This window comes from Antechinus flavipes, chromosome 1 (assembly GCF_016432865.1).
Source record: "Antechinus flavipes isolate AdamAnt ecotype Samford, QLD, Australia chromosome 1, AdamAnt_v2, whole genome shotgun sequence".
NCBI lineage: Eukaryota > Metazoa > Chordata > Mammalia > Dasyuromorphia > Dasyuridae > Antechinus > Antechinus flavipes.
Window position 1 is genome coordinate 30,613,783 of NC_067398.1, and position 288,358 is coordinate 30,902,140.

General features: G+C 35.4%; 1 protein-coding gene and 1 long non-coding RNA gene across 2 annotated transcripts; one reads left to right on the forward strand and one right to left on the reverse strand.

The window, feature by feature from the left end:
• Positions 1–49,233: 49,233 nt before the first annotated feature.
• On the reverse strand, positions 49,234–197,851 carry MDFIC2 (MyoD family inhibitor domain containing 2). The gene is made up of 5 exons (XM_051980734.1): positions 197,735–197,851; positions 196,969–197,056; positions 105,911–105,949; positions 64,898–65,119; positions 49,234–51,364 (listed from the first exon to the last, which is right to left on the reverse strand). The coding sequence occupies exons 2-5, from the start codon at positions 197,054–197,056 to the stop codon at positions 51,105–51,107; spliced, it is 609 nt and encodes a 202-aa protein (XP_051836694.1). The 5' UTR covers positions 197,735–197,851; the 3' UTR covers positions 49,234–51,104.
• On the forward strand, positions 126,476–132,746 carry LOC127551201 (uncharacterized). Its single transcript, XR_007951028.1, has 3 exons — positions 126,476–126,534; positions 128,432–128,486; positions 132,639–132,746. It is a non-coding gene; the product is annotated as an uncharacterized LOC127551201 (long non-coding RNA).
• Positions 197,852–288,358: the final 90,507 nt, after the last annotated feature.

Sequence of the window (288,358 nt, forward strand, 5' to 3'; positions counted from 1 at the left end):
TAAAACTGTATGCCATAAATTAGGGTTATAAACTTGGCCCCAAAGAAGAGAAAATCGAAGGCACCTCTCTTTTTTTTTCAAAGATGAAGAGAGATCATGAATGTAGAATATAATGTCAATCTTTTTTTATGTGAGATTCTATTTTGCTGATTGTTTCCTTTTTTAAAAAATTCTTTTTTACTTTATTCTTTTTTTTACAATAAGAGATGGCACTTTGGGATGGGGAAGGCAGAGATATATACAGCAGGGATTAGGTAGTATAAGTGATAATAAAACAAAAGATAAGTATTTAAAAAACTGTCTTTGTAATGAATATTTTGTGATGATTTAGGAAGACACACTATCTTTAAAGGCAAAAGCAAAACAAACCCACTTAGCAGGATTTAGAGTTTAAGGAATTGATAAAATGTGAGAATATAAACCTGATTCATTATGTCATTAGCAAGTAAGCTTCCAGAGTTGAGGAACTATGTTTTTGTCTTTTCTTTTCTCCTCAGTTTTTACCATGGCATCGTGGGAGGGGGGGAGACAGAGGGAGGAAGAGAGAGGAAAGGAGAGAGGGAGGGAGGGAGAGAGAGGGAAGAGGGAGAGAGGAAGGAGAGAGGAGAAAAGAGGGAGAGAGAAAGGGAGGGAGACAAAGAGAGACAGAGACAGAGAGAAATAGAAAGACAGAGACAGAGAAATAGAGACACAGAGAAACAGAAGCAGAGACAGAGAGACAGAAACAGACACAGAGAGAGACAGATGAAGCTAGAAAAAGAGACAAAAAGACAGAGACAGTCAGATATATACTCACAGAGACAGAGATAGAGATGGAGACAAAGAGAGACATATATGAACAGAGATACAGGCAGAGACAGAGGGATAGAGACAAAGAGACAGAGAGAGACAAACAGAGAAAGAGACAGAGAGACAGGAACAGATAGAGACAGAGATGGAGAGGAGTAAATGCTTCCTGATTGGTAAGTATTGCATTTAAAAAAATAGTGATTTTTAGAAAGCTGCAGATAAGTTGTTTCTTCACCCTGACTCCTGATTCCTTATTTCAGGGGTCAAAGGGCCAGATTCGTGTCCTCTTTTTGTGGTCTGGATCGTTTTCTGATGGATGGCCTGTCTAGATTTCATGGGACCTTAATCAGTGTCAGGGGTTGGAGGCAAATTGGGGAAATGAAGGCAGTTTCCACAATTTTACTAATAAATGGTTGCTGTTCGGAGGGAATGGTTGGGTCTGAATTCTCCCTAATCCATGGGAATTTCTTTCCAACAGATGAAATGGGGAATATGAGAAGAAAATGTGGTATTAGGGTACTAGTGTCACATCTCTCTGAGGCTTTATAATAGGAAAAAATAATTTAGAAAAAAATAGAAAAACTATTTATAATAGAAAATATCCTTTTAGAACTGAACCATGTCTTCTTGTTTGCTGTTTTTTAAGTACCTGTCTTTAGGGGATGGTCAGTCCTAGAAAAAGATTGAGCCAATTCATATCTTTTTATCACAATAAGGATAATAAGAGTCCATCTGGTTGACAATACCAAGTTTGACTCTGATCCAAATGGATGAAGGATATTTTTGATCAGGGTGAAATGTCCTCTGTCTGAATTTCCCTTTCTCTTTTATTATATTCTCTCAACCCAATCTTCATTTCTGTTGCCTTGGAGCACACGAGAATAAGTCAAACTTGTGTCAGAACTCCTCATTTTTTTCTCCTTTTCTGGCTAAAGGAAATGCCCTGTTTCGAACTTTGCTTAAACACAGTTGCCTTTTGTGCAAAGAGAGCAATACAAGGGCAATGAGGCAAGTTAAAATCAGATCAATAAAAATAGCATGCTATGTATTACAGCTGCAAATCATAACAATTAAAGAGAAATACTGGTTACACTTACCAAATTGTAGATAGAAACACATAATTATATGTTCCTTGCCCCCCAACACCTTTTTTCCTTCTTCTTTTTCTAATTATACTGCCTTTGCTCAGGCCAGAATGAAAATATTTATGTCTCTGTGAGCAGCGATTATGCCTGATGCAAGTAATATATTTATCCTTCAAATCTGTGATATTTTATGTGGAAATAATGTTTCCATTGCTATCCAATGGCAAAAGTTTCCATCTTTAGTTGTTTATGACTCTTCTCAGTTACTAATTTAAGTATGCATTTTCTTTTTTTTAAACACTATTGATATCTTTTGTTTTGACATCTTTACTTCTCAGTTTTTTTATTTTTCCTTCTCTACTCACCAAGAGATAACCCTTCTAACAAAGAAAAGAAAGAAAATGATTCCTTAACCTAACCAATATATCTAACTCATAATAATGCTAACTATTTTTTACCCATAGTCCCCCACCAAAGAAGAGAAAGAGTTGCATTTTCTCACCTTCCTTTATGGAAGATAGAGATAGAGACAGAAGGATAGAGACAAAGAGATAGAGAGACAGAGAAAAACAGAGAGATAGAGAGATAGGAATAGATAGAGACAGAGATAGAGAGTAGTAAATGTAAAATATTAACAAGCAAAATATTAACTTGATTATCAAATAATTCTACATAAATATGCATTTCCAAGAATATTTGGAATTCCATGCCCTCAATGGACAAAATTTTCCTCATTCTTTTGATTTTAGTTTTATATATATATATATATTTTAAACTTTTCCTTTGGGAATTTTCATTCAAAAGGACCATGCCCCAATTCTTTTTTTTTTTTAAAGTCTTTTCTTACTTGCTTTTTTTCAAAAGCTTTTTATTTTCAAAACATATGCATAGTTTTCTACATTGACCTTTGCAAAACTTTGTGTTCCAATTTTTTTCCCTTCCTTCTCCTAGACAACAAGTAATCCAATATATGTTAAATATGTGCAATTCTTCTATATATTTTCCATAATTATCATGCTGCACAAGAAAAATCAGATCAAAAAAGGAAAAAAAAATGAGAAATACAACAAAATGCAAGCAAACAACAAAAAGTGTAAAAATTCCATGTTGTGATCCACACTAAATCCCTGCGATCTCTCCCTGAGTGCAGATGGCTCTCTCCATCACAAGACCATCGGAACTGGCCTGAATCACCTTAGTGTTGAAAAGAGCCACGTCTATCTGAATCGATCATTGTATAATCTTGCTGTTCATTCCCCAATTCAAAGGAATTTTTATTCCATGATATTTGATTAATTGTGAATTTGTTAGGTACATCCGAAAGGGCCTTGGCTGAGATTTCTATCCCAGACCAAGCCTTTGTGTTCTATTGTTATTACTGTTTCATCAAAACCTTATGGGATCATCACTTTATCTTCTAAGATATCACAAGTTATGTGATTCTCTAACCCTCTCTATCCCCATCAGGAGAAGTGGGTGGCAATCGACTATTTTCCCTCTGGGATATTATTGGAATAGGCTGCTTTTATGTGTATTATTTTCTTAGTCAATGAGCTTCAGAAGACAAAAAGCTATCAGTCTGCTACTCAGTGACTGGCTTCAACACAAAAATACCCTTAGGGGATCCACTGTGCTAGCCAGAATGGAAGACACTGCTTCATGTTTAGATTTTTTTTTTTTTCTGGTGAAAATGAATCCGAAAGTCAGGGTAGTTGGAGCATGGGGCGTTCCAGGGGGAGCCCCACGATCAATTGGAAAAGGAAAATGTGAATCCTAAATAGCTATTTGGTCTTACCACTCCAGTAGCAGAAATTGTTAAAATGCTATCTGGTCTGAAGCTTCTGCCGACACAATTGAATTTCAGTAGAAGTATCTCATATGGAGCATAAATATATGAATAGCAGAAATTCCATTGGCCCTTTAATGAATCTGGAGGGTTTGCCGAGCCAACATGTCATCATTGGAAGATTTTTTTTTCTTTCTTCCCAAGAAAAACTGTCCCAATGTAAGAAACAGTATTCTGTCAATATAAGTGCCCTTGAAATGTTAATGAAATAAATGTTATATATATATATATATATGTATGAGTTATATATATATATGTGTATATATATATATACTTGTATATATAAAGACATATATATGGTATATATAATGAGAATATATACATATTTTTGTATATACATATATACAGACATATATGTTGTATATACATAGACATATACATACACACACACACACACACAGTTTTTCTAAATCTCAAATTGCTGTTACAAAGTCAAATACTGCTTCTTTCCCTTCTATTACAGTGGCACTGACATAGCCTAAGCTTTCAAAGAGCCGACATGGTGTCAATCAAATGTCTAATACACAGGAACGTTACAATGTCAATGAAAGAGTTCCCATTAATTTTCAGGAATTTCTGATTTTTGGAAGCCCTGAAAGACATTGTGACTTCTTCTCGGTAGCTCCAATAATATACTTGGGGAACATTTCCTGCATTTATTTTCTTCATAAAAAAAAAGCACGATGAGGATGTAAAATCGTACAAAAGTATGTTGGCGCTTTCTGAGGGTCACTGGGGACAAAACAGAAATCAATAGATCAAAGATGGAGCTAGTGACCTCAGAATCCTGGACATTACACATGAACCTAAATTCTGGGACATCCTTACGGTTCTTATTGGGACCCAGGGGGATATTTGGGAGTAGGGATTGAATTTCTTTTGAAATCATGGGGGTCTTGTGGACTGCTAGCTGCACAGCTAGGACCTGAAGGACACGGAACAAGACAATTGCTGAAATCCTATCTTATTTCTTTCTCCAGGAGAAAAATAAAATGCCACAGTTGCTTTTGTGACTTTTTCCCATATACCCTTACAACCTACATTGGGGATTGTCGGCTTGGGCGACCTTGCATCGGGAATAACATCTTGTGACCCCTGTTTCCTCATCTGTAAAGTGTGTGTGGGGTGAAATAAAGTCCTACCTGACCACTAAGGTCCCTGCCAGCTCTACCATTCTGTTATAAATTGCCTCGGGGGTCCTTCCTCTATTTGCTAAGTCCAAGGAGGAGAAAGCGGAGGGAGACCAGGCCAGAGGAAGGTTTTGCAGAATATAATGCTAACACATCAGTCTAGAGCCATAATGGAGCATAGAATCCCCATTCTTCTTCTTGGTGAGACAGCCCCTGGTGATACATCTTTTGCTTCTGTCACCCTAATTCAGGTCAGTTCTATTGTGAGACTTCTCCAATAACACCTGTCTCTGCTTCAAATTTATGTGGAAGAAGCATTAATGGAAGCTCTTAATAAGATGAAGAATTTAACCATATGCTGTTATCTTCTGATGATATATTTTATATACATGAGTCCTGTTTAATTAGCTTCCCAGTAGTCAAATTGCCCTCTGTGGTAATGAAGCTTCCTTCCTACTTCTTCCCCCACCCCACCATTGTCTGTTCTAACAAAAGGCACAATTTATAAGCATTGTCCTGAATTTTGGGCAGCAGAAGACCTGCATTTGCAAAGCGATAGTTTGGTTCCCAAATGAACTCTTGGGAAGGAAAATCTAACATCAACCCAGCAATCAGAAAAGTTACAGCAAGAACAGATCTTAGAAATCATCGGGTCCAAACTATTCATTTTACTGAATAAGAAATTGAGGCAAAGAGAGGGGACGGGTCTTGTCTATGAGCCCAAGGTCAGAGAGCGAGCTAAGATAAGAAACCAGGTCTTCTAATTACTGCAATAATAAAGACACAAAAATTCAAATTTTTGAAGGCTAGAGATTGACTTGAATGTTAATAATCATTATTTTATTTATTTTTTGAGACAATCTGGATTAAGTAACAGCTAGGAAATATTAATTATCTGAAGTCACAGCTGAACTCAGGTTCTTCTGATTTCAGGGCCAATGCTCTATTCACTGCATCATCTAATAATCATTACTTTAAAACAGCAACTTTAACCTGTAAAACATCAGAGCATATTTCCCTTCACTTATTAGAAATGCTATTTTAAAATTCCTAACTCATATGATGGTGAAGATCTACAGTGTGTACATGTAAATGCACATATGTGTATATATGTGTATATTTATATATTATCGCCACCATAATACCATTAATTGGTTGATATTGATTATATATGTGTAAATACATATTCATCATGTATGTATGTCTATCTTTTTATCTAAATTTGAATTTAAAATGACATTTTATGCATACTGATATACATAATCAATATAGACCTATAGACATAGACATATACACCCATATGTTTCAGGTATTGAGAGCTTAGTTGCTCTTTGCCTACAGTCACACATCTCATATATGTTCAAGGGAATCTCTGAATCCAGACTTTTGTTCCTGTCTTTCAGAGGAGCTCCTTATCTCCTGTAACCTCCAATAAGAGTCACTTAGGGCTCTTTACGGTTGGTATAATGCTTTGAGCATATCACCTCCTTTGAACCTCACAAAAATCTCTGAGTTAGTGACTAATGGTATTATCATTCCCATTTTACAGATGAGGACACTGAGGCTGAGTGAATTGAAGTGATTTGCCTATAGTCACATAGCTCCAAACTATATCATTCCCTTGTCACTGATAAGAATTTGTCTTTGGTGGTTCTACCAAATATTGGTCTACAGTCATAATTTAATTAACATTTTAAATCACAGATCTGTAATGAAAAATAAATACATCCACACATATGCATAAATTCACATGCTTATATTTAGATGTCTATATAAAGTATATATGAGCTTTAATAGTTAACATTGCACTAAAACTTTTGCAACATCCTGCTTATTATATGCATGTGCAAGGTATGGACTGGGTAATAGGACATGCATTCTTAACCCTTTTTATTTTGTTCGTGAATATGCCTTCCACACTTTAGTGAAACCTGCAGACCTCTTCTCAGAATAAAAAAGGGCCTGATTTTAAATATTTTTTAGATTTAAAATCTTTTATGTTTTTATGTCTTCTCCATTAGATTGTAAGCTGCTCAATAGCAGACATTGTCTTTTACCTTTTTGTATCCTCAGAATCAGTGACTTGAGATTAGATTACAAAAGAAGAAAATTATACTTAAATAGTTATCAAAATTTGAAAAAAATCACAGACCCAGGTTAAGAACTGTGCACTAGAATTGCAAAGATTAAAAAAAAAATACTGTTTCTGCTACTTGGGAACTTGAATTCTAATAGATAAGCAGTATCAATGATTTAGATCTAATTGAGAGTTCTGTCTCTATTACAGCCTCCTCATTTTTTAGAAAAGGAGACAAAGTTCCCGAGAAGCTCTCTTATATAATTTTGTATGGGTGAAGCTAGAATTTGAAGTGTCCCCTTATTCCATCCACATCTGCTCTCTTTTCTGATAACAGCACACTGCTGCAGAACATTGTTCCTACGTGCCCAGTGCATTTCCACATCTAAGATCTTCCTGATGTCATCAGCATGGACCGTAGGTATAAGTCTGGAGAGATGTCAGATGCTGAAACCTTCTCCACGGTCACACTTTGGTCAGTAGCAGAACAAAGCTGGAAATCCAAGGTTCTTGACTTTCAGCTTCGATTTTTCAGCTAAAAAAGCATTAGTAAACTTTGCCATTACTGACATTTCAACAAAGACATGAATATAGTTTGAAGTCAAAAAGGGTAAAATGTTAAATATATATTTAAATGGGAAATTTGAAGATCCCATCAAAAAATGACAAAAAAATGAAATGATGTAGGTGGTTATCTGTCGTAAGCTATATTAAAAAAAAGAGGCAGTGGAAGGGGGGCAGGATTTAGGAATCTTCTAAAGAATATAAACCCTAGATAAGGCAGCTATTTCCTTTGATAAAGACAGGTCTTTGGTTGAAGTTTTGATGTTCACAGTCCCAGAAGGTGTCTGAGCTTTTAAAAAAAGGATTATATAAGATAAAAGCTTACACCGGGAGTCTCTATTTTAAGAAAGAGTTGCTAAGAAGTTACTAATAAGAAAGGCTAATTGTGAATGCTGCCATCAGAAGTGGGATCCCATTCACAAAACTGGTGCCAGATGTTCAGCTGCACTGGGAGAGTTTGGCGACTCACCAACCTTGGTGACTTGGAATTCTGAACCTCCATGTTTGTCAATTCAAGTTCATTTCCATGGGTCCCTGGAATTTTTAAACTTTCTAAGGCTGGATAAGCAGGCTTATTTTTGGGTTCCCTTATTATCCTGTTAAATTCAATATGATGATAGGGGAAAAAGATATAGCTCACACCTGGATTCAGTAGAAAAGAGCCCAATAATTTATATTTGTATAGCTCTTCATTTTCCAAAGTGTTCTCACAAACATTCATTTATTCAGTGAATATGTAGTGAGCCTCTAGCTTGATCAGGTGTCACCTGCAATGGGATGCATAAAAAAGGCAATAGGGGACCCCGATTTTTCTACTCTTCACCAATTCTCAAGTGACTAAATTTGCAAGAAAAATATGGTAGCCATCCGATCTAGTTACTTATTGCCATGACTATGGCTTGGAAATGTAGTATACTAGATTGTAAGCTCCTTACAGGGAAGAGGTTGTCTTTTGCCTCTTTTTTGTATTTCCAGTGCTTAACACAGTGCATGGTACACATTAGGCACTTAATAAGTGTTTATTGACTGTCTTCCTGACTATATTTTATCTGCATACATGATGTAGTGTTTTGTTCCATGTCCGAGGGAGATTCCACCGCGTATGAGGAAGAACACTGAACCTGGGTGGGGTCCATAAGACCTGAGTTTTAGCTTTGTTCTTTCATTAATTAGTTTCAGAATTTATGAAAGTTTATTTCTACCCTTTTAAAAAAGAGCCAGTCTGGCATAGTGAATAAAAAAACAGACTCAGAGCTAAGAACACTTAGCTCTTACACATTACTGGTTGTGTGATGCTGGGCAAGACTTCTCAGTTCTTTAGACACCTCTCTAAGACTAGAAGTGGCAAAGAAGGTGTTGATCTGACTTGGTAGAGGGAGTTTCCTCCTCTGGAAGTTCTCTATAGTCATGAAATCATAGACTTCATGACTATCCATATTAGACCTTTGACCCTCAAACGAGGGAATTTCTCTCTACAGCTTCTAAATATCCCAACTAGATGTGGCTTTTTTATTTCTATGAACTCTTGTCTTTTAGGTCTTACCTGCTGAACTACAGAGATTTGCCTCCAGTGGGTTATAGTAGTTCTCGGTAACTTTTTCCTTTTCTCTAAGACAGCTTGTTTCTTCAGGGAGATTTTGAAATCTCCTAATGTTACAACATATTCCAAACAATAAAACATAACAAAATAATTCTTAAAAGTCATAGAACAATAAACTTTTCATGATATGATTATTGTTATTTATTCTCATCCAGATTATGGTATGCTGCTTATCAAGGTCATCCATCAGGATTATCCTCTAGCACTGATGTTGCCAATGGACATTGAGATGGATCCAGAATTCAATAGGAGGAAGGCAGTGGGCTGGTTTGCCTTGTTTTTTTAAATGACTCTAAGCTTCTCCCTGGAACAAAGACTCTTCTTTTTAATACTATTATTCTTCTGGTAATATTTTAAGGTTGCTAGACTTGGAACAATATGGTCCCTGGAGGATGGAAAACAAGGATCACCCAAAGGGCAAATGGAAAGTTGCATAGTGATTTTGAGTAGGCTGTGGTACATTTAAAAAGGGAATTGCTAAGAACAAGCCGAATCAAGGATATAATCAACTAAATGGAAGAACAGAAAAGCATATGTGCTGGTGACATGCTGAGGATAAGAAATAAATGATGGGCAGCCTGCCCACGCATCTAGTGTCCTTAAAATGTCAAATGTAAGCAAAGAAGGTCCAGGATTGTTGAGTGGACTCTGTGGTGAAGGGAGACAAGGGCATGAACATGACTGACTGGGATGGGGCATAAATGGGCTGGATCTCCATTGTTGGAGAAGAAGCCCACACTGATTAGGTCACAGTTCTATTTGTATATTTGCATGTATTAGTAAGTGGTCTGTTGTCTAACAGAGGCAGCTAGGGGGTCACAGTGGGTAGAGCCTGGAGTCAGAGTTCAAATTCAGCCTCAAACACTTATCAGGTACTTAACTTTTCTACCTCAGTTTTCTCAATTGTAAAATGCAAACAACAGCAGCACCATCTTCTTAGGGTTGTTGTGAGGATAAAATGGGATAATATTGTAAAATGCTTAGGTCAGTATCTGGCAATGTTTTCCATTCCTTCCTTCCTCCCTTCTTCCCTTTCTCCTTCCCTTCCTCTCTCCCTTCTTCCCTCCCCCCTTCCTTCCTTCCTTCCTTCCTTCCTTCCTTCCTTCCTTCCTTCCTTCCTTCCTTCCTTCCTTCCTTCCTTCCTTCCTTCCTTCCTTCCTTCCTTCCTTCCTTCCTTCCTTCTTCTTCCTTCCTTCTTCTCTCCTTTCCTCCCTCCCTCCCTCCCTTTCTCTTCCTTCCTTCCTTCCTTCTTTCCTTCATCCCTCCCTCCCTTCCTTTCTCTTCCTTCTTTTTTCCTCCCTCCCTTCTTCCTCTTTTTGTCTTTTTCTTTCTCTCTGTCTGCACTTCAATCCACCAATTCAGTGACCATCTGTTAAAGACCTACTATATGCCAGATACTATACTAGGCGCTAGGGATACAAAGGCGAGAGTGAAATTAGTTCTTGTTCTCAAGGAGTTTATATTCTTTGGTGCAGAAGAGGACACAGCAGGTATTGTATTTAGGTGCTTAAACTGAAAAATATATAGACATGTTATAATTTTTGTCAAGACAGAGAAGATTGTTCTGCACCAGAGCAATCACAAAGACTTGGAAGGGAGGTATCCTTTGAGTTGGATGAGATTTTACAAGTACAGGGAGAGAGAGAACTATTTTAGGAAGCACTGTGGCAAAAGGACTCTAGGGAGGTAAGAGCAACATTCACAAGGTAGAGAGCATATCCAGTTTGCCATCATTCTTGTATATAATGAGAAGAAAAATAAGACAGAATATTGGAAAGGCAGAATTGTATCTACATGGAAGGGAACTTTGAATACCTGGAAGGGGCCACTGGGAATCAGTGCAAATTTTTGAACAGAGGAGTGATCTAATCTCATGCATGCTGGGAAGTTGTGGGAAAATCCACAGTGCTCAAGAAATATGAACCCTTATTAATGCTACAATTACTATTATTTTATCATCATTAATATCTGATTCAGATAATCAACATTCAATAAACTACCTGAAATTGAACTCTTGTAGATCAATTAGTTAATCAACAATCATTATGTTCAGTCATGTCTGACTCTTTGTGCCTCCATTTAGGATTTTTTTTTTTTTGGCAAAGATACTAGAGTATTTTCCCATTCCCTTCTCTAGCACATTTTACAGATGAAGAAACTGAGGCAAACAGGGTGAAGTGAAATGTTGCCTAGGTTCTAATGGCTGATAAGTATTTGGATCTGGATTTGAACTCTGACTTCAGACTGAGTCTTTTTGACTGTGTCCACTGCATCATCTAGCTGCCTCAAAGCAAACATTTAAACTATTAATATGTGTCAAGCATTGTACAAACACTGGAGACATCCCTGACTTCAATGATCTTACATTCGAATAGTTAAGACAACATGTAAATAGATAGGTACACACAGGATTCATACAGAGTTGATCAATGTGCTTGTAAATGCTTAATAGTCGGCTCTCCCAAAACACTGCATTAACTGTAATCTGCTTTATCACCATTTCCACCTTCACTTTTGTAAATCTAGGCAATCAACAAAATAATAATCAAGTGCTAATTTGTAGCATTTGTTAACTAAATGCTCACATTGAAAATTAAACAATTGGATGCTGCTGCAAGCTAGCACAGGCCTGAATTAAAAGGTAATCCCAAAGGGGATGGCACTACTAGCAGAGGTTACTGGAAAGATTATTGGGTTTAATCTTGAAGAGAGCCAAGGAAATAAAGAGGTTAAAAAAAAAAAAAGAGAATGTTCCACATTTGGGGACAGGATGCCCGGCATTGTGTCTGGCACATAGTAGGTGCTTTATCAATTTTTATTGATTAATTAATTAGTTGGCTGATTGCACAGTTTCCCATGCTTAATATTCTTGCCAGTTAGCCTACTTACTGTCAGTATTCCTTCTCGCCTGTCTGTGCACAGTCTTTTTGCAATGTCCCTCAATTCTGAGTCTTAGATGACCTAATTTCACTCAAGGTTCAATTTAGCTGTCACCCCCTTCTATAAGAAGGTTTTTCTGATATTCCTCCCCTCCTCCACTTTTTTAATACTGCTCCCTGTCTCCTCAAATTATTATGAATACATTTATCTATTTACTCTATAACTTTCTGTGGAATGTAAGCTACTTAAGGGCAAAGAGTATTTTTTAAAAATTCATCTTGGTATCTTTAGTGTACAATATGATCCCCTCCATATGGTAGGGTCTTAACAAATATTTGTTACATGAGATAGAATTGGTAGAAAGATTCCCAGAGAATTCATTTGATCAGGGAAAATGGCAGAAATATGGATAATTTGTCAAGGTTATGAGAATAAGGTCAATGATTTTTCCCTTAAAGTAATAGCTGAGCCAAACTTTCAGCACTTTTTAAAAGCCAATCTCCTTGTCAAATGTTGCCCATAAGTGTGTGAGGCGTTATCTCAAAAGCACCATGTCCCTTAAACGCTGCCGGGTGGAGAGACCTTTGTCCCATTTCTAGGTACTTAAACATGGGCTTTACATAATAAGTCAGAGATCAGTGTTAAATGAGACATCATCAGTCATGCATTTAGGAGATGATGAAACATAAAAGAAAGATGGTTGGGGGTGGGGTCCTTCCTATAAGAAAACCAATCTCAGAGACAAATAGGAGTCAGAGCTTCCTTTTAAAACTCATCCTAGAAAATTCATGATTTCTTCCCTGGAAGATAGACATCAGTAGGCTATTTGGTCAACTGAATGCATCAGCTTTCTTGGGAACATCCAGAGGCATTTCAATAGGAGATGAACATCAGCAGAGGCTGCATTATGACACAGCGGCTGTTAAATCTTTCATGGTAATGGGCGCTGCTGGAGATGGTAGCCATGATAGGATCCATATTGGAAGAAGGCGAGCAGTAATCTCAGGTGCTGCTAATGTTGTCCTTATCACTGAGTGTGAAGGATCATTTGAGCAGATGGTAATGAAAGCAGGCGAAAGCTATTGATTTTGGACCACATCTCAATGGGAAAAGACAATGGTGTGGATGCTTGGAAAACAGCCCACGCAGAGAACGTCACCCCTCTAAAAATAGATTTCAGGAAGGAGAAATAAAGGGCCCGGTGGATTGAGGTCTTTTATTAGCCCCCTTTAATAGAATCACAAAATTAAGTAAAAGCTGTGGTCACTGGTGATCCAGTGACATAGTGAGAGGGAGAGAGTTGATCTTTGTTTGACATTGAATAGCTCATTTTCCTTGTAGGGGAATAATCTTGGATTTAGGGTGAGGGGATCTGCTTCTAATCCCAGCTCTGCTACTTACTACCTGTGTGACTCTGGGCAAGTAATTTCACTTCTCAAAGCCTCAGTTTCCTCATCTGTGAAATGTGGATGATGTTAAGGCTCCTTCCAGCTTTAAGTCTATGATTCTATGGTACTAGGAATAAATGAGTAAAGTCTGATTGTTTAAAATATTTCACTACTTCTTCAAGTTTTCTTTTATAGGAAGACTTTCCTGATCCTCCAACTGCTAGTTTCTCCTTTCTCTGTTATCAATTTATTTGTTCTATATACTTATAGACACACACATAGTATATACATTTTAGCACACACATATGTGGGCAGTTAGGTAGTACAATAGATAGAGTACTGGGCTTGAAATCAGGAAGATTCATCTTCATGAGTCCAAATTCAGCCTCAGTCATTTACCAGCTGTGTGATCCTGGGAAAGTTACTTAACCCTGTTTGCCTCAGTTCCTCCTCAGTATATGGAGGACATATGGTAAATCACTCAGTATTTTTGCCAAGAAAATCCCACATAGGATCATGGGGAGTCATCCATGACTGAATATCAAGAAAATCCCAAATGGTGTCACAGAGTAGGATGTACCTGGAATGACATGACCATTACACTCACATGTGGTAGCACATATATATTCATATATATATAAATGTACATACACATATATTTATATATTTTCTCCTTTAATAGAATATAACAAATATTAACAAATATAACAAATAAAATATACAAAAAATATGAGACTGTTTCCTTTTTATGTTATTAGCACCTAGCCCTATTCCTAGAATATAGAAGGTCCTTATTATAAATGTTTGTTGATTTAATTATTCCCTCTTGGGCTTGGATATTTGGCTCATGTGTTTATGTGTTGACAAGCATTTATTAAGCACCTTTTAAGTAGGTGCTAGGCACTGTGCTAAGTTTTTAGAAATACAGTTACAAGTAAAGACAAGACCATCTTTTTGAAATCAAGATTAGGTACCTCATCATCTTGGGGAATGGAGAACCTCTCATATCCAGAGAGACCTTACCCGATTAACTTTCCTGAAAGATACCAAAGGGGCTAGGTGAAAAGAATAGCTAGAGTAGCAACATCTCTCCAATTGCCATTGGAGAGACCAAAGTCTACTCGAGTGGGAGTCTATGGTGGCTGCCTCTTTTGAAGGACGTCCCGCTATGGTCTTAATTTAAGTCTTACATCATAGGAGAGGAGAGCCGCAGTGCTGTCAGTTGAAATGCAGAGGATCCGAAAGGAACGTAAGTCGAGATACCATTGATGGGGCTGGATGTGAAAGCTCTATCTTTCAAGGCGGCAGATGAGATTAGCTCTTTGAAATATGGGGTGATCAGTGGATACTGAGGTGGGGTGGGGAGAGAAACTACAGTGAGATCAATGAGTGAAGATAAGAATGTTAGGAGATGTGGCCATTGGTAGCCGACTTCAGCACAAATGCTTCCATGTCGATAGATTTTTATGGTCTTGCTTTTTTAAAGTTAGGTCTCAGCACAAAGATACTGGGCAGTCCCTTTTGCAGCTCTAGGATGGGTTATTAGCACATATTTTGGTTGTTTATAATGTTCACATTTAGTTACAGTTTCCTGAAAGACCAAAAGGTAATTACAGATGAGGGGCTACCAAGAGAAAACATACACTGTATATGTTGACTTTTACCACTAATGTGTTTTCCTTAAATTTATTGGGCTTAATAGATGCTTCCACTAGGTTAAAGCAGGGTCAGAGACACAGATTTAAAGGTACAGAGACCAAAAACTGTGGAAAGATTCCAATGTGGGTACTACTACCAGCCATGAAAAATTTTCTAAGAAAAATTTGTTCTCTGTACTTAGTGAAAAAGAATTATTAAAAAAAAACCCTAAAATGAATATCTGTATCAAATGTACTGCAAAACTATTGAAGGAGAATATTCAGAAGTTGTTTTCTGGATATCAAAGGAGCATATGATGTATTATGCAAGGAGAATTTGCTGCTTAAACTCCCCAGAACCAGGAGAAATGTTTGTATTTCTGATCTGATGCTATTTATCAAAACATTTCCTTTACATCTCTTTGTTCCTGTTCTACTGTTTGCACTGGAGATACCACTATGAAATATTTAAATAGGATTTTTTTTATTTTTTGCTTTTAAATTTGAAAAGCAGTAACTGCTCAGTACAACTGCTACTTCCTATTCCTTGATTTCCAAAGAAAGGCAAATAAAATTGAGGCAGAAAGGGGGAAAAAAAAAACAACAACAGCAATAACAACACAAAACAAACACCTCAAGGTGAGCAGAGAGAATTTTTCTTTTCCCCCTTTTTTTGAAAGGTAATTGATTTCCTTCCCCAAAGTGGTAGAGCTCCAGGTAGACAACAATACCGTAACCTTGTCAGAAGAGACTAATAAATTTAGAACTAGACCCGTTTGGAAGGAAGAACTTAGTCTGAACTACTCTTTATAGGAACAGAACACTGAAGGTCTGTTGTTACTTTATAGAGGCTTGATTAGATAGGTTATTGATTTTGGCTGCTGGGTATGTAGTTCGTGTTCAGAAGGTATCAAACTCATGCTGAATAAAATACAAGCAAAAGCTTAAAAAAAAACCAGTCCACGGTAGTGAAGCTTTGGCGAGGCATCTAGGTGCGTTTCTCCAAAAGGAGTGGGGAGCTGTGCCTTAGAGCCTGCAGACCTCTGGAAGCAGTTATATGTATTAAATACTGGAATAACTTGATATTTTAAAAGCTTATATGCTCATCCAAGTAAAATGGTTTTAGAAGGCTACCGGGAGTTTCATTATTTTATAGTTAAATCAATACTCCGATTTATGCCTTTTGGACAGAGAAACTTGAATTTAATTGAGAAAATGGATCTAATGAGAATAGACATATTTTGTGCAGATGTCGAAGCATTCCCTCCACCCTTCTTTTTACTTATTATTTGAAAAATGAAGCAGGTAGCTTTTGCTAGTCGATGAATAGGTCTATAGTGGGAAAATGACAAATGTTTCGAAAAATGGAGAAGATCTGAGATGTTTTACTGAGGTTCCTGAATGTCTGGAACCTAGGAGAATGGCATTTGCTTTATTTTATTCCTGAATTTAAGGTTCATTAATTATACAGAAAGTCGTGTAATATTTCACTTTATACAGCTCAATTAATGGCCAGATGGCATTAAACTGATGATCAGACCAATAAGGGAAAAAAAATAACACAGTTGAAGCAAACTCAGTCACAGTCTGGTTCCCCCCCCCCCCCCTCCTCACTCTCCCATCCTCGCTGATGTACATGTAATTAGACATTTCATTTTCTGGCATTGATTAAATTAAATAATCTTTCCTGAGTTGAAAAAAATAGCAAAAAATCTTGAAAAGAATGGATAGCCAGCATTTATATAATGCTTTCAGGTTTGTTCAAGGTGGATAGGTCTAGTTGTATTTCAGTCTTCCCTGTTGGATGGAGCATCCAAATTGATGAGTTCATAGGACCCCTGGAAGAATTTAAGGTTTACAGAACATCTTCCCTAGAAAGAAAAATTGTACATTACCTATCTCTTTATATGTACATACCCACTTATACATACAGAAAGACTTCTAAGGGCACATATGCATTATACATAAAATACATGTATTATTTATGCTATACACACATATACTATATAATAATTGTATGTAGTATGTATGATAAACAGTAATTATTATATATGTTGCATGTGTGCTCTTAGAAGTCTTTGTTTTTACAACAATCCAATAGGGTGAATGCTATAGGTATCACAATTTTGATTTTACAAATGAGGCAGAAATCAAAGTATGATTTGATTCCATTTCAATAATAGTTAGCTAATCATAATAGCTAGCACTTATACAGTGCTTTCAAGGTTTGTGAAGCATTTTGCAAATGTTATTTCATTTATTCCTCCATAGGATAACTGTCATTATTATTCCCATTTTACAGATGAAGAAATTTGAGCAGACAGAGGTTAAATGACTTGCTTAGATTCACCACAAGTAGTAAATGTCTAAGGCAGGATTTGAATTCAGATTTTCCTGAAGCAATCTATATTTTGTTCCACCCAGCTACTTTTGTTTGCATAGCAAGATTAAATGCATAATTAAGAAATTTGGATGGGTAGAATGAGTAATATATAAAAGAGGGAACTCTGTATATACTTTGAATAGATTTCCTATTTACTTTAACTGTGTGCAAGCTGTTTTCCCCAGTAGAATGTAAGCTCTTTGAGGGAAGGGATTTTTTTTTATTCTGATATATTGTGCCTGCTAAGTAAAGGCTTGTTGGATTAGATAGGGATCTGAGGCTCAGAGAGACGAATTGTATTTTTCAGGGTCACATAACTAGTACTTGTCTGAGAAAGCATATGACAAGATCCAACACTATCCATTATACAACATTTCTCTTGAAAAGAGTATGCTAATTTCCTTAAGGTAACTATAAATAGAAATCAAGATGGTTATTTTTCTGTGTCTTTTTTGTGTTGTGTGCCTCTCAGAAGTCTTCCTGGTCCTTTTAAAGTGAGAAAGAAAGAAAATCTCACACACACAGATACACACACACACATGCGTGCACACACAAATTAGTAAGTGCAGAGAAGTCTTTGAGATATGTCAATTGGATTTACCACTAACCTTAATTCTCTGCCATCTATGACCATATTTTGCTTCGGGAAATATTCAAATATGCTGTTCTTACACAAACAAAAATTCAATTTCATGGAGATTCTGCCGGTGCAATAACGGTAAGATTAGACCTTGAAATGCAATGAAGCACATTCTACTTCAGGAAGCATATGGGTTCTAGTGACTTCAAGGAGAATTGTTAGAGGGCAGAATTTGGCTCAGTGATTTCTTTAGCTGCGGAAAACGAGCGCCAGTAATAACGGCTTGTATTTTTTTTTTTTTTTTTTTTGCTGTCTAGAAAATGCGTGTTAAAAAAATCCCATTTTTCCTATTACTTTCTTTTTTTTTTGCATTCCATTTCTCATAAATTAGGAGATTTATTCTCCCTGGAAACTCTATGGAAAGCATATTAAAAATAATGGAAACTGGTATAGCATAATGTCAAGGAGAAATGTCCCATGTTTTTTCACAAGTATGTAAAAATGGTCACTTGTAAACTTGGTGGTACCTATGTAGGAGCTTACCTGGTGGTTAGTTTCACTTTGGTATATTCCTTCTTGGAGATGTTGTGAAGAATTCCTTGAAAATATTTTCAGGGATATTGAAGCCTTGCTGTTTGAAGTACTTCCAGGTTTTATATTCATTATGGTTCATTTTTTAAAAAATCAAAATCACTCCAGAAAATGGGAAACAGGCAAAACACCAATTGTACCTTGATGGAATAAAAGTAATATTCATTATTGGTAATTTTCATTTTAGGATTATCTAGTTAAACCATGTCATCCTCATGTAAAAATACCCTCTCCCTCAAAAAAGAGGGAAATACTTTCATTGTCTTCAATGTAATTAAATATTATATGAGGAGCTGTAGAATATTGTGGAAAGAATGCTGGATTTGAAATGCAAGGATCTGTGCTGAATCTCTCCTCTATTACTACATGTGTGGCTTTGGATAAGACATCTAATGTCTCTGGGTCTCAGTTTCCTCATGTCTAAAATGCGAGAGCTGCTTTAGATGGACTTCTACAATCTCTTTCTAAATTTACAACCCTATGTCCTAGATTTGTGTCCCTCCATTTATATATTTTATTAAAAATTTTGTTGGTATCTTTTTTTTTTACAGCACCTAAACTTCCCACTGTATCCTTCTCCTCCTCCTGCTCAGAAAGCCATCCTTTGTAACAAAGAATTTTTAAAATGAAGAAAAAGAGGAGAAAAACCGAATAATAACAGTGAAAAAGTCTAACATTCGACACATCCATTATTATTACTATGTTTTATTGAACAAGTAACAATCTTTCTGCTTCAGTCAGTTTTATCATCTGCAAAGTATGGAGGTGTTACTTGTGTGAGCTACGTCACAGGGTTACTGTGAGGTATGAGTGATAATTTTCAGGTTTGAAAGAGCAGTTATTAGATGTATTGTCTTCTCTGCACATAAATGTAAGGGGGCAGTCTGACACTGAGGATGGAGTAGATCTGGGAGTTGGGAAAGTCTGTTTCTGTACCCTATCAGACTCCAGCTGTGTGACCTTCAGGCTCCTGGGAATCTTTAAAAGATGATGCTTTGCAAGGTAGAAAAAGTGCTCTGGGATTCTTATTCCAAACAGCCCATACATTTGAGATTTCAGGTCCATTAATTTTTTTTAAGGAAGGTCCTTTGCAAACTTCTAAGTACTGTGTCATTTATTCTATTTATTATTGTTCTCTATCCACTTACATTCCGAGGACAATTTTCAAAAGTCATCACCTGCCTTAGACACAAAGGAAATACAGTGAAGGTGACTCCCTTAGGAATGACTTCCATTGAAATTTTTTTTTTATTTCAGGGTTCACATGCTATGTGCTGTCAATGTCAGGCAAGGACCTTTACTGGGCATTTTGAGATTTCATCAAGAGTCACCTGGTAGGATGAGAATTGGGAGAGATAGTGTGAAGGTGGAGAACCATCAACCCACTGATTTTCATTTTCTCAGGGTACCTTTGGCTGATAAGTGTCTTCCAAAGTAGGCACTGACTCAGTCATTTTCTGTACAGGTACCAACTTGACAATGAGATAACATCTCAGGAAAAATCTGTTAGTGATAATGATGTCAGCTAGACAGCCTATCCTTGCTATTAGAAATGAGATTTTTTTTTTAATGCTGAGAAGTTTCTCTTAGACTTTTTCCCCCTTAGCTTTTTGTCTTCATTCAACATGAAATTGCAGTTCAGGCAAAATCTTTTCAAATTCCTTATAGATTAATGTGTTACTGGAACCCAAATGGATTTTTCCCCCTCTTTTGGTTGTTATTTGATTTCATTACTGCTTATTTTTCTTAAAAGAAGTGACAACCTCTATTTGGCCATAGTTAATTCTCTGCGTCATGCTGCAAAGAGTTTATGGTCCCACCTGCAAGAGAAAGGGAGAAAAAAAAACACAACAAAGTTTTATTTTTTAACTCTGTGAGCATTCCAAGGCATCAAGTCAGAGCTACTGCCAGTTCTTGTTGGACTGAGGGAGAAGGTAAAAAGTTCATTACAACAGCTTGGCTCGGATTGCTTTCTTATTTTCTTGCTCTCTGAAAAGCCTTTCAGTCCAGTACTTAGCACCATGCCTGGCACATAATAGGTGCTTAATAAATGCTTATCGATTTGACTCTAAGGGGAACTGCTCCAGAGTGGCTTGCCCTCAGCTTTGGGATAGATGGCCGTTTTTTCTCAAGATGATGAATAATCATGACCTCAGTTTAGAGGAAGGTTTAGTAATCTTTATTTAATTTTATTCTGATTTTTTCTCTCAAGACATTTTATAGAGAAGAAGAGTAGTGTAAAGTGTGAAGAATTTGGAGGCTGAGGACCTGGATTCAAATCCTGACTCAACCATCTGTGTAAATTTAGACAAGGCATAAATTTTTGTGGGCCTTGCTAAGTCATCTATAAAACTATGAGAAGAGAAGAGATCATAGATTTAAAATTGGAAGTGACTCGTCTCCTCAAGTCACTTCTAATTTTCAATCTATGATCCTTTTATTAGCTGATATGATGAAGCAGCTAGGTGGGGCACTGGTTGGATTGCTGGGTTTGGAGGTATGAAGGTGTGAGTTGCAATCCTATCCCAACCACTTGGTAGTTCTCTGTTTTTTTCATTGCAAAATGAGTGGGTGACCTTGTGGACTTACAGCATCCCTTCAATATCTCTATAACTTCAAGTTCTCCTGATGTGTAAGCTCTTCAGTTGGCTCTGAAAGTCAGCGACTTGGGCGACTCTCCCCTCTGCCCCCCACCCAAATCGCACTCCATGAAGTCATTTCTCCTCTGCATATTTAGTGTTTAGTATATTTCTCAGTTCTTGTTAGATTTTGCTGCCTGAGGGACACTGTTACTTTTTCCAATGAGCTCTCTACATCTTTTAACCTTTCAAAGTTTCCAATATTGTCACTTGTTGAGTGTAGGGTTTGGGGTGTGTGTGTGTGTGGGTGTGTATGTGTGTGGGTGTGGGTGTGGAGAGACAGAGAAACACAGAGATTGAAAGAGAGAAAGAGAGAAAAAGAGAGACAGAGGACGAGAAAAAAGAGAGAGCAGAGAAAGATTGAGAGGGACAGAGAGAAACTTATAGAGAGACACACACAAAGAGAGAGAGAGAGAGACAGAGGAAGAAAGACACATAGAGAGAAAAAGGCAGAGAAACACAGAAAGATTGAAAGAAAGAGAGAAAAAGAGAGACAGAGACAGGGGGAGAGAAAAGAGAGAGCAGAGAAAGATTGAAAGGGACAGAGAGAAACATAGAGAGACACAAGGACAGAGACAGACAGAGAGAGATAGAGAGATAGAGATCCCTTTTTGGGGATAATTCCTTAGGAGTCTTTTGCCACTAGATTCAATTCAATTGATTAGCTTCAAACTAGTTTGCTCTTTTTTTTATGGAGCACCACAGGAAATCTCTCATTGTCTACAGCCAATGGAAGGTATTTTCTGTGTGACATCACCGGCTTTCATCTAAAGTCCCTTGGATCCTTTCAGTTTGATTAGGACTTATTCAAACCTAATTTACTTTTGATTGGTTCACTGATTTAGTTGAGATGACTGGACCTCCTGCCACTAATTGGGAATAGGGATGGATCCACCTTTCTGAAAGATATCAACATAGAGTGGTGGGCAGAGTGGATATTACAGGCTTAGGGAATATGAATATGCTTGATTGGAAGTATGGGCAATTATATTGTCACTTCTGGCTTCTATAGCATCTCCTTCCTTAGCTCTTTCTTTGTGTGAAATTAATTAGAATATCCCTAACCTACTCATAATCTTAAATCTGTCACTTACTCTTATTGTAGAAACTGTCTAAAATGCATAATGTGTCTTGGTCCAAACCATCTCAAACTGTTGAAACATCTAGGGAAGGTGATTCCATAATATTCCATATTAACCAAGTTCCCAGAATGTTGCAGCAATCATTCAAGAAACACACTTAAAATTTCCCTTTGTAATTAAAAAAAATTACATTTTGGGACTTTTTATTTTTACATTGCACTCATTTCTGAACCTGTTCCATTCCCCACCCACCCTCATGCCTCCAGTGAACCTTCCCTTGAAACAAAAGAAAATAGCAAAGCATTAAAAAAAAGACACAGAAACTAAGCAAGTCTGGCAATATATATATCAATCTGTCAATAAACATTTACCAAGTACCTACTATGTGCCAGATTTAGACGCAATCCTAAACCCTGGGAATATTAAGGAGAGGCAAAGGAATAGTCCTTACCTTTGAGGAACTCATGTTTAAATAAAAAAAGACAAGCAACTATTTACAAACAAGAGATTTACAAGGTAAATAGAAGATAGTCAACAGAGGGAAGGCACTAAGATAATTCTCTCCTAGGAAGTAGGGAGGGCACATTTTTCCTAGTTTTTCATATCTTTTTGGAGCCCAAGTCTTGTGATTACAATCGCCTCGTGTTCAGTTTAGATGATGCGCTCTTCTTGTTTATGCTGTCACACTCATTTTGTATATTGTTCTTTTAGATCTGCTTGCTTCCTTTGGCACCATTTTCCCCACAAGCTTTCCCATATTTCTCTGAATTCTTCCCATTTTTCATGTAGTGATCCTTTCTGTTAGTTACACTTGATTTTTAGAGTTACTGAACTCATGATTTTACACTTTTATCCCATTCCACTTCATAAACCCAGAGCCACTGCTGGAGGAAAGAGAGTGCTTGTTTCAGGGGGAGGCAATCCGGCTTCAAATCTGATTTCTGTCACATAGCAGTGGGATGACCCTGAACAAAAATGCAAGTGTAGACTTCAAATCCCCGCGTCATTTAACCGCTCCGTGTTCAAGGTCTTTCTCTAAGACTATTCATTGCGCTGACCTCGGCGCTAGAAGAAATTCCTCACTGGTAACTTTCTACACTTGCAGCAATCACACATCCAGCCAAAACATAATTTTAAGAAGTAGACATGTGATTGGACTATCTGCCATCTGGGGAGGAGGTGGGGGAAAGGAGGGGAAAATTTAGTCTTGCAAGGGTCAGTGTTGAAAATTTACCCATCTATATGTTTTGTAAATAAAAAGCTATAATAAAATTAAAAAAAAGAAGTAGATATGTATAAATGAGGTAGAAACTTTAGAGTATACTTTCAAAGAGAAGTATACAAAGGAAGTGCCCACATCTGGAGTATACATCTGGATGACTGCCCTCTAGGTATAATTGCTGAAAATAATCCCAGTTATGTATCTCAAAGCCCCCACTTCCGGGCCACCATGCATTATTGCTGTTAGCAAGTTGATCCGGCTCTGGGTTGCGTCTCCTGGCAGGACCATCCTTAATGATGACCCAGGAGATGGATGAGTGCTGGGACCGGGCAACCACCTGGGACAGACTCTTCCAAGATGACCCTTTGTTCGTCCCTGCCAGCCTCTGATCTGGCTGTGGCTGAATCTCTACTTAGCAGGACACCAGCTAAGTTGGTTTTCTCCCTTCCTGTGCCCGGGATAGAGGGGAGAGGGAGGGACTGTCAACAGAAATATTTTGCTTAAGATTCAGAGACACTTAGGATCTGCCTTCTCTCCCCCTTCCCCTGTGTGTGTATGTGGGGGGAAGGGATATCTCTATCCATATAAAAATCTCTATCTATATATTCATATATTTCTAGACACACATGCACACCAGCAAATCAGCCTTTCCCAAGTCGTAGCATCGTTCCTGGAAACCCTGGTAAAGGATGGATCCCAGCTGCCTGTCTCAGACTGAATGAGAATATAGTGAGCCTCGGGTTTTCCTCTGTTGAGATATTAGCATAAATCTCCCACTAATGCACCCTTGGCTGTTAGAGGAAGAGGCAGAGCAGTGGGGAAAAGAAGTTAAATTATTGAGGGAATGATGCTCAGTGGCTATAACCCGAGGCTAAGAGTCCGTCTTTCTGTGCTGAATGCCCAGTATCCAAGAGAACGGCTGTGAGCTGTATACAGCTGGGACTCGAGACAACCTGCGGGAATTGTAAAAACCTGGACTTGCATCTTGGCTTAGATGTTGGCCACCAAGTCATTTAACATTTTGAAACCTCAGTTTCTTCATCTGTAAAATGGAGACAATAAGAGAACCTACTCCAGAGTCACTGCAAGGATCAGATGAAATAATATATTTTAAAATAATAGCAAAAAAAAATAACGTTTAAGTACTGTATAAATGTGAGTGCCCACAACGACGATGATGGGGGTAGAGAAACTAGTGATTCAACCAGAAAGTCCTGGATCTACTCCCAAAGTTCTGCTACCCCATGGATCATAGGTGCTTAGAATTAAAAGTGACTCTAGTGGGTTTTCTTTTTTAATTCTGATCTGTTCTATGTTCCAACATCCTAGATATGGGGCCAGCCACTTTTTTTTCTTGCATATTTCAAGTAATCTGGGGTTCACTGCATTCAAGTCATTCCATCCCTTTTTTAGCCAGCTTTATTAATTAGAAGTTTCTCTTTATGTATGTCTTGTTTCTCTCTTTTCACTTCTCTTTCTCTGTCTCTATTCTTGTTCTGTTTGTTTAAATATCTCTCTCTCAATCGCTCTGTGTCTTTCTGTCTGTCTGTCTGTCTATCTATCTATCTTGTTCTGTCTCTCTCCTTTCCACTTTTTTCTCCATATTTTCTCTCTCTGTCTCTATGTCTATCTGTCTGTGACTCTTTCTCTGTTTCTCTGTCTGTCTCTCCCCTTCTGTTTCTGTCTTTCTGTTCTTCTGTCTCTCTCTCTGTCTGTCTCTCTCTCTTTCTCTCCCTTTCTGTTTCTCTCTTTCTGTCCTTCTGTCTCTCTGTGTCTGTCTGTCTCTCTGTGTCTGTCTGTCTCTCTGTCTCTCTCTGTGTCTCTGTCTCTCTGTGTCTGGCTATTTCTCTGTCTTTCTGTCTCTCTGTCTGTCTGTCTGCCGGTCTCTGTCTCTTTCTCTCCTTTTCTGTTTCTCTCTTTCTGTCCTTCTGTCTCTGTGTCTGTCTGTCTTTCTGTCTGTCTCTCTGTCTTTCCATGTCTGTTTGTCTCTGTTTCTGTCTCTCTCTGTGTCTCTGTCTTTCTTTTTCTCTCCCTCTCTCTCCTTCCCTTGTCCAACATTGAGGAAACTGAGCCCCAGTGATGCTAAGTGGCTTGTCCAAAGATATCGATGAAGGAAATGAGAAGAAACCCTTCATTCTACAGGTGAAGAACGGAGGCCCAAAGTTTTGGAGTCACTCAAAGCTGGATGGCTGTGGTTCAAGAAGGACTGGCCCTGTGCGAATTTCTGTTCAGATGCTCCCTCATGGTTCCCATGTGATTTCCAAATGTCTTTCCCATGATCTCTACCATGTCATCTCTGTTTAGACACCTTCAGACTTTGATCGGGAAACATTTCGAGTCTTCCTATAGGAAACATATATTTTCTTCCACACACTTTTTTTTCCCCTCGTGGTATAAACTGTCTTCACGTGCAATTGATTTTCCCAAAATAATTGGCAAATTAGCACCAGTGGTGGGCGGGCGGACAGTGTGGATGAGACTGAGAGTTCAGAACCGGGATATTTAGGAAGAGAAGGGCGCGGTATTAGGGCAGGACCCGAAGCGGGCGCAGGGATGGCGCCCTGGCTCAGCCCGGAGGAATCCCTGTCTCTGGTTGCCCCTTTCCATCTCCTCACATGTTCACACCCAGCCCCGGGCAGAGGCCTTGCCTGCAGAGAGGTGACAGGGGAGGAAACCGGTGTCTGGCTGTCAGCGAAGACGTTTTCAATTTGTACGGCATATGTTACATGAAATCTTGATCCCCACCCCCACCTCCTCCCCAAATCCAAAAAACATTTGGCCCAGGTGCAAAAAAGCTGAAAATGTCTGGCAGTGCTCGCAGGCGTCTTTTTCCATTCAGCACCAAATGTTTTACAGTCTTCATGAGCCCATATAGATTCCGGCTTCTGCCAAGTAGTGTGCTTGAGCCTGCAGGCATGGGGAACAGGCTCAGGAGTGCAGCTGGCCCTTAAAGTGGGATTATGGGAGAGAGCCTTCTGGGGACCCGGGGAAGCTTGCCGGCCACGTGGGGTGGACAGGAAGCCGCCTGGGCCAGAGGGCAGCTCGCTGAATCCACTGGCTCTCAGTTCCTTTTCCCGAGGAAGATTAGGCTTTGGAGACTTTACCTTGTTCTCTGTTATTTTGTGGAGTTTAATTTATGGGAAAGCCCCTAAATGTGAAGGAGGTGCACTTGAGCTCAATTGAATTCAAACATAAATCTCAAAAAGCCCTAAAGAACAGGAGGTGGTACAAAAGTCCCCCAGGAGGGCTCTAATTTAGGGTCATGGGGACTGAACTTGCATCTTCATTGAGGTTCGTTAGGAATGTATTTTTCAGAGTTAACCATTCATCTCCATCTCTCTCTCTCTCTCTCTCTCTCTCTCTCTCTCTCTCTCTCTCCCCTTGTCTCTGTCTCTCCCTTTCTGTCTCTGTTTCTCTCTCTGTCTCTCTGTTTTTGTCTCCCTCTCTCTCCTCTTTTCCCTCCTTTCTCTCTTCCTCTCACTTTCTCTTTCTTTCTCTCTCTCTTTCTCCCCTCTCCTTTCTTCTCTTCCTCCCTCCCTCTCTCCCTCTGTCTCTGTCTCTTGTGTCTGTCTGTCTGTCTCTCTCTGTCTCTCTGTTTCCCTCTCTGTCCCTGTTTCTCTTTCTCTCTGTCTTTCTCCCCTGTCTGTTTGTCTGTCTCTTTCTCTCTCTTCCTCCTCTCAATGTCTTTCTCTTGTTACCTCTGTTCTAGGGACCACATTGAGCACTAGGGTTGCCAAGAATAAAATGGAAGACAAGTTCCTGTCCTTAGGGAACTTACATTTCATTAGAAGAAGCAACATGAACATGAATAAGTACACACACACACACAGGATGTCTACCACAAGCATGTGAAGACTTTCTCAGGGGGAAAAGCTGATAGAACAATTTGTTCCAAGAGTCGTGAAAGGGGCTGAAGCAGGTAGTATGGAGTACTTAGGGCTTGGGTAGCCACCAGAGATGGCAAGGTCATCCACTGAATCCTGGGTCATTGCCAGTCATCTTGACTTCTGCCTTGGATTTTGAGGACTCTGGAAGAGGGAATGAGGCTGATGAGTTTGTGCCGCTCTGCCATACCTGAAACCTATTATGCCCAAGTCCAGACATCACCTGTAATATCATTGGTCCTCTTCAAAAACAGGATGAACAACAACAATATCACACACGTCCATCCATCCACCAATTATACATACATAACATACATCTCCATATATATGTGTGTGTGTGTGTGTGTGTGTGATTGTTTCCCCCTAATGCTTTACCTGGCAATTCAAGAAAAGGTATGGCTTCATTTTATTCAGATAGCTACCCATAAGGCTTTTCTTCCCCTGTGATTGTGTATAATTTCTCCAGTTTTCCTTCTTTCCTTTAAAGTTCTTCTTTCCCAAATTTCTTGTAGGGGGACTTTTTGTTGTCATTTGTTATGAGGCTTTCCTTGTTGGCCTGATTTTTTTCTAAAATTTTGTTTAATTATTGACAGATTTTATTTCTATATCACCTTTTTCACCAAGCATATCACCCCTCCCCACTTTGTGACAAAAAAAAAATTAGAGAAAAGGCATCAGCAAAACTGACTATGTATCAATTGAATCTGACTGTATGTATAATGTTCTGTAGCCCTGGCCCCCACTTCCACTCCCTAGGCCTTCCCTGCTAAATAAATTGTCCAGCTAGTTTACCCCTCTTGGCTATAACTGACTGGAGAAATCCCTCCTGGTTTCTTTCTGTGAAAGGAAGGCAGATCAAAGCCCTCTGCCCTCAAATGGACTGGACTTTGAGTTAAGCACTGAGAGGGACTACTCCTGCTTTCTGCTGTTGCTATTTGGAACAAATATTGAAGCTTCTTGGGTACTCTGTACTGCTAATGGTCTTTCCCATTTTGATGAGTTCCTAAGCCACAATGATTAGTAGCAGGATGATCATTTAGCAATTGATGCCTTTTGCTAATTGGGTTGGATGGACTTATGCATGCTCCTAATGTAGGAGATTAGAAAGTCTGTTTTGTGCATGTGCATATTCTTTTTTGTTTTATTTTTTTTGTTCTATTGGGGAACTAATGTTGGACTAATTATGACAATGAAAGTTGCAGAGAGTTCTTTACTTTGTCTCACTCATACAGGATTGCTATCCATGATATGTTCGAGGGAGAAAATATTGGATCAAGGACTTGACAGAGCCAGGGCCTAAGCAGAGCCTGAGTCTCCAATACTCTTGGAGAATGCAGCTTATTTGGGTCAGAACTATGGACTCTGGCTAAAACATGCTCTTGCCTCCATTCCTGCTTTAAATCACAAGTGTCCACACCCTGGTGAGCCTAGAAACAGGTAACAACTTAATGCTAACAACTCTGTCTCTGGTATGATGGGAAGGACTCTGGCTTTGGAGACAGAAGGCCTCAGTTCAAATCTTAGTTTTGTTCCTTTACTAGTTGTATCATCTTGCACAATTTCCTCAGCATTAGAGTGGGGGCCTTGGACTAGATAAGGCAATCTTGAAAGCCCCTTTCAGATCTAGAACAAAGTCTGTGGAATTTTGGCTCCTGAAGTACATGACTAGGAGAAGGATCTTTGCAGCAATGTGTTGGTAAGTGTTGAACAACTGAATCTCCAGGAAAAAAAAAAAAACATACACAAAATACTCTTATTTACATTTTCTTCATTGCTTTCTCAAGCCCAAACAATCAAGAAAACAGTAAGCTGGATTTGTATACATTTCTTTGTGTACATTGTTATACATTTACATTTCTGAGATATAAAAACTCATGCTGAAAACTGATTAATTCTCAGAGCTTTCTCTAGCACCCACCCACAGTCCCTGAAAAGTTTATAATATCCAGCCTCTGATGGCCCTGTTGAGGGTCAGGACATGAAATGTTTAAAAATAAACACACAAACAGTAGCCCCAAACCTAGGAGATATTCAGTGATCTGGAAAATATAGGAATAGGACCTTCCCACCTGCTAGTTTGTGACTCATAAGAAAAACAGTAGACAAAAATCCCTTGAGATAGAATAGCCTCCCATTGGTTAAATTTCACTTATAGTATCCACTGTATAGCTAATAAATAGATATTCCTCCATGCCGTGTCCCTCCTTTCCTCAAAAACTACAGAGAATTCCTCTCATCTCTTATTTTTCTATAGGGCATTTAAAGCTCTTGCCAATTTGATGCCAGTCTGTTTTTCCAGGATAATTCCCTTTTCCTCCATCTTATGCCTTCTGTGTTCTAATCTTTTTTCTATACCAGGTACCTGACATTCTGATATCATTCCTGAAGTGCTTTCTCTTTTTACCCCCACCTCTTGGAATTCTTAGTTTCATTCAAAGCTAGGTTCAACTATCACCATCTAGGCTTTTCCCAAAACTCTTGTTAGTCATTAATAACTTTTTTCTCTCTGGAATTCTTTATCCATTTAAATACTGGATTACCTCTCCTCCCCCAGTATATATGTTTCTTAAGGCTATAACTATTTCTTTCTTTTTTGCATCTTTAGCCCCCTAATAGTATATTAAAAAATAGGTACTTGATAAATCCTTACTGATTTGCATTGAATTGAAGAAAAAGAGAATAAATGTTACAAATGGGCTATGGCAAAATCACAACCTTGTTTTGGAAGTCATGTTGAAGAGTTTCCCAGTCTTTAGTGGCTGTGAGGAAAACCAGATGGAGTCTCAGTGTCTGCTAGCCCAGATTTTTTTTTTTTTTGAAGCTACATCATTTGGAGATGGGGCTCAGGATGTCTGATTTGGGGTTGATTCACTTTCCTGGGAAACATTTTCTTTGGCAACTGTCGCCCCCAAAGGGAGAATCAAATGAGAGCACCTCTCTCAGTGCCAGGCTAACAGGAGGGTCTCAATAAATATTTGTTGATGGATTGATTGAGCGATGGCACTTGGGAGAAAGAGAAATTTATTCCCTCTCTCTGTATTGGGAACTAACTCATCCTTCTGACACTAGTAAATTAAATGGTAACCACCATCAGTTAATCTGAACCAATTTTAGGATCTTTGTCACCCTTAGGGCCCTTTGTCCCCCTTAACCCATTCTGATCTTTGAATTTTCTCAGTTGATCAATAAACACTTATTAAGTGCTTACTGTGTGCCAGGCACTAAGCTAAGCTCTGGGGATACACAGTAAGTTAAAGCAAAATAATAGATTTATTAATAGCAATACTTCATGTTTATATAGCCTCTTAAGGGTTGTAAAGGGCTTTATGTGCATTATCTCATTATCTCTAAATAATAAAAACAGCAGGAAAAAACATCAAGAAACTATATGATAGGAAGAAAACATGCTGGTCGTGTGGTAAGAATGAGACCTGGCAAGCATTCATTGGTACCCTTTCAATGTCAAGAAAAAATGAGGAAGGTCTTCAAAATGTTGGGCTTGACCACTTGACAATGAACTTTGGAGACATTCTCTATTGTTGTAGAACTCCCTAACCAGTAAGATCACATATCCATTTTAGGAGTGCATTTGGTTCTCCCAAATGAGATATTAACATTATTATCTCCATTTTTTCATTTGAAGAAACTGAGGTTCAGAAAATTTAAGTGGTTTGCTTGGGGGTGAGGGGAAAAGGGAATTGCATAGTTAAGTACTTATGTAGGATGGGATTTGAATCCCTGCCTTCCTCACTCCACAAACAAGCAAATCATCTTCCATGCTATGCTGTCTCTCATTTAGGAATTTCAGGGTTCTTAGAGTGATAGAATCCAACACTAATCATTTTGCAAATGGGAAACTGAGGCCAGCACCGAAAGAGAGTTTAGAGGAAAAATGACACAAGCAGAACAATGAAAATGGAGTTGCAATTCAACGTTCAGAATATCACTTACACCTCCATTCTTCACTTTCTCTAGCTGTCATCCTAGAGGGAAAGATATGCCTTATCAGAATATAGATTTGTGTTAGAAGATGATTTCTAGGTGTCCTAAGAATAAGAGAATATGGAAAAATTCAAATTTTCCTTCCTGGAGATCTATCTCCCCCTTTGCTTTGCTTTACACAGGTTTTGCTGTTTAAAAAAAAATAAACTTTGCTCATGTTTCTTTAGTAGTTGAATGATTTGGAAGTCATTTAAATATTTGATGTGATAACAGAAACATATTTTTGGGCAAGAATCAAAACAAAATAGAATAAAGATCTATTTACCTCCCTAATTGCTGAATTATATTGAGGGGGAAAAGTTACCTTGCTAACAAGACATTCATCCCAAGTGTTTCTGTTTGAGTCTTCCCCAAATCCCTGGGTGGGAGCAAGATTGAGAATGTCTATATGGGGTGGGAAAAATTTGAGACCCAAAGTTGAATGTTTGCAAATAATGGAGTTGTGTAGGCAAAATATCCAGGTTTGAGACTGAAATTTTCCATTTCACTGGAATGGTTAGCATAGTAGAGAGAGGACAGAGATTGTTCAATTCTTGGCTTAGTCCTACTGTTGCTCCGTGTGATGAGGGCACAGATTCAATTTAATTCAAGACAATTCAACAAGTGCCTACTATGCATAAGTTGAATGATCATCTGATATAGTAGATCGCTGGACATGAATTTAGGAAGATCTGGAGGCAATTCTCTGTCTGTCTGTCTCTGTCTCTGTCTATCTGCCTTTCTGTCTCTGTGTCTCACTTTCTCTTTCTCCATTTCTCTGTCTCTGTCTCTCACTCTTTCCATTTTTCTCTTTGTCTCTCTCTCTCTCTCACTCTTTCTCTCTCTCCATTTCTCTCTCTGTGTCTCTGTCTCTCTCTTTCCCTCTCTCTGCCTGTCTTTGTCTCTGTCTTTCTGTCTCCCTCCCTATTCAGTCAGTTGCCAAGTCTTATCAATTCTGCCGCCATAACCTTTATGTAGATATTCTTCTTTCCTTTGATATTGCTACCACCTTGGTGCAGACTTTTATCACTCTGTTCCTGAACTATTGTACTGGCTTTCTGATTGGTTACCTTGACTCACATCTCACCCTGTTCTGTTCCATCCTCCACTCAACTTGAATGATCTTCCTAAACACTTGTCTGACCAGGTCCCTTTCTCCCCACTCAATAAACTCCAGTGGCTCCCTATTGCTCCCAGGATTAAACATATTTACCCAAGACATTCACAAATTCATGAATGGTTCTCCTCCATTCTTGGACCACCCTCCCTGCTCATCTCCACTTTCTGTCTTCCCAGATGGGCTCTCAGTTAAAGTTCTACTTTCTGTGAGAAGCCTTTCTCAGTTCTCCTTAGCTTTAGTGCCTTCCCTCTGAGACTACCCCCTTTTATCCTTTGTTTGTACATGATCCTTTGCATGCTGTCTCTCCATTAGACTGTGAGTTTCTTAAGGGCCGGGATTAGCTTTTGATTTCTTTTTTTCCCCAGGCACTTACTATAGTATCTGGAATGGAGTGGGTTCTTAATGAATGCTCTTTGAGTTGAGTTTACTGTGTGACAAATCATTTAAGCTTCCAGAGTCCAAGGCAATTCTCTAAGACATATGAGTCTATCAATGGAGAGACTTTTCTGAATAGGAGTTCCCTACACTGATGATACCATATGTCATAGGATCACCAATATTTACCCACCAGATTCATCTATTCCATTTTATAGTTGGTGAAACTGAGACCCACACAGATTAAGTGTCTCACCCAAGATTAAACAGATAATTAGTGTCAGAGCCAGGGACTTCCGATGCTAAATCCAACATTCGGCTCCTCAAAGCCCAATGAAAAAAATATTCAAGGCAAAAATGAAAGCCCTGAAGGGGCTTATAGTCTCTGTGGGGAGTCAGTGATGGTGGTGGTAGTATAATGCCATGGGTACACAGAGAAGTGTCTATAACGTAATTTAGCAGCATACTGACAACTGGGAGCAAGGCTCAGAAAAGATCCCACAGTTGACAGTGACATCTGAGCTGAGCCTTGAAGAGAGTTAGAAATTCTACGAGACAAATCTGAGGATGGCTTGCATGTACCAAGCATCATATACACCCTGAGCAAGGATGCAGGAGCAGGAGATGCAATATGTATAGGGAATGCCATATATGCCAGTATGGCTGGGATATAAACTGCATAAGGGAGAGGGATGTGAAGAAAAAATACTGTAAAGACAGGCAGAAGCCAGAATGTGAAGAGTTTTGAATGCCAAATAGAGATGTCTGTATTTGATGCCAGAGGCTATTGGAGACATTGAAGTTTCTTGAACAGGTTCAGAACTGGGTTTTAAAAATAATTCATTTGTCAGCCAGGTAGAGTGGGTAGATCAGAGAGGAGAGTCTGAAATTCAGGAGAGCAGTTAGTAGGTTGTTGCAAAAGGCAAGAGGTGCTGAAGGCTGGACTAGGTTGGGAGGGAGTCCTGGCGGTGGACAGAACGAGACAAAAATAATGTGATGGGGGAGATGATGTGATGATGGAATCAATAAGCCTTAGAAAAGGATTGGATTATGGGGGAGAGGAGTGAAGCAAAAGAAAGAATGGAGGAGGAAGCTGAGACGGCGAATGGTGCTGGAATCCCAAAAATTAGCATCTTATCTTTGCATTTGTGCATTCTAAAGGATGGCGAAAGAAAATCTAGGGGGAGATGTATGGAGTAAGGACTGACTGGGAGTCTTTATCAAGTTCAGATCAGAGACCAAGGGTCTAGAAAATTTGACTAGCACCGTAGGGATGGGAAGTGAAAGGAACATCCGTGGGGGTGCTGAGCAAATAGTAACAGAAGGCATAATTGATTAAAAGGTCTGGGTCAAAAAAACACACAAATTCAGAGGGTCTTACATGTGTTCTGCAGAGCTGGAGCCATAACGATGCTTTGAATGCTGACTGAATATTGGAAGTGGTGGCTTTTGAAGTCAGCCCCACCTACAGAGTACCGTGAGGGTCTGCCAACACATCTTAGCCTGGTGCTGACAGGCATTTCTATTTCTGTCTAAAAAACCAGATTATTGGCGCATCCCACTGAGTTTTTGGCCTCCTGGTTGGCTATTTGTGGTCCTGTGGGATCTAATCTGTGAGTTAGGAGGTGCATCTGTTGTCTGTCATCCTGACAGTGTGCAGAGAGGATAGAGTCGTGAACTTGGAATTAAGACAGCCTGAGTTCAAATCACGTCTCTGCCATATACTAGCTCTGTGACCATGGAGAGGAGTTTGGTTTGTTGGAAATAGGGTGGGATTTGAAGGCACAGGATCTGAGTTCGAGTTCTTCTGACATTTACTTCTTGTGTGATCTCTGGTAAATTATTTAATCTGACCCAGTCTTAATTTCTGAAAGAGTTTGGTATAGTGAAAATAGTGCCAGATTAGAGCTCAAACCTACTCTCTGCTAATTACCACCCCAATGACCTTGAGCAAGCTGTTATTCTGGATTAGTTTCCTACTCTAAAATTAGAGGGTTCTGGGGCCAGTGGGTGGCTCAATGGATAGATCACCAGCCCTGAAGTCAGGAGGACCAGAGTTCAAATCTGGCCTCAGATACGTAACATTTCCTAGCTGTGTGACTCTGGGCAAATCACTTAACTCCAATTGCCTCAGCAAAAATAAATAAAATAAAACAAAATAAAATTAGAGGGTTCATCTAGATGATCTTGTGAAAATCTTTCCAGCTTTCAGTTACTTTCTTTTTTCTTTTTTTGTCAATTATCTTTAAAAATTTATTTTATTTATTTAATATTTTTCTCCAATTATATTTAAAAACAATTTTTTACATTTGTTTTTTTTTTTTTTTATAAAATTTTGAGTTCTATATTCTCTCCCTTATTCCCACCCACAATTAAGAACTCACAAATGAAATTATGCAAAATATTTTGATAAAAGTTAAGTTATGAAAGAAAACAAAGATCTCCTATAAAAAACTCTTGAGAAAAAATTAAGTTAAAAAAAAGAGAGAAAGAGAGAATACTTCAATCTACATTCAGACATAATCAATTCCTTATCTGGGTATAGTTATGATTTTCATCCTAAGTCTTTCAGAGTAGTCATGGTTGATTGTACCACTGAGAATTACCTCTCAGTTTCTGATTCCCATCTGTAAAATGGGAACAAGATTTGTAAGAACAGAGTTGTCAGCCCAAATGAGCTTATATCTGTGAAGAATGAGCTTTTGTTATTCCTCAATGACTCACTTCTCCACGTTTTCATCTGCTAACATGCCTCTGCTATGTCTGCCATTTTGGTGCTTCTATGGAAGGCCTTCCTTTGCCCCATGGTCATGCAGAGAGATCTTGTATTTTGTTGCCTCCATGACATGTTCGGTAACTTCAGCCTCTTCCACTTGTCTTTGTGGATGGCTGCTTGGTCACATGGATACAAGAAGGCAGGATGTAGGATACAGGGATCTTGCCACATTCTTACAGAGTCTCCATCCCTGTCAGCATGGTGCAGACTGAATCAAATTCAATCATTATTTATAGAGGTCATGCAAAAACCTTTTTGGGCCAAGTTAAATCTAAAGTTGAGTCTATTAGGTATTAATCAAGTAATTTAAAAACAATCCTGGCCCAAGTATGAGCTAGCTTTCATTTTACCTTCAGTGTTTTAGAGTGATCAATGCCAGATTCTCCAAGGAGGAATATCTCACAACAACCTTCTTATGGGTTATTCACAAATTTGATGCTGCACTATACTCAGACTCTCCAGCTTGTGCTCAGTCCCAATCCTCTCTTTTTTATGGATGAGGAAGCCGTAAGTGGAAAAACATGGTCTTGAACCTAAGTCCTGTGATTTTTATCCACTTTTCTTTTTTCTCTATTCTTCACAACTCACAGAATCATAATCACATTATCTCTAGGTTGGAAGGCACCTGTAAATTCTATCAACCTGAATTTGCCTCTACACTCTTTCTGCAACCTTTCTGATGCACAGCCATTCAATCTCTGCCCATTGGAAAGCACTCGAGGTCCCTTTATAGCAGAGTTTCAAGAAAGTCCAAAATTCTAGTTCTAGTTGCCAGATCTCTTCACAGAAGATGTAACAGCCCTTTTCAGTGGTCCTAAGGGGGAGACATACATTTCATTTTCCTAGTTAGTGATGAATGGGGAACAGGAAAAGGAAGAGTATGTTATCTATCAAAGGAGCCCAGGGAGTTTTGAAAATAAAGAGCTAGGAGAGAAGGCAATAGTGGTCAGGTTAAAGCTCCTACATCCATGCCCTCTAGTCCTGGGCTAAGGCACAGCAAGACCAAGCAGCCCACTTGAGGCATTAGCCAGACCCAAGTATGGTTTTTCAATGCAGTGAAATGCTCCAAGAATTGGAGAAAGAACTGAAGTCTTCAGGACTGGACTACACGTGTCAAATTTTATAAATTCAGAAAACAAGTGGATTATAGTTATATTTACCTTCTCCAATTATTGTTATTCCTCAATGACTCGCTTCTCCATGTTTTCATCTGCTAACATGCCTCTGCTATGTCTGCCATTTTGATGCTTCTATGGAAGGCCTTCCTTTGCCCTATGGTCATGCAGAGAGATCTTGTATTTTGTTGCCTCCGTGACATGTTCGGTAACTTCAGCCTCTTCCATTTGTCTTTGTGGATGGCTGCTTGGTCGCATGGATACAAGAAGGCAGGATGTAGGATACAGGGTTAGGTGGAATATTGTGGTTAGGATTAAGAGAAAAGTTTTACAAAGGTAAATGAGTCTTGATCCTTCTATTCTATTATGTTTTTATTAATTTGACCTAATACTTATTCAAACTCACTCAGGGGAATAAAAGCCATCCACATCCCAGAGAGGCTGTCTGATAAGTACCAGTAAAGGGCAGGAACTTTGGAGAAATACACTGAAGGCTCAGTATGATTGTTTTAGTCCTACAACAAGGTGTCAACTCAGTGGAATTGATAAGACAATGATTATCTAGTTTATCATGTGAGTTCTCTAGTTCAGTATGATTACCCTAGTGATATAATGATTGATTTATACTCAGTATACTGTAATGATGTAATTGTAATAGAGCATATAAACTGGGACAAACTCAGCCAGAGAGAGACTCGGAGAAGACAGAGGACTGGAGGCTGGAGCTCAAGTTCTCAGACTCGGAGAGATGGTCCATCTTCATTATCCTTGTGGTAGCTCTCCTGCTTTACCCCACTGAGACCAAGGCTCATCTAAAGGGCCTCCAGAAAGCCAGCCCTGGTCCCAGGCAAAGAGACAGACTGTGAAGGAGACAATAAACACTTTTGGACTTTATCTCTGGCTATTCTTGTAGTGATTACTCTGCTGAAACAAAGCTGGTCCCCAGACCTCCAGAAAACCAACCAGAACATTACAAGAACCTATGGTTTTGTGTGATATCTATGAAAGATAAGGCTGCGTACTTATGGAGAACATCTTCCCCAGTGCTCTTGCTGGTTGACTACAAAATTAAAAACTGTTTGCCCTCAGCGTTATCTAGTTATTGGCAAAAGAAGAAGGAACTAACCCATACTTTCCAGAATCTGGCTAGTTTGGTTATTAGTCCAGAAAGATTTTCTCTCTATCAAGTGACTGTCTAGGCTCCTGGCTTATATTTAATCATTCCACAGGTTCTCATTGTTAGGAAGTTTTTCCTGATCTCAAGCAGAAATCTGCCTCTTGTAGCTTTGATCTATTTCTCCTAGTTCTATCCTCTGTGGCCAAACTGAACAAATCTAGGATTACATGGTCAACCCTTAACATACTAGAAGAAATCATCATTTCCATGCCCCTTAAATCTTCCCTTCTCCAAGTTAAACATTTCCAGTTCTTTTAAGCAACTGCTTTTTCTTACTGATTCTTAAATTATTTCTTTTTAATATGTTTTCAGATTTATTGTGTTTTTTTAAAAGAGATATTTACATTTTCCCTTTGTTTAAATATTTCTTGTCTCAAGAAGTCATCATTTCTCTTTGTTCTATTCTAATTTTCAAGGAGTTTATTGCTTGCATGAGTTTTATGCTTCTTTTATTAATATTTTAATGCTCCTTACATATGATATTTTTCTTGGATATTCTCATTTTGTTTTCAGTTCTTTCTTCTAGTGCTCTCATTTCATTTACAATAATATTTTGTTTCTTGAAAACAGCTGCTGTTTTATGTCCTCACAAAATTCTAATTTATCTCGTGACCAAGCTTGGTTTTTCTTTGATACTTCGCATTTATTTTGGAGTTATTCTCTATTTCATGACTTCTATCTTTGGTATACCTGATACCATAATAACACTTTATGATGAAATTCATTTATTTATTCTTCTTTGCCCATTCATTTAGTCCTACTTTCTGAACTGTGACTTGGTGTTTGGGTTAGACCCTATGAGCTGGAAGGTTGAGGACTTGGTTTTACCTTTTTTGTAATTTCTGATATCCTTTTGATGCCTTCTCTGGGTATTAAGTGTTATGTTTTAAAAAATCTCAGGCTGGGAAATCTATCAACTCTCAGTGCATCTATCCTAAACAATCTGATCTCGGGTTAAATTTATATTCAGAATTTTGTGTCTGAGTTATGCAATCTTCTGACCACGATTTGTGTTTTAGCAACCTGACTACGGACTAGTCTTTGATTGGTCTTTCAGTAGACTTCTACTGGTCCTAGACTTCATCAGTCAGGTGGTTCTTCAAGTTAAGATCAATAAATGTGCACGTACACCCCATTCCTAGCCCTCCCTCCTATTCTAATCTGAGTTCCCTGCCCTGGTCACTCCATGGTATGTCTCAGACCTAGCCAATGTAGAATTTGTGATCTCAGTTCAAGTCATTGACACACAGATTATATGCCTATTTCTTGCCCACTCTATTGCCTCAGGCAATTCTGGATCTTTAGATCTGCTAACACTTTTGGTCCTTGAACAGAGTAATAAGTCAGCCCTACAGATCCCTTTTAAAGTTTATATTGTGTGGGTCAGAGTCATATAGTCATAGGCTGGCTCCTTTTGTCTACTTTACGTAATAATAGTTCTTTCCCTATTTCTACCACTATTCTTTGCTCGGGTCCCATTCTAAGTTCCATTCTTGCTTCCTGGGCCAGAAATTTTTTCACTTTTTTTCTGTTTGGATTTCTCAATTACCTCCCAGTCTTTTATCTTTCCTAGATCTTAGCTGGCATAGTTATGAATATGAAGTTGGAAACTGAGATGGAGTGGAGGTCGTATTACTTCCTTCTATCCCACCATATTGATTATTATCCCTATAACTTTCCAAATCAAAGCATCCCTTCCTGGTCAGCAGTATCCTTTGCGTGTTATCTCCTGTTACAACATAAAAGCCTCAATGGTAGAGACTTTTTTGTTTTTATATTCATATCCCTGGTGCCTTGGATCATAGTAAATGCTTATATAGCCTGGCCTCAAGTCCCTTCACCATTCTAAATAAAACGTCTGGATCTTTTCCAACTTATTAAAAGGGCATTGTAGAATATTTCATTAGGTTTCTCCTATAGGATTAACTCTGCTCTCACAGCTTAAGACTTTCTAGGGTTTCAGAAATACTGTTTGGGGTCCAGGGGAATGGAATCTGCCCTTTGTTCAAATGCTGTATAGCCACTCCTTGGCTATTATTCTTCACTCTATTGTAAATAGCAAAAGGCAGATGAAAAGGGGGAAAATATATTTCTCATTGGAAACTACTTACTGCGGTCTAGCTAGGGCAATCAAAGGGAAACATCAGTTCCAGATCTGGTCAGTAATAATTCACATTGGACTTTAATATACTATGATAAACTTTTGTGGAATATATCTTTTCAAGGGTACGGTACTTTGCCTCTGATTTAATGTTTAGGGGATTGGTCCTGCACTGAGGCAGGTTAGATTTAGCATCTCTGGAAATTCCAGAGCCGTTTTAAATGACTTTCTTTTACCCCTTGTTCCAGCTTCAGCTTTCAAAGAGAATGAGATGTTTTTGGAATGAATTGTGATGGACTTATATTAAAATTTATATGACTAAGAATTGGATTTGTTCCTCTGGAATATTATGGATTATGTTTTATGTTGGAATTGCACTGGTGTGCAGAGCTGCAGAAGACTAGCTTAATGTAGCTAAAAATACACCGAGGCTTTCCAACGGCAATATAGGTGCACCTCATGTCTCAACTGCACCCCCCTCCCCTTCCCGCCATTGCCGATTCCCTCCCTAATGAAGATGATGACTTCATAACTCATCTATGCGGTAGATGGTAGAGATCTTTGAATTTTATAATAAGCCCAGTACTAATTATCCTTTAAAATATCTCGCACATCTGTTCCTTCCTAGATATTCCTACTGTCTAGTATCCTAATTTCAGTGTCTTATCTCATGCTTGTACTATTGAAATGATGTCTGAACCAAATTCCCTCCCCAGTCTTTCTCCTTTTCAATCTATTCTTCAGGGTGCTAGATTAATTTTCTTAAAGCACTATTGAATCATGCTGTTTCCTTTCTCAAAAACCTTCAATAGCTCTCCATTGTTTATCTGCCCTTCTCCACTCTCCCTTGTAATATATATATATATATATATATATATATATATATATATATATATATATATATATATATATCAGCTACTCTCAAGTAAGTTCTGGACTATCTTTCTAGCCTTCTCTTCCACTATCCTCCTATGTTTCTTCACTCTAGTCTCTTTGTTGTTCAGTCATTTCAGTCATATACAACTCTTTGTGATTTCTTTTGGATTTTCCTTGGCAGAGACACTGGAGTGTTTTGTCATTTCCTTGTATAGTTCATTTTATAAACAGGGAAATCTGAGGCACACAGAGTAAAGTCTCTTGCTTAGGGTCCCACAGCTAGGAATTACCTGAAACCAGAATTTGGGTCTTGCTGACTCCATACCTGGTACTCCATTCTCTAGCCATACTATTTATTGTTTCAAATACCCAATCTGAGCTTTTCTCTTTCACTGTAATTTTTCTCATATCATCCTTAACACCATCCCATCTGTTAAAGTATTATGACAGATAGAGAAATGGGTTATGTCAGGAAGACCTTAGTTCAAACCTTGCCTCAGATACTTACTAGCTGTATGACCATAAATAGTCACTTGACCTTTATCTGCCTCAATTTTCTTATCTGTAAAATGGGGATAATAATAGCCTTTCATTTCCAGATTTGTTGTGAGGATAAAATAAAATTTCTTTGTAAAGCACTTTACAAACCTAAAGCAATATAGAAGTGTTAGCTGTATTATTATTATAATTATTATTACTGCTCATCTCTCAAGGCTTAACTCAAAGAACTCTTCCTCTATAAAGCTCCTCCTGATTTCCTTGGTAAGAAATGTTCTTTCATTCATTTACACGTCTACTGTTTCTTGTTTATTCCATTCTGACAACATTTATCAACATTTATCAACGACAATTTCCTCACAGGGTAGTTAGATATTGGCATGTTATCTCCAGGAATAGGTTACCCTTCAGGACAAAAACTGGTCATTTACCTTTGGATCCATTGCCACATGTATATAGATGTTCACGACAAATTTTTTGAATGAATGAATAATAAATTTTTGTGTTATAGAGAATTGGTTTAGAAATCAATACTCTGTACTTGAACTGGGATTCAATTGCAAATAGCCCAGATTCTCCTACTATCTAAAATGCTACTCACTTCCAAGATAACACTTTGATAGAGCTGGCCCTGGGTAAAAATTGCTAAAAAAATGTTTATATTGATGCATTAAAAAACTACAATCTCTTGTCAATAAATCTTCATAGTGCTTTTTTTTTTTTCCATAACAGGAGTTGTTAACCTAAGCCCCTGGGAGATTTCTTAGGGTCTATAATGTTGAATGAGGGAAAGAATACATCTTTATTTTCAGTAACCTTTGTGTTCCTTTGTAAACCTATGAATTTAAAAATATGATTTTTTAAAAAATAAATTTATTTTTATATGCATTTATAATTTGCCTCTCCTAAAGTTTCCTTCTTTGCCTCCTAATTGAACAAAAGTTAAAAAAAAAAAAGCAAAAAGCAAAGAAAACCCTTATCATAAACATATTCCTACATTGGCCACACAATAAAATTTATGTCTCTCTGAATTTTAGATTTAACACCTTTTGGTCAGGAGGTGAGTGACGTGTTTCATTTTCAAGCTTCTGGAATAATGATTTTTCATTGCACTGATGCAACTGTAAAGTCTTGCAAAGTTGTTTGTGAAAGATCCATTCTGAGAAAGAACCTTCAGACTTCACCAGATTAGTGAAATTCCATGCAGAACTCCCACTTTATACCAGCCATAAAATTAAGTAGAACTGTCTAATACCATGGCAAAGACCCACCATGTATGCAGCTTTCCTCAACCATCATCCATGATTTTTTCCAACAAGAATAAGACTGCCTCATCATCAGTCTTCTGAAGCTGGCATTCAATTGTTCATTGTAATTGGTCTGAACACTATTATATAACTCTTAGTATGGATTTTTAGTTATCCAAAATGTTTCTTTTCTAAAAGCACCAGCTACTTTCTTTCTTTTTTCTCAATAACATTTTATTTTAAAAATACATGTAAAGATAGTTTTCAACATTCATTTTTGTAAGACTTTGTGTTCCAAATTTTTCTTCTTCCATTCCTTCTCTTCTCCCTCCTCAATATGTGCAATCCTTTTAAACATATTTCCATAATTATTATGCTGTGCAAGAAAAATCAGACCAAAAGAGATAAAACCATGAGAAAGAAAAAGCAAACAAACAACAAAAAAGGTGAAAATACTATGCTTTGATGTTCACTTAGTTTCCATAGTTCTCTGTTTGGATGCAGATGATATTTTCCATTCCAAGTGGAAATATTGGAATTGTCTTGAATCACTGTATTGCTAAGAGCCAAGTCCATCACACTGGATCATCACATAATCTTGTTGTTACTGTTTACACATCAGCTATTTTCAATCCACCACTTTGGTCCAAGCTGACTAGGTGGGGATTTAGATGAAGAAATATAAATGGACATACATTACCAACATCCTGAAGTTTCCCCATTTATTTGACCTTAAAAAAATTTCTGGTTATTCACCATCTCAGACCACTCTTTCTATGACAATTTTTCACTGTGCAACGATTATGCTCCTCTGCATCTGGTAAAGTACTTTTAGGCTAAGGAAATCACAGTCCTGGAACAAGAAAAACCAGCATAAAAATGCAACCTGATCTCTCTTCCTCTTTGCAGTTAGGAATTACAAGGTGGTCAATATATTCTTCTTATGTTATAGTATATTAGAATTATGTTGTAATATCACTAAGGTTAGAGTCTTTTAAAACAATGGTTGTCTCATTTTAAATGAGACAATGGTGACATGAAATGCTCTCAAAAGTTCTTTTCAATACCACTATTCCATGAATTTAGAGTTGCTAGGTAGTATAATAAATAGAACACTGGTCCTGAGTTCAAATCCTGACTTAGATACTTATTCACTGTGTGACTTAATTTCATTCTGTCTCATTTCCTCATCTGCAAAATGGGGATAATAACAGCACCTACTTCCTAGAATTATGTTGAGGGTAAAATAAGGTACTATTTTAAAGTGCTTAGAATAGTATCACGCAAATAGCAAGTGCTCAATAAATGCTTGTTCTTCCTCTTGCCTCTTCTCCATTCTTGCCCAAATTAACCTTGATTGATTTCTGGGATATATGAAATAGTACCCTAGAATCTCAAAAATTAAATGAAACTGATAAAGGGGAATAGATTTTACATGGGAAACAGTTTAAGCACTTTAACAATATGGCTCGATCTAAGAACTTATTTTAAACATTTAATAGAAAGTTGTTAAATAGGAATAATAGTGAATGTCATCTCTTTAGCATCTTATGTCCTTATTGTTTTTGAGCATTCAGTCAATCCTATTACATAGCGACTTCAGGCATTATTATCCCCATTTTACAGATAAGGACACTAAGTGAAAAATTTTGGTCATAGTTACACATAGGTAGGATGGGATTTTAACTCTTTTCTATCTAGTTTAATCCAGCTTTCCACTCCTTTTGAATTATAGAATCATATTTCCATTGCTTCAGGGCTGGAAAAAACATATCAGAAGCTATCCGGTCTAACCTTGTTAATTTACGGATGAGGAAACGGAGACCCAAAATTTGCTGGAGTTTGGGAGAGGGGATTTGAAACAGAATTTTACCCCAGACCCTCTGATTCCAGACTCAGTGGTCTTTCTCTTCTACAATGAATCTATAGGCAGGAACCCCAAAGAAAAAAATGAAGGGGTTATTGAGAAACATTGAATTGAAAGCTTTGTATCTATAGAAGTTATGGCTTTACAAATTTGCCCTAAGTACGCTTTAGGAACAATAGGCTTTTGACCTTGGATGTTCTATAGCTCTCAAACTAAAAGGTTTAAGCAACAGAATGCCTTCAGTTGACTGGATCATTGTTGACTGATAAAAACAATTTATGGTCCTATAACTGTCCTGTAGAATGCTGATGAGGAAGCTGGCCCCTGTGGGGTAGAGAACAGGTATAGAGATCTACGGGTCCCTGCCAAAATAAACCACTCCAAGGTGAGTTTCTCCCCAACCCTAGATGCATGAGGACAGGATCTTGGAATACCAATGAAGTTATTATATGATGACCCTGCATTTACAATTTACTACTGTGTGCAGATCTTAAAAGCATTTTGAAGATATTCAGAATTTTAACTACTCCCCAAGCTAACTAGTTTTAAAGTGTCCATTATCTGTGGAGAATACACACACACACACACACACACACATACATTTTAAACATTTAATCAGTCTTACTCTCTTGTTGCTTTGAAAATGTATGATCCAAGTTTAACTCAGCTTTAATTTTTGTTGTATACAGAAGGAACTTTTTGCCATCCCCCTTAGTCACATCTTCTTTCATACACTGTTATGATTATTGGTTCCAAATGAAACAAAAGCAGGAAGTTGCCAACTTATGTTTAAATGTAATTTTTTTTCCTTTGGTAAAGAGATAGATATAGAGATAGAGAAGTATATATATATATATATATATATATATATATAATATATATATACACATATATATATATATATACACACACACACACATACATACATATATATATTACTTTCATCTCTCATTCTTGTTATAGTTAGATTTTTATTCAAGGTCTTCCTGAATACAAATATCATGCTATTCCACTAAAATATGTTGTAAATGAACTTATCCCAATAACACTTATATAGCTGATAAGTGGCAAATGTCATCATCCAGCCAAATCCAATCATCCTTATTACACTTCTTCAGTAACTTCTTTCCTCTTTATACTGCTGACCTTTCACACCTATCTGCTCCTTCCCTTCCTCCCCCCATTTTGAACTTCTGGAGAGCAGAGACTCTTTTTGTATTAATATGTCCTTTGCTTAGCAAAGTGCCTTACACATAGTAGATGGCTAATTTCTATTGACCGTTAACTAAAATAGGAGCACAACTAGAAATAAAATGGAACAAATTTTCCAATGGGTCTATAATAATCTACTCTCATCATTGATGACAATGGAATCATTACATTTGGAATATGATCTCTTAGTATCTTATTGAAATATAAAGAAATGATAATGCTACTTGAGAAGATGAAATCAAGGAAACTGACTGGATCATCCAGCCAAAGTGTGCCACAGAAGCATATAGCAGCTAATTAATAAATGCTAATTGACTGACTTGACTGACCAAATGCTGCTAACGGCAACAAAATAAATGCTGCTGGAAAAGGCATTTAAAAGCACTCCAGGATCAATTTTCAACATAACAAAGAACAAAAGTTTCCAGGAAAATGGAAATTATTATTATTAGCAGAAATAAAAGTGATTGAAAATAGTAGCACTACTGACCCCTGTGTGTACTTTAAAAACTTTTTTTTTCTGATAATGGTCTATGCTTGAGGATATCTCCTTGATAAAAATGGAAAGTGTTCAGAGACTGCTAGCAGAGACTATAAACACACAGAGAAATAAGAGAGGGGATGATTAAAGGAGGAAATCACGTTTGAGCGTTAAGGGATCCTAAGTGTTCTAGCTTAGCCACATTGACATAAACATTATTTATATGTTTATACATATATGTGTATGTATTTTTATGTTTATATACATGTAAATATACAAATAAATAACAAATCTTTGATTGCTATGTTTGGACCAGAGATTATGCTAGGCTTTGAGGCATATAAAGATAAAAAAGTGACAATTTCTATCTCAGTGAATTCCCATCCTTTTGAAGATAGATCTACCACCTTAGTTCATTTTACCTTTCAAAAAAAAAACCCAAGTGATTTCATGTGCTCATACAATAGTTCTATTTGCCCTTAAAATAAAATGACAATACATTTTGTTTATCTTGTATTCTAAAATTTGTAGGACACATTTTATTGAAATTATCTCATTTTATTCTTGCAACAGTGCTTCCATGTATATGCTATGGGAATTAATATTTCCATTTTACAGATGAGGAAATTGATGATCAGAGAATTGAAGTAATTCATCCCCAATTATACAGCTAGAAACTGTATTTGATTTTTGAGCTCCTGCTTCTTAGGAGAGAGACTAATTCACAGAGCCCCCTAAATAAGCTGAATAAGTCAATTAAATGAACAGTTTGACAACATTTTTCAAATTAAGTAAACATATTCCTTGACACTTTACTAATGTTTAAAATTTTGTATATCCTAGAGAGAGAGCCTGTCATTTGACCAGAGCATCTGCAATGTGCCTCAAGTTACATTATTAACATTGCTTTATTTTGTTCCAATTTATAGTGGAAGATTATTTATGAAACTCCCATTTCACCATTTTCCATCTATGCATTTGTACTTTAAAACGATTTCTAATATGCCCCACATGGAGTTTTCTATTTGCCCAGTTTCCTTGTCTGTGTTTTCTTAGTCCCTTGGAAAATACTTAAGAGAATTTCACTCAATTTGCTTTGATTGTCCAGAGATGCTAATTCGTTTTGCAGGTCTGTCATCTTCAGCAGTGGAGAAATTTCAAAACCGAGTTAAATGTAACTGCATTTTGCCAGTGTTTCCCATACTTTTTTGTCTCCTTGTAGAGATGTGCTAGTTTTTATAAAACCCGTGGAGCAGATCCATGTGAAAGGGACTGTGAGCTTATATATTGCTGTGGGAACAACGTAGTTCCCGATTCTCTAAAAGGGTTGCATGTTCTCAAATCACTTTTGGGATATGTGTGTGTGTGTGTGTGTGTGTGTATTTGTGCATGCGCATGTTTGTGTGTCCCTGGGAATCTCTTCTTTTATGACTGTCACATTCTTTATATTCAAAAGCAGGATATTCCGTTGCTGCAAAAAAACACCCCGCGTGCTGCTCCCAGATTCTGACATTTACATCTCATCAGTCATCACATCCACATCTTTTCCCTCCCTTTATGTGTTTTTAAGCTTTTAATTAAATCTTTCTACCTGTGTAGGGTTTACCACATATGTTTCTTACTACAGCAAAGTCATATGATGTGTGTGTGTGGAAATAATGCTGACTTTGGGTTCAAGATCCTAATTCCAAATTCTCCTATGGTCATTATTATTATACATGTAACTTTGGACAAGTCACTTCTGATTCTCAGCTTTCTTATCTATAAAGTGATTTGGATTCTTTGGATTCTCTGCATTCATGGATTTCTTTGCCTAGTCCCCTATACCCCCAAAGTCTGTTCCACTTCTCATTTTGTTTAGTGATTGTCCCATTATATTTTAAGCTCCTTATATAGGCAGGGACATTTTTATTTTTGTAGTTGCATCTCCAGCACTTAGCACAATGCCTGGCACATGGCAAGTGCTTAATAATTATTTATAGACTATTGATTATTGAAGTATTGAAATGTTTGCACCCTATGGATTCTGAAATTTGATCTATGATAATTATGATTAAAGTAAAAGAGTCATTTTGTTTGAAAAATGGATGCTCTGTTATTATGGTTTATAAAGAAGAGAATATTTTCACATCATGTAAAACTGGCATGTTCCCATGTATCACAGTTAATTCTAAAAAAAAATGTTCAGTGGGTGAACTTAGTAAGGAAAGTGAGGGACATCTTGCTGTTTGCACAGGATTTTTGCTGCAATTCAAAAAAGGAGAAAAAAATCAAAACATTTTCCAGTTTTTTAATCTCCCAGTATTCTATTTAAGTCATTGCCTTTGGTGATGGTGGTAGTGGTATTGGGAGGCAGAGAGAGCAAAAGATAGAGAATATGAAGTCCAGCCTACCACTTTCCAGACTCACTGCACACTAATCTTCAGAGTTTTCCCAGCCTCACTTTACCCAGCAGTCAAATGAAGGAGTTAGATTAGATGACTCATCTATGATTCTAAATCTATGATTCTATGATGAATTCTATTCTTCACGTTTTCTGCATACAAATTGGGATAGAGTCCAAAATGTTCCTAAGTGTAAACAGTGACCTCACGACTCCAAATATCATGGTAGGTCTGATTTGAATCTTGGGACTATCTGATTTGGGAACTGATAAAAGCCAGCCAACTCCCCCATCATCCAGGGAAGAAGGCTGAATTTAGAGTAAGAGGAACTGGGATCTGATCTGAGTTTTGCTTCTCATTAGCTATGTTACTTTGGACAAGTAATTTCACTTTTCTAGAACTGTTTTCTATAAGGAAATTGGATGTTTGTGGTCTTTTTCAATCTGAATCTAATATTCTGTGAACTCAAGTTGAAATGGGAAAGAACAGCTCAGCTCCAATATTCAGAAAGTTAATTCCAACTGGGTAAAGATGATTTGATGTAATCGATCTGTTCTTTAGCTTTTTAATGGGCTTTTTCAAAATCTTTTTTAAAAAATGGAAGACAAGACCAATAACTAATGGTTTCAAGATGTTTGTGTAAAAATGTTGGCAGTTAGAAAATATCATTTATTAATTAGTTATCTTATCTTTAAGTCAGTCAATAATATTATTAAGTATCTTCTATAAGCCAGATACTGTGCTAAGTGATGGGGATGAAAATATGGAAAAAAGAATTCCTGCTTTCAAAAAGCTTACATTCTAATAGGGGAATAAACATGTTCTCTAGGAAGAAAAGTTTGGTTTAAGCAAGCCACAGGGATTATGAATGGAGCCATGGATTGTTACTCCCTGTCTAGAAGCAAAAAAATATTTGGTTGCTATTATCAGAACAAGATCAAGAAATGGAAGGGAGGGGAATAACTAGAAGGGCAGGGCTGATGCCAAGGACTCATGCTAAATAGTTTCTGGTATACTAGTGGATGGCTAGAAGGTTTGGTATGGTCTGGGACTTACTGGTTATAGTGGGTGAAAGGGAATTTTCATTGACTAACCCACTAATCAGAACAGCTCAACATCAGGGCACAGAGCCAAAATTTCACTGGGAGGGAGAAAAAGGGCATGGAGAATGGGGGCGATGTATGGATGGACTATTTACAGATTGGAGTCTGGAGGATCATTCTTCCTGGTGAGAAGAGGTGCTGTAATGGCAGGGTAGGTGGAAAATCAGAAGAGCAAATTGATGAGCATTGTTTGCTTAAAGACAACAGAATGGAGTCTCCTGAAATTAAGGTATATTCTGGAATAACTATAATCAAGAAAGATTTTCAGAGAAGATTGTCTGTTTTCTTTTCCCTGCTTTGAGCTAAGAAATCATTTTCTATTTCATATTGTGTCCTTGGTTATTATACAAGTATGTTGTGGTGGTCAAAATTTTTATTAATGTTAATAATCACAAACTTTATCAGGAAGGGAAAAATCCATAGTATCTGAATGACATGCTGCATTAAGAGCTCCATGCTGAATGGATAGCCGCATTTTTATATCTTTTTCGTGCTCGTAGAAATTCAAACTAAGAAAACTGTAGTTTCTTTTGCATTCTCCTGTTTACCCTATGACAGAAATCAGGAAAAAAAGCAATTGATTAACCGAGGTCATTCTCCTCCTGAAACATGCACACAGTTCCCATTAATGCTCATTAGAACTAAGGAGAACCTTCCTGTAACAAATTAAAAATAGACATAACCTGTTATGGCATAATCATAGACACAGATTAATATGGTCTAGAATTACAGCACTCCGCTGAAGCACATCAGACTTCAAATCCACCAGAGATGTTTCAGAGACATCGGCTGTAATTACAGCAACATGGTTCCTAATCATTTAATTCCCTTTTCTACCTAAACTGAACATATAAGTGAGTTTTAAGGGATTGTATAAATAAATTTTTAATTATAAAATGATGTTCTATCATCCATTATTAATAGTAACCAACAAAGCATGATGTTTATGTATGAGTCTATTAAAAAGAAGAGCTAATATATGGATGTCAATCCTAAAAGAGTGCCCCAGTTCGCCCGGAATTTGGGGATAGGGCTGAATCCATGGTGCGAGCTGGTGAATGTAGTCACAGAAAGAGGGGATTAGCATGCCAGCTGGAAAGCAGGAATGCAGTGAAAACATTTTGTGTCGGTTGTTTTGGATTTGTGTTTCATCTACGATTAAAGATTTTGTTTCTGAGTGTCGTGCAGTTGTGAAATTGTGAACAAGGACCTTGCGTGCGGAATGCAATTCTTCCCAAATGGATGCAAGATAATGTGATATACAGAGTCCAAGATGTTTATAACAAATAGACCTCACATCCTGGTCATATGGGAAATTTCTAGGAAATCAGAGTTTTTTTCTTTTTCTCTTTCTTTCTTTCTTTCTTTCTTTCTTTCTTTCTTTCTTTCTGTGGGGATCTGGTGCTTTCTTATGTTAGCGGTAACAGATTTCTGAAATCTCCATGGCCAGCTCTAAGCACTCGCTTGTCTCGTGACAAGATTCAAACAGGCTGCAGTCAACATCACAATTGCAATTGCAGTCATTTCTGGCGTGATTCTCATCGGAGGCATGATGGTATCGGTGAGATGGGCAGCACGTATTTATGCACACAGTTTCACAAGTATCAGGCAGCATTAGAAGGCAATCCAAAAACTGGCAAAACAGACAGGTGAGAATAAGTGAGGCACATTCATCTGTCCAAAGGAAAAAAAAAAGGAAAAAGATTATAAGAAACATAGAAGGAAGAAAAGCATAATGACTGATGTCAAATAGAAATTGACAAGCAGGGTAACTGACAAATAGTACATCCAACTCTAAATAAATGACCCATGTTCCAGAGAGAAATGGATTTTTCTTTCAATTTTAAGAAAAATAACCCCAGAATCTAGTTGTATAACTATTTAGTTTGTTGTGTTCACTACTGACCCTTTTCTTACGTATTTTCTCTTCCTCCTATATATATACACATTCACACAAACATAGTCACTTTATCTGATTTTTTAAAAAAAATGTTATTTAGTGTCTTCCCAGACTGTTTTCTCAAGGATAAAATGAGAAGACTGACACTTTTAATACCTTTGGATGTTGTTCTTGGGGAAGCACTTGGTGCATTGTGAACACTTACTCCATAGGTGTAAGGTATTTTATTTTATTAGTCCCATTTCTCATGCCCCTCCATTAGTACAGATATTCACCACAGAGTTGCTTAGGTAAGATACATATTAACATATTTAAAGAAAAGTTCACTTTAAGAAAAGTGGTTTGAGAATTCATTATGTGGGCTTGTAAAAATCCAAAAAAGATCTCCAAGGGCATTTCTGGTAATTGGGAATTTCAGCCAAACAGCTGCAAGAGCTTCCCGCTGACAGTATTTTATTTTTCATTGAGGAATATGCTAGAAAATTTGGCAATTCCATTGCTAAAATAACTTTCTATTTTTCAGGTAGGAAAGAAATAAATTGAGAAAACCTTGCTACTTTCCTGTAACTGAGAAGTGAATGAATAGAAATCAAGGCAGGGTATCTAATTAACTGAAATGCATCATCTGAAGATCATCACTGGTTGAAAGAAGTGGTCCATCACGACACAGAGAAAACATCCCAATCTCCTCTCCCCACCCCTTCCAGATGGACTGATCATCTGTTTAAAGTTTAATTTTCATAAGGAGTTTTATTTAATAAAATGTTCATAAACAACAATTGTAGGTCTCATCCTATCGTGAGACAGAAAAGTGTGCCCCAGTGAGACGTAGGCTTCCCTCCAAAGTCCCTTGTACCCTCAACGCACTTGCCTCCAACAACTTTTTAAAGCTATTTTTTTCTTTGTGGTTCATAGGCTTATAAAATTTTTAAGAGGTAGAAAAATATGGAAACTCTCCCCATATAGAAGAAATATATATTTTTTTCTTAAAGCAAAGCCCCCCCTCCCACTTGTAAAGCATTCTGTAAAGCTGCACTGTGAGCTGTGAATATTGGTATGTATTTTTTTCCCTTTTAATGAGATGGCAGTGAGAATTCCCCTCTGACTCCTCCTGACGAGTATAATTGTCACATAAGGCTGCAGGTGCCGGGGCAATTACTCAATATTTATAGTATAGGCAGCCGTGCGCCCCTAACGCTGCCCGTCTCAGTGAACGGCACTTGCCTTTTGCCAGTTTTGATTGGTTTTGATTCACTCAGTGCCAGCTCCTGGCATATGGACTGTTCGCCAATCTCCCATAAATAACCAGAAAATCATCCACAAACATATAGAAGCATTCTAGCAGGCTGCATACATTCCAGCAGGTCTATGCATTTCAGAAGAGAGGAGTGTTGGCTGTTAGATATATGAGAAAAAAAAACAACCCAGAAACCCTCAATGCATCAGTGCCTAGGAGATTGCCGGGGCTGCAGCAGCACCTAGCAGGGAGAAGGTTGGCTCCTGAGAGAAGAGGAAGCTTCGTTCCAGAGGGCAAGCACAGCTTTGCCTTAATACCACTGAAAAGGGACCCACGCTACGTCTCTGACTGGAAGTGCACATGTGATCACAGATCCACATATAGATGGACAGTTGCATGTCTATGGGTAGTGAGGGGTTGGTGCAATTCCTCTCAGTGCTGCGAGTGAGGAAATAGTATCTTTTTTTTTTTTTTAATGGATTGAAAGAATAAGTAAAAGGTGATTGTTTCTTTCTGTGATCAATATATTAGCCCAAATGTTATCAATGATGATACCGATTCAAAATGCGAATGTCTCTTGGACTTTCCCTTTTAGGGGTATTAGAGTGGACCCTACTCTGGACATGTGGATTCAGGGAGACCTGCTGAGCCTGGAGTTGAGAAATCCTGAATTCAAATCCTTAGGCATATATTAGATATGTGATTCTAGGCAAGACTCTTAACTTTAGACAGTAGCTGGTGGCCCAAGGGACAGAATGCTGCATCTGGAGTTAAAAAGCCCTGAATTTAGGGGCAGGTAGATGGTGCAGTGGAGAGAGTGCGGGCCCTGAAGTCAGGAGGACCTGAGTTCAAATTCGACCTCAGGCACTTAATACTTCCTAGCTGTGACCCTGGGCAAATCACTTAACCTACCTGCCTCAGCAAAAAAAGAAAAGAAAAAAAAGAAGAAGCCCTGAATTTACATCTTACCTCAGACGCTTACTAGCTATGTGACCCTGGGCAACATAATAATAAATTGCTGAAAAGATCAGATGAGATAATAATTATAAAGCTTAACATCCTGTTAACTTTCTATCTTTGAGACTTTGGATAACTCACTTATTTCTCTCTTATATTCTCTGAATTTTGTCTTTTGTAACATGGGAATAATAAAAGAAGCCACTTCTCCCAATATTGTTGTAAGAAACATCTACACATTACTATATTGTCAGGTTATATATACAAATACAAATAAATTTATGCTTATTATAATAATATTTTATCATTCCTAGAATATATCTTAACAAGAATAGCTTTTAAAAGTCCATTTATAAGAATTTCAGGCATGTATGTATAAACATGTATGGGTATAAATACAAATATGCATATATATACCTGCATCTGAAAGTATTATATAAATACTATCCATTATTATAAATCATGTGCCTTAAAATACTATACAGATATTACCTATTACAAATTATATTAGCTATGCATATGTGCACACATGTACACACACACATATATGGCTGAAAGTTAAACAAATGCTACCTGTTATAGCTATATATGTATATGAATAAATATGCACATATTCACATATGTATATTTAAAAGTTTTATACAAATGTTACCTATTATTATAAATTATTGTGAATATCAATCTGCATATATGCCTGAAAGTGTTATGTGAATGCTATCTATTATTACAAATTATTATAAATGTCTGAAAGTGTCATACAAATGTTACCTATTATAAATTATTATAGCTACATATATTGCACATGTATATGCACACATACATGGCTAAAAGTGTCAGACACATGCTATCCATCATGAGTCATTACAGCTACATATATGTGTGCATATGCAATGTACGTATATGCATGTATACATATATGCCTGGAAAGTGTTATATAAATGTTCCCTATTATTATAAATTATAAATACCTATATATACACATACCTGAAAGTGTTATACAAATGTTACCTATGCTACATTATTAGTTACATGTATGTGTATACATTTACACATATGGCTGAAAATATTATACAAATTTGTTATATAAATGCTACATATTATAATTTATTATAAGTACATTGTATAAACACACATATATGTACATATATGCCTGAAAGTGTTACACAAATGTTGCCTATTATAAGCTATTATTAATACATATTTAAAAACTAAGAAAATAATTTCTCTAGATTTCATTTATTTATTTCACAGGGGAAGAAACTGGGTCAAAGAGGAATGAATTGTTTTGCCCAGGGCAACAAAGGTAGGAAATGACTGAACTGGCACTGGAAACAGGTTTCGGGGACTCTGTCTCTTTCAGTGTTGATGATGAGATTGCTTTTGCCAAACTGTCTGGAGTTGGCTGCCTTCTCAGGTCTTGACTTTCAGGACATATGGTAAACCTTATTTGAAATGTTATTTTTCTCTGTATCCCTTGGCAGAATTATCATTAGGTCCCCCAATTTGCTCTTGAGAATAAAACTTGTTTTCTCAGTTTCTCAGTTTTTTATTTTTATTTTTTTTTAATTTGGTCGTAAAAAGTGGCTACTTTTGCCCAGGGTAAACATGGCGACATTAATGAATTGAAAACAGATTTCTCCCCTAACTTGAAAATATGTTCCAGCCTTTGCTTTCTCAAAAGAAGCATTAAGGAATTCTACACAAGCAGAGGAAACCATTTTGCATGTGGCCTGTTTTTGTTTGCACAAAAGTAAAAGCAGCAGTTCAGAGGAAATTTTGCAGCTTGCTGGAAAGAGAAATGAAGCATTTCCTGAGACCAAGGATATTTTCTTTTCTCTTGCTGCACCTTTTCATGAGACTTTAATGTTTAATAAAGAACAAAGAATGCTGAGAGTCCCCTCCCACCACCCCTGCCTCTTTCCCAATTGGTCAAGGACTTGTTTCTATTTCTTACTGGGTTCATTCCAAAAAGATTATGAACCTTAGACCCAGTATGACTTTGAATAACTGAAATCTTGGGATTTTTTTCTAACACATTGTTTTTTCAACATCTTTAAAAAAAGAATTATAAATATTTGACTTCACTAAAACATATTGTAGAGGCAGGTTTTTAATTGGATTTATACTTAAAATGGACATTAGATATCATTCAATCCAAACTTTTCATTTTATAGATGAAGAAACTGAGTCTCAGAGATGTGGGTGATATGATCAAGTCAAGTCAGAAGTAAGGAGTGCCATAGGATAGCTTTCTACTCAAGTCTTTTACTTACATCCAACACTCTCTGCAAAAGCGTTTAACACAAAGCAAATGAGTCCAAACATAGTATTATATGCCCTTCTCCTTTTTTTAGGAGAAATGATATTGTTTTAATATGCATAAATTTATTTGTGTATGTATGTGCATGTATATATATCAGAAAGAAAAAGAGAAAGAGAGAGACACACAGAGAAAGATGGAAGAAGTCTCACACAAACACACACAAAGACAGAGACAGAGAGACACACATAGACATAGACAGAAGGCATCATACACACACAGAGACAGAGACAGACAGGGACAGAAACAGACAGGGACAGAGACAGAGACAGAGAGAGACAGAGACAGAAAGAGGCAGAGACAGAGAGACAAAGACAGAGGGAGAGAAAGAGAAACAGGGAACATCACACAGAGAGAGACAAAGAGAGAGACAGAAAGACAGAGGCAAAGACAAAGAGAGAGACAGACAAAGACAGAGACAGAGAGACAGAAAGACACACAGAGAGAAATAAAGGGACAGAGGGAAAGAAGAGAGAGAGAGAAAGAGACAGAGACAGAGGGAAAGAGGAGAGAGAGGGAGACACAGAGAGAGAGATATAGAGAGACAGAGGGACAGAAGGAAAAAGAGAGAGAGAGAGAGAGACAGAGACACACAGAGACAGAAAGAGATAGAGGGACAAAGGGAAAGAGGAGAGAGAGAAAGGGAGAGGGAGAGGGAAAGAGACAGAGACAGAGAGAGAGAGAGAGAGAGAGAGAGAGAGGAGAGAGAGAGAGAGAGAGATGGAGGGAGGGAGGGAAGGAGGAAGGGAAAGGAGAGAGAGAAAGAGTTAATTTTAGGACAAACAAGTAAAGATGGAAAATGGAAATTCATGGAGTCTTCTTTGTCCCAGACTCGGGATGATACTATATGCAGTTATGGTTGCATGAAAGAGTTACTGGAAGCAAAAAGGTAAAAAACCCAGAAGAAATCCTAATACAGATTTTAGCTGGGGAATTGAACCTGAAAAGAGCTGGGAGTTCCTAGGAAACTTCTACTTAACCATTTTGATGTTCTCACTGGTTTCTCCCACATTCCACCTCCTTCCATATCTTTCTCTTCACCTTTCTTTGGATTGAATTCCTGAACTCCACCATTTTTGGTCAGGGGTCAGTGGGGTCTTATAATACATTTTAAGGAGGTCAGGATTGGGCATTCCTAAAAGCTCACCATACATTGAAGGATCATTCAATTACCAGGAGCATCTCCCCTATTTGAAGGCTTAGCTGTGGTAGTCTTGAGGTGAGCCGGAATAATGAATTTAGACCTCCAATGTGCTGCCCACAGTCAGGTGTATCCTGCTTTTCCCCCTTTCTACTACTCAGTGTTGATACCACATCCAACGGGTAACAGGAAAGTCTTCTGGGGAGGCAACAAGCCATTGTTTCATTATCACCCATGATTAGCCATAACACCCCCTTGCAATGCTGTTGACATCATTGGAAATGGTATACAAGGTAAGAGAAATCATGCTTCCAGGAAAGCCCTGATGGGTGGAAGGAGCAATAAAACCCTGTTTTCTCCATCATGTGCCCTTATATGTCATTGTATTATTGTGTGGAAGTCCCCAGAACAACTGACGAATTTCACTGAACAGCTTTATGATATTTTTGTTCAGCCTGGGAACTTAAAGTTTCTAATCCAAAAGAATAAAATTCTTACCCCACCCCTTACCCAACGGTAAGTACTTCTCTTTAAAAAAAAATTCTTTAGCATATAATATGAATAAATAACGTGTGATTGAGTGTCTTTCTGTAACCAGTGTATCATCCCCAATGTTTTCAATTGTAATACATATTTAAATATGTCAAGAGCTATTTAAGTTCAGACAAGCACAACTAACTTTTAAGTCAGTTCTTTAGAATTAGAATGACTGGATTTGGGTGATCCTGAGTAAATTTGTGCTTTTATTTTTTTCTGAGTAAATGAACTGAAATAATTATAAAATTGAAACATTTTATAAGGTGACACGGCTGCATTTAATTGTATGAAATTTACAGGGTAGAAAATGTAATCATTTTATCCAGTAGGCCATGGTGTAATTAAGACTATTCTTTTTAGATACCTTATATTTATGATTTTCCCCTCCACCTAGATAGCATGTATCAAATTCAAAATTACACATCCATTAGGCATCTTCTCAGGCTTTAAACACACACACACAGACACACAGACACACACACAATGTTTTCTAATAACAAGTATATCCTTCCATTCATTAACCCCAGTGATGCCCTAGTAATCAGACAAGAGCTCGATAATCCAGGACCCAGAGAGCGACTTCTCCAGACTTTCTCCATTATCCTGCAGAGGGACCACACCAAGAGCACAACATTGTAACAACAAAGTGATGTTGTAACACATAGATTCTGATGTTCAGTGAAGAGACTGTTAAATCCCCATCAGAGCACACACCATGAACTGTGCTAATGGATGCAGCACATTTTACAAAATCTGCATGGGTGAGGCTTTTTCATCCTGTTTTAAGCGGGGGAATGTATATAAATAATAGATATTAGCAATTAAGCATCCATTCCGATGCACGCATTTATACATTTGAAAATAAATTAACCACAAACTGCATAAAACTGGATGTCAGCTTCCCCGTTTTCTTCCTGTTTCCCCTGCTATTTTTGAAAGACTTGACTGTATTTATCTCAGTAAGAACAATGACCCCTCCTCCCTATTTCTCAATGCTTACATTATTAAATTAATTGCAGCCGCCAAATCCTCCATTAATGAAGTGACTCTGAAACTCTCCAATTTCTTGATTACTATTTTTTAGGATTTAGGACATTGAGAGTGATTTGCTCTTCCTTCCCTGGTGCCTTATTCAGAGTATTTTATCCTCTTGTATAGTACAAAAAACTCTTTCCTTGATGTCTTGTCACAATGGGGTGAGTAAAGGATAGACTATTAGCTGACAGGTCAGTCATAAACTTGCATTTCCTGGGTCAGGCTGGCTTCAGTCCAGATCTTAACAAAAGCAACCTCATTCAATTAGCCTTATTAATTTCCTCGGCTATTTTTAACAATGTGAAGCCTGTTATTTATGTTGCACGAAGCTACTGTGTACCAGTTACCATTTTAATGGAGCAATTACTATGGCCCTTCATTGAAAATGCAAGGACCCCTGCACTCTCTCCCCGGGTAGGAGCCATTCTCATTATTCTGGGATCATCGATACAAGAGTTTAGAATAGTTCCTTGGGAGCATTATGGTTTATTGTGTTGATCTGTACATTGGGAGTTCTTTACTCAAGGATCGTTCGCTTGATCCACAGGACAAATTCCAAGTAACCGGGGGACAATCTAGTAAAATGCTTTATTATTGCAATCCTCACTGGGAAGTTTTGATTCTGGGACTTGTGTCCCAGTCATTTAATAATATCCTGTAATCACACAGTCAATCATTTCACTGTGTTAGAAGGGGAAAAGAATATTTCAGATACCACTACCTATATGTGACCTTTCCTAATTTCTCCACTTATTATCTCTTGATAATATCCTTTTGCATATCCTTTTTATTTAGCTTTTTTAATGAAATGCTCTATCTTTCCAATATTTCCAATTCCACTTCTAAAGTAAACTCTTTGAGGGCAGGGACTGGTTCATTTTAATCTTCATGTTTCCAGCACCTTGGACAATGCTATATATATATATATATATATATATATACTATTTAAAAAGTGTGTATTAAATTAAATAGCTGCAGGAAGAAAAAAAAAGTCCAGTAATGATTTAGAATGACCTGGGAGACATCTTTTTCTCTTCCATATTTTTGTGCTCTCTCCATCTTCTTTTTTTCCCCTTCCCTCCTTCTTTCCTTCTCTCATGCTTTCTCTTTCACTCTCTCCTTCTCTTTCTATCTTTTTTCCCCTCTGTTATCTCTGTCTCTTTCGCACACACATACACACAAATACATCTCATCATTAGCATTAGGATATAATCTAATCTTTATATAGAATTTTCTAACAATAACCAACATTTTTCATTCAAGTAAATTTGTGCTAGAAAAGTGAATGAAGAAAAAAGCAACACTGTCTTTTAGATTGAAAAGAATCCATAATTGTATAGTATTGATGATTTTCTACAGATTGGGCTTCTGGGTACACTGGAATGAATGCAGCTTCTAGGAATTTTCACTGATGTTCTTTTGCACTACAAGATTATGGAAAGACATTTTTGAAATTGGAAAGGATCTCAGAGATCTTGTAGTCCAAATGTTAAATTCAGCAAATGGAGAAACTGAAGCACAGGGAGATGAAGTGACCTCTGCCAGAGTACTGTCAATAATATAATGGAAAATCAGAAAGAACTTTTCTCCCCTACTTGGATATAACTGTGGATCCTGGGTTAGATCTGCCATTGTCTCCAAAGAAGTACTGTTTTACAAGGTGAATGATTTTTTTTTAATTTAGTATGTTATTGACCCCAACTGTGTGTAAAAACAATTTTTATATTCATTTTTAAAAGAGTTCCAAATTATTTCCCTATCTTCCCACCTCCCTCATTAAGAAGGCTGGTAATTTGATATAAATTATATATGTACAGTCATGCAAAATATATTTCCATATTAACCAAATATAGACCAAAATAAAAAATGAATGAAGAAATGCAGAATGAATGAAGAAAGAAAGAAAAAGTGTGCTTCAATCAAGATATCCAATTGTATATCAGTTTTATCTTTGGATTAGATAGCGTTTTTCATCACAAGTCCTTGAGATTGTCTTGGATCATTGTATTGCTGAAAATAGTTAAGTTATTTACAGTTAATCATCTTACAATATTCCTGTTTGGGGGTACAATATTCTTCTGATTTTTCTCATTTAATTTTTCATCAGTATCTATGCCATTCCAAGTTGTTTTTTTTTTTTTTTTGAGAACATCTAGCTCATCATTTCTTATATCACAACAGTATTTCATCACAATCATAGGCTATAAATTCAATCTTTATACAACTGATGGATGTCCCCTTAAATTCCAATTCTTTGTACCAGAAAAAAAGCTGTTACAAATATTTGGGTATGTAGAGCAATGTAAATTGCTCTACATAAATGGTTGAATCAGTTCACAGGTTCACCAACCGTGTGTTATTGGCTCAATTTTCCCATGTGTCTTTCAACATTTGTTATTCTCCTTTTCTGTTTTATTAGCCAATTTAATAGGTGAGAAAATGCCTCAGTATTGTTTTAAATTGCCTTTCTCTAGTCAATAGTAAGTTAGAGCATTTTAATATGACTCTAAATAGCTTTTATTACTTTATCTGAAAACTGCCCATAATTTTTATTATTTGTTAACTGGGGAATAGTTCTTATTTTCATTAATTTGATTCATGTTTTTCTATATCAGACCAAATCAGAGAAACTTGCTTCACATATTTTTCCACAATTAAAATTATTAACTGTATTTCCTTCCATCTTATTTCCCTCATTTATATTCTTTCTCCTTTCATCTCATCCCTTCTTAAGTGTTTTTGCTTCTGACTACTGCTTCCCCAATCTACCTTCCCTTCTTTAATTTAATCTCCCCCCATTCTCTTATCCCCTTCCCCTCCTACTTCACTATAGGGTAAGATAGATTTTTATACCCAATTTGATTCTGAATTATAATATAATTCATTTTCTCTATTTCCCTTTATACCAGTGCATTCCTCTTTATCTCTCCTTAATTTTATTTTTTAGATATCATCCTATCATATTCAGCTCACCTGTGTGCCCTCTCTATGAATATGCTTCTTCTAATTGCCTTAAAAGAGAAAGTTCTTATGAGTTACAAGTATCATCTTCCCATGTAAATAGGAATGTGAATAGTTTAACCTTATTAAATTTCTTATGATTTTCCTTTCCTGTTTCCCTTTTTATGCTTCTCTTGAATCTTGTATTTGGAAGCAAAATTTTTTTTATTCAGCTTTGGTCTTTTCATCAGGAATGTTTGAAACTCCTCTATTTCATTTCTCCTCCCTGAAGGATTATCTTAATCTCATTAGTAGATGATTTCAGCTGTAATTCTAGCTCCTTTGCCCTCCAGAATATTATAATCTAAGCCCTCAGATCCCTTAGTATAAAAGTTGCTAAATCTTGTGCTATTCTGATTGTAGCTTTGTAATACTTGAATTGTTTCTCTATGGCTACTTGAAATATTTTATCTTTGACTCAAAAGTCCTAGAATTCTGGAGATAATTAGTATATTCTTTCAATTTCTATTTTACTCTCTGATTGTAGATTAATAGGGCAATTTTCTCTGGTAATTTCTTGAAAGATGATGTCTAGACTTATTTTCTTCCATCATGGTTTCCAGGAAGTCCAACAATTTTTAAATTATCTCTCCTGAATCTATTTTCTTTCTTTTCGGTTTTATTTGATAATTTCTTGACATCTTATAGAGTCATTAGCTTCTACTTGCTCAGTTCTAATTTTTAAGGAATTATTTTCTTCAGTAAGATTTTGTACATCCTTTTGCATTTGGTCAATTCTGTTTTTAATGAACTTTTTCTTTCGTGAGTTTTTGTATCTTTTCCCACTTGGCCAATTCTGCTTTTCAAAGCACTATTCTCCTCATTAGATTTTTGAACCACTTTTACCATTGGTCTAGTCTTTTTTAAGGTGTTATTTCCTTCAGTATTGTATGTGTATCTCCTTTACCAATATGTTGACTTTTTCATAATTTCTTCCCTTCCTTCCTTCCTTCCTTCCTTCCTTCCTTCCTTCCTTCCTTCCTTCCTTCCTTCCTTCCTTCCTTCCTTCCTTCTTTCCTTCCTTCCTTCCTTCCTTCCTTCCTTCCTTCCTTCCTTCCTTCCTTTCTTCCTTCCTTCCTTCCTTGCAAATGGGATTAAGTCACTTGCCCAGAGTCACACAGCTAGGAAATGTTTGTTGAATGAGATTGGATTTGAACTCAGGTCCTCCTGACTCCAAGGCCAATAACTCTATCCATTGTGCCTTCTAGCTGCCCCTCCTTCCCCTCTTTTATAGGCATATTTTTCTTTGAGGCTTTGGATGTAGCAGTTTTGACTTTGTTGATTTTTCTGAGTATGTGTTTTGACTTTCCTTGTCATAATAATTTTCTATAGTCAGAATTTTTTTCTGTTGCTTGCTCATTTTCTTAGGCTACTTCTTTATTTTAAAAGTTTTTATTAAAATAGGGCTTTGCTTCTAAGGTAGAGGAAACACTCCCCAAACTTCAGAATATTTGTACAGTTGTTTTTAGAGGAACTTCTAGGGATTTGAAGGTTTTCAGTTCTTCAAAGGAGTTATGATCTAAGGAAAGGTATGTTTACTCCTCTCCTGGCCAGTGCTGGTGTGTAAGTGATCACAAATACTTTCCTTCCTGGAATTGTAAGTAGGGTACCTATTCCACTGCAAGCTCTAGTGGGCTAGGATTGCCCCAGGCTTGCCATCCAGGATTGTAGTCCAGATTCAAATATGTGCAAAGCAACAGTACCCTGCCTTGGTGCTAGCAAGGAGAACCCTATAATCCCCTTCTGATCAGTTGTTTGACTCTCTTATTGTCTTACTGAGAACCTGTTCCTCCTTTGCTTGTGCTCCACCCTCACCAGATATGACAGACCTTTCTTGACTAACTTCTAAGTTATCTTGGACTAACTTCTACCTCATCCTTTTATGGGTTCTGCTGCTTCAGCATTCATTTTAGGGCATTATTTAAAGGTCTTTGGAGGAGTTTGGGGGAGATTCAAATGACTCCCTTCCTTCTTTCTGCTATAAATAAATGCTAAGGTGAGAAGGACTGGATAAGTGAGTTCTCAGGACCTGAGAACTTCTTGTTGAGGACACTCACTTTATCAATGCAGATCTACACTTTAAGTGCCTTGCCCAGAATCATACAGCCAGAACAGATCCAAGGAAAGACTTGAATGTAGATCTGTTCAGTTGGAAGGTAGGTCCACTCTCCTGTATGCTACACTTTGGGGACATGACAATTCTTAATTTTCTGTCGTAAATATACAATTCAGGGTAGGTACTTCTGTTCCCTTTCAGGGAACTTTAAACACATCCTTAAATATGCACCAGAAAAATTCAGCCCCTGCTGAGAGCTGACCCCAAGGCCAGTGTGGATCTGACTTATTCATAGGTACTCCTTTCATCCTAGTCTCTTTAGGTGTGAAAACTGGAGTCTGCAAACCAAACATGGGCCCAAGGAGTCACAAGGAGAGTAAACAAAGAAATGATTTCCCCCTCCTAGGTGTGGAGTCTCTATCCATCTAAATGACTTTGGTGAGGATTCTGTCTCCAAATCTTTTTCAGGTTGCTTTGCAATTTGAATATCTCTATAATGATATGTCTAGGTGTTGGACAGCTCATGTTCCCCCCAATCAGCAAGTTCAGAGATCAATACTTCCTGCAGACATTCTGTCCTCCATAGGCAGCTGGGATCTGATTCTTTGCATTCCCCACAAGCTTTATTTGTCTCTTTTGGAGCCACTTATGCTTCTTCTTCCAATTTCTTTACACAATAGCAAAGGAAAAAGAATCTCAGAACCTTCAAGGGGAGTGGGGTGGGGGAGAGAAGCTTGCACTTCCTAGCCCAGCAAATAAGACTGATTATACCCTAGCCACTTAAAAAACCCATTTTTTCAGATAAATTCCCAGTTTTGAGAGCAAATGATCTGTCGAGTATCATGTTATTGCCAAGTGACCTTGACATGTGTCATTCACTGTTGTCTAAATTCTGAGCCCTCTCTTTTAATATTCATAAAGATTTCTCCAACAGTAAGCATATAATGCTCTTTTCAGGATTGGGGGGAGAGGAAGGGGAAGGAAAGGTTTTATTTAGAGATCTGTTGAATTTTAAGAAACATACCATCATTGTCTCTCTGATGAAATGATGTATCGTTTTGGAGGTATGAGAATTTGGTTTGGCACTCTTCAGGAGAAGATAATGATGTGCTGGATGCTGACAGTTTTTTCTCATTGGGGGCTTCCTTGGATGGTGCGTCGGCAATATTGAATTCGGATACTGAATTTATAACGATGCCCTTAACAGATTTCTCATCTGAGTGTTTTTCATTTGTGAGTTGAATATCTGAATAAAAAACACATATACACACAGAAAAAAAAAAACCTGAAATTGTTTATATAGGAACTCTAACCAGTATTCTTAAAGATATAAATATCATAGATTTCAAAAAATTAATAGGTTTTCAGGTTAAAAAAAAGAATATCCATTCTAGACTTTTGAGAGTAAAACTTTCATTCCTAATATTATTTTGTGTATATTACTTATTACATATTATAATTAAATATTTGCATATATTTAATTATCTGTGAAAAGAAAATCTCTTCCCAATAAAATATAACCTTATGGAGGGCAAGAACCTCTTTGTTTTTGTCCCTGTGTTCCTAGATTGGAGCACAATGTCAAGACCAATGTGGACACTTATGATTTAATTAAATGAATGAAATAATTCATAGGATAAGTTTTAGGAAAACTGGAAATGAGAAATTTCACAAATGAAATAGGATGTCTCAATTCAAAAATTTCATGATAGTAATGAATGATTATTTACCTATTCCTATTTTATTGTAAAGAACTGACCTTTGAAACCAAAGATTTAGATTCAGGTCCCATCATATATATATATATATATATATATATATATATATAATATATATATATATATATATATACCAGGAAGATTTGGATTCGTCTTGTTTCATATATATATATACATATATATATATATACATATATATATATATGTATATATATATATATACCCACACATATAGATATATACACCCACACATATATATGTATACACACACACACACACACACACACACACACACACACACATATATATGGGTTGTTTGACCCTGGGCTTCCCTTTTAACTTGTCAGTGCTCTAGGAAATACTTTAATATGATATAACTCGTAGAAAAGATGTAGACTTGAATTGATAGGGGAATCTTCTCATCAAGAAGTTTCCTAAAGCTGGTCCAGTTCCTATTCCTACCCTGTTTTGTTGCTCAATCGTGTGACCCTATTGGAGGTTTTCTTGATAGAGATGCTAAAGATGCCATTTCCTTCTTCAGCTCATTTTACATATAAAGGAACTGGGGCAAATGAAATAAAATAACCGGTCCAGGATCACACTTTAGAGCCAGTACTCTCCTTATGATACTACCTGGCTGCCCATTTTTATTAGGGGTAAGGAGGAAGAATTGATCAATGTGTACAGAACACAGAAATATTGTTTCAAAAAAGTCTCATTGTGGCTTTAATAGAATTTAATTATAGTCTAATTAATCTTCCTAGTAGAATGTAAGCTCACTGAGGGCAAGGACTATTTCATTATCATCTTTGAATTTCTAGCACCTACCATGATGATGGAATGTTCAGTGTTGGTTGAATTGGACTTTTTGAAATTATAACTCTATTTCAAGTAGAATGGCTTTCCTTTAATGTACTTTATGCATTTAAAATTTTTATTCTGAAAAGTGCTCCATAGGTTTCACCAGAGTTTCAAAGAACTCTAGGATTTTTGGTGTTTATTGGTAAAACATATCAATTCTTTTCTAACCCTCATATTCTGATGCTCACAGGCTATATTTTGGGCAGGGCCATCAAGTATCAAGGGCTGGTTAGTTTCTTAAAAATTAAAATGCAAGTTGAAAGAGTTTGGAATGACTTCAAATCATTTCTTCTCTGTGGACCTCAATTTCCTTATATATGCCAAGTGAGAAAGTCTTATTAAATGGTTTCAAATACCCTTTTAGCTTTTATATTCTCTGACACTTAGAGAAAGATTATCAGCATGCCCTACCATAAACTACAAGTAGAATTAAAAATTTTTTGAAAGTGAAAACAATTCTCTTTTTGTCATTGTGTTCCTAGTTTCTAGATCAGAGATTCTTAACCTCAGTTTATATCCCATATTCTTGGACAGCCTGGCCAAATCTATGAATCCCTTTTCAAAATAACATTTTCAAATGCATAAGAAAAAATATAATTACCAAGGAAACAACTTACATTAAAGCATATTTATCAAAGTACAAAAAAGTTCATCGACTCCCAGGTTAAGTAGACTATTGTATCCAACATGGTACCTACTTACTTGCATGAGCAACAGTATGTCTTGGACTACACAGGATGGGGAATTGAATTAGATAGAACAATCCATGACCCCAGAATAAAAAGTAGATTTTAAAAATCAAATCACCATCTTAGTCCTTCTGTGAGTTGCATCTAAATTCAGTGCAGATGGAAAAGTCGGCTTGATACCCATTTATTCATTACAGCCATTTAGCTTTGGCCAGCAAAAGAGGGAATGGCAACAGCTTGCTGGCTTTTGCATCAGTGATTTTCAATGAGTGATTATAAGTGAGGTGCTGGTGGATACACCAGAGGATTGCTAGAATTAATGGCATGGGGCACATGCTTGTCTCAGGAGATTCTGGTAAATTTTTTCATCATTGTTGTTTTAGATGTCACAAAGGGACTACATTCTCAACTGTCTGGTTGTATCCTCTCCATTTCCCTACTGGCTTCATTTCTTCCCTATGGTTCGATCTTTAAAAAAGGGTTGGCAGAAACACAGGTTGTGTGTATTAGGAAAACAAAAAATCTGTATGTCGGGGGGCTCAGAGAAACATCTCCAGCAGAACAGAGCAATGAGAATGATATTTGGTAAACAGTAGGGTTGGCCAATTGGATGGGGAGCGTTCTAATCTCTCTCAACCTTATGGAGCAAGCATTCAACAGAGTAGCACCCATGTCCCTGCTTATAAATTTAATAATTCAGATATAAAAACACACAGCAGATAAATAAGTCATACAACTTCTTGCCTGATTAATCTTAAAGAATAATTTTCCTAATTTAAAAATTGCAAGCTCTTTGAAAGTAGAACCTGAATAATAATAATGGAGTTGTGCATAATGCAGGGCAGCTTAGTGAATAAAAAGCTGGGTCTGGAGTTAGGAAGAACTGAGTTCAAATCCAGTTTAGTGACTTACTGGCTGTGTAACTCTGGACAAGTCACTTAATATTTGTCTTAATACACTGGAGAAAGAAATGGAGAACCACTTCAGTAGCTTTGTCCCCAAATCCCCATGGACAGTACTAGGGTGGTATCACTAAGAGTCCAATTAAACTGAATAACAACTACAACATAATGCTTTGAAACTCACAAAGTGTTCTACATATATCAGCTCCCAATTCAGAGTAGGTACTAAAAGCGTTATTCACTCTATTTTACAAATAAGGAAACTGAGGGTCAATGGCTTGCTTATAGTCACATAGGTGATTAGTATCAATGGTGGACTTTGAACCCAGGGCTTGATTTGAGATTAAGCCTTGTATTCATTATCGCACTTCATTGGGAAACAATTAAATTGAATAATGGTTCACCACTAACAGATCTAATCATGTAATTCATTTACTCAAAAATTTTCAGTGCTTCCTTTTTGTTTCTAAGATAAAATAGAAGACCCTTAGCATAACATTGAAAAACCTCAGTGGAAGAGGTATAGATTTTTAAGTCAGAAAATCTGTATTCAAACCCACGTTCTGTGACTTCTCTACCCATCTGAGTTTGTAACCCTTAATTTACACATCTGTAAAATGGGGAAATTAGACTTGATCACCTTTCCAACACTAAACTTGTAAGCCCATGACTTTCCATCATCTTGCTCCCACCATTCCTTCCAGTCCTTTCATATTATTCCCTGCCACACCACTCTGTTCCAACCTAACTTCAAACTGACCTGTTCTCTCTTTTTTGTACACAATATTCCATCTGGCTTCCATATACGTTGTTCTTCCATATCTAGAACTAGTCCACAGTCCCTTCTCTCCCCTCTGTGCTCCCTTTTTCTTTCAACTTCCTTTTATGTGTTGTTTTCTCTCTGTAACATAAGCTCCATGGGGATAGATACTCTCTCCCTGTTTGTTTTTGTATTCTTAGTGCCTATTAAAGTGCCTGGTACCAAGCAACTGCTAGCTGATTGAGTGGCAGGGATGGGAGATTATAGAATCATGGGATCTTGGAGGCTACTTGGTCCGATCCCCTCTCCTTAGGTACTTCTCCTCCCCCATGGACAAGTATCATGTACAAGGGGACACACTCAGTTAGCGTCAGAGAAGGAAGTCAAAGTAAGATGCTCTTAACTAGAAGCCCCCAGTGCTCTCTCCATTGTACCACATCTTAAGTGATGGAGCAGCCCTGTGGGATTGTGAACAGCCTAGCTGCACAAGTCTGAAATCCCGAGACTGGCTGGTGAAAGCCTTCCACGGCTGGGCTACTTACTTCCTCAGGCTGGGATCCAGCGTGTTACACAGCTGCTTCCCACTGTATATAAAAGAAAGAGAGCCCAGAGAAGGTTGATAGATAGTAAAACCTTGATGAATAGAGAGATTGCAGGAGCTATTTACTTACAGAATTAATTAACAATCAGTTGAAATTATCACATGTAGTCAGGCTGCATGTAATTTAAATTGCTTTTGCACAAAGTAATTCAGAAACAAAAAAAGTTGGATAGGGGTTACTAAAGTGTAAGAACATGCTGAGAATACTGTATAAAACAACACATAGAATGCTTCTCTTTTTAACTTTGAGACCTTTATAAAGTATATCATTTTGAATGGAGATGATATACTGCATTCAAGCAACCACTTGGAGCAAACTGGTCCCATACTGACATGGTTTTATGGAACATCCAAGCTGCCATTTGTAAAGCTATTTTAAAATTTTTATATCCCTGTTTATATTGTTATTTTTTTCCAATTCCCCAAAGAGAGCTATCTCTTCCTCTTCGGCAGAGCATCTGACATACGCATTTCAGAGCCCAGCCTGTTCAACCCAGAGTTCTGACATCTGAAATGAGTCACAGTCTTGGGGTGTATGTAAGTGACATTTCCCATCTTCGAGTGATGGGAAGCTAGCAATAAATTTCCCAGATTTCTTCTTTCGCCTAGTTCTTTGACATTGTACTCAAAGTATTATACAGTAGCGGCAGCTAAAAGAAGAAACACATAAAAAGAGGTATCAAATCTTGTGTGCAGGCAAGTATCTTGGAATTAAATAAGAAACTTGCGAAACTATATTTGGAATGTTATACATAGTTCTTGACATTGACTTGGAGAAAATATATTTTTTTCCAAAACAGTAAAAATAAGTCAAAATTAGAAGAGCTCGGAGGGTTTAAAATTAGAACAACTAGATTTCTTAGAAGAAGACAAAAGACTCAACAGGATGAAACCTCTCTTCTACAGAGTGTCCATGAAACAGGAAATTCATGATGAGATTAAAGGTCAAGGCAGGAATTGATGAACATAAACTTAAGTAACAGAAAAGACAGACAGTTAATTAATTTTTTATTACCTTTGAGCAAATGTTATGAATTTAATTCAATTAACATTTATTGACTGCCCTTGTGCAAAAAAAAAAAGAATCAATATGACAGGCATTTGTAATTGATGTATCCTAAAGTTATTAAGGAAGGTAAGTTTTGAAAATGGCTTTCATTTTTCTTTTTTTCACATATTCCTTTTTATTTTTTGCATTCATGGAATCTATATTCCAATACTTCAAGCATCTATGCTGGATCCTCAACAAATAGTAGCCCCTTGGGGATTCAATAAATGGTCTGAAAGCAGTTCTTAATCTGTGTGTGTGTGTGTGTGTGTGTGTGTGTGTGTGTGTGTGTGTGAGAGAGAGAGAGAGAGAGAGAGAGAGAGAGAGAGAGAGAGAGAGACAGAGAAAGAGGGATAGAGAGACAGAGACAGAGATGAGACATAGACAAGACAGAGACAGAGACAGAGAGACAGAAACAGAGAGAGACAGAGAGATAGAGAGACAGAGAAACAGAGATGGAGGGACAGAAAGACACACACACACACACACACACAGAGAGAGAGAGAGAGAGAGAGAGAGAGAGAGAGAGAGAGAGACAGAGAGAGAGAGAGAGAGAGAGAGAACCCTCTCACATCACAGAAAGTCTCAGAATAATGTTTTTCAATGCATACCTAAAATTTAAAACATAGGGTTAGAAAGAAAATTAAATGTATGAAATACAGGTATTAAAATAATATCTCCTCTAAGTTCATGGATCTCATGAAATTGATCCATGGACTCCTTGGAGATCAGTGGGCCCCAGTTTGAGAACTCTGTCTTATACAGTTTTTAGAATGCAAATTTACCCCTTGCAGTCAACTTAATAAAAAGCTAGTGTGACTTGGTTGTCTGACAACAGATACACAGTTCATCACTGGACCAAGCCTGAAGCCTGCTTAGGTTATTGGAATATCCCAGAATTCATGATTTACCAGCATTACTTTTGAGACCCCAGAATCCCCCCCCAATATAATAAGGCAATTGATGAAGGATAAAGGCCATTTCTGAAAAGAGATTTCCTTATTTGTCTCCCATCACAAAAGCCCTAAAAACATTATCAATAAACCAAGCAGCATGGGAAAGTTGAAATATGGCTGGCTCTTCAGAAAGTGCTGGATCCTGGTTCTGATGCTGCTAAATCTTGGGCAAGTCTTCCCAGTTTCCACCTTTGCAAAATTAGGGAGATAAACTAGGAGATCTCTAAGGGTCCTTTTAACCTTAATTCTCTATAGTTGTTATATTATCTCAGTTATTCCTTAGCTTTTTGTTTATTATTTTTCTCTTCTTTTATAGCCCTCCCCCTTTCTTCCTTCTTTCTCTAGCTTCTTAAATATGGCTGTTACTCAAATTCTATCCTCAACCCTTTGGCTCATCTCCCATATTTGCTCCCTATTGAGATCCTTTTATTGGATCACAAATCTTGAGTAAGAAGTGAAGTAAGAGGCCATTTAGTCCAATCTCCTCATTTTACCATTGAGGAAACTGAGACTCGGATCATGGACCTCACTCAATTCACTGAAGTGGTTTGCCCAAGGGGACACAGTGTCAAAGTCAAGATTTAAACTCATTTTCTGATTCCAGAACTAAGATTCTCCTATCTAAGTTACCAGGCCAAATCTCTTTCCTGTACTTCACTTGCACATTTTAATCTAGTTGCTAAACATTCCCCCTGGGTTTCCTGCATTATCTCTAATTCTCATTATCTAAAACTGAGCTTCTTTTCTTCCCCCTTCTCTCATATGACTCCCTCTTGGGACTTATCCACCTAGGTTAATGGTACTATAATTCATTCTCCTAATGCCCCAAGCTCAAAAATATTTTTTGACCCCTATTGTAACAGTTCATTTAGTCCTACTGCACTTCATTTTTACATATGATAAAACTGAGGACCAGAGAGGTAGAGTGACATCCCAGGGCATATAAGTAATAAGGCCCCAAACTAAATTTCCAATCCGGGTTTTCATACTCCATTGGCAACACTCCTTATGTTTTACCGTCTTACCTCCCTTTTCAACTCAGAAATAGATTTCCCCTATTTTTCTCTGTGCTGAAAACTGCTTTATTAAAACAAATCTCCTATGTTATATGCCAGGATCTCAAGGTCTTGGATGTAGATAATGGCAATACTATGGTTAGGACCCATCACAGAACTATTACAGCTGAATTTGGCCATATCCTCTTTCATTGCTGGCATATGCATTGCCTTCTAGGAACTTTTATCATCAGTGGCTTCCAAAGTACCTGAGAGACACCGCCAATAGAGGACCATTTTATTTCCCCTCTACCTTGATAGGAGAGTTATGTTATCTGTTCCCTCCAAGGAACAAAGAATTCTCACACAATCATGGACAAACTGAGCTCTTTGTGAAGGCCACTGGAAACTCATTCCCTTGGTATCTTAAGGTAATGTACTCTACTGCATAGAATTCTCAGTTTCACAAGCCACACCAATCCTTTGTCTTCTGCGTCATATTCTGAATGCTGGATGTAGTCCCCATCCCTTCAGGTACGTATAATGGCTCACATGCTGTGTCCATGTTGCACTCCATCTGCCCTGTATCCATCCTCCTAGGCTGTTCACACTGTAGCTTGATGAGTTTTCCCTCTCTGTTTTTCTCTGTCTCCCAATTTGGATTACAGACAGATTCCTATTTAAAAACTTGGTTTATTTCAGAGTTGTTTTTTTTTTCCCCCATAACAACACCGTTCTTTTATCCTATTTGAAACTCTATAGAGCCAACAAGAGGCTGACAAGGTAATGCTGACTTAATATCCAAGTTTAAAATTAACTTAGAAAACGGAAGATTTCTGACACAAACAATTATAAGAAGAACACAAATCCCCATCAGGTTTCCCTTAGCTAAAATGGTAAATGATATTCGTCCCCAGGATTTAAACCATGAGAAATTCAAAATTGTCATCATCCATTTATAGACAAGACAAGGTAGCCAAATGACTCTTCAAAGTTCCAGCTCCCCAACCAAATGACTGTGTTATTATAATATGGAATATAATATGCTACATCAAAGCAGAGAAGACCTCAGAAATCATCAAGATCAGACCTTTAATCCTTATCCTTCTTGATCTCTTTAGACCAGTGGTTCTCAAATCTTTGTTCTCAGTATCTTCAAGATTTAAAAAAAAAAAACTATTGAGGATCTGTTCAAAGAGTTTTTGTTCACATGGGTTATATTTATAGTTATTTACTATATTAGAAATAAAAAATAATTTTGAATTTGTAGACCCTCTGAAAGGGTTTTAGAGACCCCAACAATTCTTTGGACTATACTTTGAGGACCTCTGCTTTAGACCTTTGGAAACTATCCATCACCTTCTTTCTGGGTTTGGGGGGGGTGCTACTCTCTCCTGGTTTTTCTTCCTACCTGAATTTCTCTCAGTCTCCTTTACTGAATTTTCATCCATGTCACATACCTGCTAACCTTACTATCAACAGAGCTCTGTCCTGGGCCCTTTCCACTTCTCCCTCTATGCTATTTCACTTGGTGATCTTATCAGCTCTTATAGATTCAATTATCATTTCTATGCTGGTGATTCTAAAATCTAATTATCCTGCCCTAACCTCTCTGCTGACCTCTAGTCTTGAATTCCTCAGTGCCTTTCAGACATCTCAAACTTGATGACTAGTAGACATCTATAACTCACAAAAAATGTCCAAAATTGAACTCATTTTCTCTACCCCTAAACCAGCCCACTTTCCAAATTTCCCATCACTATTGAGGGTATCACCATCCTTCCAGTCACCCAGGCTCACAATTTGGAAGTCCTCCTTGACTCCACACTCTTTGCAGATGCAATCTATTGCCAAAGTCATTCACTTCTTCCTTCAAAATGTTTATTGATAATTCCTATTTCTCTTCTCTGACACTGCCAGAATCTTGATCCTTACAAACCTCATACCTGGACTATTGGTCTATCAGCTGTAGATCTTCCTCATTCCAATTAATCTTTATTCAACTGTGAAAGTGATCTTCCTTAGGAGTGGGTCTGATCATATCCCCCTATCTAGTCAATAAAGTCTAGTGGCTCCTTATACCTCCAGGTTCAAATATAAAATCTTCTGGCATTCAAAGCTCTTTATAATCTCTCTCACCTCACCTTTCCAGTCTTATTTTTTCCTTACACCACTCATTCCAACTTACTCTTTGATGCAATGATACTGGTCTCCTTGCCATTCCACAAACAACATCTTTCTCATTTCCACTCATTTGGACTTGCCGCCCCCCATATCTGGACCTATCTTCCTTCTCATCTCTTCCTCCCAGTTTCCCTGGCTTTCCTCAAGTCCCAGCTAAACTTCTACCATCTAAAGGAAGCTTTTCCCAGTATCTCTTAATCTTAGCATCTTCCTTCCATCATCACATCTTATGTATCCTGCATGTAGTTTGCTTCTATGTTCTGAAGTCACAAAGGGCAAAGACTATCTTGTGCCTCTTTGTGTCTCCCAAACATTTAGAACAATGCCAGGCACACAGTAGGTGCTTAATAAATATGTACTGATTGATTAATAGAGCCTTAGCTAGAGTAGGAGAGCAGTCAGTCAGAGCCATGGACTCTTTATTAAATACCTTTTGTTCTAGACACTGTTAAGTATTGCGGAGAAAAACAAAGACTTAAGGCAATTCCTGCCTTCAAGGAATTCACAACCTAATGGGATGTGATAACACAGAAAAAGAAGCTGGAAAGGGATGGAGAAAGGGTGGTTATCTTGTGCAGGGGCCTGATAAAATTTGGAAATGATCTGAGGAGGTGAGAATCTGAGAGATGATTTCATTTTGCAAAATGATGAGTTTCTGGTGACCTTAAAGTCCAGGAAAAATGGTGAGTTGGAAATAACGAGGTAAATTCTCTGAAAGCCCCCATTGATTCATGGAACATCAGGAAGGAGATTGTCATTGATCACTCTCCACTTTCTCCAGACAGAGGAAAGGAGAGATCTCACAGCACTGCACTTTAGAAGGCGTAGAAATCAGTACCCAATGAGCTCCTTTCCTGCTTGCAGGAAACTTCCCTAGCTTCCCTAGGTGTGACCTTGAATATCTTTGGGGTGATTGTGTACTCCCCCCACTATAGGGAAGTACTAGAAAACTCTTGTCCCACAATCAATTTGGGAGATCATTTAATACTTTCATGGTGAGAATAGGGATGGTTGCAAAATACTTCATCATAATTCTAATACCAACATTTAATTTTATAGATGAGGAAAACTCATGTTCATTGAGGTTAAGCAATTTGCAGTAGTAATCTTCTTAGTGGGAGCTTCAGTGTCACTACTGTGTCAGGACTTCCCATTTTCTCATCACTGGTTGTGACTGTATTATATAGGAAAACAGTTTTGCAGATTTTACTTTTATATTTTAAACACACACACACACACACACACACACACACACACACACCACCTGAAACTAAGCAATTATTTTCTCCAAAAAAAAATATGACTTATTTTCATTATAGTTGAGTTTGTCTGAACACAATCACCCTCTAAATACAGACTAGGCATTCAATGGGACTAGATTGAAAAATGTGATGAAAACCATAAGAAGCTGCCAGAGGAACACTGACTGTATCTGCACCCTGCTAATATTTGTGTCAACCAAAGTTTTAGAGCTGAGGCACTGCGGAAAACAAATCAAAGGGAGAAATATAAAGGCATGGCAGAAAACTGACTTCTTCATTCCAGCCCCATTTGATAAGAAAGGAACAAAAGCCATCATTCAAAAAACTTTTCCTTTTCCTTCAAGAAAAGCATACTTAAATATATATATATATATATATATATATACTACATTGTCTCCCCAAAAGATTCATAGGAAACTGTCCAAAGTCCTTCCTACAGACTGGGTACCATGATCTTTTCAAAATATCGTTCTTGTTTTTGTACAACTGTTTTTTCAATCTCGTCTGAATCATTGTTACCCCATTTGGGGTTTTCTTGGCAAAAATAATGGAGTGGATTACCATTTCTTTCTCTAGCTCATTTTCAAATGAGAAAACTAAGGCAAATAGGATTAAGTGACTTGTCTACAGCCACATAGTAAGTGTTTGAGGCCAGATTTGAACTCATGAAAATGAGTCTTTCTGACTCGATGTCTAGCACTTAATGTGAGAATAATATTAGCAATATAGAAAATGAAACTTCATTTGATCTTTAGAAACTGGTTTGTGGAATTGGGATAAGTCTCTCCTCTTTCTGAGTTAAAAACTCTTGGTGGTGGTATAGTATAGTGGTAGATAAAAAGTGTCGGCCAATAAAATATATTCTTTGAGGCAGGAAGTTGTTTTTTTTGTCCTTTGTCCTAGAGTTTGGTGTAATGCCTTACAAATAGTACATGCTGAACAAATGCTCAGCAAATAAATGGATCTGAAGTCAGGAAGAACTGGATTCAGATCCCACTTTTCATAATAACAATAGCTAATATTAATGTAGCAATTCAGTTTTGTACATTGGATGTTGGATGAATTGCTTAAATTATATTTGACTCAATCAGCCCCCTAAGATTTATCTACTAGAGCAGGCTACACAGCAGGTGTCCTCCCTAAGCAAATCTTCCTAGAATCCTTAAGCATCCTTCAAGGCTTAGTTGCTGTGCCACCTTCTATGAGAAATCTTTCCTGATCCCCAGAGTGCCCCTTTCTTCCTCCTTAAATTATTTCACATATCTGCTTGCAAGTTGTCTTCTTCCCAGTAGAAGGTTAGTTTATGAGAGAGGATGAGCAGAAATTGTTTCTGTTTTTTGCCTTTGGAGCTATTGCCCAGAGAGGAAGACTTGGATCTTAATAAATGTGACAGACTGGAGAATATTAGACTTTTTTTTTAATTTATACATCAAAGTTGAGCAGAAAAAGGGAAAAAAAGGGGTTTGTACATGAAACTACATATTTCTATTAGGCTATTAAAAAGTCAATTCAATCTTTAGTTTTTGAAAATGCTCTGATTTTTTTTTTTGCTTTTTTTCTGCCCTCCCACTGATTTTCTTATTTAAAAATGATAATGATTTTAATATTTCCTTCCTTCCTTCTTTTCTTCCTTCCTTCCTTCCTTCCTTCCTTCCTTCCTTCCTTCCTTCCTTCCTTCCTTCCTTCCTTCCTTCCTTCCTTCCTTCTTTCCTTCCTTCCTTCTTTCCTTCCTTCCTTCTTTCCTTCCTTCCTTCCTTCCTTCCTTCCTTCCTTCCTTCCTTCCTTCCTTCCTTCCTTCCTTCCTTCCTTCCTTCCTTCCTTCCTTCCTTCCTTCCTTCCTTCCTTCCTTCTCTCTCTCCCTCCCAACTACATTTATACTTCTGAATTGTCTTTCCTAAAACTCTGAAAAGGGAATGTTTATCAGAACCAGACCCAGGACAAGAGACAATTTTTTTTTCCTATTCTCACCCTCCCTATAAATAGAATCTCCTTAATGTTGAAAATGAGTCAATTAACTAATTAGTAAAGGAAACAATATATTATGTATTGGAAAATATTTCTCACTTTGGTTCATCTCTTTGGTTGGATCTATATAGTCAGTCTAAATTCAATTATGGCAGTTCTAGAGAGATTTTTATTAAGGAAAGGTATTTTCTTGACCACAACTTTCTAGAAAATTACCTGAAATTCTAGAAAATTACCTCAATTCCCCTACTTTTCTCTGCATGTGTAGATATAGCCCAAGTGATATACTTTTATTGCTACATCATGTCCTAGTAATAAGATGCAATTCACTGCAAAAACTCTTTGAATCCAGAAAACAGTGTATTAGAGAAGAAAACAGTTTGCAATTATAGGTCTCCATTTCATTTTTATGCAGTTACCTTCAATTTAATGTTTGCACAAAGTGTCTCAAGAAATAAAGATTATGCTACAACAGCATAAAAAAAATGGTTTGCAGTTTTTATAGCCTGATGCTACAAGGATTAGTAATAGGTTTAGAGCTTAGGAAAATAAATGAAGCCAAACGTGCTTTAAAACTCATGCATAATTGGTATTATATGTACAGTTGATATTTTTTATTATCAGTGTTTAAGTATGAATGCAAAAAAAATTAAATTACAATTATTCAAAGTCTTTTCTATTACCTTTAAACTAAAAACATAATATATCTCATACATCACTTCTCTTTCCTCCACAGTCTCTTATACTATTGGTACAGTCTGCAAGACATTTCAGCAGTCAAACTTCATATTCACAAATTCATTTTTGAAATAAACATGAAAAGAGCAATCTTTTGGGAGGACGTTAACCTCGGCTGTTTCTAACTTTCTGAACACTTTCTGAGAAAGTTGAATCTTCCAGTGAACATTTGATTTGAAGATAATATACATATATATATATATATATATAAACACTAATCTATTTCATAAACTAGGATTTAAATTTCCCATACTGGTTGGTCTCAGTTTTAAATTTCTTTATTGGTAATTAACTCACATTTAATTTAGATCTTTGGGATAATATATCTTGAGTTGAAAGGAGCTTTTAGAGCCAAATAGTCCAATCTTCTCAATTTACAGATAAAGAAACTGAGGTCCAGATTTAATGGCCCAGAATCACCCACATCAGCAGAGAATTTTGAGGTGAGATTTATAATCCAGACTCACTTCTTTCACTGTCTCCTTTTTCTCCATGCATTAATATCAGAACTCTGGGTTGTTCATTTTAAATAAATGCTTGATTTTCTAAAAGCTAGGAGAAACATAGATTTCTTTTATCTAAAGGTATAGAAGAATGTAAAGTCCCTGAGTAAAGTGACTATCATTTTGTCTGATATCTAACACAATGCTTGGCGCACGGTTGGTGATTGTGAGTTTTTGTTGAATAAATGAAGAAATGAATGAATAAAGAAGGACTGTTTCGTATTTGCTGCCTTTGGAGGAATTCCTGTAAATAGTAGCTCTGTGAATTGCTCAGGGACCTGGCATATAGCAGACAATAAATATTGAATTATTATTGACTTTCCTTTTCTTCAAATCCAGAAAGTTGCTAAGTTTTGCTACTTCTGCCTCCACAGTCTCCCTCATCTAGACATATTTTTTTGTTATTTAGGATATACTCACGTCTATAGTGTAATATATATGTACACAGAAGTGTTACTAGTTAGTGGTACTAAGTAGTAAAGCTTATAGCTAACTCATGCTAAGTGAAGAATGCCAGGAACAACAAAAAGTTTTTTTTTCCCCCATTTTTTTTCCTTTGGTTAACTATATTGTAAGAAAGGAAAAAAAATCAAAGGAAAGACTGTTGCTGACAGGAAGGAGGGAGGCAAGATGATAATCACTGACAATGTATAGCAGAACTGACTAGTTCTTGAGTTTTTTCTCATTTCTTCTGCCAAGGAGAATAAGTCTTGAACTAGAAATGATGGAACCACAATGTCTAACAAATATTTGATAAAAACAAGTAAAGAAAAATTAAAAAATATACCTAGTTGTGCTTAGAGAATTCAAGTTTCCAAATCCTTTAGTACCAAAAGAATTGGGCATATGGTGTCTGAACAATTCATTGTCAGCAATCTTTGAAAGATTGTAGAAAACAGGAGAAACATATAAGACTGCAGAAGGGCAAATGTCAAGATTTTCAAAAAAGGAAAAAGAACAGAGACTATATACTATAGGCCAGTAAGCTTAAATTCAGTTTTGGAAGAAATTCTAGAATGGATTGTTTAAGAGCCACCTAATATACATCTAGGCAGCTAAGTGACTCGGAAAATAGAATGCCCAGCCTGGAGATGGGAAGATTCATCTTCCTGAGTTCAAATCCATCCTCAGACACTTAATAGCTTTGTGATCATGGGCAAATCACTTAACCCTATTTGTCTAAGTTTCTTTATATATTAAAAAAAAGGATCTAGAAAAGTAAATGGTAAACTACTCCAGAATTCTTGACAAGAAAACTCCAAATGGGTCACCCTTTCCTACAAAACAAGAACTTCAAAATATCCATATGGAAAAGGAAGCAGTGATCGAAAAGAGCCAACATGGCAACATTATGAACAGAACACACTAGATGAATCATATTTCTTTTTCAGATGAGTTATTATGCTAGTAGATCAAGGAAATTCTATCAATATTGATTGCCTAGATTTAGCAGTTTGATGAAGTACATGATATTATTCTTGGAGAAAAGATGAGGATTTGTAAACTAGATAATAAAACTATTAGATTCAGAATAGATTGCCTGGAGTCAAAAAGTTATTGATGATGATTCACATTAAGTCAACAAGTATTTAAAAAGCATGTATTATGGGTCATCTCTGGGCAAAGCACTGGAATTCAATGAGAAGATGGTAGAAAGTCTTCAGCGAAGTACCCCAGGGATCTGTACTTTCTACTGGGATGTTTAATTCAGCAATGACTTGGATAATAAGGTCATAGATATATTGTCTATGAAATGTGAGTTGAACTCACCGGAAAGAGAAGCTAACCTATTTCATGACACACCCTGGACCCACAAAAGGTCCTGACAATAAACTAAAAGAGTCCAATCTGATGAAAATAAGTGGAGATAAGTGTAAAAATCTTGCATATGGGCCAAAAAGTAAATCTTTCATAAGTACAAGTACATGGGGGAGACACATGTAGAGATCTGAAAGCTCAATATGAATCATCCATGTGACATAGCAGCCAAAAAAAGCCAATTTGATCTTGGAAAATGGATATGATATCCTCCATTAATTTGACCTGATCTGAAATCTTGTGTTCAGTTCTGAGCACCATAATTTAAGGACATTGAGAAAATGGAGAATGTGTAGAGGATAATCAAGATAGGAAAGCTATATGTCCTACAAGGGTCAGTGAAATGAAGTAGGGATGTTTAGATTGAGAAAGATGAGTCTTGGGAATGACTGGACAATTCTCTGTAAGTATTTGAAGTTGTCGCGCAGAAAAAATATTAGAATTACTAGACTTGCTATCAGGGGAAATGTTCTGTTAAAACTGTTGAAAAGTGAGATGTAGAAAAGACTGAAGGACTTTCATTGATTGTCAATTAAGTCACATTTCTTAAGTGACTATTAATTCCTAAGTACTCTGGCCTTTATATTAGCTTGTGATGATTTCTATGTAAATGGAAAGATCGCTACCAAATTGAAATCATAATGACCAAACATGTCCCCAAAGAAAGAAATATGAAAAGATACTTTTCATACTCCTTTGCAAACATAGGAGAATATGGGTGCTGACTATGAGTCAGTAACAAAATCCAGACTTTTAAAAAACATTTTGTTTAGTTTTGTGCAATTTTCTTCTTTTTTCTCATAATTTATTATAAAGGATGATTTTTTTTATTATGTTATATTCTAAAGGAAGAGCAGGAGGAAAAAAGGTAGATAATGTAAAAACAAGAAACATCAATCAAAATTAATTTTAAAATACATTATATCCAGAAGTATATATAATACTCAAATGTGGTCTGACTAAAATAAAGATGAACTAACTACATTATGAGATCCCAAATCAGGCAAAATAAAGATTACACGAGGTTTTTCACCAGTCCATCATAATGTTGGCATTTAAAGTTTATATTTGGGGGAAGGAAGGGGAGAATTTTTTATTAAGCATCCATTGTGCTCCAAGTATTGTGCTAAGCACTGTTAAAAATACCTCATTTGATACTCACAAAAATCAAGAGAAGTACGGATTATTTTTATTTTCATTTTACAGTTGAGGAAACTGAGGTGAGCAGTGCTGACAGATCACCTAACTAAGAAGTATTTGAGGTTGAATTTGAAGTCTGGTCTTCACTATGGGTCCACTTCTCTATTTACTAGCTGCCGTGAGGTTTTTTTCATATTAATAACTATTAAGACAGATCCCTTCATTCTGATGTTCTTTGCATAAGACATCTCATGTCTCCCCTCCAAGAATTTTCACTAGCTCTCTTCCAATGCCTAAAATTTTCTTCCCTCTACCTCTCACCTCTGCCTCCTCACTTCCCTGACTTCCTTCAAGTTTCATCTAAAATCTCAATTTTTATCAAAAGACCTTACCTCCCCCGCACCAATTTTTCCTGTTTCTCCTTAATACTGATGCTTTCCTTGTTAAATGATTTATTTTGTCTACATCTTGTTTCTGCATAGTTGTTCATATTATCATCTCTCCAAGCTAAATCATGAGCTCTTTGAGGAGAGGAAATGTTTTTTTTTTTCTTTGCATCCCCAGAGCTTTGCAAAACCTATTACATGGGGCATGCTTAATAAATGTTTGTTGATTTGACTGCAGTTGATAGGGATGCTTTTCCCCCCAAACTAAATGTAAGATTATATTTAATTTCATCTTGTTAGTTTAGTCACTTTCTAGGTTGGGGAGATATTTTCCAACTGCAATATTCATTGACTTTCTGCTTTTTCCCAGTACTCCATTAGCTGCATGGCTGCATGGAAATCTGCAGCTACCCCAACTGCACAGGTGGCTACAGTTGAATTTTTCTCTGAGTTTCTGCAGTGGAAAAAGGATTAACAGAGTCTATTCTAGAAGTTCTTGGGTGCCATAACACCTCAGAGCAGAACTATTCCTGACAAGAATGTGCAGATGGAGATGCATATTTATGCCATTTAAAGTCTACATGAAGCACACAAATTTAAGCTATTACAATAAATAGAAAAAAAGCCTTCTCAAGTTCTGGGTAACCCATACTCAAATGCGTTGGCTTTATCTGCTTGCAGAGCTACCATTTCTTTGTCTATGGTCCTAAGCAGGCAGATTCAAAGAGCCCGAGGTCAATTCAATCACTTTCAGTGATAAATTAAATTTCCAGGGCCAAAGAAGAATATTACAAGTATTTCTCTTTTTTGTATAATTGATAACATCAACAACAAAAATGATGTGATTTTTCTTTGGTCAGCTTTTGATATTTCATATATAAAAAGCAAAATAGACATTAAAATCCAGAATAAAAAATATGGTTCTTCCCTTGCTCCAAAATTGCTTTCTCTGACAGGTGATAAAATTGTAAGATTTTTATAAGAAAGAGGGAAAGAACCACAGATGTCATAGAAAAGACCAACACTCCAGATGTGGAGCCACCATCTACATGAAGCTCTTCATGATATTGCTTAGCTGCTAGTAATTCTTCAATCCAGATATTACCTTACAATTATTTTGTCTTGGACCTACAATCAGGAAAACATGAATTTAATTCCTGCATTTGATATCTACTCTCTATGTAACCCTGGACAAATTACTAAGTTCAGTTATCTACATGAGTTTTGTATATATCTTTTTATAGGTTTGTTGTCTGCGCCATTAGAAAATAAACTTCCCAGGTACCAGGAACAATTTTTGGTTTTGATTTGTGTTTTCTGCCTTTAATGCAATACTGGTCTATTGTAAGTGATAGAAAAATGTTTGATTGTAAAACTTTCAGAATCTCCATCCTCCTTCTCTAAGAAGAGAAATTGTAGAGTAGATGAGAAGCTACAGAGGTATAAGGAATTACTTATCTAAAACAATGGTTTTCAACGTGATAGCTAGAGAATCTCTGTAGATTCCTTTCAGAGGGTCTACACATTCAAAATTATATTTTTCTAATATGGTAAATATTTTTAAATATAACGTACATAAACAAAAACTCTTTGGAGAGATCCTCAACAATTGTTACTAATATAAAGATACTGAAAACAAAAGTTTGAGAACCATTGATATTTTATTCATGAAATCCTAGTTCCAATTCCCCACCCCCCCAAATATATACTTTTATATATACAAATTTTGTCTTTCTTGATAAAATGTAAGCTCCTCAAGGATAAGAGCTGTTTTATATTTGTCTCTATATTTACAGCACCTACAGATGTGTAATACTACTTGAACCAACAATTATTTTGATAAGGTTTCCCTGCATCAGCAATGATCCTGCATGTGGGCTTCTGCTTTAATCCTACTGTAGCTCAGAACTTCTGAGTTTAAGGGATCCAGCTTCAGCCTCAGTTTCTTTAGTAGCAGAGATTACAGGCCAGTGCCCAAATGGCAATTCTGTGGTTTCAAAGAGTTGATATTACTCTTTAAAAAAATTCAAAAGTTCTAATGACTTTAATGACTATTAGATATCATAATAACTGTTGTTGTGGCATTTTAATCAGGCATTTTAGGGATTATTCAAGTCCACTATGAAGCAGATTCAATATCATTCAAGGGCCAAAAAAAGTAAGCTTGAAAATGAAAATCATTGTGAATCGACAAACTGTTGTTGAGAAAAACAGCCTTATTTACCACTAAAAAGACAAAAACTTTCAGAGGGACTTGGAAGGGATGAGATTGGTATTGATTCTTCTATAGTACTGCATGAAGTTGAAAGAAAGAGAGAAGACTTATAAAAATATATCAGATTTTAACCATTGCTATAAAAACATTTATCATGGCAAGACAAAAGAAAGACTGGAGTATTAATGAAATCCATTTGTTCATTTAAAGGCTGTATTAAAATAGTTGTTGAAGAAGTCCAGGTAAGCCTTTAATATCTGGCTATCTCCATTAGTCTATGGAATACCAACCCAAAGACATGTTTATTTCTGCTGAGTCTGAACATATTGACTCCATTAAGGGAATGATTTTCTGCTCAATATATTGCTATATTGAGAAGCAGAGTTGTCCCAGAGTTACAGAAGAATGCAATATACTCCTTCATTATTAACATTTTCTTAAGTCTGGCCAATTAAAAATAAATAAATCAAGTAATGATTTATATTTGTTGACTTCTAGAGGTGTCAATATTCACGTTTGACAGTTGACTCTCAAAGGACATTTAAGCTGTCTCTCACACAGGCTTCTGGAATGGAGGCTTGAGAGGATTTGATAGTGACTATACCTTCCTAGACTGAGACAAGCAGTTAACATTGATAAATGGAGGTAGAATTAGAAGATAGAAAAGTCTACTCTCTGAAGATCAGGAAAAAATGTACCAAATATTTGTGTCAATTATTGGACTGTTCCATGTCTAATTTTTTTATGTTTTATTTTTAATTTATATAATTAAACAAGCATTTCCATAGTCTATAATAAAAAGATGATTTCACATGAAACTGCAAATTATGTACAATTTGTGATTCTTTTAAAATATATAATAGAGCTCTCATGTAAATTTCTTTTTTCCCCCTTTCCCTTATCCCCACCCTCAAGATGGCTACCATTAAATACAAATATGTAGACATGCATATATATATATGTAAGTATTATGTGTATATATGTAAAATTATTTTATACCTATTTTTATTTATTAATTCTTTTTCTGTATGCAGATAGTGTGTTCCTTCATATATCCTTTTTTTGTAGTTAATTTAGATATTGAGTAGTCAGAATAACTTATTCACTCAAAATTCTTCTTACAATAATATTGCTATTCCTGTATATAGTGTTCTCTTGGTTCTATTTATTTCACTCTTCATATTCTCATGCAAGTCTTTTCATGTTTTTCTAAGATCATTGAACTCATTATTTCTTATTTCCATGTCTGATTCTTAAAGTGCTTAGGATGGGCCGGTAGGTAGAAATGCTTTCTGCTGGTGAAGTTTGGTCTTTAGATGTGATTTTTTTTTTTAAATCTGAATCAGATTCTCTTAGATAGATAATGACTTCCCAGAACTTTCTGTATTCCATAAGTTTTCATTGGAATTAAAAAATGAAAACTAAGTCAAATTGAAAGCTGTTAGAGCTCGGGACAAGGAACCTCTTTCTAATCCTGGAGCTTATTCAAGACTGAGATACTAGACTTTTGCAGTTTCATTGTATTGTCTAGAACACATTGCCTTATTCAGTGTGAAATCTGATGTCTCCACTATGGTCCCAAGCAATTTACATGTTTCTATACATAACATACTATCTGCAAAGAGGGATAATGTGTCAATGGAGGAATAAAAGATGAGGTTAATATTTTTAATTTCTCACACATTGTTATAACTTGAATTTCAAGAACCTTATCAAATTGCAATTGGGAGATGGGGATTCCTTACCTTACCCATTGATATTCAAAAACTTTCTAGTATTTCCCCATTGGAAATAAAGCTAACTCTTCAAATTAACTATATGCCTGTAATTCTTTAAAGCATGGATTTTCTATACTTACGTTGTTTTTAAGTTTTTTCCTTAAGGTTTTTTTTTTTTTTAAACATAAATGAGTGCCATATTTTATCCAAGCTTTTTTCTTTTTTTCTTGATATAAGCATCTTTTGTTTTAACTGTTAACTATTTTCTTAATATTTGTATCAATGTATGAATCAAACGCTCATAGTGAATTATTTCATGTATATTAATAATCCTTTAATAGTATTTTATTTTAAAATAGTGTATCAATAGTCATGAGACAAAATGGTCCATAGTTCTCTCTCTCTCTTTTTAATCCCTTACAGGTTTAGGAATTGAGATTATACTTGTATCATTAGTATAATTTATTTGTGTGACTTCTAAAATGGAATAAAAATACTTTTCTAGGTGGCAGGTCAAATTACTTAAGATCTTATTGGATAAAATTGGACATTTTGGGAAAATATCTTCTTTAGTATTTCTCTTCAACCATTTCAGTGACCAACATAATTTATACATGAAAGAGGAAGATAATAACCAGCATATGAGTAAACAGGATGTCTGTTGTAACTAGATTTTTATGAATTGAAAACTGGGCCATCTTGATTGAAGCAAGGTGGCTGCTAGGACAGTTATGGGTCAGTTATAGGTTACCTAGATTAAGCAGGCTTCTATAATTGCATAAGACTTTCCTGAACACAAAATAACAGAATATCTTGTTGTTGCCAGAAAAAAATGGAATGATCTATTTTTTATTAAGACATAAGAAAAGGTACATGTTCCCTCATTTTAAAACCATTTTCAAAATGGAAGCATTTAAGCTGAGCTACCTTATAGATTTCTTTATTTTTAAGAATATTTTTATAGCACGAATATTAATTATTCTTTAAACTTTTGATAAATTTATTTGCAAATCTATTCTGTAGTAAGAATATTTTTAGCAGTTCTTTTTTGAATTGCTTTTTTTTTTTTTTTCCCCAGAGAGTGCCTTTAAGAAATTTGTTGTTGTTGTGAATTTGGGTATTTTATGTTTTTGTAGATAATCATCTACTTCCTTTGAATAATCAGTTTTACTGGCATATAATTGAGTATAGTAGTTTCTGATGATTCTCATTACTTCTTCTCTGTTCACTGTGACATCTTATTAATTTTTTATTTTGATAATTTGATTTTCTACTTCATTTTTAATCAGGTTACTTAATGGTTTATAAATTTTGTTAGTTTTTTAAAAGCAGGTCATAATTTTGTACTGAAATTTGACAGTTTTTCCTGAAGTTTATTTACTTCTCTAATTATCAATATTTCTTCTGTTGTACTTGTTTTGGGATTATTAATTGGTTTATATTCAAGTTTTAAAATTGCCTCCTCAATTCATAGATCTTTTTTTCTATTTTGTTAATATTAAATTTATTCTGAGGAATACTTTTGTCACAGGCCATACATTTTAGTATGTTGTCTTATTTTTATAATTTTCTTTATTGGAATTATTTATTATTTATGTTTTTATTCTCTGAGTCACTCATTAGTCAGGATGTCATTACTTCATATCCATTTAGTGCTATTGGTGACTTTATTTAAATGATAATATGTACTCTAAAGAATGTGCTTATTACTTCTGTCTACATTTGTTATAATTCCATTATGCTGGCCCATGATCATGTTTTGTGAAGGTTTAATAGAAACTGATAAATATACATTTACAAACATACATACATATGTTCTCATTCAAAATTTAATGTCTTTCAAATGTATTTCCCTATATATATATTTCTTTTATCTTTCTGTTGTGTTTATTTGACTCTAAGTGAAGATTGTTAGAATCTCCTACTGTTATGGTATTTCTGTCAAAGTCTTATTCTACATATCTTAAACTGTCACAAGTTTTGGTAATTAGTTAGAGCATTGTCAAAAGGTTAACTTAAAAAATATTGCCTATAATTAGGTACAGTAGAAAAGACTTCTGGGAATATCAGAAATGGCTTATCCATAGTTCTAATAAATTAATCTTCCATTATTTTTTCCTATAAAAACTATCTTGTTGGGTATTTCATGTCTTCTTTTCTTTTTGTTGTAATTTTTTCTTTATTCAATTACAGAAGTTGGTGCTTGTCTTGTTGATTTGAGGTTATTAGGGGAAGCTAAGCTCAAGTTTTTCAAGGGTTTTTCATGTAGAAGAGAGATTTTTCTTTGCTTCAAAAAGCAAAACTAGGAGCAGGGGATATAATTTGCAGAGGAACAAATTTAGGTTTTTGATATCACAAAAGAAAAAAAATCATAATTAGAGCAATCCTAAGGTGAATGGTTTCCTCACAAGCTAATAGGTTACAAAATAATTAATTTTTTGTGTATTACTAAAAAAACCAAAAAAGGATAAACATAAATAATAATTTCATAGAAAGTAAAAAATCTGAGAATCTATCAAAACACTCAAAATTTACACGATTATGACTATAAAACACTGTAGAAATAAAGGTTTGGTTGTAGAGATAAGTGGAGAATTGCCAATATAATAAAAAATGTTAAAACCTAAACTAATCAATAGTCCCAAACTATCTTTCAAAAAAAATCATAATAAAAAAGACACAATAAAGATCTAGCTTTATCAGATCTCACATAATAAGGCAGTAAACATTAAAATTATTTGGCAACGATTTTAAAAATTAGTCAAGTTAATTAATAGAACAGGTTAGGTGAACAAGAATGAAAAGTGATGAAATTAAGTGTAGAAGTTAGTGTTTGATAACTGTAAGAATATCACCTGTTGAAAGGATTCCTTATTCAGCCTGAACTTTTGGGAAAAACTAGAAATCAATTTGGCAGAAATTAAGTTGAAATAATATCTTATACCATGTAACAGAATAAACTCCAAATGCAAATAAAAGGTCACATCATTGAAAAATAATAGAAAATTGAAGTCTTCTTTCTTTTCCAGTCCTTTCCTTCTCTCAGTTCCACATAAAGTATTAATACCCAAAGGAATATAAATTTTGATCACTGAACCCTTTTAAGATATTTTGGGGTTTAAGGGCTAGATTTCTTTCTTAAGCACCACGCCTTAAGTCCAAATCACTCTGGCTTTCATTGATTGACCAACAATAGAACCCAAGCCACACCCCAGTTGGTCATTGATGGGGCCCTGACTGGCTCAGAGTGCATGTAAATGGCAGTTGTTTCTGTTTAGGTCCCATCTGTAAATGGGAAATCCTATAGTCAGGCTAGGTTTTAATCCTGAAGGATTTCACCTCCCAGATTTACACACACACACACACTCATATATCATATTATATATTATATATGTAATAGTATATATTGTATGATATGTAATAGTATGTAATATAGGGTCTTCCTACAGCCACTCTCTTTCCCTCTCCAACCACATTTTGTACCATTTCCAGAATAAGCTTTTCAGGCTAGATGTGGTTTTGTCAACTGTATGTTCAAATATCTTCAAGGATTTTCTGTTACTTCTGGACTAAAGCTTAAACTCCTCTCCTTAGGATTGCAGAACCTCTATGCTGCAGGGGTCCTCAAATTACGGCCCATGGGCCAGATGCAGCAGCTGAGGATGATTATTCCCCTCCCCCAGGGCTATGAAGTTTCTTTATTTAAAGGCCCACAAAACAAAGTTTTTGTTTTTACTATAGTCCAGCCCTCCAACAGTCTGAGGGACAGTGAACTGGCCCCCTATTTACAAAGTTTGAGGACCCCTGCATGGTCTGGTATCTCTATTCCTCTCATAAATAAGCCTTTTATTACTCCCCTCATTCATTCTACATTCCAGGTAAACTGTTGTTAAAGTTTGTCCTTCACTTTGGAAGGGGAACATGGCAGTGGGGAGATGTTGCCATGAAATGCCAGTGAATTGGATTTAAGTGAGGGAGGGCTGGACAAAGTCACCAGCCCTAATTTTTCCTCTGGAACTATCTGGATCCAATTGCAAGATAATTTGGTGTTTATGGGCTGGATTTCTTTCTTTAGAATAAGAAGGCATGGAGAGTTTGTTATCTGGGAGGGAGTTACTAACATTAATGAGTTCCGTGATATGCTAAAGTATTGATTCATTCATCCATTGTGATAATGTCCTATATCTTTTCTTAGCTTTCCACTGTAAGCATCATGCACACCACAATTCACAAAACTAATGAGTATCTGGAGCAATTAGTTACTCCCTACCTGGCTCTCTCCAAAGCTGACTTATAGCCTTAATTGACCCTGTAAGCAGTCAAAATGGTATAGAGAATAGTCTCAAGCATCATATTCCCAGAGAAGAATTGTTCATAAGTGTTAGGGGAGGTCTGTCACAAGCTGACATAAGTGAACTTTCTTATTCTCTTAGAAAATCAGGAAATCATATCAATACTTCCAGATGCTGCTAGGATGCTGCTTCCCAATCAATCCATTTTTAGAAGAGCTTTGTTGACTTTTAGAGAAAAAAATTAGTCTTATCTATTAATTTATGTATATGTGTAGGGAGAACCCAGTTGGACATTAGCTCTGTTATAAGGACCCTCCTATTAGGGGATCTTGTTTATCCATCTTCCTGTAACTGCTTTATTAGTGAACTTTCCTGAAAACTGTTAGAAGGGGTAGGAAATCCTTAAGTGGGAAATCATGTGGTCAGTTAACTGATGCTACTCCTTCTACTGCACCATCTAGTTGTAACAGGTTCTTTTTCACTCTACCCATTTTAATGGCTGGGTAAAGAGAGCACATTATTCAGCATATTCTTGACTTGCACAGATAGGGGTCTGCAACCAGCTATTGGAGTGACAGAAGTTCACTCTGAGAAGAAGGAATAGGGGTGAGCACACATATATGTACTATGTATGTTCAGGGCTTGTATAGTACCTGGTACATATATAATAGGTATTCCTTTCCTATCTCTGGCCATTATTAATTAATCAATTAACAAGAATGTATTAAGCCCCATTACCTATCTGGCACTGGGGATACAGACAAAAATAAAGTAATTTCTGCTTTCAAAGAGACTACATTCTACACATCAAACTATTGTTTGTTGTGTAGCACACTAAGACAATATTCCTAAATTCATTAGTTAAATTTCAGATTTGTTTGGTATCCTGTTAATGAACTGACTTCCTGATTAACTTCCCAGCTGATAGATTGAAAGTTGCTTGATGGTAGGGACTGTGACATTTTCACTTTGTTTTCCCAGTAAGTTCCATGATATTTTGTTTTGTTTTTAAGCTGATTTGTCATGTTAGGTTTTCTTGGCAAAGATATTAGAGTGGCTTCCCAGTTCCTTCTCCTGCTTGTTTTACAGATGAGGAAACTGAGGCAAACAGGATTCAGAGACTTGACCAGAGTCACCCAGCTAATAAGTGTCTAAGGACAGATTTGAAGTACCTTGCCACTTATTAGCTGTGTAATCTTGAGAAAGTTTCAGCCATTCTTTAAGTTTGAAACACTTCACCTCCTGACTTTCTGGGTTTCCATCAAATCTTAGCTAAAGTCTCACCTTCTATAAAACAGCTTTTCTTGATCCTTATTAATCTTAATGCCTTTTCTCTGAGACTGCCCAGAATTTTAGCTAGGGACACCAAATGTGTCACATTGTGGAGGCATCTCTCATGAGAGAATGAGAGCCTAACTACATTTTTTGATGAAACTGAGCAAGTATTTAGACTGTTATTCAGTGGCATCCTCCCTGATTCCATGAGCCTCCTTTTTATGTTCTCCCTCCTATGTATATGAAGTCCTTTGATGGACTACTTACATTCTCATTAAAGGCTGCCCATTTTAGGAAGAAAAATGCTTAGTTTTCTTGTTTCTCTTAATGAGGATGTTCTCCCAAGACACTAAAGCACCCTGCTGAGGACACATTAATTGTAGCTTTATAATTTCAGGCCTAAATATTTGAATTTTCCACTGCCCCTTTGCCTCCATGAATGTTAGTGGTAGTAATGGGGTCAGCCCAGGAGCTCTGATCACCACTCAGGGTCTCTGCTCTGAGACTTCAGTGGTGGTGAAAGCCTTAGAATCTTAGAATAGAATTCACCTCTGTGTGCTACCATCGAAGTAAGATGATTCTTCCAGTTTCATTCTCTATTACAACACTGCACTTAAGAACATCACTGCATATTTTTTCTTCCCTGACACCTCCAACAAAGTAAAGGAGAAAAATGAAAATGTCTGTTAATTGAAAACATAATATTACATTTGCTTTTTTTTTTATAAAGGATATTAAAACAGATTTATTAGCTTTGATGGAATGCCAGAATTGGGTAGGGGATCTTAGAATCATGTGCTTAAGACAACGAAACATCATCTTTTGAAAAAAAAAGTATATATGTAAGTATATTTATATATATGCACATATACATATGTACCCACATATTTCAGATCTTTCAAAAGTAACAGAATAAATATATGGTAGCAGTGTTTTGTCACATTAGAAGTATTTTTAAAGCAGGTGAAGCTTTCTGTGGAATATATTCTGTAGCATGATGAGGTCGTCCACAAAAGAACTTTTTTTAGCTTAATAAGATAAAGTAATTTATAATATTGATACATCAATATGTTTTTCAATAAACTTTTCCCCAGGTTTTTTTTTTTCTCCTGAATTCTCTTCACTTTCAGAATTATAATTATATGTCTTCCTCCCACTTTGAAGGTGGCACAAGGTGCTCATTTGCAGAGTTCTAGCGTTCAAATCTTCCCTGAGAATAGAAGTGTCATGACTCAGTTAACAATGCTTTATTATTCACATTGATCTTTTTTTATAGTGTTCTTTATCTCAAAAACATTGTAAATCAGATAGCTACCTCCCACTCTTTTGTTCATTTGCAAATTTTTATTATTCGAGTTTAAGAAAGCAATGGAGTGTCAAGAGTCAGTGTGTATTGTTTATGTTCTTTTTGCTTTAAAATTACTTTTAACTGTAAAAAAGTGAAGATTCCATAATCATGCCTGAGTTTTTATATCTTTTATATATACATTGAAGAAAATGTTGGAGCTTTCCCCTCTCTCTCTCTCTCTCTCTCTCTGTCTGTCTCTCTCTCTTTCTTTTATTTCTCTCTCTCTCTCTTCTTTCCTTCCTTCCTTCCTTCCTTCCTTCCTTCCTTCCTTCCTTCCTTCCTTCCTTCCTTCCTTCCTTCCTTCCTTCCTTCCATCCTTCCTTCCTTCCTTCCTTTCTTCTTTTTTGATTTATGAACCTTGAAAAAATGATTATGAATTGAAAGTACTTCACAATTGCCTTGATTTTTCATGTTCCTTGTTTTTCCTCTTAGTTAAAAACCTGCTTCCTTGAGTCTCATTTTTCTCTATTTAGCAGCATATGACTTTGCCTGGAAGAACAGGAAATACATTGACTATGGTGTCATAGGATCATAGCTCCAAAGCCCCAAGTATACTCACAGTTCAATCCTCTGAGCTCTAATCTGACCCTCTTTTAATGGTGGAGGAAGTAGCAGCTGCTATGGTTAATTTACTCAAAGTATTTGGGGTCAGAGAGAATTGTTGAGTCAGGGGCTCGTGATCCAACACTGCTGGCTGCTGTTACTAACAATAGGCTCCCTGAGATTTCTTCTGGTTTGTCTTTTATCCTTGCATATGAGATATTTGGTCCTGGGTTATATTTCCTAGTCCTGTACAACAATCTCCTAAATTTTGTTTTTAATTTAGAATATGTATTAAACTCTTATTACATATATGGCAAATGTTAGATAAACAAAAATAAAAGTGAAATAATGCCTGACCTCAAAGATCTTACATTCTGCTGGCATTGTACTAAATCATTATTGAATGATAATGAACATATTAGTCTTTGGATCTAGCAGTCAGTTAATAAAAATTATTATATTTGTCATTCAAGAGCCAGGCCCATTCACATGGGACGCTCTCTTCTATAGTGGAGGGTGATGTCCTGTGACAGCAAAAGGGATAAGGTAGAGTTGGTGGGAGCTTGAATAAAGAGAGATCAGCTCTCTGCAGTCCCTATATTCTTCTATCTTTTGCCTTTGAGAGAAAATGGATGAGATCAGCTCCAATCCTAACTGGATGAGGAGAAAAGGGTTCTAGGAAAAAGCTGACATTGTAGGGAGCTATAAATTTCCCTTGTGAACATTAAAGATATTAAGGATGTTCTCTTAGAAAATGAGAGATAAACAAATTCTGGGGATACAATTAATAAAGAGAAAGATAGTTCCTGCACTTAAAAATCTTACAATGTGATGGAGGGAGGCAACACACAAAAGGAGGCAGGAAAGATAAGGAGACACCTGGGAAGTTTTGTTCCAAGAAGTTGACATTAGAGCAGCAGATGCAAAGTGAAGTGGTTTAAAATTCTATTTTCTTCCCTTTGTAAAGGAAGGTATTGGGAGGAGTTTGTTAATGTATCCTCCAATCAGAGGGGAGAGGAAGCTGAAGAAGATGGTACAATTTAGTGCAATTTGAAGCTGTTAAATTATATGTTGCTTTATATTATGTGTTTTATATTTGTATTATATATATGTATATTTCTATTCATCTATAATAAAAAAATATGATGTAGATGGAAGATAAATATAAAGGGACCTTTCCCATTTGATACTTCCAAATTTTCTTGGACAATGACTATTATCCAAGGAGCAGCTTAGCTAAGTACAGGGAGACTGGCATGAAGTTGGCCACTGGTGATTTTTTTCCAATGGTGATTTATGAAACATATATATATGTAGCAGTTCTTCATCCTATTTCACCCATCTGTTTCCACAGTGATAATAACAGTGACAGAAAAGGTGTTAGAGGATGATAAGTCACATGGTTTTTTGACCTAAAAATTAATTGTTAGTCTGTTGAGAGTTTTGGTTTCATTGTTGTAAAAGACACAATTCACAATATATTTATAACTATATATACATAAAATATATATGTATATATGTGTGTATGTGTATGTGTGCATAGGTATACTAAAGTGCTCTGAGCTTCAGATAATAATATACATATTAATTATTTTTATTTAACATATAATATATGAAATATGTAATTATATACACACACATATCCTGGAGCTCAGCAGTTTCAAGCACTCTGTGTGTGTATATGTGTGTGTATTGTCCGAAGTTCACAGCAGTTTAGTAACTTGTCCTATAGCCAGCACATATGAGAGGCTAGACTTGATTTCACATTTTTATGCTTCCAATTCTTGAACACATTTTAATGAACACATTAAAACAGGATGCCTTTTTAAAGAACTTAAATAATAAAAAAAAATGGAAGGAATAGACAGTTCTCTGATCAATGGTCTTTTGATCTAGTCTGATTTCCACTTAAATACTAAAGAAGTAACAAATATGTACGTGACATTATTTCATATTCCAATGCACATCTCAAGAAATGTCTTTAATCAAAGTGCAATTGAACAAAAAAGTAAAAACATCTACCCAACACTTCAGTAATAAGTATTCTTCCCTGCTTTTAAGAACTAATTGTCCAGCTCATTACAAATCTCCAACTGCCAATATAATCAAGTTACAGAAACACGAATTCTGAAATGTACTTTGCCTTATTAATATATAACATATACTTGGGCGAAGGATCCCTGGTGTGCTTATTCTAAATTGTTCATCCTTTTGTCTTCTAGACTATTAAGGAGACTAATGCACGCAGAAAGGGAAAAGTTTCCAAAATCAATTTACTGGAATCTGGTGAAACACTTAGAGTTTCATACTTTTTTTTTTTTTTTTTTTTATATTAGTGCTAGATGCTGAAATGGAAAACTCCTCCCATGGCAGGAAGTTTTCCGAAAGCACACTTCTTTTTCTTTTATTCTTCTATTTGTTTGTTTTTCCTTGGGAAATGAAAGACTTGTGTCCCTATTTTATTGCTCTTTTTCTGGAAGATAACAGAGGAATTCAAATATGTCAAAATATAGTAGATGAGATATATCATTCCCTAATAAAATTATTTGCTCACCTGTCAAGTAAGGGGATTGGTATAGATGATCTTTAAGGTCATTGCAGCCTTACCATTCTATGGGTCAGTGATCAGATGGCATTAATTTCAATATATTTTCATTACATAACAAAGGGAAGTTTTTCATGATCGTCACTTTTTATTGTAGGTACCCCTTTTCTGGTGGAAAGCCCAGCCCGCCCATGCCTTCTCCTGGTGGGATTCTTGCTTCTGACTTTTAATATATATTTTTTGATAGACTTCCTATTTAGTATAGATTTGGATGCTCCACCACAGTAATAAGATTGCCTGTAACTCATTCATTCTTCTCTGATTAGCCCACTTTCTTTTCTGATCATGTATGTCTGAAATATTTTACTCCACTCTTAGAGATCAAGATGATATTGGTACGATGTCCCAGTTTGTTTAGATCCACCATATTTGTTCTGTTGTCTTTTGTATTAACTATAGTTGTGATTCTCACCTTCTTATGGATTTGGATGATTCAGAGCTATAATGTCTCACTGGGGGAAATATTAACACTAAAGAGATTTTTTTTTGTCTCAAGGATCAGTTCAAGAGCATCAAAAATGAAACATAAATGCACCAAATGTGGCCTGACTTATCTTCTTTAATTTTTAAATTTTGGGTACAACACACCACATTCCTAAAGCTGGCAGGTCTGACAATACCTCTCACCTGTTCCATAAGATCCAATGACTCTCTATTGCTTTATCAATCAAATACAAACCCCGTACTTAACACTTAAAGTTCCTCACAACCTGGTTCCAATCTATTTCTCCAGATATACAATACATTCCAGGTATACAATATACTTCCTGCACTTCACAATATACCCACAATGACCTTCTTGTTGACCTTCATATATAATACATTATCTCTTACTTCCACGCCCTTGCTCAGACTGGCCCACATCCCTAGAACTTTCATCCCCCTCCCATCCTCATTCACCCTCCCTCCATCCATACTTCTTAAAGCTCATCTCAAACACCACCTGCTACCTGTATTATTTCCAAATTCACGCTGATCGTGTCTCTACCTTGGGAAAGGAATATGTATTTATATAGTGCTTACTGTGTGCTGGGGATTTTACTTCTTTTGAATATTATCTGATTTGATCCTTACAATAATCCTGCGATAATTCTCATTCATTTTACAGTTGGAGAAACTGAGGTAGATAGAGGTAAAGTCACATATCAAGCAAGTGTTCAAAGTGAACTTAAGTATTCCAGATTTCAAATTCAGATCTTGATCTGCTATAACACCTTAATTGTCTCAAAAACCAGCTGATTTATTCACTGAAAGAGATGTTGTTTCCACTGATAGAATGAAAACTTTTTGAGGGCAGAAACTGTTTTGTTTTTCTCTTTGTAACTCAGTCCCTCAAGCAATGTCAGGCACAGAGTAGTCACTTATTACAGGTCTATCGATCAATCTCTGCTACCTGCTCTGTCTATTGATGGACTAACTGGAGACTCTGTTCATCTCTATGTCATTTTTATAGTGTGATTAGCAAGGCTAATGTCTTTGGAGTTGCTAAGGATCTCATTGAGGAGGCTCTGCCATGAAATCAAAGCTTGGGGCAATCAGCCCAAGGTGAGTTATCTGAGAACAGAGGAATCTAGAGAAGCTTGTAATCAATATGTAATTCCTCTTCATATCACTCTGAGTGTAATTTTATAGTCTAGGCAAATCATTAAACAGAAACAGTGAAAGTTCTATAGGCACCTTTTCCCAAGAAAGGAGGATTGAGGAATTATAAGTTTCTAAAAGTTTGAGGGCAAATTTAATGTTTCAGGAAACTCTTTAAAAGTAGGACATGATCAATCAATAAAATAAGCATTTATTAAGCATCTACTATCTATTGGGTTCTATGCTATATATTAGGGATATACAGATAAACAATGAAATTGTTCTTGCCCTTGAGGAGCTTATCAAGAATGACCAGTATATGTGTGTTTATATATAACAAAATCTGTAAAAAGTGAATACAAGATTATTGAAGAGATGGAGTAGGGATGGTAAGGTAAAGACAGAATCAACTGGGAGATCAGGAAATACCACATTTAGAAAATTGTATTTGAGCTGAGACTAGAGGGACAGCCAGAGACACCAGTTTCATGGGGGAGACAATATGCAAACAACTTATAAACAGTATATAAATAAGGTAAGTTGGAGCTGGCCTTGGATGGGCAGCACTATCAGTGAGGAGGATTGGGAAAGATTTCTAATAGAGACTTTAACTGGAGACTGAAGGAAGGCAGAGAAGTGAGGAAGTGGAAAGGAGGAGAGAAAATTCTAGGTACAGGGATGCCCATTGAAGATCCCTGGAGTCAGAAGATGGAGGGCTTTGCAAGAAGAATAGCATGAACACTAGTTTTTCTGTGTTGCAGAGTATGTGAGGTATAGAGAAAGCTGAAAGATATAAGAGAAATAAAAAGGTAGGAAGGAATTGGGTTATGAGAGCTTTAAAAATCCAAATGGAGGATTTTATATCACTAGAAAAGCAATGGGAAATCACTGGAATTTATTGTGTCAGGAGGTTACCTGGTCAGATCAGAACTTTAGGAAAATCAATCTGACAGCTTAGTGGAGATGGACCAAAGAAAGGCGAGATCTGGAACAGCTCATCCTCCCAGATAGCTATCATAGTAGTCCAGGCACGAGGTGTTAAAGGTCTGCATCAGAATGGCGACTTTTTCAGAAGAGAGAAGGGAGTAAACTTGTGAGATGCTGTGAAGGTAGAATCAGGAAGATTTGGCAACTGATTGGAGATCAAGGGTGGAAAAGTATAGCAGATCAGAAAGTTGGTCTCATGACAGTGTTAAGGAAGAAAGGAAAAGGGGAATGTTGGGGAAGATGATAAGTTCAGTTTGGGATTTGTTGAATTTGAGATGTCCAGTTTAAGATATCCAAATGCTGTCAGAGATTTAAAACTGAAAGTCAGGATTGATGTTAGCTTTAGATAAATAGATATGGAAATCATCTAATAAAAATATCCTGTGCTTCCATTATGTACCAAAAGAGTATGGGCTTGATATAGTGGGATCAAGAAGACCTGGGTAAAAGTTCCCTCTCTGAATTATCCTGGCTGTGTGACCTTAGCCAGGTGACTTAACTTTTAAGGGCTATATGCAATCTTTAAGACTATATGTTGTGAGTTGCAACAGAAGGTTTTGCAAGGGTCAATGCTGAAAAATTACCCATGCATATATCTTGTAAATAAAAAGCTATAATTTTTAAAAAAGGACTATATATTGTTGACAAATATTAACAGACCAAGTTTTCTCACCAGGGAGTGAGCTCCCTATAATAGTGAAACCATTGGTCCTAGACCCATTCTTCATCATTTGGTGTTCAACTAATGCTTCCCATTTTTCTAGTTTTCAGATTTCTTTCCTCAAAAACAAACCTCCCAGAAAAACCTGATTACTTGCTAGTTCAGTATATTGGAAAGAGCAATGGGTTGGCATTCAGATCTTAAATGCTAAACTTGCGGCTTATTCCCTGAGTGATTTTGGGAAAACCACTTATCTCTGTAGGCATAAATGTTTTCATCTGAAAAATAGAGTTGGACTCAATGACCTCTATGGTCTCATCTGGTTTTTGAGTTATGATAACCAGTCCATGACATTCTTCTGTGAAGTCTTTTTAAAGTCTTAGCAAGATAATAAATGACTTCCACTGATTCTAGTGGTAAATAGATTTCTCTTAAATTTGAGCAATTAGACTTATAATTTTTAAAAATTATGTCAAGGAAAGATAATCAGGCAGTGAAATTTGAAAGTAAAGGGAGGGGAATCTAATTTTTCCAAAGCATTATGGCTTTGTAGGACTTAAAAGTTAGAAGAGATCTTAGATGTAATTTAATGCAACTTGCTCATTTTACAAGTGAATAAACTGAGGCTTGGAGAGATTAATTGACTTGACCTAAATCACATGAGTAGCAAAGTAACACAGCCAAGAATTGAAATCAGACTCTTGCCTCTACATTGAATGATTATTTCTATTTATCTTCCTATTGCTACTAAATTCAGCATGGTTTGGATTACTAATACTTAGATGCCCTCTGCAATCTAAAAACATATTCTCTATTTGGGTAAAAGGTAGTTTGCCTTAGTATTAAAGAGCAAAATCTGAAGCCAGGTTTAAAAAAATAAAGTTTTTTTTAATGTTTATTCATTATGTAACCATGGGCAATTCACTTAAACCTTCTAAAGTTTCGGTTTCCTCATTTATAAAATGGGTGTTATGGGACATGGGCTTAGATTTGTAAGCCACCTTAAAGGACTTTCAGAAGAAGAATTGATAGAAAAAGACATTAAAGCTCTGACCTAAAGTCGGACACATAGGAAGTAACAAAACTAGCATTTCAATGTAAATATTCTGAATCCAAATGAAGTATCTTTTTTCCCACTATCATGCACTGTTTTAGATAATAATATCTACAGTACCTAGTTCAACAAGACCCTATTCCTGTCTTGTGCTTCTAAACAAATTAGAATCTCCATTAAAAGTTTTGGGCAGAGTAGCTATTGCTGATCTCAGAAAACTATGGAGAAATTTGATTCTATGGGAAAGAGTTTTGTCCTTGGATGGGACAATGGAAAGCAACCAAGAAACTTAGATAATTGTTTGTAGAATGTTCCAATCAAAACCTAATCACTCTAACATGCGAAGTACTCCTTCATCAATCTCACAACTTTGTACTTCTCTTCCCCAATATTATACTATTATATTAACTTTCCCTTCATCATGGCATCACTTCCAATTTATTCATTTGTCTCCACAAGCCAGTTATTAAACTATAAATGGTTAGCCATATTTCACTTGTGAGGAATTTGCTTGTGTCTCTGGTCCAATTCTCTCCTTAAATTCATAACAACATAAATCCCTTGGCTAAAACAGGAAAATGCAGAATGCTAAATTAAGTTGGGTCACAGAAAGTGGGATCTTGCCCCGGACACTTACACGGGCAAATCACTCAAGTTCTCTGAACCTGTTTTCTCATTGCTAAAATCAGAGACAGGATTGGACTCTGTGGTTTCTTTCAGGTCTAATTGTATAATACTATGATCTGAGAATGCTTTGAAAACTTTAGTGTGATTCAAAGGTCAGATTATTATTATTATTGTTATTATCATCAGCATCCTCCTCCCTCTCTCCCCATTCCCCCATTCCCTCCATTTTCCCAGGTATTGGAGAAAAATCAAATATACGTGGATTTTTCTTTGGCAATGAGCCACCTAGTCTGGACCTCACTGGACAACTTTCCCTATTTGGGGGACACATGCTAACCTCCGACTACGCAGCCCCAGCAGCCATGGCACATCATTGCCTGTAACTGTTTTGCATTCATAACAAGAGCAATCTCCTCTCTGTCAGCGGAGCACTATTGTTAACAACTATAAATGTATTAAAAACACAAGGGCATTTTCATCTGTGTTTTGTGCATGAGAAATATTGTTGCCTGACAAGCTCCAATTGGCAAGTGAAAAGGGGTCTTATTGAAGGAAACAGCAGTAGCAAACAGTGAGCTAGGCAGAATCATGGTAATTGTCCCTTTAACACTGGCAGCGTGCATTCACTTAATATGACTGCTGCTCTGTCTCTGCCTCATCCAGACCCAGAGGACCTGTTAGACAAGCCGCCAGCCACCTCTCTCTGGGATCAAGCTGTCAATGCAAACTTGCTTTCTTTCTCTTTTTCTGAGCTAAGCTCTACCCCCAGAGCTCGGCTTGCTTTTCCTGAGTGAAAGCTTTAAAAGAACTCCATTCTAAATGATATCACCCGTACTGTTCTCTTCAAACTGACAGAACAAAAGAACAAAATTCCAGAAGCTGGGTCTGAGTGACTTGTTAGTTGCCTGGAACGATGGCTTCCTATACCTTGGTCTATCAACGCATGTTGGAGAGGTTTGACCTTGCCGAGCCCCGTCTCTCATTAGTCTCTAATAAAATGGACAGTTGAGATATATTTGGTCAGAGACTCCTCCAAAGTAAGCACCCTTGGGGGCTTGAGGAGGAGTATTTATCCTGATAGACCTGAGATTCTAATTTACCTGTAAGGACAGAATAGGTTGGTTGCTAGTGGAGCTATTTCCTTCCTTAGCTTGTCCCCTTTGCAGCTGGTCCAGTCATCATAGACCGGCTTTCCTGCTGAGTCTTTGTCAGTATCAGATTTGCCAGGGATGCTCAGCTCTTTGCCCATCCATTTTCCCCCTCTTGACAGTTACCATCTATTAGAGAGTCACTTCATTATGGGGATGGTTATAACAATGAATTGAGAGTAATGTGTACTCTGGAGTCAGAGGCCCTCGGCTTGAATTTCCTCTGAAACTTAACTACCTTTGTGACTTTGGATAAGTCCCTTAAATCCTTAAATACCTTATGTATAAAAATAAAAGTTGCATGAGCTTTCAGTTCCTTCTCTCCTCTGGATCTGTGAACCTAATTCTGAGATCTAACACTGATTGCTTTATGGGAATGTGATATTATCACTTCTGAGTGCCTAAAATAAATGCTCAGCCCATTAGGAAGAGTAAATAATTTTTCATATTCCGTGTATAAGGAGTGAAATCTCATTTTCACTAACCTCAATTAATAAGTTGGTCTACTCTGTGATACCTTTATCTGTTGAAAACAGCTCTTTGATTGAGTTACCGAAAAGACTGATCAATCAGTAGGCACGTTGTGTATATAAGGTTGTTTGTACGTATTTATACACACATACATACATATACATATGTGTACATACATGTATACATATATACACACGTGTGTGTGTGTACGATTTGAACCTGTTTGCCTAAGTCAAGATGAAAAAAGGAACCACTGCTAACAAAAGAAGAAAACCATATTTCTGATATATTTAAATAGCAGTGGAAGGTTAAATATTCCCCCAGTCCAGAGCAATCTAGTCTAGAGGTGAAATGTTTGACTTTGATAATTAAGCATTCCATTTTGAACCAAGTTCCTGAGAGGAAACTACTCTTGGATGATACGCAAATGGGAAGAGTGACCAATTTGCCTTCTGAGGATCTCAACCTATGGGTTTCAACGTGAGTTGGCTGAAGAATCCCAGAAGAGTTGTTACTCATTTAAAATATTAATACTTTCCAACTCTTGGGGGGAGAGGAGAAGGCAGAGGGCAAAAAAATTCACCCCCTTCCTTTGATTGAGCCAAGAGGAGACAATATATCCAGTTGGGAGAAAAAAGATACAAAGGACTCACTTTTGAGTCCTTATTGAATCTTAATTTTGAGCCCATTTTTGCTATGGAATTATATGTATTTACATAAGATTGTGCTCCATACATGTGCAGCGATATTTTATAGAAACTTTTCTTAAAGAAAAAAAAGTTCCTTCTCTCATCATGACTTAGGCAAAGAAGTTTACATCACAAGATATAAACAATCTCATATACATATCATGTCTATTATTGATTGATTCTGTAACTCAATCAAAGAACTGTTTTCAATTGATAAAGGTATCACAGAGTAGACCAACTTATAAATTGAGGTTATAAAAATGTAAAAATCCTTTTCTAAAAAATAATCAAGAGCAGATGATTAATGTTAATCAGAAGCATACTGATGGGGACTCATGAGCTGTGATGGTGTTAGAAGCCACAACTTCTCAACATTATCCCTGGAACTCTAATGGAAGAATTAACCAACTTGTCCTCTGAGTTTGAACACGAATTGGATAAGTGGTCTCAGAAGAATTGTTACTCATTTAAAATGTTATCACTTCCAAACTAGTTTAAGAACATGGAAGTATTTAGTGTAAGACCTAATTCTGGAAAATATACTGAGCAGCTGTTTGGGGCCATGGATACAGGACAGGACTAGACTCAGGAAGACTTGTACCACCTTTGACACACACTATCATTCTTTGTATCCTTAACAACTTGCACAGTCTTAGCACATAGTAGGTGCTTAATAAATGCTTGCCAATTGATTGATGTCTCAATGTCCCCATTAAAACTATAAATTGCAGCGTGTGTGACACTGGTAGAGAGAATGTCCTTAGCAGGATTTCTTTATATCCATGAAATAATAAATCCAATCTCTTCAAAATATTAATAGGCTACAAAAGTCTTAAGGACTTTTATCCTTTATCCTTTTATCCTTTAAGTGCCTCAGTTTTCCTTTCATCCATATCAACATAGTTGGTTTAGAGCCCATTGATTATAGTGCTATGCTAGGTCTTAGAGAGAGATGAGATGAGAAAATGAATCCCATTGTTTTTAGTTGATAGTTCTGGGTTCAGGTCTTGTTTTTGACAAAACTGTTTATTGTATTACAGAAAATGGCAAGTCACTTAATCTCTTATGGGCCAGGAAATCCTCTAGGACTATAAATTACAAAGGAATGAATTGTCACTAGGTTCTTTATATATATATATTTATATATATATATATAACAGCTCTTTATTAAAAAACACATGCAAAGATAGTTTTCATCTTTCACTTTGCAAAACCTTTTGTTCCAAATTTTTTTTCCTTCCTTCTTCATCTCCCTCTTCTCCTTGACGCAAGTAATCCAGTATAGATTAAACATGGCCCACCAGGTTCTTGCACTGGGATTTTTCTCACATCACTGGTAGAGTTCTAGGCTTGGAGTCAGGAAAGCTTTAGTTAATTAAAATATTGAACATGATCCTTAGAGTGTGGAAGTCTGAGCAAGTTAGTTAACCCCTATGTGTCTCAGGGAACTTCTTAGGGGTATTAGCTAAACAGTAAACTAGTAATTATGTGCTTTAAAGAAAGAATTCTCACAGTGGGAGTCTCCTGTGCTGATGTATTCAGTTAATTTCTTTGTATTGTAATTTAATACTTAGCATGCTTTTATGTCTTATGTTCTAAACTTATATCTTGTTTTGAGCAGCTCAAGGAGACTAAGTTCACTCTCATTAGAAGGAGTTCAGCAGAGAATGAATGTTTACTTGTCTTGCAAGGAATAGTGGGGTCCTTTTTGGTATGTGTTGACTATTATTGTTCCAACTAGACCAAGAAGTTGCTGCTGGGCAGGTATAGGTCTTAATCTTACTTTTATCTCCTATAGAGATAAGCACTATGCTTTGCACAAAATTGGTGCTTAATAAGCTTATTTTTATCTTAGTGTAGCTACAAACTTATCGTAGTGAAGAGCTAAATCAATAACTTGAGGCAATCAGATACACAGTGGATAAAGCATTTCCTGGAATCAGACAGACCTGAGTTCAAATCCCACCTAGAATATTTACTAATTGTATGAGTCTGGGCAAATTGCTAATCTCGGTTTTCCTCAAATGTGGTTAATAGTGGTACCTATCTTTCAGATGTCTTGTGAGGATTAAATTAGGTACTATTTGTAAATATTGTAATATAAAGTAGCTGCTAAATAAATGTCATTTCCTAAAATGGCTCAAAAAAATTTCCTAAAATTTTACCATTAATTCCAATTGGAATGAATTAATTTAGAAAGTTGATAAATATTCAAGGGAAGATTAAAGTTATTCCTTTAACATATACCAAAACAGCCCTTAATAAGAAAAAAGGAATGGAAGTAGTGGTGAACTTACCAGAATCTTCAAGGGGATTTTGGCTTGAATTGGATAATTCTTCCAGAAAGAGAGACAGACACAGATAGGGACAGAGGCAGAGACAGAGATAGTGGAAAAGAGAGAGAAACAAACAAAAAGGGTTAATTCGTTATTAAAAAAAAATTGTTAGCATTTCTTCTGACTTCCCGATTTTCTTTTTTTTTTTCTTTTTTCCTTCTTTCTGTCTTTTCTTTTTTTTTTCCTCATTTTTTTTTTTTTAAGTGAGCCTAGTGGAATTTCCCCATCCATTTGATTCTATCTGCTTTCTTCAGACTACAAAAATGGATTTATAAAGATAACAATTATAAGAATTGGTGTTTAAAATTTTAAATTGTTCAAAGTATCTCACTCATAACAGTAGGTAAACGGTCCTCATTTTACAGATGAGCTCTTCAAGGTCATGGACCTTGCTCTTGGTTGTGCAGTTAATATATATCAAAGCTAGGATTTCTATTTAGTTATCAGGACTACAGTTTTATAGAAATAAAAGCAAGATAAACACTGTGTAGATGAGCCATTTTATATAGAGAAATATATAACTACAGATATATAGATATAAAAACATAAATGATAGATGGATAGATGGATGTATAGATGAATGAGAGATCTCTGTTGGGATCTAAAACAAGATAAATGTAGATTCTTATGAAATTCTTGTTGCATTTGAAGTAATATGTAAAACACTTTTCAAAATAATATTGAGTTGAAGTGGTACCCTAGACTATCATAGATTTTTAAGAATTGATCAATTTGGATGTGGTTTCCAGTGACCTTGATATTTCCTCATTTGTTCATCAATGAAGCACTTAGAAATCATATATGACATAAAGAAACTCATCATTTGATTACAGTGTTGAATTACCATTTGCTTTGAAAGCCATTATTTCTTATCTTCTACTTTCTGTCCCTTTTATGGGAATTGTGTTGAATGAAACAGACCATGAGACATCTTATCAACGAGCAAACTAGCAACCACAAGACCTGGATGGAGAAGAAGTTAGTCCAATACAGTCTGCATATAAGAAACAGAAGGGTTTTAATGGCTTGTCAGATCAATAAGAAGAAAACATATGATGTGTCAGACAGAAGAGCAAATGTGACTTTGGGCTATGTTTATGGAAATGTCATTTTTAGAAGAAGGGAGTTGATAATATTCCATTGCCCTGCCCTCATCAGGTCCCATATGTACTAGAATTATGGACATCACATTTTAGAAGGAATGTGGACACTGTTGGTGCTCAGAAAAGGATAGGACATAGAAAGATAACAAGAAAATCTGACCAAGAATGGAGAGCTCAAGAAAGGGAGGAAAATAGGGATGTTTAGCCTGGAGATGAAAATAACTTTTTAAGAGGTAGTGATTTTCTGATATTTGAAAAGATGTCAGGAACTAGAGGGTGGAGATTTGATATCTGGCCCCAGACACTAGAACAAGGAACAATTGTTGGAAATTCAAGAGAGACAGATTTGGGACTAAAACATGCAAAGAAAGTTAGACATATCAAAAAGTGAAAAGAGCTCCCTTGGAGATAAATAAGTTCTCTCACTCTGAATATCTTCAAGCAGAATCTGGATGACCAATTGCTGAAGATATAGTAGGTAGGGTTTGTGATGAGACAACCTCCCATGGGTTTCTTCCAGATTGAAGATTTTATGATTCTATAGTAATTTTTGTAAAACAAATAGTAATAACTGATATCTGCATCATGTATTGTGTTTTGCAAAGTGTTTTACATACAATGCCAAACTGGGTTCTTTTAATAACACAACCAACATTCACTCAAGCATTTGTTCTATTCTAAAATTACAAACCACCCCTACATGGACTTCTCTATAGTAAATGTGCATCACTAGTCAAAATGAGGGTACAGTGAGAGATAGCTAGGTGGTGCAGTGGAGAGATCAAGGGACCTAAAGTCATCATCATGAATTCAGATCGGGCCTCAGACACTTATTATCTATGTGACCTTGAGCAACACTTCAATACTCTTTGCCTCAGTTTGTTCATCTGTAAAATGAGCTGTAGAAGGAAATGGCAAATCAAAATCTTTGCCAAGATAACCCCCAAAATGGGCCACAAAGAATTGAACATGACTGAAACAACTGAACAATAACAAAAGTCACTTTGGGGAACTGGAAGAAAGTAGGAATGCCTTGACAGTAACTAATGAAATTAGGGCCAGATCAAGAACATTTTCCCTAACTATCAGAGTAAGAAGGTTATGTGAGCTCTGAGGTTTGGGGAGATACAAGTGCATAGCTGAGACAAACTAAAATCAAGGGAAAATACTAGATGGCTAAAGCAGAACTGTAACTCTCACAGGTCAATCAAGAGTTGGTTAGTGGATAGATTGTAGAAATTGATGTCGGGAAGACCTAGCTTTATAATTATATGACCTTGGACATTTACTCTTTCTCAACCTCAATTTCTTCATCTTTAAAATGGAATGAAAGTATATATCTCAAAAATTGTTGTGTGGAACAAGTGAGATTATATAGATATTATAATATAAAATGCACATATCATATATTCTATAATGCATAATGGTATTATCATATTATCTTTATTATAAAACAATATATATACTATTATATATTATTTAATAAAGCTATTTTCAAAATTGGCACAGTTAAAACTATATAAATGTTAGTTATAACAATAATTGTTGTTATTATTATTATTATTGTTATGACACTGAAAATAATCATGAGGGCTTTGGCAATGATTAGTTGAGAATCACTCCTGGTAATGGATATACAAAAGAACAGGGTTCCTCTGTGGTAGTGTGTGTGCTCTTTTGGGGCACAAAATATGATCATCCCTTTGTACCACCAGGATTCTCAGCATAATTCCTATTTTCTAGAGATCCCCCTTCATAAATAGTGTAGGGTAGATTCTGTGATGGGCTGCCTCCTCTCTCAGCAAGCATCTAAACTCCTTTCAGATACCAGGATACCAATCTTTAATCTCCTTCTCTACTCCAACACCCACATACACACAGATTCATGCACATACACACATGCATATGGACACTCTCTCACCCTCTTCCCAAACACATTCAGCTGAATTTCCTCACTTATAAGAATTATTAGTTGCAGATCTGAACTAAGGGATTTGAGTATTGAAATATTTTCTATATCAGAGTAGACTTTCAAGGTGGATTTGCTTTTGTTTAAAGCTCAGGCTTGTGGGACTCTTAGTGGTCTCAACAGTGAGTTGTTTTTAAAGTGAAAAATCACCAGTTAGGATAAACCAACAAATTTTGATCCAAAACAAGGCCTCTAAGGATTTCTTAGCAGACATTGAACTGAGTGGGATCTTTAGGGGGAATCCTTTAATTGACTTTTCTTGTGTCCCCCTGAAAAGGAGAGGCTGGTGTTAGCAATACTAACAAACATAACAGAAGCAGTGAATTTGCTTTGATTTTTCCCTTCTGTGTTTGAAGGAGAAAAGTAGCAGTCACCCCATGTGCTGCTCCCTCCTTTTTATCATGAGTAAACAGTGGGGTGCTGGCTTTGGGGTCAGAGGATTTGGTTTCAGAAATCAACTGTGATACAACTTACATGACTTTGGGCAAGCTCTAACCAACCTGCATTTATTTCTCATTTGCAAAATGAAAAGGTTAGATTAACTGGCCTTTAAGGGTCTGTATAGCTATAAATCAATAATCCTTTCATTTCCCACCTCTGTGCCTTTCCATTGGCAGTGTCCTCTACCTGACATACAACTCCTTGCTTCCAAGTTCTTAAAACCCCTACTTGCTTTCATGATTCTGAGACCTTCCTTGGCTTCTCCTTTTTCCTTGACTTCACTTTGAGTATATTCTGTATATACAATTTGTTTACCCTACCACTAGAACAACTAGATTGCTTTTACTTTTCTTTGCATCCATGTTTAGTACTTTTGTCTTTCTTGTAATGAGTCCAGATCTATAAGTTCATTAACATAAGGAACTGCAGATGGGGAAACCCCCCCTCTATCAATGTAGATTGCCCCCCTGCCCTTCAATTCAGAGTATTAGAGAGTTGCTTAGAACATTGACAATCCATGTGATTTCCTTACAACCACCTCTCCAAGATGCACTCTCAAACCTCTGTCATTCACTCTTTCCTTCAGCATAGGCTATATAAATGCTTAATAAATGTTCATTAAGCAAATAAACTACAGTAGTATTGTCTATTTAACTATAAAGAAAGAACAATTTCTTAAGCAAGCATGAAAACCCTAGTATATGTTCAGGTATTCTCTGGATTCTTGACTCTCATTTAAAAATGTGTTTCCTAGCCCTTCTTACTGTGAATATCCTTGACGATATAAACAGATGCACTGTTTGGCTTTTTTATTCTGAATCCAGACTGACTGAAAGAATAGCTCCAAGAAAGTGTTATTTTTTTCATTCCTCAAAGCTCAATTATGAGTACTTAATTTTTTTTTTTTTACTTTGCACATTACCGACTGTCATAGCCTTACCAACCAGGTTTTTTTTTTCTTTTTCTAATTTTTTCTGGCTAGAGATATAGCTATTTCTTTAGGATCTTCCTCTTTCAAAGTATCTGCTATAGAAATAAACACAGCAATAAGTTTAAAATACTCCAGGCACATTATAAGTTGAATTTCAGCATTTAAGACATTTATTAATTTCCTCAAAATTTCAGAAAAAATAAGATAAACAGTTTTGAACTTAATGAAGAATTTTGGATCCTCCCTTCTTTTCCCTCTCTTTCAGAGATGAAGAAACTGTGGTCCAGTGACATGGTCAAGAAAGAAGGCAGAGGCAAAAATGGAACCTGTGTCATCCAAATCCAAATTCAAATGACTTTCCATTGTACCAAGCTGCTTCTACGACTATGAAATTGCAAGTTTAGGACACTCGGTAAGCAACTTGAAGGTAATGAATGTTTCCAATAAAACTTGATTCATCCTTTGAAAAATGAGAACAGTTAATAGCTTACTAACTCACTCTTACCCTTTGTAGGTCAGGATATTCTTCATTTTTGTGCCTGTAATCTTTGTACTCCTAATGAAGGTGCTGGCACAACATTTTTAGACATGGAATTCATGGTACTAATACTGAGACCTGCACTTACAGAGCTCAGTACATACAGAATTTAGCCAAGGAAATTAAATCATTTCCTAGGAGTTGCTGGCATTTCTGAGAGCTGCTGCTTCCCTTAGAAACAGTAGATAAGAAAGTCAGCTTGAGCCAAATCAGAGCCCAAGGAGCAGGTGTCTGTTTTGAAAACTAGTACCCTGTTAGTGGAGCTGCAGATTGGTCCCCTTGTTATGGAAAAGACCTTGGAAATTATGTGAGAAAAGTCATCGCATTGTTTGCATCCCCAAAGAATCCCAAGCCTGGACATACAGCAAAGGAAGTGAAAGATAGAAAAAAATGAAAGATTTCCTTTATTGTCAAATATTCAAAGCATTATTTTTATAGTAGAAAAAAGTAAAACATGTGGAGTTTCCATTGAATGCAATTGAATGCTATGATATGACAAGAAATTACAAACCTAAGCAATTTAGGGAATTTTAGGAAGAACTGTATGAACCAATGCAGAGTGAAATAAGTAAAATCAGGAAAACAATATATGCAAGGATTGTAATAATGTAAGCAAACCCAGTTCTTTTTAAGTGCTTAATTTTGAGTAATTGCAATGACCTTAATCCTAGAGATCACATTCTCCTTAATTACAGTAGAGAAGAGAGACTATTGGTCTTATATGTTTAAGTCAGATAAGTTCACTGTATCTGTTGGTCTTATGCAATTTTTTGTTTGTTAAAAGGAAGAGCTCAGTTGTAAGAATATAGAGGGACTTTGATTTGAAAAGGAAAAGGAAAACCAACATGAAGAATCTCCCTTTGCCAGTTCAGATCAGCACTTTCTTGACAAAGTTTAGAGAATCACCTAGAGCCTTGAGATATTAAGGAACATTGCTAGGGTCAAAGGTAATATGATTAAGCTATGATTTCAACTAAGGTCCTCACAGGAAGGCAGATCTCTCTTTTCTATATTAAGCTGGCTCTGTATGAGGAAAAAATTATTACAGAAAAGCAAAGAAGGTCAACAAAGCTTCCATGTATTTTTCAAAATCATACATGATCCCTTGAAAGATTCATGTTCAAAAATAATTTAAAGGCCATTGTTATTCAATCTTGTCTGACTCTTCATGATCCCATTTGGGATTTTTTTGTGATAATCATTAAGAATATCAATTTGATAATCATATAGAGGATTTCTCCCTATAAACTATCTTGATCCATTACCGTATATTTTTCTTTCCTTTCCCAATCCAACTCAATGAAAAAACAATCTACTGAGTAGTAATTAAATACTAATTTAACTAATACTGGTTATTCAATCATTTACAAATTAGATTCCTACCACATCAATCAACTGAAAATACTATCTCCAAAGTTACCAATTACCTGTCTTTTAAAATTAATTAATTTTTAAAATAACAGCTTTTTATTTTCAAAATATATGCAAAGATAGTTTTCAATATTCACCCTCGCAAAACCTTGTGTTCCAAATTTTTTCTCTCTTCCTTTCCCTCTCTCCCTCCTCTAGAAAGTAATCATCTCTTAATTGATTAATATGGTTGTCTTCTCTTGGTCTCAATACTTCTGAACTGATCTACTGAATCTGTTGCTGTTGACCACTCTCACAGTCCCTCTTCATGGCTTATCATCCATATCATATCTTCTAAGTGTGGGTGTTCATTCCTCAAGATTTTGTCGTAGGCTTTTGCATCCATTGTTCCACATGCCCGGGATAGTCTTTCTCCTTATCTTCTCTTCTTAAAATCCTCTCTGTTAAGAGACAGGTCAATTCTCTGAGAGCCTCCACAGCTGTGGATCATAACATCTGAAGGAGTTGCAGGGCAGCCTTTGCTGACACAGGTGTTGCAGACTAGGAATGAGATAATTAGAGACAGAGGGAAGAGGAAAGAGGTCAGACAATGCAACAGCCTCTCAGTCTCCTCGTATCTTCTCACAAGAGGAGATCCATTCTGGGTTGGACCTCCAAGCAGCCACTCTCAGGTAGCTTCCGTGTATTTCAGCAGCTCTCCCATGTATTCCAACACTTCTTCCTTGAAAACTCATCTCAGATGTAACTTTCTTCAGAAAGCTTTTCTTTGTCTCCACATCTGCTAGATTCTTGAAACTTGAGTCTTCCCCCTATATTTTCCATGCACCTATCTATATACCAACATACTCTTTAAAATTCAAAGTCCTTGAGAACAAGGATAGGTTTTTCTATTTAAAAAAAGCTCAAGTGCTTATATAGTGTTAATAAATGATTGTTTTAATCATTTATTACTTTGTTGATAATTGAGAGAAGAGAGAAACTGGACAACTTTTGTAAGTAGCAGTATAATTAAGGGAAGATGTATAAAATATTCTGTTAAAAAATCTGATTAGAAAAAGAACCCTACTCTCATGAACTTTATTGATGAACTCCATCAAATGGTTATTTGATGTAAAGAATGGGTCCACAAAGAATTTATGCAATAGATAGGTGAAATGAGATAAATTGTGATGTGTATCATTAAAGGAAGCTTCAAAGATAAGATGGATGAGATCACAGCTCTATGAGAGTCACAAAGCAGAAAAATAATATAAACCACTTGGTAATCACAGTGAAACTAGCTCTCATAGCAAGTCCATTGATAAAATCAGACCCAATATTCATGATTTCTGAGTTTTTTTCTTCCTAGAATTTTTTCTGATATGTTGTTGGACACACTGAGAAACTCATTTATCTCCAGGTGTTTGAGAACAAAGAAAAAAAAAAGAATCAGCAGGACAATATGACTATTCTCATCTACTTTCTTTCCTTGGTGGATAGTTAGGCTGAATATTTTTTGGGTTATATAGTTATCATTTCAAGAGGTCTGAAATGTCCTAAGGCTTGATATAATTGGCACAAGAATACGAGGAGACTTCACAGATAATAAGGAATTCCTCTTCCTTTTGAATTTTATAAATTATATGATAGTAAACACCCTTGGCAAGTATATGGGTGCCTCAAATAAAATTGATAATCAGTTGGCCATTAAATAGAATTCAATCTGATATTAAATCTTTTATTTTTTCCCTTTCAATCATACATACTATTCAAAGGAACCTTAGAAAAGATATTCTAGTTTTAAGCTTTTTTTCATATGGACCAGTTTATATAGATAAAACAATGAGAGTCTTTGGGGAGAAGATAGTGAACTCTGGAAAGGAAGGAGTGAATCCTAGCCAGGAAGTAACAGGAAATGGTGGTCCAAGGCATTCACCAACCAAAAGAGAGGGCCAACAGATTTAGGCATTTTTGGCAGCCTGGTGGAACATGGCAGACTTTCAAATATCCTTCTAAGCCAATATTAATCACCATTTTTCTGAAGCCTTTTTCAAAATTCCCTCTTTCTTTAAGTACATTGAATTGGTAAGACTCAGCATAGGAAGTTATTCTCTCTAGTTAAAACACAAAATTATCTAGTGGAACAACATTATGTAGAGAATTTTGCCTTGATCTATACATACTGAATCTCAAAATGTGGTCATCTCATGGCTTTTTTCTGGTGGTTGGCTTTGGGAAAATGAGGTACAGTAGAGTACAGATGTGTTGACCAGATGTGTTGGGGAAGAATTTGGGAAGAGGGCTGCCTAGTGAGATGGTAAATGGAGCCTCTGACAGGAGGGAAGGGAAGAACAGATTTTGTTCCAAAAAAAAAAAAAATCTATCATAGGCTCAGCCTAGATACTAGTTTTCAAAGACAGCTAGGTTGCAGAGAGGGATAATGGCTTCTGGGGCTTAGGTTGATCGGCTTGTTTCTGGGTTATTCTCCTGGCCAGGCAGCTAGTTCTAATTGTAAAATGGAAGAATCTTTTTTATCTTCCTCCTGCTTCTTAAGGCTAATCCCTTGCTAGTCTGTATTGTTTCCCTGTGTCTTTTGTCTTGGGGAGAAAGGAGACAATCTCGGGCTCATGAACATCTTGTTAAGGTCTGTTGAGGCTTAGGGGGGTGTGACAAAATTTTCTTGCTGAGTCTTTTTATTCAGGTTTTTTTTTTTTTTTTTTGAGCTGGTTTGTCTTGGAGATCTTTGAAATGTCTCCTAGTAAGCGATGATTTTCATTTCCCTTTGTTCCCTTCCAGATCTGGGGTGTATTCTGCTCCATGCTCTTTGGGGGTCTATTTCAGGCATGATGGGAGCTGGCTGCCTCACTTCCAGAGTAGTTGGGGAAGAGGGGAAGAGCCTTTAGGGAGCTGTCCAGCCCGGGGCCGAGTGCCTTAACTTGTGTTTCCCTTCCCCAACTCTTTTCCCCACCCCTCCCAACACTGTTGCTTGAAATGGGCCCGTTCTGGGGCTTGCAGTTTGCAGAATTTTATAGGCACCCATCTAAGGAAAGGTTGAAAAGCCTGTTTGGGATGTTGCAGAAACATTTCCATAAAAAGCCCTGAACTTCAGCAGTAGAATGACAGCATCGAAAACTTGATGCTCTCCGGGAGAAAGAAGGGAAGGAAGGAGACTCTCTCACTTCTGGAGAAAATGCCTTATCATGGTCTCTAGTCCTAAAACTGGGTTCAAGAGCAGATGAAGGTCAACTGCTAATGGCTTTTGCTCTCAATCTGATCATTGGTTCATTCCCCAACCCATTCTCCCTTTCATTTCCCAGGAAGTGATTTGACTCCTTGAAGGATTCTAACTTTTCTCCCCAGACTTTTCCATATTCAATCGACAAATATTTATTAAGCCTCTACTATGTGCCAGACAATGGGCTAGGCTCTGGAGACATAAGAAAAAAAAGAAAACAGGCTCAAGGAACTTATGCTTTAATGGAGACAAGAGAATGTATAAATAACAATAATTATTATAATGGCTAACATTTGCATCGTACCAACTGTGTGCCATGCTCTATGCTTTACAAATCCTATCTCATTTGATCTTTGAAACAACTTTTGAAGTAGGTGCTAGTGTTATTATTATTATTATTATTATTATTGTTGCTGAGGCAAATGGGGCTAAGGGACTTGCTCAGGGCCACACAGCTAGGAAGTGTTAAATGTCTGAGTCCACATTTGCACTCAGATCCTCCTGACTTCAGGGCTAATACTCTATCCACTGAACCACCTACCTGCCCCAGTAGGTGCTATTATTAACCCCACTTTACACAAAAAGAAACTAAGGTAATTAAGGGATAACTAATTTTCCTGGGCTCCTATAACTAATAAGTATCTAAACCTGGATTTGTATTCTAGTCTTCTTGACTCCAGGACTATCACTCTGTCCACTGTGCCATCTTCTTGTTGTTTATTTTTCAGTTGTATCTGATTCTCTGTGACCCCATTTAATGTTTTCTTGGCACAGATATTGGAATGGTTGAGGCAAATAGGGGTTAATGATTTTCCCAAGGTCACATAGATAATAAGTATCTGAACCTGGATTTGTAGGAAAGTGGAGTTTTAAAGGTTCTCTAATCCTGCTCCTGTCTTTTTGTTAAAACAAAAACTGAAGGGGGTGGTACAATGAACTTATAAGTATTTAATTGCCAATTGACTTAAAAGGTCTTGGATTTGGTTACAGTAATGTAAACTGTGGTCCTGGGCAAGTCTCCTACATTCTCACTGCTTTGGGTAACTCTCTCCCATTACTTTCCCCAAGCTAGAAGATATTTTTGAGGTCATTGATTCAATCTTCTTATTATATGAGGAAACCAAGCAAAAGTGATTTGGACCAAAGAGTAAGTATCAAGTCCAGACTGGATTCCATGTCTAGCACTTTATCCATTCAATAGAGTTCTGGGCTTAGATTCAGGAAAACCTGGGTTTGAATCCTATATTCAACATATTAACAATTATGTGACTGAGCCCTCATTCTCTGAGAGTTTTTTCTGAGCCCTTTTCTGAGACTCAGTTTCTTTATAAAATGGGAACAACAATAGCACCTATCTACTTAAGTAGCATGATTTTTATATTTGTAATTTGGGAAAATAGTCAGAATTTATAGTCCCACAGAGGGTGGTGTGGAAGCTGCAAAGAGATCATGTTTATAAAATGCTTTGCACATACATGCTTATGTGTGTGTAGGTTTTCATAGAAATTGGAAATGAATTTTTTGGTGATCTGCACAAGACCCAGTGTGTTCAAGAAAAAATGTCTAATTTCATGGGGGATGGGGGAAACTTCTTAGATCATTGAGGTGTGGACTTTTAATATTTAACTCTTTGCTTTAGTCTTTTGACCACTTCTTTGACTCAATTGATAAGGATTTTTCTTAATGGGAATCATATAAAACCATCAAAGGGGAGCATTTATTTGCAATTGAAATCTCAATTAAGATAACACATACCCTAATACTATAATCAAATGCATCTGATGGATGATATAAAGGTTTTTTGTTTTTTTTTTTAATGCTGTGAAAGCTACAGAAGCATGCTAACAAATCAATTTGATCAATATATGGGATGTAAAAAAAGGGAGAAGACAAGATTGACTGATGAATAAGGAGAAGCTGACACCAATAGGTTGGCAGCCAGTTACAAGTCTCTTTAGGGCAAATGCAATTAACTTAGAATAATAGACTCAAATTTGATGGTTAGAAATGCACTTTTATTAAAAATCACTGGCTGAATCATTATGCACTCTTATGAATAAAATGGTACTGATATTCTGTGCATGTGTGTGCTTGCATATATAAACAGACATAGATGTACCCATATGTCTAGCTATATCTACATACATATACATGCACCCATGTCTCATCTTCCTATGTACTGAGCACACTGACTCCGAAGGTAAAAGTGGATGTCAGAATAAGATTCTTTTAAAGGGAAATTCATTCACAAATGATCTGTGGAACTATAAATTCTGAATATTCTCCCAAATTACAAATATAAAAATCATGCTACTTATCAGGTACTATTAGACATAAAGTCAGTGAGCCCTGGTCCCAGAACTGCTGGTCCTTTTGGGATTTGAAATTGCAATCAGGGATTTACAGATTTCATTTTGAAGAGGAGAAGTCATTACTAGAAACCTAAGCTCATTTCCTCTCCTTTAATAGCTCTTTTAAATCATTCATTTAGAAAATACATTAACTATTTAGTGTACTTGCAATACATTTCTCCGAGAATCAAGGTGGCATGTTTTTTTATAATCCCTTTTTAAATTATTTCAAAAAAGCAGGTTAAAATTAGAAGATAGATGCCTAGTAATTTTTCTTGATATTGCACTGCACTGTGGGCAGATTTTGTTTCTTCCTTTTGTTATTTAAAACAAATATACATATGCATATATATTTATTTAGGTGTGTGTATGCTATAATGCATTTTTATACTTAATTTGATAACATTGGCCAATAAATGATAAAATTGGCCAATAAATAAATACACCTGAAATCTCAGTTTTAGATAATCTGCAAATTAATCTGACTTGAATAGAAAACAAAAATAGAGAAAGTCAAAATTGTCTTTGAACATGGAGAGAAATATGAATTTGATATAATGTTTTTAAAATCTGTTAATAAATGAAATAAAAATAATTGATACCTTGGTTCTTAAGACATGCGAAACTGCCTTTAACTTAGATGACAATTAGTGAGAGATAGTAATATGGTGGAAAGTATGCTGATCTGGGTTCAAATCCCAACTCTGTTACTTTTTATTTATGAACTCATTAGGAAGTCATTTTACCTTGAGCACATCATCTGTAAAATGAATATTTAGGGCAAGATGAATTTAAGTTCCCTTCCAGTTTTAAATCTATGATAGTTATCAGTGTGTGCTGGCAAGAGGACTGACCTGGCTATCATCAACTACCAGCCAGACTGTGTGAACTCTAACAAGTCATTTCATTCTGAGTCTCAGTTTGTTCATCTGTAAGATGAAAGGATCAGACTGTCTTATTTCTAAGTTCCTTCCAGCAGATAAATGAAATAATGACTAGAGTGATGAACTAGGAATCCATAAGATCTGAGTTGGAATCCTGCCATGGAAACTCACTTGCTGTGTGACCCTAGCCAAATCCCTTAATCTCTATTTTCCTCAGTTTCCTTATCTGGAAAATGAAAGGCTTTGCCTATTCAATTCATTCTAGTTTTAAATCTATAATGCTATAAATGTGAATCTGGAGGTGATAAAGGAGAAAATAAGAGGTATCAAAATAGCAACTTTGCTATTTCCCTGGAAGATTTTGAAGATGGTATTTTGTATAACACTTTGAAACCTGCTTCACAACTGGGAAATCCAATAAGCAAGGTGAATTTTCAATTTTCACAGACACTATTTGCCTGTTATGTTTTTATTACAACATGTCCACATGCCTGGCCGAGTATATGGCTCTGTAATGTAAAGCTGGAAATATTTTTGTTCATGTTTCAGATTTAAGGTATTTCTAACATATGCTTAAATTATCTTTAGTTATTGGCTTAACTTTGTAGATAATTTTAAATGCAGAAAGAAAAGTTCTTCAGGATATGAGTCACAGAATGTCAAATGTGTAGGCGACTTTAGAAATGATCTAGCCCATTCCTTTCCTTTTGCAGAATTGGACATGGGGTGGGGCTGGGCAGGGGGAAGTGACTGGTCTGAATTTGCAAAGCTAGTTAGTGGCAGACCTGGGATTCAAGTCTGCATCTCTGGACTGCCAGCCCTAGCTCTCTCCTCCATACCAGTTTCCTTGTAATTGCTCCAAATTGTCATTCTTCACAGGAACAACACAAGGGCTGGCAATTCAAAATCTGTCTGTCACACTTCAATGGATTTTGAATGTCTTCTGGTGGCATTAAAATAGGCTTATTCCCCTAAAAGAGCTGCCATTACAAATTCAGGAAAACGGAACTCATTCATTCATTCATACATTCATTCAATAAGCATTTATTAAGTGCCTGCTATTTGCCAGACATTTTGCTGGGGTACACAGAAAAAAATAACAAAATTCACCTTGTTTATTGGATTTCCCAGTTGTGAAGCAGGTTTCAAAGTGTTATACAAAATACAAAAAAAAATAATAATAACAGGATAGTCCCTGTCCTCAAAGGGCTTACCTTCTATAGAGCAGAAACAGCCTACAGAAAAGTCAATATACAACATATACAAATAAGGATAGGGAATGGGAGCAAGCAGGGGAATCAATATCATCTTGGAGGAGGCAGCCCCTGGTTAAGCCTTGAAGGAGTTTATGTAGAGATTCTATGTAATCTCAGTGAGGAAGGACTTACTTTCTGGTAAAAGAGCAGAGGCAGGAGAGATAATGTGCATCCAGAGCATCCCCTAAGTTTTAGTATAGTTTTAAGCTTATATGAGACTATTAAAATGTGCTAAGATTAGGGAGCCACCCTATTTTAGGGGAAACAAAGGACACGAGCAGGATTTTAAGCAGGTTAGAGAGGGACAAAAACGGACTAATGTGCTATTCGGAGAGATAGGATGGAGCCAGGTTGTAAAGGCTTTAAATGTCAAAAAGCGGAATCTATGCTAATGTTATTATTTGGGCATTTCAGTCATGGTCAACTTTTCGTGATCCCATTTGGGGTTTTCTTGACAAAAAGACTGGAGGGATCAGCCAATTCCTTTTCCAAGAAGAATCTATATTTTAGGCTTAAGACAATGGGAAGTCACACAGAGAGAGCCCCTTGCTCTGTGTTGTGAAGTTTGTGTTATTCGTGGCCTAAAACAGAGAAAACACCAGCCATAGTCTTAAAAACCAAAAATCCCAATATTTTCTAAATGTTTCCAAAATTTGTGATTATCTTTGCATTGAATGAAAATGTCCATATTTTATATGTTTTTGAGGATTATTCTTTCTACTTTTAATAGTACTTTCTTAAGTGTCCATAGTGGTGTTGTACCTGTCATGAAAGCTCAGAACTAATCCATGGAAGAAATCTAGTTGTTTCAAATTAGCACTGCAGGATTGGAAATGTTTTGTCTTACCAGTCATCCCTTCTGATTGTCATTTTTGGAGAACCAGTGTTAAATGACTTGCCTAGAGTCACACAATTAATAAGAATCTGAGATTGGATTAGAACTCAGGTTCTCCTGACTGCAGGGCTGATGCTCTTCTGTTCATTGTGCTATCTAGTTGTTTCCAGTCAGTCATCCATTAATTTCATGTGCTTATTATGGAAGGTTATTCTAGGAGGGATGAAATTCTAAAGATATAAGATAAATATTTTCAATGAAGAAGAAAAAATAATGCATATTATCTGACGAGATTGATGTGGATAACAGGGAAGTCACCAACCAATTTAGATCTAAGAAGGATCTCTCCTCAGGAAATGGAAGTTAAGTTCCAGAGGATATATACAAAAAGCCTGACACTATAAGCATAGTTGAGTGCTGAAGCTCAGGATAAGCTGAGGCTGATGAGGAAATTTAAGGACAATTTAAAAAAAACTGTATTAGCTATTTGGCAAAAAAAAAAAATCAAAGAAAGGATAGGACTATTGTGGCAGAACAATAATTGTCCAGAGAGAGAGAGAGAGAGAGAGAGAGAGAGAGAAAGATAGCACAGTGGTCCAATTCATAAATTGCTTCTGTTTTTTATGCTGAGGAAGTGATCTTTGGATAAGAAAGGACAGAGAATAAATAGATAACAGGGATCTAAATAAATGGAGAGAGAAAAAGAGACAGAGATAGAAAGAGACAGAGAGGGAGACAGATAGACACACAGAGAATAAGACAAAGAGAGAGAGAGAGAGAGAGATACACAGAGATAGAAAAAGATAGAGAGAAAAGAGAGACAGACAGAAACAGAGAAACAGAAAGAGAGAGAAGAAACAGAAAGAGTGAGAGAGACAGAGAGAGAAGAAACAGAAAGAGACAGAGGTAGAGAGACAGAGAGAGAGACTAGAACTTGAAATCTGAGAGCCAGTGAACTTTGCTTCAATTCTTGGTGAAATTCTATGTCATTAAAACTCCAACCAGTAAATATCGAGAAAATAAATTGGTCAAGTTATTAATAAACATTTATTGTGTGTCGGGCACTGTATTAAGTACAGAGGATACGAAGAAAAGCAGAAAAACCTTATATATTACCAGGGGAGGAAACATGGAAATGACTGGAGACATACAATCAACCAGAATGGGTCTTGCCAAACTAACCTTATTTCCTTTCTGACAGGGTTATTAAGCAGATAGATTAGGGTAAAACTGTAGAAATAGTGCACCTGAATTTTACAAGACATTTAATAAAGTATAAGTTAGATGATAGCCCAATTTAATGGATTCTGAATTACATGACTAGTTTCGGTATCAAAGAACAATGTTTAGTTGTTCAGTACCAGTTTGGAAGGTGCACAAGGGTGTGTACTTGGCTTTTTGCTGTTCAGCATTTTTATCAATGACTTAGATACCAGTATAGATGACAAGTTTATTAAACTAAAAAACTAAGGATGGGGCCTCTAGGTAGTGTAATGGTTAGAACACCAGTCCTGAAGTCAGGAGAACATGAGTTCAAATCTGGTCTCAGAAACTTAACACTTCCTAGCTGGGTGAACCTGGGCAAGTCACTTAACCCCAATTGCCTCAACAAAAAAAAAAAAAAAAAAGAAAAAAGAAAAATTTAAGGATATTCAATAGGGAGAAAATAGGGAGAAGTGAAAACTCAGAAGTAATGTGGTAGTTCTCTCTAAATATCTGATGTAGAAGAGGATTTGATCTGTTTGACTCTGCAGGGCAAAAACAGTTACAGTGGGAAGAAGTTGCAAAAACTTCTGATGTCAAGATATCTTCCTCAGATTAAATGCTTGTCCAATATTGGAATAAGCCCCCCACGGGAGTTGTTTAATTCCTCTTTCTTGGAGACTATTAGGTAGAAATTGGATCCTTCTCAGGTATATATAATGGGTATGCTTTTTAAGCTGACTTGGATTATGTGGTTACTGAGGTAACTTTTGACTTTGAAATTCTATTATTCTGCGATTCTGTATTAGCATGAATAATAACGATGGCTTCCATGCCTATAGGTCTTAAAGGTGGCAAAGTGCTTTTCATATTTTAGATTAAAATCTTATAAAAATGCTGTAAGGTAGACACTATGGGTATTACCTCATTTTATAGATGAGAAAACTGATGCTTAGAAAACTTAAGTGAGTGGCCAATGATAACACAGCTGGGAAGTGTTAGAAGGGGTAGTGGAACCCAGGACTTTTTAACTCCATATCCACTGTTTAAGCAACTATTAGCGTTTAAGTGCCACAATTTTATCATTCACTGGTTTTCTTTGACAGCAAATGTCCTTTCTGTAATCCTAGTCCCCAAACCCATGTAGGCCTTGTTACACTTCTAATGACTGGAGGTAACATTGGTATATTAGAAAAGGTATTGGGTCTCTAGTTAGAAAACCTGAGAAATAATTCTGCTCTAGACCAGGAGTTCTTAACTTAGGGATCCTTCAATTTTTTAAATAGATTTGAATATATTTTACAAGAATGGGAATATACTTAAATATAATTTTACTATAATTGGTTTTCTCTCTAATCCTGTATATTTTACTGTGTGCATTAAACGTATTGTTCTGAAAAGGGTCCCATTGGCTTCACTGGACTGCAAAGGGGATCATGACATAAAAAGAGTAAAAATCCCTTCTCCAAATCTTAAAATCCCTTCATTCCCCAAGATGTTAATGACTTGCCCAGAGTCCCACAGTGAATAAGTGTCTGAGAACAGATTTGAATTCAGATCTTCTTAACTCTAAGCTTAGTACTTTATTGATCGAATCACCTAGCTGCCTCAGGTAGCAGTCAGGTATTCTATCAGCAATCTGTCATTTAAACTCTACCTTGTTTTCCTCATTTGTAATTGGGGATATTAATATCTATTTCACTGAGTTGTGGGAAAATCAAACAAGATGATGTTTTTTTAAAACACTATAAACCACCGAATGATAAATAAATGTGATTTATTATTATAGCCAAATATCCTAAAGTTGGAGCTTAGAAGGGAATCTGTGCCATGTAGTTCAATGCTTTGGTTTTGCAGATATAAAAACAAAGGTTGTGGACAAAATGGCTCAACTGGACAACTTCTTCCTTTTTCCTTTTTTGGAATCCTACATAATTTGTAACTCATAGAGGTTTAGGGCACAAAAAGATTTCTCCCTTTTGCTGGATGATTCAATAATTTTTAAAAAATTTTTTTTCAATTTTGGTTTTGTTTTTGACTAACAGACCCATGAGCCTGAATAGGAATATACAAACAAAGAAATAAATTAAAAATCCAACTTTATTTTCATTTATCTCTAATTGAAATTTAGATTTTATTTTGAATCTATAAAATATAATTCTGGGAAGAGTCCATAAGCTTCACAAGACTGCCAAAAGGGTCCACCACACACACACACACACACACACACACACACACAACCTTAGAATCTCTGCAGAAAAGGAATCAATAGCAATATCTTAAGCTCTGAAGTCCTTTGGAAAGTTTTGTTTTCTGACAAGTTTTGCAAGAATAATTTGTTGTTTTTTTTTTTCCATGTTCAAATGAAAACTTTTCAAGTGCTTCAGTAGACTAATCCTATTTCATTATGGATATAAATGACTTTTGATACCTATGGCCCTGTAATATTGATAAATCATTGAAATATGCTCTTTAAGAAATATTTTATTCTTGGACTCCTAATCATTCTTAAAAACTACATAATTAAAAACACAACAAAAATGAAACTCACAGGTGTGTCATTAAATCCAGCACAACTAATTAAGAACCAATTAAGGGCGGAGAAACAAATTCAATCCATTTTCATTTGGTCAAGGTCAGGCCCTCTATTAGCCTCTTTTCAGTAGAAATACTCAGACCCGACCAGTGTTGCCAAGAATCATTGGAAAGTTTAACTGGGTTAGAGTTAGGAAGATTTGATTTTAAATCCAACTTCAGACATTTGCTAACTGTGTATCATGCATGTGTATATATTGCTATATCTAGGTGATGCAGTGGATAGAGTGTTAGACCTGAAGTTGAGAAAATTCATCTTCATGAGTTCAAATCCAGCTTCAGACTTTATGGCTGTACAGTCCTTGGCAAGTCACTTAAGCCTATTTACTTCAGATTCTCATATGTAAAGGGAGCTAGAGAAGGAAATGGTGAACCACTGAAGTATCTTTGCCAAGAAAAACCCAAATTGGGATCTTGTAGAGTTGGACATGACTGAAATGATTGAACAACAATAGCAATGTGCATGTATGTGTGCATTTTTAGGTGTGTACACACACACACACACACACACACACACACACACACACACACAAATAATTGCAAATACCCTTGCTGTGGGAAAACATCTCTCTCCTCTCTGTCTCTGTTTCCATCTCTCTTCTCTCTCTATCTCTCTGCCTTTCTTTGTTTTCTCTCTTTCTCTCTCCCCTTCTCCCTCTTCCTTCCCTTCCTTCCTCTCTCTTTTCCTTCATCCTTTCCCTCCCTCCCCCCCTTCTCTCTTTCTCTCTCTCTGTCTCTGTCTCTTTTGTATGGGAGTACCATTAAATCAACAGTGACAGATGATGATGAAAACCATCCCTCCTTGTCTTCTCTACTTCCCTTTTTGGGCCAATGATGAGATAGATGCTAATGCAGCAAGCAATGTAGTCCTTTGCTTTATTTATTTTCTTGAGATTAAAGTTGCTAAGAGACAGTAGTTATTCCAAGTCCTAATGGTTGGTGCCAATAGTAATAAAATAAAGAGCTGAAATTGCTTTAGTTACTAAGGCTAATAATTTTTTTTTAAAATTCTTGAGGAGCTGAGGAAGTTCCCTGCTTAAACAAAGAACAATGTGTCAAGTGACCTGTGCTATGGCACATCATTATATTCATGGTCAAACTCGTGTTGGGATATTTGGGTTTAAACACTAGAGCTGGAAGTTGCATTTCAAGCAGTTTATTAAACAGTTGTTCTTTGAACCAAGGGAAGAGAGCAGGGTGTGTAAAAGTACTCTCTCTCCTTTATTCAAACAGCCAGGGGGATTTTTTTTTCTTATTTTCCAGTCCATTTTGGCCTCTCTTCTCTGTGCACATTATGAGAGTTCTGTACACTCAATTTTCTTTCATTTTCTTGGCTGCCCTGGACCAGACTTCTAAATTTTTTTCCTGTTGTTATACACTTCTACCAAACTCACTGGTTTTCTTTGATTGTTTTGTTTTGTTTTGGTCCAAAGATAAAATCAATGTAGAGAACTCCACTAATGCACATGGGTAACCCTTCTGTAACTTATTTTTGACAGCAGCCTGGGGCATTGAAATGTTTAGGGACTTGCCTAGGTTCACTATGTCATTGTGTGTCAGAGATACTCGAACCCAGGTCTTCCTGGCCATAAGTGTACCCCCTGTCCACAGTGCCTTGCTGCTTCTTTCCAATTAAATTAACAAAAACCCTATAAATTGGACCAGAGCGCCAACTGTTAATTCTCTTATTTGATTCTTCAAAATTCATTTTGACTTCAGAGTGATCAATGACATTCCATGGGGTGAGGCTCAAATCATGCCTACAATTTCAGTTATTACTGTTGTTGAAAATAATAATATTCCATGTTTTTCTTCCTAACATGTCTTTCCTTCGAAGGACTTCAAGTGCCTCCCAAACATATCTCATTCATCCCCAGGGCATTTCTCTGGGAAGGTAGGTAAATATTTCCTAATAACGCTTTTAAGAAAAACCATTAAAACATTTGGGCTGAAAAATAGATCCTGAGCAGCCAGCACCACAAAGACTTGTTCTGTAAATTTGAGTAATTTCAAATTACGGGTGTTTTTACTTCACAGAAATTTCCAACTTCCCCCAGAAACACTTTAAACATGAATATCCAGAGTTTCCACTGGCAGTTTCTTTGTTTGTCCTGGAAGCATCTTATGATTTGGGGCTAAGAAAATATTATGTTCCATTTGGATTTATAGAAGCAAACATATGCATTTTCCCTCTTTAACACAGTTCTTTTCATTGGGAGCCAGGCTTAATGGCAAATGGGCAAAAGCAAACAAAGCCTCATCAAAATTATATTATATTGAAAATTCACTTGATTATGGATTCAGAGCTGGAGGCAACCTTAGAAGTCATCCAATCCAACCTGCTCAATTTACAGATGAGGAAACTGAGTCTCAGGTGGGAGAACACACTTGTTCAAGGTAGAAAGAAGACTGATCTAGGAACATTGAAACTGTAGTCACATAGCCTTAATTAAGATCTCAGCATTGTCATATATTATCTATGTGCCTCTGGGCAAGTTACTTAATCCTATATACCTCAGTTTCCTCATCTATAAAATGATCTGGAAAAAGAAATAGCAAACCACTCCAGTTTCTTTGTCAAGAAAATCCTCTGAATCAAACAATTAGGAGGAGTTGCCCCTACCAACGTCTTGTTGGTCTCCTTCTTGAAGAGTCAGACATGAGTAATACAGCTCAATGACAACAAGAAGAGAAAGAGCTTTTAAATGATGATACTTCTTGGGGTGATTTTATTGAAAATCCTATGCTACAGGATCACTGCTGAAATGCCCTTGCAAAGAGATGACATCTTCATCATCTTCATCAGTGCAAACATGATATGATAAGTTTGTGATTGATTAGAATCACATTAAATAAATTACAAGAAGGTGGTTTCTGTCCACAGCTCTGGAGCCAAAAACCCTTCTTAAGATCTGTCGTTGCTAACATCTGGTGAATTTTGTGATACCAATGCTTTGAGTTTCAATGGTATTGTTAGAAACTACATCTGGGACATAAGGAATTTTCTCATATTTACAGTCTGTCTTGACATTTGCCTGTGCATATGTTCCTTCACCAACTAGCAGAATATAAGCTTGAAACTGTTTCATTTTTGCTTTTGAATTCCCAATTCCTAACAGAGCCTGTGTCCTGTGAATCTGTTCCTAAATTAAGCCATTAGAGCAGATCTACTATTATTTGCTTGTGGTCATAAAATCTCAATTCCTTTAGCAACTGGCCTAGAATTTCCTGATATAAAGGAAATAGAGAATCTGTGTCTTCTAACCCAAACCTGGCAGGGAAAGCCTCTACACTATTCCAGATAAGTGGCTATCTGTCTTCTCTCTCAAGACATTTCCTGAGGAAGACTCGGCTACATCCTTAAGCAGTGTATTCTACTTAGGGAGAAAACCTTTCTAAAAATTAGAGCTATCCCATTCTCATCAGCTCCTGCAACGTCTATGTGGTCCAATGGCCAGTAATTTGCTGGCTGTACAAAATAACAATAGATAACATTTATATATAAGACTTATGTAACTAAGAACAGATTGTTCTTAGCAGTTATTCAGTTTCTGTTATGCCTTAGCTGTGTAAGTAAGGCTCAAATCATTTGCATAAGATTCTCCTCATTGGTGAAGATTGATTACTTAATCAGTCCACCTCTCCCCAGGCACAAAGCAGGAGTAATCAATCTCCACCAAAGGGGAGAGTCTTATGCAAATGAAGTTGAGCCCCAAATTATAATTATATTATCTCTTTAAGCCTTAGCACAATTTTATAAGATGCCTGCTGTTATTCTCTCCATTTTACAGATGAGGAAACTAAGTATGAGAGAAATTAAATGACTAGTCTGATATCACACAGCTGGTAAGTATGTAAAGTATAATGTGAAAGCAAGTCTTCCTGAATCCAGATACAATAATCTACTTATAAGTCAGCTAGTCAGAAAAATACAGAAGAGATACAAAAATGAAATGTTTTTGAGACATTAAATATTAAGAAAATTTAGAAAGGTTTCCTAAATTTAGAAGTTAGAAGTTGGGATATTTCAGATAAGGATTGGGATTGGGCTAGGACTTGGTATGGACAGAAAGACAGGAATGTAAGAGACAACTTGTATAGAAAGAGCAAACAGGTTAGTTTAGAATAGATGAGGATGAGTAAAATACAATCAGTCTTGAAAATTAGACTGAAGCTTAATTGTAATATAACAAAGAGAGAAATTATTATTTTTTTATGGTCAATAGAGAGCTACTGAAATTTATTGAGCTGGGAGTGACATATCCAATGCTATGCTTTAATAGTACCAATTTTCCTGGAAGATAAATTAAAGAGGTAAGAAGGAGTGCAATGATATAGTTAGGAAATTATTGCCAAGGTCCAGGGAGTTGTGATGAAGGCCTGGACTAGATTGGTTGTAGTATAAGTGGGGAAAGGGGAATAAATGTATGGATGCTAAGGAAGTAACGTTAGCAAGACTTTGCAACTGATTGGATGGCAGAGGATGATGAGTGAGAACAAAATATGGAAGATGACTCATTGATTGTGACCTTTATGACTGGAAGGATGGAGATGGTTTCAAAAGAAATAGGAGACTTAGCAGGAAGGGTGAGTTTAGAGAAAAGAATAATTTGAGCCATGTTGAACACAAGAGATGCCTATGGGATGGATGTGCAGCAGACAGTTGGGAATGTGGGTTTGGAGGTCAGGAGAGAGAAAAAGAAAGGAAATGTAGACTTGGGAGTCATTTGCATAAGGATAATGGTTGAATCTGGGCTTGTTGGGAGAATCCCAGACAGTGTGTTCAGAAAAGATATCAGAGAGCCCAAGACAGACATGTTGGTGTTTTTAGGTCTTATATATTCTATAACTAACCAAAATCTACTTTTAACAGAAAACTCAATTTGATTCAAATAGGATGATACACTTCTTTTCTTTATCATCCCCAAGCTTTACTATCATCAGAATCAGCAGGTGTGGTTCTTCAGGTTCCTTAGGTGCTCCTACAAACCAAAAAATAATTTCTACCATGAATGAGAAAATGATGGGATGGATTACCAGTGTACTCAGAAAATAAACTATAAATTTGAAATTAAAACCTAAAAAAGCAGATTGTTCTTAGCAGTTATTCAGTTGTATCCAACTTTTTGTTGGGGTTTTCTTGGCAAAGATACTAAAGTGGTTTGCTATTTCCTTCTTCAGCTCATTTTAAAAATGAGGAAACTGAGGCAAACAGGGTTAAGTGGGTTTCCCAGTCTTATTCGTTTAGTAAGTGTCTGTCTGAGTCTGGATTTGAATGCAGAAAGTTAACTCTTCCTTACTTCAGGGCTGGCATTCTATCCATGGCACCACCTAGCTGCCCAAATGAGTTGGAATAGAGGAAAACTTCTTGTACCCTGAAAAGTCAATTGAAAAAATATCCTACTCTCAGCTCTGAAACTGACTAAAGAAGCTGAGGTTTTGAAATTTTTTTCCATACAGTACTTCTTGGCACAATGAAATTATAAAGATGAAGAGCCCAAAAGGGGTTAAGTGGCAGTATTAGTGCTAAACTTTTATAACTATTATTCCAGTGATGACTTACTTATTAAAACATCATATTTGTATTTTTGCTTTCCTCTGGAGACATTAACGTTTTGTTTGTCATTCCTAACATAAACCAGTTCCAATTATGCAAAGAACAAGTCTCCTAAATAGTGATGATAGAACATTAGTGTCAATTGTATTGTTTTTACCAACTGTAAATTCTGTATTTGAATTCCAGTGAATTTAATGGATAAATTAAAAACATATTTTAAGACTACTTAAAAGAATCATTTTCTAAAACTCCCAACCCCAGGCTTAAATTGCTTATTTTTATTCAGTCTGTGCAATTATTCTAAACTATTATTTTTTCAAAAGTTTTACATTATTATAAACAGATGTGAATATATACTGAAATAATATAAATAAATCTTGGAAAGAAAAGACATAAAAGCAAAAATAGTCATTCTCAGAGCTTCGGTTTCTCTTCAATTTGAGAAAAACTAATTTTTGGTGTAGAATTTTTAGTACAGAAAAACTAATTTAGTATAAAAGTCTTTCAAACAATAACTATGATACTGAGTTGATATACTTGATAGGGGGTAGAAAAACTTTTATTTAATAACTGGAAAGGTAAAATGTTTTTCTCTCATAAAATTCAGACTTAGGGAAGAATTGTCAGTTGAAGAAAAGGTGAAAAAGGATTTTTGAATCCATCCAATTCAATTTGACAAACACTAAATGCATCCTCTGGATAAGGCACCAGATAAGTCTGGGAATACCAGGACAATAGTGTGCCAATCCCTGTTCTCTTTAATGATCTACAGGAGGGATACAACCTGAATAGAGGTAATTTAGTAAAAAGTAACATGAAATCATTTCAAGAGTATTAACTATTTGGGAGATCAGAAAAGGTATAATGTAAGAAGTAGTTGCTAAACTCTATTTTGGACTGAGATTCTTCAAGGTGAAAGTAAGGAAAGGTGCATTGTAGACCTGAGGGACCCTTAGATCAAAGACATGGAGATGAAAGATTGAATATCACATATGAAATTAATATGATAATATAAAGCATATGGTTATTTTGATTATACCCCCCACACACATATTTATGGGTAGCAGGATTTGAATACTAATTCCTGATTTAATTTTTTTTAAATAATAGCTTTTTATTTTCAAAATACATGCAAAGATAGTCTTCAACAAACAATATATTTATTATTTACTTAATACGCCTTAGCTTTGGGGAAAGGGGAATTTGATGTGGTGGGAGTTACCAGAAATAGAAAACCCAATACAAAATAATGAATGAAACAAGTAGTTATTAATATCTACTATTCTAAGCACTTTCCAAATACTATTTCATTTGGATCTTGTAACAACTGTGGGAGACTGTTACTAATGTTATAGCATTTTCCAATTGAGGGAACTAAGGCAATCGATGACTTGTCTAGAGTCATATAGATACTAAGTATCTGAGATATTTGAATTCAGGTCTTCTGGACTGGAAGGGGCTCTGTCCATTGTAGCACCACCTAGTGGCCTCTAAGATTAAGAGTGTATGAACAAGATGTAAAATCAAGTCCCATATAAACATATTTAGTCTGAATTTGGAAGTGGACCCACATTGACTTCCTAGGGGAGGAATGTTAGTACCAAGAAGCACAGGAAAAACTATACATGTTCAAGCAAATATGTGGATTAAAGGACAAAAATGTTTGGGGAGATGCATTGTAAAATTGTTCTCAGACATATATTCTGTCCAGTTAGATGAATATCATCCGAAGAAATTACAAATATGTAAATGGAAAGACTAAAGGTGAGAACTAGAGTATGAAGTCAAACTCTGATGAAATATAATCAATAGTTTCAGTTCTAAAGAACCGATAAAAATATCCTTTCTTCTTTTCAGTGAAAAACTGGGGAACCAGAAATATTGAATATGTTATAGTTTTATAATGAGAAAAGTTTCAAAAGGGTAGATGGTTGGAAGTTTGAGGAGAGATGATTGGTGTCAATAAAATATGATTAATATAAAAATCCAAGCATGAATTGTATTGCCAACATTGTGTGTCTTTTTGAAATTTATTTTGTACCCATTTGAAAGAAGTGATTTGTTGGCTGGTGAGAGTGCTGCCTTTGGGTTCAGATCTGGCCCCTGAGAGTAATTTGTTCATCTGTAAAGAGAAAATTGGACTAGCTAACATTTAGGCCTCAACTTAGTCCCAAATCTATGATTACATATACATATTTATATAGACTCGTACATACACATACATGTTTGTATCTATACATATAAAGCACAGTTGCATACATCAGTACACATGAATGTAATCTGAGTCCTAAAGTCCAGTGGCATGGAACCCCTCCCTCCTGAGTGGGGATAGGTGCCTGTCATTTTTATGAGGGGTGGGTTGGTGGCAGTGGGAGAGAGGAAGTTCAGCCTCTTCCCATTCTTTGGACTTTACAGTAATTTAAGATACTTTTGGCTTCCAGCTTTCAGGTAGACTCTGATTGGGACCAACCCTACTTCATATTGTTGAAGAGAAAATAAGACTCACGAAGAAACCCATTATATCAGCAGAGCTGGTCGTCTGAAGCAGGTCACTATCCCCAGTTTACTATTTTGGAGACTTTGGGGAATTTTCCCTTGAGTAAGATCTAAGACTTTGTCTCTTGGTTGAGCTGAGTTATTTCATTGCCAGTGGGAGGGCTCTTTCACTCTGTATTGTCTGGTATAAATATATTTCCTGTGTATACCTTCTCTGATTTCTGTTTTACTATCAACTTGCATAAATAGGCTTCTATACTTTTATGCCATATGTGTGTTCATTGTGAGAATTTGGTGGGAAAGGGATCAAGTCTTGGATCTAGAGCTTGGGATCCTGCTTCTTCTATTAAAGAACAGTGATCAGAAGATTAGTTGGAACCTGAAAACTATATTTTGTAAATTAACAATATTTAAGGAAGAATATAGATATAACTCTAACCTAGTATGCTTTCTCTTTGAGGAAAACATAATGACTATGCTGTGCTTCTGTCCCAACCTCTTGTTTCTCTTCCTAGCAGGAACTAAAGTCTCCTTTGAAGAAGGATAGAGGGAGAAGTAATTAGAGATATCTATTGTGCCTCCTTTACAACCATACGATGATGTTCCCATGTTACATATGAAGGATAGCCATTACCACACACACAAACATATGTACACACAAATTTTGTAGTTTGAGATATAATTGCAAAGCACATTTCAACCTGGTTCATTGCCCGAACATTGGAGGAAAAAAGCAAGAGGAGGCTCATTCCTATGCTTCTAGGGAGGAAATGATCATAAAAGCTGCATTTTTAATTGGTATGTTTCCCAAAAGATAATTATTCAGCATTAAAAGCTGATTACAATAGGCAGATTCCCACTGGTATGGTGAGTAGTATCATACCTAGATGTGAAATAACCTGTGACTTACCACTGAGCACTCAAAATTAAAGGGTGACAAAATTAACATTATAGATAAGAATTTATAGTAGCTCATTCCCCTTCCCTCTAGATTTTGTCTTAATTTTTATAATTATTTTCATGTCATGAATTATTAAATTGATTTGCAGATTCTGATCATGATGCTTACTTCAGACATCAAACCTACTAGTTTTAGCTTTAGTGGCAGTTCTACTATGTGAAATGTCCCAAACATTGTGTTATTTTTTAAAGGAAAATGAATAACTGACATTTGAATAGGACCTTAGATATTTTAAGAGGATTTAAATATAATATCTCATTAGCTCTTTGCAATAACTTTAAGGATAAGTGTTATTATTATTTTTATTCTCATTTGATATATGACCAAGTTAAGAATTTGATAGGTTAGGCGACTTGTTTCTAGTCACACAGCCATTAAGTGTCTGGGCAAGATTTGAACAAAAGTATCTCCTTGCTCAAAAGTCTTTATTTTATACATTATGCCATAGTGACTATGTGTAGTTTTATACATTTTTCCGACTGTTTTTTTTTTTTTTTTATGAGCCAGTCAATAGGAATGACTAAGTGAGTTCCTGGGCATATCTGGCACTTTTAGGAGTGCACGAACTATTCCAGGCCAAGAATAAATTATTGATCCCTGGCATCCAGTCAGTGGTATGAATTCTAGTAACCTGCAGAGCTGGTACTTTGCAAAGCACCTCATTTGCATTCAACAACTACCTTTCTTAACAGACTTGGGTCAATTGAGAGGAGCATCAAGCATTCAAGGTTCTAGAGAAGGTAGCAAGGATAAAGTCCTTCCTTAAGAACAAAGATTCGATGGGCTAAAAATAGTTTTACCATTATGTGGGTGACACATTAACACAGGTCCTTTTAATTTAGATGGTAGTCCCGGGGTCTTGATTGTATTGCGGGAAATGTCTTTCTCAAACAGTAAAACGCTGTTCTAATTTAGTTTTGAGGTGTTGGGAGGAGGTGGAGTGGGTGAGATGGTATAGATGAGTAAGCTTAACACCCCTATTATAGGCTCTTTGTTTCTATGAGAGAGATGTGCTACGTTCTTAGGGGCCATGGTTTGGCCAGGAACGCAGCCAGACTCTTTAAAGCAATCTGTAGTACGATCCCATGTATGGCAGAACAGGATTTTTTTTATAAAGGCATTTTACTGTAATTAATAAAAAATTAATGGTCCAGTTCTTTCTTTAGGGAGGTACATTAACTCTTTCAGGACATTAGGGTCCATTTATTTCTTTCCTTTTTTTCCCCCTCATGTATGTAACAGAACCTAAGCAGCCCTAAGGAATTAGCACAGCTTTACAAAGAAAGTGCCATTTAGTCCTATCTCAGTAATAGAATCAACTCATTATAAAGGGAAACCTAAAGTTGTGAGATTTATTCCTCCCTGATTAGCCATACAGAGTAGCACCTGGATTAGACAAATCATATTCTTGGCCCTCCAGTTAATCCTGGCTGTCTGAAATCCGCTACTTAGGGTTTTTTTTCCCCCTTGTTAAGTTTCCTAAATATATCTAAGATAATAAAGCTGGAATTCAAAGTGGATTGGTTATTACAATAGTGACTCGAGCTAAAAGTTTGAAACGGCTTGGCAGATGATTAGGCAGTAGGGGTTCGGTAGGTGCTATCGAATTTGTGGGACTTTTTTTTCCTTTCTTCTTTCAGTGTCCTCTGAGGTGGATTAAAGTTCTGCCCCTGGCTGGGAAGCAAGTTTGGAGGGAAGTTAATTGTATCAAATGGTATGGAGCAGGGAAAGTCACTAGAAACAGAAAAACGATTTAGCTAGTGTACAGTAATCTAGAGATTACATGGTTAGGATTTGGGTTACGATGGCAGAATTACCAGAGTTCTAGACTCGAAGTAGTAATGAAATTGAAAGTTTTCTGGCAGATTTTGGCTCATCAATTTAGTGATCTTTTAAGTGTTGGTTATGTCTTATTTTGGTTGTGCCTCAATAAATCTCAGGCACAGTGATGTTTGCTTGTTAACTGAGACATGTCTTTATCAAGTGCAGAGGACTAAAATACACATTAATTACTTTGGGGAAATTTGAGCTCCAAAACATGTATGCTGGGCTATGTCTGTCAACTTCTTGGCACAGTTGAATTTTAATTCTTGTGTGAAACTCAATTCAACTGTTCATAGAAGAAGGAACGGAAGCAGATTATAACTTTTCAGAGAACTAGTAGACTATTTGAATTTTCTTCAGAGGCTAAAATATACCCTATTGTAAGAATAAAGAAATCATGGAAGTAGAGGGGGAGAGACAGAGATAAAGACATAAAAATATAGAGTGAGACAGAGATAAGCAGAAAGGAAGAAGAAAAACAAGAAGGGAAAAGAGAGGTAAGAAAACTGGGCAAGGTTCACAAAATGATGTTTTAGTGTATCTGCTTCCTTGAAGTACATCTGCCTTCTTGAAGAAGATGAGATACAGATTTGGTTCATGGTCCCTTATAGACTTCAAAGATTTTGAATTTTCTCTTCTCTCTCTGGTCAGGAAAAAAAAATACAAGATTTTCCAATGGAGATGGTACTTTGGTGAGACAAAGGAACCAGAGATGATTTGGGGAAAGAAAGAGAGAGAGAGAAATGGCTCACCTTTCCTTAGTGGCTGTTGAGGTAAAGAAGCTACAAAAAAAGTGTCAAAGAATAATTTGCTGGAAGTGGTACTAAAAGTAATATCTGAGATATGGTTTCCCTTTTCAAAACCATGGGAGATGAAATGAAAACAATGGAAGAGATTGAAAATGTTTATTGGATGCCCTTTGATATGGCAGCAAGCTGTGCGGTTGGCTTTTGCCAGGCATGTGGAGTACCTGAATTGTTATAGATTTATTTCTGAAACAGACCTTAGACACTATTGAATCTGCCTCCCCTTGTTTTATAGGTAAGGGGAAAATGGCATCCGAGACAGCATTTAGAACCTCACTGTTCTGTCTCCAACTCAAGAGTTCTACACCTATGCCCTCCAGCTATCATATTTCCCTTCTCTTTTACCTCCTATTTTGGGTGTGACTGGCCCTTATTTTTAAGAATTCTGTGGTGAATTTTTTTCAACGTAGTCCATTTGCATTTGTCATAAGTATCTCTAGTCTATCCAGATGCGTATTTCTGTGTGACCCTTTGTTTATGGAATGTGTGTGATGTGGGTCAGCTCTGGAAGTTCTAATTACACAGAGGAAATGACTTCAGAAGCATACTTTTCTAGCTAAGGTTTAGGAAGCCCATCATTAGGCCAGGATAAAGAGTAAACTCTAATCCCAGAGGTCTACAAAAATCTCCATTTACAAAATTCCAGCTCACTACAGGATTTCATACCTCTCCAAATGAATCAATGAATGAAAAGTATTTATTAAGTTCTTATTATTTGCCAAGTAATGTGCTAATCACTGGGGATATGAATACAAGAATAAAGACAGCTTCTGCTTTAAAGGAATTTATATTCTAATATGGAGAGACAATACAGAAAGAAAAGAGGATGGTAGCCTGAGTGGGAAGGATTGTTTAGTTTGCAAAGTCATAAAGATAGTGAATGGAGACACAAGGAAAGTTGATTGACAAGCACTCTTTCCAGAAGCCATAGCAATATTGATTTGATTATGATTCTAGAAATGGAATGGGGAGGGGAGAAGACAAATATTTCATGTGTAGTGAGATGACTGGTGAAGAGATGTCCAGAGGATAAAATGAAGTATAAAAATCCAGTTGAAGGAAAACTCCCCATGGTGATGTCTCTTTGTGTGTGACTGTTTTGACTGTCTCTCTCTCCCTTATCTCCATCTATTCTCTCTCTATCTTTGTCTCTCTTTTGGTCACTGTTAAAAATAGGGGGAAGATATTAGAGCAATATATAGACCTATGGGGTGGGGCAGTAATAAATGAATCAGAAAAGAGTATCCTCCAACTCTTGTACAGAATTGGTTATCATCCCCTACTCTAACCAAAGACTTTGACTTGATCCCCGCCCACAATTCTAATTCTTTTAGCTATATTTTGAAGATGCTATGAGGGAAGGGTAGGCAAGTGATCTAGGTCATTTATCCTTATCATCCTCACTTCCATGTTTGAAGCCTTTTGTTGCATTCCAGGGGGAAGAGAGGGAAGAAATAACCTGCAATCTTCTCTACATTGATCCTCATTTATCCAAAATTAAAATAATCATGCTTAACACCAAAGAAGAAATATAATTAGTCTAAGGTTGCAGAACACATTGTATAGAGTCAGATTTTGAAAATATATCAGTTACTTTTGCTCACCATTTAAATCCCTTATTAAAGGGAGAATAAGGGAAAAGACATGGTGGGAAATGTACATGAGACAAGAACAAAATATATCAAACACACACACATTAAAAGAATCCCTGTTTCTTTTAATATACTGCTTAAGTGATACCTTTTTTATGTAAGGCCTTTTCTGACTCTCCTAGCTATTAAAATTCTCCACCTCAAGCCAATTACTTTGTGTGTTTGTATATACACACACACTTATATCTACATGTATGCTTTATATATGCTTATTTTTCTACACATTGTCTCCCCCAAAAGAATGTAAGCAGGGGACTGCAACTCCAGCACCTAGGAGAGTGCCTAGCACATAGTAAGTGCTTTTTAAAAATGTTGATTTATTGATTGATAAATGAATAGGATACAGAGTGAATGCACAACACAAGAAATTAATATATTAAGTCTCAAGACTGACTATATGTTGTGTTGGAGAGTGATAGAGATGCCAGGCAGGATCTATAGAAGCTGCTGTTTCTGTCTTTTACAGGGCTGTAGCCAAAGGCTCATTTCCAGGTTGATGCTATTCCTTGTGCTGAGATGGGAGTGTTACAATGAACAGAAAGGATTAAGTTTCAGCTCAGGACTGTGCTGGTCTGCTTGAAGTTCTGTCAAAGACTTTGGGTGGGCAGAGCCCTTGAACTGTTTCCCAAGGGTTGATCCTGATTTCTCTGAAACACATACAACATCTGCTACATTTAATAAAAGGAGATGGTAAACAGCAGAGCTGTTCCTTAACCAATGCTTTGGCTCATCTCGCCTTCATTATGTTCTGAATGGGAAAATATCCGTGTGCTTACATAATGGGCAGGGGTTGTGTGTTTAACGTACAGGAGATCTGATTCCTTAACAGAGCCTCTCGGGCTTTTTAGTTTCATCATTCCGTGTTCGGTAGACATTGCCACATTTTCCCTGTTCCCTCCCTTTTCTCTCCAACCTGGCTGGTAGTCAATTGTTGAATTCACTCTTCAAGGTCATGCTTCTTTGTCTTAAATGCCCCAGGATAATGGGCAGCAGGCATCTGAGCGCACACAAAGTGACATGGAACAGATCTCTTCTCCTTTCAACACATCCTTTTGATTGGTCAGTCTCATATGGGACTTGCTGGGTGGTGCCATTTTGTCCAGCATACTTGAGCTAAGAGGGAGATCTGGGGTTTAGAGTAAGGGAAACAGCTTTAGGTCCGATCTTTCAATTCTTTGCATCAATTAAAGTCTCAGTCAATTAAACCCTCAGTTTCCAGGCTTGGAAAGAAAGTACATAATATCTTTCTCAATGAACCACTGACTATAATAATATCTTTTGTCAGGTCTTTAATTAGTCTTGGATGTTTTGTATATAAGAGCTGTTATTTATTTTAAGCAAATCTGCAATATGGCAAGAAATAGATTTTTTTTTTCCCAAAAGATTCTACCCTTTCCAACCACTGTACCACCATAGCTAGGATGTAAGCTTTGTGAGAGCAAGAGTGTTTCATTTTAATATTTGTATCCCCTATGCCTAACATATAGGATCACATATGCAGAGTTGGAAGAGACTTCTAGCTAGTGTAATCCCTTCATTGCAAATAAGAATTTAAGTGACTTGCACAAGACAACACAGATAGGCAATGTCAAAGGCAGAATTTAAACCTAGGCTCTTTCACTCTAGAGCTGCCTTTTTCTATTGTGACCTACTGCCTCCAATAACAGATGCTTATTGAAGACTTACTCTGGAGGCAGAAAGGAGCAATCTGAGCTGAAAGAGGGAGTCCATTGAAGTGTCTTCTTCCATACTTGGTTGGATCCGTGATCTCATCAATGTGGATGCTCTCTCAAAGGTATAGATTGTAACTTTCCTATAACCTCTCATCTTGTGTGACTCCTACTTTTGTATTCCCACAACTCTTCCCTAGAAAGTCTACCCAACTTATTAGGGTAATTGTTGAGATATTTTTATATCCATGAATATCAGTGATTTGACGTGGACTAGTTCTTGCTTTGGCCATTAGGGAGGCCCATTTGTTTTGTTCATAAAGCTCTCTGATGACATCCTTTAAGAAATCTCACTTTTGTATTTGCATACCCTGGGACTAGGGCATAGGATGATGGATTATTTATTTGCATATTTGTTCATTATTAATGTGCTGCACCCTATTCATGCTCATCATGCATTTCTTCACCCAATGGAACAATCAACTTAATCCAAATAGTGCATATAAAATGAACAAAAAATAGTGATTCAGCTGTGTTTTGTTGATGCCATTATTTAGTAAAAAAGATTTATAACATTTTGTGTTATATAGGGAGCTACTTTAGTGAGTTTTAAGTGTAGTTCATAAAATCAAAGGATTGCAAAGTTGGAAGGGACCCCAGTGGCTATTTAGTTCTACCAGTAGGACTGAAAAAGATACCTTTCAGGCTAGTCTACAAAGGCCTCATCTAATCTTTGCTTAGAGAAATCCTGTGAGGAGAAATAATATTATTCAATGGAAAGAATGTGAAATTTGGGGTTAGAGGATCTGACAATAAGTTCAGATAATAATAATAGCTAATGTTTATGTAGCACCAATTATAAGCCAGTATTTGTGCAAAGTACTTTACTATTATTATCTCTTTTGCTCCACAAAATGACCAAGATGGATGCTATTACTTATCCCTATGTTACACTACTTATGATTTTGGGCACATCATTCAAATAATGTGCCCCCAAATCATAGTTAGTATCTAAGATCAGATTCAAACTCAGATCTTTCTGACTCCTGATGATAGCTAAGTGGCCCAGTGGATAAAATTACAGGGCTAGAGTCGAGGGAGATACATCTTCATAAGTTCAATTCCAGCTTCAGACTCTTACTAGTTGTGTGACCCTGTGTCCTGTCTGCCTCAGTTTCCTCATCTATAAAATGAGCTAGAGAAAGAAATGGCAAACCACTCTCTTTGCCGAGAAAATCCCAGTGGGGTTATGGTGAGTTATATATGACTGAGCCACAGCAACAACAGCTTCTTGCCTCCAAAAATCGCACTCTATCCATGTTGAACAAGAGATACTCTCTGGGCTTCAGCTCCTCATCTATAAAATGAGGTCTGTTTAGACAGCCTTTAATGTTTCTTCTAGCTTTAAATCTATGACCCTCTGTATAAGGCAATTAGGTGATGTAATAGATGAAGCATTGATTCTGAAGTCAGAAAAACCTGAATTCAAATATGGCCTCAGGTACTTTTTAGCTGTGTGACTCTGAACAGGTCATTTAACCTCTGTTTTTTGCAACTGTAAGATGAACATAGTAACAACATTTACTTTTAAGAGTTGTTGTGGGGATCAAATAAGATCATATTTGTAAAATACTTTGCAAAAATTAAAGTGCTATATAAATGCTAACTATTGTTATGATCCTGCTAGCTGTTGTTATGATCCTCTATGAATCAACCTATGAAGACAGTCTATTCTACTTTAAGACAACTCTAATTTGTGGGAAGTTTTTTTGCTTTAGTGCAAGTCAAAAGTTATTTTTCTGTAACTCCCCCTCCCCCTAATTCATTCTGTGTATAAAAGAGATATAAAGACATCATTTTCTATTTAAAAAACTCTTTAAATATTTGCAAATATTCCAGGTTCCATCTGAGTCCTCTTTCTCTAGTCTAAACATTTCCAGTTACTTCCACTGATCTGAAGAGGGGACCTTGAAGCTTTTCACCAGCTTGATTACTCTCCTTTGGACACCTTTTCATCTTAGAAGAGATTGGGATTCTTCATATATTTGGGGGAATCATAGGCAGATAGATGATAAATGAACCAATGGGAGTTGATAAGATCACCAAGAGAAGTTACAGAGAGACACACGCACATACACAGAGACAGATTCAGAAAGACAAAAAGAAAGAGAAGGGAGAACCCAGGATAGAGTTTGGGCAATATCCATAAATGGGAATAAGACATGGATGAAGATCCCCCAAATAAGAGTGAGGATTGAGAAGTCAAGTACATTGTTAGAAGAAAAAAAATAGTGTTATAAAAGAACAAAAGAGAAAAGCATATGGCCAAGTAAGAAAAGTCTACAGACTGAAAAACAGAATTCGAAAAGATTGAGGATTGAGGGAAAAACCATTGGATTTAGCAGTTGAGAACTCACTGGTAACTTTGGAGAAAGCTATTTCAGTAAAATAGTGGTTGTCATTCATCCTTCATTTTTGAAAAGGATCACCCATGATCATGTGTTAAATCATATGTGAATTGGATTTAGGTGAGACAGAATTACACAAAGTCATCAAGCTCACTCTCTCATCAATGTCCCGTGCCAAGATAAAAGCCGAGATGACTGGTGATAGTTCAGGATGCAGTGGATGACTTCGGTGTCTTCGATGGCTGACTAGATTTATGTACTCCACACCTACTTCAGTCTCCAAGGCTGTTGGCACAAATGGTTTTCATCTACCCATTCCACCAGAGTTCAGATGCTTGGGGTAGATATCCCCTGACTCATTGACAGTTTTGAGTTACTTCAACCTGTTTAGCCCATCTGCCAAGGCAGTTTTCAGCTGCTGTGCATGCTACAGCTTCTTAAAGCCGTGGCTGAGAGCTATGTAGACACTAAAAGTGGATGAACAGTCTTGAAAATGGCTTGGCAAGACCTCCTACCAGAGATGCTAGTCCTTCTTGAACACCTCATATACTCAAGAGGTTGAGAAATGATAGGAAGGATTTAAAAAAAAAAGGATTTATGAGTTGTAATTTTCCTTAGGAGTTTATTTTGGGAAAGGGATGAGACAAGGATGAAGGAATTATAGGATCATGGGAAGTTATTTTTTCCTAAGGTGGGGAAGAATGGGGCATATTTATTGGTAGCAAGGAAGAAGCAAATCACTGGAGACATTGAAGCCAAGTCAAATCAACCCAAAGAGCTTATATTCTAATTGACAAAATGACAAGTGAGCAAGTAGGTACATGAATGATAATATATAGGCTAAACTGGGTTTAATCTCAGAGGGAGAGAACCATTATTGAGGGGGATCATGGAATGCTTATTTTAGAAGGTAGAATTTAGCTGAGATTTGAAGAAAGCCAGGGCAAAAGAGAAGGAGGATTGATTAAAAAAATATAGTCTTCTAGATGGAACAGAAGGAAAAATAATTAAGGTCATGCAGAAGAGATGACCTTGAAAAAAAGAAGAAAACAAAATACTTCTTTCTCAAAACCGGGATATAGGGAAAGAGTGGAGGATGAAGTAAAGGAGTTGGAGAGCATAGAATAGAAGAATGAGCGAACTCGCTATAACTCACATCAGGAGGTGAGAGTTGAGAGGGAGATACAAAAAACAGATGTGGGAGGTTTATGGATGAGACTTTTATCGGTTGGTACTAGCTTAAGCTTCATAACAATTTTTAAAGAAAGTAAGAAAATGCTTCTATTCCCTTGAATGTGGAGAACACACACACACACACACACACACAAAAATTAACAGTATTAAGCTGAAAATGTCTACGAAAATACCAGCTTGTCTATCTGTAATTTATATATAATGGCCAAAGATATGTAGTTCAGGCTAAATAGTCTTTGGGCAGCTCAGAACTTAAAACACAACATGAAAAAGTGAGTGGAGTGGAAGGAGTCAACTGGACAAGTAATCGAGGTTGTACTCTTAGTACTGCATTAAATGTCTATGTGACATTAATAGTAATAAGAAAAGCTAACACTTTTATAGCATTTTAAAGCTTGGGAAGCTCTTTGCAAATAGCTCATTTGATCATCACAAGAATTCTGGAAGGAAGGTCTTATTATTATCAACTCCATTTTACAGATGAGGAGCAAGAGGTTAAGAAAAAAGGTGCAGTTAGCCACTATCTGAGGCAGGATTCAAATGTAAGTCTTCCTAACTCTGGATCCAATATTTTATCCACTACATTATCCAGCTGCTTATCTTCCTTTCGATGAGTCATAATCTCTCTGGGTTAGTTTCCTCATCGATAACATGGTAGAATTGGATGGGCTGCCCTGCAATGGAGGCAAATTTAGTTGAACTAGAGGATGGATGTGACTGCAAGAATGGGAGTCTCAGCCACGAACACTTCTAGGTGAGGTTAAAATAGAATGGAAATAGAGCTTAGGTGAGTTTTATGGTGGGGGAAGAAGAAAGGTATTCAATGGGAAGTGGAGGAGATTGAACCATGTATTCTAAAATTCTGGAGCCATATAACTGGGTTATTACTACAACTTTTTTTTTTCATAGATCTCTAGCTGCTCAGAAATATTTACAGCATGAATCTAGAATATCTAATTGCTGTGGAATGACTTCATACTCTAAAGTTTTCTCTAGTTTTTTCACTTCTGTCCAAACTCAACATGAGTTCCACACCCAACCTCCCATTTGATAACCTTCTCTATCTTCTCTTTCCTTTATAATCTCTTAGAACTTCCTTTTGCTATGGCACACTGGGAAAATGACTCAGAGGACCTGAGTTCAGATCTTAGCTCTGCAACTTACTCCGCTTGTAATGTTGGACCATTTATTCCTCTCAGATGCCCTCAGTTTTCTCATCAGCTAGACAAGCTGAGATCCCTTCCAACACTAAACTCATGATTCATCATCTTTAGACTTTTCCTTCTCATAAAGAAAATTAATATTTCTTTTTCATTATGAATTTAACATATTTCAAAAATATATACATTGTGATTTTTAAAAAGTTCAAAGTATATGGTAAATAAAATGATATACATAGGTTCTAATAGTAGTAGTTGTAGTGATTAATTGTTTTAGCAATTATTTTTAGTAGTAGTAATAGCAGCTGAGACTGATTACAAAATGTTTTACAAATAGTATCTCATTTGATCCTCGCAACAACCTGAAAAGTTAGGTGGTATTATTATCTCCATTTTATGGATGATACAGGGGCGTATTGGGATTAAGGGACTTGTCTATCAACGTCACATAGTAAGTTCCTGAAGCTGGATTTGAACTCAATTCTTTCTGATACCAGGTTAGATTGCCTATCCTCTCTGTCTCTTAGTTGCCAGTTCTATTCTCAGTCATCTCTACTTTTCATGAAACACCTTGGATTTTCATTTCTCCAATCATGGAAGCCCCTGACTCCTATTTCCATGCTACATTATCTCATCCAGCAGTGGTCATCCTTAGACCTCCATTCTTGCTCATCTCTGCCCTCTGGCTCAACTTGCCATAATTCCCAGGTAGAATCTGACTTCTTTCTTCTATACCTCACCATCTTATAAATGAAAATAAGCTGGCACAGTAGAAAAAGCACAGACTTTGGAATCAGAAAACCTGAGCTTGAGGCTTGCCTCTCCCATGGACTACCTGTAGAGGCAAGTCCCTCTGACTCACTGAACTTCAGTTTTCTCATTTGGAAAATGGGGAGGTTAGACAAGCTGACTTTGAAAGTCTCTTCCATCCCTTAACATTTTGTGTTTAGGACAGCAACATGGGATCCCACTCCCTTTTGGCACCGGAGTCCAAGAGGAAACAGGCTACCATCCATACTGGCCCCTGCACTTGCCCATCAATTGATGCTCCTTCCTCCAAAGCTGCCATCAGGGCTGGTGCCAGCCGAAGTCCCGAGAATTGCATTTGTCTGTAAGGAAGATGAATAACTTTCCCTCCACTGTGAGCCTGGCTGTTTGTGAAAATGCCTGCCAAATCTCTGAGTTACTCAAGTGATCAGGGAGACATGAAAGGCATGCATGAGCTCTCATGCAGATGTGAATGCTTGTCTCCAGAGGTTGAAAAACAAGTTTGTTAAGCCCTCACAGTTCATTAAGTCTTACTTCGACTCAACAATTTCTCTGAAGATTACTCTGAAGAAAATATGTGTTTATACAGTACTTATCACCCCTTTATTCTTCTTAAAAAATGAGATGCTAAAACCTTTAATCCAAAGGGAAGGCTTGAAAGCCACAGGACGGGATCACAGAGTGGTTGCTTTCTAGGATTGTATCCGTGTGCTTGTCACCCTCCTGGGACATGGTGAGGAATAATTATCCTAAAGAAGGAATCTCAGGCAAATAGACTAGAGGCTCCATCATTAGGGGTGGGGGTGTTGAGGGCAAGGTCAGCTTGACCTAGGGAAAAGTCTGAGATGAGGCACATTTGGAGGGGAAAGCTTCATTACTAAAATCCTCAGGCGCCATTCAGAAGGAAGGCGAAGAAAAGAATAGACGTGCCCCCCAGGATCAGAGATTTGAACCAGAGAAGAACAGAGTCCAACTCCATCCTTTTACAAATTAAGGAATCGAGTCCCAGCCATGGGGCCCAAGCACACAACCTGCAGAGTATCTTAGAATATTTTGCAAATTTCTAAAGAAATTGATGGAAATTGTTTTCTTTTTTTTTTTTTTAAATAACTTTTTATTGACAGAACCCATGCCAGAGTAATTTTTTACAACATTATCCCTTGCACTTACTTCTGTTCTGATTTTTTCCTTCCCTCCCTTCACCCCCTCCCCCAGATGGCAAGCAGTCCTTTACATGTTGAATAGGTTACAGTATATCTTAGATACAATATATGTGTGCAGAACCGAACAGTTCTCTTGTTGCACAGGGAGAATTGGATTCAGAAGGTAGAAATAACCCACGAAGAAAAACAAAAATGCAAGCAGTTTATATACATGGAAATTGTTTTCAATCAGCACATTCATAAGACAAATGTCAGGGCTGTAACTAGGCAATCTGTTGTTTGGGTCAAGTAGCATAGAATTCAGATGAGTGGTAAAAGGTGGTGAGACCCAAGAGAGAGACCTTGGACTTCAAATATGTGGTTTGATGGAGTGAGAGACTTTCCTGGAGGCCAGATCCCATTAGAAAACACTCTGAAATTCTCCAAGTTGGCAGTTGGGACACCACTACTGGGGTAGGATATAGGGCAGGGCAGTGAATACCCATTGTTCCTTTAATTAACTTTTGTTGCTAATAATCTATTACCACTCACTGCTAAAGGAATCTAAATGCTGCTTGAGCCCTTATAAACTCAAACTGAGTCAACAGGATCAAAGGTTTAGAACTTTAAGGCCCCTGAAAAAACCTATATCTTCAATTCACAAATAAAGAACCCAATGTTTGTGGGGGGGGGGGGAAATAATTTACCCAAAGTACCAAACACCTGGAATGGAATTTGAACTATAGTCAGTGCTTTTTCTACTTTATCCTAGGAGTAAACTCTTCCTATTCTCTATTTCTTGTCACTTACAAGTAGTATTTGATCTTCCTTCTAAAGTGAGCTAACTTTTCTTCATTCACTCTATGTATCTACTTAATCAGTCAATCCATCAATATTTATTTCATGCTTTTTTGTATCTAGGACCGAGTTAAACACTTTAGAAATTAAGAGACAAAAGATAGTTCCTATCTTCAAAGAATTTACCATCTAATAAAATCTTCTCCTTTCTCCCCTACCATCCCATAGATAGGAGAAAGCTATTCCCTTCTCCCAGATACTAATCAAGATATTTGTGGAATTAATCATTCAATATACATTTGTTAAGCACCTGCTGTGTGTTAGGTATGTCTTGAGCTGCCAGTATATAAGAATAAAAATGCAACAACCCCTGGCTGTAAGGAGTGTGCATTATGCTGGGATTTACAACATGTACTTCACTAAGAATATCTAAAAGTTCAGCCATCAAGAATGGAAATGAGATTTCTTTGATATAGTAACCTTGGTGCAGCGGATAGAGCACTGGTTCTGAAGTCAGGAGGACCTGAGTTCAAATCTGCCCTCAGACACTTAACACTTTCTAGCTGTATAACCCTGGGCAAGTAACTTAACCCCAATTGCCTCAGCCAAAAAAAAGAAGTTGGAAAGAAGAAAAAAAATGATATATTGACTTCTAAAGTAAGAAAATTTTTCCTACGACTACAGGTCATTTTACTCAATGATTTGTAGGAAGAGAAATATCTGTGATTTGGTTAAGTGACAACCAATTTGTGTCACAGACTGCGTTTGAGCTCAGGTCTTTTTGGCTACACTGCTTGCTTTCTATCCACTCCAACACTGGGTAGCTATAAAATAAATGAAAGGTAATTTGGGGAGGAAGACATCAGCAGGTTTCACAATCAGGAAAGGCTTCCTATTGGAAACTTCACTTGAGCTGAGCCCACCGAGGAGGGGAATTGTCAGTGGCAGAGGCGAAAAAGAACTACATTCTCAGCATATGGCACGGCTACAGATGGAGCCATCTGAATGAATGGGGTTTGGCTTTCTCTGCGAAATGTTGCAGACTGAAGATCTCACTAGGGATAGAGGGAGGAGGAGGTGGAGTTTGGTGAAATGGGAGAAGTCTTTTTCTAATGTTCCATGAAGACTTTAGGAAAGACAAGTAGTGGAACACGTGAGGGTTCTTGGTATCTTCCACTGCCTGGAAATCCTTCCTAGCAAAGCCTTACTTGCTCAAAGGGAGATGATATCATTTTACATATAATCTACTTTTTGTTTATTTGAGGCTTACCAATATTATTTTAATGACTTTTGGAAGGGGAAATCTGTGTGATTTGAATTTCCCCCTTCCAGCACTGGCCTCATCCAGGCACATTAATGATTATTTGTCAAAGTCACACTGTTTGCTTACAAGGTGTGAAGGCTTTTTAGACACTGTAATGACAGCTTTTGATTCACTTGATAATATTTAGAATAAGCCGTAAAAGCTGATCTCTTAGCGAGCAGACCGCTTTTATTGGCTTTTAGTGCTATTACCGCTGTCATAAGTGGTAAATTGGCCTAATGTAAGCAATACTGCTGTGTCATACTGGAAATAAAAACACTTTCATTTGGAATTTCTTTCCTTGACATGAAGGTATGGCAGCCCATGGGGAGCGGTCCGTTTGCTCCAGTGGCAGCACAATGGCAGTGGCGATGGCGCTGTCCACGGAGCATCACTGATCGGGGTGAACTCGGAGAAACGGCAGTGAGGTTTGGACACATTCCCTCCAAGGGGATCACATCTACGTTCAAGGCACACATTGAAGCTTCGCTTATTTTCAGTAATAAAAGAGAGGAATACTACTATATTGTAGTAGATAATGGGCTGATCTTGGGGTTAAGAAGTCCTAGGTCAAGGCCTTGGACACCTAATCAATGTGTGTTCAAGACAAATCTCTTAACTTTAGTTCTCTAGGAAACTATCTAAGATTTTTAGATTGCTGATGTGTATGATTAAAGGGCTTTACTCAGGAGTTTCTGTATCAAAGGAATCATAGGTCCAGACCAATGGAAGAGAAGAGAAATATGAACAATTAAAAAAAATCATCATTTAAAGTTCACTTTGAGATATACATACATACATACATATATATACATATGTATATAGTTAAAATGAAATATTGCAAAGTATCATATCTCCGGGAATTGAAACATAATAATGGGGTTGTGAACATTTAAGAATGAGAAGGGATTTCATTGGCCAACTAAAGCGACTCATATCTGAAAACAAATCTTCTCTACAAGACACTTATTCGGTAATCATTTACCTTTTTTTTTTTTTTTTTTTGGACACCCTCTGACTCAGAAATGAGGGGTGGAACTCATTTCCTCCTATGGCAACCCATTCCATTATTTCAGCTTTCATTGTTTGTTAATGTTCCCTATTGTCAAGCTTAAATGGGATTCTTTTTCACTTCTATTTCTTCTGGTTTTATCTTCTTGTACAGAGAACATCTTCCAGATGACTGTAATTCACATAGTTGAAGCCACCTATGATGCTACCATAACCTTACAGGAGTATTATTCGACTTTCTAGGACCAAACATACCTTGCCCCTTCAGTCAATACAACTCTTTTCACCATCTTAGTTCATAGATCCATAGGATAAAGGTGGGGGAATCAAATGAATCATTCACTTACTCACTCATTTAATCAATTATTTTAACCTTATTAAAGTAACTAAGAAAATTCTCTGCACTTGGATACCTTTAGAGATGAAACTACCTCTACTGAATCAATGAGCCAAAGGTTTTAAACTATAAATGTGAAAAGTTCTTAATTAGGTTGGAAAGAAAAAAATGCTTTTCGTCAAAAAAATTAAATTTTGATCCATAAATTCAAAGGAAATATGTAGGTTGAGGAGGCTGTCACATTTTGGCTAGAACAGCAAGCCAGCTTGGAAGTCAGCATTCTGGTGGAGGGCCAATCTGGAGAAGCGGAGGGATTCAGCCCCTGAGAAGGAATGGCTTGGGGTAGAGGAGGAGAAAGCTTCTGTTTCCTCTTTATTCCTTTGACCTTGTGAGCTGCAAAAAAATTGAAAAAATTTGGAATTTTCCATCTGTGCCCCTGTACTGTTTCTGTGATAATGCTGGCCGATGGCAGTCCCTGCAATGGGAACCATTCTAGACACAAAGAAGAAAAGGCAGTTTTAAAATTCTACAAAGAGTTCAGCTCAGAGTCCCCTAAGGGGGACTTATGTGATCAGAGAAGTGATCTGACAACCAATAGTGATGAAGTTCTTTTGTCCCATGTGTCCTCTAAGGCCACGTTCCTCTGTACTCTACAAGTATTTGTGGAAGAATATAACTTTCAATAAATAGATGTTCAGTGTCAACGATTGTTACTTTAGTAAATAATTGTTTATAAAAGCTTAATAGAACAAAGCCCAGCAACAAGGGATAGAAAGAAAAATTCCACTTGAAATAATTATAGATAAAATAAAATATTTGGATGTCTACTTGCCAAGACAAAACCAGGAACTATTTGAACACAATTACAAAACACTTCTCACATAAATAAAATCAGATCTAAACAACTGGAAAAATATCAATTGCACATGGGTAGGCTGAGCTAATATAATAAAATGACAATTCTGCCTATTGTATCTACTTGTTCAGTGTCATACCAATCAATTTGCCCAAAATTATTTTATAGGACTAGAAAAATTAATAATAAAATTCATCTGGAAGAAAAAAGGTCAAGAATTTCTAGGGAATTAATGAAAAAAAAATAATAAGATGATGGTACCTTAGCAGTATCAGATCTAAAACTAATATTCAAAACCATTTGGTACAGGCTAAGAAATAGAGTGGTGGATCAGTGGAATAGATTAGATGCATACGACACACTAATCAAGGCCTGTAGTAATCTAGTATTTGATAAACCTTCAAACTCCAGTTTCTGGGATAAGAACTCACTATTTGACAAAAATGGATGGGGAAACTGTAAAATAATATGGCAGAAACTTGACATAGGCCTAAATTTTACAACTCGTGGCAAAATAAGGTCAAAATTAATACGTGATTTGGGCATAAATGGTGCTATCATAAGCAAATCAGGGGAGCAAGAGATAATTTATTTTCAGACCTTTGGAGAAGAGAGGAAGTTATGACCAAAGAAAAACCAAAGAATGTTATCTGCAAAAATATTTGTAGCAGCTATTTTTGTGATAATAGACAACTGAAAAAGCAGATGATGCCCATAAAGTTGGGGAATGGTTGAACAAACTGTGGTAACTGATTTTAGAAAGGCCTGGAAAGATTTACACAAACTGATGCTGAGTGAAACAAGCAGAACTAGGAAGACATTGTGCACAATAACAGCAAGAATGAGTGATGATCAACTATGAAAGACCTGGTGCTTCTCAGAAGTTCAGTGATTCAAGGCAATCCCAATAGATTTTGAATAGAAAATGCCATCTGCATCCACAAAAAGATCTAAGGAGACTGAATCTAAATCAACACATGCTATGTTCAACTTCTTTTTTCTGTTTTTTTCTCTCCCGTGGTTTTCCCCTTTTGTTCTGATTTTTCTATCCTAACATGATTCTTAAATAAATGTATATTAAAAATTAATTAATTAAAAACAAACAAACAAAGCTTAATAGAGAGTGGAATCATGATGGTGGAGGGAAAAAAAAAGACTCACTTGAACTCTCCCCAAAGCATTTCCAAATATTTTAAAATAGTGCCCAAAGCAATTCCTGAAGCAGCCGAACCCACCAAAAGATGGGGTGAAATAATTTTCCAGCCAAAGACAACTTAGAAGTTTGAAAGGAAAGGCTATTGCATAGGGGTGAGAGTGGAACATAGTCCAGTACAAGCCTTGCCAGCTTAGCCCCAGCAAACCAGAAGCAAGCCTTGGGAACCAATGAATCACAGAAGCAGAAGTTGTTTCTGGAGTTATCTAGCCACAGATGGCAGCAAGAGTGTCAAATAACTAATTGGAAAGAAATTACAGAGATCCTATAGAGAAAGAACTCTATTGCTTTGCCCATACTCAGATCTGGGTAGAAGTCTTAGGTATCAGTCCCAGATTGATGAAGAGCATTAGTATACCAGAGCTTGTAGCCAGTGAATCAGGGACTTCACAGTTTTAGGAAAGAGGTTTTCTTGTGGTTGCTCATAGACAAGAGCACAAGAGAGCAGAAAACACATTTCTCCTTATATTATACCACTTTGGAAAAAACCTGAAAACTTGTAGGTCCCTAGAAAGATATCTGAAAACAGTAGCACAAATCTCCTGAAATTTAGGACAGTGAGCAGAGGAAGCAGAACTCTACTTTAACAAAAGGTTTAAAGTCAAGAAATAAGCTGGGAAAAATTTGACTATAGAAAGTTACTATGTTGACAAGGAAGATCAAAATACATACTCGGAAGAAGATGAGTCAAAAGCTACTAAATGCAAAGCCTCAAAGGAAAAAAAAAATGAATTGGTTCTAGGTCATTGAAGAACTCAAATAAAATTTTGAAAATCAAGGAAGAGAGGCAGAGGAAAACTTTGAAAAACATGAACGTGATTCAAGAAAATCATGAAAAAATGTGTCACAAAAATACTTAAGAAAACAGTATTTTAAAAAGTAAGGGAGGCCAAATGGTGAAAGAGCATAAAAATCCAATAAGGAGAAAAATAGCTTTAAAAATAGAACTAGCCAAATGAGAAAAGATACACAAAAATTTACTAAAGGAGAAAATCCTTAAAAAGCAGAATTGGCCAAATGGAAAAGAAAGTACAAAAGCTCACTGAAGAAAACATTTCCTTAAAGATTCGAATTAAGCCATGGAAGTTAATGATTTTATGATAAATCAAAAAACAATAAAATAAAACCAAAAGAATAAAAAAAATGGAAAACAATATGAAATATCTCACTGAAAAAATGACTGACATAGAACATCAATGCAGGAGAGATGATTTTAAATTATTGGAGTACCTGAAAGTCATGATAAAAAAAAAAGAATATAGACATCATTCTTCAAGAAATTTTCAATGAAAACTGCCCTGATATTCTACAACCAGAAGATAAAATAGAAATTAAAAGAATCAACTAATAACCTCCTGAAAGAAAACTCCCAAAAATATCATAGTTAAATTCCAGGGGTCCCAGATAAAAGGAGAAAATATTGCAAGCAGCCAGAAGAAAAAAACTCAAGTATCATGGAGCCACAGTATAATTCAAGATATAGTAGTTTCTGCATTAAAGGGTCTAATGGTTTAGAATATGACTTTCTGAAGGGCAACCAGGAATTACATAACCAGCAAAAATGAATATAATCCTTCATGAGGAAAAATGAATATTCAATGAAATAGATGACTTTCAAAACATTGTTGATGAAAAGAGGAGAGCTGAATAGAAAATTTTCCTTTCAAGTACAAGTCACAAGACAAGCATAAAAAGATAAACAGAAAAAGGAAATAACAAAAAGACTTAAACTGCTTATATACCTACATGGGAAGGTGATACTTGTTACTCTAGGGCAGAAGGTACAGATGTGAATTGAATATGAAAGAATGATATCTTTAAAAAAATTAAAATTAAGGGGTGAAAGAGGAATGTATTGAAAGAAGGGAAAGGGAGAGATAGAATGGGGTAAATCATCTTATGTAAATGAGACAAGAAAAAGTTTTTACCATAGAGGGGAAGATCAGGGAGGTGAGAAGGAAGTAAGTGAACCTTACTCTCACAATAGGATCAAAGAAAGAATAATATATATGGTCAATTGGTATTGTAACTTGGAAGTGGAAGTAAGAGAACTTGGTGGGGATGATATAGGAGAGGGCATTCTGTCAGATATGGTCATCAGAAGAAGCAAAATCATTTTGGGCAGGGAGAAGGTGAAAGGAGAGAGAAAATAAAATAAATGGAGGGATAGGAAGGAAAAACATAAAATTAACAATAATAAGTGTGAAAAAATGAAACATGTTTCTCTGAAAAAGGCTTCATTTCTCAAACATATAAAGAACTCATCAATTTCATAACATTAAAACCCATTTTCCAATTGATAAATGATCAAAAGATATGGACAGTGTTCAGATGAAGTAATCAAAGCTATATGAAAAATATGCTCTAGCTTACTATTGATTAGAGAAATGCAAATTAAAACAATTTTGAGGTACTACCTCATATTCACTAAATTGGTAAATAGGACAGAAAAGAAAAAAATGATAAATGGTAGCAGGATGTGGGTAAAATGAAACATTAATGCACTGTTAGCGGAGTGGTGAATTGATCCAACCATTTTGTAGAACGATTTGGAACTATACACAAAGGACTATAAAACTATGTATGCTCTTTCACCTAGCAATACCATTACTAGGTATGAATCCCTAAAGAGATAGAAAACAAAAAGAAAAGGTCCTATGTGTACAAAAATATTTATAGTAGTTTTTTTTCTGGAGGCAAAGAATTGAAAATTAAAGGGGATGCTCATCAACTAAGAAATGACTGAATAAATGTGATGTGTGATTTTTATGGAACACTATAAGAAATGATGAGGAGGATGCTCTCAGAAAAACCAGAAAAAAGACTTACATGAACTGATGCAAAATGAAATATGTTATATACAAAGTAACAGCAATATTATATAAGATTATCAGCTATAAATGACTTAACTATTTTCAGCAATACAATGATCCAAGACAACTCTGAAGAACTTATGATGAAAAATTCTATCCATCCTGAGAAAGAACTGATGGTATTTGAATACAGATTGAAACATACTTTTTTCTTTTTTAAACTTTCTTTATTTTTAAAGGTTTTTTGTCTTTCACAACATGATTAATATGAAAATGCTTTGCATGACTCCACATGTATAATCTATGTCAAATTGCTTTCCTTCTCAATAGGTGGGTCAGGAAAGAAAAAAGAGAGAATTTGGAACTCAAAGTTTTAAAATGAATATTAAAAATTATTTTTACATGTAACTCAGGGAAAATAGAATACTCATTAAAAACTTAACAGAATAATTGCCATAAATTGATAGTCATTGATGAAAACAAATCAGCATTTGCTTTAGGAAGATTACCTCCATCCCTTATGGTTATCCCTAAGACTCAGAGTGGAAAAACAACTAGACACCTGGAAATACAATGAAAATGGGAAATTGTTTTAGTAGCTCCAAAGACTATTCTTTAATTAGATCATAGATTTAAAATTGGAAGGGACCATAAAGGCCATGCAGTCTAATACAACTATTTTACAGATAAGGAAAGTGGGAGTCCAAGAGGTTAAATAACTTGATCAGAATCAGAAAATTAAAAATATTTGAAGTGGATTTTGAATACAAGCCATCCTGATCCTATAATGCTCTATTTGTTCTACTACACTGTTTCTCTGGACAAATTCCAACTTATCATCATCTTTTACAAATGTGGTGCCCAGAACTGTACATATAATTCAAAATGTAGCTTTATCAGGATAGAGTTAAGTGGCATTATGACTTCCTTATTTTTTGAATATCTGCTTTTTGATGCAGCCCAAGATCACAAAGGAACTAGGAAGCGGCCATTTTTTCCCCCTTTGGTATCACAACCCAACTCTCTAAATACACTTTATTCTAATATATATGTATATATACACACATATATACTTTTTATTCTAAAAAAGAAGAAAAGATTTTATTCTCTTTCAGGTTATCTATACAGCACCTTCTATCACTATTGAAGATGAAACATCTCAGTTTTGCACACGGGGAAGAAGAAAGCTGGGATAGCCAAGACAGTGGTTACTATGGACAGTGTTTGACTTTCGCATCGAGTTACTCTTTGTTTTAGGGAGTAATTAGCAAAATGTCTTTCCCTTAGTACAACCTTTGAAATCATTTTCTTGGCCTAGTTTAAGTTCCATGTATGCAGGACCCATTGTGATTTTCTTATATGATTTACCCCACTAGGGACGCATTGAATAGCAACAGGACTATCCTGCACTGAAACTGCACGATGATGGTGTTTCTTAATTCTGAATTTTAAAAACTCAATCTTATTATTAAAGAGCTACATAAAGTGCTTGTGCTACTTAATTTCCCAGCATTTGGAAAATAAGTCTGACCCACAGTTATGAAATAGATAGGATTTAACTTGATAGTTTCTGGTGTCACAATGGAGAAAGGGCTGAGTCTGAATAGGAAAAGAACTGAGTTCAAATTTGTCCTCAGATACTTACTAACTGTGTGACCCTGGCTAAATCATTAAACTTCTATTAGTCTCAGTTTCTCAGCTGTTACATAGTGATGATAATAATGGCATTTATCTCTCAGGATTGTCATGCAGATCAAATGAGATAATATTTGTAAAAATTTTTACCACAAGGCATAGAACAAAGGCTTAATATAAATGCTTATTTCCCTTCCTTCTCCAGAATACTACTAGATTGAATTATTTTTCTTCTCTTTTCTGTCTCCCTCTTCCATCTTTAGGGGTAGAGTACTCTTACACAGACATTTTGCTCTATGAAGCATACTCTGTCCCTTTCCTTCTGCCACTTTCCATCCAACATCAGAGCCATAGCTATGCAGTCCCATATTTAGATGGTCCTCACAGTACTCGTTTCGCTTTTGCAATATAATTTATCATCTAGTTAATGAAAATACCTGTGATCAAGGTTAAGTTTTTAACCTCCCTGAGTGTGTTTCTTTTTATATAAAACTTTAGTGCTGTTCTAAAGTTCAATGAGACAAGACTCACAAGTAAAAGGAAGAGAAGAAAAAGGAAGAGAAAAGAGAAGGAAAAGAGGAGAAAAAGAAAGAAAGAAGAGGAGCAGTTAGATAAAAAGGAAGAATAAAAAGGAAGAAGTTCCCTGTGACTAATCTTTCCTTTCTTTCTGTTTTCTTCTACTGTCTTTTTCTTTTTTCTCCTCTTCAGAAAAAGGAAAAGAGAAGGAAATAAAGGAAGGAAGAAGATAAAAGAAAATAAGAAAAATGCAAAGTTTAATGATTGTGGAATTTTTCTTTCTACCTTTGTGTACCTATCTCCCAAAAGGTGAGCTCAATTTTCTGTGCTCACTTTAGGTACAACCATGTTGGTTACGGCTCTGATGCACACTATTTGAAATTTACCTGTCTATTGTCCATTTTTCTCAGGATTCCACTACTTGGGTAAACTGATTCATTCTACTATAACTTCTTGTGGGTATATTTTAACAGTGGAATTCTAGAAACAATGCCTTAATCCAAAGTATGAAGATAAGATCTTGGGGAAAATTCAACTTGTGTAGCAAATAAATTTTTAGTGCTTCTCAATGCATACCACTCACAGGCCCAGGGTGGTTCTAAAAAGGGCTACTTTTGAGTTTCATTTTCATTGTTTAGGGCCGTCTTTTCTGTGGGTAGGACCTGGCTATCAAACACCTTCCCTCCCAAAATAAGAAAAATATTATAACCCCATGAACTCATTTAGATGCTAACTTTTAAAACCACTAAATAGCTCCAAATCTTTTTTTTTTTTTCCCCAGTAGGAACATATCATAATTTAAAAGAACTGAAGATTTAAACTGGCTACAGAGCTCCCTTGGAACTGGGCTTAGTTTTAGACATGGGGTACAGGAGAATTTCCATTTGACATCTGCCCCTGTCACTTCCCCTCAGTCTCCCATTCACAGAATGACTGCATTCCATATTTAGAAAAGACTTCAGAGGTTTTTCAGTCCAACCTGTCTAAAACCAGAAAACATCCTGTGCAATAGTCACCTAGTCATTAAATGAAGAACATATACACGTGCAACAGATTTTCTGGCCAATATGTTTCTTATTTTATTTATTTTATTTTGGTTTTTGCTATTTGATGGCCTTCCAATTTTATATCTAAATACTCTTGGAAACATCTGGTTTAGTCAAGCTTTCTGCAGATCTGTTTTCTATTTTCTAAGATGATCCTGTTAATAATAGAAATCATTTTACAAACAAGTTTGTATCTTAAAGTAGCATTATCTTAGTGCCATTTGTCTCTACCTGGCAAGGAAATAAAATATTTTCTAACTGAGGCAGCTTTGGAGATCTTTCAACCTTCTTGTAGTGGACATTGTTTTATATTTGCTACTTCAATAGAAAATGTGCCATTCTGTGTCAATGAGCTTCCTTTAGTCATTTCTGATTTTTTTTTTAAGCATTTATAGATTGTTCGAATAGAATAGTTTGGAAATGTTGTCCTTCCATATCATATAGTTTCACTCATTTATTGTAAATTTTGAGTTTAATTCTACCAGAACAGGACTTACCAAATCCAGATGGCTGATTCTGAATGATAGGTAAGCAGTTATTTCTTGCCTATTGAGAGTAAATTTCAGTTTTTGTATGGCTAGCTATTGGGTGCTTATTCTCTTGAGTAATTTTTAGCTGTCTTCTTGAAGTAATATTCCCAGATAGTACAGTAGATAAATTGTTGGACCTAGAGTCAAGAAGATCTGAGTTCAACTATCTCCTTATGTATTTAGTTGCTGAATGACTCTGAGCACATGATTTAATCTCTTTAAGCCTCAATTTCCTTATCTGTATAATGGGGTGAATAATAGTAACACCTACTTCTCAAGGTTGTTGTGAGGATCAAATGAGAGAACATTTATATATCACTTAGCAGTAACTAATGAATTTAGCAACTAGTAGCCAAATAATTGATGATGAACAAAATGTGCACTAATTAGAATGAGCCTCAGATCACAACCTTGGGGCATTTCAAGCTTGCTAAATGCTTCCATAGTTTGTGCCTTTGAAAGCCAAGGGTCACTTTCATTCTAAAGTAAGGCAGCAAAAGAAGACTTTAATGGAAAATTTTGATCTTTGTGCATAAATTTCCTGAAAAGTTACTTCAGTTGTTTCAGTCATGTTCCACTCAGGCGGTTGCAGTATGTGAAGCTGGTCAACATCAGTATATGTGGAGATCCAGAGGGAGGTCCTGCTTTAAGTCTCTTGAGCTCAAAGTACTCTAAGAGTGTCAGATATAAAGTTTTAAAAGTGCTTTCCTTTTTTTTCCTTCTTAATTCTTTAGCCTGAACCCTCTTCTTAGGGCTTTTTTTCCTCATTAATTTAAATATTTGGAACAACTGGCAATTTAAACATAAAGGAAAATCAAGTCATATAAAGACATGGTTGAGTTTAATATGGCAATCAATTTAGGCTAAGCACCATTAATAGGGTTAGCCTTTTACTATGTCTTTTACTATTTGGATTAATTAAACTGGGGCTGTGTTGATGGAGCATGGAAGTCCTCCAGTTTCTTGAACTATAATGTTGGGAACTATTTGCTAGGTTCCTCCTTCTATAGCAGAGGTCCTTAATTTGGGGCCTATAGATGCCCTGTTGGGTCTGTGAAAAGAATCCAGGGACTCTGTGCACTGGGAAGGGAAAAACCCACTTTTACATGTAAATTAGAATTTTGTTCACTTATGAATTAAAAATAAGTATTCTGAGAAGAGGGCCATGGACTTCACCAGAGGGCCAAAGAAATTGAAAAGACTAAGAGCGCCTATTCTAAGGTGTGATTATTTTGTATGTAGTGACTTTCTTCCATAACTCTCACACCATGAGAAGATTAATATTCCTCCCCTCAGGAACTGAAATTCTTAACAACCAAATTTTACCCAGACTGAATTAATGAACATTTCTTTTATAGAATCTCAGGATTTCAGATTTGAGAAGCTACCTCATCTAGTCATTAGACTCATTAGTCTAGTCATTAGATTCATATCCCCAAATGTCGTTATTGTTGTTGTTGATTGTCCTTCCTTCTTGAAGATGTCCAGGATGTGATGCCATGCCATGTAAATAAATTGGATTAATGAGGGAGGGTTGATTGAGGTCATCAGCCTCATCTTCCCTCCAGAACCATCTGGGTCCAGGGGCAAAAAATGGAGTAGGATGAGTGGAGATAGCCCTGGATGCTTTGGGAGACCTTGGCCTTGTTAAACTAAGATCTTCAACAGGTCTCAGTTGACTTCCTTCTAAATGAATCTTTCATACATCCCTCCCATTTCCAACCTCTCCCTATTCTCTCCCCGCCTCTGTCTCTGTCTCTGTCTTTGTCTCTCTCTGTCTCTGTCTATCTCTTTCTCTGTCTCTGTCTGTCTTTCTCTGTCTCTGTCTCTGTGTGTGTGTGTCTCTCTCTCTCTGTCTCTCTCTCTGTCTGTCTCTCTCTGTCTGTCTCTGTCTCTGTCTCTGTCTCTCTCTCTCTCTCTCTCTGTCTCTGTCTGTCTTTGTCTCTCTCTGTCTTTCTGTCTCTGTCTCTGTCTCTCTCTCTCTCTGTCTGTCTTTGTCTCTCTCTCTGTCTCTCTTTCTGTCTCTGTCTCTCTATCTGTCTTCCCTCTCTCTTTCCTCTCTTCTTTTCCCCTTCTCTAAATCTCTGCCTCTGTCTCTTTCATCTCAGTCTCTCTGTCATATTGACTTTCCTAAAATACTTTCAGTGAGAAGGACCCTACTACTTTGGGGAGGGCAGTTCATTACACTCATGGAATACATTAATTGAAAGATTATTTGTTTGTTTCTGACGGGAAAAGTTACCTCTTTCTAGCTTCTACACATGGTTCCTAGTTCTGCTACCTGGGCCAAAACAAAGTAAGTTTAATGCTTCTTCCTATGATTAAAGGAATTAAAAAATTAAGGATTCAAATACTCTTAATTCTTCCCCAGCTTCCTCCCTCCAAGTCTTCTATCTTTCAGGCTAAATAATCCAAAGTTCCCTTTACAGATTTTGATATGGCTTGGACTACAGGGGCTTTCACCCTCTCAAAATTCATTACCAGTTTATTAATGTCCTTCCCAAGATGTATCACCCACAGTTGAATACATTCTTCAAAATATAATCTGGATCCAGTAGTATGCACTGAGACTTTCATCTCCCTGTGTCTGGAAGCTCAACTGAGTCCAAAGTATTCATGTTAGCTTTTTTGGCTGCTATCTTATATGGTTGGCACATATCGAGCTTGTAGTCCCCTAAACCCCCCAGATTTCTATCAGACAAATTGCTCTCTAACTATGATTACCCCTTAATATACTTATGAAGTAGATATTTTGAACCCAAGTGTAAAAATTTACATTTATCTATATTAAATTTCATTAGATTCGATCCAATGTTGTCTTCTGCCAAGATTTTTTTGGATCCTGACTGTCATCTAGTGTGTTAGGCATCCTTCCTCCCTCTCCACCTTGTGTCATTTGCAAATATGATTAGTATGCTGCCTCTTTTTATCCAAGTTGCTGATAAAAAAGTGGCACACAACCTCGGGCCAAACACTGATCCACGGAGCCCTCCACTGGAGACCTTCTTTTGTCAAGATGACACGGGACTAATTCGTATGTATCTAATAGGATAATTAACTAGCCCTACATATTTCCATCTTTTCCACAGGAATAGCATATGATACTTCATCAAGAATTAGTTTAAAATTAGACACGCTATTTTTACTGCTTTCCCTGATGCACAGTAACCCTTTCAGAAAATAAAAATAAAATTAGTGTCAGGATCTGTTGTTGTTCTTGTTGCGTTTGTTTCTTACAGCCATGCGACTCCGTGATCATTACTTCTTTTTCTAGGTGTTCACTATTTAACCTTTTAATATTACATTCTATAACTCCCAGGAATGACATAGTTTACAGATTACATTTTCTCTCTTTTTTTTACTTCAGAACAGCATTTGCCTTTCTCTTGGCCTGTGGTGATACCTTATTTTATTTTTGATGATCTTTCAAATATTGCAGATACCGAGTCAATATTCACATCTGCCACTTTTTTTCACTACATGAGGATAGGGTTCTTTGCTCCAAATGACTTGAATTCACATAAGACATTTAGGTCCTCACTGACTTAATCTTGGCTATCAACTACTTCTCTGTTTATTTAATGGAGCCATTCTCCCTCCCTTCTTCCCAATTAGCACCCATTTACCCTTACCATGAGTGCTATTTCTTCTTTGATTCTAACCTCTCCTCTAATATAGATGAAACAAGTAATGTTTGTTTATTTGACACAAAAATGTTTCTGTCATCATTAGCTTTCCTTGCCAGCTTCATGTCATCCTGAGTAATAGCATTCCTGACATTATTGTTCAGCCACGTTTTTGCATTTATCCTACCCTGGCCAACAATTCCTTTACGTATCTTTTTAAAATCCATGCTGCTTGGTGGCCCCACATAGATCTTTTTAGATAATTCAAAATTTTGCCTTTTATTTGGATCCTTTCTTTGCATCCTCCTATCCTATCTGGATTGACTGCATCTGTGTAACTTGCATTCATGCAATCCTGTTTATTACTTCATTAAAATTCTTTTAAAAATTCTCTCTAAAATCAGAGTATGTTCTGTTTTTCTTTCCTTTCAGAATATCTAGAATCTTCTAGTGTAACTTATAAGAGTTCTTTCTTTCAAGGGTTCATCAAGAATCTGTTTTTCAGAGATGTTGAGGAAAGGAAAAAAGAAGGAGGAGAAGGAAGACATAAAAGAATGAGGGAAGGGAAGAAGAAGGGATAAAGGAAGGGAAGAAAGGAAGGGAAAATAAAGGAAAGAAGGAAAAAGGGAGGAAGCAAACAAATATTTACTAAATACCCATTTTGTACTTTACAAACTTTTCATTCAATCCTCACAACAATTCTGTGAGGTAGGTGCTATTTATTATTATCCCCATTTTACATTTGAGGAAACTGAGATAGACATAGGTTAAATAATTTGTCCAGAGTTCCACAGCAATTAAGTGTTCTATTGATGGATATAGACTCAGGTCTTCCTCAGTTGAACCCCAGAAATATGGTAGGGAAATATAGAAGTTTTACTTTGAAACCAGGTCCAATGTTGTCCTAAACATTGTATCACTGTGGAAGAATAAAATCTAGAGCAGAATGATGATCTTCCATCTATAAGTGATTAGCTTGGTTGGTCAGGGACTATACATGGAAAGGATGAAGTTGTACAGAATGAGCACATTTTTCTTATGATTCTTTACTTCTACATGAAAAAATAATTGTGTGTGTGTGTGTGTATGTGCATGCTCATAAATGAATGCTAATTGTTACTGTCACAACGTTTTGCATTTTTTTTATTTGAAGCAAAAATACACAGAAATAGATTTTATAAAATGTCTTTCTTATTGGAAAGAGTATGACCTTGAATAAGCCACTGGTCCTCAGTTTCCTTATCTGCAAAATAAGTTGCTTAGACTAAATGGTTCTTGAGATTCCTTGTACTAAGATCTATGATCTCATTATAATCTATTAGGAAAAGCTGGGGAAAGGAAGAGAGAAGAAGCTCTTATGACATGTGAGGAAGGAGAGGAAGAGAATTCTGACAAGATTGACTAGTCTTTGCTTTTGCAAATAGGAAGCATGGCAGCATTTCTTTCCTGAGGGGATCTTTTGGGTTGTACAATATTTGGTTTTTGAAATTTTAAGGAGGCTTATGAAAGTAGGAAAGGAATCAAGCAGGTTTTTTTTTTTCCTTGTTTTATTTTTTTCCTTCTGAAATTCACTTCCCTCCCCCACCCAAACTTAAAAGCCAGAGCCACAGCTGAGAGTTGAAGAATACAAATATAGGATCAAGGATGGCTCTTTCTACAACAGTGGCATTAATATTTAATATTTATCAGTCTCCATTAAGGTGATATCTTGTTTCTACAAAGACTCTCTCAAGTTTTAAATTTTCCCATCTGAACTTCATCTCTCTCTTTTCCCCCCACAGTATTGAAATTGTTAGCTTGTCATGTGACATATCTTTGTCATTTAGAACAGAGTGACAATGACACTAAGACAGAAGAAAGGGAGCCAGACTCTCCCTCCAAGTTTACATTCTTCCTCTCAAACTAAAAAGAAAAGAATACTGATGATTTTTTATAACATTGCACTTCTATTTTCCCTTCTCCAGAAAAAGAAAACTCATGACTCTCCAGAAATCTTTCTTAAGACTATTAGACACAAGAAGAAATGCTTCCCATCTTTCTTTTGATTTATAACTTGGTCAAGTTTTTAAACTCTCTAGTCCTTAATTTCTTCATTTGTATAATGGAGACAAAAAGATTTGTAGCAGAGATCTCATAGGATTGATGTGATAAAGCAAGCATTTTTTTTAAACCTTATCTATTTATGTGTATGTGTTGTGTATCATTTATAGAAGTTCCCTGTAAAAAAATTCCTTCTACCAATGCAAGTAGCCATTTTCTCTGATTTATTGAGTAGTTTTAGAGAGTTACTTAGGACATTGAGGGGTCATAACAAGTCCAAAGTCATATCACCAGGATGTGTTTGAGGCAGGATGTGACGCCAGGTGTTTGTCACTTCCAGTACAGAATTTCATTCACTATGCAACATCCTCTCCATAATGTTGTGATCATCATCATCATCATCATCATCATCATCATCATCATCAACAAAAACAGCATCAGTACCAATAATGTGGAGGAAATGTAACATGGCAATAGATACCTGTCCTTAGAGTTCATGATAATAATAATAATAATAATACATTTATTATAGCACTTTAAAGTTTTCTGCTTTTTAGATTGATGCAAAGGTAGAAAGGATATTATAAGTTGACAGGGAGTCACTTTGCAAGGCCACATAAGCATTATAACAGGGATTGGGAGCTAGGTCTTCTGAGACCAGATCCACTTTGCCTTCTAGTATATTTATCTCATTTGATATTGAAGAAGAACTGTGTCCAGGTCCTTTCTCTGACACATACTAGTTGTATGACCCTGGCCAAATCCCTTATCAACTTGGTAACCAAAAAACTCTTTAGAAACTTAGGTGGTAAGTCAGGAAGATCCTAGTTTGAATCCTGCCTCAGACACACTTGCTAACTCTGTGACTTTGATCAAGGCTAGTCACTTAAACTCTGTATACTGTTTCTTTATCTCTAAAAGAGGGATGATAATAAATTTACCTACCTCCCAGGGTTGTTGAGATAATGTTGTTTTTTTTTTTTTTTAACAAGCTTTGAAACCACAAAGTAATGTATAAATACTAGCTGTTCTTATTTATTGGAGTAAATGCTATAGTAATAAACATAACCATAATAACATATGCATGAGGTATCCATTTATATCAATGAAGGAAATAGTCACATGGGGATTATCTACAAAAATGGAATCTAGACCATACACAAACAAATGAATTGTCTTAAGGAGCAGTGTGTTGCATTAGTTAGAACACTGGTGTTTGAAGTTCTCAGTTCAAATTCTACCTCTGACATTTGTAATGCTGGTCAAGTGATTAAGACCTCTTACAACATCCTATAGAAGGATTTCTTAACCTTCATATTGTGTATAGATTTCAGAGTCCAGAAATTTGGATAGAAAAAGATTATCATTATTCTCACTAAAGTATAAGTGAAATTTACCATTTCTTTTAGTTACAGACAAACATGATTCTGGGAAGGAATCCATAAACTTCCACAGAATTGCAAAGGAATATGTCATCAAAAATGATCATAAAAAAGGTAAGAGGACCCACCTGTGCAAAAACGTTTGTAGTAGCCCTTTTTGTAGTGGCAAGAAATTGGAAACTAAGGGGATGCCTATCAGTTGGGGAATGGCTGAATAAGTTATGGCATATTAATGAATGTGATGGAATATTATTGTTCTATAAAAATGATCAGCAGGTTGATTTCAGAAAATCTTGGAGAGACTTACATGAACTGATACTAAGTGAAGTGAGTAAAATCAAGAAAACATTGTACATAGAAACAGGATTATGCAATTATCAATTCTGATTATACTGGCTCTTTTCAGCAGTGAGGTGATCCAGACCAGTTCCAATGGTCTTGTAATGGAGAAAGTCATCTGCATCCAGAGATAGAACTATGGAGTGGATCAAAGCATAATATTTTCACCTTTTTTGCTTTTGTTTGCTTGCATTTTGTTTTCTTTCTCATATTTTTTCCTTTTTGATCTGATTTTTCTTGTGCAGCATAATTGTGGAAATGTGTTTAGAAGAATTATACATGTTTATCATGTATTGGATTACTTGCTGTCTAGAAGAGGAGGTAGAGGGAAGGCAGGGTGAAAAATTTGGAACACAAAGTCTTGCAAAGGTGAATGTTGAAAATTATCTTTGCATGTATTTTGAAAATAAAAAAGTTATTATTTAAAAAATAAAAATAAGTGAAACATATAAAAAAAGAATTCTGTCTGAGAATTAGCTATTTAGTCATGTAGAAAAAGGGAGGGGAAGGAGATGAAAGTGATATCTCTATGCTATAATTTCTTAAAATTACAGATTTTTCATCTGTAAAATGTCTTTACTAGTTTTGCCCTTATGTCTCATATAAGAAAAGAGAGTCATGGAGTTGCTAGATGGCACAATGGATAGAGCACCAGCCCTGAAGTCAGGAGGACCCGAGTTCAAATCTGATCTCAGACACTTAACACTTCCTCCCTGTGTGACCCTGGACAAGTCACTTAACCCCAACTGCCTCAGCATAAAAAAGAAAAAAAAAGTTTTCCCTCTTGGCTAAGCTGGCTTTCTGTTTGTTGTTTATGGCAATATCAAAAGCAAGCTATGAGTGAAAAGAGAATCATCTTAGTCTCTGGGTAGCTTGACTTGGTGGTGGTTTAAGCAGAATTCTAATTGTGTGATTATACCTGTTATTCACACAAAATCCAACAACATTATGTTCCAGAAAGAAAAAGTGTACAAGAACCCTGGTTGTTAAACCATGGTTCCTTATTTTGTTGCGTGGTCAAACAAGACAGAATCAACCTTTTATACCTTTTTCCTAAGTAGTATATATTGACTTTCTGGTTTATTTGTTCATTCATTTTCCCTCCCAACTCACTTTCCCAAACAACTGTGGACAATCCGATATCCTGGAAAATGAAACCCTAAATTAAAAATGTGCTTAACAATTTTTCCTTTAATAGGTTAGCTCCTTTGGCCTGATTATAGTGTTGGCCAAGCAAGCAAAGAAAAGAAATTATCTTAATCACATGACCAAATGAAAGTCATATAACCTTTCTAGGATTCTATTTTCTTGTATAAAAAAATGAAAAGTTTTGACTGTGATCTTGGGGCTCCCTTTAGTACAATATCTTATGATTAAGTAAATACTACCGATAATCCAAAATCCAAGGGACCATTACTGGCAAAAGTTTGAAATCCATTAGCCTATAATAAGCATTTTGGATATTAAAACTAGAAAAGTCATTTCAGATTATTTTGTGCATCCTGTCTATGAGAACTGAGACCCGTTAGAAATCTAGCCTTTAGGGAAAGACCTCCATTGAATCACTATTCATCAAGGCAGCCTATTTCATTGTGAAACTGGTCAAATTGTTAGGAAGTTCATCCTTATATTAATCTGAAATTCACTTCTCTAAAACATTCCCCTGTTGGTCTTTGTTCTCCTATCAAACAGAACAATCCCTCATCCATGGAGTAATTTTCAGCTATTTGAAAGAACACTATTATATCCCCTAAAAGTCTTTTCTTCTCTAAGTTAAGCATTTCCAGTTCTTCCACATGATCCTATCAGGATATGTCGCAGTCTCTTTGTTTTAATTTAACTGTAATAAATGTGCAGAAGCTTGTCTATGACCCTCCTAAAATGTGGCACACTTCTCCAGATAGAGTCTGGCCAGGGCAGAATGAAGTGAGCCTATCACTGCCATGATTCTGCATAACCCAGCCTAAAATTGCATTGATTTTTATATATTCCTGACTCATTCCTGAGCTTGAAGCCTATTAAAAGCTTACTAAAAATCTTGTTCACATGAGCTATTTTCCAGACCTACCCTGCCCATCCAGTATAGCATTATACAGTTGTTTCTTTAAGCCCAAATGTAGGACTTTACATTTATTCTGAGATAATTTAAAAGGATATATCTAAACTTCTCCCTTCCCACCATTCTGCCTCCTCCATGCCCTGGCATTTGGAACACAATGATATCAAACTCAAGATGCCAGAATTTTGTAAAGGAAAAGAGGAAAACAAAAATTAGTAGGAGCAGAAAAGACAATGATACTTGAAACTATGATTTGTCCCTGTTTATATTAGATTTATGAAAGACCACAATTCATGGATGTGGGCTCTGGAACATTTTCCAGCCTATTTCAATGCTGAAGTTGGAGAGCATTTATTAAATGCTTACTATGTGCCAGGCACTCTGCTAAGAGCTTTACAGACGTCATCTCATGTGATCCTCATAGAAATCCTATGAGGTTTGTGCTATTATTATTCTGAGGTACACAGAGAAGATGCGACTTGCCCAGAATCACCCAGCTAGTAAGTCTTTGAGCTCACCCATGAACTCATGTGTTCCTGACTATAGGACCAGTGATCTATGCAATCCAGTACCACTGAGCTGTCCAACGTCCTAGAACATGCAAGGATAGACTAAAGGACCACAAAGATCTCTAGTCTAAATAGGTAGCACTAAGCTAAACCAAGAAATTCTGCGGCTAGCACAGGGACCCTGTGACTATTAGAGCCTTTTCAAGAAGGCTAATATCTATCCAAGACTGTGAGGGACTGATGTTTCCATTCCCTTTACGCCAGCAGGAGAGGGGTGGTTTGCATTGGCTTAGCTCCCAAGTAGGATCAGCCACGAAGAGGACATCACAAAGGCTTTCTGCCTTACTGAGTGGCTGGTCCATGAATTGAATAGGATGTCAAGGTAAAATTACATATGGGTAGTATTTTTGTTTTATTGCCTTTCATTTTTCTAATTAAATACTTCATAGATTAATGGTCTTAGGAGAAGTGGATCAATGGGGTAAATAAATAGCCAGAGATATAAAAGATAGGATGACCCAGTAGAATGAGGATCAATGAGTCATGAAATTTAATTGGGTGACACAGATACAACCCTTAGTTCAACTTAAGACTGTTGACATCACCATGAAAGCCCAGAAACAAGGGGTGAGTTACTATTATGTGCTCTGAGAACCTGAGGGAGGCACAGAGGTATTGGTAGAAATTTCAGAGCTGGGTAGTATATTCTACACTTATCAAGTGTCATTGTGCTTTCCCTTCCATAGACTGGGGCCACCAAAGATAATTTTGGATCATCATTCTGCTGTCCAATGTGTTAACTCTTTCATTGAACTTTATTTAAAAATTTAGTGCAGATGTACATGTCATTAAAGGGAAAAAAAATAGTCATCTGGTACAGAGTCAACAGTATTATTGTTTAGTCCTTGTGGTCATGTTTAATTTTTTGTGATCTTGAGTTTTTCTTGGCAAAAATACTGGAGTGATTTGCCATTTCCTTCTCTAGCTCATTTTTACATTTAAGGAAACCGAGACAAAAAAGAGTTTAGTGACTTGCCCAGAATCACACAGCTATTAAATGTCTGAGGATGGATTTGAACTCAGGGAATCTTTTTAACTCTAGGCCCAGTGTTCTAGTCACTGAACCAACAATTAAATTTGTAATTGTGGTTTTTCACTAATGATCTATACAGGTTGATGTTATTTTATTTACAAACACCCTTTTGATTTGGTCAGCCAAGCAGTTCAGAACTGAAATAGTTGTGTTTTCTTCTTTCTTGTCTCCAAGGCAGTGTGAGGAATTGACAGATATTTTACCAAAAAATCCAAGCATATTCTATCTACTATACTCTATTCGCTTAGTTGAAGAGCTGTCCAAAAAGGAGGTTAGTTTGCCTTGATTTGTTCTTAATGATTTTATGCTGGTTGGTAGTAATTACATCTTCTCTTTGTAAAGTCTTATCAACTGTGCCTTTAATAATCTATTCTAGGCTTTTAGAAGGAATTGATTTCAAGCCCATTGCCCTATGTTGGAATAATACATATATATTTTCCCATTTGAAAATTAAAACAATACTTTTAATTTTTAATCCTATGGCATCTCCTCTGTTCTCCTAATTTTTCAAAGTTAAGTAATATTTCTTAAGCCAATATTTTGTAAGTTTTTTAAGCACCTCAGGATATAATTTCTTGAGGCCAGATGGTCAGAGCACTCTGGAAACATGTATTCAGTATGAATATTTACATTAAGGGTTTTTTGTCTAGCCCTTTTTTTTTTGCCTGAAGATCTTTTTGTTTATTAGAGAAAATCTAAATAGAATAATGTTAAAATACTTGGACCCTCTTATTAAGAATAGCCCTTCTTCACTGTTTCTTTGTTACCCCAATTATAACTTTAAAAGTCTCAGTTTTGGGGGTTTCTTTGTGTGTGTGTATTGTTATGCTTGTTATTGTTGTGTTGTTGCAGTCATGTCTGACTCTGTGACCTCATTTGGGGTTTTCTTGGCAGAGATAATGAAGTAGTTTATTATTTTCTTCTGTAATTCATTTTACAGGAGAAAATTTGAGGCAGAGTTAAATGACTTATCTACAGTCACACAAGTAGATTTGAACTCATGAAGATGACTCTTCTTGATTCCAACTCCACTTTACTATCTAGGTGTGTCTTTATCGCTCTTAATTTTCTTCTTATAAATCTGAGCTCATCCTGAAAAGTTGCTTGGAATAATGGGAAGAGATTTGGTCTTAAAAATAAATAAGGCACACAGTGACTAAATGTGTCATCGTAGGTAAGTTAATGCCTCTGTGTCTCACTTTGCTCACTTATGAAAAAGAGATAAGAAGGTAGATGTTATAATACTCCCACGATAGGTATTGATAGGAAATACATATAAATGTTTTGCAAATATTGGACTACAATGCAGATATTAATTATTATTATTACTACTAAAATGTACTTAATTCAAGTCAACAAAAATTTATTGTGTCTACTATATGTCAGACATCATTTTAAGTACCAAGAATACAAAGAAAAGTAAAAAAGAGCAGACATCATTATAAGTACTGAGAATATAAAGAAAAGTAAAAAAGAGCAGGCTTTCAAGTAGCTCACAGTGGAATGGGGGAGACAACATACAAACTATTGTATACAAATAAGATATGTACAGCATAAATTAGAGGTAATTAAGAAAGGAAAGGCACCATTATTAAAGAGGCTTTTTGCACAAGGTGGGATTTTAACTGAGACTTGAAGGACCCCAAGGTAGCCAGGAGGTGAGATTTTAGAATTCAAGAGATAAGAGAAAGAGTGAAAACATTTCTTCATGGGATGAAGTGCTCAATACAAGGAATAGAATCACCAGATCACAGAGGACATGGAAGAAAGCAAAATGTAAGAAAATTGGAAATATAGCAAAAAAAAAATGAAGCCTTTAAGAGTCAGGAAAAGCTTTTATATTTGATCTTAGAGGCAATAGGGAGTCATTGAATTAATGAAATAAGGAATGAGCAGTGTGAGCCTTAGGAAGATCATTTTGATAGCTGAGTGAAGGATGGTCTTCAACAAAGAGAGACTTGAGATAAGTGAATCAAAAGCTCAATAGTGGTATTTGACTCCTGAAGTGTTTAGCTTTCCTGATGCTCTTTTTATAGGAATGTATTAGTTATTTGTAATCTTAACTGTCATCATAATCCTTGCCATTGGACACTGATATAACACTGGTCAAAACAGCCTTATGAACTAAGTAGTGCAGCATTATTACCCTCCTCTAAAATCTAAGAAATTTAACCAGAGTTTAAGTGAGCTCCCCATTCAGCCACCTTCATTTCTTTATTTACCTCTCCATTTTATCATTATTGAAATAATTTACAATTACATTATTATAAATTTCATTTTTAGAGGCTGTTTCTGATTCTTTTTAAGCTTTTTGGGAATCAGACCTGTGGTCTTATCTTATTTAGGAAATCATTCTTCCTAAGACATATGGCCTTTATATAGCATGGTTATATCCTTTCCATGGACCTGTCTTTTCTATTTTGATATCCAATTGCTTCACATTAATTTGAATAGCAATTTCATTTGCCTCCTTTTTTTGAATATTGAAAGATAAATTTCTTTGAGATGATTCACTAATTTATCATCTGTTCTGCTTTGATCAGAGCCCTTCAAAAAGAGGTGGATATAAAGCAACCCTCCCATTACAACCATATCTTTCCAGACCGCTTTTTTTTTATCTTTTTCTTGAATTCATCATCCATTTTCTACATTTGTCTCAGTTATCCATTGACTATCATGATATTGATTCCAGTTCTCCCTCCTTTTGTCCTCACCCATGCTACAACTTTCCTTGTTGCTTCTCTTTCTGATTCATGTATTTCTTTCCAATAATAAAGCTTTTTGACATACAAGTCATTTGATAATTATTCCCTCTTAGAGCTTTGGTTGAAGAATCAGTAGGGAGTAATAAAGAATGGTTCTCCCCATGAGCATTATTCTCCTTGAAATATAAAAAAGTATTAATCTCATAACTGCCAGGCAACATTTTGCCATCCTTCCTTCCCCCTATTCCATCCTGGAGCCATGACTGATTGTATTTAATAATTGCACTAATTATTCTATTAGCCTTTACATAGACTATTATAATAAAATCATTAATTATAAACCCCAAACTAATTAGCTCTTGAAAGGACCAGTTTTCACATAGATGCATCTAGGGAAATTGAGGCAAGTTTTTTTTTTCTTAAACATATCCCAAGGCCATGGAGACAATTGCTATCTTTGTAGAAATTAAGAGCTCAATCGTTTTTGGCAGCTAGTTTGGGATTGTTTGATCATAGGTCTATTTAGAGTTATCCAGGTAGTTCATTTAGTACAAATATGAAATTAATATAATCTACAAACATAGTTTAGAAGAGTAAAACTGACATATTTAAATCTTCTGGGAGACAGTGTGGTCAAATATTACTAGGAGTAAATTTAGAGTTCCCCAACCTGACTCTTCTGTTCCTTTCTGGCAGCTGAAAACATTAAGGTACATCTCATAAATTTCCTGTGCCTCAGTTCTCTCTGTTCTTTATAAGGAGAGAAAATATGCTTGTTCAACTGTGATTACTTTTTTTCTGAGTAATAGCAGGTTAACATTTTTAAAGCTTCATATATTCCTTTATATGCTTTATAAATTTTAAGTGAAAAATGACTAAAGTAATAACTTTAGAGGCTTCTGATAATCAAAGTTGAGTCTAATTAAATTGATGAATAAAAGATCTCACTGATACTAAATCTATCCAGATAGCCCTTTATATCAAGAGGTGTTTGCTATTGCTTTAGGATCTGATATTTGCATAGCAGGACTTTTGCTCAATCCCATGATATCTACATTTCGGGAGACTTGATTATCTTGTTCTTATTTTTTAAATAATATGAAAAAAACAACAGCATTTGAGTTACAGCCATAGTGGAAGCAGGGAAAACTCTTTAGGAAATTAGAATGAAGAAAAGCTATTTCCTATTGAAAAGATTTTCCTTGCACTTGAGTGAACCAACTCAAAAGTTTAAGGTTTTGTTTTGTTTTGTTTTGTTTTTTTGTAAAATCTCCTTAAAGAAATCCATTCTTTTTCTCAGTGATTGTCATAGAGTGGTTCAAGGACGGCCTAGACATCCTTGAGATACTTTCAATGGGGTCTATAAGATTAAAACAATGATACTATATTTCTAATATGGCATATATGTATATTTTCCCATATAAAGTCTCTTTGGAATTCTTAATAACAATTTTTAAGAGTATAAACGAATCCTGAGACCAAAAATTTAAGAATGTCAGTTCTAGCTTTCTCTTGTGGGAATATGCAAAAACCTTCTGCACATATGTTGTCTTATTAAATATGAGCTTCTTCAAATCACAGACTGTTTTACCTATTTGTATCTATAGCACTTAATACAGTGTCTTGCTACAATAAGTAATGAAGAAAATCTTTTTCACCCATTATTTATCCAATTCCTTCATTCATTCACATGACTTTTCACTAACACACACACACACACACACACACATACACACACACACTTTGTAAGTAAATAAACTGAAATTTTACTTGTATAAACTCTATGCTATTGAATATATTTATATATTATGTAAAATATACTTCTATGCTATTGAAGGATATAGAATACACTTCTATACTATGAATATGCTTCTATAAACTTCTAAAATAAAGTGAAATTTTACTTTTATAAACTACTATGTTACTGAATAGGTTATTTCATATTCACTGATAATTATCCACCTGAATCTCCTCATCCTGCAGATAAAACAGCTAGCATTTTTCTTCCCTGAAATTCTAACCACCTGATGGTTCAGAACTGATCCCACATCTTACAACTATGAATTTGGTAGAATAAGAGAAGACTGGGCTGTATTGAATATAATTTACTCACTAGAGAGATGACATATAAAGATAGAGCTATTTGCAAATTAAAGCTGGATTTGGCATCCAAATATCCCTGGATTTATAGGTTATGAGATGTGCTTATTAGCTGTACAAAAATGTGTTGTTCTTTTTCAATCTGAATAAAGCTGGTTCATCCTCTGTAATTATTCTCTCATGCTTTGTTCAAATAAGGTTTTATTCTCAACTTCTTGTCTCACATGTCACCAAACAAAATAAGACCGGTCTCCCCATTAGTTATATTTTGGTTTAGTTGCTTCAGTGGAGATTATGGATCATACTGGAAAGAGCGCCTGATGTGAAGGCAAGGAGATTAGCATTCAAATCTTGGTCCTTCATATTTTCTAGATCTTTAACCAAGGGCAAATCATGCAACCCTGATGACCCACAGACAATTCCCTAAGACTAGAAGATGAAGAAAAGCTTTTATTAATCATTTTCTTTGTACTGAGGAAACAAACAGAATTTCCAACTTTTAATAATAAGATTGACCTTTAAGGTTTGCAAAATGCTTTCTGGGAGAGCTTTGATTATGAACTGGGAGGTCATTGAATTTAATTCCCTTAATTTATAGGTGAGGAAACTGAGATACTGAAAAGTTAAGCTGACTTGTTTGTCTTTATTCACAAAAATGCTTTGTTTGAAGAAGTTCTCTGTCTCATTTGACAGCTGAGGAAACTAAAACCCAGAGAGGTTGTTTGAGGCCATGAAGGGAATAAAGGCTTGATCCAGAATTTGAACCAAGCAATTTTAACTTAAAATCTAGAATCCTCTTAAACTATACTATAATATAGATTCTTTTTAGACTCCAGCTTGATCTATGAAGTAAGATTTTTTTTTTTTTACATTTTACAAACATGGAAAGTGACATATAGGGAAGGTAAGTGACTTGCTGCTCCTCACACAGCTGATTATTTATTTATCTGGAGGCAAGATTTGAATACAGCTCTTTGTGACTTCAAGTCTGGTACTCTATTCACCTTTCCATACAGCTTCTGAAAAAGGAGCTTACATCTTCGCAGAAGTTATAAATTGTTTGCAGCCTCTCCTTTAATGGAAATAAATTAAATGTTGTGGTAAAAAATATTTCTTAGACCTTGCTTATATCTTTAATGAATATTATGGATGTCGAACCACAGCTTTACTTGTTAAATATAAATGTAGTGGTGTGACAGAGCTGTAGTTTGTTCTCAATTATTTAATTACCAATATCTGTAGAAGAGCTGGCACTGGAATCATTGCTTAATGTTATGCCAGTGTTCCCTTTTCCATTCAAATTACTTATGGCCTAGGTCCAGAAAGATGTTTATAGAACCTGATTGTATTAGTAATGAGTCTAAAGATGCAGTATCAGCATTGACTTCCCCAGTCACCTCTTATTTACTTGGAGAATCCCAATGAGAATTGAATGGGATCACTCTTGGCTTTACGATCTCTGTTCAATTGATTGCATATGGTTGTCAGAGGCATTTCCTAAACTACTTCAATATAATTCAGTTGGATTCACTAAATATTTCTGAAGCACCTGAACTTAGGTTTGGATATGCAAAGATAAAACAAAACACAATAAAACAAAGATAAAACAAGATGCCCTGCTTCTATATCACTGGCAATTAACTGGGGCAGGATGCGTACATTGTGACTTCAAGTCTGCTGTGTTATTTGCTTCTTTACACAGCTTCTAAAGAAGCTCACATGTTAACAGAAGTTGTAAACTGCAGTCTCTCCTTCAAAAGAAAGAGAGAAAAATTTGTGGTACAAAGTATTTATCTTTAAAGGATGGAGGATATAATGATAAGATGGAGGACACAAGATGATACAAATAAACATATATATTAGCTAGAACACAGTGAAAAAACACAAAAGAGTTACTGTACTTCTTGTAGGTATACCCATTTGATCTATGTTGGGATATGGACTATGACTGCACTTTCTTCATTTAGCTTTATTCTTTCTCAATTTATTTGTATGTCCATCAAAGAAAATTTAGGAAGTGAAGTGATTTTTTTTCCTTTTTTTTATTATAGCTTTTTATTTACAAGTTTTTTTTCTTTTTTTTAAGATCATAGTTTTAACATAGCTTCTAGATCACTTTTACCCCAGAAATGGATCTTGAGGGCACAGAATCAATATCAGAAATTGAACAAATAACAAATAACCTTAAGTTAGTTATCTCCTCATGACCAGCATTAGACAGTCCAAAGAATTGGCAATCTCATCCTGGAGGCATCTTGAATGTCTTTTGCTGGTTATTTTTAGCTAGATTATAGGACAATGAATTTAGAGTTAAAAGAAACCTCAAAGAGAATTTAGCACAACCTTCTTTTTTGAAATGGGAACAAACTGAAAGCTTGAAAGGTTATGGGACTTATCCAAGATCATATGTATCTGAAGTGGGATTCAAATTCAGGTCTTCTTACTCTTTCCAGTGTAGAAGTGGAGCGATAGAATTCTGTTCTTAAAGTCAGAAATACCTGGGTTGAATCCTGTCTCATATATTTCCTCAATGTGTCACTCTGGGCAAGTCCCATAAATTTTTTGTGATTCATTGTCTACAAGGAGGTTGAACTCAATGACTTTCTAGGTCTCTTCCAGTTCCATGTCTAAAATGCTATGATGATGACATTTAGAAGACACCTTTAATTTTATACACTTTTTATACTCATCTGATCCTTACAACAACTCTGAGCCATAAAATACTGTAGATCTTATTTTATGGATGACTACTGAGACAGAGAGGGGATGCACTTCAATTTATAGCCTTCAAGAAGTTAAATGCCTTAGCCAGGGACACACAGCCTATATATCTACATCACAGCGGGGACAGAAGCCCCATGGCAATGTTGGAAGCAACATAACCTTTCCCTGACTCAGGTTCCTCACCTGTCAAAAGAAGGATAATGCCGCCACTGAATGCAAAGTGCTTCCCAAATTTTAAAGTATTATGAATAGCACATCCCCCAAGTTTCAGTGCAGCTTTAAGCTATTAATGCAGATCAGGAGGGCTGCAATATACGGATTAAAAGGAAGAACTTCTAGTCTTTCTCAGACAAAAAAATCACCTTTGTAGCTTTGTACCTTAAATATGAATTGTTGGTTATGATTTTTCCATTACCCAATGAGGTAGATAATACTAATACCTTCATTTTACTAATGTGGAAACTGAAGTTCTGAGAAGTCACTTGCCTAGGATTGCAAAGCCCGCATTTGAGGTTTTCAATAATAGGAATGGAACAGGGAAGTATTTAAGTGCTTATAAGGTCAAGCCCTAGGTGAAATATTGGGAACACAAATGCAAAGCAGAGATAGTTCCTATCCTCCACCAGCTTACCTTAAAATAAGTATGTGGAGACAATGGAAAAGGTACATTATTGCTTTGAAAAGTTGTAGAGTGGGTGACTGTTATGGGACCATCCATGGGATAACAACATGGGACCATAAGAGGATAAATCCACAGTGACTCCAAATCCAAATTTCTATTCCCTGAGGGTAGCTAAATGGTCTAGTGGTCAGACTAAAGTTGAGAAGATCTGAATTTAATGAGGCTTCAGGCAAAAGAATCATTCAATTCTGCTTGCCTCAGTTTCCTCATCTGTAAAATGAGCAGGAGAATTGCATGGCAAACCACTCTTGTGTCTTTGCTGGGAAAAACCCAAATGATGTTGTGAAAAGTCAAACATGATTGAATGGATGAACAAGGAAGACTTCTTCAAGACAAACTGAGTTTTACAAAAGAATTAACATTTCAAGGTCCCCCAGAAAATCATTCTGACCTCATTCCTGTACCTTGGCTATATCTACAGGGAATCAAAGATTAAAAGCTATTTGACCACTTGTACTTTGTAATAATGTGGCCTCATCCTTGGAGTTTCCAGACTTAAGTTTAGGGGCTGGCTCTTAGAGCTGAAGCATATTTATTAGGCTTTTTGTAGGTTAGTCATTAGGGCATTATATATATGTGTACCTGATCTCCATAGTTTTATTTTCCTAAGAGAGATTCTTAGAATCTGCCAAGAAAATGGACTGAAATTATGCAGCTCTATCATAGAGCAAAATAAATTTTAGATTTCAATTAATTTAATTCAATTCAATTTAGCAATTATGTATTAATGTCTCCTGTGAATGAAGCACTGGGTTAAGATATAAGGAGAACAGAAACCAACAATCAGAGATATTCTCATTCTCAATGGGGGAATGGGAAATATACCATGTGCACAAATCAAAAAATGCAAATTTTGGGAGCCAGAAGTGTGTACATGCCATCTAATTCAACTGTTTTGTGGAAGGGAAAAAACTGAGGTAAAGAGAAATTAAATTATCAAGTTCATATTGGTAGCAACAATCATGTGTCATTTGGTTGTATGCAGTCTTATTCCAGAGCCAGTATCTCTTTCCATTGTACAAAAGATTAAGGAGGAGAAAGCAGCAATAACTGAGGGATGGAGGGGTCAGGGAGATCAGAGGAGGCATCTTGGAATAGCTATCCCTTGAATCAAGCTTTAGATTAAGAAAAGAATCCTGAGACATATGTAGACTTCAAGTTAGTTCAGATGGATAGAGCTCTTGAAGTTAGAGGAAGACCTGAGTTCCAATCCAACCTCAGGCACACTATTTGACCTTGAATAAGTCATAACTTTGATTGCCTCAACCAATTATAAAAAGGGAATAACAATAACACCTTTCTCTTAAGAGTTCTTGTGAGGATCAAAAGAGACAATGTTTGTAAAGCTCTTATCCCAGTTTCTGGCAAGGAATAGGAGCTAAATGCTAGCTATTATTATTCTGAGAGGCATATATACAGTCCCCATTAGTGTGAATAATGAATCCTCTAAAGTGGTTGTATTATTTGAATTTGCACTCCATATTTCCACTGGGCTGGAACCAATTACTGTATTTCATTCACATAATTATAACTTCAAATAATGTGAATCTGAACATTCTGCTATTTGATCACTCATACAAATCAGGACCTAGCAATAGTTGAGTAGTTGAGCTGGGACAAAACAACTGGTTGAACTACACTGATTGAGGGAGTTTTCATACTAGGAGTTCCCTTTATCAATAAAATGATAGTCCTGGATTTTTCCACCCTCCACATCTTTTCTCATCAATATTACAAGAAACCAGATCTCTTCTTCTGTAACATTTATTTTTCTCTTGACAATGAAAAGAAAAACCAACCATCTACAACTAGATGCATGAGTGTTACATCTGTATTTCTACTTTTCCTTGCCTGGGAAGACCTCCTCCAGATCTTTTGGAACAGGGACTTTTTCTCAGAAGCTGTCCTAGTCTTCTGACCAGATTTTTACTTGCTTGATAGAACAACTAAGCCTGAAGTTAAAGGAAAACCTGAATTCAAATACAACTTTAGGCATACTATGTGACATTGGATAAGTTATAACCTTTGCCTCAGTTTCCCCAATTATAAAATGGGCTTGGTATAGTATTTTCTTAGAGGGCTACTGTGAAGATCTAATGGGATCACTTTTGTCAAGCACTTAGCCCAGTTTCTGACTCTGAGTAGGAGCCGTGTATTATTATTCTGAGTACCATTCAGCTGGTAAAAGAGAAAGTTGCCTTTTTCCTTTGTTATACACTAGCTATCACCTTACTCTTTACCTTTACCATCTATTTTCTTTAGCCTTGCTTAAATACCTTTAAAGCTGCTATTAAAAGTAGCTGAAAATGGTTGAAATGATTGATGACTGAAGAGTGATGTCTTCATTTACTTTATTCCCATTCTTTTTTTTAAACTAATGGTCTAGTGAACACCGTCTGCAGGTGCATTTTATTGGAGTGTATATTCCCACTAAATGCTGTTCTGAAGTTGAAAGAAATGGTGCATAATCATATAAAAATAAAATACCTCGATGCAGATTTCACTAGAAACAGAGTATCCTCAGTCCCAAGATACAGGATATAACATTAAAAAAATAAAGCCTGCTTTATGCCTCTTCCCTCTGTTGATGATAATTAAATATGTTGTATCAACAGCTGTCGAAACATCCAGAAAATTGGGGTACTAGCATTGTAAATCTATTCTGGTTGAATGGAGAAAATGTCTTGAAATTTCTAGTTTTCACTTCGTTTTCTCTTTTCACATCAACTGAATATGAGTTGATTCTTGGTATGGGCTGATTGCTTCCACTGTGACTTCATAAAACTGCCATTAATTATTGTGAGTGAAGATCATTCCAGAGTTGATCTGCTACCCTATTGCCATTGAGAGAGAGAGAGAGTCTTTAAATCTATACTTTTACAACTTAAAGGATTTTCTCACTGATTAATTCAGCTGGTCACACTAGTGGAGCTGATGGAAGCTCTAGGCATTCCATTCTGGTGGATTCATAATCATCATTATCGATTTTTTTGGAACGGATTTAGTTGCTAATAAATTTTGGAAGCTACTTTTAGTCAACTAACGTTTATTAAACGCCTACTATTTGCCAGGCACTGTGCTAAATTTTGGGGATACAAGGAAAAGTGAAAAACTCTGTTCTCAAAACAGATTTTAGTCTAATGTGGAAGGTACCATTCAAACAACTATGTAGAGTAGACACAGAGGAAAGATACCCAGATTAAGGAAGAATGGGAAAGACATCTTGCAGAAGTCTTTAATTTGTGATGAGATCATCATAGATGTATAAGAACATGAAAACACTCAGCTTGTGTGGAGCCTTTCAAACTTCTTTGATCAGTTTATCCAAGGATCAAGATAGTCAGTGACTTCTGCATAGTCAGTCCAATTCATTTGAAGAAAATGCTTTATGAAATCACAGTACTTTATTAACAGATAAGTGCTACATATTACTATATATATATGTATATATGGTAGATAAGCAGATATAATGCTATATATGTGCTATATGTAGATATGTAGATAAGTCCTATAGCAGGAGAGATGTGGGGGAGTGAGCCACACCTTTTTTGGTTCTTCCTTGTGTCAAATGAATTAATATTTTTTTCTAAAACTTTTTCAGCTTTGGGTTTCGTTCTTGACTGACACTATCTATCTTCCATCATAGGGAAAAGACTGAATATTAAAATGCAATTGTTTCTTCTACTTTATGTGATTTATAAATGTTAATATTAGATAATTTCTTATTGCCTTTTTTCCCTGATGTCCTACCTAACAAAATATCTGAATCATATATTGTCCATAATCATGCCCTGAAAAATGTTTTCTGAGTACTATTATTCCTTATTGAGAAGGAACCTGGTATAGTAGATGAAGAGGTGTCTTTGAAGTCAGGAATATCTGGCCTTAAATTTTACCTCTGACACATACTAGATGTGTTACTCTGCGCAAGTCACTTAATCTCATGTCATCAAGGGAGAGGCCTTCACACCAATGGCAAAGGAAATGAGTGAGGATCCCAACTGGATTAAAATGTTATTTCTTAAAATCATTTAATTATTTATCATTATTTATTTAATATTATCCATTGATTTAAATTATTGAAGTGTTATTTATTTACAAAATAAATATAAATACATATTTTAAAGCTATTTGACAATACTGCTTTAAATTACTCTCTAAAACTACAATTTCCAGATATTGTTCGAGGAAGTTTTCTCACCTGGGAATTCTCCATACTAATAAAAGCACCAAATTCAGTCCTTATTGTTATTATTTCATACAATCTAAATATTCTAGTAGGTTGAATAGAAGATGGCCATGGAGTCAAGACAGCCAGGGTTCAGATGCCATCTCTAATAGCTATTCTTTGAGTGCTCCTGGGCCAGCCCATCAAAAACTCCTTAGGACTTATCTTCCAAGTCACAAATAAGAGGTATTGGAGAAAAGAGTCAATTCCCTTTACTAGTGAAATCTCAGATCTTTCTCCTATATAAAACAAAGTTTTAAGTTCATTGAAGGTGATTGCCAATGTCATGGAGGATGTCCCATTCAAAGTCTTAAGCAGAACATTTCGCTATAGACGGTGAGGTCTTCTAGATGCTCCTGTCTGGGTATGACTTTATGACTCTTGTAATAATAATAATACCTAATATTTATATAGTGCTTTTAAGATTTGCAAAGCTTTTTATACATGTTATTTGATTGTTTCAAAAACCTTGAGGTAGGTGCCATTATTATTCTCATTTTACAAGGAAACTGAGGCACAGAAAAGGTATCCTAATGTAAGTACCTGAGGTAGAATTGGAAGTCATGTCAGGAAGACAGGTACAGATAAAGTACTTTATTCACTGAGCCAACTAGTATCTCTATGAAAAATAATCCACACAAGGGGAAAAAAGGATAAATAATACCTATTCGGATCATGATCTGCAACTTGTTCCCAGATGACAGAGCCTCAGTGGGGAGAGAGTCACAGACAAAAGTAATTCACCTAATATAAGTCTGTCGCAAATGCCTCTATTGGTTCATCACAGAAGTTCAGAAATCTTCCATTCTATTTTCTTTCCCATTTTGGGTTGATCACTATAGGGCCTGTTCCAGAACTTTTTCTCCCTCCTTCAGTTGTGAGTTATGCAGTAAAGTACACTCCATGGCCTGCCATGACAATAGAGGACTTCATAAAGAAAAATGAGATAGTCCAACTCACTTCTGATTCTCAAAACTCGGTATCATGAGTGTTTATTTCCTCCTTTCTTCCTTCCTCAGAAGAAGAGTTATTCTAAATCTGCTCCATAATTTGGCCAATCCTCCTGCCTCTGTTTCTAATCTCATTTCCCTCTCACCTTCTTCAGGACCTTGTTTCCTTGAAATTATTCCCACTCATTCATATATCACTACTCATTCTTCACCTGGCTCCTTCTTGATTGCCTAAAACTAAGCCAGACTTTACTAAGACCAATATTTAAAAAAGAAAAAAAAATTACCCTTTGACTTTTCTATCTAATCTAGTTACTATAATGCCTTTTCTTCTCTTCAAGAACAGGTGTCTTGAAAAACTAGACTACATGTAATATTTTCGTTTCCTTACTATGTGTTCTCACCAGCCCTGTGAGTTATGATTCTGTTGTTATTATGAAACTTCCATCTTCAAAAATGGCCTCTTACTGGCCAAATATAATGGTCCCTTTTGGCAGTTCTCATTTCTTTCACATATCTCTAATATTTGACTCTATTGACCATTTCTTCCCTTCTCTTTGGACTTCTGAGTTGCCACTATTCATCCTTCTTTCTCTAATGGGTCTTTTTCTATCTTCATTACTTTGATCCTCTTCCCAGTTCCAACCTTCTGTTCTCATTCTTTTCCCTCTTCATAAATAATCTATTTCTTTGCAATCTAATGATTTTGAGTATCACCTTACTGCAATTATCTCCCAAATCATATATCTGGAACATAACCTTTCTGCTCAAGCTATAGACCTCTTTCTCCAACTGCCTATATTTCATCTTCATGTAACCTTTTTGGGTCTTGCCTATAAAATGAGGTGATTGAATTAAATGGTCTCTAGTTTCATTTATCTCTAAACTTTATAATTTTACTTTGCTTGTCTATTCTCTCAGTAGTCCTTTGTACCTATTCTGTGTTCCAAACAAACTCATTATCCCTTTAATTCAGTACATGTGACATTTTCATAAAATGAGATAATATTATTTAAAAAACTCATTTAACACAGTGTCTGCTACATAGTAGGCATTATATAAATATTTATTCCCTTCTTTTCTCTCCTTCCACCCATTCTCAGTGTGTAAGATGTCCTTCCTTATCATTCTTTCCTAATTAAAGCCTTTCCCATCCTTTATTTTCCTCTGAAGCCAAAGAGCTGACATTTTCCCTAGGAAGTTTTCCCTGATCTCCTTCAGTTATTAATGATTTCCTGCCTCACATTGTGCAAAGCAGAGCCTAATTAACAGCTTTCAGATGTATTTATCATGTTTTTTTTTTTTTGTACTCTAGTTATTTTCATGCCATTTCTTTATATTAACTGGTAATCTCTATGAGGGCAAAAATCATGTTAATCTAAACTTTGTGTGTATCTGGCACCCAGCACAGTATAGATATTTAATAAATGTTTCTAGATACAAGTTAGTTAAGATGTGAAAAATATTTCAAAGATAGTAAGAAGACTTGACATTTTTACCTTCTCTTTGCTTCAGGCAACTAGTTTATGACCTTACAGAGGAGGAAAAGAATTGGGAAAGATATCTGCTACTTCTAATATTGCCTTTATGTCATGCTAAAAAAAAATGCCAAATCTACCTTCATTTCTTAACCCCAGATTTATTGCTGTATCTCAAGTTTTTATGAGTTAATCTAGGGGCAGCCAAGTTTTTCAGTTCTGGGCCACATGATCAGAAATCCATATGTGTGTGGGTCTCACCAATTTAATTATATAATTAATGACATTCAACTCCAATTACAATTACTAATTGATCCAAGCTTACTAGCATGACACCTGGTGGCAGTCAGTTACAAAAGTAACAACCAGCAGGTGGCAAGGCCCTATTGACCTGTTAGATCACGTGACTTTGCTAATTAGACAAGAAAAAAATAATGAAAATCTCAGGCTCGATAAATTTGTGGAGAACACATGGAAAGAAAAGACTTGGTGTTTACAGCTCTTGTGTAATAATAGAAATCTTAGAAGCTGCAATAAAAGCTATTTATTGAAAAGAGCAAACGACCAGTCACTGGGACTGGTTTGTTACCAAATAATTTAATCTGAAAAAACATACCAGGGAGAATTAAGGAGGATTTGAGGGCTTATATGGACTGAGCATCTAAGCCGCTAAGTGACTGTCTCCCACTTTCAGGATAATCTGATTAAATGTCAGAAGACCCCAAATTTTCTATACAAAATCACTGCAGGATTCTTCATCAAAGTTCAAGACAATTCCAGTTAAGAGTGAATGCTTTATTCTTTTAAGTCTGACTTTTTCAGAGGCAGATCCAAGATGGCAGAGTGAAGGTAGGAACTCCCTTGACTTCTCCAAACCCCTCCAAATATTAAATACTTTTAAACAAATTGTAGATTATAAAGTCTGGCTTCTCCAGGAAATAAGACTTGGAAGTAGAAATGGTCTTTGCATTCCTTCATATGATAAATGAGGGAACTGAAGTCTGTATTCATAAAGTTTCTGTTGTAGCAATCATCCTGGGCAGGGCTTTCCAAATAATGCATTATAGTTTAAGTTCCTTGCGAGCAATTTCTAATTTCTTTAAATATTTATTTGTTTGTTTGTTTGTTTATTGGGTATCTTTAAGCACTTGGCACAATGCTGACACATAATATACCCTGAATAAATGCTGACTGACTATGTCACTCCCCCGCTAAGGGCATCTTCAGTGCCTTCCCTTTGCATATAGGGCACAGACTTTGTAAAACATTGCCTCCTCTCTCCCTCTGCTCCCCTATATCTAGAATATACTCCCTCCCTATCTTTTTCTCTCAGAATTCTTGTTACCCTTCAAGAGTTCTCTAAGGCAAAACAAAATATATTATTAAGTACTTACTGTGCTCTAGGCACTGAGCTGAGAGCTGCAAATGCAAATAAAAACAAAAATACATTGTCTACCTTCAAAAATGTTACTTTCTAATTGGGGAAGACCATTGTTCAGAAAAAAGCTGACAAGGAGGTGGAGATGGGGATTTATATACACTCAAGCTTAATCTGCCTTATTAACATTTTCTTAAGTATAGACAAGTAAAAAATTCCAACAATAAACCATTCCTGATTTGTAAAACTTGCCCATTTCAGAGAGGTAAAGGCTCCCAGTCCATCTTTACCTAACTCAGCTGTGGTTCTATTTCATTCTTGATTCTAGGTCACCTTTGTTTTCCAGCATTTTTTTTTTTTTTGGCAAGTGTGTCCTATTTTACACCTTCCACTCCCCACCTAGTAGAAAGTAAACTTGAGGACAGAGACAATTTTAATTTTACTTTTGATAGTATATTGTCTTGACCCTAATTTCCTTATCCATAAAATTGTAGTGAGGGATGAGGGGTTAGATGAAAGGACTTCAGGCATCTCTTTCAGCTATAAATCTATGATAATGAATTGGAAAAGTTTTGCTTAGTATACAAGTTCATGTACTTAGCTCTGGTTACTAAATGTTCTTTGAATCAAACTAATTGCCTTGACTCAACTTGAGGGAAGTAACATGACCAAGGTTACATTAAGTGTTTACAGCCGCTTTCTGTGTCTGGCCCTTGCAAGTCAATACAACTCTGTTGAACTTTGTCCTACAGGACAAATCTGTGAATTTGAAAAACAAGTCACTATAACTTTGAGTTATAGGCTAGAAGATATCCATGTTGCATTCTCTTATTTGGAATAACAGGCCCCTATTATAATTTGATATCTATTTCTACTTTGAGGTTCACAGGATCTGAATTTATCATCCAGGCCAGTTCCTGGTTGTCAAGATCTATTGACCTCCCAAGAAATTTTCCTTTCTTCCTCAAAAAAAATTGTCTGATTTGTAGAATTTTTCACCTTCCTTTTTTCCTCCCCTCTTACTAGTACTGGATTTGCTATATATACAATTGATGCTTTCTCAATTATCCATCTTTCTATCTCAAGTACCTCAACTATTTCAGTTTCTTTAGTCTCATGAACTGATCCCCCCATTCTGCGTGGGGTATAGATAAAAATGATTACACTCTTGACTGTGTCTTCATTCTGTGTCTTCATTCATGAGTATTCCACTTCCATGTTTATATACATAAATTTTTTTCTTATAACATTTTGTCCTTTCATCTCTCCATATTGCTTTTGATCCCAATCCCTGTTTTTCAATCTCATTGTGATCTTCAATCCTTCCATCACTCAGTTCTTTTCCAAGTCATCAATCACACACTGATTGTACTCTCTCTCCTTCCCTATCTCTACACTTTGATGAGTTAATATAATACTAGATTATTCTTTACTCTTGAATTCCCATCCCTGTACCATTATTTATCATTTCTTGCCGTGTCCCAACTTTGGAGTATTCCTTATTTCTATTCATGTTATATTATAAAAAGATATAACATTATTATAATTATTTTATATAATTATATATATATATTTTATATTTTTATATGTATATTTTATATATTTTTATATATTTATTTATATTTATTATATTACTTTAATTATTTTTAATTTAATTTAAAATTATAATTAAATTAATATATTATATTACAATATATTTATATATATTTTATATTTATATAATTATATATATATATATAAATATAATTATAAAAATATAAAAAATCATGAAACCATGTTGAATCCACTACAAAAATGTGGAAAAATACAAAAAACCCTCCCTGCAAAAAGTAACATAATATATCCCTCCCTAATTGATATAATTCTATTTGTCTCATAAACATTATCCCATACCTTCTCTTCTCAATCTTTTCATGGAATCCCCTTTACCCATCTTCTCAGTTGAGGGCTTTGCTTCAGACTTTTAGGGAAAATCCAAGTCTTTGATTGAAAGTTCGGACTTTTACTATACCCTCCTACCTTCTCTTTGACCTCTGTCTCACATGAAAGTGTGTCTTTCTTGCCATGGAATACCCATATTCATGTACCTTTAATGTCATCCCCACCTCTCTTCTCCAACAGAATCATACTTCTCTAATCCATATTCTCTTGTCCTTAAATATCTCTCTTCTATTGCCTACAAATACACTCAAATCTCCTTCATCATTAAAAATCCTGCACTGGTTCAATCACCTCTGCTAGATATGCTAGTTCTTTCCTCACTTTTCAGCCAAACTCTTCAGGTAAACCATCCACACTTGGTGCATCTCCTTTCTTCTCAGTCCCTTTTACCTCAATGTATCCTAAACGCTTGGATTTTGTCATTTGCCCTGGAGTCAAAATTCTTATGTCTTGTGTTTTCCGCAATTAGAGTTTAAGCTCCTGAGTGTAAGTATTTTCTTACTTTTTCTATTTCTGACTAAAGAAACTGTACCCTTGGGGCTATTTCTCCTAATTGGTAATTTCTTCCCAGGGACCAGCATTTTAGAAAGAATCCAACCATAATACTTCCTCCATTCACATCTGTACTCTTTCTGTATTCTTCCTTCTCCTTACCTGAGCTTCTGCTCCTTCTCTTCCATTAACCCAATGGCCTTTCTAGCACCCCAAGTGCATTATTTTTTCTTTTATTAGAATGTGAAGATTATTAGAATTATTATATTCTATAACCATAAATTAGAATATAGTTGAGGATAAGTACTATCTTATTTGCTTGTATTTCTATCCTTTGAATTCAGCACAATGGTTAACAGTTGTACAAGTTTAATAAACATTTGTTTTATGAATCTGTCTAGATAGATTCATAGAATAGAATATTGCATTAAGGAATCAGGAAGATCTGAACTCAAATTTTGCTTCAGATACTTAAAAGCTATAACTTTCTGAGCCAATAATTAATCTTTCAAATTCACTTTTCTCATCTGCAAAATAATCTTCTTGTAATAACTGCTACCTCCCAAAGTGAAGTTGAGATTCAAATAAAATATTAGATAGAAATTAGATAGAAATGCAGAATTAAATCCCTATATAAATGCTAGAATTATGAAATTTTATTATTATTTATTTGTACTTTCAGGTTTGCAAATGGTAAGCATATTGTATTCACTTTTTCATTCATCTGTGATTATAAATTTGAGCAGCATTTCATCTGCTTTTTAATAGTCAGTATTTAATTACTCATAAATTATTCACATGCTTTGATTTTTTCTCCAGTGAGGAGTATACAGTTGTTCTTATGGATGTGTACCCTTCCTTTTAAATTCATGACATCATAAGTTGGTATATTTAGTATCAAAACAATCTTTTTAAAATGTTCTTTAAAGGTATTGCTTTTTTGTCTTAAAAACTCATTTTGTATTTTCAAGATCAAATTCATTAATTTTTGCCCTTCATATTTTCTTCTATTTATTTCACTAATGGAAGCATTTTTTTTCTTTTTAAATGACACTTGTCATTCATTTTCTTCCAGTTTTATTTCATAATTAAAACAAAATTCAGAACACTATTCATTTGAACTTTATCTTGGTTTATGTTGTGAAGTCTGAACCTTCATTTTTCTCTTGAAGCTAAAAAAAATTCCAATATTGCTTATAGAATAATGATTCCATAGAGAGGCAGTGGAGCATCTGTCATACAGAATTGGCTTCAGAGACAGTAAGACTTCAGTTCTTGTTCTTTCTTTAATCACCTGAGTTCAAATCCAGCTCCAAACACTAATTAGTGATTTTTGGATGAGTCACTTAACCTTTGTCTGCCTCAGTTTCTCTTTCTATAAAATAGGAATAATAATATCTCTGTTTCACAGTGTTGTGGTCAGGATCAAATGAAATTATATTTGTAAGACACTTTGTAAATCTTAAAATAACAAATAAAAGCTATCTATTATCCTCATTTTAAATAGCTTTCTTTTCTGTTGATTTTATTCCAGAATAAATTTTTTATCATATAAAGTTCTTCAATTAAAATTATGCAAATTATTTTTTATGTCTGGTCTTATGTATTATATACAAGGAATTGCATAGGAGTCAGCAGACACCAAGGTTTCAGCAAGTGTGGCAACAAACCTATAAGTTTCAACCCTAAGCTAGTGTCTGCCAGAACTCCTTTGGCAATTTCTGTTGACCCCAGATATTTATGGGACTCAGCTCTGAATTACTTTTACTTTGACATGAATAATTCCAGTAGGCTACAGAGCAAGTAAAGCTGAGGAATTAGTTGAGGAAGTGATCTGCCTGTCCTTAGTCAAACTTTTTTTCTTCTAATTGCTGATTGTTTTAGGAATAACCTAGTCTGAGTCCAGTATCATTTTCTCTCACATAGAAGTTTAGTTTTTGCATGTTGAATAACAACTAAAGCTGGGACTCAGCTGGACAAACTGGAGCATCAAGAGTTTTAAAAATAGAGGATTTTGATATGAGAAGTAGCAGGGAGCTTCTGGAATTTGTTGAATAAGACAGGAATGCTAAATGGTCAGACTGGTGTTTTGGGACCATTAGTTTGGCAATTTGGTGAAGGATAGACTGAACTGAGGACTAAGGTAGAGAGACCAACCAGAAGGCTTTCACAATTGTCCAGGAGTGAGGTGATAAGGGACTGAACCAGGAGAGTGACAGTGGAGGAGGAGAGAAGGGGACATATCCAAGAGACATGATCAGTGTAGAAATGATAGAACTTAATTGGATTTGGGAGATAAGAGCAAGGAGTCAAGAATGCCATCTAGGTTGAGAATGTGGGTGAGTGGAAAATTTGGGCTACCATTGAAAGTAATCAAAAAATTAGAAGTAGGAGAAGATATAGTAGAAGAAGGATGATTTCAATTGTTGACAATTTTAAGTTAAAATGTCTATAGAACATCCAGTTTGAGCTATTTGAAAGATAGTTGGAGATGTGAGGATGAAAATCTGGAGAGGAGAGAGTATTGAAGAAAAGGAGAATAATATATCAAAGGCTACAGAGGCAAGAAGAATGAGGATTTAGAAGAGACCATTGCACTTGGCAATTAAGAGATCATTGGTAACTTTGGAGAAAATAATTTCAGTTGAATGAAGAGGTCACAAATCAGACTGCAGGAAGTTAAGAGAGTGAGAAGAAAGGAAGTGGAAGTAGACATTGCAATTGGCCTTCTAAACGAGTTAGCCATGAAAGGGAAATGGAATATAGGATGATCAAGGAAGAAGTTTTTGTGAATGGAAGACACATGGCTGTGTTTGTAAGCAGTAGGGAAGCAGTCAGTCTACAGGAAATATTGAAGATTAATAAAAGTGAGGCTGAAAGAAGGGGCAATCTGTTGGGGGGAAAAGGGGACAGAATTAAATTATTTGAACATGTTAAGGTGTTTGCCTTGGCAAGGAAGTCTACCTTTTCATGTGAAACAGAATTAAAGGAGATAATATCAGAAGGCATGTAAATCATATGAAATAAAGAACAGGGGAGAAATGGAAACTGAGCATGGCCTCAAATTTTTTGGTTAAATGAAAAGCAGGGGTCTTACTTAGCTGAGAAATTGAAATAAGGGGAGCTTGTGGAAGATTTGAGAAGGGATGAAAAGTTTGTTTTCCTGTAAAACCTTTAGAAATTATTATGAGTGAGATGGTGAATCGATTCAGGAATTATTGTATGAAAGGATTGCTTTGTTGCAGTGAGGGCTCAGTTCAGATTATGCAACATAAACTTGTCATGGGCCAAGTCAGCATGACTTTCTCATTTCCTTGAGCTTTCTTTTGCAGCATGGGAGTAGGAACAAAGGCAGCAAATGTTGGAAGTGATACAAGGGCAGAGTTGGAACACATTATCTTTGGTAGACTAAAGCAGGCAAGAATGGGGTATGAGTTGAGCTGTTTCCCTAAGAATAGCATGCAGGTGGGAGAGAAAATGTCTCATAGTGGAAGTATCAAACAACTAAACACACAACATAGAATGTATAAAGGGGTCTAATATGGTCCTATAGCAGTAGCAGTGATCTATTAAAATACAGTAGCTGAACCCAAGCCATTGTTCTTGACTCCAATGCAGCAACTTCCTCAAACTTGAAATTCTACCACTTATCATTATGTCTTTGCGTTGGCTAGCCCCTTACACCTGAGATGCTCTGGCTCCTCACCTCTGTTTCTTAGTTTCACTGTTTTTTTTTTTTCAAGCCTGAGTATTTATTCCATCTTTTACAAAAAGTCTTCTCCTGCTTCCTAACCACTAATATCTTTCCCCTCAGGTTATCTTCTATCCATTCTATGTCTTATATGTAGCTAGTTATTCACATGTTATTTTTACTGCTAGAATATAAGTTCCTTGAGGGCAAAGATTGTTTTTGCCTTTTTTATTCTCTCAGTTAGGGTCCTTTATTATCACAAGGCAATAATTTTATACAAAGAGAATTTTTGAGTAATTCAAACCAGTTTTCTTAAACTGCAAGACTCTCCTGCTATGGACTCCAAACATGTTAGCCATATACTTTAAATCAAGCCTTAAGGCAGAGCCTATTATTTATAAGAGCACAGATTCACGCTACCAGTTTCCCTCTTGAAAGGAAAAAAAAAGACATTTGTGTTCTAAAACTAACTCATCCTGCTAATTCCCAATTAAGATGTTGTCATCGAGCATCTGGCTCAATTCCCTTTTATGAAATATAGTAAACATAATTTGAGCGCAGCTTAAATGAAGTGTCCAAATGGGATAGCTCAGGTCACCTGGGAAATTAGATTTTTGAGATTATGAGTATAAAATGCCCAAGTTGTACTTTATTGGCAAGTTTTTTAGAAAAAAATCTTTTTGGAAGAAAACCTTTGACTTGTTCATCAGCTTCAGTGTGACACAAGTATGATATTTTGAAAAGGGGAACTTAGTAGAATGAATTTTCGGAGCTGGAGTTAGAAATGTCATTTATTATTGTTCAGTTGTATCTAATTTTTAGTGAACTCATTTCGGGTTTGCTTGGCAAGGATACTAAGGTAGCTTGCCATTTCCTTCTCCAAATCACTTTATGGATGTGGAAACTGAGATAGTGTTAAATGACTTGTCCAGGGTTATACAGCTACTAAATGTCTGAGGCCAGATTGAACTCAAGTTTTCCTGATTCTGGACCTAGTACTCTAGTTACTGTGACATTTAGTTGCCTAGTTTTATATTTAAGTTGGTGCCTTTCTTCTGAAATTAATTCCAATTTATTCTCTATATATCTGTTTCCAATTAGACTTGGATTACCTTGAAAGTAAGAAATATTTTTACTTTTCTTTGTATTTCTAATGCTTTCCATAGTTCCTGGCACATAGTAGGCACTTAATTAATACTTGTTTACTAGACTCTCTTTAGATTCAAATTTTGTATCCGTCTAGGGAAGCATCCAATGGGAAGCAGGTTAATCTCTCTGAGCTTAGTATCCTTATCTAGAGGACAATAATAATTCTTCTAGATCTCTTATTGAACTAAAGTGTGGTAATGAATATAAAATATTTGGTAAATATTTGTTTTAGTTGCCACTATTAAAACCTGGAGGAAAAAATAAGATTTTAAAAATGAGAAGTTTTATAGAATTAAAAGATAAAGAAACCTCAGCACACTAGGAATACATCCATTCTTATTTTCATATATTTGGGTTTTATCACAGTAGTTAAAGGGAGATTTTGGTCCTACTTAGGGAAAATTTTCTACTCCCACATTCATTCTTAAAGTATTCAAAATAGAAGCCATAAAGATGATGCTAAATGGTAATGTTGTTAAATAAAAGCACCTTTGTCTATTAAAAATGTCCTAAAGAGTTTCCAACCATATGGTTTCAATTGTTTCATTCAGAGGGAAATACATAGACATTCAGAATGGGTCAATGACTAACTTGGATTCTGAGGACTATATTTGGATTTCATGTCTGTCTACTTGGGGGGATTTGAGTAAGACATTTAACTAATTGGAATCTTCTTTGCTTCATTTATGAAATGAAGATTGCTCTAGATGACCTCTGAGATTCTATCCCCTTTTAAATCTATGATCCTACAATCTTTATACCAAGGCTGCTATCAGGAACTAGAGCCATCCCTGAAATACATATTTTCTAGAACTAAGAAACTAGACCAAGCCAAGGAGAAGTAGTATTACCATGTAGAGAAATTCTAAAATTATATAAAATATTATAGTTTTCTGTTACTTATAGTATGGGAAATATGAGTAAGGAAGGAAGGAGGTAAATGGTGTGAAAGTATAGAGAAGAGTCATCCTGGAGACATGGCATATTTCTAATCAGATATCTGAAAAATGCTTTCCCAAAAGTCTTTGCTAAGCTATAATTTCTTTGACGTGTCTATTTATTCTATGAGGCTTAATCAGTATTGTTCTGACCATTTCATTATTGAATATGATATTCCCTTCCAATTGGTAAGATGATCTTTTGTTATAGAAAAAAATTAAGAGCAATTACTAATTGACTGAACACATGTATAAGATCTCAGGGAAGGTGTGATACTTGTATCTAGATAGTGATTTAAAATAAATTGTATTTGTCATTTTATTTTAAACTACTTTGTAAAATTAAAGAGTTATAAGAGAAAACTATGCATATTATATTTTGCTTTTGGTATTTTGTTTGAGACTTATGATTTCACTGATAAAAAGTGGAATCCCCCAGGGGACATAGGCAATTGTTCAGCAACTTACAGATTCATTGAGTTGCCAAAGTACATAGATCAATCGATAGATAATGATAGGCAAATAAGTAGATGGGGGTATCAAGTGATGCAATGGATAAAGTTCTAGCCCTAAAGTCAAGGAGACTCCTGAGTTCAAATCTGGCCTCACATTTTTGCTAGCTGTGTGTCCTTGGCCAAGTCACTTAATCCTGTTTGCCTCAGTTTCCTCAGGTGGAAAATGAACTGGAGAAGAAAACTGCAAATCATTCAGTATCTTTGCCAAGAAAACCCCAAATGGGGTCATGGAGAATCCTACTTGACTGCAATGACTCAACAATAACAGAGATAGATAGAAGGATGGATTGGTAAATACATAGATAGATGGGTGGAAGCTAGAACATTTATTAGGCACTTATTATGTGCCAGACACTATATTAAGCACAGCAAATCAAAATAGAAGCAAGTAAGATATTCTTTTTTCCTCAAGTAATTTACATTCTAATAAGGGAAAACACAAACATATAAAGGGAAGCTGGAGGGAGTTATGGTGGAGATTGCTAATAACAAGGAAGTGATGAGGTTAGTTCTTCCCCTATCAGAACCTGAGCACTCCAAGCAGAATTCAAATGTGGTGTGGGAGGTTGGAAGTGGGTTGGAGAACCAAAGTATAAGGAGACAATATAAGATGTACAGATAATTAAATACCAGGGAGACCTGGTTTCTGACAAGACAATGAGACTTATCACAATGAGGGTAAGTGACTTGCTCAGGACCGCACATTTTGCATAAAAAACAGATCTGCCTAACTCTGCAACAAGTTCTCTTTATCCACTAGAGTCCCTCTGTGTGATGCTCTTTCTGTCTTTGTCTCTGTGTCTCTTTGCCTGTCTTTCTGTTTCTGTCTCTCTGTCCATCTGTGTTTTTTCTCTCTCCCTCTTTCTCCTTCCCTCCATTTCTCCCTACCCCTTCTCTTTCTCTCTGTCTACCTCTGCCCATCTATTTTTCCTCTCTGTCTTCCCCCTATTTCCTTCCCTTCCACCTTCTCTGTCTCTGTCTTTGTCTCTCTCTGTCTGTCTCTGCCTTTGCCTCTCTCTCTCTCTCTCGTTCTCTCTCTCTCTCTCTGCGTATCTCTCTCTTTCTTTCTTAGAAGTTTTCAACCTGGAGTCTGTGGAATTCCAAGGGTGCTACGGATAAATTACTGGAGGGTCCATGTCCTTGGATGAGGAGAAAAGCATTTATTTAAATAGAGTTGGCTTCCCTTATAATCTCATGACTTTTATTTTTTATGCATTTTTAAAATGTTTTTTTGAGAAGGGTCCACGAACTTGATCTGATGTCCAAGGGTGCTACAACATGAAAAAAAATGTTGAGTCCCTAATCTCAGAGGAAGGTTACATGCCATGGTGTATAGAGTACTGTGCTTAGTATGAGAAAGACTAGAGATCAAATGCTCCCTCTATTATACACACTAGCCTGGAAAAATTGGGCAAGTCAATACTACTAATAACTGACATTTATCTACCTTTTACTATGTATCAGGCCTTGTGCTAAGTACTTTACAAATATTATCTCATTTGATCCTCATAACAACCTTGGGAAGTGGGTGCCATGATTACCCCCATCTTACCCTCGAAGAAACTGAGCTTAAATAACTTGCCCAGAGTCACAGAGCTAGTAAATTTTGAACTTAGGTTCAAAGTCAAGAGCTCTATTTACTATATCACCAAAGTTTGAGGTATCTACTGAGCCATGGGTCAAGGAATGAAAAAAAAAAACATTTATTAAGTACTTTCTGTTTTCTAGACCTGATACTCAACTTAGAGCTCTTATAAATAATTTTCATTATTTATGAAAATTCTATTTTCATAGATTCTATTTTACGAAGGTGAAAGAAACTCCCAAACCAGTAGTTCCCCTTATTGACAAAATTCTTTGCCATTTTTTTTTTTGCGTGTGTGTGCATATATGTGCCTATATATGTGTTTGGGTAATGTATATGCATACATAAATATACATTTGGATATAGAATATAGCTAAAGATACCTATCTTCACAGGTGTATAAATAGTTATACTATAAGGACATATCGATTTATACGTATATTTCAAGCCATGTATTACGTACACTCTGGTAGCTACCTCATTCTCCCCCTGGGAAAGAAGCTGCTCTAATTGCAGTGAATGGTGATTCTATTTGTAGACTTCAGAGCCTACTGTGTATGTGGTTTGCACCGTTAAGAAAAGAAAGTGTCTTTGCTACTCCTCAAGCTATTTAGCCTCCCTGAGAAATACAAAGGAAAGAAAATTTACACAAAGAACTCAGTTGCAATTGTGCCTTATGTCCATCTCACATAGCAATTGATGGATAATGATGGGGCCACTGATGAGTTTTGTTTTTTCCCAAATAGAGGGGAAAATAATCTTTGATTTTCCTGGGACACAGAACCTGCAATACTTTATTACCAGGGATGCAGAAAACCACCGATTTAGACCATGCTGTTACAAATAAAATAAAACAGATCAATAAAGCAGCAACAAAACAAACACTACCCCTCCTAAATAATAATAACAAAAATATAGAGGAACTTTCAGGCTGAGTAGATTTTTTTTCTCATTCTCTTAAGCCATCTTTGGATAAACAAAAGATAATTTTAAGCTAATGAAAAACCACCAAAAAAATGTGAACTTACCTTCATTCAACCAAGAAATATTATTTTTATCATTTTCAAAATTCTCTGCTGCTCTGATTTTTATCTTTTCCAGCTCAGTTTCTGACATCTGAGTGAAAACAGAATTGATGAAATAAAAAGTTTCATTAACAACTAAAATTCACAATATTGAGCTTCTCTTCCACTATATCTTGATTCTTTGCTGCATTTTTTTTTTGTTCCTTGCCTAACATTCAAACTCTAACGTTATCCATTAGTACTATTCTTAATGCTTTTTCAAATGTTAAATAATTTGTATATTCAGTTACAGTCTTTGGTAACATAAACTGCTATAAATTGTTACAAATGAGCTCAGTAATAAATTCTTAGCGTCGGAGGACAAGCCGTATACATCTATCTAGCCACAGGATTTCAAAAATGATGCATGCTCTGGTTTAATGGGATTCTTAGGTCTCAGTGAGGCAAAACAAGCTACAAAATAAAACCTAATAAGGTAAACAATGATAAAAATCATAAAGGGAACTTTAACAGTGGGTGACCCTCCCACAATACCCCAGGATAACCTTTATTTATCACTTCAGCAATGTATATGGCTTCTTGAGGATGAATTCTAAGGCAGGCAAAGTTACTGTAGCTGAGATTATTAACCGAGAAAGCAATTGAATACATCCAGTTCCTTGAACTTGACTTTAATGTTCTTAGTCAGACAGGACTGTCCGCTCTTCATAGAAAGGATACCTCCTACTTCCTAGGAATCCAAACCCCCAAAGTACCATCAGCTGTTTACCTGGTTGTTCCAAGAGGAGGAGGAGGAGGACTTGAGGGCTCTGGAGCCGTTCTTCTTGTAGACTCCCTTGTTTTCTGTGGGTGTCCAGCATTCCCTCACACTGACAGAAGTGAGCAGAAGAGCAACTACAATCCCTCCCTCCTTCCTTTTGTCCCTCCCTCCCTCCCTGTGTGGTGCTAGGTCTGTAAAGCTGCCAGAGCCATCCAAGTGACTGCTGAGAGCTGGATCTTTTTTTAAAGTTCTTATTAAGCCTTGGCATTCAAGCAGAGTAAAAACCAACTTGAGGGTGACTATTTATTGAAATGCCACTCGACCAAGTAGGATATACCAAATAGACTCTTTTGCTACTGGTTTATAGTTAGGAAGACTTAGGAGAAAATATTCAAGGAATAGAGGGAAAATATCAATCTCTCTCTCCTCCCCCAAAATACAACAACAAATGCAACCAGTTATAGAATATTTGAGCTGAAATAAAGTTAATGAAAGAATCATGAAATGATAGGATCTAGGAGTTTACTATGTCATTACTATTTTGGGCAGCAATTTCCCAATTTTTTCTTGGATGACACTTTGAATAGGAATGTGAAGTTGTTGATACTTTCTAGGAAATATCCAAAAATTATTGAGCACATTGGGGCCAATTGAAGGAAATTTCATGTATTTCAATATCATATTTTATTCTTGAGTAAGTGATTTATATTATTGATTCAGGTGAAACACAATTAGTTGGGGTGATGGGAAAAGGACAAGAATTTGAAGGGCTGCACATGAAGAAATATTGAACTTTTTCTTTCGGGGTGTTAAAGGATTGTTGTTCATCCATTTTTAAAAAAGAGAATTGGTGACATAACATATTGAAGTAAAAAAAATGATGCAAAAGAAGAAAAAAATGGGTGGGTGAGGGACCATGGCTTGACCTATGCATGAATTAGATTTAAATGAGGCAGACTTGTTCAAAGTTGTCAAGCTCTCTCTCTCTCTTCCAGTCACTGAAGTCCAGTGGTACATCAAAAGTCAAAATGATTGGAAATGGCTTAGGTTGCAGTGAATTACCTTGGAACTTGAATGTTTGACCAAGCTCTGTAAACTCCATAGCTTCTGCTTCAGTCACCATCATGGCTATTGGAACAAATTGTTATCATTCGCCCATTCTGCCAGAAGTCTTCATACACGTGGGGTAAACATTCCCCTAACTCAGTGATGTTTAAGGTCTGTCAGCTATCCTTAAGCTGGTTTAGTTCATTTGCTGAGATGGTCTCACTTGGGGTGGTAATAAACATGTTAAAGTTGTTTGGAGACATAGGTGAGAATTGGATGACAGGTGGCCACCAAAGATAGAAAGCAACCCTTAAAAAGGTGTTGACAAGTTCTCACAACATAGATGCTAGTTCTCCCTGAACACCATAACTGGGCAGGAATTTAAAAAGTCAAATTTAGCTCTGATGTCAGGAAAAACTTGCTAATAAATACAATGGTCTAAAAGCAGACTTTAGGAGATAGGGAGTTTTTCCTCAGTAGGAATTTTTAAATAAAGGCTTGTTGATCACTTATAGGCAATGTTGAAGAAAACTGAATATATCACAACCCTTCGCATTGTGGATGACACAATATAAATACCCAATAAATACTTGTTGATTGACTATATAGGAGAAATAGAGTGGATTATATTAAATGTGTGAAATTACATAGTGCTTTTGGTATTATCTGTTATTTGATGTGAAAAATATCCTTTTTAATAAAATAAATGATTTCTCACAGATGTATGTTTGTGAACCTTAGAATACCATATTTTCTGAAAAATTAAAGTTTGGTAACTCAAAGGACAGTGGAGATAAGTATGGTGAGTAGAAAAGTAGGATATATCCTATTTCTAATGGCAATTGATATGCAAGAAGAAATATGAATCATTATGATAGGACGAATTATTAAGGAAAAGTATTCTCAGAAAAAAAAAAAAACTTGGTCATATAACAATGAGACAACAAATGAAGATAATGTGCTGCTCTCTTACCCAGTAGAGACAAAGGGATGTATAGGGATGCCACTATTTTACTGAATAGATCCTCTGTGAAGGAGCTATGGGAGAACATGAACAAGAAAAAGAGCATGCAAAAAGAAATTTTGGTTATCTTGTCATTGCCACAGATGGAGGAATAGCTATAGTAATGAGATCACAGATTCATTGAAGTATTGAAATTTTTCCCTTATATTTATCTTTCACCAAATATGGTTAATTTTTAATATTTCTTACTCTTCATTCATTCTCTACTATTTATGTCATTAGCACTTATCTTCTTTGAAATTAATTTTCTCTTGAAGGTACCATTTTTCTAAGTTAATAAGGCTATTTTATGACTTCACAGGATTTTAGAATTATATCTAGTTTTACCCACTAATTTTTCACATGGGAAAACTGAGACCTAGGAAGTTTCATGACTTGTTTAAAATCACAGAAGAGATCCATGTCAAAGTCTGGATTTGAACTTCGTTTTTCTGAATTTAGTCAGTGTTCTTTCTTTCTCTTGCACTGTCTTCTCTCCCTAGAATCAAACTCAAATAGAAACAGGAGCCACTGTAAAAGGAGATCCCTTATAGAGGCATATTGTTTTAGAAAACTATATATTAATATATTCTAAGTTCTATTTTATTTTTATTTTATTAAATATTTTCCAATTACATTTTAATCTAGTTCTGTTCTACTCCTGACTCAGGAATGCTGTGGTGAGCTAGCTGAGTGTTTGATACCTCTTTTCTAGAATATCAAAAACATGTTTTAGTATAATGAAGATTTAATCAGGCATAAACCACTTATGCATTCTATTTGGATCTCCACCACAAGTTATTATATAAATCATGTTTTAATTATTTTTATAACTCTGGGGACCCTGGATACTAAACTACATCCCCCCAATATTAAATTGTCAACTCTTTGAGGTCAAAAACTATTGGCTTTTAGCCTTCTACAAGACAGTAGAATGAGGTGGTAGTGTTATAAAGCATATAATTATTTTTTATTTATTATAGCTTTTTATTTACAAGATATATGCATCGGTAATTTTTCAGCATTGACAATTGCAAAACCTTTTGTTCCAACTTTTCCCCTCCTTCTCCCCACTCCTTCCCCCAGATGGCAGGTTGACTAATACATGTTAAATATGTTAAAGTATAAGTTAAATACAATATATGTATACATGTCCAAACAGTTATTTAAGCATATAATTTTTGAATTGAATTAATGAGTTGATCAGCAAAGACAACAAATAGATTGGACTCTCAAGGGCCTGTTCTTAGTCAGCTATGTTCCACCACTGAGCTAGTGCTCTTGTTATGGGAGTGCAGCCCTCCATAATGATATCAGCTTTTGAGCCATCTGTTCAGACCCCTATCAATTACAAAACATGGTCAATACCATATTTTCTCATAAATTACCAAGCACCATTTCAGATGAATAGTAATTGAGACATTTAAAAACGCATAAAATTTAAAGATGGGTTAATCATACTTATGTAACCCTTGCTTTTAAGTTTTTTGACTAAGAATCAAAAGGCAGTATATGCCTATTCTCTTGGTAATGCTCATGGCTAAAGAAACCCCTTTAAATTGTTCCTATTTAAATTAATGAGCCAAAAAGTCCTATCCAGGAATATGGTCTTAAAACTTGTGCTATCTTGTTTAAATGTGGTTTTGCTTACATTTGTTACTGCAGACATGATTTTTTTCTCTTCATAATTTGATTCCATTTATTTTGGATCATGCATCAATATTTTCAGCTCCTAATCAAACTCTGATCTTAAAATAGAATACTCGAGGGCAAGCTTCTCAGCATAGCCAAACAAAGATGAGACCAGACAAGAAGGTCATCATTGATTTGGTATTTTTATTATTGGTAAATAATAATAAGAGGCATAAAACTAGGGCAAGATCCTTTTTGAATCTTAGTTGATAAGTAAATGTTTAATATTGTACTTTTTGGGGAGAATAAATCTATATTTTTAAAACTCTTTTATACAAATATGTAAAATTAATGTATTCCTAAATAGAGTAAGTCCTCAATTAAGAGCAAGGAAAAAAGATATTACCAAATCAGATAATAGGAAATACTAGAACAAGGATTCACCAGATGTGATCTCTAGGTGGTCCATGAAACCAGTAAATTGCAGAAAAAGTTCAATGATAACTTATCTAAAATAAAGGCAGGATCTGAACTAAGATCTGTCTTTCCATCTCAAGACCAGCACTCTCCCCACCTTGTCATAACAATGATTACCAGGAAGGTAAAAGTTGTAAGCCTTGACTTTAGAGGTAGGAGAAGGTGGTAATCTACATACATGTTACAGAATTTTAAATCTTTAAAAGACTTTAATGAACCTCTTGACTACACTTTTACATTTAGATAGTGCGGGCCCAAGAGATATTTGTTAAATTAAATTGAATTAAATAGCTTTGACTGGCATAGTCATAGTTTAGATGATTACAGCCATTGTCTGGAGGTGTCAGTAAAGAAGAGAGAAAGGTCCATTACTTGCGGATTGTTTCACCCAACTTGCCTTTGTGATGTGGGACTTCTTATTAATTAACTTAATTTCTGATTGATTTCTTAAAATTCTAAGTAAAGTTATGATCTTTTCTGATACTTTTTAATACTAGTTAGCAGTTCCTCTAAAGCTTCCCAATATATCCTAAATGTATTTTATTTGTTCAACATATTTGCATGTTGTCTCCCCATTACACTGTGAGGGCATTGACTGTTATTTGACTTTCTTAGTATCTCCTCTGTCTGCCACATGGTAGGGATTTTATAAATGCTTATCAATTTAACTTGACTTGTTCTTTTCCCAATTTCCTTTACAAGTAGCTATCACCAGACACTATAATATATTCTACCTCATCTTTATCCATAAAATTCCAGGAACCTGAATTTTGTCTCAATCACAGAGAAACTGGAGTTAATTAGAATTTGCTGAAAATGGAAATTAAGACTGAGAAACTAACCTCTGCCTAAATGTTAAAAATTTCCTAACCGGGAACCTCATAACAAGTATTACCCTTGTAAATTTTCATTTAAAACAGTCTAAAGTAGCAGAATAGGGAGAAAAATGAATGAGAGGTCATCATATTACCTCTAGGCTTAAAATAATTTAAACTAATTATTTTAACTGGATGTTACATTGAAATAAGAACTACTTTTTTTTCCCCCTTGAGGCAATTGGGGTTAAATGACTTGCCTAGGGTCACTCAGCTAGGAAGTGTTAAGTGTCTGAGATCATATTTGAACTCAAGCCTTCCTGGCTTCGGGGCTGCTGCTCTGCTGCCCTGAAATAAGACCTACTTTGATGTATGTAAGTGCCAAATATTTGTTTTTATTTCCCTGTGATAGAAGATAAGATCTTTAAGGGGAGGAATACTTTTTTTTTTTTGTCTTTGTATTACCAGAGTTCAGTACAAGAATCAAATAATGAATGTTTTTTTGATTGGTTACTTAATTAAAATATTAGCAAACATTTTGTGAATTTCAGGAGAATAAGAAAATAATTTTTTCTAAGTTTAGCAAATAATATATTATAAAAACAAAGTTTTGTTCTTCCCCTTTAAATTTGTTATGGTCATTAAAAAGAAAAAAGAAAACTATGCTCAAACATTATTTAAGAACCTGTGCTCTCTTCTTGGATATCACCATAATATTTAAACATCTTATTTTTATTAATATTATTTGTTTTCACTTCATTTCCATTTCTAAATCTTCTAAATCTTGCTCTGATTCCCATAGAATAGGAATGGGGAAACAATTCAGCAAAATTCTCCCACTAATCCTCCATCACTGCAAAGATAGAGAGTTGGAAACTGTCAACTATTTTCCAGGACCATACTTGCTCATTTAATCACACAGCATTCAGATTTTGTTGTTATTCTTTCAGTTTCCATCACTGAAGTTGCAGTCATTACTAAGAGGATATTTTGTTTAATTTGTTCTGGGTCAGGTCATAGAAATCTCTGCTTCTTTAAACTTTTGATAGACATTGCAACTATATTCCATAGCATTACTTTAGCACAGTTTGGTTAGCAATTCCCTAGTTGATGAATTCTGGTTCTTTAGCAACACAATAGAAGGATTTTTATGAATATTTTGGTGTAATGGACTATTTTTTTCCCTGAATTTATCTCATATGCTTAGCAGTGGAATCTTTTTGAGTCAAAGGATCAGAGATTTCAGTGCCTTTTAAAGCATATTTCTCTTTTAGGTTCTTGCTGTCCTAGAGAAGCATATTCTCTCTCTATCTCTGTTTTCTCTCTCTCTCTCTCTCTCTCTCTTTCTCTCTCTCTCTGTCTCTCTCTCTCTCTCTCTCTCTCTCTCTGTCTCTCTCTCTGTCTCTCTCTCTGTCTCTCTCTCTGTCTCTCTCTCTCTCTTTCTCTCTCTCTCTCTCTCTCTCTCTCTCTTTCTCTCTCTCTCTGTCTTTCTCTGTCTCTGTTTGTCTGTCTCTCTCTGTTTCTGTCTCTTCCTCCCTCCCTCTCTCTTTCCCTCTGCTTTCTTGATCTCTAGAAACATCAGTATTTCTCAATCTTAATCCAGAAGTTGAGATTTTAAGACATCAAGTTAAGGGTGCCTGCAGTATTGAGTAGGCCATTTTATTTTCCTAAGAATTGTGTTATGATTGAGTTCACATTCACCACAATTACTTTACAAATTATTATTTATTAATAAGCACTTATTTTTATTGGATTTTTATAGCACAGCACTATTTGCAAAGTTCTTGGTAATCATTTAAAATGATTCTGTAAGGCAAGGCACGCACATCTACATTTATTGTTAGGATGGAGGAAGACACTAATTGACACAGAGAGGTGCAGCAGTTTGCCTAGGGTCATGGAAGAGTATGGGTTATATCATACTGAAAGCTTACCTCCCCAGACCACTATAACCACTGCAACATTCTGTTGCAACTTATTTGATGTGTTTCTTGTATAAACTCTGAGGGAAAAATACTTCAGAGCATATTAAATGTCTCTCTTAATGTAGGAAAAGTGCAAAAGGAAAGAAAAATTCAGATTAGCAGAAATTCCTTCCAAATTTAATCCTCCCTGAATCCAACCAAAGATATGGATGCTTAGCCCATTGAAAAGAACTCATATAAACAAATCCTAGCTATATAAGTGAGTGATTAGGAATATAAAGGTTTTATGTCTTAGTCACACACTCACCCATGGGTCTCCTTATGGATTTCAACTCAATTTTTTTATCCCCATTATGCTGTCTTGCCACAAAATACAATTCTTTCTTTGTTCCCATTTCAAAAGTGACACTGTCCTGTGTGCATGAATAAAGCTAGGTTGAAGTTTGAGCTTTCCCATACACCTTTGAAACCCTCAAAGATTCCTGATGCTGGGTGAATAAGTTTGAAATCTCCAAATATTGTGCTTTTTCCCCATCATGGAAGGAGTGAGCGGCTTGTGCACGAGCATCATCAATATTTCAAGCTACTGTGGAGGAAGCGTGATAACCATTGAGGAAGAAAGAAGTCTTACTTCAAGTACTCAGGGGCTGACTAGCAAGTCAAAGATTATTTCAATCTTTGGCCTTCACTTTCTGTTTTAAGGACCTTCCCTGCAAGCCTCAGTACCTCCTTTTCACTGGAAACTCTGTGTGGAGTTTCTTTCTTCCATTCTCTTTCTTTATCTCTGGCTTTTGTGTTTCTCATTTTGGGGCTCTTTTTCTGTCTCTATGCATGCTTCTTCCTCCTGCTTTCTTCTCTTAATTGCCAAGCACTTTCTCATCTGCTTGACTTTCTCTTCGCTTTGTTGCCAGACCCTCTCCTTTGCCAAGGAGCGACAACAGCACTTCTTTGCTGAGAGAGCTTTCTGTCTCACACTAACATCAGTGGGAATAGCTTGGTTTTCTTACCAAAGAGGAAAAGGAAAAAAAAAATCCATTATCTTCATCGGCCTTTTCTCTAGGCTACGACACTGGGTCAACTTTAGAGAAGAGTATTTAAATCAAATTGAACTTCAAACAAAATTTCACTTTAACAGGACTTTTTGGATCCAAAAAAGAATTCTACCATTTGATCAGCTATTCACAAATGATGTCTTTTGTGTCTTTTAAAGAAGCCCAAACCAAATATAAAATTGTAGGCTCTTCTGTTTGATGTTATCCGAAGATAAGCTAGTACTTTGAATCACAAAAAGAGACTAATTGGAGCAGAATACCAATATATTCTCAAATTATGAAATTAATAAAAAAAAACTACAGACACTGCACAGGTACTATTAAAACCTGATAGGATGATTCCCTTGCAAACGTTATATAAAATCTTAAGGAAAAACATGTCTAATTTAAGGAAGACTTAATTCTCCAAAAAAGTCATTTGCTTTAAAATACCTAATGTAATAAAGATCAGCATCTTTTTCAGGAATTCAGCCTCTGAATTCAATTTCCTAGAATTCAGTCTCTAAGGTAATATTAACTACAAGAGAATTGGAGGGGATCAGGAAAGGGAATACGAGAGAAGAGAGTGTACAGACAAATGAAATCTGATCTTTTCCCCAGAAATACAGTTTGATGACTAAAACAAAAAAAAGTTCCCTTACACTATTTTTTTTTGTTGTTGTTGTTGCTTTTGTTGTTGTTAAAAAGCAGTAAAATGGAAAAACTTCATGGCTACAATCATATTAGCCCAGATTTGGGGAATATTGAAAGACTTGCCCTGGCCTAGACAGGTACAGATTTTGAAGACTATTTTTTTTTCTTCAGTACCCTACAGAATTAGGGAAAACAATAGTGATGTCACATGACTTAGAAGTTATAGTAAAACCTAAAACACAGAGTGCTTTCAAGTTTACTTAATCTCCTAGAAAGCTCAAAATGAAAGAAAAACATTGATGATAAAGCAAACACTCTGCTAAGTGGTCAGAATGCAAATAGAAAAGAGGCAATTCCTGTCCTCAAGGAATGTATATCCTAATTTAAGAGAGGACATTTGTTGGGGAATGATGGCAGGACTATAACTATAATCAATTGACACACTTTACCTAAAGGCAATGATAATGTAGTACGGGTAAAATTATGGCATTATAGGATGGTTTCCTTGCAAATGTTATACAAAATCTTAAGGGAAAAAATGTCTTATTTAAGGAAGGCTTAATTCTCCAAAAAAGACATTCAGTTTAAAACACCTAATATAATAAGAATACTCCTCTGAGTAAAACATAGAAAAGATGTATGTGTGTGTGTGTGTCAGAGAGAGGGAGAGGGAGAGGGTTAGGGAGAAGGAGAGGGATAGGGAGAGGAAGAGGAACAAGGATAGGGAGAGGAGGGACAGGGAGAAGGAGAGAGAGAGGGAGAAGAAGAGGGAAAGGGAGAGGGAGAGAGACTGACTTTCAGATCTGGGCTAGGAACTATATATATATATATATATTTTTTTTTCTTTCTCATCTACAGTAAGACTTCTTAAACTTTTTATATATGCAACACCTTTTAATCCAATAAATTTTTGCATGACCCCAGGTATATAGGTTTATAAAAACAGGTATACAAACCAACGTTTACTGACAATAAATCATAATTTCATAACTTACACATTTAGTTATGAGACCCCTATGGAGAGGTGAAGAACAGTTTATGAGACTGGGAGGTAGAATACTTGAGAGGAAATTGCTCATGGCTTCTACCATTCTCTTTTTTCTTGATTGTTCAAAATAGAGACTTCCAATTAAATGTTCCTGGCTGATCCCATCTTTATTATTTAAATGGATTCTGCCAAACGATGATCTAGACCACCTGTCCAATTGCTATATATTTTCTATTTTCCTATTATTTTGAATTAATCAACTAAATAGCAAGCACCTTTTTTACGAGTCTGGCACTGTGATGGGCATTAGGGATGCAAATGCAATGAAGGAAACAATTCTTATGCTCAAGGAGCTTATATTCTAACAAAGAAAACAGGAAATAAATATATACAAATATACAAAAGATGTAAAAATAGTTAAATACAAGATAATTTCAATGGGTGGACATTTGCAATAGAGAAATCCATTTGGATTGGATTGCAGCATGTAGGAGGAGTATGATGTCCAAAAAGTCCATGATGTGAATGACTACAAAGCCTAAAAACAGGAGTTCATATTTTATTTTAGAGGCTTAGGATGTTATTGAAGTTGAGTGGATAGGAAATGACAGAAATTATTTTGGCCATTGTTAGAAGATGGAACTGAGAGAGGAAAGACTTGAGGAAGGGTCACAAAATTAGAAATGAGGGTACTTGAACAAAGGGTGGTAGTCATGTAAATAACGAGAAAGAGTAGGATTGGAGAGATGTTGTGATAGTAGAAGCAGTAAGATTTGAAACTGCTTGGATACATGGGGTAAGAGAAAATATGGCATTGAGGATAATGATAAATATATGAGGATGGAAGGTTTATTAGTCCCTTTTATAAAAATAAGGAAGCCTCATCCTACATACTCATTCTTGGATATTTATTATAATCCAAAATTTAAAATAAATATGTGACTGATATTCAAATTGGATATGACCAAATTAATCATGTTAACAAACATAATCATGTTTTCTCCCCTATAATTGTTTTTCCCTCTTTTTGGTTGTGGCAAGCACATCTAGACCATTTTTTCAATAAGTGAGGGAAATTTTTATTCTGATATGTAGAAACTCTCTATACTGATATAGACAGGCAATTCATCTGTTGCTTATAGTCTGAAAGATTTACTTATGGTGTAAGAAATTGTGTGATTAGCTCATGGACACACACCTGTATGGCAGAAGGATGGGGACCCAGGGCTTCCTGACTCCAAGACTGGTTATATGTTAATTCGTTCATACTTATTGTCATCATGCAGAGATTTGGACAAGAGTCTTCTTTGAACTACCGCTCTTCCTCACTCATAACATTCCATCTGTACTTTGGTCCTGATCATTCCCCAAGCCAGAAATCCTTTCCTTTCTTCCCTCTTCTCTCCTTCTTATAGTATACCTTTCTTCCTTTTATATATATATATATATATATGTATATGTAACATACAATATATGTGTATATGTATATGTACACACATAATAATTTAGATATTTAACATAGGCATTATTATGTATATGCATTATCTTTATTGCATGAACATGCACACATGTGTATATATGTATGCTATATATTACATGTCAGCATGTATTATATTATACACATAATGTAATATATGTTAAAGGAAGAGATACACTGTAAGACATGCACAAGTATATATATATGTGTGTGTGTGTGTGTGTGTGTATATGTATATGTATATAATTTATGTGTGTCATTTGTCTATCTGTCTATCTTTTCTATCTAATTTTCAACTTATTCTCATTTCATGAGAGGTTTTCTACCAAATTTTGGAAGAGAATAAAAGTCTTCTAAATTTATAAAGAGATAAACATGTGAGGGGATAGAAGAAGGCTGTGTAGATTAATGGAAAAATGATAAAGAGGAAATATATATATACATATACATACATACAAGTATACATACATACATATGTATACACACATATATTTAGAAGGTATAAAAATCTCCTAAATTCATATAGAAAAAAAGAGGACAAGGAATAAAATAAAAAGTGCAAAGCAAAGAACAAAAAAAATCCACAAGGAAGCAAGAAAAAGATGGACAGCTCAATACAAAGTATGGTATTTATTATATAGGTTTTCTTGCAATGGATGTTTATTGTTTCACATGACAATGCTTTTTTCTATTTTGTATTTAAATTTCAAATAAGTAAATGCATTTACAAAATTTTAAAATAATAAAAATAGTCAAGCAAAACAAATTCTCTCAATGCCTTTATAGCAACAAAACAAAACAAAACAAAGTCTCATTCTGCAATTAAATCCAGCACCTCTCTGTCATGGATAGCATGTTTTATTATCTGTCCTCTGGAATCTTCAAATGCTTTCAAAATTGTTCATTTTCATACTACTGGTGTTATAGATGAGGCTTCTGGTTTTACTCACCTTGCTCAGCATGAATTCATAGATGCCTTTCCATATCTCTTTGAAATCACTTATTGCCTCATTTCATATAGTGCAATAGAATTCTATCACATTCATTGGTCACAACTTTTTCAGACTTTCATCAATTGATAGATAACCTCTTACTACTTTTTTGTATTATTTTCTGCATGAAACCTTTCCTTATCTCCACAGCTGCTAATGACCCTCCAAACTATTTTGTTTTTAATGACTCTGTATGCACGAATACAGTAACTGGCACACAGTGGGTACTTAATAAGTACTTACTTATGATTACTCATGAAAATTTCAGAAGTAATTTAGGATCTGAGGGTCATTCTTACTTTGCAGATAATCATATTACTATGTTAAATCACATGACTTTCCTTTCCTGTAAAATCATCCCTGAAAAATCAAATAGCATACTGATCACATAGGATCAGAATAATAATTGATTACAGAGGTAACATTCTCTTATTTCTTCCTCCCTTTTATCTCTCACATAATAATAGTAATATGATGATGATGATGATGATGACAAATACTATTTATACAGAACTTTAAAGTTTACAAATATTATCTAATTTGGTATTTGCAACAATGGATGAAAAAAATTAAAACTAAAAGAAGTTAAATGATGTATCCATTTTTGAATAGCTTTTAAGTATTTCAGTCAGAATATGTACTCTTTCTGATTCCAAATAGTCTCTTTTTTATCTTGTCAGGGCAAACTCCTCTTCATGTATAAATAATCGTGTTATATCTAATTTTCAGCAGATTTTCCTTTCTCTCATCTTGCCCCTCTCAAATCTTCAATTGCTCCCATTTACAGATTGCTTCCCTGCCTAATAAACACACTCATATCTCTCTTATTCTTAGGAAAAACTGCTAGAAATAGTATCAAAAATCTCTTCTTTTTCGTGGCTAAACTCTTATAGAAATTCTTCTATAAGAGGTTCTTCCATTTCCTTTTCTCTTCTTAACTTAAGACTTCTGATCTCCTAAATCAATTGGAACTGTTCTTTCTAGAAGCACCTATGAGATCTTTATTTGTTTGTTTTTGTAAGGCTATTGGGGTTGTATGATTTGTCCAGGGCCACACAACTAATGATAAGTATTAAGTGCCTGAGGTCAGATTCGAACTTTGGTCCTCCTGATTCCAGGGCCAGTGCTCGATATATCCACTATGCCATCCAGCTGCCCCACAATAAAAGGTTAATGGCCAAATCTAATAGCTTTTTCTCAGTCCTCATCCTTCTTCACTTCTTAGAAGCTTTGATACTGCTGATCACCTTCTTCTCCTAGATACTCTCTTTCCTCTAGTTTTCCATGACACTACCCTCTCCAAGATCTCCTAATTCTTCTTCTTAGACCTTTTTGCTACCTCTTTATCTAGGCTGTAGTTGTGCCAGCTAACCATGGTCCAGGCCATCAATCGATAAACCTTATGTGTGACAGGCACTGTGCTAAGTTCCAGTTTACAAAAAAAGTAAAGAAAGTCCTTGACCTCCAATCTGACATCTCCAACTGCCTCTTAGACATTTCAACTTGTCCTGTGGACATTTTAAATTCAATGTACCCAAAACTGAATTAATATTTTCCTCCAAACCTTATTCTCACTATTACTTTTGAGGGCACCTTTGTGCTTTTAATCACCAAGACTCTCAACCTAAATATCCTCCTCAACTTCTCACTGTGACGCCTCAGATCCAATCAATGGTGATCTTGTTAATTCTGCCTTTGCAATATCTCTCATGTTTGATCCCTTCTCTCTTCTGACACTTCCATACCTTGGTGCAGGCTCTCATCACCTCACCTACATTATTCCAAAAGCCAGATGGTTGGTCTCCCATCATTAAATGTCTCCTCACATGAATACACTCTTCATGCAGCAATGAAATTGTTCTTTCTAAACCATACATCAGTTATCCCCCTATTGAATACATTCTTTTGTCTCTTTATTACTTCCTGGATCAAATATAAAATCCATTTTTTGGCTTTTAAAGCTCTTTCCAACCTAGTCTTGTCTATACCAAAGATCTCAAAGTAGTATATCTGTATCAAAGGGTCACAGCTTGGTAATTGAGGGATTTAAATTAGCTGATTAAAAATAGCACTATTATTATCTCTACCATTACTGCTACTACTTCTAGTACTACCACCATTTAATACACTTATATAGTTAATAGAACTAAAAATATACTGATAGTGCGTTGTATAGCTTTGTTTACATCTGTAAATTAAATTAAATTAGTAAATTCAGATTTGTTTTCACAAATTCAGATTCTGGTTCAATGAGTCAAAGTTTGGCAACTTTATGAACATACTTTATAATAACAATATCATAATACAATATAAAAATGAAATATATTTATATAATCATATAATTTTAATATATTATATTTTTATTATCACTATGCTGATTATTTTATTATTATAATATATTATAACATACTATTATTATATTTTTTAACTCCAGAGACTCCTTGAGTAAAATCTATTATTTTTTGTCAAAGTCCTTAATCTGACCCCTCCTATCTTTCCAGTCTTTTTCTCTCTTCTATTTCACCTCCAGTATTCAGTGAAATTAGCCTCCTCATTATTCCTACTACACCATTCCATATTCCACCCTATGCATGTTTTACCAATTGTCCCTCATGCCTGAGATTCTCTTTCTTCTCTTTCCCATCTCCTGAATCCTTAAGGTTTTTCAAGTCTCTACTAAAATTCTACCCTCTGTGATAAACTCTTCCTTATTCCTGCAAAGCTAGAGCCTTCCTTCTGCACTTATATTTAATTTATTCTGTATATGTCATCTTTGTAGATTTTTGTTTACAAAACATTTCCCTCATTAGACTGTTGGTTCCTTAGTAGCTCCTTGAGAACTGAGATTCTTTTTTCATCTTTGAATTTCCACAGTACCTGGCTCTTGGTAGATACTTGATACTTACTGATTTGATTGTAATGTGGGAGCCTTTGTTAGATACTGCTTAGAGGCCATACATGTGTCAGATGTGATTTAGACTTTCCCTTATGATTGATATTCATTAAAAGTTGATTAACAAAGCAAGGCAGCATGCACCAAATGAGTAATCTCAAGAAAGCTATTGAAATTAAAGCAGGGGTCCAGAATCATTGTGAACTGTGATAGAAAGGAGAGGGGTCATAAAAGAGGAAAGACTTGAACTGGGTTTTCAAGAATGCTTTGAACTGGCCAAAAGGAAAAAAAAAAGGAAGGATAATCTAGAAAGGGAAATTGAACAAATAAAAGCTACCAAATATGTAGATTTGTTAGTTGGCCAATATATACAATCCACAATAGAGGAAAATTTTCATTTTGGAGACTCCTGGAAGTTGGTACAAATATATTCAAAAATAGATTCTTTTTTAAAAAAATTCTTTGAAAGACAGGATATTTGTCATAATTGTGCAGACAGTTGGAGCTGCTGAAATTTTTTTTTGAATTACAAAATGATAGGATGAAATCAACTTTTTAGGAAGATTGAATTAATACTGGTATCCCAAATGGATGATGATGCTAGTTGATACAATATAGGTGCTTCAAAAATTTGCAAAATGCTTCATATTTTTGTACTCGTGGTTTAACATAATATTATATTAATTCTAATTTTACTCATCACTTCATAAACATCTTCTCATTTTCCTCCCAAGTTATCCATTTCACCATTTCTTATAACACAATAATGTTCCATTAATTCATATACCACAATTTATAGCTTTTCCTCAATAGGAGAATCACTATCTCAGTTTTCTTATTGCAGCTTTCCATGAAAAGTAGCTGATATAGATACATACAGATGTATTTGTATTTATATGAACATATGTGTATATGTGTATATGTGTGAATATATGTATGTAAATATAGGTCCTTATCCTCTTTCTTTAATTTCTTTGGGTCATAACTCTAGTAATATATTTGGGTTAAAAGGTCAAAATTTGGTAACTTTTAGATCATAGATCCAAACTCTTTTTTTCAAATTGGTTGGACCAATTTAGCATGCAATAATGTATAAAAAGCTATTATTTTTTTTTAAAATTGTCATTTTCCTCTTTTGTAATTTTTGCCCATCTGGTAGATATGAGGTATAAATTTAAAGTTACTTTAACTTGTATTCTTGAATTATTACTCATTTAGATACTTTTAATGTGATTATTAATAACATGTATTACTTCCTTTAAAAACTGTTCATATGCTTTGACCTTTTTTTTTTCTTTTGAAGAATGCCTGTTAGTCTTAAAAATATGTGGCAAAGGCAGAATAAAGTTACTTACAAGAGCTTATGAATCCATATACACACCAAATATTGTCTTTTATTATTATTTATCTTCTCAATTTGCCATTAGATATTAGAAGAGGACAGGTATGTTTTCTTAACTAACATTTTGCCGTAGATCATGTAATGAATATTACAAAGCTGACAAAAAGATTCAATTAAAAGAAGATCCTACTATGCGTATTGTTGGTTGACTTAAAAAAATGATTTGCCATTGACAAATGTGAACTTAACAGTTCCCCTGTTAAAAAAATCTGTCTAACCTATACATGCCAAAATTATATAAGATTCCTTTAAAGAGAAGAGCAAAGATGACTTATCTCTGATCATTAATAACAATAAAAATAAGAAATGTAGAGATGTATGTTAGCCAAATTTCTTCACTACAATTGTGGAAGAAATCCAGGGCAGAATTCAAGTCGAGAGATTCCTCATTGTTGGTGAGGTCATCCAGATAACCGTTTGTGCCTCACACTGTGTTGACTGTATCAAGCCTTAAAATGTTGCAGAGCCTTCTGGAAGTGGTTCAAAAGACTACTTGAAATGGGAGCCATTAATTTTTTTTTCTGTTAAGTAGTACTGTACATATTACTTTCCTTTAAATATGAAGAATACTTAAGTATTCAGATATTAAATGAAACTAGATAACTGTTTTTTTTCCTAATAGGACCTTTTGATTTTTTTTTGCTTATTCATTTGTTTATATATATTTTTGAAAAGATAAAATAAAGTAAGCACATATCTAAAGGAATGAATTCTTCAGGGCTTTATAAAACTCTCACCGCAATAATGTTATTATTTGCTATCCAGATGAAACATTTTGTCTCTATGTTTTATTATTTCTAAGGTTCTTAACAGAACTATTAAGGATAGCAGGATTTCATTGTTATTTCCCATCCTTCATTGTGTGTGTGTGTGTGTGTGTGTGTGTGTGTGTGTGTGTGTGTGTGTTCTGGATCTCTGTGCTACATTTGCAAATGCTCTTTGGTAAATTAAATTTTATTTACATAAGTGGAGCTTATTTAAAATATAACTGATAAGAACATTCAGTAACAATTTAAATATATGCATTATATGGAATAAATTTAATGTTGGATACTGTTATCTATTTTTATGTTAATAAGCATTTGCATGTTATTTTTTTTTAAATGAGATGAAAATGATCAGTGTCAAGTTGTCACACAAATTATCATGATTCAGCAGAGTAATGTATAGTTCTATAGGAAATCTTTAGAAAAACTGGAATCACAGCTATTAAATTTACACTTCTCAAGAGGGCTCAAGTGGGCTTTATCCCTAATTTTCTTGGTTATGATAATAACTACAAAAGTACATTACTGATGAAGGATCTTGAAAGAAAGAGAACAGAAGAATGAAATAGTTATCAGCACAGAGGCTTAAATGAGCAAGATTATTCACATAGAAAAATCCAAGTGGATAAAGAATACATAATGTCCACATTCTGATGAATAATTGGATGGACAACTCAAGGGTCTTATCCATAAGTACATAACTCTTAGATACTTCATATGAACTGGATGCATTCAAAATTGAATAGCAGGAAGAAAACAGGCTGTATTACCTTTGGGAAATTTCAAAATTCTCTTTAAAACTTCCAATCTTCTCCTAGAAACATGGATCTATCTTTTCAATACTTATATTCTTCATGGCTCTGATGCAGTTTCTGAAGAATTATAATTGGAGATCACCCAAAGGAAAACGGAGAGATCCAGGATATGCATGGTGGAAGAAAACAAATCATGATACATTAAAAATAAAGTGTAATGGAAGTGCTGAAAGAATATATGAGAGGAAATAAAATAATCCAGCCATATGACTACAATGAGGGATAACCAACAGATAGTCCGTCCCTAATTGTCATATCCTTAGACTAAGAGAACTTAAGAAAGTTCCCTAGCACATTGACTGGCTACTCACTGTATCATTTATGGATGAATGACAAAGTATTGGCTGACAAGAATATATTGTGATTTATATCAAGAGAGGGAATACCCATATTAGTGAAACCACAGATCCATATGAGTATTTCCATTGCCATATAGCCATAGTAATGACATAAGTATTATTGAGTGATGATTCACTGAAAGTTTTAATATTAAACAGGAGTCCCTATAACTATAAAGTTTGGAACCATTTTGCTAGGACATCAATGTACTCTAAATATAAGATATTAAGTGCCTAAAATAGTAAGAAGAGAAAGGAAGGATTAGTAAGAGACATTTTTCAAGGGAAAAGGCTAGATATACTGCTATGTGCCAGAGATAGTGCTGAGTGCTCTAGAAATGGTGTCTCATTTGAAAGAAAATCCAAAGAAACTGATAAAGGAGAAGGCTAAAAAAGAGGAGGACAGATTAGACAAGTAATATAAATCTGAGAGACTATAGGAAGAATGAGAGAAATAGGGAAATCAGGAGATGGGATATCCTTTTTTGGGGAAAGTTTCTTGCTCTTGGGTTTTATTCATAATATACAGAAATGTTGATGTGATATTGGTTTATTTTACATCCCACAACATTATTAAGTTGTTTCACCCAATTTTTCAGTTGATTCTCTAGGCTTCTCTAAACATACATCATATAATCAGTGAAGAATGATAGTTTTGTTTCCTCATTGATTAATTTTATTCCTTCAATTTCTTTCTTTCTTTCTTTTTTTTTTTTTGGTGGGAGGATGCTACTACTATAGCTAGTATTTCTCATTATCCTTTCTTATTTATGGATATCCTTGCTTCACTCCTGATCTCATGGAGCAAGCTTCAAATTTATCTCCATTATAGATAATGTTTGCTGATAGTTTTAGATAAATATTATTTATCATTTTAAGAAAGGCTCCAATGATTCTTGCAATAGGAATGGAAAATGTATTTTATCAAAAAGTTTTTTTCTGCATTGAATGAAATAATTGTGATTTTGGTTGTTTTTTGTTATTAATATGGTTAATTATGTGGAGATTTTTACTAATATTAAACTAGTCCTGCATTTCTAATATAAATACCACCATAGTGTATAATCTTTGTCATAAAGTACTGCAATCTCCTTGCTGATGTTTGATTTTAAAATTTTGTATCTATATTAACTAAGGAAAATAGTCTATAGTTTTCTTTCTCTGTTTTTCTCTTCCACTTTTAATTATCAAAACCATATTTGTGTCATGAAAGGAATTTGGTAAACTATTTTCCAAACAGTTTATATAGAGTTGACATTAATTGTTCTTTAAGTATTTGGCAAAATTCACTTGGAAATCTATGTGATCCTGGGAATATTTTCTTAGGACTCATTGATAAAATATTCAATTTCTTTTACTAAGATAAGATAATTTAAGTATTTTATTTTGTCTTCTGTTAACCTGGACAATCTATGTTTTATTAATATTCATCCATTTCAATTAGATTGTCAGTTTTACTGGCAGATAATTGGGCAAGATATCTCCTAATAATTATTTTAATTTCATCCTAATTGGTGGTACATTCAGCATTTTTCATTTGCAATATTAGTATTTTGTTTTCTTGATTTTAAATCAAAATAACAAAGTATTATCGATTTATTTATTTGAATAAAGCCATTTTTTTTAGTTCAAAGGTATTTAAATTTTCAATTTTATTAATCTCTCCTTTGATTTTCAAGATTGCCATTTTGATTTAATTGGGTATTTTTAATTTGTTCTTTTTCTATTTTTTTAGTATCATACCCTATTCACTGATATATTCTTTCTCCTTTTTAGTGAGGTTTGCATATATAAATTTCATCTTAAGTAAGGATTTGATTTCATCCCACAAATTTGTTATATTATTGTTTTTAATCTCTTTAATGAAAATAATGATTGTTACTCTGATTTGTACTATAACCTACTTATTCTTTAGGGTTAGGTTATTTTGTTTTCACTTAATTTTTAATTGATGCTTCCACAGATTTTAATGAATGTAACTTTATCGTATTATGTTCCGAAAAGGTAACATTTAATGTTTCTGCTTTTCTACATTTGATTGTGAAAATTTTTTGCTCTAAAACATAATTCTTCTTTCCCTATCTTCTTTCCTTCCTTCCTTCCTTCCTTTCTTCTTTATTTCTTTCCTTCTTTTTCTTTTTTTCTTTTTTTTTTTTTTTTTGGGGGGGGGTAAAGATGCCATGCACAACTCAGAAAAAGATATGATCTTTTCCATTCCTATTCAGTTTGCTCTAGAAATCTATGATATTTCATTTTTCTAAGATTCTGTTCATCTCTTTGACTGCTTTCCTTTTTATGTTGTGATTGGTTTTATCCATCTCTGAGAGGGGAAAATCTAGGTACCTGCTAGTTAGGTACCCTAGCTAGTTTTACTATTTCCTCCTATACCTCACCTAACTTTTCTTTTATGTCATTGATGCATTTATGTATTATCTTTATATTACAGGTACACACTTACAACTCTAGTCTTCATAGTGTCTGACTTAGACTATTTAAAAATATCTCTATGGATATATTTTCAATTTTGAAGCATACATTTTTTTCTCTGTCCCATCTTTTTTGACATGTCAAAGAAGGAAGGGGGTGTGAGGGAAAGAGAGGGAGGGAAAGAGGGAGGAAAGGAAGAAAAAAAATCATGGGAAAAGGGGAGGAAGAGAGGAAGAAAAAGGGAGGATAGAAGGGAAGGAGGAAGAAAGGAAAAAATGAAGAAAGTCAAGGGAGGAAAAAAAGAGAAAGGGAAGGAGGACAAAAGGAAAGAGGGAAGAAATGATAGAGGAAAGGAAGGAAGGAAAAGAAGGAAGGAAGAACTCTGGTCACTTAAGCACAATCCAGCAAAATATATTCTCACATTGATCATTCCCAAAATTATGTGCTTATAATTGATCTCCACACCTCAATTCTCCCCTTTCTGCAAACTATTCTCCATATATCTGCCAAAGAGATTTTCCTCATGTGTAGGACTATCTCGAGAATTCAGTGAACTTTAATGTCTCCTTATTGACTTTAAGATCTTTTTTTTTTGCAAGGAAATTTCTATAATGTTCATAATATTAGTATGGAAATAGATATAATATAAATAACTAAAAATACATATATTGAGGATAAGTGCTCAATTATATTTTATTATTTACAGAGAAGACCAAATGATAAAATCAAAAAATTTGGTGAACTTTTTTACTATAGCACTCTAACTTTCTGATTTTGAGGGACTCAAAAATTAAGTGATTTTTTTTTTAACACGAAGCTATTTTTCTTCCTAAAACTTCCATTTTCCTAAGGGCAGGAATAGATTCAAGTATACCAAAATAAACAACACCAAAGGAAGGATTCTGAGGAAATGGCAGAGTATGCTGGTAAATTTCAGACTTTCTAGATTTCCCCCATAAATAGAACAAATTTATGCCTCAAGATGAACATAAATTGATGAAAAATTAAGAAGACTTTGGGCAGAAAGGGGTGCTACTGATACAATCAGAGGAGATTTGAAGAAAGACCTTGGGTGAGGGATTAACCTGTCTGATGTGTAAACACTTCTGGGTTAGCTGCACAGAAACAAGTGGGGACCACTGGAGCCTCAGCAGAAACCACAGAGACTTTCACCTCTCCGCTTTTTTATCCAGTTGGGATTTGAGTCCAGGAGGATTGAGGGAACCTCAGCTTGTTGGGAATGTCAGGACCAGCTGTGCTGCTAAGAGGTGGCCCTGGATGAGAACAAACCAGCACTTGTTGAGTGCAGAAGCAGGAGGGCAGGGACCCTGCTGGCTGTGGGCACTTGAGGAAGATAGAACTCTTGATTTGAGGTTCCTGGTGAGACTGGAGAGTTGAAGGAAAGTACCATCCCACCCAATGATTAGAAATGCTTATACTAATACCTCTTATTAAAAGAAATGAGCCAGCAAGGAAGAAAGAACCCCACAATTAAAACATATTATAGGAACAGAGAAGACCAAGATTCATCTTCGAAGGAGGACAGATTCATAGAAAAAAAAGCTTCTATCCCAAAGACTAACATGAAATGGCTCCTCACCCAAAAAGAATTTATAGAACTCAGAAAAGATTTTTTTAAATCAAATGAGAAATATGGAAAAAAAAACTAAAACTAAAACTAAAAGCCATCCAAGAAAAAACTAATATTATGAAAAAAAATTTAACCAACTGAAAAAGGAGGTACAGAATTTCAAGATGAAAATAATGCTTTGAAAATTAGAACCAGGCAAGAGAATGTCAGTGAAGCTATGAACAACCAAGAAATAATAAAACATTATAAAAAATGAGAAAATACAACAGAATGTGAAACATCTTATGAGAAAAACAACAGATCTGGAGAACAGATCAAGAAGAGAAAATATTAGAAAATCTGAACTGCCAGAAAGTTGTGACCAGATAGAGAAACTTGCCACAATAATGCAGGAAATAATCCAAGAAAATTGTCCTACAGTGACAGAACATGAGGGAAAAGTAGAAATAGAAAAAATCCACTTATCACTACCTCAAAGAGATCCTTTGTGGAAGACATATAGGAATATTATGACCAAATTTCAAGCCCCCAGACTGAAAAGGAAATTTTGCAAGGAACAAGAAAAAACCAATATAAATAGGCTGGAATTACAATTAGAATTGTAAAAAATCTATAAGAAGCCACAATAAAATAACATAGGTCCTAGAATCATATCTACTGGTAATCAAAAGAACTAGGCATGTGATCAAAAAATATTATTTCCAACAAAATTATTTATAATTTTGAATGAGAAAAAATGAACAGAACTTATAAATTTTCAGGATTTTCTAATCAACAAACTTAACAGAAAATTTTACATATAGGAACCAATATCAAAGAGCAATTTTAAGGAACTCAACATGGACAAACTTTTTAAACATGAACAAATTCTTCATATTTTTTACATAGGAAATGCATACTGTATGTTTAAGATTCACATCAACAATAGGCTAGCTCAAAATAAAGAGTGGCAGAATTAAGGTAAAAATAGTAATCATGTTATACAAATGAGATGCAGAGGAAAAATAGACACAGAGGCATTAGAGGCCGGAGGAGGGTTTGCAGTTCTGAAAACCTACTCACATTGGGAATGGATTCAATAAGCAACACTACATATATACTATTAAGAGTATAGCATCCTCAGAAATCTGTAAAGAAACAAAGGAGCAGGGATGGGCAGATGGGGAAGCAAAGGATGAAGGAAAAAGATAAGGGAAAGATTCTTGGGTTGGGGGAGAGGTTAAGTAATAGCAAGGCAATTTATGGAGCAGAATTTAATTAAAGAGCAGGGATAGGAAAGATATGTGGGCTCTGTGTGTGTATGTATATATCTACATACTTATACATAAATACATTTTTTTCCTTTCACAGTAGCTTGTTTGGGGATGAGGGTGGGGATGAAAGGGAGAAAAAGAGTAAAGTAAATAAGGTTCGCAGCAGAAAACCAAAGAACAATTTACAAGGAAGTAAAGGAAAAAAATGGGCATTTAAGAATATAATTTCTTTCACTAATACAGCTCCCTTCCTTCCTTCCTCCCTCCCTCCCTCCTTTTCTCTCCTCCTCTCTTTCCTTCCCTCCCTCACTCCCTCTCACCCTCAATGTCTCTGTCTCTCTGTCTCTCTCTGTTTTCTTGAATCTGGTAATTAATTTTTATATATTTTGAATCCTCCCTGATGTTCTGATGGGAACATGAAAATGTTCTCTTTTATTTTGTTTTGTATTCCTTTTTTGTTTTTCTTACTTTGTTTTTTCAAATAAAATAAATTTTAAAAAAAGATGAATAACACAAGATAAAACACAAGATAAGTCCTAAGAGGAAGAAGGCACCTCCAACAAATGAATCCAGAAAAGGGTTCACTTGGTTATGCCCTTGGGGAAGCTTTTTTGGAAGAACATCCAGCACTGATAAAAAAAAAAAAAAACAAAAAACAAACAACAACAACAACAAAAAAAAAAACAATGGTCTCAGGAATTACAAAAAAGATGTGACAGTCAAAGAAAAATTATTTGACTCTTGGGGTGCAGAGTGGGGGAGGGGGAGGAGAAGACTATCAGGGCACTCCAAAAATTTACAATTATTGCCATTTCTGCACTGGGTAAGTTATTTGGAGTGGCAAGGTGATGAACTGTGGACACTGATACTCTGCCTCTTTTCTTACACTACTGCTTTGGTCATTTCTCCAGTCTCACACAGGGGAATAAACCATAGCACATATTCATTGTATAAACTGTACACTGAGAATAAGTTAGATGTGTGAAAATTAGATTTTTTCCCAGGCCAGTAAGACATAATTTGGCATATCATAAACCAGTCACTCTGGCAGAGTTCTTTTCACTCCAAGTACTACCCTCTGTATCTCATTTTGCATTCAATATTATTTTTGAACCAGGAGAATTTTATACATTATATGTCAGAGCCCTTTAGAAGGAAGGACTAAAATATTTAGACACACAAATATTTAAATTGATGGGTGAGCTCATCAATGAAGGCATTTTCCCCCAGTAGTGTTGATTCTTATCCAACCATTCCTGATCATCCTTTATGACCTATATTCATGTACTTCTATAAGTGCACTTATTTGAACACCCTCCTCACTTTTTCTTAATATTCTGAGAAACCAATAAAGCACAAACATGAATTTTTCCTCATTTTTGCAGTGTGACCAACTCATTTTTTCTTTGATAACATCATTATATTCAAGATGTCCTTCATAATCCCCATCTGCAAATAATTAGCATTTATATGACTTTTAGGTTTGCAAAGTGCTTTATAAAAAGCATCTAATTTTATAGTCATACAACTATCAGAGGTAGGTGCTATTATTATTACCATTTTACAAATGAGGAAACTGAGGAAGTAGAAATTGTGACACCCCAGAGTGTGATATCTAGTATCTGTCTTGAGCCAAATTTAAACTCAGATCTAGCATCCTATGTGTCAACTATCTGTACTCATCCTATCATGTTATCAAGTACCAATATGTGCCCTAAGGCCTATTAACAAATTTTTTTTACTGTTCACCTCTTATAGCCAGATAGGATGGTCATACCAATTGAAACTGAGCATTTAATAAGCGCTCTGGTCAATTATGGTATTAATAACACTATGATCATTTTGAATGATTGTCATTTTTAATAATTTTCTATCACTACAATAGGACTTACTTAAAAAGCTCCCTTATTACATTAGCAATTTTTGACTTTCCACATGAACATTTTTCTTTTGGGGGGGGCTAAGTCAAGTAATTTATACCTTGCTCCTACATTTTTTAAACTGAGGAAATGATATTTCCTAACTTTCAAATGTTACAGAAAGAAGATTTTTAGGGCTCTTAGAGCTCCTGAGTCAAGTTTCTGCACAAATATGAAGTGATAGCCTTGGCATCTCTGATGTGATATTAAATTTTAATAGTCTATCAAAGCACATCTTTATTATGTGATTTTTCACTGAAAAAGACTAAAACACGTTATTTGTGAACAAGTTTTATTATCAAGCTATTCCAATGTTATTTGACTCTATTTTTAATATACTAAAAACCATTGAATTGTGGAGCTCTGGGATGGGAATATGTATAACTCAATTTATGTCCAGTTGCATTAGTCAATTAGCAGTAACTCTATCCATCATAATAGATCTCAGTAAGACTTTCTGTAAAGTTATTGTTAAAGTAATGTGCTTTGGAAAAAAAAATCTGGTGATTTTATAATTAATGAGACAATTTCCCCAAAATGTTTCTGACCAGTTGTTGCTGCTTTTAACAAAAAAGAAAAAAAGAAAAAAAAATAAGTATTTAAGTATTGTGTAGAGGAGGAAGGGAGGGATGGAAAGAAGAGAGGAAGAGGAATAGAGAGATTTGAATTATTTTGTTCCAATACCTGATTAGTACAATTTTAAAAAGATTATATGGCTAGTTTAAAATAACAGTTTCTTAAAAATAGAAAATTTTGAATATATTGGCAATTAGAAATAATATTGATATAGGCACATGAATGTATGAAAAAAATTAAGGGCTTATTATGTGCAAGGCACTTTTCTACATAGGCAGAAAAGTAGAACTATTCCCTGCTCCAAAGAGCTCACATTTTTGTGGTGGAGGGATGGGGAAGGGAGAGAATAATCCATATTAGAGATTTCTGCTAAGTCAGGCAGAAAGGTCCCATGATCCTGAGGGTATAATCACAAAACAGATGATAATTAATTTTCTTTAATTTTATTTATAGAATCATTCTTATTTGAGTTTTTCATAGGTGTGGACTTGAGAAGGTAGGAACTGCTGCATCCTTAGAAGGAATTGTTAGGTAGCATCACACAGGGCTTGCTTCCCAGATTTGCTTTGGATTCTAGGCTGGTAGCGGGTTCAGTGGTCTTGGAAGCATTATTCCCCATAGGGCTCTTGACCTCATCTACTTGACAGTGGCAATTGGTAAATGATTGCTGTTATGATATGGAAGGTGAGCCGTTTCTTTGCAAAGATTGCTCCCCTTATAAACACATATTCTTTGTAGACATATTTCCCTTGAGTTTAAGAGAATTTACAGGATGAGAAATAAATTTTACCTTACTATAAACATTTCCAACTTTGTCTACTTCATTCTGAAGACAAATGTTTTACTTAATATTCCCTTGCTAGAATTCTCTTATAAATATTAATAGAATTGAAACTTCCATTATAAGATTACATGATATTGTTGGGTAAAGGAAGCATCATTTTGATGTTTCAGACTAGTTAGGAAGAAAGTGCTTATTGAGCATCATATGCTCAATAAACACTAGAATATAGTCATATGGACTGATCATTGATTTCTGGTAACTTATTTTTCTAGACCATCCTTCACAGCTCCACACAATTAATCTTAAACCATCATTCTCATCATGTAATTACTCTACTCAAAGGATTTGAGTAGTTTCATATTGTCCCTAAGATAAATATATTCTTTGGTTTGGTATTTTAAACCCTTTGAAATATTACTTCAGCCTACCTTGAAAATATTGTTTCATAATACTCCCATTTACAAACTCTGTCTGCCAGCTAAACTGGTCTACTTGCCACTAGCCATCTGTTTCCTACTTCTGCATCTTTGTACAGGCTGTGTACTATTCTTGGGATATGCTGCCTGTTCATCCCAGTTTTTAAAGATCCCTGTAAGGTTTAGATAATGCACCAGGAAGCCTTTCCTGGTCCCTCTTTTTGTGAATTCTCACATTATTTTATATACATACTCTCACAGACACAAAACAAAAAGATACACACAAACATCCAAACAAATACATACAAACACACACACACACACAAACACACACACACACATATATATTTGATTTAGATATAGATATAGATATCAAAAGAAATGCCAGATGTGCAAAGTTAGAGAATCTACCCCAAATGTTTATATGGACTATTTGCGTCCAACCTGTGATCATGATGGTCAGATCAGCTACAGTCTGACACACTCTAACAAACATAGTGATGTCATTTTGGTCCTTTTCTAGAATGAAAGACAATAACTAACCAATATGTGTGTGTACACATACATACATACATACAAACAGATCCATAATTAGAGATATAAATATATACATACATAATATGAATATGAATATATATAACACACAAAATATATATATATACATAAATAATTCTACATTATCTTTTTAGTATAATGTAAGATTCCTCAATACAGAGACTGTTTTTTATTTTGTTTATATATTATCCAATAACTAGCAAAGTGTCTTGACCTTAGGAAGCATTCATTGATTTGAATAGAGTTGACATATGAAATCATCTTCATCATAGACATTCTCTATATCGTTATATGGGAATTTATTAATTTACATAGGGATAAATTTTTATTCTATGTAGTTGCATAATATAATATAACAATCTAGCTCAAATGAATAGTAGTAATAGTAGCTTGAATGTTTATAGCACTTTAAGGTTTACAATACACTGCATATATATATGTGTGTATATATATATATGTATATATATACATATATATATATATACACATATACATATTATATAATTTGATCCTCACAATAAGCTTGTCAGGTGCTATTTTAACTTCACATTTGAGAAAACTGAGACCTAGAGAGCTAGTAAGCATCTGAGGTAGGATTTAAAAACATTTCATTCAGCACTCCATTGCAGCAGAGTTTTTCAACAAAACACCAAGAACTGAGGAAGGGGAGGGACAATATACAAATGAAACCACAGAAACTGAGGCAGAATGAAGTTAAGTGATTTTCCCCAATGTTATAATGTTCATAAATATCTGAAGTAGGATTCAGACCCAGATTTCCCTGGATTCAAAGTCTTATGTTACCCTACCTCTTTAATAATGATAATTTAAAACAAGTTAGGAGAAGAATAAAATTATCCATGTGAAGTAAATCCTTTTCTCAAATGCCATCGAGGAATGAGGAACCTAATTAATAGAGATGATTTTCTGAGGTTTCAAAGAAATTTGAATAAAGAATAAAAATGCAATTGAAATGTATGAAATATAGCCTTGCATTATAAAAACATTCTGGTCAATTTTAAAGCCTACTCCTTAGGTCAATAATTCAGTAGAAGTCTGATACCCCCACACTCCTTTTCCATACATAATTATAAAGTGTTGAGCCATCAAGAACATCAGTAATCTAAATGAACATGAAAAATGAACTCCATTACATTCAACAATGTTTTATAGAGAGATAAATATAGCAACATATAGAGCAGCAAATACAGAGATTGCTGTCTCTGAAAATAGTATTTTAATTTTAGTCCCATTTAATCTGTTAGCCGCTTCATAGCAGAAGGACATTACCAGGAGCCAGTCAAAGGAAGGAAAGGGATTACTAAAGTTTTCAGAAATATACTTTTTAGCATTTATTCAATATTATTTATATGATACCATCTGAACCATAACTGAAGACTAAAAAAACTGGGAACCAAAATCAAACTCCAAGTTCAAAATCAATTTGAAAATTATGGCCTTCATACATTATTTCTTCTCATGTTATCTGGTACCCCAATCAGAATGCACCAGGTGTTGCCAGCTCAGAGATTTCCCATTTCAGAAATGAATAAAATGCTGGAGGCTTTTAGGTTGGTGGAAGGTTATCCTCCTGTGCTCCCGATTTGAATAGTACAGTGCAGGCTAATTTGAGAGTATCCTTTTTTGTTTGCATCTCCTTGACTAGCTTTGTGTTTTCAAATGTTTGTCATCTTAGGGAAGCCTTGGTAGGTTAGGCTGTTTGGTAAGCAACACAAGTAAAGGGAGGAGCTGAGACATCAATAACAACTAAGCACATCATGGGACTTTTGCAGTTAGCAGAGATCTCCTAGTTTTGGAAATCCATAATAAGAAGATAGTAATAGAGAACATGGTTTCTGAGACATCCACTGTATTGTCTAAGAACTGGGCCATTATACAAGGTAAATTATATAAGAACCATCTATGATACAAAAGTCACTGATAAATCCTGACACTTCTGTGTTTAAGAAACAGGGGAAGAGGTAGAGGGGGCCAGAGCCAAGCTGGCAGAAAGTAGATTAAATCTTGCTGGCTTCTTTCAAATTAAACACTAGATCAGTGGTTCTCAAACTTTTGTTTTCAATATCTTTATCCTATTAAAAATTATTGAGGATCTCTCCAAAGAGTTTTTGTTTATCTGGATTATATTTATAGACATTTACCATATTGGAAATAAAACTATTTTTGAATTTGTAGACCGTCTAAAAGGGTTTCAGAGATCCCCAGGGGTCTCTAGACCATACTTTGAGAACCACTGCACTAGATCAAACCTCTAACTGGGTTTTGGAACTCATAAATATTTGGAGTATAGCAAATTTCCAGGAGAAGATATTTTTGAAGAACTTCAGGAAAGAGCTGTATCAATCGGGCAGGGGGAACACGATTCAATGCAGATGCAGCATAGGGAGGCCCAGGATAGAGAAGTCCCACAAAGGAAATATAGTGGGAAGCTCTTAGCCAAAATACAATAGCACTGGCAACTCTGTTCTAGTTCAGAAGCCAGTGGATCAGCAGACTTGGTGTGAAACCTCCAAAGCAACTACAGAAGGCAAATAGTGAGCCCTTGAACCCCAGTATAACTAGCAGGACTTTGCTATGGGAAGGAAGCCAGCAGCAGTGACTCCAAGCAGCATAAAACCCCTGTCACACTCTAGAGAAGATTGGGACAATCTCCCCTTTGGCTTAGGAGCAGACCTCAAACTTTAAAAATAAGCAAAAAAGCAAAAAAAAAAAAAAAAAACCTCTGACCATAGATAGCTATTATGAAAATAGGAAAGAATAAACCTCAAACCATGAGGACACTAAAGACAAAATGGTTGCAGATGAAGCCTCAAAGGATGCTATGAGTTGATCTCCAACTCAAAAGACTCTTGAAAGAAATCAAAAGGGATATTAAAAACAGAAGAAAAATGTGGAAAGGAAATGAGAGCTTTGGAAAAGGAAACACAAATATTGTCTAAAGAAAATAACTCCTTAAAAAATAGAATTGTTGAAATGGAAAAAAATAACCCAATGAAGAAAACAACTGATTTAAAAGTTCAATTGGCCAAATGCAAACAGAGATAAAAAAGCTAACTGAATAAAATAATTCATTAAAAATTAGAATTGAACAAATGGAAGTAAATAAGTCCATGAGATATCAAAATCAGTTAAACAAAGCCAAAAATAGAAAAGAAAAAAAAAAAAAAACTACATCATCAGAAAAACAACTGACCTGGAAAATCGATCCAAGAGAGACAATCTAAGAATTATTGAGTTGCCTGAAAATCATGATGAAAAAAGGACCTCTCCTACATTTATTACTATGTTCACTAATGTTTTTAATAGAAATGGGTTTTTGATTTTGTCAAATGCTTTTTCTGTATCTATTGAGATAATCATGACAACACCTTTCAAAAAATCATCAAGAAAAACTGTCATGATGTCCTAAACCAGAGGTAAAACAGCCTTTGAAAGAATCCATTAATCACTTCCTGAAAGAGACACAAAAATGAAAACTCCAAGAAATATTATAGCTAAATTTCAGAATTATCAGATCAAGATAAAAATACTGCAAACATCCAGAAAGAAACAATTCAGATATGGAGGAGCTGCAATCAGTATTATCCAGAATCTCATAACTTCCACTTGAAAAGATCAAAGGTCCTGGAATATAATATTCTGGAGGGCAAAGGAGCTTAATCTGCAAAATTAACCAGCAAATTAAACATTATCTTTCAGGGAAAAAAGATAGATATTTAATGAAATAGAGGATTTTCATTTATTTTTCATGAAAAGACCAGAGTCGAACAGAAAATTAGATCTTCAAATACAGAACTCAAAAGAAGAATAAAAAGATAAAAAAGCAAGAAAAAAACTGTTTTTAAAAGGTTACAATGTGTATATCCCTATACGATATATTTTGATATGTTTATGATATGTTTATATATTTGTTAGAGGTATACTTGGAGGGTGTAGATATAACTTGACTTCATTGTGATGATATAAAAAAGAAACTAGAGGTAGAAAAGGGATTGTACTGGAAGAGGGAAGGGGAGGTAAAATGAGGTAGATTATATTACATGAAGAGGCAAAAAGGACCTATTACAACTGGAGAAAGAGGGGAGGAGGATGAGCATTATGTGAGCCTTAATTTACCAGATCGGACTCAAAGAGAGACTATCAGGCTAAGTTTGATAGAAAACTTGTCTCACTCTCTAGAGAAGTAGTAGGGAAAAGAGGAAACACAGAAGGGGAAAGGGATAAGAAAGGAGGTAGGCACTGTAAAAGAGAAGGCCAATTGATAGAGGTAGTGGTCAGAATCAAAACACTGGGGAGGAGGGAAAGGGGAAAGAAAAGAAAAGAAAAAGTATAATCAGGGAAAATAAGATTTCAAGAAAGAGAGAATTAGTAATTTTAAATATGAATGTGAATGGGATGAACTCTCCCATAAAATGGAAGTGGATTAAAGTGGACTGGATTAAAAGCCACAATTCTACAATATGTTTTTTTACAAAAAATATATTTAAAGCAGAGTGATACATACAGAGTAAAGATAAAAAACTGGAGCAGAGTCTGTTTTGCTTTAGCTGAAGTAAAAAAAAAAAACAAAAACAAAAACAAAACAAAACAGCAGGGGTAGCAATCCTGTTTTCACATCAAGCAAAAGCAAAAAAGATCTAATTAAAAGAGATAAAGAAAATACATTTTGCTAAAGTGTACCAAAGATAATAAAGTAATATCAATATTAAACATATATGCACCAAGTATTACAGCATCCAAATTCCTAGAAGGGAAGTTAAGAGAGCTGCAAGAAGAAATAAACAGGAAAACTATGCTAGTAGGGAATCTCAACCTTGCTTCCTCAAAAGTAGATAAATTGATCCACAAAATAAATAGGAAAGAAGTTGAAGAGGTAAACAGAAATTTTAAAAAGTTAGGTATGATAAAACTTTGGAGAAAGCTGAACAGAGACAAAAAGGAATATACATATATATATTTCTTAATAGTACATGGGCCCTATACAAAACTGACTAAATCTTAGGGCCTAAAAACCTCAAAATCAAATGAGAAAGGCAAAAATAGTAAATGTTTTTCTTTAGATCATGATGCAATAAATGTTTACATGTATTAAAAGGCTAGGGAAAAATAGACCAAAATATTAATTAGAAACTAAATAATCTAATCCTAAAGAATGAGTGGGTAAAACAACAAACCATAGACATGATTGCTGATTTCATCCAAGAGAATAACAATAAGAAGGTAACATGCCAAAATTTATGGGATGCAGCCAAAACAGTTCTTAGGGAAATTTTTATATCTCAAAATAATTACTTGGATAAAATAAAGTGATCAATGAATTGGCCATGCAATTAAAAAAGCACAACAAAGAACAAATTAAAACCCCCCTATTAAATATCAAATGAAATTGAAAGTAAGAAAACTATTAACTAATAAACAAAACTAAAATTTATTTTATGAATTAACCAACAAAATAGATAAAACTTTAGTTAATTTGATTAGAAAAAGGAAAAAAGAAAATCAAATTGCTAGGATCAAAAATGAAAAGGGTGAATTTTCCACTAGTGAAGAGGAAATTAGAGCAATAAATCAGACACTATTTTTCACAACTGTATGCCAATAAATCTGATAAATCTAAATAAAATGGATGAATATTTATGAAACTATAGAATGCCCAAATTAACAGAGGAGGAAATAAATTACTTAAACAGTCCCATCTTAGAAAAAAAAATTGAACAAGCTGTTAATCAACTCCCTAAAAGGCGGCGGGGGGGGGGGGGATTGCAGGGTCAGATGGATTTAAAAGTTAATTATACCAAACATTTAAAAAACAATTAATTCCAATACTATGCAAAGGTTTTGGAAAAATAGGCAAAAAAGGAGTCCTACCAAATTCCTTTTATGACACAGATATGGTGCTAATACCTAAACCAGGTATGGTCAAAACAGAGAAAGAAAATTATAGGACAATTTCCCTAATGATGCAAAATCTTAAATAAAATATTAGCAAAAAGGTTATACAGGCTATCACTAGGATAATATGTCATGACTAAGTGAGATTTAAACCAGAAATGCAGGCACTATTAGCATAATTGACTTATCAATAACCAAATTAACAGAAATCATATGATTATCTCAATAGATACAGAAAAAGCATTTGACAAAATCAAAAACCCATTTCTATTAAAAACATTAGAGAACATAGTAATAAATGTAGTTTTCCTTAAAATAATCATTAGCATCTATTTAAAATCATCAGCAAGCATGATATATAATGGGATAAAGTAGTATCATTCCAAATAAGATAATGGGTGAAACACCATTACTATTCAATACTTTATTAGAAATGTTAGTTTTATCAGTAAGAGAACAAAAATAAAATTTAAAAATAGAGCAAGTAAAGAGGAAACCAAATTATCACTCTTTATAGATGATATAATGGCATACTTAGAGAATCCTAGAGAATCAACTGCAAAAACTACTAGAAGCAATTCACAACTTTAGCAAAGTTGCTGGATACCAAAAAACCCACATAAATCATCAGCATTTCTATGTTACCAACAAAGTCCAATAAGAAGAGATAGAAAGAGAAACTCCATTACAAATAACTATAGATAAATATAAATACTTGAGAGTCTGTTAATACAAATCAGTCAACACAATTACAAAACACTTTCCATACAAAGTCAGATCTAAATAATTAGAAAAATATCAAATGTTCATAGATAGGCTGAGTTAATCTAATAAAAATGAGAATTCTATCTAAATTCATCTACTTATTCAATGCCATGCCAAACTGCCAAGAAATTACTTTACAAAGCTAGAAAAAAATAATAACAAAGTTCATCTGGAAGAACAAAAGGTCAAGAATTTCAAAGGAATTAGTGAAAAAAAATGCAAATGAAGGTGGCCTCGCTGTACCAGACCTAAAACTATATTATAAAGCAGTGGTCATCAAGACCGTTTGGTACTGGCTAGGTTCACAGGACACAAAAGTCAATGCCTACAATAGCCTAGTATTTTAGAAATCCAAAGACCCCAGCTTTTGGGATAAGAACTCTGTATCTGAAAAAAAATTCTGGGAAAATGGGAAAATAGTATGGCAGAAACTAGGCAGAAACTGAGGTGATTCAGGCCAATTCCAATAGACTTTGATTGAGAGAGCTATCTGAGAGCGAGGAGAGGACTATGGGATCTGAATATGGATCACAATACAATATGTTCCACCTTTTATCTTGTTGTTTGCTTTTTGTTTTCTTTCTCATGTTTCCCCCTTTTGATCTGATTTTTCTTGTGCAGCATGATAACTGCAGAAATATATATATAGAAGAATTGCATGTTTAAATTTTTTGGATTACATGCCATCTAGGGGAAAGGGTGGGGGGAAGGGAGGGAGAAAAAATTTAAACACAAGGTTTTGCAAGGGTGAATGTTAAAAACTATCTTTGCTTATATTTTGAAAATAAAAAAGCTAGGGGCAGCTAGGTAGTGCAATAGATAGAACACCAGCCCTGAAGTCAGGAGTACCTGAGTTCAAATCTAGTCTCAGACACTTAACATTTCCTAGCTGTGTGACCCTGGGCAAGTTACTTAACCTCAACTGTCTCAGCAAAAAAAAAAAAAAAAAAAAAAAAAAAAAAAAAAAAAAAAAGCTATTCTTTTTTTAAAAAAAAGGTAGGTTTTTTTTTCTTTTTGAGGAAGAGGTCTTAAAAGTGGTACACTTAAAGGTATTCAAGTTACTAGAACATTCTTATGGACTATGATTAAAAGCTAAAATAGCTAGGAAAAAGGAGCAATGATTGTATAATATTAAAGACAAATTTAGCATACGGTTATCCCTTTCACATCATGGGGTCTAGGGCATGACACACCCACAATCTAGAAAAATCCACATAATTTTTTTTTTGATGCTTCCTTAATACCAGAGAAGTCTGAATTTTTTATTTTTCTTTTATGGGGCATTTATATTACCTTATTGTAAAATTGATTATAAATTCTGTGCTGTCTGCTGGCCTTCTTGTGTCAAATATGACTTCTGCAAACCCCCCCCCCCAATTTTCTATTTAATTTCTCATGCAGACCTATAATACATTGAAACTGTGATGGGGAAAGTTATGACGTGGAAAGGATAACTGCATACATTTCCCTAATCCTTTGTATGTCATGCTCCATAGTTTCAAAGAATATTTGTATTTTAGAAATCTGAGTAACAGACTAAAAGGAACTAATGATTAGATTGGATTTATCATGTATAATAATATATGAAGCTAGGTCGTGTAGCGGGTAGAACACTGGACCTAGAATCATTTTCATGAGTTCAAATCTAGCCTCTGACATTTACTAATTGTATGATTCTACACAAGTCACTTAACCCTCTTTACCTCTGTTTCCTCATTTGTAATATGAGCTAGAGAAGGAAATGGCAAACCACTCCAATATCTCTGCCAAGAAAACCTCAAATGGGAACACAGAGTGAAAAAATGATCTAACAGCAACATTATGCATATAATTATATATTATTTTTGAAAGTACATCTTTACAAATAAATACGATTTTTGTGTTCTCAGGGTACTCAGTAAGCTCTTTGATATTTATGTCCTTTCCACCATCCAAATTCAGGCCCTCATCATCTCTTGTCTATAATATAACATCATCTTTCAAAGGAGCAATTGCTGTCTTGCCACTTCCATATTCAATTCATCCTCCATGCTGCTGCCAAGTTGATATCTCTAAAGAATAGGATTGATTCTATAATTCCCCAATCCACTAAGCTTCAGTAGCTTTCTATTGTCTCTAAAATAAAAGATACTCACTTTGGATTTTAGAGCCCTCTGAAAGCTGATTTTAACCTGTTTCTAGGCTGATTTCACTTTACTCCCTCTCATACATTCTATATATTCCAGCCCCAACTGGTCCATTTGTTCCTCCTGCTATAAAAACTTCATCTCCTACCCATTATACCAAACTTGTTATATCCTTCTCCCTTCTCTGTGCCCCTTGGTATCCTTAGCTCTCTTGATGACCTATATCAGGTATCATCTCACATAGGAAGTGGATTTTTTCCTGATTCTTTATAACACTAGTTAAAGTTTTGTTTGTTTGGTTTTTTACCTCTCTAAATTGCTTTGAATGTACTTTACATAAATGTAGTTACACATTGTGAGCCCTAATAAAATAAAAGTTCAATTAGGATACAGAAATGATTTCATTTTTTTCTCTGAATCCCTAGCACCTAATTGAAGGTGTTACCCACAGGCAACTGCTCTGCAGATTTTAGCCTTCCAGTGCTGTTTGGGAGCAGTGACTTGCTCAGGGTCATAGCAAAATAAATTTAGATACACAACAAAACCAAAGTTGAGAAAAATGATGAAAGGTTACACAGCTAGTGGATAGGCAAGGAGTGAACTCCAGTCTGCTTGCTCCACATGGAGCCCTCTATCCCAGAACCACTCATTTTTCTGAGGACTAGTATTTGTCTGAGATAGACCTGGATTGAGTTCTTCCTGAGCCTGAATCCAGGTCTCTAATATCTTCATCAAGGTATCTCTCATTAACTGATATGAATGAAATCTTTAAGCATTTAAAATTATTTTCACTAAACTATATATTTATAAACGATATGAATTCACAAATAGCTACATAGGAATACTGCTCTATGATGATATGAACTTGGAGAAATGTATTTAAGAACAAAAAAAAATCATATATTTTCTACTTGATACTGATTTTCAAAGCATAGGCGTTGTGGATGACTTCAATTTATCGATTCAAACATCCTCCTTGCCAAGAATGAGCTCTTCTGTTTTCCTTAACCATCCTGTTTGTTTCCATCACTGTCACATGTTTCCCTATTCCCATTACATGATTCCCTACTGTTATTAACCCTCCTACCTGGTCAAATCGAGACTTAGTCCAGTAGAGTAATTGAAGCTTGGAGATGATCAAACTCTTTGGTGAACTGCTAAAGCTTATATGGAGCTTATCACACGATAGGGACCCCAGAGAGAGAAATGTGTGTTTTTCTGTTTCTCTCTTATCAGAACTAGACATTGTGCCACCTGATATCAGACCCCAGATTTCACCTCCCCCCAAATCCAATTTATTCAATCTTCTCTCAGACTTGGGCATTCCGTATAGCACTCTCTACGACACTGTACTTTTTCTTTTTTTTTTTTCTTTCCCCTCCTTTTATCCTAGATAAGGTACAAAATTCAAGAAATTCTGATGAAAAAAATCTCACAAAATATGCATGCTATATTGCTATGTGACATATTTCAGAATCTCAGAAGATGGAATTCTACATTTTTAGCCTCTGAGCAACTGCTTTATATCAATGAAGAGGTTTGCATTAATGGGCTAAAGAAGAGCTAATATTTGTTGTTGTTTCTCAACTGCTGTCAGATAATTTGCATCCTGATTCATTATCTCTTCTTTTTGGGCTTGTTTTAGGGAAAAAAAAACACCAAAAATTCCCTTTGCCTCCATTCACTGAAAACTGTCATTGGCAGACAACAGCACAATTCAGCATTTATCAAGTATCAGGAGATTATAAAAGTTAATGGAACAAAATGGCATTAGTGAGAGATTTTGGGGAATAATTCTCATGAGATCTGGTACAGTAACTTCACAATTAAATTACATCACTACCATAAATATGAACAAGATGAACAAGGGATTTGTGAGTCCTATGTTGATGCATCTTGTGAATGATGAGAAATGCAATGAAAAAAATGCCCTTGTTTAGGAAAGCCCTCAGGTTTTTAGAATGCTATGTTCTTTTCAAAGGCACCGATACTCCAAGTGAAGAATCATGCTGAATGATGTGAACCTTTAGAGTCAAACAATTTGTACTTCATCTTACTTTGAGGTAAAATAAATGTTTCAAGTTTAAAATGTCCAGTGTTTTCAGATATAAAAGATTATTACCAGAAATTGCCCTCCAACTTTTAAAATAACTCCTATCTAAGAATCTTAGTATCATACATTAATTCCTTAGAGGTCATCTGATCTAAACCTTTCTCATATCACAAAAAAAGATATTGAAACAAAGAGAGGTTATATAGTGGTCAAGCCAGGATTTAAACTCAGGCCTTATGAGTGAATTGTTGAAAGAATGAAAAACCACTTATTAAATGTATGCTTTGTGTCAAATACTATGCTAAATTTGGTAATATAAACACAAAAGTAAGATCATTTTTGCTCACATAGAATATTCTTTCTATTACTCCAATCTGTTTTCACGAAATAGATTCACATATAAAGAATACCAGGTATAGTTTAATTCTTAAAGGAAAATATTTCTCAGTATGATTCTCAATCACCTGGCCTTCTATACTATCTCCCTATTCTTGATCTCCAAGAGTTGGAGGTGATAAAGAAAAATCAGCAATCTTAGTAAATGATCTTTGTCTCTCTTAGCTCATTTCCTCATTTGTACAATGAAGAAGTTGGACTAACTGATAACAAACATCCCTTCCAATTCTTACTTTCTATAAATGCTCTTTCCTCCAGGTGCTCACATCAATTTACCAACAATCTTGTAGACATTTTCGCTTGAACGTCTTATATTTATCCTAACCTCATTATGTTCATTAGAATATTAAAACCTTAAATATAGAGAATGTTTTACTTAGTAAATGCTTAATATTCTTATTGACTGGATCATAGATTCTTGAACCATAATTTATCATTTTATGCACCAAACACAGTTTCCCCTACAGATCTTTCTATTTTTGCAAAAAGGTATTTTAGGCTTTGAAACCTCAGTCATTTTTTACTTCTTCCTCTCCATCACTACATTCTGTCACCAAATCTTTTCCATCTCATTATTCGTGACCCTTCATCTTTTCTTCTTCTCATTCCTACTGCTTCTGTCTTATTCAGAGCCTATATTTGGATGATTCTGATAGACTACAAATTAGCCTCTATCCTAAATGCCAGATTAATTTGCATATACATTTTTCACAAGGCCATTCCAAAATCTTCACTGATACTATTTTTATGCATATACTCTAAAAAGGGTCAAAAAAAGAGGAAAACATCCATATGTACAATATAGGTTTTAGCAGCTTTTCAATAGTGTCAAACAACCGGAGACTAAGGTGGTAACCACTAGTTAGGAATTGGCTCAACAAATCATCCTACATGAATATAATTGAATACTGGGAGTTTTTTTGCAAATAAATACAAAAAGATTGATTTCAGAGAAAATAAGATTTGTATAAGCTGATGCAAAGTGAATAAAGTGATGCAAGAGAAAAGCAACCCATTTTGTGTCTCAGTATTACTGTTCTGGAAATTCTGGCCTATACAACTTCCCTCAAATTTGGTGGAAATATTTTGGGCATCACATTTTTTTTTGCATATTTGCTTACCTCTGATGTTTTTTACTCCCCTTTTTTATGCAAATTAAAATCTTGCATATCTTTGATGACCCAGTCCAGTTCCCACTTCTCTCACTTAACCACCAAAGCTCTTATTAATCTTTTTCACTTACAAATTCATAGTATTACCACCTATGTGTCATCTGACAATTCATACTATGCTTCCTTATCATTCCCTTTACATAGTTTTCTGAGTCTATGGTATAGTCATATATATTCATTTAACTTTTCATTTGTATATATTTCTGGTAGGCAAGAGCTATCTGTCATATTTCTTTAAATCAAGCCATAGTGCCAAGAATCAAATCAACAAGAATGTATTAATTACTTATAAAGTGCTAAATGCTGGAGAAGCAGAAAAATTCAGTAACAGTCTTTTATCTCAAGCACCTTGCAGTCTTATAGGGAATACAGCATACAACTCTATACAAACAAGCTATTGGCAGACAAGTTATGGATGATCTCAGAGGGAAGAAAGATTAAAGAGGAATGGGAACGGCTTTTCACAGAAAGTATGAATTTAGTTGGGTCTTGAAGGAAGCCAGGGAAGTAGAGATGAGGAAGGAAAAAGTGCCAGACATGGGGCACAGCCTGTGAAAAGTCCTATTTGGCACAGTACAAAGCACTCATTTGATGTGTAGGAGAATGTAAATTTTTGAAAGCCAGACCATTTCAATTTCATCTTTATATCTCTACTGCTTACTATAATACCTTGAATTTTGTAGACATTTAATAAATCTTTGTCACATTTAATGCCTACTGAATACATGAATAATTTTAAGAATCTAGAGTTTGGCAACTGATTTTGGATTTATCTAATAATCAATCTACTACTAAAGACTAGAACAAATAGCCAAAAGCTTTTCAAGTAGCCAAAAGCTACTTTTTGCTTTGCTTTAAAAAATATCAAGGTAGATATCAGACCAAACTCCTTTGAGAAGGTTTTCATAGAATTTTTTATATAAATAGATATTTTCCCCCCTTAATGCCCCATATAGTGTTTTCTAAGAAGAAAACAGGTCAATTGAAATTGACTATTATGCGGTCAAGTTACCCAAGGAGTGGGTTTGAAGAAAGACAGCCCATTTACTTAACCACTTAGCTGGAGTATTTTGGTTCAGTCTTTTTCTTCCCTGGACTCACAAATGGCAATTATCCTCTATAGCTCCTTTGAGGTTCTATTCTCCTTTCTCTAGGCATTTCTTTAGCAATAACTGGGCTCATAGCATACTTGTGAAGCATGAGAACAGATAATTCCATGGTATAAAATGAGCAGACTGTTTATTTTGCATCCAGAAAAAGGTAAAAGCCTTCTTTCTGAAATCTTTCAATGAGATTTTGGCATTTAATGTCATCAAAGAGTAAACTTTATTTGTGTCCAAAAGCACAAGTCGTTCTATGTCATTCTTCTGTTTGAGGAGTCTCTCTGTTATCCCTGAAATAATATACAAACTTCTCTGTTTGACATTTATTTCCCTCCATTACTGACTCCAACCTATTTTTCCAGATGGATTAAATATTATCCCTTTACTCCTTCCCTACATTCCAGCCAAATTAACTTATTTTCCCTCCTACGTGGCATTCCATCTTCTTCCTCTCTTTTTGCAGAGGTCATCTCTCACGTCTGGAATGGCATTCATCCTCACCTCCACCTCTTGAAACATATAATTATCTTCAAAGATCAGACATCTTCCATAAAAAGCCTTTCTTAGTTTCCCCAATTATTAGTTCTCTCCAACTAGGGAAATTATACATACACACATATATTTATGTGTCTATATACATTTATATATATATATATATGCACACATATATGTGTATACACATATAAATATATTCACATATATACAGAAATGTGTGGACAAATAGAGAGAGAGAGAGAGATCTATAGTTGTTACTTGTTGATGTTTCTCATGAATGGAATAGAATGTTCTTGTGGACTGTAGCTTATTGTTCATTTTTCAATTTGTGTTTCTCATACTTAGCAGGGTCAGGAATCTAGTAAGGGTTTAATTACTACTTGTTGGATCAATTAATATATTTTAAGATGAATATATTTAAAAAGTTAAAAAGAGCTCTCAGGCTTTAACTTTTCCTTCCATAATCACCTATCCACACAGATCATCAGTGTAAGTAAGCTCTGCAAGGGAAGCCAACAAGACAGGCCAAAGTAGACTCACATTTCGAATTAATAACATGAACCTTTTTTGAGGGGAAAAACATTTTTCTTTAGGAAGTTAAAAAAAAATTGAAATCCCTACAAAGTAGCATGGACTTTTTATTCAAAGAGAAAAACTGGAATTGTGCCTGTGAGTTCTTATTCAGAGATTTTTTAAAAATGTTAACAACTCATAAAACATTGTATTGTTTACAATGATTACAACAACACAATAGAAGTAATTTTTAAAAATGAAGCTAAACTTATCTAGCTTGGTACTTTAGAAAAGATAGGAAAATGAGCCTCCCAATCTCCTTTGTAAAGATGGGGGATTATGGGTGTGGAACACTGAACATCTTGCCAGACTTAATTGATTTGTTGAAATACTTTTCCTCCCTCTTATTCTTCATTCTTTGTTTCAGTGGATGATTCACTGGATAAGGGAGGAAAGATTGATATGTTCAGAAGATAGTCATGTAAAACCAAAACTATCAATAAATTTTTAAAAAATAAAATGGTACATTGGACAAGTAAATACAGTCTAGGTCAAAGTTAAAACTCATTGTCATGTTCTGTTATTGTTATTCAGATAATCATTTGTCCACTAAGGGAAGGAATCTTATGATTGCTATCAAGATCTGTGAGACCTATGAGTAGTTCATGAAGTTATTAAAAAACAACAAAAAAGAACAAAGCATTTGGATATGTGCTTTTTGGAACAGAGACCATCATGACAGTCTCTTATTGCCCATATTTTGCCTGAAGTTGTCTGGTACTACACAGCCTTCTATCTCTGGAGGCAGCCCATTTTAAGTTAGGGTTGTTACCTACATTTGCAATGAAAGTTCTCTTTATGTTAGCTGAAAGTTATTTCCAAAGAGCTTCTCTTTGGAGTTCTTAGTTCTGCCCTCCAGGCTCCTCCCTTTTAAAAATCTTCAGTCTCAATCTATCCATTGGTACTTTTCATGATTCTTAGAACCATGTGCAGATTTTCAAAAACAAATCTTCAAATCCTTCAACAAAATCCCATCATATAGGATTGTGCTGGAGCCAGGTCTGCTTTGGGGAAAAAAAAAAAAAAAAAGATGGGGGAAATAGGAAATCAAGGTAGCAGGGGAGGAAATTTTGCATACTGCTTTCTTAACTATTTCCTTTTCTTTCCTGCAATACAAGCATAGGAGGTTAAAATGTGCTTCTGATAACCTAGGGTAAATATGCAAAGAAACAATGTCAGAAATATTAGCTAACATCTCTATAGCATTTACTCTGTGTGAGGTACTATGCTAAACACTTTACAAATATTATCACATTTGATCCTCACCACATTCCTGCCAGGTTGTTACTAAATCATTTCATTTAAGTCTGACACTTCATGGCAAAGATACAGAATAGTATTCCCCTTTTTATTATCCAGCTCATTTTTATAAATAAGGAAACTGAGGCAAACAGTGAAATGACTTGCCTAGGATTACACAGCTAGGAAGTGTCTGAAACTGGATTTAAATTCTCAAATATGAATCTTCCTGATTGCAGGTCCAGAACTGCTCCAAGCTTCTGCTTCCAACCAACAAACTCTCAACAAGTTGAATCCCTCCTTAATATGGAATCCCTTCAAATACTGGAGCCATAGTTCTTTGTCCCCTCTCTCCTATATCCTACATCTTCTCTCCTCTTGGCTAAAAACAAGTATTTCTGAGTGGATATCATGGAGCATGATCTTTATGCCATTCATCATTCTGCTTGTTGTCCCTTATGTCTTATCTCCCTCAGTGCAGTATCAATGTCCAACCTAAAGTGTAACACCCACCACTGAATAAAATTATTCAGATCTAATCTGAGCAGAGCAGAGTACATTTAGTTTGTGACCTCCCTAGTCACAGGCACTATGCCTTTATTAAGGTACTTCAATTGATCACTGATGATTGTTACAAGATCATAGAAACATAGATTTAGAGCTGCAATAGACCTGGGATATCATCTATTTCAACCTTTTTTTTTTTTTTTTTAACACAGGATCTGGCTCTGAGTATGGTTAAGTGACTTGTCCAAGGTGATATGATTAGTGTTGATAAGAACCCCAGTTCTCCTGATTCCTAATCTAGCACACTTTCTACTGTACCATGCAATACACTAAAACCTTGAGATTTTTTTTCAGTCCCTCTCATCCACCAGCTTTTCTGTCAACAGTCTTACAGTCCCAGGGCCTCTGTTTGGCATCTAAAAAGAGAATCTGCCTCAGTCCCATTTTGTATTCTTTTCCCTGTTTCTTTGTTACAATTCTATTAATTCTGTTACTTTATGTATCTTTTTTTAAAAAATCTAAGCTGTTTGAAGACTTCCTTATCCAACCTCTTATTTTTTCCTCATTATAATATTTCTCTTGGTACCTATAGAATTTCATGCTTTCTTTCTAGGGCACATTTTTAAAGTAGAATTTTAGATCTTGGGAAAACCACAATAATTTCCCTTGTATGCTTTGGAATCCACTTTCCTAAAATCTTGGTTTTATCTCAGACAGTGATTAGTTTTCTTCTTTTACATAAAATAATACTAAAGGGCTATAAAACTTTGCATGACTTTTGACTCAGAAATACTCTTACTAGTTTTCTATCCCAAAGAGATCAAAGAAAAAGGAGAAAATGTATGTATAGAAGTGTTTATAGCAGCTCTTTTTGTGATGGCAAAGAATTAAAAATTGAGGGGATGTCCAGCAATTAAAGAAGGACTTAACATGTTGTGGTATTTGAAAGTAGTGGAATAATAGTGTGCTGTAAGAAATTACAAGAGGGAGGGTTTCAGAAAAAATCTGAATAAATCTATCTGAACTGAAGCAAAATGAAGTGAGCAGAACCAAGGGAATTTTGCAACTAGTAACAAGAATATAATGAAAATCGACTTTTCGTGAAAGACTTAGCTACTCTGATCAGTACAATGATCCAGGACAATTACAAAGGACTCATGATGAAAAATGTTATCTACCTCCAGAGAGAAAGGGCTTATGAATTCTGAGTGTATATTTTCTTTCACTTTCTTAATCTTTCTAGCCTTCTCTTCCCATTCCTCCCTGGCTGTAAAATGACCAATGTGAAAATGTTTTATTTGACTTTATAAGTATAATAGATATCATATTTCTTGCCTTCTCAATAGGTGGAGGAGGAACAAGAGGGAAAGAGAGCATTAAGAAACTCACAATAAAAGTTAAAAAAAAAAAACTCATGTGTTCACTTCTCCCAAAGATTATCATGTTTTTTCCATCCCAACAAACAAACTGATCCTTGCATAGAATAGACCCTAAATAAAAACATGTGGAATTAAGTTGGTTCCCAAACTTTACTATGTTATACTCAATTTCCTACTTTCCCACTCAAGGAAGCATCTCTTAATATTGATATATGGTGAAAAATTTTCACAGGAAAAACCCCACATGGGGGAAATGATATTTTGTCTTAGGATTTGATGTCAGTATGAATTCCTCTCCCACTCAAAAAATCTTCATCTTCATTATAAATTATAGACTATAGGCACATGGAGACTGTCATGGGCATAACAAAATCAACTAATAGGTAAGGTTGTAAGCAAATTCTCCATTTCCATTTATCAGATGATTTCTAATCGGAAATAAATCATGTTCTTTTCTTGCCCCTGATCACAGGATCTGACAATGATGGTGTATTTATCTTCTTCTTTAAAAAAAAAAAAAAAAAAACATTTCTGGGTAATTTACCCAAGAATGGCATCTTTACCTGGAGGTAATAGCTCACTTGTCCTATCTTCAGTAACTTTTCCCCAGAATACTGCCAATGAATTGTGTTCCTTCTCAAGTTGCAGAAAATTAAAAAGATTTCATATTAAAATCTAAATTTAATAGGGAGTTTCATACCACACACTCTTAGGTATTTAATTAAAAAATAATTACTCTGGCATTCCTGGACTGAGAACAGCAAACACAGTATAAGCTCCTCTTTGATTCATCATTGACGACTCCAGCGGGGACACAATGAGGCCTAGAATGTCCCTCCCCTATTAAGTGCTTGCTCTCCCTCTTATATATTCCACATGGCGCCTTCATCTCGTTGGTTAGTTTTCCCTAGAGATGAAGCAGTGGAGAAAGAAAATGAATAAATAAACAGTTAAAATCCTTGAGTGCTCCAAAGTATTTGCAATATCTTTCATTGAATAGTAGAAATTCTGCAAGCTTTCCTTAGCATGATTTTACTCCGAGTCAGGATGTGCTTGTCATAGCTGATATTTGTGCACATTTGGTTCTATTTTTCCTTGAAATTTTTTTATTAGAAAGTATATTCATGTGTGCATGGATGGCCAAAAGGTAAATGTAGCCTTGATGTAAGGAAAATCTTCCTTAAAAATAGAGCTGTCTATAAGAAGAATAAATTTACTTGGGAAGGAACTAGTGAATTCCATCTCATGATAAATTTTCAAGGAGAGGTTGACAGACCACTTACTGAATGTGTTGTAAAGTATATTTCAGCTTCCCTTCCACCCCACTTCACCATGGATAGCACAAGATGTCTACTAGTATTCCTTCCACTTCAGTGATTCTCCAGATTAGGCTTAAAAATTAGTATTTAAATTTGAATTATAAGAGTAATTTGTTCAGTGAACATCAGTATACATCCAATCACAACAGTAAGGATTTCAAAAAATAACTTTTGTCTGCTAATTAAAATAATTGATAAATAAACATGTATTAATATCCTATTCTATGTTGGACAGTGCTAAGTCTGGGGATGCCAAAAGAAGCAAAAAACAGTGTTTATCCTCAAGAAACTTACAGTCTAATAGGAGAGACAATATGCAAGAACACATATACAAACATCTGTACATATATATGTCATAATAAAATAATAAAAATATAAAGTTACATGCAGGATAAATAGGAAATAACTAATGGAAGAAAAGCTATCGATTTAAGAGGGCATGGAAAGTGTTTCTTGAGAATGTGAAATTATACTTGAGATTTAAAAGAAGTTAGCACAGTTAATTGCCTTTTGTTCTTTTTGTGGAACTCAGAACCTCAGTCTCATCTTAGAAGCCATATCAGGATCACAGATTTAGAGCTAGAAGGAATCTTGAAAATCGTATACCCCAATCTCTGTATTGTATAGATGAAGGCACAGAAATCCAAAAGTTGTGGCACTTGGCTAAAGTGATAGACCTAATGAAGATCAGAAATAATATTCAAACCCAAACCTACCAGTGCCCAAATCTCGTTATTCATCCCATCTCTTATAAACACAGTTATTGGATAGTCACAATGGCAGAGGAATTGATTCAGGAAAAATTGCCATGGTAGTGCTGATAACCAGAAAAGGACTGAGCCGAGGTGTGGTACGATGGGGTTAAAATTGGATGAGACAATAAATTCAAATGGATAGACATAAAATTTCATAATTGAGAAAGATTTCAGTAAAATCACACTAATGGTACCATTTACAATGCATCCAATGAAGGGTCATCCAGTGCCCACTGCAAGGTAAGAAGTGCTTTTTGTAAACTTGAAAAGGTAGAGATAAGGACAGAAGCTCTGATTTCACTGGATTAGTGACCTCCATTTGGAGCAAACACCCGCCTTGACCTCTTATCTGAAATACAGTGTCTTAGTTAACAAGAACACTGAGAAGTGAAATAATTTATCTAGGGCTACCTCTTCATCAGAAAAAGGACTTGAACCCATGTTTTCCTACTATCAAGCACATACCTCTAATCCAGAGGGCCACATGATCTCTCAAATTGCTCAACACTGCATAAAATCTGTGATACACTTGTTCAAGATAGCAATATCTAGTCATGAAAAAATGCTCTGTATTAGTATTGAGTAGAGAAATTAAAATTAAAACAACTTTGAGGTACTATTTCACACCTCTCAGACTATCTAAGATGACAGGAAAAGATAATGAGAAATGTTGGAGAGGATGTGGGGAAACTGGAACATTAATACATTATTAATGGAGTGAATAATTCAGCCATTCTAGAGAGAAATTTGGAAATTTGGAACTATTCCCAAAGTATGTATACCCTTTGATTCATCAGTGTCTCTACTGAATCTGTATCCCAAAGAGATCATAAAAAGGGAAAAGGACCCACATTACAAAAATGTTTGTAGCAGCCTTTCTTGTAATGGCAAGGAACTGGAAATGAAGTGGATGCCCATCAATTGGAAAATGGCTGAATAACTTGTGCTATATGAATGTGATGGAATATTATTGTTCTATAAGAAATAATCAGCAGAATGATTTCAGAGAGGCCTGGAGAGATTTACATGAACTGATGCTAAGTGAAGTGAGCCAAACCAAGAGGACATTGTACACAGCCACAAGAATGTGATGATCAACTGTGATGAACTTGGTTCTTTTCAACAGTGAGGTGATTCAAGGCAATTCTAATAGTCTTGTGATTGGAAGAGCCATCTGCATCCAGAGAAAGACTAATGGAGACTGAATATGGATCAAAGCATACTATTTTCACCTTTTTTGTTATTATTGTTTGTTTTTTTTCTTGAGTTTTCCCCCTTTTGATTTAATTTTTCTTGCTTAGCATGACAAATATGGAAATATGTTTAAAAGAATTGCACATATTTAATCTATATTAGATTGCTTGCTGTCAAAGAGAGGGGCAAGGAGGAAGAGGGGGAGAAAAAATTAGAACACAAGGTTTTGTAAAGGTGAATGTTGAAAACTGTTTTTGCATCTATTTAAAAAATAAAAAATTAGGAAATACAGCAATTACTACAGAAACTTATTCATTTTTTGGATTACTCTAATTATAAGGGTTAGAAAAATAATATCCAAAGAAGAAGCAGGTACCCAGAGCTTGGTACAGTAGACAGTAGAGAGCTGTGTTGAGGGAATGGAGGCAAAAGCAGGATTATAAATTATCAATTTTTGTGCCTGAGCCAAATAGCACAAAATGGGCCCTCAAATCAACACTGTGATTTATAATTTTTAAAAATAATAATAGGAATAATTAAAACATTAAACAAAATGGGAAAGAGAAAAGTCACAGCAGTGCCTTAGATGATGGATAGATCCTTACAATTCATAGGGACCATAAACATCATTTAGTTATCCCATGGTAACTTTCTTCTCCAACAGAGAGAAGAATACAGAGACTGCATATAACACATTTTGTGTTGGAGATGAGGGAATATCAGACTTACTCATACTTGCTGGGGTATATCTCTTCTTGTAGAGGGAGGGTAGTAGAAAATAAAGTGAACAGGGAAGGAGAAAGTTGAGAATTTCTTCATGAGGCAACAGGAAAAAAAAAGAAGCAAAAATTTCTTCATTCTGATAGTTTCACTGCTATTTGTACATGAAAACTCCTTTTTCACTGCTAACATCCAAGGGATGGAAAAAACATGGGGGTGTCTCCTCCCCTAAATAGAAATAACCCAATAAAAATCATTATCCTCTCCTGAACTCAAGATTTCTCCCCTCTTTCTCCTCTGCTGAAAAAGTATGTGTGTTAAATGTCTTGTTCCTCTAAATATTAGTTCCCTAAAGCAAAGAGCCATTGTCCCATCCAAGTTATATCACTGATGAGAGATATTACAGAGGCAGAATCAATAGGACTTGGCAACAATGTATAATGAGAAAAATGAAAATAGAAAGTTCAATGATATCTCTAATTTTATGAACTTCAGTTATTGGGGAAATGATTATAACTTCATTATAAAATATAGAATGGAACAATTCTTGGCAGGAAGGATTTCAGTCATTCAGTCAAGTAATGGTTTATTAAGCACATACTGTGTGATTAGGCATTATTCTAAGTGCTGGAAATACAAAGAAAAGTAAGATAGTCCCTGATCTCAGAGAGCTCATAGTCTAATGTGGGAGAAGGGGAACAACATGTAAACAACTATGTACAAACAAACTATGAGGAGGATAAATTGGAAAAAAAAAAATTAATGGGAAAGCTCTAGAAATTAGGAAGATTGGAAAAAAACTTCCTTTACAAGATACACATTTCACTGAGACTTGAAGGAAGCCAGAAAAGGCAGGAAATGAAGACGAGGAAGAAGAGCATTCCATGAGAAAATAGCCATGAGTAGGGAAATTGAAGCATCTTGTTGGAGGACTAATAAGGAAATTAATACCAGTGCATCACAGAGTACCTAGAGTGAATAAGGTACAAGAAGACTAGTTAACAATAGCTTTGAACATTGAACAATAGATAGAATTTATATTTGATCCTGAAGATTATAGGGAGTCAGAGGAGTTCACTGAAAAGGGGATGATATAGGCACATCTGTATTTTAGGAAGATCATTTCACATTTGAATGGAGGATTTGAGACAGGGAGACCATCTGCATTACTTCAGGAGAAATATTAGGAAGATGTAATTGATATGTCTTAACAACAGATTTTAATTTTTGAGATTTATCAGGAAATATCAAACAATTGGGATGATGAGGATGGTATGATTGTAGGAGAAAGAGACATTTACTTAGACGTCACCTGAAATAGACCTGATAATTAGAACCATGGGAGAAGATGAGATCACCAATGGGAAAAATGAATAGGAAAGAGAACAGAACTCAGGATGAAACTTAAGAATTTGGGATTTAAGACTAGAAGGATCCTTAAAGATCACAAGATCATAATTTCACAAATTTAGACTTGGACAAGATGTTGAAATTATTAATTCACTTATAATATATATATGTATATATATATATTTGATATATAAATAATCTACTTATTTTACAGATGAAAGATAGGAAGCACTGAAAGGATAAGATACATGTCCATGATCATATTGATAAAGAATGCTGGAGCTGAGAACCTAGCCTATGCTAGGCCCAAACCCAGTAGTCACCCAACCCAACAGTGATATTTTCCAGCTCAAAAAATCAGTGGTCAAGAACCAAAAATGACTTGCCTAAAATTACACAAGTAATTAGAAGCAAAACTTTGGTCAATGCCAGAATTTAAGGGACTCGAAGATGACAAACAATTGGGAAATGAGACATAAAACGAATGGTCACAAAAGTAGAAAGAGAGCCATCAATTGTGGTATTACAACAGCCAAGGGTGGTCACATAGCACACATTGATGAAGAATGAGGAAAGTGGAAGAAAAAACAGGAGTTTATCAGTAAGATCATCAGCGTCCTTGGAGAAAAAGTTTTCATCGACCCCTAGGGACAGGAAACAAATTATAAAGTCCCAGGAATGTACAGGTAGCGAGTCAGGGAAGCAACTAGCATGTTGCCTCCATTAAGGTAGTGTGTGTACACATGTATGTGTGTTCATCTGTATACATATAAGGTATGTGTATATTTGTACATATGCATGTATGCATACATATACATAAATATCTATACATTTATATGTGTATATATAGATATCTATATAAACACCTATTCCCATATTCCCAATAATTATAGGTAGAGATACACACACACACATATATACTTATATGTGATTTATACACACATATATTACAGGATATACACGCATATATGTGCATGTGTATGAGTGTGTAAACACACACAATTTCCTGTATTCTCACTATAACACTGTCTTTAAAAGATCAGTTTTATGGTTCAGAACACAAATGTAGGTGAAGGTACTTTGTAAAGATTTGTTCTAGTCTTATAACAAAACTGGCTTGAACAAAGATTAATTAGAATTATATAATATAACATAGCTGAGGCTTGTGGGTCATTTCAGTTTTTAAAGGGTCTGTAACTTCTGAATGGTTACCACCAAAGAAGAATGAAACAGGTTTGTGCTGACAGAAAATGCCCCCTTTTTTTCCACCTAAGTTGGGGTGAGGGGTTAATTTGCAATTAGAAACTTTAGCTGATTTGTGTTAAGATTCTTAGACCATAGGAATGGCGGCACAGATCGCCTGTCACATTTGATACTATTCATTTCTAAGTGGAAAAATTTTGAAGTATCTCTGAGAACAATTGCTTAGCTGGCCTGAGATTCTTTAATAATTGATGGACATCTTGAGTTGAGATGTATTGATGGTGTACACAGGGTGGTTGTCTTTACACTCTCATCTTTCAAGGCTTTTCAGAGTATTATACTGCGTGTCTGATTAACTTCCGAGGCCCAAATGCCACTTCTCTTTCACTAAATTGATTGATTAATGACTAACTGTAAGCCATATTATCCACAGGAATCCCAAGTGTCCTATGTACTCTTTGCTGAGGAAGTGAAGGAAGGCTTGAGAACTCTTCTGGTGGGTTCACTGCTTGAAATCCCAACATTGCTATTTTGTCTTTATTAAAAGTAGACAATCCATGGCTGTGTCTAAGGGCCATCTGCGACACCTCAGTGTGACAACACTGAGTAGATGTGCCTCTCTTTGTCTTTTCCTCTCCCTTTATCTCACACTTCTTTTTCTTTATCAATCTCTATGTCTCTTCCTAGCTCTGATTTCATCTCTGTCATTGTGTGTCTGTCTCTTTTTATCTGTTTGTGTCTGCTTCATTCTCTCTATTTCTTTCTCTTTCTCTACCTCTCTCTGTCTCTACCTCTGTGTCTGTCTACACAACTATCTCTTCATGTTTCTGACTGTTTTGGTCTCTATCTCCTTCTCAATCTCTATCTCTGCCTCTGTCTCTGTCTATCCATTTTCCTCTCTGTATCTCTGACTGTATCAGTTTCTCTACCACCCTCTCTGTCTCTGTCTCTATCTCTTTCTATCCATCAATCTTTCTAGATAGATGTCTCTGACTGTATAGGTCTCTCTGTCTGTGTCTCTGTCTCTCTATCTCTGTCTCACTGTCTCTGTCTCTCTCTGTCTATCTGTCTGTGTGTCTCTCTGACTTCATGCCTTTGTAAATCTTTCTGGGTCTATGCTGCTCTTTCTATATGTTTCTCTCTCTCTGCTTGTCTCTTTTTTTATTCCCCTCCCTTTTCTCTCATCAATTCAAACAACATTTCTTGGGGAATGAGGTGACAAAATGGAAAAAATAGAACGGGGCTCAAATCCCACTTTTGATGACTTAGATAAGTCACTTCATGTCCATGGAAGTTTCCTTTTCTCTAAGAAATTAAAAACTTGGTCTGGATAATCTCTGTGGCCTTCTCCACTTTTATATCTAAATCCCTATAACCCTTATAATATAATTTCTTTTATAGTATCAATGAGATATTTCTATTTCCTCCCTCAGTAGAGTCATAAACAGGAAGAGGCTCTCCCCTATATTTGTGCTAGAGAAAAATTGTTGGAGATACGTGGTGTTTTTCTTCTTTATAATGATATAATAATAATGGTTCTCTCTGGGAGAGAGCAGGTTTCTTGGGGAGGTTTTCTGGAGGCAGTCTTAGTATCAGTTCAGATCAATAATTACCCCAAATGCAGCCAGGTGATAAAAGTTCAGATCTTTTATTGTCTCCAATATAGCCCGGTTAGCTTAGAGGCCTATCTGCTCTGCTTGGTTCCAAGAGCTCCCTCCGAATGTCTCCAAATCCAAAGGTTTGTCCTTCAGCCTCCAGCCAGCACAAAGGTGAATCTGTCTTGCCTCTGAGAGAGGGCTTGTGGGCTTCCTCCCAGAGTGCAGCTCTCTGACCCCAGTCAATGCTCCGAAGTAACTCTCTTCCGAGAGAGGGCTTCTGGCTGAACTCACTTGATGCTCCTCTCACAATCTAATACAGCTGAACTCTCTCCAAGAGCCTCAGTCTGTTTCTTATATCTGAGAGAGTGGGATTGTGGGATATCTCTCAGCGGGCTCTCTGGCCCTAAAAGCTTCAAGGGAGGTGTAAATTTGGATATCTCATACTAAACCCTGAAATCTCCCAAATGTGTGAACTCCAATGAGTAAAGGTGTGAACACAAGCATTGTATCAATTAGTTCTACTTAGTACCTTGTTTCAGGTTCTGGCCCAAAACATCTTCTTGTAAAATCAGATCAATAATCTATCAACTCTAATGAGTTAGTTTGTAAAGATTCCAACAGAGATAGAAATCCTAGGGAATACATGACAGGTTTTTTTTTTTTTTAAGATTTTAAAAGAGTTGATGAAGGTTTTCTAGTTTTGAATTTACCTTTATGAAGTAGATGCCATACTAAGATGATTTGGCTTAATCAATAATTGTTTCCTGACCACTGTTTTTCTTTAATTTCTTGCATATAATTCTCATAAAATTGGTATTTCACTCATGAATTTTCAAAGAAACATTAAACATCAGGGATATAAAACTACTCTATTCCGTCATTTGTTGTAAACTATTTGCAATTCCCTTTTGCATATTCTCCTTCAAGGCAAAACAACTGTAGAGAAAAACATGTTTTATATTTTAGCATTGAATAATTGGCTTCTTTGAAGAACACATAAGCAGATGTTGCAATGAAATTAACGCATGCCCATTACCCAAAGACATGTGCTTATCATACAGCAATTTAATATTGATTGCAGATCTTAGCATAAGAAAAATGCTGCACCCTAACTGATTCATACATGGGAGCATTAGGTGGACTCTCATTAATATTCTAGTAGAAAACTAAATTGAGACAACACAATTTAATTAATATATCATCATTCTGGCTGTCTCTAAGCATGTGGTATTATATTAATTCCTTGCTCTGGGGTAGAAAATTTAGTACAACATTGTAAGTTACAATTATTTTAAAATATACATTAATGTTGTTAAAAATACTATTGTAGTAACTTTAGACCATGGAATTTTCTGAGCATCTTCTTTTACTTCAATTTGTATATGAATCCAGATTCCCACTGCTGACTCTCCCACCAGGGAGGAACACAGCTCTCTCATTTTTTATGTTTCCTATCTGTTATCTTTGCAGAAATCTTCCATAGATGATCAATCCCATATTTTGGAGATGTTGTTCCAGTTTTTGTTTTTTTTTTAAGATTTTGTGGCTAACTTTGGGGAGCCTTCCACTTATCCACCTAGATAACACATGTTTGACAGAGAAGTAATTTGAGGAGAGTCTTTTTGGAATGCAGTTAGTGTTACTAAATCAAATGCTTTTTTGAAACAATTATGCAAAAGACACAGAAGGATATTATATTGTCTGCACTTCATGCGTGATTGCAAAGATATGGTCTAGAAGAAAAACTTCTATTAAAGCCTACATATTTCTTTCTCAATTTCTCTTCAAGGCTCTCCAGGATGGGCCCACATTCTCATATAATATAATAAACATTTGTTTAGTCAATTAGTCATGTCTGATTCCATGTGATCCCATTTTTGGTTTTCTTGGCAAAGACACTGAAGCGGTTTGTGATTTCCTTCTCTAGTTCATTTTACAGTTGAGAAAACTAAAACCAACAGGGTTAAGTCACTTGCCCAGAGTCACACAGCCAGTAGATGCCTAAGGACAGATTTGAATTTGCCAACATGAATCTTCCTGACCTCAGGCCCATCATTCTATTGACTGTCACCTACTTGCTAAAGAAAGCAGAATCCTTTATGCATGTTCAAGGAGGAATAAAACCCCTGTACCTAAGTGTCACCTGTAGCTCCAAGAAGCAGTAGCAATCACAGCGACACCATCTTAATAAATGGATGGACCAATCCAGGTTGAGGGTAACCAACAGCCCTCAAGTCCATTAGTAAATTTAGGTTTAAACTAAATTTTTTATAATGTTTACACTAAAAATATGAACACTTCTCTTAGTGGAATGGGAGAATGAGAACAAATTGCTCCAAGAGCCACAAAATTGTCTGAAGCAGATGTCTTAGAGCTTAGTCAGACATCTAGGATGTCATGATCATCCACCATATCCCTAATCATCATTGGTCATCTTGCTACTGGAATTTGATGACTCAGGAAAACAAAGTAAGGCTAACAACTTTCTGCCTCAATTAACTCCAATTCAAATCCAAGTAAAGACATCATCCATCATGTACTATTTTACTCCAAAATCATGATGTTATTGGTCCTCGCTGAAAATGGATTAACAACAGCAGCAAGCATTTATCAAGCACTTAGCATTTTTAAAGATGCTGAAGGTATGGTGACAAAATTATAAACACTTCTGCAACTCAGAGAATTGCATTATACCAGGAAAATAGAATATGTAAAGTTTCAGTGATTTCATTGGAATAAGGAATATCTAGGTAAGGAACTGTCTACTATCAAAGCAGGTCAACACTTTCTCTAAAACAGAGTTTTAGAAACTGACCCCAGAAAGATGAAATGGCACCTACAGTCATACAGATGGTATGTTGCTTGAACTCAGGTCTTATACACTACCTCATATATGACATGTCAACTGCATATTTGACAAGCATATTCTTTTAAGTCTCCAGGTAAATGTCAAACAACACAGGGTCAGACATAGGTTTCTGGGGAACTTGATGCAAAAACATCCTTCAAGTTGAATAGAGGCATTAATGAATACTCTTCATTTCTTATTAATATAGGTTCTAAAACCTCCAAACTCTCCAACTACTCAGCCCGCATTTCTCCACATTTTTATAGGAGAGTTAAAGAGTCTTTGCCAAATGCCTTTTTTTTTCTTTCTAAAATCCAAGTTGATATTTGCCAAATCCTTCCAGATTGTCAATAGAGTTAGCACATCAAAAATGGTGATAGAATTAGTCAGGCAAGATTTATTTTTGATGGAATCATTTTGACTTTTAGTGATCAATTTCTTTTCTAAATGTTCACAAAACCAATTCAGGAAAATGTGTTCCAAGACTGTTTTCCAGGAAAAGAAGTCAAGTTCGTTAGCATATAGTTTGAAGTCTTTATCCTATTACCTTTTGTGAAAATCAGGAAAACATCTATCTCTCACTCATCTATCATCTTTTTCCTTCTTCAATGTCTTACCAACGTTACATCTGCCAGACTTTTCAGTATCCTGGGATCTCATTCATCCAGACCTGGATACTTGAACTTGGTTATGTTTTCTTACTTATTTGGGGGTTTTCATTGCCTGCTCTGCATTTTAATATTTTCTTTCTCAGTCCAAAGATGATTCTTCTTGGAAGAAAAATATATCCAAAAAAAAATATGAATCATTCAGTCTTCGCACTATTATCTCTTTTTTTCATATAACCTGAGCAACATTATTAGCTTTTCATTGCCCAAAACATAATTAGAGCAAGTCTTTTTGTTGTCGCTACACATTGACAATCTCAGCTTCTATAGAGCTCTACTGTTTCTGAGATTATTCAGAGGTCTACATTGCTTATTCATATATATTCTCAGTTATTTTTACTTATAACTCCTACACATTCTTTTTTAAAAATGTAAGTGTTAATAATAATCAGGTAGCATTTTAATATAGAATTTTAAGATATGCAAAGACAAATATCTCATTTTATCCTTGCAACCACCCTGGAAAATAGATACTAATATAATCTCCATTTGAAAGATGAAGAAACTGAGGCAGAAAAATATTGGCTACATCACAATCACTTCTTTTATGATGAAATGATTTTATAATATATTCTTATACTTTTTGTTCTGTACATTTTAGCTATTTTCCTCCATCTTTGTCCTCCTTGAGAACTGCTTGAAGAGTGAAAACAAACAAGTAGAGGAATTTTGATACTACTTTTAAAAAATCACAAACATACATGCTAAACAATGGGCTTGGGATAAATAAATATATGTACACACATATATGTGTATATTTATATATATGTATGCACTTATAGGTATGGGTATGCATATTTGTGTATAATGTATGTATGCATATATGTATATATATGGCATCTTACTGCCTCTGTTTCCATACATATACACATACCTGTACATAATACAGATATATGTATCTGTAGCAATCCATCTATTCATCCATCAATCCTTCCATTCAGCCATCCATCCATCTATCTATCTATCTCTATCAGCTATCAGCATCAGCTTTGTTCTGCTCAGTTTCTGGTTTGGGATAGTTCATACCTCCTCACTTAAACTTGTGGTCCTCTCTACAGGATTTGTCATATTAATTTCAAACAATACACATTGTGTATTGTCTTAAGCACAGTGAACTTAGAAATCCTGGACTCAAGAAATCTACTAACCTTAGCTTTCCTGACAGCTATTATGACAAACTAGTACCATCCCACCCACCATATTATATATTTTGGTATTTTAAAAATAAACATTTTTTAAATACAAACTATGTATAAAATTTTATAGTTTCTTAAAAGATTTCTTTGTTCCTCCTTTATATTGAAATGTAGCTCCTTGCTTTTCTTCCTTACAAGGATAATTTCTACATCTTCAGAATTTTATTCTTGTGAGCTTATCACTTCTCTTGGTCAGTCTTCCCCTGAAAAATATTATGCCAAAACCCAGAATGGACATTGAACTAAGCTTGCTTTTCTTCTCCCTTGTTATCATGAAATTAATGAGGCAATGGTCACTTAATCCCAAGGTTGCCATTATTTTAAGTTAAATACTAGATTCTTCTTACCGTTCAGAAAGTGTCCCAGAATAGCAATTATCTTTGATCTCCTTTGTTCTTTCCAAAACGAAGCCTTTTGGTATTTCATTTTCTTCCCAACTTATCTCCTACTTGTCTTTCTATGCTTCTTACATTTTACTCTTCTCCATACAGTCTCCGATTCAACCAGAATGATCACATAATTCTCTATCTCATATTTTCATGTCTGCTTTTGCCCAGACCATTCCCATGTTTAGAAAGTTTTATTTATCAATCTCTGATTCCTTTCCTTGTGTTAAGATTCAGTCCCACAACTATGTTCTTCAGAAGACATTTCCTGGTTCCCATAAGCTACAAGATTCTCTCAAATTACCCTTCACCAGCTTGGCCTTTGCTTTCTATGTTTTGATATATGGGATTGCCCTACTTAAAATATTAGCTCTTTGAGGACAGAGGTTGTTTTTGCTTTTTATTTGTATTCTCAATGTGATGTTCTAGATTGATTTTCTTGGAAAATAGACCTAATAGTGGCACTGCTGGATCAAAAAAAGCATGTCTGCTTTTGCCCAGGTTTGATGGCTCTTTGGACATAATTCCAAGTTGCTCTCTAGAATGGTTGAATCATTTCACAATTCCACCAACAATGCATTAGTGCTCCAGTTTTCTCATATTTCCTCCAATATTTGTCATTATCATTTCCTATCATCTTAGCCAATCTAAAAGGTATGAGGTGGCACCTCAGAGTTTTTTTTTTAATTTACATTTCTTTAATCAATAATAATCGAGCATTTTTTCATATGTCTATAGATAGCTTTAATTTCTTCATCTGAAAATTGCCTGTTCATATCCTTTGACCATTTATCAATACTTCTTTATTCTGGGCAACTGAAACACAATTAATTCAGTTTAATTAACACTTCTTAAGTTTCTACTTCTATTGCTGTTTTCATAGTTGTCTATGCAAGTTCTTCACAGACAGATAACATGTGATCAGGAAGAATCTTTAATCTCTCAGGCATCCTTATCAGTTCCTTTCCCCTCTATGGAACACTCTTAGTGATTGAACACAGATGTGACTATTGGAGAACTACACACAATGCATACTCAATGCAAACCAATAAATGGACAAATTCTCCAAAGCTTCATACTGTTTTACATTATCAACTTTTTGAATAAAATAATGGTGGGCATTTATTTTTTAAACACATGGTTAAAACTTTGATTTTCATAAATTAATAACCTGACCACAGCACCAAACAACAACTTCATCTTCCAATTTTCTTTGATCTAAAAAATAATTCCAGAGTAACATCTCTTTCTTCTTCAACTTTACATAGCATATTATATTTCATAGCATATTGTATTTCCTCCACCAACTATATTCATTCTATAAATTTTCTTTGTTCTGTAATTAATTCTCTCCATTTACCTCCCTCAACTTCTTTGTATTACCAATTATCTTCTCTTTTTCTAGCTTGAGTCTTGCTTCAGGTTTTGATTGTTAATCTTCTTTAGTCTGTCTTGTACCTTGTACATCCTCTTTAATTGTTCTAATCTTGCTTTTTCAATCCAAAAGTCAAATCTGGACCAGTTGCTAGCCTGAAATTTGCTTTCCTTCAAAATTTCCTGTTCATCTTCCTCACTTTCAGTCTTTGACCTACTTCCCTACTTCAAGTCTCTAAAAGTCTCTTACAAGTCAATTACATGGTTTCCTTTCCCTTCTTATTCAATTCAAGTCTATCTTCTCTTCCTTTTCTCACAAGCTTTTCCCACAGAAGCTGGAAAGAGAATTCTATTAAATATATGTCTCCACGAGGAGCCAATAAAATATGATTCAAAAATAGACCAAAAAAACCTCAAAGTTGATCATAATCCTTTCATTTTAACAAACAAATCTGAACAATTAAATCATTTTTTCTATGCTTCTTTGCTCTGAATTTATGTGAATTTGTTAATGGAAACAAATGGATGCATGATGACAATTCAGAATTAGGTCATTGCTACCAGATATTATGAAAAGGATACTCTGAACATAATAATCAATTATTTAAGAAAACAGTTAAAACTTTGTTATATGTAACTCTGAGGTATGTATGTATATATATGTATATATATACATATGCATATATATATACCTTTGATTTATATATATATATGTATATATATATATATAGTACAAGTTTGCACCTACAAAATATGATCTAGTCATTAGCATTATCATCAAAAATTTATCTTTTGTTAACAGATGATAAATGACATACAAAATTCAATCAATAAACTAAACCAATCCCAGAGCATTATTACTGAACTATTGCTCACCATTGCCCAGATAGAGCATCAATTCATTTAAAAATTAAAAGAAGCAATGATTTTACTACATATTACCATCCCAAATACTCAACATCTTGGAGTAATATTAAAGAAAAATGCTTTTGAAATATGGAGATCTAGCTAGCCAAAGAAATAGCACTATAAGTTATCTGTCCTCCCTCTCTGCTACTGGAGATCTACCTTGAATGCTTTCACTGACCCTACAGAGGATGGGTTTATATCCTAATGTTTTTATTTAAAATAACTACAAAAAGCAGGTTTTTATCTAACTACATAAGCTTGTAGAATATTAAACATGAAAAATGATAAGAGGATAAGAACTCCTTCCAGGATTATTTCTATCTGAACACAATCAAAAAAAGATGAAAAGAAAAAGATATTACTAAAAAAAAGATAGCAGTAAAAAGAGAAATCACTAAAGGGAAAAAAAAGAGATAATGATAAAAGAGATAATACTAAATTTATGTGTATGGTTTTAAATTTATCAAGGTGTTTTACATATCATCTCTAACTTGCTTTACAACAGACTGAAAGCTTATATTTCATTATATAGTTAATATAATTAACTTTATTTAAATTTTCAATAATTATAGTAAAGTTTAAAGACAAATGAACATTAACATCTTTTATCTATCCTCTTGTCCATTCCTTGGAAAAGTAGAAATGAGTCACACACACAGAGATTAGGACCACTGCCTATTTTTATATATGTTATCAGTTACTGCAGCCAAAATAATGTAATTCATCAGTCACCCTTTAGGAATTAGCCTTTCTATGCCTTAATAGGATGGTTCTATTGAAAGGCAATAAGGTAAAAATGAAAGAGATGACATTTCATTATTTTTTTAATGAAAGCTTACTTTTAGATATAAACTTAAATATTATTTTTGACACTGGAAATAAACTCTTTGGAAGTATCAGAATAATAAGTCAGAGGAAGGATAAATTTGTAACAAAGTCAGATCAGTTCTTTTTCAGAATCTTCTAACCATATTGGCAAATGGAAGCCTCAGGAGGGAGAAATTCTTTAGTCTAGTTGACAGAGTGCTGGACTTGGACATAAGAGGACCAGAATTCAAATCCAATTCTAGTATTTCCTGGCTGTATGATTCTGACAAATTACAAAAAAACAAACCAAAAAATAAATAAAACCACCAAAACCCTGGGCTTTATTTTCCCATCTGCAAAGTGGGGATAATTCTATCTATGGTTCCTATCTCATAGAGTAATTTTAAGTTTCATATGATAGATATAACTTTTTTGCCAAGTGCTCACAAATGTCAAAGTGCTATGTTTTTCATGTTCTTTTTATTATTAGAGTTAGAAACCTTTTTTACTGATGATTCCCCCTCAAAAATGATATAAGGTAACAAGCTAAAATAATCAAGTGATCTCTTGAGAATAAACACCCTCTCCAGTTTCTCACCCTCCTACACATGCAGACAATAATCAGAATTTTCAAAATCATAAATGCTATGCATGGACTTTTATTTATCAAAAGTTGAATTTTAGAAGGAAGAAGGTGGTGTACTTTGAGCTAGTGAGAGACATAACTTTAGGATAAATAAATGAAAACCCATTAGAAAAACATCTAATAAACTTATATACTTCATATCTTCAAAAGATACACAATCGAAAAATAGAAATCAATTCATAGAAACCATATAATGCATTTCTATGAATGTTAAATATACAATGGGTTTTTGAGGGAAGGATAGCAAAGTTTGAACTGACACCTCTATTGCCTTAGGCCTGGCATGGAGGTCATCAAATGTCCACTGATGTTCTATCAGAGACCCAACCTAACTTGTATAGGATGAACCATTAGTCTGGCCTAGATTGGCGTGTTGTATAATCTCAAAAAGTGGGTATGAGATAAATCAATGTTACATCCACAATTCATGAGAGAGAAAATGGAAGAGATTTATTTTGCCACAGAAATTTTTTTTTTTTTAAAAAGGATGAAAATACCAAATTCTCGTTAAGGAACAAAAAAGGGAAGGATGCCAGCCGACAAAATATTGAGGCAAAAAGTTAACATTTAGCAAACAGATTTTGACTAAACCTGCTCAATTGTCACCATTTTGTGTCTAAATAGGAAGGTTGCCTGATTTTTGCTGACAACTGTTGTGCTTAGATAACATTTAGATGGAAATATACACTGTGGCATGAATTAAATAACACTTTCTAATTGAACTCCTATTATTTGTAAGGCACTGTGATAGAAGCGGCACAGGGGATGCCGGCAAAGTGGACAGGACAACTAGCCTCGACCCATTTTTTATTAGGGACAGTGAGCTTGCATTGTGCTCCCTTTTTTCCTATAAAACTTACATTTTTCTCTTTACAAATTCTCCTTGCCCATAAGGCTAGTCATTTTTAAAATTGCAAATTGAGACTGTATGAAAAGAACCATAATCTGTAAAATGACAGGATCCGAGTTCAAATCACAGATGCACCACTCACTTTATGTACTATTCTGGATAAGCCACTTAGACTCTGTAAGACTCAGTTTTCTCATATGCAAAATGAGGAGCTCAGAACACAAACCTCCTTATTCTAAGTCTCTGCTTGCTCTAGGTCTGTGATGGTGTAAAAAAGGCATTCTATCCAAAGTAGAACTGGTCCCTTCAGGAGGGAGAAGGTTCCCACTCATTAGAGGTCTTGAAGCAAAGGCAGAATGGGTATTTGATTCTATTACAGGTTAACATAGTAGCCTTTTGCAGTCCTGTCTGGTTCTGGGATTCTGTGACCCATGGAGGATGCAGATAGCATTTGTGTAACAGTAGAATAGAACTGATTTTCATGAAGAATAATGGGTTTTATGCTGAGATGTGTTCTTCTTATCTCTCCTTTTTAGTCACAGTGTTATGTTTCTGTGTGATGAGAAGATAAGTTCCTGAGGGCGGTTGCCCATTATTGTGGAGGGTCTAAGCACTCCCCAGAGCAAAGTCAGCTGTGACTTTTGTGTGCATGAAATACCTAGCAATGCTGAGATGGCAGAAGCTGTCCAGTAGCCTGGATTTGGAAAAAGAAAAATGAAAGCAAGGTTTTTTTTTTTTTTTTTTTACTTTGACCTAAATCACCTTTCTTTGTGTCTCATTGATTCATTTAATATCTTACATAAAATGGAAAATATGTGCATATGTTTATATATCAGATAAATATATTTTTTAAAATGCATAAATATACAAAACATTTGTCATTTCCTCAGCAACTGTAGTCTGTACTTCTCTGTGACTTAGTAGATTATTGTTATTTTCTTGTTTTTCTATGTCTTTTTTCTTTCAAGGAAGACCAATGGCATCGTGAGCATGATGTCTTGATATGGGCAGGAAATTCAATTTGAATGAGTCAGAACAGTGCAAAGTCATCGGTCTTATTTTCCTTCAGAGTGATTAGGATCCAGTGGCAAGACAAAGGTCAAGAAAACTGGTGAAGGCCCAAGATGCAGCGAGTGACCTTGATCTTTCAAAATTAAGACCGTTTCCAGGTCTCAGTTTGTCTGAAGTCACGTCCATTCAATGATTAAAGGCTGGGTAAGAATTGAGACTAAAGATGATTCAATATGCCATCCCCTAAGATTTATTTATTTTAGAGACAATGGAAAGCCACTGAAGGTTCCTAAGTAGGAAAATAACTTGGATGGATCTTTGTTTTAGGAAAATCGCTTTGGCAGCCATATGAAGGATGGACTGGAAACAAAAGAAACAAATGATGGGAAACCCAATTAAATATGAGGTAAGAGTGGTCAGGATCAGGCTGTTTGTGGTACTAAAAGAGAGGCAAAAAATGTGGGTGTTAAGGAGATGCCAATCTACTGAATACAATCCAATTAGATAACAATTAAGCCCTCGGGATTTGACATGAAATAATTCGCTAGGATGTTTATAAGAACACCATTATTCAGATTTGCTATGATGTTTATAAGAACACCATTATTCAGGTTTTCCTACCCCTTGGGTAAAAATCTTGCATTTGATTCATACTAATATGATGTCTAAATCTTAGTTTCCTCCTTCCTTTTAAAGTAGTGACTTTGAATAAATGTCCTATGGATTTCCATCTAGAATTAAAACTGACTCCATGAACTTTTAAGACCATTCATTTACTCTTCAGCAATGCTTCTCTTTCTCATCCTTCCTCTACCTTCCCTTTGTTCTGTTACCTCTCTATCCCTCTTTCTCTCTTTTTTATCTCTTCTTTTCTTTTCTTCCTCTAACCTTTCTCTTCATTTCTCCATCAATCTCTCCATCTCTCCCACTCTCTCCACAAATACTCCTAAAAAGAATTTCTTTCCATGGTGTGATAAGTCCCTGCACTAGTGGAGATCACAGTCTTAAATTTATAATTTATCAGTATTCATATCCATGAGCTGCCTTAGGCATAGAATGGTTAAACGAGTTGCTCAGAGAAATGCAAATTGAGTAGTAGAGGTAAAAATTGAACTAAAATATTCCAATTCTGTTTACCACTCTTTGCAGTATACTTCTAAGACTTCTTGGGCAATTCATTTAGCCTCCTACACTTCAGTTCCCTCATCTGTAACATGAGGAAACTTGACTATGAGGTCAATTCTAGTTCTTCATCTAGTATCCTATTATCTAAGACCCATTTGAAGAAAAGTGAGTTTAGAGTGTGTTTTTCACTCCCAATTTTCTTATCCAAATTCTGATACTAATTGCATCTGTAGAAATTTACTTGGTGGGATATGTTGACTTCAAATTGTACTCAAAATGCTTAGGTAAACTAGATCCTCATTAATGAGTTGCACCTTTTAATAGAGGTTCTTATGAATAAGCAACTCTACAGAAGTAAGGGATAAAGTTATCCCTTTTAGCAAAATTCATGTTGTAGGAATGAAAATTTATCTTCCTTTTCCTGGAAGACTAGGTAAGTGTATATAATTAGTGGTTTGAAAATAATACTTTCTTTTGATGAATTCCTTTGATGAAGTAAGATATGTATATGTACACAAAATTTATATATGTTTCCATACATATATGTATATAGCTATATAAACATACAGCTATACTTATACTTACACATACATACACACATTTAAAATTCAGGTGTAGAGACACAGAAAGGGAAAATGACTTGCTATGAGTATAATTGAAAGAATGCTTATAAAACATGGAGAAAAAAATAATAAGTCTAAGTCCATAATTTCTACCCTCCTAGATGTATGACCAAGGTCTGGTTCATAATTTTTTTTAAAGTCTCAATTTTTAAAAATATCACTTTTATTTCTAAAGAAGTATATCCCTTCTCCTTTTCCTACCTAGAAATATCTATGTATCTATATACTTTCTTGATAACCTATGAGGGATGATTGAAACATGTTCACACCCACTTAAGGTATCAGATCTGAAGTAGGATAAAAGTGATATCAATCCTACTCATTGTTTTTTATTACATATAAGAGCTTTCTTTCTCTGATCTACTTAATCAATACGTTCATCAATGGAGTTTTGGGGGGGGCTAACGAATATAGATATTTTAATCACTTTTTTTAGGCAAAATTTTAAATTACTTTCCAGAATTGTTGGAAGAATTCATTTTCTCTAACATTGATTATGTCATATTTACCAATTTGCAATATGTCAGGTGAAACGATTAGGGTTATATTTTTTGTTTCCTTTTAATATCTTTCATTAGTGACCTAGAACAATCTTCCATATAATTGCTAATAGTTTAGATTCTTTTGGAGATATTTGTTAATATCCTTTGATATCCTATCATTAAGGAATGGCTCTTGGTTTTACAGTGTTTAACAAAAGTCTTAGTGCATTTAAAAATTTTATTTATTTCATTAAATATTTACTAATTACATTTAAAACTAATTTAAAATAAATTTTGAAAAATTTAGAGTTCTAATTTCTCTCCCTCATGTACTCCCCCTTTTAAGACAATTTAATATTAATTATAAATATAAAGCCATGCAAAGCATATTTCTATATTAGTTATGTTGTAAAATATACATACATACAGGGAAAATTGACTGTAAAAATTTTCTTATTTCTTATTTTCCTTATTTTGACTATAAAAATTTTGTATAAAACAATTTTTTATTTATTTCCTGTAATCAAAATTATCTATTTTGTTTCCATTGATATCTTCTATTTCTTGTTTGGTCATAAACTCTTCCCTTACTCAGAGATCTGATAGGTACCTTTTTCAGTGCTTCTAATTTTCTGTGATTTTCCCATTTATGTCTAAATGTATAATTTATTTATTTTGAGCTTATCTTGGTGTATGGTGTGAGATGTTGGTCTATACTTAGTTTCTGAAAAACTGTTTTCCAGTTTTCCCAGAAATTGTTGTCAAACATTGCGTTCTTCCCCTTAAAGCTTAGATCTTTGAGTTTATCAAGAACCAGGCCACTCTATTACTGAGTTTATCAAGTGTCACCACTCTGTTTCTTAAACAGTAAAAGATTGTTTTGATGATTACCACTTCATAATATAGTTTGAAATCTGGAACTGTGAGACAATGATCCTTCACATATGTTTCATTGATTCACTTGATAATCTTGAAATTTTATTCTTCCAGATGAATTTTGTTATTATTTTTCAAGTTTTATAAAATCATCATTTGGTAGTTTGATTGGCATGGCACCAAGCAAGCAAATCTATTCAGGTAGAATTGTCATTTTTATTACTATATAATCATAATAGTAGCTATGCATTTAGGGTTATGATTTCATGATTATAATTCTAATTTTTTTAGATATTATTTGGTCTGTTGTGCCACAGTTGCCTTTTAATGTCCTGACCCAGTTTCCCTAATTGTTCTATTCAGTTACTTTGACTCAGGTTATAGCCATTCCCTCTTAATGTTGGATGAGATAAAGGTCTTATATCTGTAGGCTACAATCATTCTTTCTTAATGTTTGATGGGATAAAGGTCTATTCATTTTAGACATCATTAGAATATCAGGAATCTTTCCAGTACCTCCCTCTATTATCATCCTCATCCTAAATTCCTCCCCCCATTAGGTCATCCATCCAGGTACCTCCCCCATTATGTCATTATTCTTGTTACCTTATAAAAGAATCTTGTTATTCGACATTCAGTCTAGATTCTTTGAGACGATAGTCTCGTTCAGCCCTGGGACCAAACATGGATCATTTGATCCCAGTAAATCTCTCCATTAAAAAACTATTAAATTGTTGTCTAATCTCTGTCTTGCTCAGTTTCTCCAGCATTACAGGTCAAAACTATAAGCATGCATAATAAATAGGCTCAATCTACCCATATACAATTATATTTTTCTAATTATTGAGCTCTATCTGAAAAGCATTTTGGAATTATGTTCTTATAATTCCTGGGTCTGTCTTGGCAAGTAGGCTCCCAAGTATTTTATATTGTTTCAGTGATTTGAAAAGAAATTTCTCTTTCAATCTCTTCCTGACTTTTTGTTGTTGTTAGTAGCATATAGAAATACTGATAATTTATGTAAGTTTATTTTATATCCTGCAACTTTGCTGAAGTTTTTAATTGTTTTAAGTAACTTTTTTAGTTGATTCTCTAGGATTCTCTTTGTATAGAAACATGATCTACAATGAGTGATAGTTTTAATTTACTGTTATTCCTTCAATTTTTTCTCTATCTTATTACTATAGTTAGCATTTTAAAAATTCAGATATGAGTAGTTTTATGTTTTGATCATTTCATTCCTCTATATGCTTTTTCATCTACATTTAAATGATCATGTATATTTAAGGAATGGCTTGAGATGTCAGAAAAAAAAAAAAAACAGAATCATTTCCAAATTCTTTACCAAGTAAAGAATAGAAAATAAGAACTGACAGTTACAGAATGCTTTACAACTACATTACATGAATTATCTCATTTGATGCTCATAACAACCCTAAGAAGTAAAGCACAATTATTATTTGCATTTTACAGATGAGCAAACTGAGACTCAGATGCTACGTCACCTGTCTAGGATCACACAAACTAAGATATGAAAGAAATTATATATTTAATTCCTATTTCCCTGACTCTAGAGCTATGTATTTAGGATTACAATATCATGATTATAATTCTATTTTTTAAAGATATTACTTGGTCAATTTATATATAATTCTATTTTTAAAGATATTACTTGGTCAAAGCTATAAGCATGCATAATGTATTCTAGAAACTGAACCCTCATATGGGCCTAGAAAAGATAATATGCAAAGGTTTTTTTGGAAGCCAAGCTCCATTTCCTACAAAAATCAATATCAGATATGTGTTTAGGTTTATGCTCATAAATTCGATGAACATTTGTTGAAGGCATGCTCAAAGTCCATAAAAAGGAGCAGAATACATCTTTTTCAAAAGAACAACAGAACTCTGCCATTAGAATGCTTAAAATCTGGCATCAACTGGTTACTAACTGATAGAAAATATCTGACAGCAATGAAAGAATTCAAACTCCCAAGTTTAAGGCAAATAATGAATTTCCAAATGAAATAAGCAGTACAACATCTACTAAACCCAGTTTAAGATTACTATTTAAGAATGAGAAGCCAGCAAAACAATTTAGTCATTATTCTGCCTATTAAGATAAAGCACTGGAAAGAAAGAGAAACCAAATAAACTGAAAGGCTAAACTAATACCTAGTGTCCTATTATGTCCATTAGGCCAGTGATAGAGACTTCCCTGATGGCGATACATCGGTTGGCTAGCTATTTTTATAAAACAAACAATTAAAAAAAAATTGTCAGCCAACTGGTTAAGTATAGATAATTTTGCTTTCAGTTTTATTAGACAGATTGTACTTATCATTTTTAAAAAGGCTCCATATATTCCTAGCTTTCATATGTTTTTAATAGGAATAAGTAAAGGCCTTTTCACACTTACTGATAGGATTGTGTCAATTTTATAATTTTTGTTATTGATATAGTCAATTGTCAACAATTCTCCTAATATTGAACCAACTCTACATTCCTGGTATATAAATGCTACCTAATCATAATGTATGATCTTTGTGATTGTCTTCTGTAATCTCCTTGTGAGTATTTTATTTTTAGTTTTTACATCAACAGTCTTTAAGGAAATTGGTCTATAATTTTTTTCTTCTGTTTTTTTCTTTCTCTAATTTTGGTTTCAAAACCATATTTAAATCATGAAAGGAATTAAGTAGGACTCTTTCTTTACTATTTTAAAAATAATTTATGTAGTATTGGGATTAATTATTCCTTAAATGTTTGGTAGGATACACCTGGTGCTGGACATTTTTTCATAAGGAGATCATTTAAGACTTGATGGGTTTTTTCCCCCTAAAATGAGGTTATTTAATTTTTTTATTTTGCCTTCTCTTAATATGGGCAGTTTATATTTTTTAAAATTCAGTTTTACTAGCATATAATTGGACAAAATAACTCCTAATAATCTCTTTAAATTCATCTTCATTGATGATGTATGCACTCTTTTCATTTTTGATAGTAGCAATGGTTTTCTTCTTCTTTTAAAAATTCAAAATAATCAAATTTTCCATTTAAATTTTTTTTTCATAGAACCAGCTTCTCTTTTTGTTTATCTGTTTATCAGCTTTCAATTTCATTACTCTCCTTTGATTTTCAAGATTTCTATTTTGGTGTTTAATTGGGGATTTTTAATTTGTTCTTTTTCTAATCTTCTTTTCTAAAAAATTTTGGTTGCGTGACCAATTCATTGATCTGCTCTTTCTCTTTTTTATTAATGTATGCATTTAGAGATATAAATTTTCCCTTAAGTAACACTTTGGCTGCATCCCACAAATTTTGGAATGTTGTCTCATTGTTGTCATTCTCTTTAATGAAAGTATTGATTCTTTTTATGATTTGTTTTTGACCTACTCATTCTTTGTATTAGGTTATCTAGTTTCCAATTAATTTTTAATCAATGCTTCCAAGGCCTTTATTGAATGTAATTTTTATTGCATTATGATATGGAAAGGTTACATTCAATATTTCTGTTTTTCTGCATTTAATTGTGAAGATTTTATGTTTTTATGACTACTACATGGTCAGTTTTTAGGAAAGTGCCATGTAATAAGAAAAAAAAGGTATATTTTATTACCATTCACTTTTTTTTTTAGAGGTCTATCATGGCTCACTTTTCTAAGATTCTATTTATCTCTTTTGAGTTCTTTCTCATTTATTTTACGGTTAGATTTATCTAGCTCTGAGAGGGGAAAGTTGCAGGCCCCCATGGTATAGTTTTAAAAAATATTTTACATATTTATACACACACACACCATATATTCTATGGTATTCATTTAACTTTTCCTTTAATAATTTGGCTCCTATGATATATGTGCCTATTTGTTTAGCATTAATATTACTTCATTGAACATGATTCCTTTTACTAAGATGAGGTTTCTCTGCATATCTCTTTAATTGGGGCTATTTTGTTATTAAAACTTCTAAGTCTTTTTGTACATGCTATATATTTTTGTTATTTCCCTGAAAGTCTTGGATATCACACACTAAACTTCATTCCTGCTCAACAGTGTTCCATCTTTTTCAGTAGTAAGGAGATCTTCCTCAAGTAATTAATGTTTTTGACTCCTATTTTTTTTTCCATTTTTTAATCTGGAATCAAATAATTTTGATGATTAGTACTTTTATATTTTAGCTTTGTATCTTAAAAAGTTTTTTTTTTTCTTTGATTCTAGTAATTATTTCTCATGAGATCCTAGATATTTTCTTCTCCTAAATGATTTTTATTCTTATTTTATCTAGTTCTATAACATATTTCCTTGATAGAATAATTGATAAAATAGCAAATTTGAAAATGAATTTAGGCAACAGTCATTTTTTTATTATATTATTGTAGTCTAATGAGAAGAAGTAATGACTATCCCTTTGATTATTTGTCAGTCTTTATTTCTTCAGTTTTCCATAATTATATTTATGCAAATCATTATTATGTTTTGGAGACTGACTACTGATATTTATCCATTTTGTAGTTATTTTGAATGAGTTTCCACTTGTAATTATACCCTCTTAGATTTTGTTTTTGTTATAAAGAAATAATATTGATTTATTTAGTATTCTGTTGTTTGATCAAAGCAAAGAGTTTCTTTACTGATTCTCAGTGGTTTTCTTAGTACATTTTTTTTTCTTTTTTGTGTGTGTGTGTGTTTTTTTGTTTTTTGTATTTTTTTTTTTTTTGATATTGATGAGGTCTTGGGCAGCTAGATTGGCTATTGACAAAGAGACCCTGAATTACTATATGTAATCTGGCAGCCCAGCTACTCTCTAAGGCAAGGGAGTAGGAGCATTGATAAAATTATCTAGGGAGCTGAGTAGGCCTTTTGTTATTAAGTAGGCTTTTTGCCTATTGTCTAATACCTTAACATTGACAAGATCATTATGATGCAATAATTTATTATATTACAATCAGAAAGCCAAGGATAATATCTATCCCCCTCCCACCCACTCCAGATTATATTTCCCTTATAAAAAAAGCTAATTATACCTCACAAACTGGCTCAGGTCTATTAGGACCCTAATTGCTTTTAGGTTTAGCCTAGTAATATTCCCATTTGACATACCTTAATAGTGGCTTCCCCTTAACGGAGTCTTTCTCCTTACCTTGTTAGGCCCCTTCTAAATTGCTAAAACTCTTTTTATTTCCTGAAAACTCTTATGGTAAGGTAATAAAATCTTTGCCTTTTGTTTTGGAGAAGGTTTAAAACCTGCAAATTCTTTTGCTTCCACCAGGAACATTAGCCAGTAATTTCAATATACTTTTGGGGTATCACCCCCTTACCCCATCATTTGGTGGCTAACCTCAATCATCTTGGTGGCTTTGTAGAGGGAGAGCATCTTACTGCACCCTGAAATTCTAATGATATCATAAGAAAAGGGAATATTTTTATCATTTCCATGCATATTATTTAAAAAATTTTTGTCTTCACTTTTTGGCTGCTTTTCCATAATCTATATAAAATAACAATGGAGAAAAGGGACATGCTTATTTTAGTCATGTTTATCTGTAAAGTTTCTGATATCTTCCCTCTCTAAATAAAGTTAACTTCTGGGTTTTTTATTCTATATCTTTTTATTCTATTAAAAGTACCCATCTGAGGACTATTCAGCTTAAAAAAAACAAAACATTATGAAAGACTTTTCCCTGTATCTTTGACTTAGTCATGTTATTGTTGATTTTTTTTTAATATTAGAATATTATTATGTTAATTATTTTGCTAAGACTGAACTATCACTTTGTTACTGGTATAAATCTAACTTGTTCATAAAAAATATTAGATATATTTCTATAGCTTTTTTTCTAGAATTTGATTTAAAATTTTTGAATCAATATTATTTGGAATTATAGAGCTCACTATGTTTAGTTTAGTGTTATTTCTTAAACATAATGGATTGCAACATCTTGTTTTCTTATACAATTTCACTCTATTTTAATCATATTATTCCATCCATTCACATTTAATTTTATGATTATTAGGCTTTTCTTTTCTTTCATTTAGCTCATTCAGATTTATTTTATGCCCTACCTATTTTCAGTCAATACTTTGTGGCTGGGATAGCTAGGTGGTGCAGTGGATAGAGCGTCAGCCCTGAAGTCAGGAGGGCCTGAGTGCAATTCTGGCAAATCTGGCTTCAGACACTTAACATTTCCTAGTTATGTGACCTTAGGCAAGTCACTTAACCCCAATTACCTCAGCAAAAAAAAAAAAAAAAAAAATAGTACTATACCCTTTGATCTAGCAGTGTTACTACTGGGCTTATATCCCAAAGAGATATTAAAGAAAGGAAAGGGACCTGTATGTGCCAAAATGTTTGTGGCGGCCCTGTTTGTAGTGGCTAGAAGCTGGAAATTGAATGGATGCTCATCAATTGGAGAATGGCTGGGTAAATTGTGATATATGAATGTTATGGAATATTATTGTTCTGTAAGAAATGACTATCAGGGTGAATACAGAGAGACTTGGAGAGACTTACATGAGCTGATGCTAAGTGAAATGAGAAGAACCAGGAGATCATTATACACTTCAACATACTATATGAGGATCAATTCTGATGGAAGTGGCTATCTTTGGCAATGAGAAGATCCAAGTGATCAGTGATGAACAGAACCAGCTATACCCAAAGAAAGAATACTGGAAAATGAATGTGAATGGTTTACATTTTTGTTTTTTTTCCCAGGCTATTTTTATCTTTCTAAATCCATTTTTCCTTGTGCAACAAGAGAACTGCATAACTATGTACACATATATTGTATTTTTTAACATGTTTAACATGTGCCAGAAACCATGTCCTTGGAAACAAAGAGCTAATGTGATTAAATTCCTGAGACAAGATTATGTGTGTCCCAGGAAATTGGCCCTACCCGCCCAGGAACTAGATAACGAGTATGCCCCAGGATGTCAGCCACACCTATGGTCTGACATTCTTTACATTGCAACCCCCCCACCCAGAAATCATATAAAACTAGACCCTCTTCATTCAATAAAGAGACTTTGCTCCACCTCAGCTCATCTCCCTCCTCATTTCTAACCCCATTCATTTTCAGGCTTAGCCTTACAGGCAAATGTCCGCCTCAGGACCCACACTTTGATGACCTGCTGGACAGGTCAAACATGTATGAAACTGCCTGCCATCTAAGGGAGGGGGTAGAAGGAAGGAAGGGAAAAGTTGGAACAGAAGTTGACAATGTTGAAAAATCATCCATGTATATGTTCTGTCAAAATAAAGCTATTAAAAAAAAAGAAAGAAAATAACAATAAAAAAAAATAGCACTTTAAAACTTTGTGGCTATGAGTTATACTTACTCTATTTTGACACTAGGTTATTTCCATAGCTTCCATCTCCTCCCCTGCTACTTCTTTTTTTTTTTTTTTTTTTTCTGATTTATCACAAGATCTGTGAAATTAATTGAAATTTTTATTTCTCCTTTATTTTTTCCTCTCTTCCTTCCTTCCTTCTTTTTATTTTCTTACACTAAATCATTTCTTTTCATTTTACAAATAACTAAAATATTCAGAAGTTAGATTCTTCATCTAATAATGAATGATGATCAAGATTCAAAACAAGGTCTGTAACTTTAAGACTTTCCACTACCCTGGACTCTTCTACTTCAGATTTTATTACAAGGTCTGTTAACTCCACCAAATTTCAGATCCACACACATGGAGCTAACCTCAAGCTCTAGTATTCTCTCTCATTTTAATTAATTATAACTCATATTTATATAACACACGCACATTTATATTGTTTTTTTTTTTCTGGAAACAACTCTATCAAGTAAGCAATAATCTCCTTTTACTCCCATTTTAGAGATGCATGGAGAAAGGATAGTCAGGAAATGATTGCAAATTAGTCCCATCCATCACAAAAACAACTTTGTCATATTCCTCTCAAGTGAACCATCTTAAGGTAAAACCCTCTTCAATATAATAAAAGATTTCTAGTCTTTGTAATTGTACATATCATTAATCACTCACATTCATAGTATTTGGATGGTGGTGCTTAATTTTAAAGATTCCTAGTAAAAGTTAAAATGAGAAAGTCTTTTTTTTTTCACTTTTAGACACAGTGAAATAAATCTAAATACAAATTTTAAAAATTCTTACTTTATCAAAATGTCATGAATTCTTTTCAAGGATAAGAAACAGCTATTCAATAATGAGAGATATAAATTACTTAAATAAAAAGCTGATTTTAAAATCAGAGATTTTGCCATATTACAATGAGGTGTGTTTGCAATGAAGCACATCCATATCAGCCACTTATAAAGTAGAATTTAACAATTATCACAATGTATATATTTACAATGTATGTGTATACATATATGAAAATAGTGGAAATATATAATTTAGAAACTGTATTTTATGTAAATTAAATGTTTACATACCTGTTGATATCAATCAGCATCCAACTAGGCAAGGGATACTGCCACTTGATGTTGACAAAAATTCTGCTATAATTAGTTTTCTCACTTTTTCATCTTTCTCCTCCCCTTCCCTCCTCCCTTCCCTCCTCTCTTCCCTTCTCCCTTTCTTCCTTCCCTCCCTCCTTCCTTCTTTCCTTCCCTTCTTCCTTCCTTCCCTTCTTTCTTTTCTTCCTTCCTTCCCTCCTTTCTTCCTTCCTTCCTTCCTTCCTCCCTTCCTTCCTTCCTTCCTTCCTTCTTTCTTTTCTTCCTTCCTTCCTTCCTTCCTTCCTTCCTTCCTTCCTTCCTTCCTTCCTTCCTTCCTTCCTTCCTTCCTTCCTTCTTTCTTTTCTTCCTTCCTTCCTTCCTTCCTTCTTCCTTCCTTCCTTCCTTCCTTCCTTCCTTCCTTCTTTCTTTTCTTCCTTCCTTCTCTCCTTTCTTTTCTTCCTTCCTTCTCTCCTTCCTTCCTTCCTTCCTTCCTTCCTTCCTTCCTTCCTTCCTTCCTTCCTTCCTTCCTTCCTTCCTTCCTTCCTTCCTTCCTTCCTTCTCCCCTTCCTTCTTTCTCCTCTTTCTATCTTTTGTTAGAATAATAGATTACAGATTTTCTAAACCAAAAAAACAAAAAAAAAACAGAACAAAAAAAAAACAGAAACAGGTTGATGAGCTGTGGGAATAGGGGGAGAGATCCCTTCTGCTCAGAGATGCAGGCCTTGTTAGAATTCTTACAAGGTGCTAAGTCAGGGGAATTGATAGAGACAATGGTTGTTTAGTAGGATGCCTAACAGTTCTCTAGATGTACTTAATACTTACAACAGTTCCACAAGATTCACATCTTTAAGAGAACATATATAAGGAGGAGCTCTCAAGCCCACTAGGACACAAGCCCACTCTCAGAGGCGGAGTCAGATTCATTCCAACTTCCACCTTTGTGCTGGCTGGACACATTGGGAGGACGAGAGGCTGAAGCTGGCAGAGGCAAAGGACTAGTGGCAAGAGCTCTCAGAACCAAGGAGAGAGATAGGCCTCTAAGAAAACTAACCAGGCCCAAGGAAGGAGACAAGACTTAAAAGGAAACAATAAAGGATTTGGACTTTAACTCCTGGCTGCATTTGAGGTGATTATTACTCTGAACTGAAAGGAAGGCTACTCCCAGAAGCCCCCCAAGAAATCTGCTCCCAGAGAACATTACACTTTAGAGAAGAACATTCATTGCAAGGTCCAATTCGCAAACCCTAAAATCTGTATGTGGCAAAAAAAGAATGTTATTGTTCACTAAGAAGGAAGCTTTCTTATCAGGCAAAACTCCTCTTTAGGAGATTGGCAATGAGATGTCAGCTTTTCTAGGAACACAGACTTCTTAGTGGTAAGGTCCTGTCAGGAAGGCAGCAAAGGATAAGAGAATATCCCCACAGTGGGCAGAAGTTCTTGCAGGCAACTTTGCCAAGGAGAGAACTTCCTTGGCAAAGCATAATCCTGCTTAGAACTTCTGCAAATATTTGGGGTTCAGAGTAGTCTTTAATTAGCCGTCTGAGGTTCAGGCTTCAATCAATGCCTTGGGCCTAGATTTCCAGTTGAAAAGAGATTACTGTCTTGGAGTTCTGAGCCACTCAATAGGACTATCAGGCTGAGAGTTCCAACTGAATGAGACCACTTAACTTGGGGAGGGTGTTGTCAGGGAAAGGTATGCTTTTCCCAGGGGAGAGCCTGGGATCCTGAATCACCCTTCTTTTACAGATTAAAGGGGGCACTCTTTCAGGGTTCATCTCCGTCAAGGTGAATTTAGGAGATAGATCATAGCCTGGCACAAAATCATGACACAGAACTGATGGAGTCTTCAGTTTTTCAGATACATGTTAATAGTTTCTTTGTTAGCCGAAGATCATTTAATAACTTCTGAACATAGTGATAATATTCTTCAAATAATGAAAGAATCAACTGGAAAAACTTCTATTTTGCATGTGATTTTCATTTTTTTTTTTAAGTAGAAATTGGTTGCTAGGAGGAAACGAAAGGAATCTTGGAACTATTTTTCTTCCTTTAAGATCCTGCCCAGATGAAGTCTTCTGAATGAAGCCTTTTCTGATCCCCCAGTTTTTTAGTGCCTCCTCTATCAAACTATTTCATATTTAATTACTTTGTAAATTTATATTTATTCAATTTATTTTTATGCTCTATATGATTTACCCATTTTGGGTTGTCTCCTCATTTAAATGTAATATCCTTTATAGTCAGTCTTTGTCTTTGTATTTTCAGAGAGCATACTTTCTGGCACAGAGTAGGTGCTTAACAAATAAATGCCTGTTGACTGATGGATTAAGATTAACATATAGATAGCAAGAATAAATAGATGTTAGTCATATTTTAAGGGAATCCCTCCCTAGATAGATCTTGCCTTACTTTCTTTCATCAGTAAGAGACACCTTGTGTGTCAGTCAAGGGCAATGAATGCTAGGTCTTTAATTTTATTCCCCTTTTTACATTTAGACATATTTTTCCTTGAAATTATCTTAAATAACTTTATTGCATAAAGATTCTATCATGTGTTAAAGATAATTAGAGCTTGTGTTCCTGAACAGAGAAAGATTAGATGGTTCAAAAAAACTATTCTCCTCCCACCAAAAAAACCCATAGGTCACCAAAGGCAGTAAAATGAATAAAAGCATGATTCTCAAATTGTTTCTTTCTGATTCTTGGTCTTAAGAAATAATATCATAACACTTGATATAGTTCTGAAACCTTTAAGCTTTTTGATTGCAATTATGCCAGTTTCTTTCCTTCTTGTCCCATGGAAGCAGTCTCCCTTATGATGATTCCTTATTTGTTTTTGTTTGTCTGTTTTTTCTTCCCTAGAGTTATAGAAGCATAGTATTTGATATTGTATACAGGGATTAGCAAGCAAGAGAGTTATATTGAAATATAGAGTGCTGCTCATTCATCATTGGTGGCTTTTTGAAGTCATCTGTGGCTGCCATGAGATGTAGCATGAAAAGCAGCCACACTAGTAAACCATTCCAGCATAAGTATTAAATTGGGTTTAGGGTAATAGTTGGGTCTCAAACCCATTGGTGAGTTAGCAGGGTGTTTACCCCAAACATGTGAAGACTTCCCTAATGGAATGGAAAGATGAAAAAAATTTGTTCCAATGTCCCCAAAGTTGAGCTTTGTCAATCATAGAAGATACCAAGGTCATCCATTGCATCCTGGGCTTTGCTTGTCATTTGGACTTGTTTCCTCCTGGATTTTGATAATTCTGGAAGAGACAGTGGGGCTGATGACTTTGTACAGCTCTGCCTCACTTAAATTTAATGTCAATTATTAATTAATCAACACTAATAATCAATATTAGTGATGTTAATTATAATTAACAGTAATTTCCAAATAGAAATTTTTCGGTCAGTCTTATATTTATGGTTTGTCCAAGGATTTTGTTTTTCCTCTTAAAAATTACAAAGCTACAACCTTGTTTGTTTTCTTTTTCTAGAAATAGATAAACATTCATTGACTATGGTACCTGAGTAGTATTGCCTTTCCATGGCAAATGTCCATAGCCCAGATCTTTCCTTTCATGGCCAAGACTAACTATATGTAAATAACAAAAGCCTTTTGTCCCAACCATGTACTGTTTGTTGATCTTTGAGAACAAGTCACCTTTTATAAGAAATTTGTCTAAACAGTCAGCCATTTTCATGACCAGAAAGCTACTCTCTTTATAGAGAATTCCCTTTCCTTAACTCTGCATAGGTAAACATTGCAAATATGATTAATAAATCTTCAAAGTATATTAATGTTAATTTGATTATAATAATTATTTCTGGGCTTAAAGGAAGAACCTGATTTTTCAAGATAAAGTAGTAAACAGGAAATTTCTTTAATATATAACATTTAGAGTCTTAATATATTTATGTACACATATTTTCATATATACATACCCATATATATACTCCACAAACAGAGTATCAATTAGAAATAAGCCAATGGATAAAGGAGTTAGTTTTTGAGTAAGGAAGATCTGGCATATACTGATGGAATTATTTTGAGCAAGTTTCCAACCTTTCAGTATTACTTGGGACTTTCTAAAACAACCAGTGAATTACAGAAGAAGAATTGCAGAAGAAAACTACAGTGGGAGAGAGAGTATCTTCAATGGGGATTACTTGTACCAATGAATTCCCATATCCAGCCCATCCTATCATCCTCTTCCCCAATCAATTAGAGAACTGATGTGAACATATGATTGGATTTTTAGAATGGGAATGAACATTGCCCTGTTCTAATCTTATGATAACAGAAAGGGAAATAAGATTGGAACCCTAAGAGAAAAAAAATCTTAAAGCTTAAAATACAGATAGCATATAGTTGATTTCAATAGTTAAACAATGCATGTGGACCAGAGTTGAGAAATGGCAATCTAAGATTGAAGCAAAAATCTTTGGTTTGTTTCTTTAAAAAAAAAAATTAATAATTAGAGCAAATTCTAGATTTCTAAGCATTTTTAAAATGAGTTGAATAACTATAGTTTGACTTACAAGAAATACTTCAAAAAAAGAATCAATTCACCCATAAAAAGCAATGCCTTAGAATAGGATTCTGGAAAGATGGTAGAATAGGTCAGTAAATTTCAAGCTCTCCAGATTTTCCCACAAACAGATCAAATCTCAGTTTCAGAGCAAACACAGACTGGTGAAAAATCAAGACGACTTAGAGCAGAACAGGGATCCTCCTATACAATCCAAGAAGATCTGAAGAAAAACCCTGAGAAGGGATTTATCTTCATGAAGTACAAACATCTCTGGGCTAGCTCCACAGATGTCAGAACTAATCTGGGGCTGACTAGCTGGGTTTGGTTGTAGCCTCAACAGGAACCACAGACACATTCATCTCCCATACTTTGTGTGGAGTTCTGGGTCTGAGTCTGAGAAGACTGAGTCAGTCTAGGCTGTTTAGGAAGGCCAGGCCCAGTTGTGCTGCAGAGACAGGGCCCTGCACAAGAAGAAGCCAACACATCAAGAGGGTAGAGGAAGAGAAGCAGGAACACTGCTGGCAGCAGGCATCTGCTGGAGGGAGGAGCTCTTGGCTTGGGATTTCAGGTCATAGGGGAGAGATTAAATGAGACTTAAGCACCCCACCCCACAATTAAAAGTGCTTTTATTAATACTTTTCATTTAAACAATAAATAAATAATGAACTGGGTAGGAAGAACGAACCCTAATATAAAAACCTACTGTGGGTATTGGGAAGATCCAGGTTCATCTTCAGAGGAGGACAGTGAAGTTAAAAAAAAAAAAAAAAAAAAGCTTCTTCTTCTTGCCCATAAAGACTGGAACTCAAAAACAATCAAAAATCAAATGAGAGATATTGAGGAAAAACTAAAAAAACAAAAAACAAAAAAACTTAAAACCATTCAAAAAACCCCAAGAAGATAGTGGAAAAAAAGGTAACTAACTAAAAAAGGAGATACAGAGTTTTAAAGATGAATATAACACCATGAAAGTTAAAATTAGGTAACAGGAGGCCAGAGAAGTTATAAGAAACCAAGAAATAACAAAACAGAATATAAAGAATATAAAAAAAAATAAAACAGAAAGTGAAACATCTTATAAGAAAAGCAACAGACCTGGAGAACAAAACAAAAAGAGAAAATATAAGAGTAATTAAACTACCTGAAAGCTGTGACCAAAAAAGCTGTGATCCAATAATGCAAGAAAATTGTCCTAGAGTGATAGAACATGAGGGAAAAGATATAAATAGAAAAAATGCCCCAAACACCACCTCAAAGAGATCCTTTATGAAAAATACATAAAATACATTATTGTCAAACTTCAAAACTTCCAGGTCAAATGCACAAATGAGGAGCAGAGGAAGAATAGACAGAGAGGCATTATAGGGAGGAGGAGGGTTCATAGTTCTGAAAACCTACTCACATTGGGAATGGATTAAGTAGGCAACACTGTACACACCCCCACACACACACCCACACACCACTACCATCAAGGGTATAGCTCTCTCCAAAATCTATTAAAAAAAAAAAATAAGGGGGAAGGAACGGGTGAAGGGGAAGCAAAGAGCGGGGAAGAATATAAGGAAGGGATTCTTGGGTCAGGGGGATGTTAAGTAATAGCAAGGCAAATTAAGGAACAAAATTATGGCAGAAGAGTTAGCAGGTATAGAAAAGAAGAAATATATACAGACATTACAACAAAAGTCAGGAGTAAAATTTATTAGAAAAAAAAAGTGTGGCTAGTAATCTTTGGTCTTAGACAAAGTCAAGATTAAAGATTCAATTAAGAGAGAAATCTACATTATATGTCAGCCATACTGATGTTGTTTTTTATGCATGTTTGCATGTGGATGCATATGTTTGAATATATGTAATTGTATGCATGTTGCTCTATGTATATGTATATATAAATATGTGCATGTAGGAGTGGGTGTGAATTTATATGTGTGCATGTGTATATAGATATAGCTATATATGTATATGATATACCTGTATTTAACTAAAGCCTTTTTTGGGGGAAATAGGGGAGATTAAAAAGGGAAAAAAAGGAATAAAGTAAAAAAAAAAAAGGTGCACAGCAGAGAACAAAAGGATATTCTATAAGGAAGCAAAGAAAAGATGGACATTTATGAATATAATTTCTTTTACTATTATATAGCCTTTCTTGAACTAGTAATTTATTATTATATATTCTGAATCCTCCCTGATGTTTTGTCGGACACTTGACAATGTTCTGCTTTGTTTTGCTTTATTTTATTTTCCTTTTGTGTTTTTCCTTTTTCTATTCTGTTTTTTTTTTAAGTAAAATAAATTTGAAAAAGAAAGGAAAAAAACCAATGCATTATTATTGGATCCATTAATAATCATTATTTAAATATGTTTTGTTCTTGTTATTCAATTGTGTCTGACTCTTCATGACCTTATTTTTGGTTTTCTTTCTAAAGATACTGGAATTGTTTCCCATTTCCTTTCCCAGATCATTTTGCAAATGAGGAAACTGAGGCAAACAGTGTTAGATGACAACTAACAAGTGTTTTAGTAAGAGTCTGTATGTGAACTCACAAAGATGAGTTTTGCCTGACAACAAGTCTAGCACTCTGTCCACTGTGTCATTTACTATGTGTTAAGCCCTGTGCTAGGTTTGAGAAATATAAAACTTCAAACAGAGCTATCCTTAACCTCAAGAAGCTCATAGTCTATCAGAGGGAGGCGCTGTATTTTGAGAGTTAGCAAGGTAAACTGGGTAGAGGGTGAGTGAGTCCTAGTATCAGAAAGACCTGAATTCAAGACTTGCTTTTGACTCATATTGGCTATGGACCCTGGACAAGGCAGTTAATCTCTTAGAATGCCTTGCTCTAGTCAAGTCACTATGGCCTTTACTGTAAGTCTAGGTTTCTTAAATCAAACGTATCAGTGGTTTTCTGCTTTGGGAGCTTTCCTCATTGATGAAATCATAAATGTAGAACACCCCGATTGTACACCTATAATCAACTTTGAATCAGGGCCATTTTTAAAATTTTCAAATATTTCAATTATCTCTTCTTTTACTATCCTAGGCAGCTTTGGGAAATTTAAAGAATTTGGCAACTGCATGTGATATATTTGTACTTGTGATATACCTATTCTGAGGAGATTTATACTTAAAATAGTGTCTCTAAGCACAAGACAGTTTTGACTGTAATGATAAAGTATGATAACGTAAGAGATATCCAAGGAAAGAAGTAGGCAGCTGTTTTGAATCAGATCATAGTAATCTTCCTAAAAATGAAGTGCTATAGAGGGGATAGATTCTTGTTGAGTCACCTAGGTGGTACGTGGTTAATGTACTACAAGGAAGATCTGAGTTCAAATCCATCTAAGATACTTACTAATTCCATGACCCTGGTAAGTCCTAAGACCCTAAAGTAATATTGGCAAGATCTTGATTTCAAAATTTTTCTTTTGTGTTTGAATTTACCAATGCAATTTGAGCTTTTCTTAGGCTATAATATGGAAATTATGGATCATTCTGAAAAAGATATGCAAGTGATAAGATATTTTTTAAAAAATATGTAGGAATCACATATGGCACCTTATGAAGTCACTCATACATATCATGTGTTGAAAAAATATCAAATATTCTGGAAGTGAGCAAGAAGGGTCTCCAAGAAATCAAGAACTGTCAACAATTCCACGTGCTTGACTCCTGGGTTTGCTGCTGTTGTAGTGCATGATCCACTGTAGCACCCAGCTGACTCAATGATATTATTCAGAATCTATTTACTTTTACTTGAAAAATAAGTCTAATATGCTTAGTTTTCTGATTTGTCTGACCAAAACACAGAAAAAGCAACACATTTAAAAGGTGGGAAGGAGAGGAGTTGAGAAAGAAGAAACAGTGGGAGGATCACTGCCAAAAAAGAGGAATGATTCTTCAAATAATAACAAGGTTAAGAAAGTCAAATAATAAAATTCAAATTTGAAGAATTGTGTAATTGTGTAGAGGTATATTATGTTAGACATAGTCTAAAGAGAAGGGGTAAAGAAAAAGAATGGTCTGGTAGCCTGATTGACTAGGAAATGATATAGGAAAAAAAAAAAAACAAACTTCTCCCAATTAGCATAAGTTGGAGTCTTCTTCATAAGTTTCAGTCTGGCACACTTAATGGTCATATTACTTGCCTAGTATCTCCCAACAAATATGTGTCAAGGGTAGGATTTGAACCCAGGTGTTCCTGGCTTAATGCTGGCTATTTATCTATTGGATAGTTAGGTGGCACAGTGTATAGAGTTCTTTCAGGCCCTGAGTGAGGAAGACTCTCATTTTGTAAATTCAAATCCAGACTTAATCACGTATATGTGTGGGAAATCACTTAATTCAGTCTCCATTTCCTTATCTGTAAAATGAGTTGGAGAAGGAAATAGTCACTACATCTTTGCCAAGAAAACCCAAAATGGTATCACCAAGAGTTAAACATGACTGAAATAATTGAACAACAGCAATTATATCAATTACTAATAAAAAGAATTTCCCAATAATATCACAACATTGTTCGAATTTAATAAGTATAAAATTATTAGGGTATACTAAATTTGAAACCTAAGGCTTAGATGAAGGTTAAATCGAAATAATAGATGTAAAAAAGATCTCAATCTTTTCCACATAAGACATATTGAGCACAAAGTTATTAAAGAATAAACTCAGTTATGCATGTTAAGAGCCTTCCTGGAATCTGCAGGTCAGAGCAAAATGAGAAGAACATCTTTGTGATGTACAGTTTTGGAAGAGTAAAATGGATAATAATATTTTAATAAGCATTCAGAAATATACTCTATAATAATATCAAGACACTTTTTCCAAAATAGCTGTACAATATTAACTCTGTCAAAAAGGATGAAAAGAAATGAGACAGAATGTGATATAGTAGAAATATCATTTGCTTAAGAGTCAGTAGTTGTTGAATAGTTTTAGTTATGTCCAACTTTTTATGACTCCATTTGGGATTTTCTTGGTAAAGACACTGAAGTGATTTTCCATTTCCTTCTCCATCTCATTTTACAACTGATGAAACTGAAAGTAAATGGGGTCAAATGACTTGTTCAGAGTCTCACAGATAGTAAGCTACTTAGCTCAGACTTGAATTCAGGTATTCCTGACTCTTAACTTTTGTTCTATCTGTTACAACACTTATGACTTAGCTGTATGACCTTAAGCAAGTCACCTGCTTCATTTTCCTCATAATAACCTGAAGAAGGCAATGACAAACCACTTCAATGTCTGCTAAGAAAAATCTAAAGTGGGGTCATGGAAAGGCACAATGTTTCAGAAACATATCTACAAATTTTAACTAGTTTATCATTCAGAATGAGATCATAAAGACACCAGAATAAAAAATCTAAAATCAAAAAGGACCCAGAGACTATCTAATCCAATCACATTTTATGGAGGACCAGAAACAATAAATGACTTTCCAAAGGTTAAATAATTAGACAGAGGATTTGAATTCAAGTCTCCTGACCATGATCCCATTTTATTCTTTTTATCATATATTTGACTAAGTTCTAAGCACTCCCTGCAGCTAGCTTCAGCTGTCTTTGTTCTCATCTCCCCATTCCATTGATGGATGTCTTCACGTGCTTGGGATAGACACCCCACTAACTCACCAACGGGTGTGAGATTTGTCCATTACCCTCAAACTGGATTGGCTCAAACTGAAATCTTTTATTGATTTGTTGCAGCTGCACATGAATCAGTTTCTGGGAGCCACAGGTGAAGTCAGACAGACACCAAAAGTGAATGAGCAGACCTCCACATTTCGGAATAACTCTCCTGCTTACTATTCCCCAAATACAATATCAAATTCCCTGTGCATATAAGGTACTCCCTCTTCAATTCTACTTTTCCAAAGACCTCCTGGCTCTCTTCAAGTCAACACTTCTACTTGAAGACTTTTTTTTTTCAATCTCTTAAATTATTAGTGTCCCCAACCAATTACTTTTGTATATCTTTAGATTTACTCATGTCTTCATATACTATTTCCCACTAGCAGGGTGAGTCTGTAAACTCTTCAAATAAAGGTTTGATTCATTGTTTTGTTGATCATCTAGACTTAAGAAAGTGATGGAGAACATATTAATAATGCAAATTAAACATAAAAGTTTGTCCTGACTCTTCCATATTCCATCTCTCCCTCACCTTTCCATTCCAAAAAAACACCTACGAAACATTTACCAGCCCACAACTGGGTACATGTCACTGAAATTAATTTAGTCCATCTTGTTTTGGAGTAATTGGGAAGCACACTGGATAGAATGTCAGACTTGAAGTCAATAAGGCTCATTTTGACTTCAAAATTGGTCTTAAAGACTTACTGTGTGACCTTGGGTAAGTCACTTAATTTGTTTGCCTCAGTTTCCTCATCTGTGAAATGAGCTGGGGAAGGAAATAGCAAATCGTTCCAGTATCTTTACTAAGAAAACTTCAAATAGGGACATGAAGCATCAGACATAATTGAACAGCAATCTTATTTTTACTATGGAGAGAGCTTGTGAAATGGTTAAGAAGAAACCAAAAGGAAGTCAGTGCACAATGCCCACATGTTGCCAAGTTGCCAAGTTGCATCTGTTGGTTTATAAACAAAAAACAAAGAAACAAAAAACAAAACAACAACAACAACAACAAAAAAAGACTTTTGCTAGCAATTCAAGACCAGGCCTTTGCTGTCTGGAATACTAGAAGGATCATCCTTAAGAAGTCAGGATGTATTCATTAATGTAGTTTTCCTAAGGAAATGAGGAAAAAAACCAAACAAACCTAAGTAGCACATCACTGTAGATTGCACATATTTAGTGCCTTCCAAATAGTCAAAAAGACTCAAAGAAGGGACAATGTGAGATAGTGAACAGAGCACAGTGGAGTCAAGGACACTTGGGTTCCAATCTTCTGTGTATTCCTCGGCACATTCTTAATTTCTTTGCCTCAATTTCTTCAGCCATAAAACAAGAGAATGGGACTTGATAGTCTCTAAGGTCCCTTCCAGATGTAAATGTATTGTCACTAATAAACAAAACCATATTGTGCCAATACAAATATCTCCAAATAGTAACGAGAATCCAACAAATACACCCTCTTGAATGAAAACACAGTAGCAGACAGAACTTTATATTACTATTTCCCAAAATTCATTATCCCCAGATTATAGAGGATGGAAAGCTCTTAAAATAGGGATATCTTGCAGAAGATATCAAAATTTTGTGGGAATAGAATATGGCACAAATCATCTCTGAGACCCCACCTATTACTGAAATCCCCCAGAAGAAACTTTGGGTCAACCTACAGAGAATGAGCTTACATCCTACTACTTTTATTCAATTTCAAAAAAGCAATCATTTTATCCACTTATATCTGAGCTTGCCAAGCCCTAAAAAAAAGGAACAATAGCAATTTGTATCTAGACAATTTTTTAGTTCTTTTGTATCATGGGAACAAGAAGTATATTGATTAGATTAGATTTTTTTTATTGATTGATTAGATTAAATTATTTTTATGGTGAGTATATCATGAGAAAAAGAAAATAATAATAATAGCTAGCATCTGCATGGTACACAATCAATCAATGGCTGATCATCTCTTTTGAGCCTCACTACAATCCTAGGATCATTATTAGTCTTGCTCCCATTTTATGAGGAGGTTGAATTTCAGAGAGGCAGAATGATCTGCTCTTCATTACCCAGTTAACTAAGGGTAAGAAGTAGGATTTACAATTGGGTCTTCTTGACTTTATCTTCTAGATGACCTCTCAATAATTGGTATGTAGTATATTGGGTTGCTTGTTGTCTAGGGGAGGGGATAGGGGAAAAAAGGGAAAATTTGAAACATAAAGCTATGCAAGGGTCAATGCTGAAAAATTATCCATGCATATGTTTTGAAAATAAAAAGCTTTAAAAATTATAATAATAATTGTCGTGTAGAACAATTTCCCCTCATTTTTCCAATGACATCCATTTGTCAAAGATTTGTGATTTCCATCAGTACAGAAGGGGACTCCATTTGTAACTCAGAGAGATGTCTTATTCTGAGAGATCTTTATGCAACTTGAGCACTGTCACATGGATATGATGTTTCAGTGTTAGGAATAGTTAGGTCATTTGGTGGGAAGCATATTGGAGCAGGAATCAGAAAAACTCATCTTCCTGAGCTCAAACTGATTAACTATGTGACTCTGCCTGACTCACTTAACCTTATTTGCCTCAATTTCTCATCTGAAAAATGAGCTGGAGGAAATGGCCAACCACTCCAGTATCTCTTTCAAGAGAACTCCAAATGGGGACATGTAGATTTGAACACAATTGAACATAATAAACCAATCAGAACAAAAATATAACTTAAACCTCAATAAAACCTCAAATAAAACTCAAAGTTATTCCAAGTTGCCTCTGCTTAATGAGTTCAAAGACTGCCTCTGACACTGACTAGCTAGTTATGTGACTCCATACTTCCCATAGATTCAGTTTCCTTATTGAGAAAATGAAAAAGAGTTGGACCAGTTAGCCTCTAAGATTTTTTTTTTTTTACTTTGATCCTATAACTCCATGATAACTACCAAACCAGGCTGGTTTATTTGATTTCATGAAAGCAATGAAGAGGGATATGGTGGATTAGAGAAGTATGCAACATAATAAATAAGGAATTGAAAAGAGAAAGAAAAAGAATAAACAAATGTGTGGTTGAAAAATAAAGTAGGCTGGCCCCTATTGAGAAGGAACGATTACTGAGGAGTGGATCTCCTGGTCCCCTCCACAATCTGTGTCTCCACAATGTCAAGAGAAGCCTTGCTGTACCCCAAAACATATGTGGACTCTTTGTGCCAATCTTATGTGTAAGAATAGAACATGATGTGCAGGAATGGGTGGATTGCAATTTGTATCATGGAGGGAACATCCACTTAAATGAGATCACAAACCCCATCTGACTTCAGTCTACTGAGGCAGTTTTCAAGTGCTGTTGATTTCATTTGTACACAAAATTCTTTTCCTAAAATGTTTTTAATGAGTATTTTAATGGTTCCTATGCAAGAAATCACATTTTCCTAGAGTTTAAGATTACCTACATCAAAGTGAACTTTCTTTGGACGTCTCCTCAGATGACATAACATGGAGGAGAAGCCAAGGAGTCAGTGATGCAAATGTCAGTTGTCTTCACAGACTTTATGGCTTTGGTTTAAAGTTGAGAATGTTTGGAAAATAGCTTGTCTCTTATCTGGTACATAGAGTGACTCGTTCAGATTGAGAGAGAGGTTAAGTGAGAAATGAGTTGGCTTGCCAAGGATACATTTGTACCCCTTCCCCCACAAAAGAAGAAGAAGAAGAAGAAAGAAAACACATACACAGGGATGTTAATTGGATTGTGTGGGGGGGAAAAGATCAGGAATCATCACCAAATCCTACTCTAGTAAAAAAAGGATTATTCTTGCTTGCCTGCCCTCTGCTGGAATTTCTGAATTCAGCACTTGAGTTGCAGCAGTGATAAGTTGTATATGGATGGGAGTATCTTTTCAAGATGTGGTGAAATGTAGAAGGCCAGGCATGTGGAGTAGGAATAAAGCAGAATTAAGCTTTAAAAGCAATGGTCAAATGTTAATTTAATTCAACATGAAAAATAGTCAGATTTGAATGGGTTAAAGAAAACAGTTATACAAAATGGGAGTGGAGAAAACAATTTATATTATAGAAGAAGAATGTTGATTAAGTTAAAATAAATAGCTAACATTAAAACCACCCCATCAAAAAAAAAAAACCTAAACCAAGCCAAAAAACCCCACAACCTGCTGTCATTCACCTGAATATAATATATGATCAAAAAGGACTGCCCTTCTATAGATGAAGAACTGAGGTTGGTGAGGAAAAAGGGAACTTAATATACATTTACTAACCTTTTAAAATAATTTTTTTCCTATTTAAAAAATTAAGTCAATGTTTAGAAATTGAAGATGACTTTTTTTTCTTCTCCTGAGATACTCCTTCATTGTATGATTGTTCATTTTTGTCTGTTGTTTAAGAGTATGAGATTAAGGATATTGAATTTCTTGGAGACAACAAAAATGGCTGGAATGTGCAGAATACCTATAATTTTCAAAGTGCTTTTTTAGCTCATTAAAATCTATAAAAATGCAGTGGAACTTCTAGATGCTCAAAGGACTTTTTTCCCTCATACAACCTGTGAAGTAGATATTTTCACTCAGGTGACCCATTAGGTCGAAAACTGCTTAGAACAGACTTCCAAAA

Excerpts from the sequence above, each read along its gene's own strand:
- MDFIC2 (XM_051980734.1), bottom strand. The coding sequence starts at position 197,056 with ATGTCAGAAACTGAGCTGGAAAAGATAAAAATCAGAGCAGCAGAGAAT. Across the intron at positions 105,950-196,968 it reads TATTTCTTGGTTGAATGAAG|AATTATCCAATTCAAGCCAA; the intron begins GTAAGTTCACAT and ends TCTTTCTGGAAG. Across the intron at positions 65,120-105,910 it reads AAATCCCCTTGAAGATTCTG|ATATTCAACTCACAAATGAA; the intron begins GTAAGTTCACCA and ends TTTTTTATTCAG.